The 223,567-nt window shown below is 40.0% G+C and overlaps 3 protein-coding genes and 1 pseudogene across 8 annotated transcripts; 3 read left to right on the forward strand and 1 right to left on the reverse strand.

Annotated features, from left to right (window-relative positions):
* The first annotated feature begins 79,087 nt into the window (after positions 1–79,087).
* On the forward strand, positions 79,088–117,567 carry REL (REL proto-oncogene, NF-kB subunit). Of its 2 annotated transcripts, none has more exons than XM_055329279.1 (10): positions 79,088–79,214; positions 88,766–88,908; positions 89,407–89,555; positions 94,082–94,173; positions 106,043–106,183; positions 107,501–107,605; positions 108,175–108,387; positions 108,945–109,013; positions 109,131–109,202; positions 110,566–117,567. In XM_055329279.1, the coding sequence occupies exons 1-10, from the start codon at positions 79,205–79,207 to the stop codon at positions 111,354–111,356; spliced, it is 1,785 nt and encodes a 594-aa protein (XP_055185254.1). In that variant the 5' UTR covers positions 79,088–79,204; the 3' UTR covers positions 111,357–117,567. The 2 variants fall into 2 exon arrangements, with proteins under 2 accessions (XP_055185254.1, XP_055185255.1); XM_055329280.1 differs by having other exon boundaries at positions 109,134–109,202.
* Positions 117,568–121,786: 4,219 nt separating this feature from the next.
* On the reverse strand, positions 121,787–188,926 carry PUS10 (pseudouridine synthase 10). 4 transcript variants are annotated; one of them, XM_055329282.1, is made up of 19 exons: positions 188,596–188,917; positions 188,243–188,492; positions 184,035–184,175; positions 180,904–181,167; positions 180,080–180,166; positions 151,658–151,692; positions 147,444–147,555; positions 145,258–145,319; positions 144,928–144,973; positions 142,757–142,821; positions 141,343–141,428; positions 140,157–140,282; positions 134,676–134,732; positions 133,730–133,806; positions 133,581–133,636; positions 132,436–132,553; positions 128,123–128,265; positions 125,445–125,544; positions 121,787–123,302 (listed from the first exon to the last, which is right to left on the reverse strand). In XM_055329282.1, the coding sequence occupies exons 3-19, from the start codon at positions 184,158–184,160 to the stop codon at positions 123,264–123,266; spliced, it is 1,599 nt and encodes a 532-aa protein (XP_055185257.1). In that variant the 5' UTR covers positions 184,161–184,175; positions 188,243–188,492; positions 188,596–188,917; the 3' UTR covers positions 121,787–123,263. The 4 variants fall into 4 exon arrangements, with proteins under 4 accessions (XP_055185257.1, XP_055185259.1, XP_055185258.1 ...); XM_055329284.1 differs by lacking the exon at positions 188,243–188,492 and having other exon boundaries at positions 188,677–188,919; XM_055329283.1 differs by lacking the exon at positions 188,243–188,492 and having other exon boundaries at positions 188,596–188,672.
* Positions 163,707–176,492, forward strand: LOC129511543 (annexin A2-like; annotated as a pseudogene).
* A 215-nt stretch (positions 188,927–189,141) lies between the features above and the next one.
* On the forward strand, positions 189,142–222,707 carry PEX13 (peroxisomal biogenesis factor 13). 2 transcript variants are annotated; one of them, XM_055328948.1, is made up of 5 exons: positions 189,193–189,314; positions 199,042–199,144; positions 208,926–209,620; positions 210,133–210,258; positions 212,751–222,707. In XM_055328948.1, the coding sequence occupies exons 2-5, from the start codon at positions 199,128–199,130 to the stop codon at positions 213,047–213,049; spliced, it is 1,137 nt and encodes a 378-aa protein (XP_055184923.1). In that variant the 5' UTR covers positions 189,193–189,314; positions 199,042–199,127; the 3' UTR covers positions 213,050–222,707. The 2 variants fall into 2 exon arrangements, with proteins under 2 accessions (XP_055184922.1, XP_055184923.1); XM_055328947.1 differs by lacking the exon at positions 199,042–199,144 and having other exon boundaries at positions 189,142–189,314.
* Positions 222,708–223,567: the final 860 nt, after the last annotated feature.

Consider the following 223,567-nt stretch of genomic DNA (forward strand, 5'->3'; position numbering starts at 1 on the left):
CTGGTAAAATAGTACTGAAAGAACAGCATAAAGCATATGGGAGAAGTAGATGAAGTACAGATACTCATTTCTCCCAAGGAAAAATCTTGCCAACAACAACTTTGTATCAATTGATAATAAAGAAAAAAAATGAGAAGCCAAAAATCAGAGCAAGAGTTGGGCCATCTGGCTGGTATTTATTTTAGCATTGGTCAGTTGACCTCACCTGGCCTAGGAATGCCCTCAGTCCCTGGAGGGTGGCCTGGGATGAACTGAAGAAGGACAAACATACCTCACTTACCAAATGTCACTCAAGTAAGGTGCATAAGTTACTCGTTTAGAAACTTCTATGTTATGGTGCTGGGAGAGCTGGACAACTATATGCAAAAAAATGAAACTGAACCACTTTCTCAAACCATACCCAAAAATAAAATGAATTAAATAAGACCTAAATGTGAGACCTGAAACCATAAATCTAGAAGAAAACAGGCAGTAATCTCTTGGGCATCGGCCTTAGCAACTTGTTTCAGATAGGTCTCCCAGCAAGAGAAACAAAAGGCAAAAGTAAACTAATGGGACTACACCAAACTAAAAAGTTTTGACACAGCAAAGGAAACCACCAAAAAAAAAAAAAAAAAAAAAAACACACACACACACACAAATAGGCAACTTATGAAATGGGAGGAGGTATTTGCAAATGAAATATCCGATAAGATGTTAATATCCGAAATATATAAAGAACTTGCACAACACCAAAAATAATTCAATTTAAAAAATGGGCAGAAGACCCAAATAGACATTTTTCCAAAGACATAGCCAACAGACACATGAAAAGCTGCTCCACATCAGCAATCCGCAGGGAAGTGCACATTGAAACTTTACCATGAGATACCATCTCACGCCCGTCACACGGCTGAACTAAACAGACACAAGAAGTAAGTGTTGACAAGGACATGGAAGGAAAGGAACCCTTGTGCGTGGCACTGTTCATGGGAACGCAAACTGGTGCCGTCTCTGAAGAAAGAATGATTTAATTGTTTGGAGATTCCTCAAACAATTAAAATACAACCACCGTATGGTCCAGGAATTCAGCTCCTGGATATTCACCCCAAGAAAATGAAAACACTAGTTCAAAACAGCATATGCGCCCCAATGTTCATTACAGCATTATTTACACTAAGCAACTCTGGAAGCGACCAAAGTATCCATTGACAGATGGATGAAGAAGATGTGGTCCATGTACACACACACACACACACACACACACACACACGCACGCACTGAAATATTACTGAGCCATAAAATAAATGAAATCTTGCCATTCATGACAGCATGGATGGAATCTAGAGAGTGTTAGGTTAAACGAAATAAGGCAGATAGAGACAAATAATGATTTCACTTATATGTGGAATCTACCCCCACCCCCCAAAAAAAAGGGCAGAAACAGACTCATAAATACAGAGAACTGGTACTTGCCAGAGGGGAGAGGGTGGGAGTGGGCAAAAGTGGGTGATGGGGAGTGGGAGGTCCAGGCTTCCAGTTATGAAGTGAGTCACAGAGATCAAAAGTATAACATAAGGAATATGGTTAATGGTGTGGTTGTGACGTGTGGTGACAGACGGTAGCTCCACGTGCCACGCAGGGGACCTCACAGACTTGTCGGATGACTATGTTGTATACCTGAAACCAGTGTAACCTTCTGTGTCAAACTATACTTCAGCAAAAATAAATGAATACGGGGTGCCTGTGGCTCAGCGGTTGAGCGTCTGCCTTGGGCTCAGGGGGTGACCCCCGGGTCCCAGGATCGAAGCCCACATTGGGCTCCCTGCGTGGATCCTGCTTCACCCTCTGTCTGTCTGTCTCTCTCTCTGTGTGTCTCATGAATAAATAAATAAAATCTTTAAAGAAAAAGAAATATATACATCTTTGGCAGAAAAAAAAATTCTATTTACACAGCTGTCACATAATATCCCAACATGGACCAGGAACTTGAGACTGCAAGAGAACTGGGGTAAAATAGTAAAAGTATTGCTATCTCCTGAGAAATGTTAGACCTTCGTTATGAAAACGTTTACCATTTACTAAGCATTCAGGATATGCCTTTTCAAATATCGGGGCGCTTAATCTTTGCAGTGATCCCATGAAATAGCACTCTTCATTATTTTATAAACGAGGAAATTGAGGCTTAGAGAGATTATGCGATCAGCTCCGAATTGCATAACTATTAATTGGCAGACTCAGGAAATATGACTCAAAGCCTAGTGTTCAACTGTGTCTCCCACTTATGAAAGAAGTTGGAGGTGTAAATCCAATCTCTGCCTCTTAGCACTCTTCCATGGAGTCTGGAACATTCATTCATTCATTCATTCATTCATTCATTCCTGATTTATTGGAGAGCGAGCGAGCCAGCACGGGGAGGGGCAGAGGGAGACCGAGAGAAGTAGGCTCCCTGCTGAGCTCGGAGCCTGAGCTGGGGCTCCATCCTCCGACCTGAGATCCTGAGCTGAGCCGAAACCAAGAGTCAGATGCTCGCCCTATGGAGCCGCCCAGGAGCCCCAAGTCTGGAACTTGGGATGTTTGCCTGGCCAGCAGCAACCCGGCCACCTGTGCCAAGCTGCAGGGACACTGGCCTCCCGGCGACAGCCCTTGGCTAAGGCGAGGAAGCCCAGTTCTGGGCCCACTGGCCGCTTGCTTCTGGGTGGGGGACACCCAACCCCTCTCTTCCCTCTCTGCTCTCACCCGTTGGAGACACTTGCCCTTCAAACCTCACAGGGAAGCTGCAAACATCAAAGTATTCAGAGACCAGCAAGGTTCTACCAATGGGATGGACAGACAGACAGGTGGTCCCAGAATAACCTCTGTGCAGCATTCCTTAGGTTGGAGCAGGAGGAAAATGGAATCAGTAGAGCCCGGGGGGGGGGGGCTCAATCCTGGGACCCCAGGATCATGACCTGGGCTGAAGGCAGAGACGCTTAACTGACTGAGCCACCCAGGCATCCCTCAACTAAACTTTTCTAAATGACACGTTAATTTCAGGGAATTGAAAAAAAGCTAAATGAAAATGAAATATTCTAGAGTATATCACATGGCTTGGTTGCGACCCTTCACGTAGTCATGATGATGTAAGTAGAGAATATTGAACTCGCCCCAAACTGCATCTACAGTGGGTGGAGAGAGTGAAATCCTCATCTTCGGAGGCGGTAAGCAGAAAATATCTAAAACTGAAAAGTCTAGAATCGTGTAGGCACCTGATTTAGAAATAACAGGAGAAAAGTCTTAAGAATTTGAAATTTTTGAATTTTTTGCTCTGGGGAGCAGAAATCAGGAATGGGAGGAGGAGGAGGACGACGACGACGACGACGACGACGACGAAGACTCTTTTTCTTTTGTAAAAGGAAGACTTAGGAGAACTTTTGGACTCTCCCTCCGGGATGCAGTAAGAGGACATCGTAGGCCTCCACCAGATGGACCTCAGCTGGGTCCCTCCTGCTTGGGGGACCTAAGACTTAAGTTCTGGGGAGTGACTTAAGTTCTTTGGGTTCCAGGTTGCTAACCTGTCAAGGGGGAGCATGAGCCCCTGGTTCATAGGCAAGGGGGGGTGGAGGCTGAGGGGCTCTGCGGTCAGGCTGCCTCGGCCCTGAGCGAGGGGAGAGAGAGCTCGTGAAAATTACTTGGTTTCTCTGCACCCGGCCTCTCTTCTGGAAAGTGGGGATCACGATAGAACCCGCCTCCCAGCGCCGCTAAATGGACTGGGAGACGCAGTGCAGGAGCCCCGGCTGTACACAGCTCGGTGGGTGCGGCCCAGGCACTGGGTCTGCACCACAACCCATCCGGCCCCCACCTCCCAGGACAGGGTCCCGGGCACCTGGGCGGCCCAGGGCGTGACCCCGGGTCAGGGATCCAGGCCCCATCAGGGGCCTCACCCTCTGCCTGTGTCTCTGCCTCTCTCTGTGTCTCTTAGGAATAAATAAAATCTTTTTTAAAAGAAAGAAAAAGAAAAAAGAACGGGTGTTCTACTTGGAGAGCGCGTGTAGGACTCCTTCAACTCTCCAAGCTTTCCCCAATCCACTTACAGATGAGCACAGGCCAGGCTGAAAGGAGAGCCCATCAGGGCCCCCCTGCCTGCAGGGCGCACCCCCCCCCCCAGGCCCCACCGGCCTGCCTCTGATGTCACATCAGACTGGATCCATCAGACCGGCCACAGGGGGCCCGGAAGCCACCCCATCCCAGATGCCCCAGCCCCTCAGGACTCCCACCTCCCTGGGAGCCGGACAGGCCCGGCCAACCCAGATCCCAAGTCACTTCCTGCCAGGGCTTCTCAGCAATTCAAAGAACTTCGAAGTGCCGGTTCTTTCCAAACAGATTGGTTTCTTGAAACTCACGAGAAGTCAGAGACCAGAGAAGAGGGGATTTCTGAGAGCCACCCACTAGGATGGCAACTGGTACTCGGTAGTTTCAAATATTAAGCAAAGAAGACACAATCGGCGTTGATGAGGCCGTATCTAATCTCCCTGAGCACAGGAAGTGCAGGCGAGCCAGCCCGATTTGTAGGAGGCCTTGAGGTTGCACAAAGCAGCCCTCCTCCGGCAGGGCCCACTCACTGCCTGCAGAGACAGGACGCTCTGCCTGCCTCCAGCTGAGCACACCAGAGGGAAAGCACCAGCAAATTCCCTGTGAGCTCTGAGCCAATCGGCTGCAACAGGGTCACCAGGTGAAGGGGATGGGGAAGGGGGGACAGAGGGGAGAGGCGCTGACATGGGTTTGACCAGGCTAATCTGATGGGGCCAGCGGGAGACAGCAGCCAGGAGGCCCTTGGTGCCTCAGTGTTCACAGAGCCCCTACTAGTCCCTAGACATTGAACTAGGCATCCGGGCTGCGGACAAGGATTTTAAGCCAGTCCCCCCCCACGGCCGGACTCTGCAGACCAGCAGGGAAGCTGGCCGCCCTGGGGAGCACAGGTGGTGTCAGGGAAGGATAACCTCCTGTTGTAGGACACCTGGGACTTGGGCGGGCAGGCGGCCAGCTGGGGGAGGGGCGAGGGTGGAAAGAGATAAACCTCCCGTGCAAAGAAGAGGGTTCTGGATAGTAGGTGTTGCTGGAGGAGGGTGTGAAAGGAGCAGTAGGTGCATCTTCAGGAAAAGGTGTAAGCAGCTGGAAATGTAGGCAGGCTCCCGCTGCCTGGGGAGAGAGAGGGCGAGGCCGGGGGCTGGGGCCTGGTGGCTACCGTGGGCCAGGGGGGGTAGACGGGGAGGGATACAGGCCCGGAGCCCAGGACGGAGGCCTTGTCTGGATGTCCAGATCTCACAGTGGGGCGGGGGCTGTCTTTAAAAATAGTTGTTAGGGGGCCGTGGGCCTCACCAGAGGGGTCCTCCTACTACAGAGGTGGGGAGGGGGCGGCTTATCTGATGGGTCAGCAGGGGAAGGTACCGAGCCAGCCTGGCCCCTGGGGGTTCAAGCCCTGGATCTGCTTGGCCCCACGCTGAGAGGCTCCCCTGGGTCTGCAGCGGGTTGGTCTTTAGACTGAACCACGTGGAGCAAACCTAAACCCACAGCCTCCAATCAGCTTTATCCATAACAGGTAACAGTGAATGTTTTGATCTCCATCTCGTCTCCTACAGACTCACTCGGCAGGGAGAAAGTGTTATTTGCAGAAATCACTGCTAGACACTCAAACAATATTTTTAAAAATATTTTATTTGAGAGACAGAGAAAGAGAGAATGAGCAGGAGGGGGAAGCTGACTCCCCACTGAGCAGGCTCCCCGATGCAGGCCTCCAACCCAAGATGCTGGGATCATGACCTGAGCTAGAGGCAGACACTGAGCTGACTGGGCCCCCCAGGCGCCCCCAAACAATATTAATATATGTTTTGTTTGCTGTGATTTCCCATGGCCTGCGTTCCAAGCAGGTGGTCAGGCCTGTAGGACTCCCTTTCCTGACATGTTTTTGCAGGGTGGAGAAGCCATCGCTGGTTGTCTGTGCTTGGTGTCCTGGGGAGGGCACTGAGAGAGAGAAGAGAGAGAGAGAAGACATTGGACCCTGGGGCTGAGAGGAGAGGAAATGTCAGGTCCCTGAGGGCTGGGGTCTGGACGCTGCTGTGTCTCAAGCCTCCAGAGAGGGCGACTGACCAGTGTCACTAGGAAGGCTGGACCCTGGGCCCAGGGGCACTCACTTTGCCAAAGATCCGTCTGTCCCAAGCAGCAAGGGTGCTGGACCTGGAGGGACCATGTGGCTGGACCAGGGAATATCTCAGCCACCATCAGCCCCAGCCAAAGAGCAGTGGCTTTGCCTAGAAGGGCCTCACAGGAGGAGCCCGGTGACCCACCCCCTGCGAGGAAGGGTGGGCCTAACAGTTCTGAGACTCATTCCCTGCCAGCTCAGGAGGATGGGGCTCCGTGCAGATGGACGCGGAGTGAGACAGCCACGAAGGGGGCCTCTTTCACCTGGCAGGTGGGCCACTAAGATCCACTGCCCAGCCAGTCGTCGTGGGGCCACAGTGGTGCTGGGAGTGCTCAGGGTGGGGCTCCAGGAGCCAAGCCCGGACCACCTCAGACTCGGGGGTAAGTGAGGAAAGAGGGGCTGAAGAGGTGCAGCAGGCAGGGGCCCAGCCGCCCGCAAGGAGGGCGACCAGCAGGAAGTATGCAGGTGTGGGCCAAGAAGGGGCTGGAAGGTGGCCCCGCCAGCTGGCCTTAGGGGAACCTTAGCAGAGAGGGCCACGGAGGCGGAAGCAAATGCAGGGGAGAAAGGTCATGTTCTCAAGAGTGGGGAGGATCAGGGGTCTAGGTCACGGGGGACGAAGGAGATTCCTGAACCTGCCCTCTGGTGGAGGGGGAAGAAGCCAACGGAGAAACGGGAGAGACTCCAGAGCCCGATGGAGCGGAAGGGGCGCTTGCCCAGGTAGGGAAGTAGCCCAGGCCACACGTAGGACTGTGGAAAGGAGGGGGCAGGTGGCCATCGGCAGCTTCTGAGACAGTTGCCCAGTGACAGCTTGTGTCACCCCCTCCCCTTCCACGGGGGCTGGACTCGTTGACTCACTCCCAACAAACGGAAGCTGCGCAAGCGACGGCTGCCACTTGTGATGTCAGGTTATAAAAAGACTGCGGCCTCCATCCTGGGCCCTCTCGTCTTGCTCTGCCCCAGATCACTTCTCCCCGGGGTTGGGGGGTGGAGAGCAGCTGCAGCCCTCTGTAGGGGCCCCGGGGGGGGACCTCAGAGAGAGCATCCTTCCACCAGGCAAGCGCTGAGGGGACTGCAGCTCCAGCCAATCACCTGATTGCAATTTTACGAAGAGGCCTGAAGGAGAGGTGCCAACTAAACCACAGCTGGTGTCCACAAACCATAAGACAACAAATGTTGCCTCGAGCCACAGAGCCTGGAGTGCGGCAATAGATAACTAACAAGAAGCAGAAGGTTGGTATTTGGGGAAGACAGACATCTGGGGGAGCGTGCACCGAAAAGCCTCCTGTTTTCTGTGCTGAGAACAAGCAGACACGAGGAACAGAGGTTTGCCGTGGCCTCTGGAAGACAGACAACTCAGCTGGCCAAGGATGCAAGGGGTGGACCACCGCCCTTAAAGACCCAACTGAGATGGGCAACAGCAGAGTCGACGCTGCCGCCACATGCAGTTAACGAAATGTTGTCCAGCTACCTCCACGCCCTGGAATAGGAGGGACAGAGGTGGTCGAAATGACCAGGCCTGGGAGTCGATAAGATCAAGGAGTAGAAAGCCAAAGAGGCGAATTGGTTGAAGATGCTAGCAAGAGATGGGCTGCAGGGGGAGGAACCACACGGAGGTGGGGGGCGGGGGGGGAGCAAGAGGTGCTTGGAAGGTCATGATTAGCCGGGCAGAAAATGGGGCGCTGGGTGGCTCAGCCTTTGGCTTAGGTCATGATCCTGGGGTTCCGGGTCGAGTCCCACATCAGGCTCCCTGCATGGAGCCTGCTTCTCCCTCTGCCTGTGTCTCTGCCTCTTTCTCTGTCTCTCATGAATAAATAAAATCCTTAAAAAAAAAAAAAGTGGCAGTCTCCATGAAGCTGATGAGCTGATAGGGTAAAGAGTTAGAAAAGCAAAAGGCCCTAGGCCTGGGTTCAGAGGGGAGCGGTTCTAGGTGACCAGATGACTTGGGGTGCGCCCATGGGTGGAGGTCTGTATGATGGAGTGCCCTCTGCCAACTGCCCCCGTCAGATTCAAGCCAATCTGGGTGCCCCCTGAATACCATGCTTTCCCCACAAAGGACTTCTATGGCTCTGCTCTTGCCCTATCTGCCGGGATTACCCTCCATCCCACCCTCATTTGTCCACCTCCCAACATAGCCCATTCATTTTATCCCGGCATGTTCCTTTTCAACTCTCAGGCTCCAGCTCGTGTTCTGCTTCCTCAGTGAGGGCCTCACAAATCTCTCCAGTCTGAGCCAACCTCTCCCTACCCCCAGCCCAGTGTTGCACCTGTTACGGCCCTATGGGATTGACATAGGTTATCGTTAGGTTGATGCGGTTTTCAGTTTTCTCCGCTGGAAGATACACCCTCGGAGGGCAGATAGTGCGAGCCAGGATCTTTAAGTAGCTGATGTTCCTAGCAGAGCGGCTAATTCACAGTCCACGCTCAGCTCCGAGCTGCGTAAAGTAACTAAACGAAAAGGGTGAAGACACTGAGCAGACAGTAAGTCTGCCTGAGGAACTCTGAGATCAGAAAGGCAGTGGCGGGAGGGGAGCTGGTCTCCTGAGCACTTTATCCGCCGTGCATCTGCCAACACTCCCGACAACTGTGCAGGGCAGACCTTCCATGGTTTGGGAGACGGAGGCACAAAGGTTGAGACCCTTGTCTGCGACCTAGGTCTTCACTCCTCCCTAGGTTCTCAACGAGTTTCAAGACCAAGTTCTGCAACCATGCTGACGACCCCCACATGTCATCTCCAGCCCCACTCCCAGCTGCCTGTGCAGCATCTCTACTGGACTTCTGAATCTTTACCATAGTCAAAACCAAACTGATTCCTCCCATAATATGTCGCCCCCGTGGTTGTCCTCATCCTGGTAAGTGGTGACTTCCCTCTACCAGTTAAGACTAAAAAGCTGACTCCTCTCTTCCACGCACCCATGCGCAGCCGTCCTATGGCACCTGTCAGCTCCGCCACCAAGGGGTGTCTAAGTTCCACCATCTGCTCTCGCTTCCAGGCCCTGCCAGTAGCCCCCAGCACCACCCACCTGGACCATTGCAAAGTTCCTTCCTCCCTCCCTGCATCCACACCTGCACCCCTCAGCCCCTTCTCAACACAGCACCAGGGAGGATGTTCCAAATGTAAATCCAACCACTTCGCTCTTCTGCTTAGAGCCTCCGAGTAGGGCTCCCATCGGAGTGACGGTGCAGATGTGCACGAGGGCCAGCGGGCCGGCATGACCTGACCTCCTGGCAGCCCCTGCTCTGATTGTTACAGTAGCTCTTTCAGAATTTAATTCACATGTATCTCGGTTACTTAATATGGACAATTGTGTGGATCGCAGCACATTCACAGAGTTGTGCAGCCATCCGCTCAGTGAATTTTGGAGCGCTTTCCTCCTTTCAAAGAGAAGTCCTGCTTCCCGCAGCCATACTCCTGTCTCCCCTCTCCCTGGGCCTCAGCACCCTTTCTGTCTCCCTGGATTGGCCTACTGTGATATTTCCTACAGATCTGTCTGGGTTTTCTCTCCTGCTCCTGCCCCCCTCCCCCCAGATACCCCCTCCCTTTTCCTCCCCCACCCCACCCCACCCCCACTTGAATACTCCCTGCTTGCTCCTTCCACAGGGCCTTTGCACAGCAGCTCCCCCCCCAATCGCTGCACAGCCACACCTTCCCCTCTAAAGGTCTCTGCTCAAGTGCTACCTCCTCAGGGAGGTCTTCCATGGCCTCTACACAGAACAGCCCTTCCACCATACCCAAACCCCCACACTCAGTTTTTTTTCCACATCACTCAACATTATAGATAATATATATCATAATTATATATATCATATACTTGAAATGTATACTTTTAAATTATGCCCCCTGACACCCATGGAACAGAAATTCCAGAGGCAGGGATGTTAGCACTTCTGTATGCCCGGTGCCTTGAGCAGTATGGGAAGCGTACTCTATAAATATTATCAAATGAACAGCAAATCTAGGGTTTGAACACAAGTCTCCCAGACTGCAAAATCTATATCCTTAGACATTATACACTGCACATCTTAGAGAACGGGAAGGAACTGAACGGGTGGCACAAGGCAGAAAGGTCTACCGCCCACGTCAGTGTGGTGGATGCTGAGGTACATGGCCCAGCTCTCCCGTCAGGATGCGGCCTGCGCTACCCCTGCTGCAGGGAATGTTGGCAGCTGGCCGCCCACAGCTGCATCTTCAAGGTTTGCCCTGGCATAAAGAGGCCGCCTCACCCAGGGCCACTTCCCCTTTCCACCACAGCCTGTACCAAATGGTCAATGCAGGGGTTAGAGCCTGCCCTGAGCTCTGTTTTTAAAGGGCCGTCCTATATGATCCCGTAAAGTAACTAAACGAAAAGGGTGAAGTGGATATTTATCCAGAGCAAACTAAAACACTAATTTGAAATGATATACACACTCTTGTGTTTATTGCCGCATTATTTATAGTAGCCAAGATATGGGAATAACCCAAGTATCCACTGATAGATGAACAACAGATAAAGAAGATGTGAGATATATATATATATATAATATAAATATAAATAATATAAATATATAAATAAAATATTTGTATTTATTATTTTATATATATATATAAAAGGCAAAACAGAATATGACTCAGCCATAAAAAAGAATGAGATCTTGCCATTTGTGACAACAAACTTTGTGACAAATGGATGGACCTAGAGGGTATTATGCTAAGTGTAATAAGTCAAAGACAAATACCGTATGATTTCACTCATCTGTGAAATTTAAGAAACAAGGGAAAAAAGACAGACAAAAACCAGACTCTTAAATACAGAGGACTGGTGGTTGTCAGGGTAGGTGGGTGGGCGGATGGGTGAAATAAGGGGATTAAATAGTACACTTATCAGGTACCTGGATGGCTCAGTGGGTTAAGCCTCTGACTTGATTTTGGCCCAGGTCATAATCTCAGGATTGTGAGACTGAGCCCCTCATGAAGCTCTGCACTGGGTGTGGAGCCCATCTAAGATTCTCTCTCTCCCCCTTCTCTGCCCTTACCCCCCACCTCGAAAAAGAGTACACTTATCATGATGAGCACTGAGCAATGTATAGAATTGTTGAACCATGAGAGTGTACAACTGTAATTAATATAATACTCTATGTTGAAAACTTTTTAGTTTTGAACTATTTGAGAGAAGGCATGGGGGAGGGTGGAGGGACAATGGGAGAGGGAGAAGCAGGCTCCCTCCCAGGACCCTGGGATCATGACCTGAGCTGAAGGCAGAGCCACCCTGGTGCCCCTGAAACCTTTTTTTAAGTGTGGCCTATACATAAATGGAATGTTAGACTTAAAAAGGAATGAAATTTTGATACATACTACATACATACATACATACTACAACATGGATGAACCTTGAAAACCTTTTAAATGAAATAAACCAGACGCAAAAGGAAAAAATAATAAAAAAGGAAGGACCATCCTAGCTCAGAGCTCCTTGTGGTATTGGCTGAAGCCTTTGCCATGACCGCATCGAAGTTCAACTTTTCCCTGTGTCCATCCTGCTTCCTTCCCTCCCCCCTCAGGTGTCGATCTTGAGAGCACTCCCCCAGTAAGCCCTGTGCACACCAATCTCACGGAATCTGCTTCCTGTGATGCTCGGAACAAATCATCCAGTGGCTTTATAGAAAGACTGAAGGATCACTGGGAAATTGGACACAGAACAGATAAGCTGGGCCCCTGAAAATCACGCCCACCCAGCCCCAGATGAACCAATCCTACCTATATCTGCACAAACCTGGCTGTCATCATATCCCTTTTACCAAAAGAACATGGAAAGGAAGAAAATGTGGCATGCACAGCCCATGATTCCTTCCACAGCCCTGGGGTGTCCCTCACGTGATAGACAGCCCCATCTTGGTTAAACAGACCTGAGCTTAGACTGTCTATGCTGTGACCTCACCCTGCTGAGCCAAGTGTACAATGACTCATAAGTCATCAGGCTCAATCAAAATTTCCTCTTGGCTACATACTCCGCCCCCACCCCAAGGCCAGTGGTTATCACCACCTCCCCCTTCTGGAGCCAGGCTGCTGAGTGGGAGAGAAGTGGGAAGGAGGAAACAAGTCAATTAAGAAATGGCAACCCCAAGGGGGCAGCAATATCCCTGCCTCAAGTCTAGAGAGGAACAGGCAAACACTATTAAAATCCTACTCGCCTGTCAACCTTTTAAATAAGAAATTAGGGGGATACCTGGCTGGCTCAGTTAGTAGAGCACGCAGCCCTTGACTTCAGGATTATGAGTTCAAGCCCCACATTGAGTGTAGAGATCACATCTTTAAAAAAATTTTTTAGGGACGCCATGGTGGCTCAGCGGTTGGGTGTCTGCCTTTGGCTCAGGTCATGATCCTGGAGTCCCCAGATCGAGTCCCACTTCAGGCTCCCCGCAGGGAGCCTGCTTCTCCCTCTGCCTGTGTTTCTGCCTCTCTCTGTGTGTGTCTCTTATGAATAAATAAGTAAAATCTTATCTTTAAAATAAATAAATAAATAAATAAATAAATAAATAAATAAATAAATAAATAATAAAATCTTTTTAAAAAATTAAATAAAAATCTAAAAGAAAAAAAAAAGAAATTAGGGGTGCCTGGCTGTCAGTAGAGCATGAAACTCTTGATCTTGGAGTCATGAATTCAAGCCCCACATTGGGCGGAGAGATTGCTTAACAATAAAATGAATGAATAAATGAGAGGAAGAAAGAGAGAAAGGAAGAAAAGAAATAGAGAGAGAAAGGAAGAGCAAGAGATCAGAGGGTGGGACCCTCCCTAGTGTGAGAAGAGCGTGAGGGCAGTTATGAATTGCCCTAAATAACAGTAAAGATCAAGGCTCACATAGGAGAGATTGAGCACTAAGCTGTGTTCCCGAGCACTTGACATATATTCACTAGTTTCAAACACATAACTCCACCAGGAGGGAAGTCATGAGCACCCCCATTCTGCACCTGAGGAGACCCAGGCACAAAAAGCTTGAGGAAGGCTATGGAACTGGCTAGGGCCTCACGGCTCCTGAGTGGGTTTAGCCAGTGTACCACACAGCTGGTGTGTGTCATTCAGGGCTGCAGGCAGTGCCTGGGCTTTGCAGGTCACGCTGTCCTCTCTCACAGTTGACCACATGCCCCTCAGGAGAAAGCGAACCTGGTGACAGAGGACACAGGTTAAGCCCCCCTTCTTCCCAGCTGGCCTCCAGGGCCTACTTGCATCTCCCCTCTGGCTTGATTCATGGTGTCTGCTCTCTCTTTGATGCATTCATTCTTTCCAGATTTTTTACTTTCTTTCCATTTGCTCACAAGGGAAAGCCTGCTGGGGCGGAAACATCACGCATGAGTTAAAGGAGAACAATGAGTGCTGGTGTGCTGAGGAAGCCATGAGTGTGGTGGCTGTATTGTGGTTCCGCGCTTCCTCCAAGCAAGATCTGATCTTACACGACGCCCAGCAGGGCTGATGGAGACATTCATCACTTCCTCCCTCAACAAAAGGTGCTAATAAAATAAACTTTTCCTCTCATGGGCCAGTTGGCCCCTGTATTGATTAGAGCACGAGCTCTATGGACTCTGCTTATTGACTTGTCCTTTCAGAGTCTGTATGATTGTGTCCTATACCTACAAGCCCCACCCACCCTCCCAACACACACACAAACACACACACACACACACACACACACACACACACAGCTGTGTTTTCCCTTGGGCATCCCTGAGTAGCCTTGCTTATTCCTTACCTATCCTCCTTGACCAGAAAGCAAGGTGATCCCCTGGGGTTCTTGATTTTGAAGCCAGGAGACCACCCAGGTTTAGACCAATGTTGCTCAAGCTGTTTTCATTATCACTCCCTAAGGAGCCTTATCAGATGTGTTTTCCCCTAATCACCCTTCTCCCTGTGACATTATTATCTATCAGTATATCTCAGATATTACAATGATTTGTATCCCTAAGTCTTTCTCCTATACCTGTCTCTGCACTCCCCCCCCCCACCAAGAAACAATTTTCACCGCTTTGGGGGCAACACCCCCTATTGAGAACACATGAGCTAGAATCAGCAACTGAGTTCCCCACTGTGGCACTCTCTTCCTTTGGGAGGGGACAGCTGACATCCTGCCAAACACTGCATCTCTTGTTCATGGTTGTATATAAACTCCCATCTACCTACCTCTCAAAGTCAAACCGTAAGCCCACAGTGATTTCTCTCCCAGGCAAAACCAAGAGAAAGGAGTTCCTGTGTTCACCAAAAGACCAGTACAAGAATATTCGTGGCAGCTTTATCCGTATTAGCCAAAAATTAGAAACAATCTAAGTGATCTTTGATAAAATTAATAATGATGGGATACTAGCAGCAATAAAGAGGAACTACTGCTACACCTAATATGGATTAATTGCAAAAACATAACATGAGTGAAAGGAAAACAGACACAAGAGAGTATATACTGTTTGTTTCCGTGCCTATGAGGTTCAAGAAAGGCAAAACTAGCCCACAGTAATAGTCAGAATAGCAGGTACCACTAGGAAGACTCCAAGGGCAATTTCCTATCTTGATTGCTACACAGGTGTAAACAAGTTGAAATGGGAGTACCTAACATAAAAATTCTAGCTATACACTTAAGGTATGTGTGCTTAACTCTATGTAAATTATATCTTAAAATTTTAGGGGATCCCGGGGTGCAGTTTGGCACCTGCCTTCAGCCCAGGGTGTGATCCTGGAGGCCTCGGGATTGAGTCCCACATCGGGCTTCCTGCATGGAGCCTGCTTCTCCTCTGTCTGGGTCTCTGCCTCTGCCTCTGCCTCTCTCTCTCTCTCTCTCTCTGTGTGTGTGTGTGTGTGTCTCATGAATAAATAAACAAAATCTTAAAAAGAAGAAATTTAAACAGGTCCTTGAAAGCTCCTCGAGAAAAATTCAACTAGGGGTGCCTGATTAAGATGTAGATTCCAGGGTCCCTTCCAGAAACCTAGCCTCTGGGGTGGGGGGTGGGGGGAGGGCTGAGAAACAAATCTTATCTAACCTCCCAGGTAATTCTGATGCAGATTGTCCTGGAAAAATGCTCTAAAATACACTGGTCAAGGGTTTCCACAGTAGATACTTACTGGCTCCATTAGCTCCTTGGTATATGCTCCCATTCTGTAAACCTAAAGAACTTGGAGTGAATATAACAAATGTAGCAAAATGTCCCCCTGAAAAGCTGTGAGGAGTACAACAGAGATAGACTCCAGTGTCCTATAAGCTTAAATTGAATCTATGTACAGACAAACTGACCCCTAGGAGTGAAGGCAGTGATGTTGAAAGCAAGGAAAAAAGGCAAAAATAGGGACACTTAGACTACAGAGTTTGGGGTTTTGTTGTTATTTTAGAAGGGGAGAGAGGGAGGGTGGGTACAAAGGGAAAAGGAGAGAGAGAATCCCAAGCAGGGACTCAATCTCATGATCCTGAGATGATGACCTGAGCAGAAATCAAGAGTCAGATGCTTAACGGGCTAAGCCACCCTGGAGCCTTGAGACTAAACATTTTTAAATTGCTGCAATTGAGTACACTGGTTCCAGCCCACCCTCCATCTCTATGTAGTGGAAGGCAGAGATACTAGCGCCTCCTATTGAGAGCTGTGTGACTTCGGGTAAATTACTTAATAATCCATCTTTGGTTCCTGCTCTGTAAAATGAGAATAATAGAATTTACTTCATGAGGTTGTTGTAAGGATTAAAAGAGAGAAAAAAATTTAAGGATACTGTGCCATATGTAGGAGAGGAAAATAATCTTTACCCTCTGTCCTCTTCAATTTTCTGCCTGGGCTCCTGTAAATTAGGCCAACAGAAGACAAAGTAACGATAGAAAAAGAAACAAGTTTATTAACCAGTACATTGCATACGCAAGAGTACCTAGTGATGAGTGATGAGTAACTCATAGGGGTGGTTAGAACTTGAGCTTATTATTAAAAAGAAAAGAAAAGAAAAGAAAAGAAAAGGAAAGAAAGAAAAGGAAAGAAAGAAAAGGAAAGAAAGAAAAGGAAAGAAAGAAAGAAAGAAAGAAAGAAAGAAAGAAAGAAAGAAAGAAAGAAAGAAAGAAAGAAAGAAAGAAAGAAACTTGAGCTTATACAGCATCTTCACAAAAAGAAAAAAAAAGAAATTTTTAGAGAATGGACAGGAAAGAGGAGGACTGTGAGTTTCTAGGCAGCAAACCATGGGAAGGCAAATATGTGAGGGAAACTATTGGAAAATAAAGACCAATCCTAAGGCATGTGATTGAGGTCCCTCTCTGGGGGCCACCGCCAAGCTGATAAGAGGTCTACAGTTGTCTTCATTTTTAAAAATTGTATTAAATTCAATTAATTAACATATAGTGTATTATTGGTTCCAGAGATAGAGGTGATTCATCCGTCTTATATAATACCCAGTGCTCATTACCTCATGCGTGCCCTCCTTAATGTTTACAGTTGTTTACAGTTCTCTTCAGTGATTAACTTCTTTCCCTTTCAGGAAAGAGGTTGAGGGCGACACATTTACAGATTTTTACCCTGCTTTTTGGCAAATAGAGGGAGGGCAGAAAACTTTTCTTGTATCTTCTCAAGTGTCTTCAGCTCAGACTAATTTTTATGCCAAGGTGGCATATTTTGGCCATTTAGCTATCTGGCAGGCAGAAGCAGCTTTCTCCCATCTTTCCCGAAATTATTAAGTTTTTTTTTTTTGTTTTTTTGGTTTTTTTGTTTTTTTTGACAGAGAGAGCAAGCACAAGCAGGGGGAGAAGCAGACTCCCTGCTGAGCAGGGAGCCTGACCCAGGGCTCTGTCCCAGGACCCCAGGACTATGACCTGAGCCAATGGCAGACACTTAACTGAGTCACCCAGGTGCCCCCAATCTTTTCTGAAATTTAAGCTTCTTTTCACACTGGCTTCAGCCTCTCAGTCATACATCACATATTTACTGGGCATCTATTTTGCACCAAACAGTGTGCCAGGGGCTGGGGCCGAAGGAACGAACAAGACATGGACTCTCACAGTGGATGAAATGAGTAGAACCACCCAGGGGGACAAGTACTGGGGATACCATGTGTAGTGCAGGCCTCCCCACCACCACTCCCCCACCCCGGTCTCTGGGAGCTAGGGAAGGCCTCTCAGAGATCCCCCAAGCTGAGTTTAGCAGGGTAAATAGAAGTTGCCAGAAAGATAAACAAACAAAAAAGAACAAGCAGACGCCTGGAGTGAGGAGGAGACCTAGCTGTGTAAACTTTCTGGGTTCTCTTTCATGGGGTAACTAATTTGAAAGCCATCATCCCATGAGAGGTGGTGTGCCTGGCAACAGGTCAGATACTGTGAGAACCATGATGACTAAGACAGTTCACGTTCTCAGGAGGCCCATCATCTCAATCAAGCCCTCCCCAAACCACTCAGGTGGTAGAAAGCAGTGGGTCTGAATTACACATAATTTCTATTTGTCTATGCTACTAACCAACAGCTAGTCCTCAGAAGGGAGGAAGAGATCCTGAGTGCGTTGACCATTTGCTCCCAGGATGTGGGCACAGACTCTGACCAGGAAGGAAGTCAGCCCCAGCGCCAACCAGCCACTTCCAACCACCTCCATCACCCTCAGGTTACAGCATTTAGGTGGGCCTGTTTTTTAAAAGTCAACTTCCAGGAAATATTCATGAAATCACGCTCCACCTCGGACGGGTCAGCAGCCATCTCCGGATCCAAAGTCCACCATATCACTTCATCCTAGCTCCAACCTTTTCAAGGACACTTGGGGTGCTCTGTGAAGTTGAAAAACTTCTGGGGGGCTGGGAGAGGCCATTCATGCCCAGGGGCATGCTAGTGAAAGTTCCACATCGGCTCTCCAAGAGATAAAATAAAGCCCTGATTTGTTGGCCAATTTTCTTAGTGTAAATATCCCTACTGTGACCAGTTTCAAGCTACCGATGTGAGGCCACTGAGCACAGGCTGAGAGAAACACGTATCGGCAGCCGGGAGTAGAGGAGCTTGCTCTGGCTTGCCTCCGCGTCATGCTCTACCTTGACCCTGAGAGATGACTTACCAGAACATCTGCAAATGTTACCCCAGAGAACAACAGCTTTTCTTTCTTTCTTTTTTTTTTTTAAAGATTTTATCTATTTATGAGAGAGAGAGAGAGAGAGAGCGGGCGCGTGCGCATGCACAGAAATGGAGGGGAGAGGGGGACAGAAAAGCAGACTCCCTGCTGAGCAAGGAGCCAGACACTGGGCTCGATCCCAGAACCCCCAGATCATGACCTGAGCCAAAGGCAGGTGTTTGTTTGCTTTTTATTTTAAAGATTATTTATTTATTTATTTATTTATTTATTTATTCATGAGAGACACAGAGACAGAGAGAGAGGGTCAGAGACACAGGTAGAGGGAGAAGCAGGCTCCATGCAGGGAGCCCGACGTGGGACTTGATCCCAGGACTCCAGGATCACGCCCTGGGCTGGAGGCAGGTGCTAAACTGCTGAGTCACCCAGGGATCCCAAAGGCAGGTGTTTAACTGCCTGAGCCACCCAGGCACCCCCAGCATATTTTTTGACTTTTTTTTTTTTTTAAGTAAACCCTACCCCCAACATGGGGCTTGAACTCACAATCTCAAGATCAAGAGTTGCATGCTCCTCCGAGCCAGTCAGGTACCCCAATAAAAGCATATTCTTACAAGCCCCAAAGTAGTGTTTGAAACATCTTTGGGCACCACCATGAGCTGTACTCAGAGCTGGGCCCAGGCCTCAGGGTCCAGCCTACCTTCTACATGTCCCATAGTTTCTCTGCCGGGTCACCTCCTACTCAGCCCTTCATTCTCAGCTTGAGTCACTTCCTCAAGGAAGTTTTTCCAACTCCCCACCCGAACCTAGGTCAAATCCTCCAACCATGAGCTCTCAAAGCTCCACCTACCTCTCTTTCTTGGGCTTATTTGATTTCTATCTCTCTCCTTCTAGACTAATCTCCCAACAGATGGAGGCTGGTCACCACTAATCCCTCCCTAGCACGTGACAGAAACTCAGCATGTATTTACGAATCAATGAAGACATGATGTAAAGAAGTGACTAAACCAAAAGAGCACTGACACTGGGCAGAGACAGAACCACCTTTCAGGGTTGCCCCGTGGCACTCTCTCTCCTTTACGGTCAGTTTCGAGTTATTGGGCTCTGGTGTCAGTTCAGCCCTAGGGTCATCATCCAGTAGAGGAGATAGTTTTCCAACTCTGATGAGAAGTCCCTGCAGCCATGGGCTACCACCAGCCTGACATGGCTGTGTTCAAAGTAAATCAAGATCTCTCCTCTATCCAGATGTAACCAAAAATGCTCTTCGGTGATGGAAAAAATGTGACCTCTTCTCAGAGCACACAGCTTGGTGGGCAGCACTGAGACTGAATTTTGACCTGCAGTCTGGCATCTTGGTGCAGTACCAAGGTTGAGTACGTAGCATTGATAGTAGCCCTGCTGGCTCGGCCTCCTCAGGAGCCAGCCTTGCCACGATCTAGGGGTAGAGAGTTCCAGACAGAATGGCAGTGCAGAGTCCCTGAGGCAGGAGTGAGCTCGGGCATTGAGCAAAAGGAGGCCAGAGTAACTGGGGTTTAATTTTTTTTTAATTTTTATTTATTTCTGATAGTCACAGAGAGAGAGAGAGAGGCAGAGACATAGGCAGAGGGAGAAGCAGGCTCTATGCACCAGGAGCCCGACGTGGGATTCGATCCTGGGTCTCCAGGATCGCGCCCTGGGCCAAAGGCAGGCGCCAAACCGCTGTGCCACCCAGGGGTCCCATAACTGGGGTTTAATGAAAGCAGGAGGAGATGGTGGTGGAGGGAGGTGGAAGGGAAGAAAGGAATCAGCAGAAAGGGTAGCAGGGGCCAGAAGGGGAAGAAGGGCTTTAAGGGAAGAATTTATATTTTAAGTGGTTGTTGACTTAAATGGAAGTCATAAGACTGGATAGAACAAAGTTTTTCCTTCTTATTGTCATTATCTACTGACAGTGAATGGAGACTAGGTCCTGAGGGAATGTATCAAGGTCTTTCTCTCACTACATACAAGAGTCTGGGGACCAGGCCCCCTCCCAGGACATACAAGACCTGAGCCAAATTATATTGTGACCCTTCCATCCTCCAGGTTACGCTCCAAGTAAAATCAGGCTACTGTAAGCATCAAGGCTGGCTTCAAACAGACAAGCATTTATTGTCACATGTATCTATCTCATCTTTCTTTGGAGATTGTTCCTTTCCCTGCTCCAAACATGTGATTTGAACAGAGCCTGCTATGTTCTCACAGACCCTGCTCTTAGTCATAGTTCTGAGATGGAAACTTGGACCTAGCTAAGCCAGTCAGTACTCTTCTCTGAGATTTTTAAAATATGGCCGGTGGGGGGCTGGGGGGGGGCGTTGAGGAATTCCTTTCTAGCGCTTAATTGTTTTTCTTTTGGGGGTGAGCACTTACAAAACTGTGCTTGGGTATTAGGGATACACTGGTAATTAAAAAAAAAAAAGGGACACAGTCCCTGGCTCCCTAGAGTTTATAATCTGGTGGGACAGAGGACAGTCCCTCCTGCTAGACTCTAAAATTACAATGAGGACAGTTGCTACAAGAGAGAGGTTGGTGGTGCTTTGAGAACCTGTAACAGGGGAATTGGCCTGATGCAGCAGGTCGGAAGTAATGTTGAGGCATCAGGAATGGCAGGTTAGAAGACTAAGTGGCAGGGGAGAACATGGTGAGTATATGGAGAGAGAACAGTGTGAAAAGAGGAGAAGAGTGAAATGAAGTGGGGTCTGGTGCCCAATGAGGCTGGAGGTGTAGAAGGAGTGCATTATATCTGTCAGGAATTGTGTTTGGTTCTAGTTAGACAGACCTGCAATAGGAGTGGCTTCAATAAGACAGAAATTTATCATTTCTCCCTGATAAGTTATCAGGAAGAAGTAAGGATAAGTAAGATAAGTTATAGGAAGTAGGCATCTTTATCTCAGGCCCCTTTCACCATTTTCTCTGCCATTTGTAGTGCTGGTTTCCATCTTCAATTTCCTCATAGTCTCAAGATGACCACGGTAGCACCAGCTATCATATCCACATTCCAGGCAGAAAGAGGAGGAAGGCTTAAGGGCAAAAATGGCAAAACTTCCAGCTGAGTCCGCCTTTTGTAGAGGACTTTCCCAAGAAGCTCACCATCATTACTTCTGCATACATCCCATTGTCCCTCCCAGGCTGCAAGGGAAGCTGGAAAATATAGTCTTTTCAACTGGGTGCATTGCCACTTCCAACAATATGGAAATTCTGTTACCAGGAAAGAAGGGGAAAGTTTCAGATGCCTTTGAGATTCCCAAGGGTAGATGCTGGGTAGGCATTTGGGTACACTGGAAAGCTTGGAGAAAGGTCTGTGGTAGAGAATAAATTAGTGAATTCTCTAAGTAGAGATGATGGTTGAAGCTGTGGGCATGAATGAGATCTCTGAGTTAAGGAGTAAGAGCAACTTGGGCAGGGCCTTGAGGAACTCCAGCACTGGATGGCCAAGTCAGGGACCAAGGCTGCCAGGGAGACAGAGAAAGAGAGGGTTGGAACCTGGGAAGTGTGAGGCTGTGGCACCACCATCATGGGGAGGACCCCCATCAGCAGAGAGAAAGAAGAAAGTCTCCTTTGCAAAGACTTAGCTGGAGAAGGATGATTGTAGGATGAGGAAGAGGGAGGAGGGAGACATGGATTCCCTGGATCTCTCCTAGCTGATGCCCTTGCCCTTCCTGTTATCTGAGACTCCTAATGAATCCCCTCTTTCATCTAAGTCATTGGGAGTCTGTCCCTTTATAGTTTACTGCTCTAGGCCAGTTGAGGCCGGAGGAGTGTGGAGAAGTTACACCATCCACTGTGTCACGTGAAAAGAGGAAACAGTAGCTGACTGTAGATGAGTCTCAGGCTTTTTTCAGCACCTTTGCTGGACCCACTTTGGGATGAGTCCTAAATGTGAACGTTCAGGGTCAGACCGTGTGTCCTCCTAATGCATGGCTCATAAAAGTCTCCATCTGTTTGAATGAATAATTGTTTATGGGATGAGACCCACCACGGCATGATCATTGTTCCAGTATTCTTGAAACCATTGGCTCGGTCAGGGTTGGGTTCCTTTAGTCATTCACTTTCCCTCTCCTCCTCCCCTCACTCTCTCAATGACCTCAAGGTTGAAGTGCCACATCATACTTCTAGCTTCAGTGACAAGTAGACCCAATGGCAACAGAGAAACAAACAAGGATAAAGGCTGCTGCTAATGGTTGTGATTCTGATTACAATACAGATTTAAAGCACAGGGACAGCCTATGTCCCAATGGGGAAAACAGTGTTAATTATATAAAATGACATTCCTGAATTTTCTTTAAGATTTTATTTATTGTTTGAGAGTGAGCACATGGGAGGAGGAATAGAGGGAGAGGGACAAGCAGACTCCATGCTGAGCCCAACTCAGGGCTTGATCCCATGATCCTGAGATTATGACCTGAGTTGAGATCAGGAGTCAGATGCTTAACTGACTGATCTACCCAGGTGCTCCAATATTCCTGAATTTTCAAGATAATGAATCACCTAATTATCTGTATAATAATTCAACAAGCAGAAGTGGTTAACCAAACTCTCTGTCCACATGTCTGAGAGGAATAGCAAGATCAGATCTGGCCAAGTGGAAGAAGGAGCTTTGAATAGTAGGGAAAGGGCCGGTAAAACTATTGCCCATTTTTTGGTGGGGTGATGGGTAATGGTTTGAGTAGAGGGCTCCAACAGATAAACCATATCTGATTTCCATGTGATTTTGAGTTCTCTAGGTACTGGTATAAACAAGGATCTGAAACACATACATCGCCTCTACTCAACTAACTAGGCAACTAAACAGATACATTTATATTCATATTGGTCATTACTGACCATAAGTTTCTCCAAAGCTCCTTTTCCAATCCAATCCAGTTATACACACATGAACCCTAACTTTACCAGTGCTGGAGATAAACAAGGAAAATAACTCAGTCCTCATCCATTTCAACCCAAGGTTGGGGCTCAATCCCACAACTCTGAGATCACGACCTGAGCTGAAATCAAGAGCTGGATGCTCAACCAACTGAGCCACCAGGCACTCCAAGATGGCCATTTTAACTCAAGCCCGTCTCAGCAACTGAAATCTTACCTATCCCTGTCTACTCTCTTGAGAAGGAACTAAGCAACAGGGATGAAACTGGAAAAAATTCAGGAAGCGTGGTATACAGTACTTTCCAAACTGAATTCTTTATTCTAGGAAGAATTAGTCATAAACAAATGCTGGGTTTCTCATTGGCTCAAAGTTGAATCTAACTAGTAGGTAATTATCCATGAGAAACTCTCTGGTCTTGAGAAGTCTTATCACCATGCACCACGCTTGGGTGAGCTGTTCACACACTTCACCACTTTGAAGTCTCTGCCTGCAAAGTTTACGGCATTAAACCCTGTTGGCTCCCCCCTGAGAGGGATATGAAGCTGTTGTTTGTTCTAGTTCAGTCACTGAATTAGACAAAACTCAGCTATCTCTGAATAAGCCAACTTGCTTCCTGAGTCAACCTGAGAAATGTTCACTTATGTCATTAGTATTGGGGAGGTAGTGGGGAGGCCTTCTAATGCACAACCTTCAAAAGCCCAAGTCATTCTCTAGAAAAAAATTAAGAATTTCATGATCCATACCAACTCTTCTATGCTAAAAAGATGCCTCTGATATTATGACTAGGTAGTCCCTTATATAGCTGTTCCACTAGGGGCACAGGCTAGGATCCTATCCCAAAATGTTTCCCTCTGTCCCACCCTTCCAGTTAGGGTACTCAAAACTTATTGCCCACCCTCTCCCTGCCTCCATCTAAATGAAAACTCTCCCCAGAAGAGCAATACCTTTACCTTAATCTTACTTAATTTACAGAGGGAAGCACATGAGGGAGGGCAGGTTTTTCTTGGTTAAGATTTCCACATAGACATGCCACTAAATATCACTGCCTCTACTCTTTTCTCTTGGGATCTCCAAACTATGGCTGCGAAGGAGTTTGGAAAATTCTCTCAAAGGCAGTGTTGTGTCAGTGAAGGGCACACATGTACTGGGGTGTGCTACATACTGGCCAGATGACCCTGAGCAGGTAACTTTAAACCTTCAGTGCCTCGGTTCCCACATCTGTAAAAAGTGGGTAACAATAGGACCCACCTTATATACCTGAAGTGTTAGCTATGACACTGACATAAGTCTCTCTCCATCCTCTTCTTCTCTGATTCAATAAGGACAAACTTCTTTTCAGTTCCCTAAATCTCTCACCTTTCTGTCTCTAGGTCTTTTTCTCTCTTGATATGAATCTCCTAGAATGCTTTCTCTTTTATTGGGACAACCCCTCCTCTAACTTTATCCCTCTGGCTTTACCTAATGCAGTCAGGTTTTGCCTTAGATACTACTTTCTCCTGGAAACTGTTCCTGACCAGCCACCCCCCAGTCTGGGGTGTGCGGGGATGTCTGTGTAAATATTCCTACCACATCCTACATTTATCTTGTCCAGCACCCATCATACTGACTTGTAAATGCCAGATTAAACCACACTCTTCGAGGACAGGCACTGTATCTTGTCCAAGGCCTGAGCAGAGTTTTGATAAATATTTGTTGAACGAAGGAAGGAACCAACACAGACGAATGTTAGAGGCTTACTAATACCAACTGATGGAAATTCCTATAGACATTTCAATGGAGAGGGTAGGAGAACGCAATGACCCAGAGAAGGGATCTTTGCCATCAAATATAGATTTCGTGCCCAGATGTTACGTACTTGCCTTTTTAAAACTGATGGCATTTGATGCCAATGGCTCAAAAAATACTGTTTCATTTAATTCATCTGCACATATGTAGGAGTAATATACTATCAGGATAACCATAACCAGAAGTTTCTTTTAGGTATTTCTTTTTTTATTTTAGCAGAGGACAAACAGGAAGAAAAAACAGGAATTGAATCCCCTAGCTTATAGTCATGTGTTTCTGCTGATCACAGCCTTGGTTACAGTGAAGATTCGAATGACATTTAGATATGAAGCTAGTGACTTCAGAGCTCAGTCTCTGGTGAAGCAGGGTATTTCCATTTGGTAATCACTGCTCTAAAAACGGCAACAGTGTGTCGTCGCGAAGCTGATCAGAACTCCAGCTCAAAGGAATTTCCCTGGGAGCCCTACTTCAGCCCTCCTCTCTGTCCCCTGGAAGGGTTTGTCTGGTTTGGGTCCAGTTCTCAATGTGAGGTCATCACCATCATTATTGCATTTCAGGATGCTGTCCCAGGCACCAAGAAACTAAAGGGTAAGAGGTAGGCACGGTGCCTGTCCCGGAAGGCAAGGGGACCGAAGGAAAGGCAGAGCCAGGGAAGCGAATAAGGCTTTGCCCAGGGAATAGGTGACTAGATGGGCCGAGGAGTGCATGAGGGAACAGAAGAGGGAGTCAAACCAAGACTCTTCCTTCTGACGAGTTGACAGTGAAGCAAAGGAAGCCAAGGAGGCAGGAGTGTGCGGGGTGGCAGGGCAGACCGGATGCACGTGCAGGGGAAGGGCGAGGAAGGCCATAGTCAATGGACTGGCATGCACTGGGAGACAGGACGATCCCAAGATCAAGACTGGGGAGGAAACTGGGTTGAGAGAACTTTTCTTCTTCCAAGACCTAGGGATCAAGACAGACTTTCAGAAGAAGAGAGAAGTATAGGGAATTCTTACTGGAGATGGGCAGTCCTGGGGCCAAATGCCTGCACTGTGACTTGGAAGAGCGAGAGGGCTCTTTACACTCTGGTTCCATCAGCTGCAAAGTGGGGTTGGCGACACTGACCTTGCGGATGGAACACCTACACTGCATCAGCTTGGGGCCTGCAGCTGTGGAAGAAATGATAGCAGCTGTGATTATCTTGTTACTCATCTCAGGAGAGCCAGAGGCTCGGCCATCTGCAGGAGGGAAGGTGGGAGAGGATGGTTTGGGGCCACGATAGAAGGGAGCTGCCATGGGAAGGTGGCAGACACACGATCAGAAGGTGACCCGAAGGGAGGCCAGGAGGTGTGAAGGACCAGCTGAGGCCAGAGGGCAGGAATCTGGGGCGTCCGTCGCTACCTCTGGGACTTGAACTGTAAAGTACGGCAGCTTGGGCGGGTGTGGACATCTCCATCAACACACTGCATTAACATTCACAGCGCTGGGTGTCTTAGCTCTGGGGAAGTGGCTCCTGCGCTCGGGATCTGCCCAACAAAGCACCATTCCAGCACCTGGGATTCTCTGCATGGCTAGGGCCTTTCGGAGCCCAGTGCTCCGGCCAGAGGAGGGCCTCTTTCTCACATCGTGTCCATTAAAGCCACTGTCCTAACAGCCTTTGCACCTGTGTGGGTGAGGGGCAGGAGGGGGTAGGAGTGGTAGTCACTGAAGAGCCAGATTCCCGCCACACACAGTTTATGCGGAAGACCAAACTGCAAAACAGTTTGGTCTACTATTTGCTGATGGTCCATTTTGACCCCCTGAGTTGTCAGTGATCTGCAGTAAAAGGTATATATCCTGGAACAGGATTTCTCACCATCAGGACCACTGACTTCTGGGGCCAGAGAATCTTTGTTGTGTTGCAGGATTATTTAGCAACGTCACTGGCCTCCACCCACTAGATGCCAGTAGCAGCCCTCCACATCCCGACCCATCTGTGACAACCAAACAAGTCTCCAGACACTGCCAAGTGGCGCTTGTGGGGAATTACCTGTGGCTGAGAGTCACCCCCACCCCCTCAGGTGGACAGGGAGGGACCACCCTTGAAGGAAACCCTTCCAGTCTCTACATTTCATATCGCTTTGGATGTGGCTGTGGTGGTCTCTCCCCTCCTTGGAGGCAGCTCCAAGGCCCTCCTGCCCCATCAGCACACCCCCTTGGTGCTGCACCCCCGGCTGGCAGGGCAGAGAGAGGCGATTACAAACAAGTAAATCCAGAAATCAAGAGCTAGGGGAAGGCATTTCAGCAGGAGCAGACTCAGAGGGGCCAAAATATATAGACTCTGGGAAGCCCATCTTTGAACATTAACACAAAATTGCCAGGGTCCCTCTTGGGGGTCTGGAAAAGTCTGGTACTTCAGGGTGGAGCCCTCAACCTCAGGCTTCACCGGTCTCATCATGGACCCCCTTCTACACATGCAAACCAGAGCCTTTCCTCAATCTTCTCTTGCCAGAACTTCTTCCAGAATACTAGGTCGGGTGACCCCCACATGACGTCCAGTGTGTTTTTCTCTCATAAACAGATACATAAGATATTATCACTTTTGCTGCTTTCTTCCCACAAGTTATTTAGGGTGAAACCATCCTGCTTTTGCAAAAGAGGTACAGAATTGACCAGAGATTGTGTAAAAGAAACCATCTAGGTCTTAATTTCCTAGGCTGCATGGAAAATGAAATTGTTCTACTTATTAAAATAGTCTTTCTTCAAATTCTTGTGACTTACTAAAAATGACCATTAACATTTTCAGTTGGTTCCATTTTGGTTTTGGTCAGAGTTTCTTCTGAATTGAGTTTCACTGACACTTGGGTGACATTTATCCTTCACTTCCTTTTTTTTTTTTTTTTTTCTGATGCCTTCTGGGACTGGGGCTAAGGGATGTGCTCCTCTTGTTGGCACAACAGCTTCTCTCTCTGGGTAGGATTGACTGAGACCTAATGCTCCAATTATGACAATAAGTCATAATTTTTCTTTCCAAAGCATTCATTTACTCTCCTGTTCAGTGTAAGAACCTCTTGTGAGCACGACATAAACCAGGCTAACTTGGGAATCCATCAGTAGATAAAGCCCTCTCCTCACCTCAAGGAGATCTTACTGCCATTAATATGGTTGACCTTTGAATAATGTGGGGGGTAGGGGCACAATCGAAAATCTGCATATAACTTGGCTGCTCCAGAAATATAACTAATAGCTTACTGTTGACCAGCAAACTCACCGATAATCCGATAATATAAACACATATTTTGTATGTTGTATGCAGTATATGCTCTATTCTTACATAGAATAAGCTAGAGGAAACAAAATGCCATTAAGAAAATCATAAGAGAAAACATGGTGCTGGTAAACACACACACACACACACTCAAGCAGACCTGCACTGTTCCAATCTGGGTTTTTCAAGGGTCAACTGTAATCTGAGAATATGTACTATGTTCCTATTACTATTCAAGCACTTTACAAACCTTAACTCACAAAATGCTGGGAAATACTGGATATACGGTACCAGGACAGATAACAGATAATGGCATCTGAGGCCACGTTAGTTACGGTCGGTGGAGACCTGCCCCGAAAGCTGCGAGGAGAAAGAGGTTTTGGAACTGAGCCCTTGAAATCATTATGCTTTCCACCCGCTGAGAGGCTTCCAGGCCATCAATCATGCACTTATTTCTTATCAACCCCGTATCTTCTCACACAGTATTTGTAAGAAATGCAGCCACAACAGAATTGCTATCCCAAGACTCACAAGTGCAAAGATCATGTAGGAGAGGACTCCAACTAGTTCTCAGAACTGAGGTAAATAAGTGTCCTGGCATCCTAGGTATGAGGAGTTTCATACCTTTAATTTCTGTGTAAAAAAAAACAAACAAACAAAAAAAAACAGATGTTGCGCTGGCTCTAAACACTAAGAAAATTGGCCGGATGCATCTTTACCCAAGGGCCTGGGGAACGGCAGCACAGATTGTTTTCCACAAATGCAGAAAGGTAGCCCCTACACGTGTTTCTCACACTTAAATCCCTAGCTTGTGATGGCATTTCTGTGGGGAGCTGAGAAGCTGTGATCCAAGAATGCACATTTCTGGTGCTTTAATTCTGACCAGATGGAAGGAGAGAGCTTAGAGCAATGCTTTTCAAACTCCAGGGTGATCCCAGGGCCTGGGATTCTAATTCAGTTGACTTGGGTTGGGGCCTGAGGTTCTGCATTTCTTGCAATCTTATGAGGCACCAGTGGCAGTTCTCAGACGTGAGCATATGTCAGAAGAACACACAGATGGCTGGCCCCTTTCTGAGGTGGGGCCCAACATTTCTTTAAATGGTTTAAGATTTTGTTTATTTACTTGAGAGACAGAAAAAGAGAAAGCAAGAGAGAGAGAGAATGTGCACAAGCAAGGGGCAGACAGAGGGAGAGGTTGGGAGCCCAACACAGGACTCAACCCCAGGACCTGGGGATCAAGGCCTGAACTGAAGGCAGACGTTTAGCCAACTGAGCCACCCAGGCACCATTTGCATTTCTTAAATAAACAAGCAAACAAACCCTACTTTGTGCAGCTATGATTGACCTACAAAAAGCTATAGGTATTTAACATATATAACTTGATGAGTTTGAAGAGAAATATACATTTGTTGACCTATCACCACGATCTATGCCATAAACATATCCATCCTCTCCAGAAGTTTCCTCCTGCCCTCTTTATTATTAAATCTCGTGGTGCTAGGAGTTTGCATTTCGAGCATGTTCCCAGTTGATACTCATGCTGCTGACACATATCCCCACAGCCACCACATTTAAGGACCACTGGTTTAGAACATCCCTCATGAGTGTCGGGTGGGCCTTCCCGGGCTTTGCAGGAAAGGGGGAGGAGGGGGGTAGACAACTCAAGATAAAACAATGAAGATGGACCTTCCGAGTAGGTATTTTGTGAGCTTAAAATGAAAAGGGCTCTACATGCTTTCAATAACGAAGATAAGGATAGCTGGCATTTGTTGACATTTTCTCTGTGCACCAAACAAAAGGTTTAACTCACATGTCACCCAGCATCTGGCCTGGGCAGCAGAGTCGGTGTCTGAGGTGTAGTGGAGTTGCTGGTGGCCCCGTGTGCGTGCCAAGAGGTAGCGGCGCATCTTCTGTGCCTTGCTGTGGTCTGCAGAGGTACCTACACGGCTAGGCCAGATCGGCCCTCAGGAAACACCTTTAGATCTGGACAAGCAGACGCTGGAGGCCTGAGTTCTGCTTCACCGGGCTTGCAGGAAACAGCCAAAAGAATTTTGGGGCAGGTGTTAATAATCATCCGTCTCAACCACAAAAGTACCTGAATATAGAACAGAGTTCATCAACCCTGGCGGACGTGAGAAGCACCTGATGCCCAGGACCCATGTGGGGAGACACATTTTTAAGAGCTCCCCAGCCAGGCTTGAGAACTTCTGGTATAGATTTGATCTGGGGCAAGATGAGTGGGCAAAAGAGGGGAGCAAAGACCAAATTTATCAAACAAATCACCATTCCCAGAGTGGATCACTCAAGGGCTTGCCAGGCTGGCCACCTTGGTTTCACGCTCTTCTTTAGAGCAGGTCTCCAATTTTGGGGCAGATCCAAGTCACCTGGGGAGTTTGTTAGAGCAGATCGCTGGGCCCCAGCCTAGAGTGTCTAATTCAGCAAGTCTGCAGTGGGCACGGGAATGTGATATCTAACACGTTCTCAGGTGATGCTGATTCTACAGGTTTCAGAAGTGTAGCTGCTGTGCTATTAAGACCTTAACTACATAGAGGGGAAGGCCTGTATTTCAGATTATCTACTTTTTTCTCAGTTTTTTTTAAACTGGAGGGAAAAAATGCAGATAGACAAAAATGAAAACATTGATATCAACCATAATCCAATGATAAACCACAATGAGCAGCAACTTCTTTTCTTATGCCATAAATTGGAGTACAGATTTTCTCTGAGAAATGATAATGATCATATGAAGAACATTACACCTAAAAAAGATATTTATGCATTCAGTTCTCCTTATATCAAAATCTATAAAATAAAATTTGCGTTGGGCACCTCGCTGGCTCAGCTGGTGGAGTGTGGGACTCAATTTCAGGGTTGTATGTTTGAACCCCACGCTGGGCGTAGAGATTATTTTAAAATAACACGTTTCGTAGCACCTGGGTGGCTCAGCCGGTTAAGTGTCTGCCTTCCGCTCAGGTCAAGGTCCCAGGATCCTGGGATTAAGCCCCACGTAGAGGCTCTCTGCTCAGGGGGGAGCCTGCTTTTCCCTCTCCCTCTGCCTGCCACTCCCCCTGCTTGTACTCTCTTGTGCTGTCAAATAAATAAGTAAAATCTTTAAATAAATAATAAAATTAATGAATAAATAAAATAGTTTAAATAAATACGAATAAAATCTTTTAAAAAATAAAATTGGCTTTGAGTTTAGAGCTTTAACAAAGTTTTTTTTTTTTTAAGATTTTATTTATTTATTCATGAGAGACACACACAGAGAGAGAGGCAGAGACATAGGCAGAGGGAGAAGCAGGATCCCTATGGGGAGCCCCACGCAGGAACTCAATCCAGGATCCCAGGATCTTGCCCCAAGCCAAAGGCAGACACTGAACCGCTGAGTCACCCAGGCATCCCAAGTTTATTTCTCTTGATAATACATTGAATATTTTATGATTAAAAAAATAGTCTTAGAAAAGCCATAGCCTGCTCTTTAAATAAATGTTAAAGAGGCTACAGCCCTGTTAAAATGCCATTTACGGTTGAATTGCAGAAGTATTATTCTGGAAAAGCCTCTGAAAAAATGCTGAAAGTGTAGGATCTCTATGAAGCTGCAGTTTGCCCCATAAATGTTTCCTCTTATAAATTCAGAGTAATAATCAGGAGACACGAAAGGTTTTCATTGTTTACAGCCCTTTTTTGAGTAAAGTGAAGAACAGATTAAGAGTGGGGCGCACTTAGAATTTGCTTGTCCCCGCTTTGTGGGGCGAGAGTTAGAAAAGCCGCCCAGACCTCCTGGCATGTGATGGTACAGCCTTTGGATGCGGCTGCATCACTTGTGGACCAAAAGAGTATATATTAAAAGGAAGACAGAAGAGACTTAAAACAAGAACTAGGTCACTACAAAGAAAACACAAAAGCATAAAAGAAAAGTCCGAACCTGCACAAAGGGCCCGGCAAATGAAAACAACTAAAATCTGCAGCAACTCTTCTGAATAGTGAGCTTGGAATTAAATTCAGGAACCCCTTAAGCAGTGGGGTGGCCGGTGGGCCCTGAAGGTTGTCTTCAGCCACTGCCCCAGGGGAGGAGCTTCACCCTCACCCTCAGGGGATGTCCCCGGGGGGGCCAGTCTTGCTGTTGGCCATCTGCACACAGGGTCCTCCAATTTTCTCACCCCCAGACAGCCAGGTAGTCCCCACGGTGCCCTGAGGCACATCCAGTCAGCACCCCCTGGGCACAGGGCCTTAAGTACCCCTCCTGGAGGAAAGGGCACCAACAGCAGAGGAGGGCAGTTTTCTCAGCCCTGGATCTGCTCCTGAAAGTCCCCATGTCAGGGCTTCATTCACAGGGGTTTTTTGCTTGCTTTTTATTTTGAGAAATAGAAAGATTGAGAACACGAGTACTCATGAATGTGTGCACGGAAGCAGGTGGGAAGGAGCAGAGGGAGAGGGAGAAGAGAATCCCAAGCAGGCTCCACACCCAGCGCAGAGCCCCATAAGGGGCTCAATCTCACCACCCTGAGATCATGACCTGAGCCGAAATCAAGAGTCCAATGTTCAAGTGACTGAGTCCTCCAAGCACCCCTCACCCCAGGGATTTTTCATTGGTCTGAGATAGAAACCAGGCAACAGATTTGTTTTTGTTTTTGTTTTTTTAAGATTTTATTTATTTATTAGGAAGAGAGAGAAAGGGGTGGGGGTGAATGGGTGACGGGCACTGAGGGGGGCACTTGACAGGATGAGCACTGGGTGTTATTCTGTATGTTGGCAAATTGAACACCAATAAAAAATAAATTTATTATTTAAAAAAAAAAGGAAGAGAGAGAAAAGGAGAGCGAGAGGGAGAAGCAGGCTCCCCGCTGAGCTGGGAGCCCAGTGAGGGACTTGATCCCAGGTCCCAAGATCATGACCTCAGCTAAAGGCAGACACTTAACTGACTTAGCCACCCAGGTGCCCCACCGTCTTGTTTTTTAATTGAAGTAAAATACAAAGACAAAAAAGTACACAAATCATAAACGGTCAGCTCAGTGAATTATCCAATGTATATGTATTTTTTTTATTTGTGTAACCATCACTGAGCTACACACACGGACATGACCAGCAACCGGAAGCCCTTCTTGTGCCCTCTCTCTATCTACCCATTTTGTCTTCTTTAAAGGTCCTGGCTTCTAACACCACAGAGACTCACGATTTTCCCGATTTTCATTATTTTATGATATCTCATATTTTGAGGGAAATCTTTTATGTCCGGTTCCTTTCACTGAATGCTGTATCTGTGAGATTCAACTATGTGGTTGTGGTTATCACTGCAAACTTTGAATACTGTTCAGTACACCATTATGTGGCTACACCACCACTTGTTAATCCAGTCTACTACTGATGGGCATTTGAGCTGTCTGTGGCTCGAGCAATTGCAAATAATACTGCTGCAAACATTTTTTGTGCAGGTCTCTTGATGCACACGTGCATACATTTCTCTTGGGTATAAACCTAGGAGTGGAATTGCTGGATCACACAGAGATGTTGGTTCAACTTGAACAGATACTTCTTTCCAAAGTGGTTGTACAAATTTACACTCCCATTAGCATGTTTGTAAACTTTAGTTGCTCCACATCCTAGTAGGAGGGCAGCATTTGTAAAAACTCCCTGGGGGGCTCTGCTGTGCCATCATATGTCAAATACTTTGGAAATGGCACAAGTTCTCATATCGTCGGAGCTCTGGAGGAGAGGGGGGTATAAGATGATATTTTCACAACCACCCAAGAAACAGAAAGGACAGATGTTTTTATTACTATTTTGTTCATGAAAGGCACTAGGATTCAACGTTCACTGACTTGCCAGAAGGAATCGAGTTGTATAATGATGGTCGGACTAGAACCCAGGGCTCTTGATTTCTATCCTTTTGTATGTTGTTCCAACACACAACACAACATTATTCATTAGGTGTCCAACATATAGGGGTTTGGGCCAAAGCAGATGCCAAGGCAATTTCACTGGCGTCTCCCGACCCAGTCTTTAAAAATGAAAAGAAAGAAGTCTCTAGTCATGATTGTGAAAAGCACACACACAGTCTTCCTTCAGGCAAGGATGTGAAACAGTAAACATGCCCCTTCAGTGCCTGGGACGCTCCACTACTGGATGAGTGGTCAGTCCCCTTCGGAGCAATATGGCCTGAGCTTCCCCCTGACTCAGCTCTTTTCTATCCTTGCTGGGTGACCTTGGACGAGGGGCTCAATCTCTGAGTCTCAATTTCCTCATTGGAAAAATGAAAATGATAATATACGCATATCTTATATTTTAAGGAATGAAAACTGTAAAATCTATATTTTACATATAGATTTTATATGTAAAAATCTAATACGTGTAAGCATTCAGTACAATGTAGATATGCTTCACGTTGACCAGATAGAGCCATTTACCCTGAATCTTCCCTTTTTCCCTCCTTCCTGGATCTTTCCCACCACTGTACAAATGCAGTTATTTCTTCTGTTTTCAAAAATCTCTCTCAAGTCTACTTTCTCCCCCAGCTTGAGCCCCACTTCTCTCTTCCCTTTACAACGAATAGCCTTCAAAGCATTATTCATACTCACTAATTCTTCCCCTTCATTTGTTCTTGAACCCTTCCAACAAGACTCACCCCCACCACTCCATTGATACTGCTCTTTTCAAAGTCACCAATAACTTTGACTTTGGAGGAGTCTCAGTCCTCATTTTCCTCACTCACTCTGTCAGCAGCAATGGGCACAGTGGATTGCTCCTTCCACCTGGATACATCCTCACCTGGCCTCACCAGGACTTCTGGGCACCATGCTCTCCTCCCTCTCCTCCTCCCTGGCTGGTGCTTCAGTCTTTTCTGCTTGGTTTTTCCCTTCTCCTCAGTCATAAACACTAGACTGTGCCAGGGCTCATGCCCTGGACTTCTTTTCCATCTACTGTCATCTTCTCAAAAATTTCATCATCTCTTGACTTTTTTTTTTTTTAAAAAAGACTTTATTTATTTATTCACGAGAGACACACAGAGGCAGAGACACAGGCAGAGGGAGAAGCAGGCCCCATGTAGGAAGCTCGATGTGGGACTCTATCCTGAGACTCCAGGATCACAACCTGAGCCAAAGGCAGACGCTCAACCGCTGAGCCACCCAGGCACCTCAATAGATGGTATTTAAGCCAAGAGATGCGACGCCTGAGTGGCTCAGCAGTTGAGCATCTGCCTTCGGCTCAGGGTGTGATCCTGGAGTCCCAGGATCGAGTCCTGCATCAGGCTCCCTGCATGGAGCCTGCTTCTCCCTCTGCCAGTATCTCTGCCTCTCTCTCTCCCTCTGTGTTTCAAGTACATACATACATACATACCATCTATTATTCATTGATGACTCCCCCAAATTTATTTCCAGCCCCAACCATTCTCCTGAATTCCAAACTCATAAATCCGACCAGCCCACTGGGCTCTCCATTTGGATGTCTAGAGGGATCTAGAATATAAATCCCCGCCACTGAATTTCTGATCTTTACCCGAGCCCGCACCCCATTAGTCTTCCTTCTTCATTCACGGCAACTCCCTTTCCCTAGCTGCTCAGGTAAAACACCTTGATGTTCTGTTTGACTTCTTTCTTTTCCTCACACCTCACAACCAATCCGTTTGCAAATCTTTTGATGCTATTTTCAAAAAATGTCCAGGATCTCACCACTCCTCAACATTTCGGTTACTACTTGGGTCTAAGATACTTTCTTCTTCTCCTCCTTGGATTATTGCAATGGCTTCCTAGCTGGCTTCGCCCTGTCCTTCATGGGTTACTCTCAGCACAGCACCCAGAGTGATCCTGTTAAAATGCAAAGCAGGTCGTGTCACTCCTCAGCTTAAACTCTATAGTCGCCTCCCATTTTGTACAGCATAAATCAGCATGCTAACAGGAGCCCCCAGGATCCTCCGCACACCCACACTCTTCTGGCCTCCCCTTCTCCTCCTTCTCGCGCTCATCCTGTTCCTGGTTCAGCCACACTTGGCCTGCTTGTTGATCCCTAAACTTGCCAGGCATGCTCCTGCCTCTGGGCTTTGTCATTTGAATCCTTCCAACAAGGTTCTGTCTGGGCAGAGAGTGCTTCTAACCTAGATATTTTCTCCTCGCCACCCCCCCCTTCACGTCTTTCTTTTCTTTTCTTTTCTTTCTTTTCTTTTCTTTTCTTTTCTTTTCTTTTCTTTCTTTTCTTTTCTTTTCTTTTTTTTAAATTTTTTTTCCACGTCTTTCTTTAAACATCACCTTCTCAGGGAGGCCTTCCCCAACCGCCCTACTTTACACCGTACCCTTCTTTATTTTCTCCCTAGCACCTCTCACCAGGAAACAGAACAAGCACACAATGTCATCGTTGTTGCTGTTATTGATCGTGTTTACTGACTGTGTTCCCCAGTAGGACATTAGGGGGCACGAAGGCAGGAGTTTTTGCCATTTTGGTTCACTCCAATTTCTCCAGCGACTGCAGCGGTGCTGGCTTATAATACAAGCTCAGCAAATATTGGTTTAAGGAAGGAATTAGTCCCTACTCGCCAATGAAAAACAAAAACAAATATCCTTGGTTAAAAGAGATCCTGGGGGGAAATCCTCAAGAGTTCTTTGGCCTCTTAGAGAGAAACACAACTTATTCGAAGGGGGAAATGGTTTTGGTTTTCCCCTTTATTTCTGAAAGTTCTGTTTAACAAAAACTAGCCAGGCCCGCCCCAAGGAACACCTTTCCAATCTTTAATATGCCCTTAACAAGGGCACAGAGAAGGACGGAGAAGGGTGAGGAGAGCAAAGGAAGACAAATGAAGGGACCAGGGCACATGAGCCACAGAATCTGGACTTGCTCTGGCTCTTTCTTTTCTTTCTTTCTTTCTTTCTTTCTTTCTTTCTTTCTTTCTTTCTTTCTTTTGATTTTATTTATTTATTTCAGAGAGAGTACAAGTGGGCAGGAGAGTAGGGTGTGGAGTGGCAAAGGGAAACCGGGAAGCAGGCTCCCCAACGTGGGGCTCCATCCCAGGACCCTGGGATCATGACCTGAGCTGAAGGCAGACGCTTAACCCACCCAGGGGCCCCACCCTGGGTCTTTCTGCCTCAACTAGGTCCTGAAGCAGGCTTCCTGCCTGTGGCTCTGCTCCTGGTCCCTCCCGGGTTCACCACTCTCCCAACCAAAGAATCCTTCTGGCTGGCTGCACCACTAATGGAGCTTATTCAGGTTATGCCACAGCCTCCCCACTCAAAATTCCCACCATACGATGGTGTGTATTAAGAAAGAACAAAAAACTACTTATAGCCAGTGTAAACACCACTTCTCCCAGTAGAGGGGGGCGAGAGTGGAAGGGATATTGATTGTCCCAGTGCTTGATAAAGAGGAGGGACTTTGCCCTCCTGACCTGCACACCTCTACGATAAAAGAATGGCCAAGGGCACCTGGATGGCCAGTTAAGTGTCCAACTCTTGGTTTTGATTCAAGAGGTGATCACAGGGTCATGAGATCAAGTCCTGCATCAGGCTCTGTGCTCTGCAGGGAGTCTGCTTGGGTTTCTCTCTCCCTCTCCCTTTACCCCCCCCCCCAAATAAATAAATCTTAAAAAGAAAAAGAATGGCCAACTCCACCAGTTCTGTAGCAGGACCACCTAGCAAAGGCAGATGTGCCAGCCACTCTCACCTGACACAATTCGAGAGGCACCAAAGACTGTGGCACTACTCACCTGCCATAGCATTTGCCCCACTTGGATGAGTCCTGCTCTTCCTTTGTGCTGTGTTTCCAGGAGTTGCCTACCAAAGCCCCAGATGCCCTGTGGAGGGCGAGGAGTCCAATCCAAAATAGTCACTCACACTTACCAGTGCAAGAGTACAAATGGAGGCTTATAAAATACATGCTTAAATATTCAAAAGTTGGAATTCAAGCCAACAAACAGATGAAATCTGTTCCACTTCTCCCATCCTAACAACAATCTGGAAGACTGGACTCAAACTCAAACCCCCATAAAGGACCAGATGAAACTCTGAGGATTAAAGCAGAGTATGAAGGGGATGGCATTCCTACTGTATTTGTAGCAGTGGCAGGCAGAAGCAATGGTTTGGGTCCAGTGATGTCTGGCAACACTGCATACCCAGTTATCAACTGCCCTCCACTCACTCCAGACTGGGGAGTTCAGGATGTGTGGTCTTCTCTTCAACTACCCAGCGGTCTTGGCTGTTCGACCATACTTTCCCCAGAAGGATCAGCTCAGTTTGCTGCTCAGATATTTGGATTAAACAACCATTTGGTATGGGCTAAACTTAGAGCAAGTATATTGAACACATGGATTTCCTTCAAACAGGCTGACAAGAAAATCCGAAAGGGCAATTTATAAAACATCATTGCTTTTTTTTTTTTTTTTGTAGAAAAACTATACATTTCTTGTTTAGTTTCAGAAAAAAATCAAGATGAAAAGTTTTTAAATCAATCAAAATAATAAAATTTACTAGTGAAAAAAAAAAGCGCAGTTCTCAGATTCTCTGGGCTTCTCTGCCACAAATGGTGGCAACCCCTGGCTCCCAGCTACACCTACAGCTTCCCTTCTCTTCCCATCCTGGCTCCACCCCACACTACAGGGGCCTCCTGCATATGCATGTGGACACCTTAGTGCACACCTGCAAGTCCTGTTCGCCTCCCCAAACAACCTCCCATTGGCCACCTTCGGCTTTGGGGTATGCACACTAGGGGCAGAGTCTTCCCTCCAGAGGACCTACATTTGGAAGGAGACCTGGGGCTCTTTGGGGCCTTAAGTTCCCAGAATGTGCTCTGGAAGAAGAGCCTGGGCTCTGGGATAGGGAGAAGGTGTGCCTCCTGGCCCAAAGATTCCTCACCCCCTGGGGAAAGGCAGGGTGAGAGCACCCCTTTAAAGCACAGGGTTCAGCAAAGGGCCCCTCTTGCCTGGATCTAAGGGCTATGTTGTGCAGTTCTAGGGAGGGAAGGAGAGGACAGAGGAGCATGAGGGAGGGAGAGGGGAGGAACACGTGCCCAGCATGAGATGCTGCCTCCAGAAGAGCACATGGTGAGGAGCCCCTGGGTAGCCACGGGGGCCAACCTGAAGGTGAGGGAAAGAAAGTCAGGAGAGGAGGAATGGGAAAGTTGGCAAATGGAAAGTGAAAAGGTACTGAAAGCAAACCTACTTTATAAGAAACCTTGGGTATATTTTATTTATATAAGTATAATGTATTTTTTTTAACTGAACTATTCACTACACTCTCTAGTTCATGGCACGTTATCGTCATCTTTATCATTGGGTGGTAAAGAACCAGTCTTGTTTTATGTATATATTTATTCCATTTCCTCTCTATTCCCCACTGGCAACAATTCTGATACATTAAAGAGTATTCTGTGTGGAGAGAGGGCCCTTCTGGTTCCTCTCTCTTCATCTCTGGGTGCAATAGCCTGTGTCTCATGCCTGAACCAGGAGATCATCCCTCTGCAGAGACCTGTTATGTCTCTGAGGTGATCATGTATCCTCCATGTCCAGTATGAGACCTAGACAGCCCCCCACTGGACCTCAGAAGAATAAAACCACAATGAAACTGCCACAAGACCCTGTTAACCCTAGAATGGACTCACAAAGATCACTCCACCTTGGATCCCAAAGGAGAAATCAAAATCTCATTAGAAGTATTTTCTTTTCCTTTTTTTTTCTTTTTTAAAGATTTTATTCATTTATGCATGAGAGACACAGAGAGAGGCAGAGACACAGGCAGAGGGAGAAGCAGGCTTCCTGTGGGGAGCCCGATGTAGGACTCAATCCCAGGACCCCAGGATCATAACCTGAGCTGAAAGCAGACACTCAACGCTGAGCCACCCAGGTGTCCCTCATTAGAAGTATTTTCATTTATAAATAAGTCCCTGCAGTTGTCTTGTTCTCATGTTGATTTGAAGCCTATCATGTCCAATGTAACACATATATTTTTAAAGATTTATTATTTATTTATTTATTTTAGAGAGAGAGAGAAAGCACAGGGGAGCGGCAGATGGAGAGAGAATCCCAAGCAGACTCCCCGCTGAGCGTAGAGCCCAAACCAGGGCTCCATTACACTAGACGCTGAGATCATGACCTGAGCCAAAATCAAGAATGGAAAGCTTAAATGACTGAGCCACCCAGGTGCTCCCATCCAACGCAATTAATACCTTGTCTGCTAAAGATATTTAATAATTGGTACATTTATTGATAACAGCCAATGCTCCTTTATGGAAGTCTCCTCGTTAGTAATTATTGAGTAGATAGAGAAGGTGAGCCTATGGCTTCCAAGTACCTGCTTTTGCTGAAGGTCTACAAGGGAAGAAGAGCAACGTTTGATATTCAGTAGATAAACCAAACCTAACTGCAGGGACTTATTTATAAATGAAAATACTTCTAACGAGGGACACCTTACAGTTTTGTGCAATCATTGTTGTGGTCTAGTCCTAAGACTCATTACAGCGTATTTTTTATATTTTTGAAATGCGTTAAATTTTTTAATTCAATAATATAAGCCAGAGCATGTTGCAGCAAATCTATTGTTTGTAAAAAATAACAATAATAAATAAAATAAAATGGAAAAAAATAAAATTTTAGCACCGATGTTAATTTTTCCCTTTAATAAGACTTTTAAATCTTTTTTTTCCTTTAATAAGACATTTAAATCTTAATGTAAACGAAACATACCTTGATAGTAATATGTTTTTATTTATGGAATTTGATTTATACTATAGGAAAACAAACACATGAAGAAGGGAAACAAATACTAAGTGACATATGAGATCCTTAGCAAAATTGCCACACTCACTCCCAAGTGTACTTACTTTTGTTTTCCAAATTATGTGGGCATATGATAAATGGTTTCGGAAACTAGAAGAGTGTGGAATAGCAGGGGGAAGCTTATCATTAAGAAGTCTCTGATGGTAATATTTCTGTTATGTCAAAGTTAGCAATAATTTAATCGAATAAGTAAGATACTGTAATAAGGGGTTAACTCCATGGTTATCAAAAACTGCCTGGGTGGCTCAGTCAGTTAAGTGACTGCCTTGGTATCAGGTCATGGTCCCAGGGTCCTGGGATTGAGCCCCGAGTTGGGATCCCTGCTCAGAGGGGAATCTGCTTTTCCCTCTCCCTCTATCCCTCACCCCACTCATGTGCTCTAATAAATAAATAAAATATTTTTTAAAAACTGCATCTGAAGACAAGCTCTTAAAGAATATGGGCTCCGAGACTAGGGATAAGAGGTAGGGAGAAACCACAAACTGGTCCAGGGAGCACTCTCCCATCCTAAGAAGTAGAGGCTGGTCTGTTAGCTTTGTAGGCCCCCTCATCATTAATCTGAAGCATAGATCTCTTGGGGGGAATAAGGGGTTGTCACAAAGGGAGGGTTAGGACCATTGGATCCTGATCACTCTTATCAGATCAAGATTTAAAGACTTGATCAACTGAGACTAAAATAACTAGGGATTGCCAAACTGGAACTGTCTGTGAACTTGGAGCCAGAAGCCTTCAACTTCTAGTCCTGGCTTCGCAGGTGACTGTGTGACCTACTATCCTTTATACCATGTCTCCTGTTCCAGCATCTTCCCACCCAAGGCTTCGGTTAGCTCACACTGCATCTTCGTGCTAATGAGGAAAAGGTGATCCGGGCAGACAACCAGAACCCTGTGGTGAAGGTGTCTGGCCCCAAGGATGGGGAACCAGCTATTTGCCCCACCACAACCTCCGCCAGCTCTGAAGGCTGTCATTCCCCATCAGTTTTCAAACAAGCTTCGGCCCTCTTGAAAGATTTGCCCCCTGGACAGCCTCCAAGGCCTACCCCAAAGCTTGGTTCCCCTTCTCATCCTTCAACCAGGCCACCACGGGGCTCAATCTGAGGCACAGTTTTTGTTCTCATTTTATAGGTCCTCTGGAAAGTCTGACCCTGTTTATTACTCTCTTCTTAAAACGATCTTCCCCTGGCCCCTGTGGCACCACACACCCCGGGTCCTCCTCCTCCTCTCTCTGGCTTCTCCTCTTGACTTCTCTGGTTGTGACTTCCTGCTTGAAACCACGTTTAAATGTGAGCCTTCCTCGAGTCTCATCCTGACCCTCCCCTCTTCCCATTCTAGACTCCCTCCTGGTGCCAGTGGCCTCAAAGACTATTTCCACAGCCAGGGCAAATTGTATTCCTTCATCCTCCCCTTCACCCCAGGAAGGAACCGTCTGGAGCATCTCTCCCGGCTGTCTCTCCACAGCATACCACTCTCCTCCGAAGGCCAAGTACTTGAGCTGACTGAGAAGGCTGGGGAAAGGCCGCACTAGCTCTGATGACAGCACGGCTGGGCCTGGCAACCTTCCCAGCAGACAGGAAACCTGGAAACTGGGGTGGGGAGGTTCCATTCACGGTGAAGGTATGAGGAAGCCCAGGGATGGCTGCAGGTTTCCAGCTGCATTTTCTAGTTCAACTTTATCAGCAATAAAATTGGTCTGTTCATCCCTAGTGGTGGTCTGATCTTCTCAGTTATTTCTGAACTTGGGTGAGGGGAGTTGGATTGGGTTCCTCCTCACTGCAAACCCCATGCCTGGCCCACAAGCCAGGAAAGCTTAAGGAACGGTCAGGAAGACGGGGCTTTGGAGCAATAAGCTACACCCAGAGAGAGGGATGCTTCAGGTGTGGCTGGGATAGGAGGTGTCAGTACTTTGTGGGTACGGGGCTTCTAGGTCCTTGACTGCTTTAAGGCACAGCCCGGGGAGACTGTTGTCCTGGGGCCTCGGCAAACCCAGGCCTTGGCAACCCCAGTGTATACAGGCCCTGCAGGGTTTTACAACTTACAGATCTAAGCAGGTGCACTCAGCATGGGGATTAGATGAGTCTCTCCGTCACTTAAAACATGCAGAATGCCAGTGAAAAAATTCTTTAGGCATTAGTGGTTGGGAAAATTTCTTGCTGCTCCTACCATTTCTTAGCTGCGAACAGCCTAAAGGAAGCTGTTTCACATGAAACTTCCTGTAAAGGGAGCTGAGTACCACGGGGGTGAGAGCTGTGGTTCTTGAACTCTAACATTCGTAAAACTCACCTAGCAAGTTTGTCGAATTAATTTCCTGGGCTCCCACTCCCTGATTCAGTAGATCTGGGGTAAGGCCTTTGAATCAGCATTTCTAACAAGCTCCCGGGTGGTGCCAGTGCTGCTGAGGACCATTTGGGAACACTGGGTTAGAATGAACTAGTTGGGCGACTCTAGCTTTAGGGGCATTAAATTAACTACCTCAAATGCTCTTCCTCTTTATTATGTTGAACTGAACCCAGTTTTAGGGCCAAGGAGTGAACTGTGGTGGAATTAGCCTCCTTGTTCCTCATGGCTTACCTACAGACTCCTAGAATCACCCTCAAGCCCCATCACGTGGATCAAAACTCCTCTAGATTTGTTACCTAAGCTTGGCCATGGCTTTGATCAGAGATTCAAATGAGGGCCTTATTTGATGGCTGGCAGGCCATCCTTTGGGGCATTCATGAAAATATTAGTAAATCAAAGGCTCAGAAAGAATAGTAAAAACCCCGTGCCAGGAACATGCTGTCTCTAGGAATCAAGGAGGAGCTAGATTGGTTTAGAAACTAATGAAGAGGGACACCTGGGTGGCTCAGTGAGTAAGCATCTGCCTTTGGCTCAGGTCATGATCCCAGGGTCCTGGGATTGAGTCCCACATCAGGTTTCCCGCAGGGAGCCTGCTTCTCCCTCTGCCTCTCTCTCTCTCTCTCTCTCTCTCTCTCTCTTTCTCTCTCTCTCTCATGAATAAATAAATAGAATCTTACAAAAAAAAAGAAAGAAAGAAAGAAAGAAACTAACAAAATCCTTTCCTTAACCAAACTCTAGTAAGGCTCTTCTGAACTCTTTCCCCAACTGGGCCCTGACTTCTAGGCTTCCAGGTTCATCTCTACATTGTCCAATTTTAGCAAGAATCCTGCTGAGTGAGTTTAACCAGAACCCCACGCCCCCCTTGACATCTGATCAGGTTCCTCATCCTCCACCACCCCCAGGTGATGTCGGGTCCCCCTGGCCTGCCTTCAGCAAGAATCCTAAGAGGTGGGATTAGCCAGATGCTCCCTTACCCCTGATGTTTCCTCTTAGTAATTTTCCATCCATTGACCACCCCCTTATACACACTCTTTGGCTATAAATTCCCACTTGCCCATGCCATATTCTGAGTGGAGCACAATCTCTCTCCCCTTCCACAAAACCCCACTGCAGTGGTTCCTACCCCTGGATAAAGTCTGCCTCACCATTCATTCTCTAACAAGAGTTACAAATAATCTTTTCTTTAACAAAATTTTGATCTCAGAGTCAGAATGAGAGCAGTTGGAAAGAGAAAGATAAATCAAGGAGCCAGGATGATACTGGAGGGGGTGGTCAGCAGGGGAAGCCTGAGGTTCAGCCAGAGACATGCCTTGGTTGTCTGCAGCCAATGTCTATTCTGAGCATCCAGCACTGGGCGTTTCCACCACTGCCATGTAGAGAGAAGGATTTCCTTAAGAGACGGGTTTTGATTATGGCAGCCAGGCTAGTCCAATATGAAAGGTGAAATGAGCTATGCTTGGACCGAACGGCTTTTAAGGAAGATGTTAGACACCTTTCTGTTTGTTTTACTTATTACAAGGCCAGAAAGGTTGACCAGGATCCAAAAAACTCTGATAGAGGGAGGTGAAATTTCAGAGAAGAGACTGGAATAATCTAGATCCTGCCACCCCCAACCAGGAAGTACAATTCCAGGAAGCTTTTGAGAAGTGTCCTCTTAAAAGGTCAGATAAGGAGTCAACAATAAGTTTAATTGGGGAATCACCCTCTAAAGATTGCGACAGTTCCAACAGGTAGTCATGCAACTGTGGCCAGATTTGAGGGGGGAGATCTGGGAAGATGAGCACAGAATGCTTCTGGCATTACCAGGGAGCTCTGAGGTGGCTCAATTATTACAGGAGGCGACGCAGGCCTGGCGCGTGCCATGAGGGAACGTACCCAGGAGATTTCTAGAGGCGGGCTTTCAGGAAAGACACTGGAAGATGAAATGAACTGCATGCAAAGCAGGCAGGACAGTGGTAGATAGAGTCCAGGCCTAGGTCCGATACTGGTCCGGGGCAACACCAACCGCGCCATCCACGAAAGCGCACCCACCCAAGAAGATAGATAAAGGAGGACAAGACCTGACACACTCAAAACTTCATCACTTCATGTTGTTCACTGCGGTGGACCCCACAAAACAGAATCTAAGGAGCATATCAGGAAAACACAAGCCTTGGCTCAACAGCAAAGGGAAGGAAAGAGGAGAGCGCTCCTCCATACAGCAAAGATGGCGGACTTGAAAAAGAAGGAAATGATCAATTTAAGTGAAAATGTTAAAAACGAGGCTGAGTCTTCCTGAAAAGAGAAGTGGAAAGACGGAGGCAAGCAGATGATCAGAGACACGTCCCACTTTGAAGAAAAAGACAGGAACGGTCTCTGCTGCCTTTGGCACAGCTTTATTTCCCAAGGGCAAGGCAGTGGCCTGTGGCCTAGCACATGGCAGAGGGGTGGTCCGCCCCAGGCCCGGGGAAGAGCCTCAGAACCACCGCCACCGAGAGAGACGTGCCGACACCCTCGACGGGCCGGGTATTGGGTATTATTCGAGGTCCTGGGAATGCAGCTTGGACAGAGACCTCTGCCCTCGCGGAGCATATATTTAACAGCAGCTTTGGGTGAGAAATCCGCGGTGAATGGTTCTCCAGATTCAATGAGTGAGAGGACTGCTTTAGGAGGCAGGTGTTAGAGGCCTAAGACATTCTGGGCAGGAAGCAACGGCTCCCAGGGGCTTCGAAAACCGGATAAATATTCAAGGATTTTGCAAGGCCCAACTTTGGTAGTTTGAAATCTTCCACGGTGGGAGTACTTACACCGAGGAAATTGGCACCTGCTATATATACATCAGCCCCCCCCCCCACTGGGAGCCAGCTTATCAGCACCCCATTGCGACGACTGCTCATAAGAAGAAATGTGGCTGTGTCCTTGGTTTGACGGAGACACAGGGGAAATAGAAATTAGGGGGTTTTAAATATACAGAATGGGGAAGAAAGGAGGCACTAGTAAATCCTGGAGCATCATTGAAAATTTCTAAATTTTTCCATCCCACCGTCCCATCCCAAGAGGGTGGGACGGTTTCAATTTCCAGACATCATAGTCTACATCTAGCCACAATTACCCTCGGGATCAAAGACTTCTTCCAACACCAAAAAGTTCACAGGTCAAGCACGATAGCAAACCGCCCCAGAGGCTCAGAGGCATTCAGACAAGGCTGCTACCGACAAGATTTTTCTCTTTCCTGTTTTCTCCTCTTCCTTCCTCCCCTCAGATACTGCAAGGACTCCGCCACGGTTTTCAGCTGGTACCAGTACTATGTGTGTGTTCTGAGGTTCTGGGAACTTGATTTTGATTGAAGTAGATACTCATCATGATTTTGGCCACCTCTTCCCCTCCCTAAGAGCCTTGGTGGGAGGCAGAGTCTATCTCCTTTTATAGAAGCAGAGAATGCCATGTACTCACTTTCCCAGTTTCCCCTGTAGCCCTATGACAAAGGGGCAACCACGTGGCCGAGGCTCAGTTGGTGAGACACACTCAACCCAGGACTTTGAATCAGGAGGCAGTGATGTATAGACACGGGCAGGGCAGAGAAGTCCCCGTGGGGGCGGCGGGGGGGGGGGTGCACAGCTCAGCTGCGGGCAACGGTGTCCTCATGGGGGCACTTGTTCAAGGTCACACTTTTCCCCCACTCTCCAGAGAACCATCAGTAAGTTCCTTCTCTGCTCAAATCAGGAGGTCCGTTTCTACAGCTCACAACCTAGGACCAGGACTGTTACAACTGGTCTAAGCACCTCGGGGGGCAGCAGATCCGCTTCCCTGCTCTAAGTTTCTGGAGTGTGGGGCTGGCACTGGGGTCCTTGGCTATATCCTGTTGGCCCTGTGGACTCCCAAAGTGGAAAAGAGAAGAGGACTTTGGCCACCAACCACGGAGGGGACCCCTCTCTCCCCAGGCACCGAGTTCAGGGAGGCTGAACAAAACGAGTTGGTGTCAGAGATCGCTGTGCGCCACCGTGTCTGTGGTCCTTATTTCACAAGAGCGTGGAGATTCCATTTGGGAACTTTGATTCCCCTTTGGGCCTGTAATACTGTATTTCATAACTTTGAAATACCACCGAGAAAGGGGGAGAAACTGCTAATTAAACTTTCACACAACACTTGTCACTTAAGATGTTGATCTTATACTTACTTAACAAGCACTTTTCGACTTACTTAGAGATTCTTACCATATGTTGTTCTTGTGCATACATAACAAGGAAACTATGAGCAAAAAAACTCCAAGTATTCTTAGAAGCTCTTTGTATTCAGAACCCAAATATTCTGAATCATGTTTGTTTACAGAGTTGGAGAAGAGATTTCATTGAATATCATTTTACTTTTCTCCTAAGGGTTCACACGAGTCTATAATATACTCTGCACACAGATACTTTTATATAAGACCTCCATTTCACACAGTGTTCCTCCTCCCCACGTTTTTTTTTTTTCAAGCTTTTTTGTTTTGAAATAATTTTGGACTCACAGTAACTTGCAAAAATAGCGCAGAGTTCCTGTGTATCCTTTACCCAGCTTCCCCTAATGTTTCGAATCGCTTTTTCAAAAATTGAGCTATCATCCACATACCACAAACTTCACTCTTCTAAATTATACAGTTCAATGGCTCTTAATATACTCATAAAGTTGTCCCCCATCACCACGACATATTCCAAAACATCTCCATCTCCCCAAGAAGAAACCCTGTTACCCATTAACTGTCATCTACCAGTCATTGCGCCCATGCTCCCACCCCTGCAACCACAAATTCACCTTCTGTCTCTATGGCTGAGCCACTTTTTAAATCAGAGTGGCCTGTGTGATCTCAGATAGTGTCACCTTCTGTGTCATCAAGAGCACTGGTGATAGGGGCCTCTGGGTGGCTCAGTGGTTGAGCATCTGCCTTCAGTTCAGGGCGTGATCCCAGGGTCCTGGGGTTGAGTCCCGCATCGGGCTCCCCACAGAGAGCCTGCTTCGCCCTTTGCCTCCTGTGTCTCTGCCTCTTTCTCTGTGTCTCTCATGAGTAAATAAATAACAAATCTTTTTTTTTTAAAAAAAGAGCACTGATGATGGAGCATTTTATAAAAGTGCTCTGCTCTGTCCACTGGGTTCTCTTCCAAGCCGCCAATACCCATTCTGTCAGTTTTGATGAACATGGCAGGCAATGACACCGCTGTCCTAACAGCTGCCTGGTGAATGAGATTGTCATTCGACTCCCAATTTTAGAGAGGTTAACATGTGAGAAAAAAAAAAATGTTCACTCAGTATTAATGAAACACTGTAATCGAAGAAGGTTAGTTGGGACATTTCCATTTTATTGGTGTTGCATCACCGTCACACATCATACTGTCATATGTTTATATTGTCATTTGATCCTATTGCATACCTTCTGGTAAACCATTTGGACGAAACAGCTGAGCAAATATGAGATAGGAATGAGGATAGTGATCCTCTTTTCACCCTGGGGTGCAGTGGGCATTTAATTAAAGCGCTGTCCTGCTCCCATTTCAGAGCCTTCTTGGAGGAAGGGCTAAACTACCCCTCAATGTTTGAAGGAGAGACCTGAAGGAGCTCTGGATGGTAGGGTGCAGGGGTGGACATTAGGACCAGGACAATAGGCTTCTAACCCTCACCTAATCCTCACCTCAGGGAAGCTCACCGCCACGACTGAACCACACAGTGAGCCCTCTCGCCATCTCTCCAGTCCTTCCTAGCAGCATGCTGGTTATTTCCTGATCGCCCATTCTCTACCCTTTCCTGCCCTGCTCTGTGCCTGGGCAGGCTGGCTGCTACAGATTGCATTCCCGATCATTACAGTCCCGTAGTTTCCAGGGGTCTGGTGATGGAAGGGAGTTCAGATGGTGATCACCTTCCCCACACAGCCTACCCTCACCCTGGGGCTGGTTTTGGCCCTGGCTCCTCTCCTCTGCCCCAATCCTGTTGGACAGGACTTCTGGCTTGGCTCGAGCTCTCCCTGAGTTCTGGTAAGAGCTCCCTTCCCTGATCCACACTAGAATTTCCCTGCATGGAGTTCCTGGATGCGTCTACATCCTTTGTTGGTCCCCTTAACCTTGCCCACGCCTCTGTAAATAATCCCTTTGCTATATTCCCCTCAATTACCTCTTTGAGTACACCATGTGTTTCCTGCTGAAACACTCAGTCCTTGCCCCAGGAGGAGTGACTCACACCCAGCTTGGGTGCCTCTCCTCTTCTGTCTGTCTGGATCTGTGCCCCCTGCAGCAGGTACCCATTCTTTTCTCCCACATTACACAATTTCGTTGGGTGAGGCTTTGTGTCTGCAATAGCCTGGAGGTCTGTAGTTGGAGGCCAACAGGTTAAATTCAGTAGGAAGATATTAAAAAACCCAGTTTTGTCTACTAAGCAAAGCTGTATTCTATAATCCAGTTTAACCAATTAAAAAGCTGAGATTTTTAAAATAGTAATAATAAAAATTAATTTAAAAATTTAAAAGCTGGGCTTTCTTGCTCTGGACTCAGAAGATAGGGGGTCCCTTAAATCCCACAACCACTCTCAAATTTATTTATATCTCCAGTTTCAGCTCTATATAGAAAGCTGTTGTGTTTAGCAAGCTTCTCAGAACAAATATTTTCATGTCGAACTCATGATCCTCCTCTTTCTACCCCAAACTTCTTCTAATGTTCTCTATTTCATTTCATCGTATCACTTTCTACCTAGTTGCTGGAAACCTGAAAGTCAGTCTTGACACCTTCTTCTGCACTCTTAAATACACAAATTTTCAAATACTATAGATCCTGCCTATGACAGATCATTAATCCACTCATTGTTTTTTCATCTGCTACAACCTTGGTATAAGCCACCATTAACTCTTGCATGGACCATAATAAGGGCTTTTTAAAAAGTCTTAGGTTATAAACACACTACAAGAGACAAAAATTTGCTCACCTTCTAGAGTCTCAGACGTATCAGGAGGCCTCCAGGAAGTCCAAAATAGCTAAGAAACATTCATTATAGACTAGAATGAATTCTAGCCCTTTTTCTAATAGTAAGTGACATATTTTTATTTTTACCTGGATTTTTTTATGTAACCTCTACACCTAATGTGGGGCTCGAACTTATGACCTCAAGATCAGGAGTTGCATGCTCCATTGACTGAGCCAGCCAGGCATCCCAAGTAACCTATTTTTAAACGAAAGCACCTAACTAGTATCTAAGGGCCCTAAAATAACAAAATGACTGTCCAATTCATACTGAATTAGGTTATGACTAGCATCCCTATAAGAATAGGAGAAGAAACACAAGCACAAATACAGAGGGAAGGCAGCCACAGGAAGACAGAGGCGGGGATTGGAGTGATCCTCCCACAAGCCAAGGAGCACCTACCAGATGCTGGAAGAGGCAAAATGCTGGGGGAAGTATTCTCCCCCAGAGTGCTGGGAGGGAGCATGGCTCTGCGACACTGATTTCAGTTTCTGGCCTCTAAAACTGTGAGATAATAGATTTGTGTTGTTTTAAGCTACCATTTGTGGTACTTTGTTACAGAAGCCACAGGAAACTAATAAACTAGCTTTTTTTTTTTAAGATTTTATTTATTTATTTATTTATTTATTTATTTATTTATTTATTTATTTATTTATGAGACACACACAGAGAGAGAGAGACAGAGAAGCCGAGACACAGGCAGAGGGAGAAACAGGCTCCATGCAGGGAGCCTGACGTGGGACTCGATCTTAGGTCTCCAGGATCACTACCTGGGCTGAAGGCAGGCACTGAACCACTGAGCCACCCAAGCTGCCCTTAAACCAGCCTTTAGGAATATAGTCCTCTACAGCAGCAATTGGAAAACTATGACCCATTGGCCAAACCCATCTCCCTGCCTGTTTTTATGTAGCTCATGAGCAAAGAACTTTCTTTTTCTTCAGAGAAAAGCATCTGCAATCAATTTGAGGATAGAGAATATTAACTTTGAACCTCAGTTAAGTGAAATGTTATCTCCCAAAAAAGAATTCAATTCTTGTCATTAATAGACCTGTATTACAAGACAAAAAATACGTATGTATATATGTGTGTGTGTGTGTATATATATATATATCCAATTACTATTCTATTTTTATTTTTTTAAAGGATTTTTTTATGAGGGGGGTGCAGAGGGCAAATGGAGAGGGAGAGAGACTCTCAAGCAGACTCCCCTAGGGTACACCTCAGCAACTTTCTGTCTATGGATCTGTCTATTCTGGACATTTTTTTTTACATTTTATTTATTTATTCATGAGAAACACAGAGAGAGAGAGGCAGAGACACAGGCAGAGGGAGAAGCAGGCTTCCTGCGAGAAGCCCGATATGGGACTTGATCCCAGGATCCCAGGATCCCAACCTGAGCCAAAGGCCAACACTCAACTGCTGAGTCACCCAAGCATCCCATATTCTAGACATTTTGGATTCATGCTCCATGTTACTTTTCTACACTGGCTTTGGTTGATCTTAATTTTTATTTCATCTTTCAATACTTTAAAACAAGAGTAAGAACTAATACCAGAAGCACAAGCCATAGGAGGCTTTGGCATCTCTGACACAAACCTTTCCTACCCTGAAATTTAGCCAACCACTCTGGCTCCACTGGCTACATGTCCCCTGTGGATTAATAACATCCTGGACTTTCTCTTACAGAAATGTTCTGTGACTAACTGCCTTGAGGTCAGGAAACTGGAACCCAGTGGACAGGGATACTGAGCCTCCCAGCTTGTGGCTCTTTGAGTAGCTGCGTAGACAAGACAGGAATCAGCCCATATATCTGTCATTGTTTGCTGGTACAGTAGTCTGCTCCTCCCGTGGTTTTGGCTTCCATGGTTTCAAGCACCCATGGTCAACCTCGGTCTGGAAGCAGATAATCCTCCCTCTGACCTATTGTTGGAAGGAAAAACAGTAGCCTAATGCTAAGTTACAATGCCTCAAGGTTTCCACATCAGTTCATCCCGTAGCATTTTGTCATCTCACGTCATCACAAGAAGAGGAAGGGTGAGTACAGCACATAAGCTATTTTGAGAGAGAGAGAGAGAGAGACCACATTCACATAACTTTTATTACAGTATATTGTTACAATTGTTCTATTTCATTATCCATTATTGCTGTTAATCTCCTACTGTGCCTAACTTATAAATTATGCTTTATCATAGGTGTGTATGTACAGGAAATATAGTGTATATATGGTTCAGTACTACCCATGGTTTTAGGCATCCACTGGCAGTCATAGGACATATCCCCACAGATAAGGGGGGACTGCTGTAGTATGAATCTCTGAAATAGGAATAAAAAGTGGTAAGAAGAAAATTACTTACACAAATTGTCCTTGGGAAATATGACATAATCTTTAAGCATTTTATTTAACTAAAATGGAGTTCTTTCAGAATTGAGATTTTTTTTTTTATTTTTTAATTTATTTTTATTTATTTTTTAAATTTATTATTATTAATTTTTTATTTATGATAGTCACACACACACACACAGAGAGAGAGAGAGAGAGAGAGAGAGAGAGAGGCAGAGACATAGGCAGAGGGAGAAGCAGGCTCCATGCACCGGGAGCCCGACGTGGGATTCGATCCCGGGTCTCCAGGATCGCGCCCTGGGCCAAAAGCAGGCGCCAAACCGCTGCGCCACCCAAGGATCCCCAGAATTGAGATTTTTTAAAGCATCTTACTTGGTCTCACCAATTATTTGCTTTTATTATTGGTAGCAGATCCTTTGACGGGAAACCAACAGTTCACTTGGCTTGTCATGGTAATTAGCTCTAATGTCATTAATGGGCCTTTGGAGTTCTTTCCTTACTTAATAAAGAGCCATCATATTTAAATCAACTCATCTATTGTTCTGGTTATCTGTGGTTGCATAACAAACCACCCCAAAGTTCATTGGCTTAAAACAATAATCACTGTATTATCTCTCAAGGTTTCTGTGGGTCAGGAATTCAAGAAGAGCTCCACTAGGTGGTTCTGTCTTAAGATATCTTGTGAAGTTGCAGGAGCTGGAAGACTGGGCACTGGTAGAGTGTGGGATGCCCGGACATCTCTCTTTCACCATCTAGATCTCCATGTGGTCTGTCCGCATGGGTTAGCTTGTGCTTCTTCATGGGATGGTGACCTCAGGGTGGTAATGCTTCTTACACGTGGCTCATAGCTCTAATTTGGGGCCCAACAAGCCTAAGAGATTCTGCACCACGTTTTTTTTTGTTTGTTTGTTTGTTTTTGTGGGAGGCAGAGGGAGACAGAGAGAGATAGAGAATCTTAAGCAGGGTGTGGAGCCCGATATGGGGCTCAATGTCACAACCCTGAGATCATGACCTGAGCCAAAATCTACAGTTGTATGCTTAACTGATTGAACCACCCAGGCATCTTTGCACCAACTTTTATGACCTAGGCTGGAAATTCATGTAATGTCACTTCTTCCATAATTTACTGGTCAACCAGTCATTAAGGTTTGGCCCAGTTTCAAAGAAAGAGGCCACAGAATCCACCTCTTCATGGGAGAAGGGTCAAGGAATTTGCAGAAAAGTTTTCTTTTCAATTCCTTGTTTTCTTCCCACTTTCATGATCCCCTTAAAATGTTTACAAATTTAAGATTACAGCTTTAAATGTTTCGCTTGGGTCTTACGTCTTCTTCAGACAGATTAATTTTTGTGCTAGGTTCAAATATTTCCGGCTGTTCTGTTCTACTCTGTTTACTTCCTGTTTAGTTGACTTTTATTTCCTGTACTCTTTGTCAAAGTTGTAAACTTCCATTTTGGCGTGGGCACTGTGTTCTATTTCTGAATCTGCCAGTGGTCTTAAGCAACAGTATGCATACAGTAACTACAAGCGTAATACAGGAAGTGAAAATTAAAGTACTGTCTTAACTTAATATTGATAGACTTAAATACCCACTTTAAAGAGACATATATTTTAGTGGAGACCATTTTCCAAGATCTCAGACCTCGAAGAGTTGGTTCACTTTCTCAGTAGTGAACTGCTCTTGGCCATTGGTTGGATCATTGAGGATCCAGTCCCAAAGATCTTATTCTATAGCTAGACTTCTCTTTTAGGGACAGTTCTATATTTCTTAAACCATTCTGTGCAGCAAACAGGCTGCAAACAGGAACCTCAACAGGAACCTCAACTCAATTGGCTTGAACCAAACAGGAGTATTTATGGTCTTCCATGTAACAAGGAGTCTGAGGTGAGATGATTCCAACTCAGTAGCTAACCATGTCACTGAAAACGCAGACTACTTCTAAATCTTTCTGCTCTAACATCTTCAGCACATTGCTTTTATTTTTAATTCATGGCCTTAAAATGGCTTCTCTAGTTTACTTGTCACATGCAGACAAAGCAAAGTCCAGTGAATTCCTGGGTATCTCTTTTCATTAATGAAAAAAATGTATTCCAGAATCTCCCCAGCAAACTTCCCCTCCTGTATCAGTCAGAATTGTATCATTTGCCAATTCCTAAACCACTCTTTGGTTCAAGATTATCATGACTGAGTTAAAAACAAAATTGGCATTTGTAGCAGAGATTATCATGACTGAGTTAAAAACAAAATTGGCATTTGTTTGGCTTGATTAGCCAAACAAAATCAAGGCTCCATTAAAAAGTGGGAAGAGGAGAAAGAATGATAGGCAGGGGGCCTTTTACTATTTGGATTTACAGTAATACAAAGGGAGACATTCCGGTCCCCTGGAGTTCTTAGATCATTGACTGGCACCACAATTAATACAGTTGCTCAAAGCAGAAACCTGCCAGGTCTATTTCCCTACATCCCCAAATATCTTTTTTCCAAAGCCACTGCCTCAGATCAAGCACTTCTCTCCCTACCATTATTACAACTATTTTTCTTAACAGTCACCTGCCTTTAATTTTATACTTCCCTTAATCCATCTTCCATTATCATTGAGCTGGTGAGTTTTCTCCCATGGATTACCAAGGTATTCTCATTGGAGCTCAAGTGCTAAAAATGAAGTTAGATGCCACTTTCACTCTCTACTTCCTCCAACATGAGTTCATGTATATGGTGAGATTTGTTCTGTGGCTGCAGAAATATGAAAGTGTTCTGGTATAAGGAGGTTCAAGAGGCAGATGGGAAAGCCAGAACAGTAAAGGACGTGGGATGGCATCTGTCATTATCATCAGCCTGATGATGATTTAGAGTCACAGCAGAGGAGGGGGTTAGAGCCAAAAGATAACAGAACTGTATTCATGACAGATTCTGTGAGACTTTGGACATAGGCAGTTCTATCTGAGGCCTACGTGACGAACTATGATACCATCTTGGACAGAAAGAGAGGTCTTCTGGGCTCAGCAAAGCAGCAGAAAAGACTCCACCCTCTATATTGTATTCTATCCCTCCTATTTCAGCTCTAGTTATCTTATATTGGATTGGCAGATCTGTGTCCCCACTAGCTGGAAGGTCTTTGATGCTCAGACATAATTTCTTCTCTATATTCCAAGGGCCTAGCACAGGGTTTGGCAGGTGATAAGTACTTAATCATTGATTAATTCAATGTTTATTAAGTTTAATTTTCATTTATATAGATAGAACCCAACAAGAACCATTTAGCAAAATGATGAGACCTAAACATATAACTTTTAAGGCAAATAATGTATTCAAAACATACCCAGTAGTCTTTTTAATTAATTAATTAATTAATTAATTAATTAATTAGAGACAGATAGCATGAGAAAGAGAGTATGAGCAGAGGGGAGGGGCAGAGGGGGAAGCAGACTCCCGGCTGAGCAAGGAGCCTGATATGGGACTTGATCCCAGGACTCCAGGATCATGACCTGAGTCAAAGGCAGATACTTAACTGACTGAGCCACCCAGGTGCCCTCCCCAATAGTATTAAAGTATAATTTTATGATTTATAATATTATCTATCATTTTTAATAATAACTAATTATAGATAAATGTGTACATGTTTACTATAAAAATGGAAAAGTTCCATCCAATATCCAAAATTAGGTTTAATACATTTTGAACTTCAATAGAGTTTTTGATAGTTGGCTGTAAATATTAGATGAAATATTTAGAATAATTAAATTACTAGATGAAAGTTATGCTTGTCTTCAATCTCAGTTGCTAGGTAACAAATATAAGCCTTTCTTTTTTTTAAGATTTTATTTATTTATTCATGACAGAGAGACAGGAAGAGACATAGGTTTAGGGAGAAGCAGGCTCCCGATGTGAGACTTGATCCCCAGAACTGGGATCACACCGTGAGTCTAAGGCAGACGCTCAACCACTGAGCCACCCAGGCATCCCAATATAAGCCTTTCTTGTGCTGCAACTTAGAAAGTCCAACTTTGGGATCCCTGGGTGGCACAGTGGTTTGGCGCCTGCCTTTGGCCCAGGGCGTGATCCTGGAGATCCAGGATCAAATCCCACGTCGGGCTCCCGGTGCATGGAACCTGCTTCTCCCTCGGGCTCCCGGTGCATGGAGCCTGCATGGAGCCTATGTCTCTGCCTCTCTCTCTGTGTGACTATCATAAATAAATTAAAAAATTAAAAAAAAAAGAAAGTCCAACTTTCAGATCATAATCTATTTTCCCAACTTTCCCACTTCATGGTCACACAAAATCTGTCTTTTAACCTCATTAAGACCTTTAAACTTTGGAACAATCTCCAGTTTCCTAGGACATCCATTTTCTAGTCATCTTCCTTCTTTACACAGTTAGTATAAAAAGTATGTAGCAGATAAACAAACAAACAATATAACCAAACACACACACACATAAGACTATAACAATGCAGGAAAATATTAATAGTATAACATCGTTTTAAAAAGCCTACCAGGGGATCCCTGGGTGGCGCAGCAGTTTAACGCCTGCCTTTGGCCCAGGGCGCGATCCTGGAGACCCGGGATCGAATCCCACGTCGGGCTCCCGGTGCATGGAGCCTGCTTCTCCCTCTGCCTGTGTCTCTGCCTCTCTCTCTCTCTGTGTGTGACTATCATAAATAAACAAAAATTAAAAAAGAAATAAAAAAAATAAAAAAAATAAAAAGCCTACCAAATTTTATGTATGTATAGCATTCAAGATGGTAGCTATATTAAATAAAGAAAAAAAATATGTGAGGATATACTCCCAACCATTATTCTTGATATTTTTTGCCCAGGGTTGGGGTGAGGTCAATTTAATTGAGTCTCATTTTCTGCTTTAATTTTTTTGCCATGATTGACTAATAGAGAAATACATCGAAGTTTGCATATAAAAAAAGTTCTGGAAGGGAACACATACACACTGTGCATTGGTGACATTTGTCTTAGTGAGGTAGAATTACAGGTCATTTTTCTTTTCTCCAATCTTTTAAGTGTTTCAGATGTACTCATGAATAAATAAATAAAATCTTTTAAAAAATAGAATGTTTTAGATGTATGTTTTCAATGCTGTAGTTTTTAAGAAATATTTATTTATTTATTTGCAAGAGATTGGGGAGGGAAGGGGCAGGGGGAGAGAGAGAGCCAGAATCTTAAGCAGACTCCCTGTTGAGTGAAGAGCTCCATTGGGGCTCAAGCTCACAATCCTGAGATCATGACCTGAGCTGAGACAGAGTCAGATGCTCAATGGACTGAGTCACCCAGGCACTCCTTGATGCTATGATTTTAAAATAAAAACTTTTAGCAAAAATTAAGGACTTTGAATATTACTAAAGAATTTGTTAACCGATTGACTCAGCTTGCTTTTATGATAGTAATGCATGATTTTGGCATTTGTCATACTCTAATCACTATTATACCTCTCTGCAGGCATAATTATTTACCTACTTCTTTGCAGTCAAAGAGTTGAATCTTGCACCTTTATATACATATATATAAAGATATATATATATATAAAAGATTTATTTATTTATTCATGAGAGACAGAGAGAGAGAGAGAGAGACAGAGAGAGGCAGAGACACAGGCAGAGGGAGAAGCAGGCTCCCCGCAGGGAACCCAATGTGGGACTCCATCTGGGGACTCCAGGATCACAACCTGACATGAAGGCAGGCACTCAACCCCCAGCCACCCAGGCATCCCATCTCATGAATAAATAAATAAATCTTTTTTTAAAAAAGATATTTACTGAGCATCTACAATACTCAGGGCACTGTACTAAACCTTAGAGAGAACAAATGATGAGTAAGACACCATGCCTTTAATAAAACATGTTAAAGGACTTATTTTTACTTTTCCCATAGAGATGGTGATTTGAGAACTCTTAGGAAAGAATAAGAGTCTTAAAAGATATAAACCTACAGATGTTAAGCACTCTATATGTTAGCGTTTTTATTAGTGAGATTATGGCTGCTAGTTAGCTACACATATTTTTACATCGTTTTATGTCTTAAATCACATTTGGAAATGAAATGTGGCAGGTGGGAAAAGACCAAACAAGAGTTTGGAAGTCTAGTTTCAAGTTTCAACTCACCAACTAACCAGCTTTCATGAATATGGGCAAAGTACTTAAATTTTCTGTGCCTCAATTTCTATAAGATTCCTTCCAACCTTAAAATCTAATCGTCCTCTGTTGAGACATATCAGAAACATATGACTTCCATGATGGCTTTATTACCAGTTCTGAAAAATGTTAATTCTAAATCTGTGCAAGTAATTATATTGGATTTCATGTTTGTGAAACATCGGATATTACTACTGTTACAGAAACCAAGTTCATACATTGTGTCATACTTCCAGGCAGTGCTCTATGTGCAAAATTAGCATATATGACACCATCGGGTCTAAACAATACAAACATGGAGATTAAAGAGAGGTATTTTTTAAAATGAGTGTTTTATGATTGCTTTTTAGCAATCATAACTACTTTAGTAGTTTTCAGATACTAAAGATTTCATCTCTGGGTGTTCACAAGCCTTATGTTTCAGTTCCTTAAATGAAAATAGGTGAGTGGGTAGGTTTCTCAGAGCTACAGTCCTTTTTTAGGGACTGTCCCTTGCCCGTAAAGTTTGCTTTAGAAATGGTGGTACATGGACTCCTGTTGGATAGGAAGGACTATAAGCAAAATTGGTGATGGCAGGATCTGGGTCTGCTGCCACACTCCAAGCTATTTATGATTTTTTAAAAGTTAATCTTCAAATTTCCATTTTCCTGCCAGCAATTCCTACTGTATCAGTACTTCTAGGGCTTTTCTTTGCCTCCTGGTTATCCTTCATTCCCTATAACCAGTTGGTCACCAAGGCCTGTAGCTTCTCTTTGTAATGTCTCTTGATTGTTTTCCTTCCTCTTTATCTTTCTTTCTTTTCCACAGTCAATATTGTGGTCTGTTCAGGCTCACACTTGTTTCACAGCAAATACCTCTTCCTGAAGGCTTTCATGCTACCAGTCTAATTTCCTGAAATACTTGCTTTATCGCAGCACTGTTTGGTTTAAGAACTAACAATTTTCTGGGCACCTGACTGGCTCAGTTGGTGGAACATGTGACTCTTCATCTTGGGGTTGTAAGTTCAAGCCCCTGCTGGGTGTAGTTTACTTAAAAAAAAAAGAACTTGCTATTTTCTCCACTGTCTACAAGATAAAACTAAACCACTCCTCCCAGCATTTCTAATTGTTCCATTACCAAATTTACTCTTATTTCTCTGTTTCTCAACATATATTCTTATTAGTTAATGTTATGTTAGCTGCTATAACAGAGACTCAAATAGTTCAGAAAAGACAGAAATCCATTCTTAATTTAAAGAGCAGACTAAACAAGTCTGCTCCATGCAGTCACACAGATTCCTTCCATCTTATTTCTCAATCATAACCTCTATGGAGGACATTGTCCTCAATAATAAGGTTGAACACAGACCACAGGACATCTTTTTAGCCCATGAAAAGGCGTAAAAAGCAGGATCACTATCTGAAAGTCTCTGACTAGGAATGGGCAAGCACATAGCACCTCTACTCAAGGGAAGTTGGGAGATACAGCACAGTTGAGCAATCACATACCAAGCTACAGTTAATGCAGAAAAAGAAGAGAAGTCGGCCAGCACCGTATGGCACACATCCTCTTGCTTCCATTGTCCCGGTCTCTCCAACACTGTTTTTCTCCCTTTCTCTCCTTCTCTTCTCTCCACTTATCCAAATAACATCTACCCTATTTAAGTATTATCTTCTGCTAAGTACTGCAGTCATATAAAAGAATGTTCCATTAGCGGAAAAAAGTGGAAATGATTCTAGGGCTCTTCAAAACTGATTTGTACATCCTAATCCTTGACCTTTATGAGGTGTTTTCCCCCTGACTTTAGTCTTTTACATTTCTTAAATTCATGGAAGTGGATTTCAGAGATCTTAAATAATGTTCACTGAGTGCTAAGTAAACAGGGGAGGAGTAGAGATGGGAAGGGGGGAGTTGCCAACAGCACAGGTAAAACCACTCCTAATGGCTGAGTCCAACTACTGCAACTATCTGCCCTGACTTGAGAGTACTTTAACTGGGACTAGAGTGTAGTCTTTAAAAAAAAAATAAGATTTTATTTTTAAGTAATCTCTACATCCAGTGTAGGGCTCAAACTCACAACTCTGAGATCAAGAGTCACGTGCTCCACCAACTGAACCAGCCAGATGCCCTGAGTGGAATCTTGATAAGGCTTTATTTCTTGTAAAATAACCTTGTTGCCTAAATTGATGTAAAATATCTACATAAACTGTGCAACAGAGAGAAAGTAACACAGACAAAAGGGGTATCAAAGAGAAGCAATTTGGCAATGTTCATCCAGAATTATTTGACGGAGACATTGAATCTGATAAACAGGCTCATTCTGGTTATCAGAGGAGGGTAAAAATAATTGCTTCTATATGCTAAAGTATTTAGGGAGAAGTCTACTGGTGTTGGCAATCGATTTCATTAAAAAAAATAAGATAGATAAGTGGTGGAAAGAGGGATAGAAAAATTGCTAGACAGCAAGTGTAGTGAAATATTAACGGTAGAATCTAGTCCGTGAGTGATGAGATGGTCCTTGCAAAATTCTTTCAACTCTGCTGCATGTTGAAAATTTTTATAAAAGAGGAAAAAACCCTGCTAACATTTTAAAAACACTTTCCCTGTGTCAGACACTTTATAGTGATGATGCCATTTCATCCTTAGGACAAGTCTGTGAGACAGGCACTGTATTGTTATTATCTTCATTTTATAGATGAGCAAACAGGCACAGAGAGGTTAAGTGATTTGTCCAATATTCCACCTTTAAAACTTGGCCAAGCTAAGATTTAAATCCGGGTCTGTGTTGTTTGTTAAGCCAGGCCCCTTAGTTATGTTCCAGGGATAAGTCAACAGACTTTTTTCATAGCCTCCATAAAATATTATTCAAGATTCTCTCACTCACTTTGCCTGACTCCTTTCCCATAAAGCAGTCTTCCTACTTCCTCTCAAACAACTTGTACCTGGGAAAAGAGTGCCATAGGCCTACTTGATGAACTACATGTCTGTTCACAAGAAAAGCCTCTGATCAAACTCTGGAGCTGTGCTTGGTTTTCAGCTGGAAAACAGAGATCATCCAGGTGGGGTATTGTGTTTCCATATTAATCGTTAAATCAAGCCTCTCTCAGTCATGATGTTCACTTGGAAGTGTAGGATGCCATTTTCTTTTGGCCCTGTTGTCTGTTTGAACTTTTTGGTAGGCTAGCATTAATCTGGGGCTCCTCTGTCTCCTCTAAATACTTTCCCTAACCTCACCTAACACTATCCATTGCTTTTCTGGCCTTCTATTATCACTTGAGCTTTAAGATTTACTTCTGTGTTAAATAGTTATTATAGTAGCAAGAATATACTCAGCAGCATTATTACAATTTTCAACTATTAATGGCATTTTTACTTTTGTTGGTGTCATAAAGTGATAGCAATAAAGTATACTGCCAACAATATGATCACAATTTGTATGGCCTTAAAACATAAATGTACCAAATGAACAGCTCTAACTATAAGGCTCTTGGGGCACCAGGGTGGCTCAGTCAGTTGGGTGTCTGCCTTCAGCTCAGGTCATACTCTCAGGGTCCTGGGATCCAGTCCTACATTGGGCTCCCTGCTCAGCGGGGAGCCTGCTTCTCCCTCTCCCTCTGCTGTTCTTCCTGCTTGTGCTCTCTGGCTCTCTCTCTCTCTCTCTCTCTCTCTCAAATAAATAAATAAAATCTTTTTAAAAATACTAAATATGAAGGTTCATATGGGGTAAATTGGTCCCTTGCCATATGTTGGCTTCTTCAGTAGACCACTGTAGTTGAGTATCATGGCTCTAGTGAAGAGCAAAGCTTGTCAGAGTGAGTTTTGAGGGACAGAACTCTTAAGGTAGTAAATAAAAAAACATGGACTCCAGAGCCCTTCCCCTACCTACTGAATCAGAATTTCTAAGATGGGGCTAAGGAATTTGCATTCCAAATAATTCCTCAAGTGATTCTTATGACCATCAAAATTTAAGAACCACTATTTCAAACTACTTGGGATATTCTGGAAATCTATAACCAAATTGTTGGTTGTCAAAATGATTTGGGGGCATTGTGGCCATTTACTGTGGAGGTGGTTAGAGGCTACGTGCCCTTCTAGGGAAGTCTGGCACAGCCAAGATTTGGCCCCCATCCTTATGATTTCCCAGTGTCTCACCAGATATTCACATGCATGTAGGTGAAAAATCTATTATAAGTCTGGAACACAATTTCATTTTACATATAAGCACAATATATTTCTCAGGTGGTTTTCAGATACAGTGAATTCTCCTAGGAATGCAATTACTATGTTAATCCAAAGATTGTTTAATTGAAAACCTTTTTTGAAAGTTGTAAAATCACAATTTTGACAGCTCATCAATATAAAACATCAGCATCAGGCTGCATGTGTGGCGCTTGCATTTGCTATGTATAGGCACAAACATTTGAAAACCTCATTAAGTCTTTAAATGTAGTCAAACCCAAGAGTGTAAAGAAAAACTCAATTTTCAGGGTGCCTAGGTGGCTCAGCTGGTTAAACAATTAGCTCTCTCTCTCTCTTTTTTAAAGGTTTTATTTATTTATCCATGAGACACAGAGAGGCAGAGACATAAGCAGAGAAGAAGAGAAGCAGGAGAAGCAGGCTCCTCGCAGGGAGCCCGATATGGGACTTGATCCCTAGACCAGGAGTATGCCCTGAGCCAAAGGCAGACGCTCAACCACTAGCCACTCAGGCATTCCAACAACTGGCTCTTGATTTCAGTTCAGGTCATGATCTCAGCGTTGTTGGATGGAGCCTTGCATTGGACTCCACACTCAGCATGGAGTCTGCTTGTCCCTCTCCCTTTGTTCCTCTTCTTGCTCACTCTCTCAAATAAAGAAATAAAATCTTTGAAAAGAAAAAAAACTCAGTTTTCTTTCTTTACTCTGATACTGCTATTAAACCCACAACTTCTGATATGAGATGTGGGATTTTTTTTCATAAGCCAAATAATTCTGTGTTACATCAGCTAGGTGTCTCACAATTTAACTCAATTCTGACACTATGAGAGAGCATCAGATCCCACAGATTTAAAGGCTCAGTCCCATAAGACTGTCCTGACTTCAGATGATAAGTAATAGGTCCCCCAGTTACCATAACCTCTGTCTGACTTGGCTACATATCAGAAGTTCCCATGACCTCCTCCTTGGATTCAATTGTCTGCTAGAACAGCTCACAGAACCAAGGAAACATTTACTTACATTTACCAGTTGATTATATAATAAAGGATGTGATAAAAGATACAGATGTGTAGTAGCCAGATGAACAGATACACAGAGATAGAACTTCCATGCCCTCTCCAGGCAAGCTATTGTCCCAGAACCTCCATGTGTTTCCCAGCCTGGAAGCTCTCTGAACTCCATGATATTGGGATTTTATGGAGGCTTCATTACATAGGCATGATCAATTATCAACTCCATTTCCAGTCCCTTTTCCTTCTTTGCAGGGTGGGGCTGAGTATTCCAAGCTTCTAATTGCAGCTAGTTCTGTTTGGTGACCATCCAGGAGCCAACCAGGAGCCCACAAGGAGTTGCCTCGTTAGAACAAAAGACATTACTATTACCCAGGAAATTCCAAGGATTTAGGAGCTCTGTGCCAGGAACTAGGGGCAGAGTTATATATACATATCTCCCATCATTTACATCAAACATTTACATATTAAAGTATCTTTTTTATTTATAAGTGGCTTTTTATTTCTCCTCGATATTGCTGTTAGGGCATTGTTTTTATTTGTTTGAAGATACACATGTGAGGTAGATTATATCTATGTATTTCACTTCAGGATAGTAAAGGAGATGTTACAGATTTAAGTTATAAAATAGTGGACACCAATCTGATAAGGTGAAGAATCATTGTCCTTGATACTAAAGAACATGTCAACACATAAAATCAAGAAGTTTTTGATTTTTTTAATGATGCAGCAATCAAGAAGTTATATCTCTCAAGAAAAAAAATAAATGAGTAGTAAATGGATGTGTTCTAAGTCTATGATCCCAGACGAATAAGAAGAGTGAGAGGTAAAAAAATGAAATTGCTTTATAAGAAAAAGGATGCCTGTTTTCAAACTGAAAAGATGTGTTTATAGCAGTTTTTTTTTTTTTAAGATTTTACTTATTTGAGAGAGACAGAGACAAAGATCCCTTTGCAGGGATTATGACCTGAGCTGCAGGCAGATGCTCAACTGACTGAGCCACCCAGGTGCCCCTATAGCAAAGTTTCATAATAAAATCAACTACTGTGGTCCCCAAAAGACTCAGAAGAGTTATCTAAATGCAAGGTGGATGATATACAACACATAAAGACAGACATGATGGGATGCTTAATAACCCAGCCAGGCTCAGGCTCAAGGAACAAAGGTATTGAGCTCTAATCAGGGTATTTCATTCAGCAAACATTGAACATCTGCTATATATGCCAGCCACCAGGAGAGTCCCTGCTTTCAAGGACTTTGTATTTTAGTAAGGGAACCAGGCACATGACCAGATAACTGTACTTCAGTATAAGCAGGTATGATACATAATATGCTGGTTTTTATGTTGCACAGATGTGACAAAAGGCTGAAAGGATATGACCACCAGTTGACCTTCAAGCTGGGCAATCAGACTCCTTACCCTCTTCCCTGTCCTTGGAATATAAGTTCTACTCACCATTTCCACAGTAGGAGCCATTTCAAGGATTCAGCCTTAAGAGAGTAATGTGCTGTTGAGATCATCTGGACTCTGTATGTGACTGAACCCCATTAAGGTCCCAGTATAGGGATCCCTGGGTGGCGCAGCGGTTTGGCGCCTGCCTTTGGCCCAGGGCGCGATCCTGGAGACCCCGGATCGAATCCCACGTCGGGCTCCCGGTGCATGGAGCCTGCTTCTCCCTCTGCCTGTGTCTCTGCCTCTCTCTCTTTCTCTGTGACTATCATAAATAAATAAAAAAATTAAAAAAAAATAAGGTCCCAGTATAAACTTTTAAGAATCTGGCAAGTGGCGTGGGGATCTACCTGTCTTGCAGCTGCCCAAGACAAACCTCGTATATAAGTTCTCTTGCTTCTTAAACCTGCAACTTACCAAGCTGGAGTGGTCTGCCTTTCTTCCATCTCTCCTTGCCCTCTGTGTACAGGTGCCAGTTTTGAATTTTCGCTCGGGGAACTACTGAAGTTGCTAACCAAAGACAAAGAAGGAACGCCCTTCTTCCCTATCTGGCTGAGGGAATCTATAAACCCCTCCTGTATATTGAATCTTAAAAGGATTAGTAGGAATGAAACCAGTGAAGAAGTGTTAGGAGGTAGAGAGAAGGGAGATAGATGGTGAGCAGGGTCTCAAGGAAAGGCTATGCAGGTTGTATGGCCCTTGTGGGTCAATAATCACAAATCTATTCAGATACTCTTAAAACCTGAGGTATAACATACATAAAGTGTGCAAGTGTTTATACACACCAGTGTAGCTCAATTTTTAATATATGTAACCCATGTATACATATACAAAGCCAGGGGATCCTGGGTGGCTCCGTTGTTGAAGCATCAGACTCCTGGTTTCAGCTCAGGTCATAATCTCAGGGTTGGGGTGGAGCTCTGACTTGGGCTCTGCACTCTGCATGGAGTCAGCTTGTTCCTCTCCCTCCCTTTGTGTGGGCATGAATGTATGGGTGGGTGCTCTCTAAAATAAGTAAATATATTTTTTGAAAAGCTATACAAAACCAGATTCTAGAGTGGTATTGAAAAACGAAGAAAGCCCAGTGTAAACTGAACTCAACTTTGATTTATAAAGAGGCGACTGGGCATTTTCAATGGAGAAGGGGGAAATGAGCAGTCAGGGATGTGGAAATTCATAAAAAATGGGAAGGGGCAAACACCTGCGTTTGTTATCCAGTATTTATTGAAGTTAGGCTCCTACCCTCCCATAAAGACTAGGAGACAGGTATCCTGTCTTTAAAGACTTTTATTATTTATTTATTTGAAAGAGAGAGAGCACGAATGGGGTGGGAGCACAGGAGAGGGAGAAACCTACTCTCTGCTGAGCAGGGAGCCTGACATAGGGCTCTATCCCAGGACTCCGAGATCAGGACCTGGGCCAAAGGCAGATGCTCAACCGACTGAGCCACCCAGGTACCCCCAGGCATTCTGTCTTCAAGTGCTGGCTGGAACAAACAGTGAATTCTTTCCACGGTGTTGTGCTTTCCCAAGCAGCAACCTAAGGAAGGCTGAAGTCATCATCCTGGACTTGAGTGGTTAGAAATTCTCCTAGAGTTTGATCAAGCCTCTTAATATAAGGGTGGGAAAAATAATTTGTGCTAAGAGATTGAAGTTGTTATAGGCCAAGACTGAGGACTTGTCAAAAAGAGGACTCAGAAAAGCCTGACAAGAGTTTGGCCAAGGAAACAGTTTTTAGCACCCTTCACTCATACCAAGATATAAAACATTTCTAGCAACTCGGAAGTCTCCCTTGGGTCACTTCCTACTAATCCTTTTAAGATTCAATGTACAGGAGGGGTTTATAGATTCCCTCAGCCAGATAGAGAAGAAGGGCGTTCCTTCTTTGTCCTTGGTTAGCAACTTCAGTAGTTCCCCGAGTGAAAATTCAAAACTGGCCCCTGTACATTCCAAAGATACCCAACATTCTGCCCTCTATCACAAAAATTAGTTTTATCTCTTTTTTGAACTTGATACACAGACATACCTTGTTTTTCTTCACTTTATTGTACTTTTCAGATATTGCCTTTTTTTTTTTTTTTTTTTTTTTTTTTTTTACAAATCAAAGGTTTGTGGCAACCCGGCATCAACAAGTCTATTGGCACTATTTTTCTAACAGTATTTGCTCATTTCATGTCTGTGTGTCACATTTTGGTAATTCTCACAATATTTCAAACTTTTTATTATTATCACGTTATGGTAATCTGTGATTTTTGAAAGTAAGCTCTATGACCAGCGTGGGGCTTGAATTCATGACCTCAAGATCAAGAGTCTCATGCTCTATCAACTGAGCCAGCCAGGCACACTGCTTGCATGCCTCTCACTTCAAATCAAAAGGTAGAAATCATTAAGCTTATGAAGAAAGCATGTCAAAAGCCAAGTTTTAGTGGTCTGGATGGAAGATCAAATCAACCACAACATTCCCTTAAGCCAAACCTAATTCAGAGCAAGAGATTAGGGAAGTCTTTTCAATTCTTTGAAGGCTGAGAGAGGTGAGGAAGTTACAGAAGAAAAGTCTGAAGCTAGTAAAGGTTAGTTCATGAGGTTGAAGGAAAGAACCAATCTCCACAATATAAAAACGCAAAGTGAAGCAGCAAGTGCTGATGTAGAAGCTGCAGCAAGTTTTCCAGAAGATCTATATAAGATCATTAATGACAGTTGCAACACTAAAGAATGGATTGTCGAAGTAGACAAAACAACCTTTTACTGGAAGGAGGTAAGAGTTGAAAAGTCAGAAAGAAGTCAATGTCTGGCTTCAAAGGACAGGCTGACTCTCTTAGGGGTTAATGCAGCTGGTGACTTTAGGTTGAAGCCAACCCTCATTTACCACTCCAAAAAATCCTAGGGCCTTTAAGAATTATGCTAAATATACTCTGCGCTCTATAAAAGGAACAAGGCCCAAATGACAGCATATCTGTTTCAAATACAATTTATTGACTATTTTAAGCCCACTATTAAGACTTACTCCTCAGGAAAAAGGTTCCTTCCAAAAACATTACTGTTCATCGACTGTGCACCTGGTCACTCAAGCATGCTGATGGAGTGTACAATGAGATTCATGTAGTTTTCATGTCCGCTAATACGGCATCCATTCTACAGCCAACAGATCAAGGAGTCATTTTGACTTTAAAGTCTTATTATTTAAGAAACACACTTCATGATTTGGTTAGTGTTTTAGTAATATTTCACTCAACACTTGTTTTCTAGACCAAATACAGGGTTGGTATGAAGCAAAAAAAAAATCTAATGGTTAAATTTCCCATTTCTGTTATTTCTTGAATCCTTTTTTTCAGTTATTTATTTAAGGAGATTAAAAAATCATTGCACTTTGGTAAAATCGTAAGTATATCTTATAAATGTAAAAAAAAAGAAATACATTTTGATTCGGTAAAGTTGCAGATGCCAAATTAACATACAGAAATTTATTGTGTTTGTATATACTAATAACTAGGACAAAAAGAAATTAATAATCCCATTTACAACTGCATCAAAAGAAATAAAATACCTAGGAATAAATTTAACCAAGGAGGTGAAAGATCTGTATTCTGAAAATAAGACATTGTTAAAAGAAATTAAAGATGACATAAATAAATAGAAACATAGACCACGTTCATTAATCAGAAGAAGTAATATTGTTTAAATGTCTGTAACTACTCAAAGCAATCTATAGATTCAATGTAATCCCTATCAAAATACCAGTAGTATTTTTCACAGAATTAGAATAAATAATTCTAAAACTTGTATGGATCTGCAGAAGACCCGAAATAGCCAAAGCAATATTGAGAAATAAGAATAAAGCTGAAAATATCACAATCCCAGATTTCAAACTACATTACAAAGCGATAGTAAGCAAAATAGATGGTATTGGCACAAAAACAGATCAATGGAACTGTTTTCTGATATCAAAGGAGATCGTAGGGGTGAAAAAAAAACCTTCTATATTTATAGGGTCAAAGGAGATCCTAGGGGTGAAAAAAAAACCCCTCTATATTTATAGGGTCAATTGATCTATGACAAAGGAGGGAAAAATATACAATGAATTTATAGGGTCAGGTACAATTATAGGGTCAATTAATCTATGACAATGAAGGTAAGAATATACAAAGGAGGAAAGACAGTCTCTTCAATAAATGGTTTGATAAAACTGGACAGCTACTTGAAAAAAAATGAAACTGAACCACATTCTTATACCATACAAACTCAAAGTGGATTAAAGACCTAAAGGTAAGACTTAAAATGAATCATAAATCTTCTAAAAGAAAACATCTCTTGGACACTGGCCTCAGCAATATTTTTCAGTATGTCTCCTCAGGTAAACGAAACAAGCAAAAATAAGCAACTGGGGCCACATCAAACTAAAATGCCTTTGCACAGCAAAGGATACCATCAACAAAATGAAAAGGCAATCTATAGAATGGAAGAAAATATTTGCAAATGATATATCTGATAAGGGGTTAATAGCCAAAACATAAAAGGAACTCATACAACCAAAAAAAAAATCTGATTAAATAATGAGCACAGGATCTGAACAGATATTTTACCAAAGCAGACATGCAGACGGCCAATAGACACATGAAAAGATGCTCAACATCACTAATCATCAGGGAAATGCAAATCAAAACCACAATATTACCTCACACATATCGGAATAACTAGTCCACCCTCCCCCCCCCAAAAAAAACCCAAAAAAACAACAAACCAAGAAATAAGTGTTGGCAAGGATGCAGAGGGAAAGGAATGCTCAGGCACTATTAGTGGAAATGTAAACTGGTACATCCACTATGGAAAACAGTATGAAAGTTTCTCAAAAAATTTAGAAATATCATATGATTTAGTAATTCCTCTTCTGGATATTTATCTGAAGATAACAAAACACTAATTTGAAAAGATACATGCATCCCTATGTTTCCTGCAGCACTATGTACAATAGCCAAGATATGGAAGCAACTTAAGTGCCCAACAGTAGAGGAATGGACACAAGATGTAGTATAGACAATGGTGTATTACTGAGTCATAAAAAAAAAAAGAAATCTTGCCATTTGCAACATGGATGCATAGAAAGAGTATTATGCTAAGCAAAATAAGTCAGAAAAAGACAAACCCCATGATTTCACTTATACGTGTCTAAAAAGCAAAGCAAATGAACAAACAAAAGCAGAGACAGATTGTAAATACAGAGACCAAACTTATGGTTGCCCGAGGAGAGGGGAGTGTGGGGATGGGCCAAATAGGGAATGGGGATTAAGAGTTACAAACTTCCAGTTATAAAATAAATAAGCCATGAGGATGAAAAGTACAGCATAGGGAATACAGTTAGAAATATTGTGATAACTTGGTATGGTGACAGATGGTAATTATACTCACAGTGAGCATTTTGTAACATATATAATTGTTGAATCACTATGTCGTACACCTGAAACTAATAATACATTGTGCGTCAATTATACTTCAATTTACATTTTTTTAAATAAAAAGATTTAAAAAATACATTTTGCAAGGCAACTGCTGCCACAGATAGTGATTCCTTTGATGGATATGGGCAAAGTAAATTGAAAAGCTTCTAGAAAGGATGAATCTCTAGATGCCATTAAGAATATTCATGATACATGGGGAGAGCTCAAAATATCAACATTAACATGAGTTTGGAAGAAGTTTATTCCAATCCTCATGGAAGAGTTTGAGAGGTTCAAGACATCAACGTAGGAAGGAACTGCAGATGTGGTGAAAATAGCAGGAGAACTGGATGTGAAGCCTGAAGATGTAACTGAATGCTGCAGTCTCATGGTAGAACTCTAACGGATGAGGAGTTGCTTTTTAAGGATGAGCAAAGAAAGTAGTTTCTCGAGATGGATTCTACTCCTGATGAAGATGCCATGAAGACTGCTGAAGAACAACAAAAGATTAAGAATATAAAATAAACTTGGTTGATAAATCGGTGTCAGGGTTTGAGAAGACGGACTCCCAATTTTCAAAGTTCTACTGTGGGTAAAATGCTCTCAAACACCACTGCACGTTACAGAGAAATCATTCATGAAAGGAAGAGCCCATCATTGTGGCAAACTTCATTATTATTTTTAGAAATTACCAGAGCCACCCCAACCTTCAACAACCACCCCTCTGATTAATCAGCAGCTCGTAACATCAAAGTACGATCCTCCACCAGCAAAAAGATTTCAACTTACTGAAAGTTCTGATGATAGTATTCTTAGCAACAAAGCATTTTTAAAGTAAGGTATATACACTGGGTTTTTTTAAAAAATTTTTTATTGGAGTTCATTTTGCCAACATATAGCCTAACACCCAGTGCTCATCCTGTCAAGTGCCCCCCTCAGTGCCTGTCACCCAGTCACCCCAACCCCCCACCCACCTTACATTGTTTTTTAAAGATATAATGGTATTGCATATTTAATAAACTACAGAATAACACAAACATAACTTTCATGTGCACTGGGAAACCGAAAAATTTTACTCACTTTATTGCAGTATTTGCTTTATTGTGGTTGTCTGGAACCAAATCCATAGTATCTCCAAGGCACGCTTATGAATGGAGTCATATGGTATGTACTCTTTTGCGTGTAGTTTTCCATTTATAAGATTCATCCATGTTGTTCTGTGGCAATAATACATTCCTTTTTATAACTGGAGAGAAATCCATGGTATGAATATAACAGTTTATGTATTCTGTTGTTGATGAACATTTGTTTTCATATTGCCGTGTAGAATGAAGATGCCTTCAATATTCTCACCCACGTTTTTTTTAAACTTTTAAAAAAAATTTTTTATTTATTTATGATAGTCACACACACACACACAGAGAGAGAGAGAGAGAGAGAGAGAGAGAGAGAGGCTGAGACACAGGCAGAGGGAGAAGCAGGCTCCATGCACCGGGAGCCCGACGTGGGATTCGATCCCAGGTCTCAAGGATCACGCCCTGGGCCAAAGGCGGGCGCCAAACCGCTGCGCCACCCAGGGATCCCTCACCCACGTTCTGATAAATAAAAGTACTTATTTCTGTTAGGTATATATCTAAGAGTGGTACTCTTGGAACATACGATACTTATTATTTTAGGATTAGTAGATACTACCAATTTTCCGAAGTTATTGTACCAATTTATATTCCCACAAAAAATTTAAGGGAATTCCATTTGTTTCACATTCTCACAAACAGTTGGTATCGCCCTTTTAATTTTAGCCATTCTGATGAAGGTGTAGCAATATTTTATTATGATTTTTGTACACATTTCCCTTTTGACTGAGCACCGTTTTATTTTTTTTTAATTTTTATTTATTTATGTATGTATGATATTCACAGAGAGAGAGAGGCACAGACACAGGCAGAGGGAGAAGCAGGCTCCATGCACCGGGAGCCTGATGTGGGATTCGATCCCGGGTCTCCAGGATCACGCCCTGGGCCAAAGGCAGGCGCTAAACTGCTGCGCCACCCAGGGATCCCTGAGCACCGTTTTATATGCTTATTAGTCATTTGGTGATCCTCTTTTGTAAAGTGCCTTTTGGAGTTTTTTGCTCACTTAAAAAGTTATCTTTTTCTTACTGATTTTTAGAGTGAATGAGTAGATCAGCTGGGTCCTGGGGGAGGCAGATACCAATATGAAATGATCAATGCAAGGGATATATTCAGGGTAATACCTATGGAATATAATGGGGAGAGAGAGAAGGAATAGGCAGGAAGTCTTCAGATACAGTTCTGACACCTGTGAAAAGGGAAATGGAAAGAGAACTGGGTAGGAATAGAATCAGACTGGCATGCAAGTCTAAGAAATTCTCAGCCAGCCCAATAAGGAGTTCTGACATGACTCCCCATAGAGAAGTCCTGTACTGGCTAGAAATAGCAAGCCTTTGTCCCACAACTGTGTTCATAATTGGATAGGTGCTTCCAAGGAAACATGTGGCCTTCCCTTGTAAGCTGAGGTAGAGCCTCTCTAGAAGGGAGCTCCGAGCAAAGTAACTTCACAGATGCCACAGAATTCTTTACCACATGTATTGTTGCCAAGTATCTTCTCCCAGTACATGGCCTGCCTTTTTATTCTTAGTGGTGTCTGTTAGTTAATTTTAATTAAGTCCAATTTATCTATCTCTTTTTTGGCAGTTATTCCTTATTGTATGATGTTCAAAGTCCTTACCTTAAGGTCATGAAGGTATTCTATGTTTTCTTCTCGAAGTTTTATTATTTTGCTGTTCACATTTAGGTCTATGATCCATTTTAAGTAATATTTTGTTATGGTGTAAGGTTGGCATCAGTTTTTATTATTTTCCAGATGACAGATTTGTCCCAGCACGAGTAAATGAAAAGGCCTCCTTTCCCCCCACATACCCACAGTGGAGACTGTTATAAACAACAGACTGTACATGTATGGCTCTAGTTTCTAGATTTTCTAATCCAGACCATTATTCTATTTGTCTAAACTTGTACCAATATCACACTGTCTTAATTTCTGTAGCTTTTTTTAACGATTTTATTTATTTATTCATGATAGAGAAAGAGAGAGAGAGAGAGAGAGAGAGAGAGACAGGCAGAGGGAGAAGCAGAAGCAGGCTCCATGCCTGGAGCCCGACGCGGCACTCGATCCCGGGACTCCAGGATCACGCCCTGGGCCAAAGGCAGGTGCTGAACCGCTGAGCCACCCAGGGATCCCCTGTGCCACCCAGGGATCCCCAATTTCCATAGTTTTATAATAAATTTCGACATCTGGTAATGTACACTCTTCAGTTTTATTCTTCACTATTGGCTTGGCTAGTCCAGGACCTTGGAAATTCTATATAAATTTGAGAACCACCTTGTCAATTCCAACAACAGTATGCTGGGGTTTCAACTGGGTTTCATTGAGCCAATAGATTAATTTGGGGAAAACTGTCACTTAAACAATATTAAGTCTTTCAATCCATGTTCATGTTTCACTCCATGTTCTGCCTAGAAGGGAAAGTAAGAGCAAAGGCAGATGGGTAAGAAAACAGCGTGGCTTACGGAGCACGAGAAGCTACGGAGAAGTTCAATGGGGTGTTAAAGTGCAAGGCATGGAATACTGAAGGTTAGGCTGAAGAAAGAGGTCTGATGTGCATTCACAGAAGACTCAAGCAACAATGGATTTGAATAGTTTTTTTTTTTAATTTTTTATTTATTTATGATAGTCACAGAGAGAGAGGCAGAGACACAGGCAGAGGGAGAAGCAGGCTCCATGCACCGGGAGCCCGACATGGGATTCGATCCCGGGTCTCCAGGATCGCGCCCTGGGCCAAAGGCAGGCGCCAAACCACTGCGCCACCCAGGGATCCCTGGATTTGAATAGGTTTGAACGGCTTTCAAAAGGAACGAAAGTGTAAGTGGGCAAAATAGGAGACCATTCCAGGAGTTTAGGTGAGATATGATGAAGATATCAAAATGGACAATGGCAATGAAGAAGAAATGGATTCATATTTTTTTATTGGTAAAATCTGCAGGACTTGGTGACTGGATGTTATGGGTTAAGTGTGAGAAGCTGAGAGTCAAAGATAGCTCCCAACTTCCTAACCTGTTGGTTAGACAGGAATGGTACAAGGAATATGGGGCTCCCAATAGAGGAGCATCTGGCACAGAGTAGCTATTTGTCAAACTAAACAGTAACAACAACTGGGGCCCTTAAGGAAAAACAACATGTGCTATTCTTTTCTATAAACCTCAACAACTAGTGGCTTATCATCTCTACAGTGATAAACTCTTTAAGTCCCCCCTGGTCAAAAATCACTACTTACCTTTGTGGGTTTTAGTCTATCCATCACCTCGTCTAACCTTTCTTTTTTAAAAAATTAAACGTATCCCGTACAACTAAAATATTTTCACACTTTTCAGATGTGGACTCAATCTTTCAAAAGGAGGTTCAGCTTACTTTAAAAAAACAGTGAGAGGGACAGCCTGGGTGGCTCAGCGGTTTAGTGTTGCCTACAGCCCAGGGCGTGATCCTGGAGACCCGGGATCAAGTCCCATGTCGGGCTCCCTGCATGGAGCCTGCTTCTCCCTCTACCTGTGTCTCTGCGCCTCTCTCTCTCTGGGTCTCTCATGAATAAATAAAATCTTAAAAAAACAAACAAAACACAACAGTGAGGGAGTTGCCTGAGTGGCTCAGTTGGTTACGCATCTGACTCTTGGTTTTGGCTCAAGTCATGATCCCAGGTTGGTGAGACTCCAAGTCAGGTTCAGAGCTCAGCAGAGAGTCTGCTTCTCTTACTCTCTCTCCCTCGCCCCTGGCTTGGGCTTCCTCTCTTTCTAAAATAAATACATACATAAATAAATAAATCTTTAAAAAAGAAAATAAAATAAAGGGGTGCCTGGGTGGCTCAGCTGGTTGGGCTTCTGACTCTTAGTTTTGGCTAAGGTCGTGATCTCTGGGTCATGGGATCGAGCGTGGAGTCTGCTTGGGGTTCTCTCTCTACTTCCCCTTGGCCTGCCCTGCCCCTGGCCTCACTGGCACTCATGTATGTATACTCTCCCTCAATAAATAAATAAAATCTTAAAAATAGTGAAAGGGTTTTAAAAAAAAAACCTTAAAGAGGTGAGATAGGGGCACCTGAGTGGTTCAGTGGGTTAAGCATCTGCCTTTGGCTCAGGTCATGATCCCACGGTCCTGGGATGGAGCCCAGCATTGGGCTCCCAGCTCAGTGGGGAGGCTGCTTCTCCCTCTCCCTCTGCCCTTCCCCACGTTCATGCTCTCTTGGCCACTCTCTGCTTCTCTCTCTCAAATAAATAAAATAAGGTGAAATAATAATGCCAATAGCTTAGTTATGTGACAAAAATAGCCTTGGAAGTAAATACAAATATGCTGTTCTATTAGTGAGATTTAAATAAGTCCGAGTCTTTGAAAAACAGAAGATAAAACTTAATTGGTTCAAAATTCTGTAGTTTCACTAAATCTCTTTAGATGCAACTTGTGATTTTATAGATTGGAGTGGTTTTAGAACAGGTCTGTAGTCTGCAGCTAGGATGGATGGTTTGCTCCAGCACTCTGAACAAACGTTATCCCCTATTAAGTCCAAGAGCTACCTAAGACCAATCAGTTTCTGGAGGTGAAATATAAACAAATGCACACAAAATATTTTCTGTTCCTATTTGTCGTTCACCTTCCTCGTGGATTTTTTTTTTTTTAAGATTCTATTTATTTATTCATGAGAGACACAGAGAGAGAGGCAGAGACACAGGCAGAGGGAGAAGCAGGCTCAGTGCAGGGAGCCCGATGCAGGACTCGATCCCGGGACCAAGGGCCCACGCCCTGAGCCAAAGGCAGATGCTCAACCACTGAGCCACCCAGGCTTCCCTTCCTCGTGGATTCTTAAGTATCTCTGCTCGGTTCTCCCTTACGGCTTTGACATTGGGGATTGAATGGGTCTAAAACATTAAATTAAAAAGGTAAATCAAAAAATTTCCCTGGCACCGAAAAAGACAAGAAACTTCACCTTCTTTTCTTTCTTAGAAAAATCGAAATTGTAAACGACTTCTTTCTTTGGGATGTGTGCACACCTTTTAAAAAGCTACATAAGGGGTGCCTGGGTGGCTCCGTTGGTTGAGTGACTTGCCTTCCTTCCTGATTTCAGGGTCCTGCTCAGAGGGGAGCTTGCCCCTCCTTCTCCCTTTGCCCCTGCTCGTGCTCTAGCTCGCTCACTCTCAAATAAATAAAATCTTAGGGGAGGGGAAAGCTAAATAAGTCTCTTGACAATTTTGAATCCGCACCCCCCCCCACGACCATGGTCTTTCATAGGGGGTCTTGAAGTTCCCTTCTTTGAAATGCAAGTATCAAGGAGGACGGCACCACACCACCCAGTCTTCATAGGAATTTAAACCTCAGCTTTTGGCTCCCAGATGTAACTTCGTATTATTTTATTTTATTTTTTTTGGATAAAGACAGCAGGTGCCGTCATGGATTTTATCTGCCTGGCTCCCTAAACAAATGAGACTTGTTTCGTTTTGGTTTTTTATAATCTCGTCAGTGCATCACTGGCATGTTTCGATGCTCATTCGATAACACGATCTCAGTGTTTTCCACGTTTCGTGGAGGGTTTTTATATTAGGAGGTTTTTGTTTGTTTGCTTTTTTATAATTTCCCCGAACTGGGTCCTCCAGTTTCTGCACTTGTACAGCCGGCTGGCGATCCGCATTCCCTCTCCACGCTTGTTCTGGGCAGCAAGGCAGAGTGGAGAGAACATGGATTTAAACTGTGCTTTTCTTTTCTTTTCTTTTCTTTTTGCTAGAATTTCACTTCTCTGAAATATTACCTTTTTTTTTTTCCTCTGACGGATTACTTAACTTCTCTGAACCCCTATTACATCATCTACAAAATCGGAATAACACGTCTAAACATGAGGTAGCTGGACACACAGGAGGTGTAACGAAGTTATCACGGATGCCCTCAGCACACTCGACTTTCGTCCCCCTGCCGACCCCTTTCCCCGTGGGAGTCTATTCCCCTCCCCACCCCCTTCCCCGTGGGAATCTACCCCTTTCCCTCCTTCCCCCTGGGACTCTATCCCCCTCCCCTTTCCCCGTGGGAATCTATCCCCCTCCCCACCCCCTTCCCCGTGGGAGTCTATCGCCCTCCCCCTCCCCTTCCCCGTGGGAATCTATCGCCCTCCCCCTCCCCCTTCCCCGTGGGAGTCTATCGCCCTCCCCCTCCCCCCTTCCCCGTGGGAATCTATCGCCCTCCCCCTCCCCCTTCCCCGTGGGAGTCTATCGCCCTCCCCCTCTCCCCTTCCCCGTGGGAATCTATCGCCCTCCCCCTTCCCCGTGGGAGTCTATCGCCCTCCCCCTCCCCCCTTCCCCGTGGGAGTCTATCGCCCTCCCCCTCCCCCTTCCCCGTGGGAATCTATCCCCCTCCCCCCTTCCCCGTGGGAGTCTATCCGTCAGATCCCGGACGGCGTCTCCTTCACCAAGCACAGCGCGTACGAGGCACCCAACTCGCAGGGCGGCTCTTCCAGAGCCTCAAGAGCTGCCGCAGGTGAAGCAGACAGAACCTCCGCCGGCGGCGGCAGAATGGGGGCGGGGGGCGATCCGGCGGCGGGGGTCCCCAAATGCAAATCTGCGCATCACAGAAGAACAGAGGCGACGCCGCGGCTTCCGCACTTCCCCGCCAGGGCTCACCGGGACGTCCGCGCCGGCGCGGGGGCGGAGATTTGCATGTACGAAATTGGGAAGAGGGGGAACCACCCATTGAAAACCCCGGCCCGCCCCCCCACCCCCCCCCCCCCCGGCCTCGCGCCCGCTCCCCTCCCTCCCCGCCCCCCCGCGCCGCCGCCCCGGGAGAGCCGCCCCCCCGCCGCCCGGCCCGCCCCCAGCGCTCCCAGCGGCCGGCCCCCCGGCACGTCAGCGCACCCTCCCACCCGCTCCTGAACTTTAAGCCACGCGCCTCCGAGCCACCTGGAGGAGGGGGATTTCTCCGCAGCCGGCGGCTTTCGCACGCTCGGGACCGTCACCGCCCGGCTCCCAGCGTCCCCCGCGCTCCCGAAGCTCCCGCCTCCCCCCGCGGCCCCGACCCAGTCGCGGAGCCCCCCGGGCCGCAGGGGGCGTGGCGGGGCGCGCGGAGGGGGCGGGGCGTGCGCGCGGCGGGCGGGCGGGGGGGGGCCCGGGGGGGGCCTACGTCAGTCGCGGGAAATTCCCCTCCCGCCGGGCGGCCTCAGCCTCCGGGCCGCGGCGGGCGCTCGGCTGTCGCGGCGCTCCGCCCCCTGCCCTGGCTCCCGCACGCCGGACGGGCGCAGCCGGCGATCCCGGACGCGAGCGCTCAGGGGGTGGGAGGGTGTGAGCCGCAAAGCCCCGAGGAGGGCGGGAAGGAGGAGGAGGCCCCGGGGGTGGTCAGGGGCACCGGGGGGCCCGCCGGCAGAGTCCCTCGGCCGCCGGACCGACGCGGGCTGCTCGTGCGGCCTCGGGTCTGGACGCTTGGAGCGGGCGGCGCGGCGAGCGGAGCCATGGCCTCGGGTGAGTGTCCGCGGCGCGGGGCCGAGCTTTCGGGGCGGCGGGGGGGCGCGCGGGGGTCTCGGGGCGGACGCGCGCCCCCTGCCCTTGGGTCGCCTCGGCCCGCACGTCGTCGGCCTCGGGAGGGCGGCCCGGTTTGCGTGCGGAATGCGAGCCCCGGGCCGTGACCCGAGGCCGTTAGGATACGTCCCGGCGCCCTGATGGTTTAGGGTCAGAGCAGTTACCAGGAACCTCACGCCGGGAGGACCGAGAGGTCACGTATTGCAAAACGGATTTTTATTTGAATTGGTCAGGCTTTAGGTCTTAGAACAGGAGTGAAGACCTCCGGAGGGAGTGCTCTACCTTTTCTTCTATTTCTTTTCTTTTCTTTTCTTTTCTTTTCTTTTCTTTTCTTTTCTTTTCTTTTCTCTTTTCTTTTCTTTTCTTTTTTCTTTTCCTTTCTTTTTCTTTTCCTTTCCTTTTTTCCTTTTCTTTTTTTTCTTTTTCTTTCTTTTCAATTTCATCAAGTGCCAGCCGATGATCGCTGATGTGCTGACAGTGGCACCGAGTGGCTCGGTTAGGAGCCCCCCCCCCCCCCCCCCCGCCGGGCGTGCCCTACCTGGTCCTAAAGGTTGCTTCAACCGAGCGGATGATTTCCACTTTAAAGCGGGTACTTTCTGGTTTACGGAGACGCTATCTTTTTTTTTTTTTTTTTTTTAATTTCTTCGTTGGAAGGCAGGGGAGTGTTAGAATATCCGGGCTTTCAAATAGGAGTTAGCAATGAAAACTTTGCATCACTCAGGTAACCATTTATTTTCCGTTTATAGATAGATGCGTAGATCTCTTGCTTTGGGGGCAGGGGGAGTGGACGACGACGAGTTTACCCAGAAAAAAAAAAGTTGGAGGGCAGAGGAGGGAGCCTCCTCCTGTTGTTGTTGTTATTATTATTATTATTATTATTATTATATGATATGCACCCGGGGTTTAGATCTGCCTGTAACCTAAAGGGAAGTAAATCCAGCGGGCTCTGCTCGAGGTGGCCTTGGAGAGGATTCTGGCAAGGTTCATGGGGCGGTTTCGAGGCAGGGAGGCCTTACAGTAGAGCTCAGCGCTGGGCCAGGAGGCTGAAGGGGGGGGGCTTGTTTATGCTTCCTCCGCGCCCTCCCAAGACCCTGGCTTAGTGACCCTCGGAGCCTGGTGTCTGGAGGAGAAGAGGAAGTAGAAAGCTTTTTTTTTTTTTTTTTTTTTAAAAAAAAAAAAAAAAGAAGATTGAGAACAATGCCATTAGCTGCTGCTGCAGGCCGAAAAGGAAATTGGGGTGGTTCACATGACATTTGATTTCGGTTTGTCTGTGGTTTTTATGTGAGAATACAAGTTTAAAATATTTCAACTTTCTCTTTACCCACTTCAGTGACCCCAAACTTTCAGATAATTTTGTCAATTTATCATTTAAAAGCACGTTGAGATGAAGAGGGTGAAGAGGGCAAAGATGATCTGAGATATTTGGCTGATTTATTGGTTGACAGAGATTTTTTTTGTATGAGAGTCAGAGAGAACGGTGAGCATTATAAGTAAAAAAAAAAAAAAAAGGAAAAGAAAAGGTCTGACTGCTGGCAAGTTAACCAAACTTCGTTAATATGTGGCACGAGTGTAATACTTGTGATTCTTTTAAAAGAACCATTTACATAGAGGGTAAAGTAAGACCTCCCCCCGCCCCCCATCATTCAGCAATGTGATACAATTTAAATTTGTTGAATGGCACTGTATTTTGTGCTATTGTGAGGACTGATTTCCTAAATTGAAGGGGAAAGAATTAAAAGGAATGAAAAGTCGTAGGATCATTTTTTTTTTCCTTTCCTTTTCTGGAGTTGCATTAAAATGGGAGTATTTCAAATATGACAGGTTATTTAAATTGTAATTCAGTTGTATGAAAACTGCCAAAGAAATTTTAAAAAAGGAGTCTGGGTGTATTGTTTTTAATCACTTGTAAAGGCCTTAGAGAAAAAGACTCATCAGTAAATTATAAATTCTTTTCCTGTTTTGAAACAGTAGTTGAACCGAAAGAGTAATAGGAAAAAAAACTTTGCTTAATTAGCTATCGTTGCCTAGCTTAGATTACTTGTAGTAAGGTAGTATTAAAACCTCAAAAAATATTTTTATTGATTACCAGGCACTTAAAACCATTTCTTCTTTTCTTACCGGATGTCATATGTAAATAGGTCTGTGTAGCTGAATATGTTATCTGTAGAATGTAAAAGTTAACAGATCAGAGTCTCATTAGCAAAATTATTTAAGTATCATGAGTAACTGGAAATTTAATATATATGTGTGTATATATCATATGTACGTAAGTATGATTCTAAATTTTGTTTAGGTAAATTATCAAATTAATTATTTAGGGTTTCACAGATCGGGGTCTATTAAGCTCTCTTTACTGCTTTTTTTTTTTATTTTAACACTTTGATTTCTGTCTTTTGACACAATTAATTAGAACAGGTATTGTTAACAAAAATGTTCCCTATCTCATGCAGGGAATGGGTAGGCAGTCATTACTCTTTTATATTTATAATTCTGTATTGTTTAATGTAAGTAAAATTAACTATTTTATGTCTGAATTAAAGCTGGTCCTTGTTCCAGTACAAAGTGCAAAGTGTTCTTAGGCACACATAGTTCTGTTTACTAATCAGTAGTACTGTCTTTGGTAAAATATGTTTTAAAATTTAGATAGTTGATATTTATTCACAATTTTCTTTAGTATAGATCTGCTTTGTCATATAATAGGAAGTGCATGAAGAAATTGTTTTTGTAAACCGCACTACTTCCAACTCTGTGGTGTGAATTTCAAGAGAACTTGAGTATTTCTCTTGAGTAAGAGGAAAAAAATCAGTGTAGGTATGATGGAGCTTAATCTTTAACGATAGAGTTGGAAGCAGGAATTGACAACTAAAGCAAATGACTGTTTTCAAGTAGAGACGACACACTATAAACATGAGGGCTTTTTCTGAAATGCCGCACGTGAAAATGTAGGAGACAACAGCTACCTGTATAAAAGAATTAAAGTGATATATGATGGGGTGAAGGGAATGAGTGAGTGAAATGGCTAGGGAGGAATCGTGATGAATCATTATTGGGATCATCTGGGGTGTGTGTAGTGTCTTTCCCAAATACACTGTTGGAGGCTCAGCATTTCCTTGTGTTCTGGCCTTGTCTCCTCCGTGTTCTCTGCATATGATTGGGTCTGTAGGCACGTGACCCAAATACTTGCATGGGACATACTTACTCTAAAAAAATTTCTTTAATTCATTTTTAAATAGGCATCCTGTAATCTGGCAGTCTTAATCAGAACAGATGAGTTGTACTGTCATTTATTTTTAAGTTGGTTAAATACCTGAGTAATCTGGGACAGATTTTAAAATTATTTCTCTACTTTTTCATCCTGGAAGTTGAAATTTTTTTCAAGATTCCTTCTCCCCTCACCACAACGGAATGTCTAGCAGAATCTTCTGTTGTCAAACTCTTACATCTTTTATTTACCTTACGCTGTGTATATCAAATATTCATCTGAAAATTCCCTAACTTGGATTCTTAAGACTTATTTGAGAGTCAGCCTCAGATATTGGAATAAATGTGGACTTTAGCCCATAACAAACCTGGTTTTATTTCTAGTTCTGCCACTCTGTGATTTAAAAATGGGAATAACTACCGCAGCATCTTGTTTTGAGGAACAACAGAGACAATTCATGCCCGTTAATGTTAGTTTTCTTTTGTAGTGGAGCTGTTTGGAGCCTCAGACCCCTAGGAAACAGGAGCTACTAGAGATAGTTGGCACTCATTATTGTTTGGGTATCTAGACATTCTAGAATTCTGTGAAACCTTAAAAACTTATAATAGACTAGACAGGTGCTAGACCAAAAAAAAAAAAATAGTCTTTCAAGAATATATGTGAATGTCCATTTACTTTTAAACAATTTGAAATGGTTTTCTGTATTTTTTAACTAGTGGAAAAGAATTTGACAGTGATGTTTGGAGACTGTATCTTTTCTTCTCTGTCCACTTAAATGATAGTAAACATTCTGAAAATAAGGTACATAAAAAATTTCTTAGTAGATAGGCTATATGTCCTTTTGCTTATTTGATATAACTTTTCCTTCATTTGACTTCTTTTGCACCTTCTGTGTTAGTCTTTTTTCTATCATGCGGGAATAGGCTTAAATTTTCATCGCCCCTTTTAATTAAATGCTATTCTATGTGAGAAAAGGTAACTCTAAATTTAATAATTAGGAAGAAATGGAAAAAGTGTGTTTAAGGTAAAGAAGCTTATCACCATGATTCAGTTGGGTTCCTAGGTTTGAGGAATGACAAATAGATCTTATTTTTTCCCCAAAGTGAGTGAAGGTGATACTTAGAAAAGTGTATATTGTTAGCTCCGTTTGCTCCTTTTGCTCTCAGTGTATTCTACGGTACTTCTGAGAGAGATGGATTCTGCAGTGAGTTATTCTCAACTGTGGTGTTGACACTTTAGTGTATTATCATTTGCTTGCCGTATTGTAAGAAATGTTACTAATGATAATTAAAATAGTAATTTTGCAAACAATTTACCTTTAAAATAGATCAGTGTGATTGAAGGCTATCCCTATCTTCCTGCCTTTTTCCCTTGCTTGTATTTGGCTAAGCTTTTTAGAGTGGGAGAGAAAGAAGAGTTAAAGTCATCAGAATTAAAAAAAAAAAAAATCAGATTTCCTCTGGCTGGTTTGTCACCCAGGCCATACTTGTAATGAATTTTTGGATTGGTTTCTCTGGATATGTGCATTGTTTCTGCTTCTTTGTGTTTTAGGGCGATGGTTCTTAATCAAGAGTGTGTTAGAATTGCTTGGAAGGCTTTTTCAGAAATATGTCGGGACTTTAAAGATTTCTGTATCTATTCAGATCACAGGTGGGATCAGGGCATGTATGTTTTTTGAAAAAGCTTCCAGAGTGATTCTGGTATATACTCTCACTATGAACTCTGTTCCAGAAATTTCATTGGATCTAAATACTCATTATCTTCTTAAACTAAGTTGTATTTATTTTCGGTTATTTGCTGTAATCAGTTCTTGTGACTTTACCTCCAGCTGTTTTTATGCTTTAAAAAAAAAAAAATTTGATCCATTGGGACCCCAGCTATCATATTTGCTAATGTCATTCATAATTTCTTTTTCTTATAACTTCATAATTTTGAACTTTATCATCTATAAAAAGGTATAATAATTCCTGTTCTGTTTTTTTGAAGATTAAAGTTGAGAGGATGTAAAAGTACTTTAAAGCAATGTTATAATTACTGTAATTAACTTTTTACTGAACAATTAATACTGGTTCCCAGCACTAGCCATAAGGTCTTAATTAATGTGTTTATTTCTGACAATTGAGGCTCCATTTTAAAATTTTATTTCAGTGTAATTTTTTAATCTTAAAAACTCAAATAGCTTTTTTTTTTTTTTACTTAAGTGCAAATAAAAACATAAATATATCTTGCAAACATTTTGGCTGTATTTGAAATGTTATTTTGATCTGTATTAGCATTTTACAATATTGTTAAAAATATATGGGTCAATCGCAGCTTTGCATGGTATTGGTTAAAGAAAAAAGCACAGTAATCAACTTGCTTAGAACCACTTTGAAGAAATTTCAGTACTTTTCAAAACTGTAGAGATTTGAGATAATCTTAGTTAAGAGTACTTACTTTCTCTGCACTTCCCTGATTTACATTTTACCTTCCTCCACTCTGTACAAGACAAGTGTTCAGCACTCTTATCTTCAGGAAGATTGGCACTTTAAAACACGGTGCTGAGAGAGGAAATAACTGGTACATCGTACTGATGCAGGATATAAATGATTTATAGCTGGGAAGTATTTTTAAATCATAAATACAGATAAATTAGACTATAAGTAGGTATGAAGATTGGAAAAGTGTAAAGCACTTTTTTTTTCTATAGTAGTGGGCCCTAATAAGGAAAATCAGATTGATCATTAATACAATACTTTAATGCTTGTATAACTTACATAAACAAAAAGGTTTTTAGATTTTCAGTTATTTACCCCCAAGACATTTACAGATATTTACTGCAAGGCACTGATGATAAGTCCTAATTCCTGCCTTCAAGATAGTTTGAAAAGAAAACAAATAGCTTTTTTAAAGAAGAAACAAATTTCTTTTTTAAAGAAAGAAGAAATGAAACAGTGAGTCTTCCCTAAATTATAGTGATTTGGAATAATTGACATAAACAAAATACTATGATAATTTAGAGGAGGGGGAGAGTATTTCCATTTGGGGGAATATGAAACATTACAAGAAAATATCACTTGGTTGATAAAGAGACTTTTTACCAGTAAAGAGCTGTACAATAGGAAGAATAGATTTCAAAGGTTTTTAAGTACTAGATGCTGTATAATAACTAATATTTGTAATTTTTATAACTTTACATCTTTAAATATGGTTTTATTTTATCTTTCAGCAACTGCTTTTCTGTTCTCTTATCTATAGACCTTTTTCACAAACACTTTGTAGTTTATGGAGGGATTGTGTAGCCAATGAAATATTTGAAAAATCACTATGAGCCTGCACTTTTATTCACTCTTCCCCCCAAAGTTAGCCACTTACCCTTAATGATGTAATTCTCTATCAACTTCCCACCAAGACTTTAAATAAGTAGCGGGCAGGGATTTATTTGACCTTTAGTTCAACCACATAAATTATTTATTACTTTAAAAATGCTGTTGAGTGTTTTGAACTATTGAGAAGAAAATTACTTTCTTTTAAATACGCCTTCAATGATATATAAGGATGTGAAATATTCGAATTCACACTGAAATGTGAATTTGAGTTATTCAAAATATACAAGGATATAAATATGTTATATTGAAACACTCGTGCACCTTACATATTTCAGTAAATTTGAATTAAGTATTGTGAACGTCATAGGGTGAAAGTCAGTTTTCCCTCTCTGTCTTTTGTATAAACAAAAGGTAGTAAAATCAAACAGAAGGAGTCTGAACCAAACAGAATAAAATTAAAGGTAGCAGTAACTTGACTCAGTAACCCAAAGTAGGAACTGTGGAGCCTCAGTGATTCTTTACTTGCTCCTAACCCTAATGTTCAGTCTGTCACCAGGAACTGCCAATTTTATTTAAATAATCCTTCATTCCTGTTATCACACTATATGTCGGACATGCCCTCATCATGGCCCACAGGACTGTATGTAACAACCTCTAAACCCATCATCATACTTCCTCCTTTCTTTTCCATCTGTCCACTGCCACAAGAATTCTTATTCTAAAATGTCAGTCTAATTGTAGGATTCCCCTACGTGAAGCCATTCATTGACTCTTAGTCACTCATGGAATGAAATCCAGATCCCTAATGTACTCTGTACAGATTTGTAGATATGTACTCTGGCTTTGGGTTCTAAGGGGGAAGTGTACTCCACTCGCGCTGTGGCTTCATTGGTCATTTAAACTCTCCCTCTTCTGTGCTGCCACATCTTTGGACGCACTGTTCCCTTTCCTTAGAATTCCCTCTTCTCTTCTGCATCTTTTTGCTTCATTGACTCCTTTTCCTTTGACACAGGCATGCCTGACTCTTTTGCTCTATCATTTATGCACAATTTTGTTAGCATAAACAAAATTTTGTTCTGTTGGACTCTTCTGTATTCTAATAATTTATGTTGTGTGCCTGTAACATTCTTCAGAGTACCAGTTGTTGTTACACCTTCGTGGTATCGCTTTAAATTTTCAAGAAAGCATCTGAAATAATAATAGACAACATTTACTGAGTTCCTAATAGGCATGATGCTTGATAAGAACTGAACACACACTACCTCGAATCCTCACAACAGCCCCTATGAAGTAGGTGCTGTTATTATTATTCCCATTTTTTTCGAATAGGAGACTTAGAAGGTAACATTTCCAGGCTCCTCATTATTAAGATATGGCTAAGTAGGACTCAAAAGTCCCCTTCCTCACACTGTACCAATAAGACCCATTGTGTTAGACTGTCTAAAGATTTGCTTGCATTCTAACACAGGATAAGTCTTTAGTCAAAACAATGGATTATCTAATTGTGGGAATTTAGAAATCACTAAAGCAATGGAGGGAAATGGTGGTTTTTTTGTTTGTTTTTTTGTTTTGTTTTTTTTTAATGGAGACATCTTAAAGACAGGTTAAAGACAGGTTGCCAAGTATGCTACTTGTAAGCACCCTTGAATGTCTTCAATGAACTTGTCATTTCAACAGTATGGATAATAAGGGGTAAAGATGCATGTGCTTTAGACCACTTCATTGACATATAAATAATATATAATAAATTGCACATGTTTAAAGTTTGCAGTTTTATAACTTTTGACATATGAATGCAACCTTAAAATCATCATCACAATCAAGATAATTAACATATCCACCATCCCCTGAGTTTCCCCATCCATTCCACACCCCTGTTCTTAGGCAATCAGTGATCTGCTTTTTTTGATTATAGATTAGTTTACGTATTCTAGAGTTTTATATAAATGGAATCCTTAGGAGATGTGCTCTCTTTGGTCTAGCTTCTTTCAGTCAGCATAACTTTTTTTAAATTGGAGTATAGGGACATCAGGGTGGCTCAGCGGTTGGGCATCTGCCTTCAGCTCAGGGTGTGATCCTGGAATGCCTGGATCAAGTCCTATATCAGGCTCCCTGCATGGAGCCCACTTCTCCCTCTGCCTGTGTCTCTGCCTCTCTGTCTCTGTCTCTCATGAATAAATAAATAAAATCTTTTTAAAAAAAGATTAAAAATAAATTGGAGTATAGTTGACACAATGTTACATTAATTTCAGGTGTATAACATATAGGATTCATCCATGTTGTATAGATCAGTTCATTCTAAAGTTGCATATTTGGAATTACATTTGTCATTAGAAAGTAAGTAATTTCTTTTCCTCTGTTGTGTCTTCTGCTTTAGTAAAGATTTAGATGGAACTGATTGAAAATTCTGTTGAGCTTAAAATGAAGACTTCTGGAACTTGTTTTGATGTACTGTTTATCAATCCTTTAAGATTCCAGTGGAGATACAAAAAAATATCCTTCTGCAAGGATTTAAATGCATTTTCATTTTCAATTAGCAGTCTTTTAGTCCACTATTAAAAGTTTAATGTAAAATCAAGCAGATCGACTCACTTTTGGAGTAGGATATTGTACTTCTGAAGACTATCTTCTTGACCCTTCTGGGGGAATCTTGAGGGAAATCCTTTCACTTGGTCTGATGTAAGAAGTGGGTATCTCAGAACTTCACACTGGCATTAGCTATGGATATTAAATGATAAAGTGCTAACCAATAAATATGATTTGAGTGACTTGTGTTAACACTGTACAGGAGCTCAATATGAATGGGAGAAGAAGTGCCTTTACCACTCAATCTTGGGTAATTACATTTCAACCTTATTACTTAATATTGGGAGGGAAAATTTTTTAGTCTGCTATTTTGCAAAAAAAGAAACAAAAAACAAAAATGGTTACATCCATTATTACTGCTATCCTAATCTCTTCTTCACCCTTTCTTAAATTTTCAGGTGGGTATAACCCATGTATAGAGATAATTGAACAGCCCAGGCAGAGGGGCATGCGTTTTAGATACAAGTGTGAAGGGCGATCAGCAGGGAGCATTCCAGGGGAGCACAGCACAGACAACAACCGAACATACCCATCTATCCAGGTAATGGACCGTTCTCCTGTTTGTATCTAACTCTTAATTGCTTAATATTTTATCTATAGCAATTACACTAAAGGTTCAGTTTCTTCAGTGTGCTGTCATTTCCACTTAAATATATACTGGCTTAAATACATACTGTCAAGGGATATTTATGGTATGACAGTGAATATAAGAGCATGGCATTCAGTGGCCCAACATCCAAGTATTTTCTCATGCTCCACGATAATATTTTGGTATAACATTTTAAAAGGAAAATAAGCAGAATCAAATGATATATGATCACTTGAAATTAGTGCAGAAAATAATATGCCAAAGAACTGTGAAGTAAATTCTTCCCTTCTGGTATTCTCTGGAAAATTTCATCCAAACTGCATTTGCTAGTCAGTTGGACTTTATTTATCTAGTGCTAACCACGTGATATAAATTGAACCCCATTTGGTAGGTCAGTTCTTAAAATGAGATCAATTTATGGATCATATATTTAATTTCCCCCTTTTTCAGATTATGAACTATTACGGAAAGGGAAAAGTGAGAATTACATTAGTAACAAAGAACGACCCATATAAACCTCATCCTCATGATTTAGTAGGAAAAGACTGCAGAGATGGCTACTATGAAGCAGAATTTGGACAAGAACGCAGACCCTTGTTGTAAGTACATAGTCACAGGCATCTTGAGGAATAAGATAAGCAGAGGATGCTCCATTTCCCTTCATGTACATCTGTTATTTCTTAGCCGGATAAAGTAATTTCTCATTTTTCTATTTACTGTATTGTACATCTAAATTTGCTTACCATTCACAGTAGAACTACCCTTTTATTCTTTATTAGTAGACACAGCCCATGGTGGTAGCAGGAATACTTATTTATTGCTACTAAAGGTAAACATAAACTTACTTTATGCTGTGATTTTTTTCTTAGTTTGAACAATCTCTGAAAAGTTTTCTTTCATATATTTTTACTTTGTCCTTTCATTAATAGTTAAAAATTACCAGATATGAGAAAACCATCTGGAAAACTGGAATTATTATTTAGAAAAAGACAGGTTATAAAGGTAACATAAGATGGTAGTTCTAAGATAAGAAAAATGATATACCACTTTGGTGTTGGTGAGGGTGCCAGAAGATGGGTCCATTCATCATGTTGGTGATAGTATAGATTAAATCCTTCTGGTAGGCACTTTAAAAACTACATAGGAAAAGCCAGAAAAGTATGAACGTCTGTTGAACCAGCAATTCTACTTCTAGGAAATTATCTTCAGGAAACAATTAAGCATGTTCAGATATTCTGCTATAGTCATGTTCATTGCAGCTCTGTTTATAATGGCAAAAAGTTAGAAGTGTTGAGGATAATAAACAAGGGATCAGTTAGATAAACTGGCACATCCGTGCAGTGTAGCCTTAAAAATAACATTGCAAATACCGCTTTGCGTAAAAAGATAATCACACTATGTTGATAAATAGGTTTTAAAACAATATGTGATAAAAAAAATCTTAAAAAAATAGGTGTATACCTATGCTTGGTAGTATATACACTAAGGTATTAATAGTAGTTGTCTTTTGGTGGTTAAGACTGTGGGGTTTTATGTTTTTTTTTAACTTGTGTTTATTCTATGATTCAGTTTTTATAATGAATATGTATTGCCTTTGGAAAAAACTGAACCTAAATACAACAAGGAAAATGTTAGTAGCCTTCTTATATATTTATAGTAACTATCTAGAAAATATACTTTAAAAATATTTTTCTTGCAATAGCAACACAAAACATAGATACCTAATAATACATATATGGCAAGAAATATTTCCTATTCATATCATTTGACCTCCCAACACCATTTTACATCGTAGACCATTCCTTTCTTGGAACCTTATTTCTTGATTTATGTGAGAACGACTCTTGTGTTTTATTTCTTACTTTTCTAGCTATTCTTTCTCAATCTTAGTTACAGATAGTTAAGTTCTTAATTATGTCCAATAATGCCCTTTATGGTTGTCCTGCTTCTCTGCCCAGTCCAGGATCCTGTTAAGGATCACACACTGTATTTACTTGTTATGTTTTTTTAGTTGTCATGATTAATAAAGTCTCCTTTAATTTAGAATAGTTTTGCAGCCTTTTTTGGTCTTTCATGACCATTAACTTTTTTTTTTTTTTGTGACCATTAACATTTTTGAAGAGTCTGGGCTACCTGCTTGAAGATTATTGTTCAATGTGGATTAGTCTGAATGGTTGCTCATTTATATTGATGTTGCTATGAGTAACATGAGTAGTATTTTCATGTTAACATGAAACATTTTGGTTGAGAAGGCTACAGAGGTGGTATAATGTTATTCTTAAGATATCCCTCAGGAGACATGGGATATTAGTGTTTTCCATTGGTGGTATTAATTGACATTCTCTTGTAAAGAAAAACTTTTCCTTTTCCTTTTCCCCACTAAAAAATAAATACCACTGCAGACCCATGGAATCTTATATTCAGTGTACTGTAGTCCATTACTGGCATTATTATTTTGATGTTCAGATTGACCAATGCAAGCTCCTTCAGCCTGTTTCCTGTATCTTTTTGACATGTTTCCATCTTTCTTCGAGTACTTCTTTACTTTCTGACACAGCAAGATGTTCAAGACTTACTTGTACTTTTCTTGCTCCAGCTTTGAAATCCGTTTTTTTCTGAGGAGCCCTGGTTCCTTTCAGTGGAGAATGGTATTTGTTCTGATTGTCTTTTTAACATATTCTCTTAAACACATCAGAAGCACCTCAAATAGAATATGCCCCAAATCCTGATTTTACCGTGATCATACTTCTTTCTTCTCAATGGGTCTTCCACTGTGCCTTATCTCAGTCATTGCTATAAAAGCTCCCAGACATGGGTATCATCCTTGATACTCCCCACGCAGGCATGCACATTGAATGCATTAACAGGCACCTCCTAAACAGTTCTTGAATCTCTGCACTTCTCTCGGTGATCTCTGTCATCACCATGCTACCTGTAGTGGATATGTAGGCTGCCAGGATAGCCTCCTGACTGATCTTGCATCAACTCTTTTTGTACCTCTTCCCTCCAGATCTGCTCTCTACTTTATCCAAGATCTAATTTATTTATTAAAATAATAAATTTAAAAATTTATTCAAAGTGATCTTTTCAAATACAAATCTGATTGTCATATTCCCATTTAAAACATTTCAGTGGCTTTATGTGGCTCTTGGAATAAGGGCAGTATTCCTTATTGGCCTATAAAGTCCTCAGGGTCTGCTTGTATTTCTAGCCTTCTGCTATCCTGTGCGCCCCTTGAACTCTCTGCTGCAGTCACAGAGACCTTCCTTTAGTTCCCTGTGCTCACAGCACTCTTTTGTAAAAGCCTTTGCTTGTTCTGTTCCTTCTGCCCGAAATCTCTTTCCTCTCTTCTTCCCCTAGTTCATTTCTGTTTATATTAAGTACCACTTCGCACAGTAAGCCTCTCTGTCCTTCCCAAATGGATCAGCTCTCTCCCATCACAGGCTCCCATGACATAATGTATATATCTCCTTTATAAAACTTGTCATGGTTTCAGTTTAGCATTTTTTTGCCTGTGATTATTTAACAGGGATCAATTTGCCTCACTAGACCAGAGGTCAGCAAAACTTCTCTGTAAAGAGCCAGATAGTAAATATTGTAGGCTTTGCAGGCCATGTGGTCTCTTGCATCTGCTTAATTCTGTTGTAGCACAAAAGCACGCACAGACAATATATAAACATATCAGCCTGTGTTCCAAAAAATTTTTATTTAAAAAAATAGGTGGTGGGCTGGGTATGGTCTGTGGGTGATAGTTTGTGAACCCCTGTGTAAGCTCCACAAGGGGAGGGATCGTATGTCTCTGTTACTTTCTAGAGTTTTTGGTACAGAGTAGGAATCCCAAAACTTGTTCAATAACTGTGAATCAATGAATGAATGAATGATTGATTCAGAGAATCTTTATGATCCTTGGTTTCCTCATGGCAGAGTTTCAAAAATCCTTACCACTTCTCATATTCTGTGAATAGCAGTCAAATACCATTTTTCAGATGAAACAAAATTAAGTAGTATATAAATATATTAAACAATTCTTTAAAATTTTTTGTCAAAGAAAAGGTGAGAGCCAAGCTATGAACCCTTCAAAGAAGCAGAGTACTTTTGAGGAAGAGGATTATGGTTTCAGGGTTTTGAGAAAGGATTATGAATTCAAGATCTATTTTTTAATTATTGGAGACAGAGGAAGGAAATGTCAAAGATGGTTTAGGTGCTAACAAAATCACAAATGTGGTGAAGGTGAAGAGCATAGACAGAAGGCACCATGAGTGTGGAGAGAAGCAAACAAGGCAGGCAGCCTCCTGGAGCAAAGGCCCATGTGAAGCTTGAACAGATAGTAATGTTATTATAACCAAGTTTTGCTTCCTTATTCACACCCACCCAACTTTAATGATGTCATGGTTTTTCCATGTGGGAACAAGTATGACTGGTGGTGGTAGGGGAGTTCCCCCCACCATCATCTGTGCTACTAATATGCAAATTAGTGATATTTGTAGCTATTGAGAAGTTTTCCATAAATGACATTTTGAAACTTTTGTTAAATATTATTGTTCATATTAAATATCTAATTTAAAAGAAAACATGTCAGTGCTTTCTTATGAATGATTATTATAACTTCATGTACTATCACATAAAACACTCCTTTGCTACTGGTAGTGAAGTCAGGGCTCAGAAATCAAATGTCTGTGGAATGAATCAGGTATAGGAGGACTAGCAGGCCCCGTAGCGAATTGGAGATCCAATTCTCAGCTCCAACGAGGTGTTCCTGTGGAAGGCTACTGTTGCCAGCCTGTTAGAACATTCAGGAGAAGCCGGAATTCTAGATGTTTATGTCTAGTTACTGGATTCTTAAATGTTAGTAGCGTTTGCATGCTTGTTTGTTTGTTTTTTTTAATACAGGCAACATTTATGGGCTCAGAAAAATATACCTGTGGGTGTCTTTTTACACTTTTTTGTTTGGGAAGTCAGTTTTAGCTTTTGGTATCACTCTCCTGTTACTTTTCATCTATTTTGGTGTATTTGACATAGATATAGGATGTACATTTGACTTTGGCAGTATTCTTTGCTAAAACTTCATTTATATGTCTTTGTGTTTAACTGTAATGCAATTTGAAAGTTCTGTTTTTCCTTCTAGTTTTCAAAATTTGGGTATTCGTTGTGTAAAGAAAAAAGAAGTAAAAGAAGCTATTATTTCAAGAATAAGAGCAGGAATCAATCCTTTCAATGGTAAGTATGTTTGATAGAATTATTTCTATTATTTGAATATTGACCTGTTTGTGCAAGTGAATTGTTTGTGTCTTGAACCTGTGCTTTAAAAGCTATATTAAGTTTTGTTGATGGATACCTGTATCTGAGGAATGAAGATTTAAAATCTTTCATAGGGTTGGGGAAAAAAATTATCTGACAGACAAGGCTTTCTGGTATCTGTGGAGAGTGCTGTTGTTTTCTATAAGAAAACCTTGTCACAAATGTTCTGATTTCTTTTAGAATGTAGCCTTCCATTTGCCACTCCAGCAGACAGTATACATTACCTTTTCTGAACGTTGAACTGGCACTGTGGTTATTTAAATCAAGGGCATACTCAACAGTGAAATTAAAATTAATCCCAGTATGGAAGAAGATGTATAGAAATAGTGGAAGTGATACAGAATATTTTCATAGTGTATTTGTGTATAAGGCTATTTACTGGTTAGTGGGTTTTGTCAGGGATTGTGCAATCTGGTGTTGCGCCTAGCAACTGTAAACACCTCTGTTGTTTGAATAGATGGATGACTGCACCAAGCTGAATGCAGGCATCCTACACTACAGTAGTCTCCTCTGTAAAGTCTTCTGCAGTTACTTAAATAGGCATAATTCAGGAACTAAATGACTAACATTTTCGAAGAATAGATTTCTCTGTCATATTTAAGACATCCTTATATTGTTGGTTTGTGTTTTTCCTGGATGTATAAAAATAATTTAAGGGAGGGGCGCCTGGCCTGGGTGGCTCAGTCAGGGAAGCATCTTGCCTTCGGCTCAGGTCATTATCTTGGGGTCCTGGGATTGAGCCCTATGTCAGCCTCAGCTCCCTGCTCATCAGGGAGCTTGCTTCTCCTTCTCCCTCTCCCCCTGCTGCTCCCCCTGTTTGTGCACCCTCTCCCTCTCTTTCTGTCAAATAAATCTTTTTTTTTTTGAATAAGGGATAGGAAGATAATTTGAGGAATATGTTCATAGCCAAATGCTGTGTTTTTATGAACTGTAAGGTCTGCATCTCTTCTCCCTAGGCCTTTATTTTTTATAATATTTAGTGTAATGCTCTAAACAAACGTCCCCTTCTTCCCCTTCAGTCTTCCTTATCAGAGCAGATGACTGTTTTTTTGGTGTATGTTTCTCCAGAATTTTCTTTATACATATATAGCTGTCTCCCTGGTTTAGGAATTTATCTCATAGTTTTTATGGTGCAGATTACTGTAGTATAGGATGCCAGCATTTAGCTTGGTGTAGTCACTCATGTATTCAAACAATACAGAGTGCTTACAGTTGCCATCCCCAGCAAAATCCACTACACAGTAAATACCCAGCTGTATACACATATGCATATATTATTTTGGTAAAAAGAATCATGGGTATATTACTACTGCATCTTTCTCTCCACTTAGGAAAAGATCTTAAACATCTTGCTATGTTAGTACTTATAAATAATCTATTTTACTTTTTAACAGAGTACTGTATTGTTTGGATAGACCATAATTTATTTATCTAGCCATCTGTTAATGAACATTTAAGTTATTTTCATTTTGTTAAAAAAAAACCTCCATTGAACATATATACACTGAGTTCTTGTGTGACTATTTCCTTAGGATATATTTATCTTTTTTTTTATTTTGAGTTTTTTTTTTTAATTTATTTAAGTACTTTCTATACCCAGCATGGGGCTCGAACTCACAACACTGAGATCAAGTCACATGCTCTTCTGAGCCAGTCAGATGTCCCTAGGATAAATTTAAAAGTGGAAAATTTCTGGGTCAAGAATATGCTCATTTTCATTGCTGAAGTAAAAACTCAATCTTAATAGAGTCCATCTAAGTCTAGATGCAGTATAAAACAGGGATAATGTAGTATAAAAAAGTAGATCATATAGGTTACTGTTTATTAAGTAATTTTTGTATGTCAAGGAGTAAATGTTAAGTGCTTTATGTATGCTATTTAAACCTCAAAAATTTTTTTTAAATTTAACTTGGTGGGGAGTGGGTAGTTCAGTCATCTAGACATCTGCCTTCGGCTCAGGTCCTGGGATCGAGCGCTGTGTTGGGCTCCCTGCTCAGCGAGGAGCCTGCTTCTCCCTCTACCCCTGTTCTTGCTCTCTCTCACTATTGTTCTCTCTTTCAAATAAATAAATAAAATATATATTTTTTAATTTTTTTAAATTTATTTATTTATGATAGTCACACACACACACACAGAGAGAGAGAGAGAGAGAGGCAGAGACACAGGCAGAGGGGGAAGCAGGCTCCATGCACTGGGAGCCTGACGTGGGATTCGATCCCGGGTCTCCAGGATCGCGCCCTGGGCCAAAGGCAGGCGCTAAACCGCTGCACCACCCAGGGATCCCAAATAAAATATATTTTTAAAAAAGTCTTAAGTAATCATTCTTGCCCCTCAATGTGGAGGTTGAACTCACAATCCTGAGATGAAGAGTTGCATGCTCTTCTGACTGAGCCAGTCAGGTGCCCCTTATCTCATTTAATTTTTATAATAACCTATGAGGTAGGGACTATTATTATGTCCATTTTGAAAATAAATTAAGGCATGGAAAAGTAAGTAATTTTCTCAAGGTCATAGAGCTGTTAAGTGGGGGTGCTGGGATTTAAACACAGGTAGCCTGGCTACCAGGCTCATGATTTTATCTCTCCTGAGCTGCCTAGGTGGATTTAGATTTGGGGAAGGGAGCAATCCTGGCAGTTGAGCCTTCACAGTATTTGTGGTTTGATGGTGGTTTAGTTTTTTGTAACATCCTTTTCTTCCCCACAGCCCTTTTTGCTCTCACTAATATAAAGATTTATCTCACAATTTGAGTTGTAGGAATCCACCCACCCCCACTCCTGTTAGAGTAATCTTCTTAGAATAGCACTTTTAGCATATCATTCAGATTAAGAAGTTGGAATGACTCCTTTAAAAGTTTAAAAACTAAATGGTCCTAAATTAAAAGTCTTTCACATGTAACTCCAACGTATTTTTCCTTCCTTCTCTTCCACTGGTCCTCTTCACCCTTCACTCTTGTTCACCCTACCCTCACTGTCTCAGTCCATTGTCTTCCATTTTCCATAGGAATGTAAGCTTACATCATTTGTAGCTTGTAGCCTGGACTGCTGTTGTTAGCACCTAAACTTGGGGTCCTGCCTCTATTCTTTATCATCTTTTAAGCACTTTATATGCTGCATGTAAAAATAGCCTGCTAAAACTAGTAGGAATTATTTCAGAATGCTGCTTATCATCCTTCAGTGGCTCTAAATAATTTTCAGCAGTGGTTCTCAATTTGAATATACATAAGAAATCCTTCTTACTTAAAAAAGGTAGATTCCAGGTCACATTCCAACTAGTTTGCTGGGTCTGGCAAGGGATCTGGGGCTGTGTTGGTTTTTTGTTTTTTTAAAGATTGATTTTTTAAAGATTTTGTTTTTTTATTCGTAGAGACAGAGACAGAGAGAGAGAGAGACAGAGACAGAGACACAGGTAGAGGGAGAAGCAGGCTCCATACAGGAAGCCTGACGTGGGACTCAATCCCAGGTCTCCAGGATCACACCCCAGGCTGTAGGCGGCGCTAAACTGCTGTGCCACCGGGGCTGCCCTAAAGATTTATTTATTTGAGGGAGAGAGAGCACATGCATGCATGCATTCATGAGCCAGAAGGGGAATGGCAGAGGGAAAGGGAGAAGCAGGCTCCCCACTGAGCAGGGAGCTCAACACTGGACTCCCATCTCAGCACCCCGGGGCCATGACCTAATACCAACAGAATCTTAGTCGACTGAGCCACCTAGGCGCCCCTGGGATTGTGATTTAAGAAAGCTCTAGCTCTGTGTTTCTTGACTTATTTGACTGTGACTCACAGAAGAAACAGATCTTATTCCTCTACTCAATACATACATAAGCATACAAACATACGTATAAACACTAATCTTACTACATGCAATAATATATTATATTCCATACCTTGCACTCCATTTCTTCCTTCCTTTCTGTCTTCTTTTTTTTTTTTTTTAAGAACTTGCTTATTGAACCCATGAAATTAGTTTTATGGCTGACCAGTAAGTCCCAGACTCTTACTACACGAAATATGTTCTCTATGCTGTTCCATTCCTTTCCATTCCATTTGTTTCTTTCTCTTTTTAAGGAAAATGTTTATCCACATGCACCCGTGTTTATAGCAGCATTATTTACAATAGCCAAGATATGGAGGCAGCCCAAGTGTCCATCAGCTGATGAATGGATAAGGAAGATGTGATATATATATATATATATATATATATATATATATATAAACAAAATACTATTCAGCCATAAAATGAATGAAATCTTGTCATTTGCAATGACATGGATGTAGGCAGAGAGTATTAGTAAGTGAAATAAGTCAGTCAGAGAAACACAACATGATTTTACTCAGATGTGGAATGTAGAAAACAAATGAGCAAAGGGAAAGACAAACTAAGAAACAGACTCTTAACTCTAGAGAACCAAGATGGTTACCAGAAGGGATGTGGGTAGTGGAATAGGTGAAATAGGTGATAGGGAATAAGGTGTGCACTGTGATGAGCACTGGGGGTGGTGTATAAAAGTGTTGAATCACTATATTGTACACCTGGAACTAATATAGCACTGTATGGCAACTAACTAGAATAAAAATTTTTTAAAAATGGCTTATCCAACCACCAAATTAATTTTATGACCAGTGTGGGTCCCAAACTACAACCTGAAAATCTCTGCCACAGAGGATTCTGATGCAGCTTTGAGTAACTCTCATCTACTTGCTAGATTCAACTTCTCAATCATGGTACTCAAAGCCCTTCATGATCCAGTCCTTGTTTTCCATCCCAGCTTCACCTCTAGCTTGTATCCTCTGCCTCAACTTCCTGTCCCTCCTTCCCCTAATACTGAGTGCACACATACGTGCTTTACTTTTGCCATCTGAACTGTTTTTGCCGTGTTAGAAGAGCCACATTCTTTTCTTTCTTGCTACTTTGCCTTTATATATGCAACTCTCTGTCATGGAGTAGTATGGTCTACCTGGTGAATTTTTCCTGCTCAGCCTTCAAGTTTGAGGGTCACATCTTTGAAGCTTTCTGTGACCTTTCCAGATAGAGTAAAGTATCCTGTTTTCCCAAAACGTTGTACATTTTTTTTAAGATTTTATTTATTTATTCATGATAGAGAGAGAGAGGCAGAGACACAGGCAGATGGAGAAGCAGGCTCCCCGCAGGGAGCCTGATGGGGGACCTGATCCTCGAACTCTGGAATCACACTCAGAGCCAAAGGCAGAGGCTCACCTGCTGAGCCACCCAGGTGTCCGTGTTGTACATATTTCTAATATGATTTGCTATAGTTTGTTTGCATGTTACTCCTGCATTGAGTCCTGAGGCTCTGAAGAACTGGCTTCGTTGTATCTCTAACACATAGCCTGCCTAGTGTCTAGCACATGGTAGAGGCTTAATTAAAATGTAGGAAGGATAAATGAACAAAGGAATAAGTGAACATGCTTTGTTTATACTTGTCTATCAAAAATGTTCAAGTTGTTTTCCTTACCTGAAGTACCCTGAAAGCCTTTTCAGCTCTCCTGAGCCCAAGGTGATATCCTCTTAATTATCCATTCACTCAGCAATTAGTCATGAAAAGCTTTATGACATCTGTTGGATCATTTAATTCTTAGTGGTTGTCTCCTGAGATGAATTTCATGCTCATTGTGGACAGGATCTATGATGGAACTGGGTTATATTTAACTTTGGTACCTAAACAGTATATTTATATTACTGTTAAAATAAATATCTTCACAACCAAGTACCTTAAGGTAAAACCTGCATACCTTCTATGTCGTAGGTTACACATCTTAGCTACTTATACATTCATTCCTTCAACAGGTTTTTACCTCATTCAATCTTTATAGTCCTATGTTGTTCTAGGTGCTTGGGATAGGTTAGTGAACAAAACAGAAACATCTGCCTTCAAGAAACTTATATTTCTGTGAAGAAAGACCAACAATTAACAAATTTATTAGATAAGTGTATTATGTAATTTATTAGACAATGAAAAGTGCAGAGGAGGAAAAATCCACAGTGTAAAGAGTCAGGAATTTGTAGTTAGTTGTTAGGGAGAACAGGTTATAAATGTAGATAGATGGTTAGAGTAGGCCTCATTCTGTATTCTGATGTAGTTTTCATAGTAGAAATAATGATGATTATATACTTTTATTTTCCTCGAATATTGAAATGAAACTTAAAAAGTATATTTCTAATACTAAGCAAAGCAAAATCTAACCCCCCTGAAAAAACTCAAAACACTAAAAACTAATTTAAATAACCTGAATTCAGAGGTAGAATTATTCATTCTTTGGTTGTTTATTTTTGAGATCTACAAGTTAAAATTCTACCACTTAGAAATTTGTCAGAGCTGCATTGATCTTTTTTCATAGCTGTATCCCTTCACATTGGAAAATTCTGTACTGTAAGAGGCCAGCTGACTTTGTTTTTGTGATATATATTTATAGTATATAGAAAGAGAGTTTCTAAGTTCTCCTGGGTCTAAAAAAAAAAAAAAAAAGAGAATTGGAAAGGTTTAGCAGAATAGGATCTACAAATTCTGGTCCATAGACTGATGCTATTTCATTGTGAGTCTTTTCTAGAGATCAGGTGTATCATGTAAAATACAAAGACTATTAAAAACTATTTTTACGGGGATCCCTGGGTGGCTCAGCGGTTTAGCGCCTGCCTCTGGCCCAGGGCGTGATCTTGGAATCCCAGGATCAAGTCCCACATTAGGCTCCCTGCATGGAGCCTGCTTCTCCCTCTGCCTGTGTCTCTGCCTCTCTCTGTGTCTCTCTTAAATAAATAAATAAAATCTTTAAAAAAAAAAAAACTATTTTTACTTTGTGTAGGATTATTTGTGTAGTATGTCAACCAGTATGTTATTATAAGGCCATTTCTTATCTTTCTTGCTATTAGTACTTTAAAACAGGAACTACCTCTTGCAAATAGGGATATATAGCAATCAAGTAGTATTAAACTTGAGGCTTCATGTAAAAATATTGTTCAAATTGTCTTAAGATGTGGTGAAATCTAAAGGAGTAAGAAATTTAAAGAAGGGCTTCAGTATCAAGTTTTAATAGTGTCTACTTACCTGGAATAAAAGAATAACAGACTTTATTAGAGGACTCTTACTACAAAAGCTGAAAAAATTCTCAGTTATTTATCATTTTCTAACTATGTATTTAATAACATTTCAGGAATTCTAATATTCACTGGTTAAGATCTATCGGATTTTGACAAAGAATTTGTACTTCAGTTTTATTAGGTATTTTATTATTTTTCAATATACAGAGGACATTGAGTTGTTACATAAACTATTTTACAGTTGAGTTTGGGGAATTATTTTATATTGGTGATCTGAAAATGAACACTGTTTTATTTTTTTAAGCTTTTTAAAGAATACATTTTAAAAAGATAAGTGATCTTGGAGTGCCTGGGTGACTCTCCAGTGGGTTAAGCATCGGACTCTTGATTTTGGCTCAGGTCATGATTTCAGGATTGCGAGATCAAGCTCTGTGTTGTGCTTCTCGCTCGGTGTGAAGCCTGCTTAAGATTCTCTCTTTCCCTCACCCTAGGCCCCTGCTCTTTAAAAAATAAAAATAAAATCTGGTTTAATACAAGAAAATAAGGGACACCTGGGTGGCTCAGCGGTCGAGCATCTGCCTTTGGCTGAGGGTGTGATCCCAGGATCCTGGGATCGAGTCCCACATCAGGCTCCCTGCATAGAGCCTGCTCCTTCCTCAGCCTCTGCCTCTGCCTCTTTCTCTCCATGTCTCTCATGAATAAATAGATAGAATCTTTAAAAAATATATACAAGAAAATAAGAATCTTTCCTCACAACTTAAATCTTAAAAAGCAAGAAGAAGGGTGCCTGGCTGGCTCAGTTGGTGGAGCATGTGATTCTTCAACTTGGGGTCGTGAGTTTGAGCCCCACATTGGGTGTAGAGATTACTACAATATATATTTTTTTAATAGTAAGAAGGAAAAAAGGCTCTTAAGTACTTCATTATCCTTTCTTCACTTCACTCACTTTAGTTGTTCAAGCCGTATTCAGTTATCCTAGGCAGACCTTGAGGCACTTCTCTTACGCCTTCTATACTCTTGAACATAATCCCATTATAACACATTTTATATTATATAATTTTAGTTTACCTATTTCTCATTGTGTCTCTGCCCCTCTCCCTGTGTGTCTCATGAATAAATAAATAAAATCTTTCAAAAAATAAATTAATTAGTCCTTATATTGTATATTTTTGTCCTGTTGTTTACTTGTGTTTCAGTAATATTTAACTGTATTAGAATTTTGGAAATGTCACACCTCTCGACCTAATAGGTGTTATAATTGATGTTAAAAATTTGAATCCCTGCTACCAAGAGAGATACATCATGGTAATATATTTTTGATAAAAATGAAATTTTTGTACATACTGCTCTTAGAACTAAGGAACAATATTTATTTCTAAAGATAAAGAACAATCATTACCTTGTTTCCTTTTTATCAAGTATAAAGAAATTTTAAACTAGTTTAAGAGGAATTTAAGAGAATTTGATTATTCTCATACTTTAGATTTTGCTTTTTTTTTTTTTAAGACTTTACTTATTTATTCAGGAGAGACAGAGAGAGAGAGAGAGAGAGAGAGAGAGAGAGAGAGAGAGAGAAGCAGAGACATAGGCAGAGGAAGAAGCAGGCTCCATGCAGGGAGCCCGATGCGGGACTCGATCCTGAGACTCCAGGATCAGGCCTTCGGCCGAAGGCAGGTGCTCAACCACTGAGCCACCACCCTGGCGTCACAGATTTTGCATATTTTAAAACCTGAATAGCATTTTTCACATTGCAGAATAAAATACTACATTTTGTATTATAGAATGATATGTATATATTTAAAAAGCCTACAGCAGGGGATCCCTGGGTGGCTCAGCGGTTTAGTGCCTGCCTTTGGGCCAGGGCGCGGTCCTGGAGTCCCGGGATCAGGTCCCGCGTCGGGCTACTGGTGTGGAGCCTGCTTCTCCCTCTGTCTCTCTCTCTCTCTCTCTCTCTCTCTCTCTCTCGAATAAATAAATAAATCTTAAAAAAATAAAATAAAAAGCCTACAGCAGGCATTATCCTAAATGAAGGAAACATCAGAAGCATTCACTTTGAAATTAGGAATGAGGAAAGAGGAAGTTACTACTTTTGTTCAATGCAGATTATAGCCAGTGCAGTGCGACCTGATTGAAAATGCAGAAGTAAAACTGTAATTATTGGAAGCTATTATTTATGGTGAAGACTCAAAAGGACATACAAATAGATTATTAAAATAATAACTTTAAAAGGGTGAATGGATGTAAAATTAATATACAAATGTCAGTTGCATTTCTGTATATCAACAAATAATTAAAGGAAATATTGTCAGAAAATATGAAGTACATGGCAAAAATTTAAGAAATGATCAAGATTTCTTTAGGGAAAATTATAAGACTTTATTATGAGATGATAGAGAACACCTACACTGAGGAGCTATATGTCATGCTCACTAATATCAATATTATAAAGATGGCATGTTTTCCCCTAATTGATACACAGACTCAATGCAAATCCAAACTCTTGAGATATTTTTTTTATTAAATATGATAAAATTATTTTGAGCAGGAGAAGGAGGATACTTTATTAGAAGAGAAACAGAAGTGAGAAACTGACCTTATCAATATTAAGGTTTATTATGAAGAATTATTAAGGCAGTGTAGTGTTGGAATGACAATAGACAGATTGGCCAGTGGAGTAGAATTGTGAGCCCAGAAAGAGACTTAAGAAAATATGAGACTTAAGTCGGATTTTTCTACCTCTGTTATATACAAAAATCAACTGAAGATGGATTACAGATTTTAGTGTAAATCAACATTTGTTAAGACTCTTGGCAAAAAGTATTAGTAAACAGATTTGTCCTTGGCATATAGAAAGACACAAAACAACATTTTATAAACCGTTGATAAATTTGATGATACTCTTAATTTGATTTTATTGTATTTTTCAGTTGTAGAATTTGGTTCCTTTCCTAATAGTTTCAAGTTCTCTGCTAAACTCAGTCTTGTCTTTTAACTCCTTGAATGTATTAAGTGTACTTTAATCATGTGTCTGCAGACTTCATTATTTGGATCCTTCGTGGTCTATTACTCTTTTTGGTGGAAGTGGGTCAAAGGGAGAGGGAGGGAGAGAATTTTAAGCAGGCTTTATGCCCAGCACAGAACATGACGCAGAACTCAATCTCACAACCCTGAGATCATGACCTGGGCTGAAAATCAAGAATCAGATGCTTAACGACTGACCCACCCAGGCACCCCTGGTCTATTTCTGTAGGCTGTTGTTTTTCTTTTCTTTAAAAAAGAGAAAGAAAAATCCCTCTATTTTGTCTCCTCATTTGCCTGGTTATTTAAAATAGAATACCAGTCATCATATTTGAAAAATTACACAGATTTTAGGCCAGGATATTGTTATCTACCTTAAAGATTTTCTTGTGGTAGGTAGTAAGTTAGCAGTCTCAGATTGCCTCCAATCAGTGAGTGATTTAGATTATTTGAAACCAAACTTCATCTCTGTGAAGTCTGGTATCTTTCCAATTCATTCTTAACTCCTAAGGTATAGCTCCTTCAGGGCCCCAACCAAAGTATTGGGCATTTATCAGATCTTCCATCCTGGGTAGAACCTGAACTCTTGTTTTTTCACTATAGGCTATTGAGAGTTTATCTCAGCTTCTCATTTTCCTAGCTACCTCTTACAAAATTGGCAGACTCTATCTGGGGAAAAAAAAAAAAAGGCTTCTTATTCTGAACTTACCTTTCTGGGTTTCTGTGACACTGTGATTTATAATAAATATATAATTGTCTTCACCATCATTCCTGGCAAAGAGCTCCTAAAATCCTTGCTAAGTGATAACAGCAAAAAAATTCAAAGGAGTGTCGTTTGTTATTTGTAATAACCCCTTTGCAGTCACACCTGTTATGTCATATTGTGTTATTACATGAATACCTGCATCACAGGTGTATATTTTGACCTTCTAGTTGTACGGATAAGTTCTTTGGAATCTATATGCATTTTTATTAACCACAAATGAATTCTAAAATCATACTTCCTCCTAACATGATGCAACACACTAACCTTCTTCCCAAATTGGCGGAGTCCTATATTTGTCTTTGGTTGATGATCATTCCTCTTCAGGATGAGTCACACTTTGTCTTTGACATTCTGTAACCTTCCAAGAGAACTTCCAAGCTCATTCTGGTTGCTGGCCAAATTTAGTTCTTTATATAGTGGCAGAAATGCAGACCCCGTTCCCCTCTGGCTATCAGCTGGGGCTTAGGCTTTGAGCATCTGCCTTCCACTCAGGCTTCTCCCTCTCTCTCTGCCCCTTCCTCCACTTGTGTTCTCTCTCTCTGTGAAATAAATAAAATTTAAAAAAAAATCAGTTCCTCATCTGTAAAATATGGATGATAGTAATTCTCATACAGATTTATACTCTTCCTATTCTCTGTTGTGTATAACCTGCAACCCTTTTTGTAAAAATTAGGTTGGTTATTAATATCATTTTGGCGTTCTGCTCTAAATTTCAGATGACTTAGGATAGTTACTTCCTGACCATGCACATAGCTTAATGAATCCTGTGAGTGACTACATGATGATCATGATAAAAGGCATTCTTGGGATTTTTTTATACTCTTCTATTTTGTTAGTACAGATTGGATGCTACTTAGGGTTATTGGAAATGTTGGGCAGGGAGGAGGACCTAGCAGGATTTTAGTTCTATGTGACTATTTTACATTCTTTAAAAAAAAAAAAATGTGCTATTTAGTCCCTGAACAACAGCTGCTGGATATCGAAGATTGCGACCTCAACGTGGTGAGATTATGTTTTCAAGTTTTCCTCCCTGATGAACATGGTAATTTGACAACGGCTCTACCTCCTGTTGTCTCTAACCCGATTTATGACAACCGTAAGTACTTTATTGTATTGTATTTGTATTATATTGTATTTATATGTTTTTTAGTTTAATTTTTTAAAGTATTTTGGCAATTAGAGAAAGTTTGTTCATTATAAGAACAATTCAAGCATTACTGAAATAACAAGAAGACTAGATCTTCTCTGATCTCCTCTAAAGATAATCTGTATCCTCAGGTACATATTTCACCAGTTTCTCCATATATTTTAAAACACATTATCACTATCATTCATACAATATACTTTTAGCAACTTAAATCATCACAGATCCTTTGTAAAAAAAATTTTTCTCTTAGCAATGTATCTTGAGCCTTTTCCCTTTGAGGTACCTTGTTCCCTTCAGTAGCTGCATATTTCCTTATATGGCTGTATCATCATCTTATTAAACCGAACAAGGTATTTGGTTTGTTTCCTCCTTGATTTTTTCTCTAATAAATTGTATTTCAGTAAATATCCTGTATATGCATATTTTGTGCATATGTGTCTCTAGCATAATTTTACAGTAGTATGAATGTTGGCAAATCCTGGATCAAAGGATAGGGATATTTATAGTTTTAAAAGATTATGAAATTGCCCTGAAAGTTTTTGTGCACACGTGTACATATTTGCTCTTATATATGCATCCATTCCTGATATATGACGGCCTATTTTGCATCTAGAAGCACATGGGCCTATAATGGTAGATCAGGGTATCCTCCTCACGGAGAATTTTGAATTGCCAGGGAGAGTTACTGAAATTATATTCCTAATAAAAGGGAGCATGAAATCACCTTGTTAAGGGTTATAGTCATGATTTAAGAGATTAATCTGGTGACAGTGTGTGAATGGATTGAAAGGATCAGAATTTAGGAACAAGGAGATTTAACTAGTGGACCTATTATTGCTGAGAAATGAAGTCACAAGGCTATAGACCAGGATGGGCTTGTCAGAAAGGAAAAGGACAGGTGTGGATGATTAATGTACTTAGTGTCCTTAATTTCTTTATACACTAAAGCTTTTATCTGTCCTATAAATTGTTTCCCTAGAATTCTCACCATCAAAAAAGAATAAAAATGGGACCCCTGGGTGGCTCAGCAGTTTAGCGCCTGCCTTCGGCCAAGGGCGTGATCCTGGAGTCCCAGGATCAAGTCCCACATCGGGCTCCCTGCATAGAGCCTGTTTCTCCCTCTGCCTATGTCTCTGCCTCTCTCTCTCTCTCTCTCTCTCTGTGTGTGTGTGTGTCTCTCATGAATAAATAGAATCTTTTTTTTAAAAAAAAAGAATAAAAAATATTACTAAGACAGAAACCCATTAAAAAATCCTTTTTATTTAGGTGCTCCTAATACTGCAGAATTAAGGATTTGTCGTGTAAACAAGAACTGTGGAAGTGTCAGAGGTGGTGATGAAATATTTCTACTATGTGATAAAGTTCAGAAAGGTATTTATTTATTTGTTTCATTGAATTTAGAATATGCAGATCTTCTTTGGCTTACAGTGGGGTTATACCATGATAAATTCACTGTAAGTTGAAAATAATCTTAAATTGAAAATGCAGTTAATACACGTAACCTACCAAACGTCGTAGTTCAGCTTAGTGTACCTCAAACATGCCCAGAAAACACATTAAGTCTATAGTTGGGCAAAATGACCTAACACAAAGCCTACTTATAATAAAGTATTGACTATCTCATGTAATTTATTGAAAACTGTACTGAAAGTGAAAATCAGAACAGTTGTGAGTATATCAGTGGTTTATCCTCCTGATCATGTAGCTGACGTGGCTTGCTGCCACTGCCCAGCATCTTCCGAGTGTCATGCTGCCTATCACTAACCCAGGAAAAGATCAAAATCTGAAGTACGGTTTCTACTGACTGCATATCACTTTCACACCATCATAAAGTCAAAAAATTGTCAAGTTGAACCATCATCAGCTGGGGCCATCTGTATTTTAGATTAATAGATGGATTTTGTTTTCCATTGCTGTTCCTTTGCTTTTATATTCATTAGATGACATAGAAGTTCGGTTCGTGTTGAATGATTGGGAAGCAAAAGGTATATTTTCGCAAGCTGATGTACACCGTCAAGTAGCCATTGTTTTTAAGACTCCACCATATTGCAGAGCTATAACAGAACCAGTGACAGTAAAAATGCAGTTGCGGAGACCTTCTGACCAGGAAGTTAGTGAATCAATGGATTTTAGATACCTGCCAGATGAAAAAGGTATAAGTTCTTGGTGGTAATGTTTTATGTATTTCTTAAAGTTCTCCTCATGCCATTTTCTTGTAAGATACGTTTGCATACTGTTAGGTTTATTTATAGTTTACGTTTTATTTCCGGAAAATTTTTCGGTGATTTTTTTTTTAACCTATTGATATTTATGCTCTTTGTATCCCTGTCTTTGGAAAGGAATCTAGAATAATTTCAGAGTATCTGAACTGTTTACCAAAACTTATTTTATATTTGAGGTTCTATTTTTGTCCTATTGTGCCCTTTTTATAGATGGAAAGCTTGCCATTCAGAATGGTCTCCATTTTGGTTTCGTCCTTACCTGCCCTTATTGCGTTAGTTGACATTGTTGACTTATAGGTGTCCTGAGAAAACAAGATGAGTATTAGACCCTTTACTACCTACTTGGGACACATTCTGCAACACTTAATAAATCCATAGCATATACATTTGTTTAAAGCACTTTATGGGAATAAAACACCTGTTTTTTAAAGGAGAAGCCACATAAACCTATGATGATCTACATGTTTTCCTGGTTTCTTTTTAACCAGATACTTACGGCAATAAAGCAAAGAAACAAAAAACAACTCTACTTTTCCAGAAACTGTGGCAAGATTGTGGTAAGAATATTTGATTTGTATTTAAATAGATTTTGGGTTTTTTGCTTTATTCAATTTTCCAAATTTTAGCTGATGTTTTTTTAAATTGCATTTAATAATGGAAAAACTTTATCACAGCAGTTAATTTTCCTGAAAGACCTAGACCTGGTACCCTAGTATCAACTGGAGAAGGAAGATTCATCAAAAAAGGTATTTTATCCCCCATAGAGAGTATTCCTTAACGGTCAAAAGACCAGTGCTTTGCACAGTATATTGGATTCTATTCTTAGGAAAGGAAAACTGCTTCTTTGCTATTTTCTAGGCTCACAAATTTTTTGTGCTTTGAATATTAAATGAATTGATCTCAGCTTCTTAAGGTCCTATTGGAAACTATGATTATGTTTTGGGGATTTATTGTTTGAGAAGTTACATTTGTTCATATGGTGGTAATTTTACCTAATTACCATGTGTCATGGAATAACATGGTTTGGATCTAGCCAGTCGCCCATCTTTAAAAATAAAGTTTTGCTGGAACACAACAACCATGCTCATTTGATTACATATTTTGTCTGTGGTTGCTTTTTTCACATTATAATGGCAGAATTGTGTAGTTCCAGTAGAGGCTGTATGGCCCATGGAGCATAAAATATTTGGCCCTGTACAGGGAAAAAAAAAAGTTGCAGACCTCTGGTTTAGATCATTGAACCAGGGTTATTTAACTGGAAGTCTTTTCTTCCCCTTCCATTCTTAAATCTGTGCTTTTTTCCTGGTTTAGTATGTATAGCAGTCCTATACTATACATACAGAATCCTTAATTTTTTTTCTGTCTGGGAATTTTGTAGTACCTTAGAATTATATCTTTTTTTTTTCTTTTTAGAGAGGTGGGAGAGGGAAAGAGGGAAAGGCAGAGGGAGAGAGAAAGATCTTAAACAGGCTCCGTGCCCAGTGGAGAACTCGACAGTAGGCTCCATCTCAACTCTGAGATCATGACCTGAGCTGAAAACAAGAGTCAGATGCTTATCTTAACAAGTTATGTGTATTTTTCAATCATCCCTAATGAACCTTTCCTCCGTCTGTCTCTCCATTTTCTCCTAAGAGTAGTGAATATGAAATGATTTTGGCTATTTAGATTTCCATTAACTGAAATTCTGATTTTTTTTTTTTTTTAAGTAATCTCTGTGCCCAATGCGGGCTCAAACTCACAACCTTGAGATCAAGAGTTGCGTGCTCCACCAACTGAGCCAGCCAGGCACCCCTGAAATTCTGATTTATTTTTCACTTTCCAAAAATACCTTTATAAGGCCTCAGAAGCTAAATTTTCATGCTTAACTGGAATGAAGCTATCTATTTCAAAATAACTTACCAAAATTATTTTATAGGTATTTATAAAACAGTGTTACAGAATTCAGCTTCGGACTCATGTAATAATTTTAGTGCTATTTAATATTTTTCTCTAAAATGTTACATCAGTTTGCTTGAAAATTTTCTTAGTGTGGTTATGCAATTTTAATTTAGAGATAGTGTTTTTTATACTTTCGTTTCACTTTGTAAAAATACATTTTCCTCCCCACAGAATCAAACTTTTCTCATGGTGCAGTTTTGACAGAAATGCCCAGGACTTCAGGCATTTCAAGTCAAGCAGATTCCTACTATTCCTCGTCTGTGTCCATGTCAAATGCACTGTCACATCATTCTTCACCCATACCTTCAATGGTGTCTCAGGCTTCTTCAAGCTGGTCATCAGGGGCCCACCCCACCTCGCGCGCAGTCAATACGAATCCACTGAGTGGTTTTTCAACAGGGACACTCTCCTCTAATCCACAAGGTATCTCACCATATCTGGAAATACCTCTTGAGAGTGATTTGAATGCCTCTAATGCTTGTATTTATAACAATGCGAATGACATAGGCAGAATGGAAGCGCCATCCATGTCATCAGCTGATTTATATGGTATTTCTGATGGCAACATGCTGCCGAATTGCCCTATGACTATGATAACACCTAGTAATGACAGCATGAGGGAGACTGATAATCCGAGACTTGTGAGCATGAATCTCGAAAACCCCTCATGTAATTCAGTGTTAGACCCAAGAGACTTGAGACAGCTCCATCAGATGTCCTCTCCCAGTATGCCAGCAGGTGCCAGTTCCAGTACTACCACTTTTGTTCCTCAGCCAGAGGCATTTGAGGGATCTGACTTCAACTGTACAGATAACAGTATGATAAATGAGTCAGGACCATCAAACGGTACTAATCCCAACAGTCACAGTTTTGTTCATAGTCAGTATTCTGGTATTGGCACTATGCAGAATGAGCAATTGAGCGACTCATTTGCATTTGAATTTTTTCAAGGTAACTTGTAAAACTTAAATGGTAGTTTGGGTGTATTGAATACCAAGCTGGAAAGTATCATGAAAGGAAAATCCTGAAATAGAAATTTAAAAGGACTTTACTGTTTCTTCTTTTTGAAACATGTGACCCGATACTGTGTGTGGTGGGACTTCTGCTTTACAGTCCTACCCCATCTTCTCAGTACAGAATGAAGAGAATATCAAGACACCTCAGTTCTTCCAAATACACATTTTTTATACTTCTTTTGTATTGTATTAATGTATTCTTAGTTAAATGAATTAACTGATATTTGCTTTTAAGCAAATTTAAGGTAAAACCTATAATGGCTATGCCATTAGAAAAATGATTTTCTTATTATTTTTGAGACCCATAGGCCAAGGTGACCCCTAAGGGGTTTTCTGAGGTTTCTTGGAGTTTCTTAAATTTGCATGTAAGTCAACAATCTTTAAAATTAAAAATCTAACTCGGGTTGAGGCCTGGGTGCCTAGTGGGTTAAGTGACTGCCTTGGGCTCAGGTCATGATCCTGGGACCCTGGGATGGAGTTCCAAGTAGGGCTATCTGCTCTGCAGAGAGCCTGCTTCTCCCTCCCTCTCTCCCAAATGTGCACTGTTTCTCAAATAAGTAAAATCTTTTAAACAAAAAATCTAACTTTGAACAGAAGAGAGTTGAAGTGAGCTCAACTCACTCAACTCAAGGTAGGGAAAGTTCTCTACATTTGAGAACAATTAAATCCTTACCTTTAAAATTGCTTGTGATTTTTAGCTTTACACGCATGTCTTTAAGGTGAAGAGGTTTCCTTAGACCTCTCATCTTTCTTGTGTTCCCTCACTCACTGTGATCACATCTAATTTCATGCTCTCTGTTCCTAAATTTTATCCTTACCTTAGACCTATCCTCTGACCTCCAGGCTTGGAGCTTACCCATGTATGTAAAATTGCTTATTTGACATCTCTACTTAGGAACCTAATTAGTGAGCTCTGACTCAACACATCCAAAACTGAGTTCATCATCTTCCCTCCCAATTTGCTTCCCCTTCAGGTTGCCCCAACTTAGTAAATAGCAGTGCTATGCTTATATAGTTGCTCAGGTTCAAAACCATGGAGTCATCCTTGATCTTTTCTTTTCTCTCCCAAATCCAATCTATCAGCAAATCTGGTAGGCCATGCCTTCAAAATATATCCAAAGCTCCCCACCTCTTTTGACCTCTACTACTAACTTCCTGTTCTAAGCCAGTGTCCTATCACCTCTTGCCTGGATTGAAGCTCTAGCCTCCAGAGATGCTGTCACTTCTTGTGCCCTACCGTCTCTTCTCCCCAAAGTAGCCAGAATGATTATTTGTAAAACAAGTCAAATTGTATCATTAGCCTGCTCAACAAAATCCTGAAAATTGGCAGGCTCTTACTCCTCCTATTTCATCTCTTACCATTTTCTTCTCCTCATTCAGCTCCAGGCACTCTGCCCTCATAGTCTCTCTTCAGAAACACCAAGTACACTCATGCCTCACACTGTCTTTGTACTTGTCCTCTCTGCCTTGATTATTCTTCTCTCAGATAGATACGTGCAGAGCTCACTTCCTAGGATCTTTCAGATTCACTCAACTTTTACCGATCAAGGCCTTCCTTGAGCCTATACACAGCACTCCATGTCCCCTTCTATATATTGGTCCATAGCACTTACCAGGATCTGACTTTTACTTAGCATTTATTTGTTTTGGGTTTTTTTCCCCCTATACTGTAATATAAGCTCCACAGGGATAAAAAAGTTTTTGTGTTTTGTTTGTTGAATCTCCAGTTTGTAGAATGGGGTCTGCCTCATATTAAGCACTCAGTAAATATTTATTGAATGTTCAAAGTACTACTAATAGAACTTTGTTTTTAGAAAGAAGAAAGAAAGAAAGAAAGAAAGAAAGAAAGAAAGAAAGAAAGAAAGAAAGAACAGCTTTAATTATTAGATGTCCATTATTTTTATAATTCTGTTTAACGTGACATTGGGTGTATGTCAGAATCATGCATCTTCAGGTCAGGGGTTAATAATGGTAATCCAAACTGTTAGAAAGACAAGTAATCCCAGGGGCAAAATGATGGCAGTAATCTTAGTTGTGATGGAATTGTCATGATGTTAAGTAACAAACTTATTAAAGACTTAGTCTCTTTTACAACTAGAACCTACCATGAATGTTGAGCATGTTCTGAGCTAGAAACAACATGTCATCTCACTTACACAGTGTCCAACCAAACAAACTAGTAAGTTTACTGGAACAATTAAAATGGGAGATATATTATATGACTGTCATGTAAATAAAAGTTCTGAGTTGAATGAAGGAGGAAGGGAAGGAAATGGGAAGGAGAATAAGATAAGACTTGGGGATAGGATAGTTTAGGAAGCAGGAGAAAAAGATTAAAGACACCTAAGTACCATTAATATTTCTTAGAAATTATGACTTCAAAATGAAACCTTTACTATATAATTTTAAAAGCCATAAGCATAAGAAGAACTTACCAGGGAGGAAGTAAAACTTAGGAAGTCTCATTTCTTTTCTGTTCAAAATATGAACCCAGGATAGCTCCAGATAGCAGTTGATAGGTGGTGAGCTTTTTTAAAAAATACAGAATTCTAGTTTTGTATTCATTATCACTGACCAGCTTAACACAGACTATTAAACACTTGTCTTGCAAGGTTGTAGATTTGTGCAAACCCCCCCCCCCCATGTAAGCTGAGTGAAGGTACTACTACATCTGTGTTGAGAGTATTTCCAATGGATTTTTCTTTTTTTCAGGTGCTATTTACTGATCATAGAATTTATTTTATAATATAAAAATAACCTGGCAATGTTTCTCTTCTATCTCTAAATGTATTTATGTTTTCACACTTAGTTTCCAAGTAAAAAGTGCCCTTCTGCCCTTCTAAACTCTACTTGCATCCTGGACCCTGTTCTCTTTCTGTCTTGTTTCTATATCTTCACATCACTATTTAGTGGTGGTTTTCTTTGCGTAACTGTGGTATCTTCTCTAGCCTTAAAGGAAACAAAAATCTTAACTACTACCTTCATCCACCTTCCTTCACATCTAGACTTGGGAAATGCTTTCAGCTTCGATTTCCTCAGGTCCCAGTCATTCTTTGGCTTATTAATCTTTGACCTCCTACTGTTTTTTCTTTTTCTTTTTTCTTTCTTTTTTTTTTGAGAGTGAGAGAGGGAGCATGCGTGTACTCAGGAGGAGAAGGGCAGAGAGAGGGGGAGAGAATGTTAAGCAGGCTGCATGCCCAGCGCAGAGCCCAACCCAGGGTTCATCTCACGAATCCAAAATAATGACCTGAGCCGAAATCAAGAGTCAGACAGTTAACTGGCCGAGCCACCCAGGCACGCCCTCGTACTGCTTTCTTATGATATTCTGAGAAAAGTGACCAGAGACGCTCTCCTTGTCAAATCTGGTGTCCTTTTATCAGTCCTCATTCTGCGTGACCCATCCATAACCTTCTTTCCTATTGGCTACTCCCTTCTTGGATACTCCTCCGAGGTTTCTGTGGTAGGTAAGATTCCTCTCTGAGGTTGACTTTTTTCCAGAATCTCAACCCCAGCCCTCATTTGGTGCTATTTTTCCCCTGGGTGACCTCATCAGTGCCCACAGTTTCAGCTTTCTCTCACGCTACCCAAATGCCTTTATAAACTGCCTCGCCCACCCCTTTTGCATTTTCTACTTTCAGTAATGGCATTACCATTTACCCTGCCACCCAAGATATTTAATAGGAACCTCAAAATCCTGTTTTATTCCTTTTCTCCCTCATAGTCATACTTAGTTATCAAGTCTTTTAAATTCTGCCTCATAAAATGTCTTGCGTTTGTCCCTCCTTTATTCCTAATGCTTCCTTACTATATAGGCCTTCATTCCTTTTCCAAACAGAATCTTCTCTTCTGGTTAAAAATACCACATTCTCCTCGAACCACATTATGTATTTAACAAGCTTGGTAATCTTGGCATCGCTGCTTTTCCTGCCAGTTTAAGTACCTTTCCTTTTAAAAAAAATCATATCTTTGTCCACATTTTTATAATCACTCCTATGTCCGTGAGTAGCTACCATTTAGCACCAGTGATGCCATGGACTGTGCTAAGTGATGAAGTCCAAAAGATGAATAAGACAAACCTTAAATGACTATAATTCAATAAGAGGAGTTCTGCATTGAGGACGCGTTCAAAGTGTACCTCAGCTAGGGAAGCAGAACTGCACTTCACAGAGGAGAAGCCCAGTCTTAAAGAAGACGTGTTATAGTTGCGGAGGAACAGAGGCAGAGTGGATACCATGGTGAAGTCATGAAGGCCTGGTAACCTGAGAGATTTTTCAAAGAATGCCAGCTATGTAATGTGTTTGTTGTTTTTTTTCAGTTGAGACCATATATTTAATAGCGGTGAACATCTGTCAGGCCCATAGCATGTGCCAGGCTTTGGGTCAAGGCTTTATAAAAGCATCGTTTCTTCTAAACCTCACACAGCCCTTTTGAATAGGTACAGTTTATCCTCTCCTCATGGATGAGGAACCAAAGGCAAACAGAGGAACTCGCTGAGGTCCTCCAGCCATGCAAGAGTCCAGTGTAACCTCAGTCAGCATCCTGGACCCCCTACTTGTAGTGACTGTGCTGTCCTGCCCTCTCTTCTGCTTCACATCCCCTTTGGCCTTTGCTCTGAAGTGTTTTAATCCATTCATATTGCATAGAATACATCAGTGTGCATTTTACTTTTTTGTTGGGTGTTCAAGTTTCTCCCATTTGTTTCACTGTTAAAATGCTGCTTTCATGAACATCTCTGTATTTAGAGCATTTCCTGCATTCTGGAATGTTCCTTTAAAGGAGAGTTCTACTAAATTTTCCTCCGTTTTCAAACCAGTCTTAACTCTTCTATCATTTCAAGCCACAAAGTTGTAAGTAGCTAAATGTGGATATTTAGCTGCCTCCTGTAATATTAACTGTATTAGGTAGAAATTTTACAGTTATTAGGATTGTTTCACATCTCTGACCTTGCTCCTTTTCTCTGCTGTATGTGGCAGGTTTAATCTTCTCCCAGTGTGCATTTCCTCATCACCTGATCCTTGCACAGACACTCCCGTATTAATGTAATCAGACACACAGCACATTTTTGAATGTCCGATGTGCAAAGGACCATATTAGGCACTGAGAATGACACAGAGGTGAATGAAACAAAACCCTTGCTCTCACTGATGTTGGTATTTTTCTTTTAAGGGATAATATATACAGTAAAGTACAGAAAGTGAACCAGTTTTAAGTGTACAGCTTGATGAATTTTTACATATGCAAACAGTCATTTCCAGTACCCCAGAAGTTTCCTTCATGCCCTTACCAATCTACCTACACGTCAAAAACCACTATTCTGATGTCTGTCATTAGAACCTACTATCATAATGATCTTTTAAATAGGTAACTGGATTTCTCTAACAGCTAGATTGTCAGTTTTTAACCTAATGTTTCAGAAAAAAAAATTAGACTGTCCATGTTAAGAGAGACTTGGAATTGTGATCCGGCTGCCCAGTAGCACCAAATAATTTGTTAAATCATACATTAATATGTAGGAGGATTAAAGAAATTGTCATGTGATGTTAAATAGCATGGAGAAATGGAAAGAAGATTTTTTTTTTTTTTTTGTCAAAACATCTGGGTTTGCTCTGCCACATACTCATTACATAGTATCTAAGAAATCATGCCTTCTGTGGGCCTCTCTTCTGATACATAATGCAGATAATACCCTGCTTACCTACCTCACAAGATATGTTGTATTAAATAAGGCATAAGAAACTGTAAATAGTATAGTGCTAGTCAAATATTAATAAACATCTATGTGTATTCTGTGGCCCTGATTAATCTCTTAACCCAAACACTCCTAATACATGGCAGAGAGAAATCACTGTGGATTAGATTCTTTAGTAAGAACCCTGGGATAGGTTTCTCTTCAGAGTAGCTATCTGTTTTGCCCAGATCTGGAGGCCTATCTTTTGGCCTTTACTCCTTTCAGAACCAGTTTCCATTATATAGCAAAAATAAGGTCATTTAATGACTTCTAGCTCTGAAGTTCCTAGGCCCCTTAATTTCTTTGCCAAAGTTGATTATGAATTGGGAGTTATAGGACTGTCTTCCTAAAAGGGAACCTCATCATAGCTAATGAAGTTGCCACTGAAAGATTTCTGATCTGTTTTGTTTTCAGGGATTGACTATGAAAGGGGCAAAATTAGGATGCTTTTTGTATCACATAAAATAAAAAAACATCATGCTATTTAACATTATAAGCCCAGGATTGGGCAACTAATCAGAGATATATGTATATGGTTTGTTTATATCCAATTTTATGCCTTTGGCTAAGACTCAAATTAATATTTTAACCAATATATCTTAAAGTTTAAAGCACAAACTTAAAATTGATAGATAAGACTGAATCTCACAAATAATTGTCATTTTTTCCATGCATACAAAAGTATAGATCAGAAAATCCTCATCATGTCCCTACTACCATCACTATTAAACAAAATACAGATAAAACTTTTAAACAATTATTTTTTTCTTTTTTTTAAACAATTATTTCTTCTAAATATTTTCCAAATGTCTATGGCTTTAGGAAAAAATACCACCTGCTAATAATTATCTATTTAAAGAGGGTAAAATTTATCATTTGTCACTTATCACTTGTTCCCACAACTTCAGTTTACTATTGGACTTTCAAAAATTTAAATAATTTTAAAATTTTAAACAAACACCTATGTGTGAATAGTAATATACAATAATTAGTAAATAATGTTGGTGCTTCAATAAATTGAGTTTTCAGTGATATCAGCCTAGTAAATATAAGTTTTTGATAAAAGTAAACATCTTGCCTATTTTTCTTCTTTGTTATCTAATCAAAACAGTATAGCTTTGTCTAAAATATAGTAAGAAATAGGTAAGATGGAGATTTTGTGGCTCTATGTACGAAAGCCTCTCAAGAGACTTCGTTGGGGTCATGGTTCAGGCCAGATGAACTCTTTAGAGATGACTTATGTTCTTAAAGAATGTACTGAAAAATAACTGTTACCTGAATTCAGAACCTTACAGAATGGCACTATCCTATTTTTTACTGTGCTATGTATTTTTATATGCTTCCTAATGACTATAATAAATTTAGAGGCATTGAAAAAAGTTTTTTTTAAAGTTCTCAGTTATTTAATGCCAAATGAGTTTAAAAGATGCAATCATTTGTAAAGTGTTAAAATCCTGTTTGTTGTACATAATATTTTATTACCTTTGTAATATCTTTGTATACAGTGATTTTTTGTGATAATATAATAAATGGAAAAAAACCTAAAATTCTTAAAATTTTGTTGTGATTTGACTTTTAAAGTATCAGTGAGATTTTGTTATTTATAGCATCCCCCTTGGGAAAGACAGTTTGGTTTCTTAGAAACATTAGGTATTTTTATGGAAAGCTATAGCTGAATGAATATACCTGCATATGTAACTGTCTTTTGAAGTGATAACTTTTGTAGAGTACTAAAATGCATTTTTAAAAGATTTTCATTTCCTGCCTTCCGGACTTATTTCCTGCCTCTCTCTCCCTTCCTGTATAATTCAGGACAAAAGTCATTCACTTATTCTGAGCAAGGTACAGGTAGGTACTGCCACAGGGGCATAAGGGGGTGGCCCAGGGTGGGACTACAGGGTGAAGCCTGAGGAGGACATTTGAGGGTAGTAGGGAGGGGACTCTCAGGATCTGAACTAAGGATGCAGCAGTAGGAGACGGGTTATTTATGAGGGGGACTGATCGATCAGGTAAATATATTAAGGCTAATGGGAGCCAGACGTCTGTCAGAGTAGAGTATTACAAGTAAGAAAAGGGAGAAAACTAGAATAAGGTTGGGATTGGAAGTACTGGTATGCAACTCCCGATCTTCAATATATGTAGAATTGTAGAATAAGAAACATATTGTGTGTGTGTGTGTGTGTGCCTGCATGTATGCATTTGCATTTGTTAGTAACAAATTATAACCTATTGAATAAAATAGGAAGCCAGGAATCCACAAAAAGGGCAAGTTCTACCTTTCAGTGGAATGCTAACCAATGCATGTAAAAGGAATGGTGGAATTGGAAAATCAGTTTTTGACAAGTCTTCAGTAAATGCTAAAACCACTGGATGAAAGGCTGATGATCTCCTTATAAGATACTTATCAATTAAGGGGAAAAAGAGTAACTATAAATGTAGAGGAGCTTGGCAGACACTGCCTTCATTAATTGATAAGATCTAGTAATCATTAAAAAAAAAAAAGTCCAGAATATAAGAAACATTGCAGAGGATCATAGGGGGGCAGGGAGGGAAAGCTGAATGGGAAGGCATCAGAGAGGGAGAGAAACCATGAGAGACTCTTAACACTAGCAAACAAACTGAGAATTCTTGGAGGGGAAGGTGGGTAGGGAGGTGGGGAGGTGAGGTAATTGAGTGATGGGCATTAAGAAGGGCACATGATGTGATGAGCACTGGGTGTTATATGCAATTGACGAATTACTGAACACTACATCTGAGACAAATGACGTATTATATATTGGCTAATTGAATTTCAATTAAAATCCAGTCATCAGGGATCCCTGGGTGGCGCAGCGGTTTGGCGCCTGCCTTTGGCCCAGGGCGCGATCCTGGAGACCCGGGATCGAATCCCACATCGGGCTTCCGGTGCATGGAGCCTGCTTCTCCCTCTGCCTGTGTCTCTGCCTCTCTCTCTCTCTGACTATCATAAATAAATAAAAATTTTAAAAAAATTAAAATCCAGTCATCAGAAACTGCGCAAATTGAAATTGTATAGCACCTGATAAGATGCAAAAAAGGTAATACCTATACCTGTTATGTGGTATCCTCGTGCTAGAAAGGTACAACCTGAACCTAATAATAAGGAAACATCAGGCAAACCCAAACTGAAGAGCAATCTACAAAATAACTGACCTGAAATCTTCAAAAATGTTAAAGTAATCAAAGTCAAGGAAAGACAAACTTTGAGATTGATGGAGACTAAAGAGATGTAACAGTTATGTGCAAATTGTGATCCCTTGCCTATGAAAGTCACTGTTAGGACAACTGGTGAGACTTGAGTGGGGTCTGGATACACAGTTGTAAGATCTGTGTTAACTTCCTGGGTGGATAGTTCTATTGTGACAAGTTAGAAAAGTATTCTTCTTTGTAGAAATTATACACTCAAGTGTTCGAGGTAATGGAGCATCACTGGCTCAGTGGTTCGGAGGAGAAAAGATTCTTTGTACTTTTCTTCTAACTTTCCTGTAAGTTTAAAATTATTTCAAAATGAAAAAAATTAAATGAATAGCATAAGGGCAGTATTTTTTCCATAATAAAGTACCTTTTTTAAAAAAAAAAAAAGAGAAAGAAAAAAGTGAGTTTTTTTTTTTAAAAGACTCACTACCCTGAGGTCAAGACCTGAGCTGAAATAAGTCAGACAGTGAACTGACTGAGCCACTCAGGCACCAAAAGGGTACTACCATTTTTAAAAATCAAAAAAGGTTGCATCAAAATTCACATTTATTTGGGCTTAAAAATCAAGAATAAAGCTTCAAAAAAAGAGATCAGCCTAAGATATTTCTCTCTTTGGAAATGGAAATTTAACTTCTGAGTTTATTTCATATAACTTCTTAATATAACCAGTTCTCTTACTTAGGAAATTCTCCCCCCCACACTTTTTTTGGTTTGTTTTTGTTTTTTACTTTTCCAGGTATTCAGAGTTGAGTTGATGTTTTTCCTAAGCTAAATCACAGAATATATTTGGGACAAAGAAATACTAAGAAGTTAAAAAGGGCCCTTTCTCTAAGTGCTATTTACAACTAAATAAGAATTTTGATAAAATAAAATAAAGCTATGAATGGGGCACTTGTTATGATGAGCACTGGGTGTTCTATATGTAAGTGACGAATCACTAAATTCTAGTCCTGCAACCACTATTACACTCTATGTTAACTAACTAGAATTTAAATAAAAATTTGAAAAGAAAAATTTAAAAATAAAGCTAATGAGAAGAGATCACAAAACTAATTTTAAAATAATTTATATGTATATAATTTTATATAGGCAAAAGTGAAACTATAGTACCTTTATTAATGTTCCCAGTTCTGCATAAAACAAAGACCTACATTGATTTTTAACAACCTGTGTCTCATAATATATGAACATATGGAATAAGTAAAGTATATACAGCTAATGTTTACTGTTTGCTTGAAATTTTGCATAATGTCAGGAATAGAAATTTAAGAAATAGAAATCTTCTGTTAAGGAGGTTCTTAATTTTTCCATTTTGCAGATTCCACTAAATTCAAAGCTAAGCCAAAAACAAACATGCAAAAGACTATCTCCCAAATTATTTAAATCCTTTTTGTAGCAAAACTTCCCCAGAAACGAAGAAATATTCACACAGAAGTTCTTACCTTTTTATCAGAAGTTTATTTCTATTATCCCTTTCTCATTTTCTGGCATTGAAAATAGTGAAACTATTATTTGCTAGTATTCATATATGAAACTTCTTCATGTCAATTAAATAATTTTCCTGATTTCTAAAATGAATAATACATCTTGGTATCTATGAAGCATGTTTAATGAAGAGATGGGACAACAATCATCCAATACTGTTCAAGTCACATGTGTTCTAAAATAAGTTCAGATAGTTGAATCAGGGTGATAGAAATTACACTTAAATCTGAAATTTTAAATTGTTGAAACGTTTCTTTTAATGACCCATCCATTTTCTTTAGGTTTGGCTTATTTCATGTTTTTCCTCTTCATAGTACCAACTGATGATGAACTTATTAACAAATGGTAATCATATAAGGTCATATGAAGTATACTTGGGCTATTTTTTGGCAAGCTCCTTGATTTGGTATATAAATTCCAAAAGTCATTTCTCATGGTTAGTGCATTTAAGTGACATTCTCTGGTGCCTCCTTCACACAGTGGGTGCTCACTCACAAAGTTTATTAAGAAAGGGCCCTAGAGACCAGGAAACTTCAGTTTTAACCCCTGATATGGAAGTAACTAACAATTTTAGATAAATCATTTAACTTTCATTCTTTGGTTTTCATATTTATAAAATGGAAATGATAATATCCTATCCACTTGATGAAGATGTTTGAAATTGGATAATATATTGAAGCACTCGAATAACAGCAGATTGTTTAGCAATCTTAATTTTTCAAAATCTTATCCCTGGGTTTGAAGTTACTGAAGGCACTTGTGTCTCCTTATTTAAAAGATGTATGCCTCAATTCCTACGGTTTCACTTTCCCTCCCCAGGAAATGTATTGAAATCTTTAAGTTGTCAAAACAGTAACTTGAAGTCATTAAGATTTGTGACAGATTATATCAAAAAGTACTTCTGTTGGTAATAGCTTGCTTAAAGCTTACTGGGAAAAATATTAATGATGTTAGATTTGCATTGATACCTTAGAATATTATAGGATACTGTGCTGTATAAATCTAGATAGAACTTCTATCAAGATCATTTTAAAAATTTAGAACATGATTTTGAAGGTGGTATGTCTTATGGAGGAAAATTCTGCCAAAAGAAATTATAGCTTCTCAGATTATTAGAGAATGTATCCTGTTTGTGTACTTCTCTAGATGAAAGAATTAAGAGAATGTTTTCATTATTCATAGTTTGGCATGTGGAGGGTTGGAGAGGGAACAAGAAAAATCATAAGACATCCTTAGAACATTTAACACAAAATATACACATACATAGATCCTGAGATGTTACAACAAATTTTAAAATACGTAGATCAACATGATCCAAATGGTTTCCAAGACACTGTAATGCTGAGTAAAGAGCTATTATACAGTGTATGCTGAATGGAGGTCCACATCATGCCACGAAAACCCTACTCTGTTTCCAATTTTGAATGCTAGTCATCCAGAGCTGGGGGCCAGTCAACATCTACAGACTAAAAGGAAGAAAACAAGACATGAAAACATATTACTGTTCTAGGAAGCATTTGCTGTAATACTGCATACACTTAATAGTTTTAATATAAGGCAACAGAAGAAAGTGCATTTGAAAAAAAGTCATCGAATACCACAATTCAACACTCTAAAATACATACTAGGCCTTGAGATTCTTGGGCCCAAGGTTTGTTTCTGAATTCACGGAGTATTTGGTCACTCAGCTGGTTATCAATTGTACCTTTTGACCAATAAGACTAGAGTACATCTAAATTTTGTAAATATTACTTATGAGTAAAGTAACAAGCAAATTTGGGAAGCAACACCAACTTTCCCTCAACTCTTAGCAACTTTTATTCTTCAGATCATTTTCATTTTCCCATCTTGCATTGAACTAACACTCAAGTAGTCTATACACTTATGTATGGTGTTATTTGTAACTTAGCAACCAAATGAAAAGTAAATGAGTATGAAAGATCACCTGGAACTACAAAAGGATAAATGATCATTGTGTATCATTTCAGAATTTTTGTTCCGTTTAAAATCAAGTTTATCTATCTCTACTCATCTGGTTTGGCTCTTCTAGAGAAAAACCTTGATTTAAGTCATAATGAGATTACAGTAGTAGGCTACCTTTTTTTCTCCACATAAACAATCACGTCCTAGGTTTTAGAAGTAGTTTACCCTAGAGAGCCTAATTTGAGAAGTTCCAAAAAGTCCACTGCACCCATGTCTTGTTCTGGGTTTTTTTGAGACTTAAATTTTAAAACCCAAAATGATTTACCAAAAGTGATTTTTAAAATTAATCTATGAGTCACTACCAGAATCAGGAAAGTTTTATTAGGAAAGCCCAAATAACTATTTGTGTGTGTGTGTGTGTGTGTGTGTGTGTGTGTCTGTGTATCGTTTAGAAACCCAAGAAGATAAGAAGATATTTTGGTTCTGTTTCAGAACATAGCCACATACTGAACACCTATATATAAGCTAATGGGTTGCTTCTCATGCCTAAAATCTAAATATTTCAGATCACAGTCTTGTATGTGTTGAGAGCAGGGGAAGTTTAAAACATTCTACAGGTGATTCCAATGGACAAGCAGGAATAAGGAACATTGGCCTGTGACTCTGACATTCCCAAGTTGTGCTAAGAATTAAGATCAAGGAAGATGAATGCAGTTGAGATTTTCTTTAACACTAGGTTGTTTTTCTCAAAATAACAGTCTCTCTGCAAGACTCCTTGCAACCTTGAAGGTGCTAGCAATGGCTGTACTGCAGGGGCTGTGTAAAATCTAATCTGAAAACACTCGAGAATTGCTGATAATGCTCCAGTGATCATGTGATTACCGTAGCTGTTTTCATATGAGGCAACTATACCTAATTCTTTTTATAATTGATATTAACCTGAAGTGCAAAATGCTAGTCTCCTAATTTTTTTTCTTGGTGGGGAGGCATGGGAGAGGAGCCCCATTCCTCCTCAGGTATTCATCAGGGAGCACACACAACTTGTGACTCAATACCTATCGATGCTCGAATGGGAAAAAAAATATTTATGGAGAATTGCCTGAAGGACCTATTCAATCCACTCTTCTAAATACTTAAGAATTTAACCTTGTTTCAATTCAGACTGTAAGAGCAGAGAATTTGTACCACATCATAGGGGTCCCTTATTGAACTGTTTTTATTAATAATCATTGGCTCATCCCATTTTCTATCCCTGTCCTGAATGTATGTTTCTGAGTAGTCTGCCTTAAATTTTTTATAAGACAAAATAGGGGGAAAAAAAAAAGACAAAATAGGTATGAGAATGAACTCTGTAGAGTCCAAAGGACATATGAAGGGCTCTTAAGTTTCATTTCCTTGCTCCGTTTAAGGGTTTAAGATCTCATGCCACATGTAAATTAGCTATAGATTTGCAAGGATCACAAAGAGATCTTGTATTTTTTAAGAAGATAAAGATTGCAAAGATAGTCCCTCCCCCAATACAATGCTACTGTGAGATTTTGACCATTTTCAAATACCTATTAAGGTGAGTAGAGATAGATACCTATTTGGCTTAATGCCCTCCCCCCCACCCCCCACATGCCAAAAAGTATAACCTTGGCTGAATTCAATGTTCAAGCGGGCACTTCCACGATAAAATGGTTTACCTCAACATCCAGCTCAAGAATGTCTGCCGTCACATTCATTAGAGAGCCAATGTTCGGCTTGGTTCTCCCAAAGTCTCCATGTACAAACTCCTTAATGTAGCTGGGGTTTGTTTAAGGAAACAATGGAGATAGCTATGCAGCACTAACTTTGGTGAGATTTGATAGGTACAAGGGAAATGACAGACAAGCAGAAATGTTACAAAGGAGAGGTTATTTCTGAGCTGTGACCTGTGATGTGTGTCTTAAAAAATAAGCTTTGGCAAACTGGTTCCTATCAGCCTTGCAGCCAACAGCAGGACTTGGCACCTGTGTTTACATCAAACTTAACAAAGAGTCATGACTTTCTTTTTCTTTAGCTCATCTCCAAGTGCCATGGTTTGGATAAGAATTTTCTTAAAGATTTAAAAAAATTTTTTTTAACTAGAATTGAAATTTAAAAATTGAAATAAAAAAAGATTTTTCAAAAGTAATCTCTACACCCAACATGGGGCTTGAACCCACAACCCTGAGATCAAGAGTCCCACGCTCCACTGCCTGAGCCAACCAGGCGACTTTGCATATGGATTTTAAAATTAACTATAGTTCAATACTAAACAAAACAAAACAACAACAACAACAACAAAACTTAGCTACCTTTTCTTTGCCACAAATTCCATTTTGTCATCTTTTTGGTCTCATTTTTCAATAATGTAAGCTGTCATCTGCCAGAAGATAGATTTCCACAGGGTCACACATGGAGTGACCTCAATCACAGTTTCCTAGTAATGTGACCCAGTGGCACAATAGCAGTAGGATGGGAGGGACAATGAGGATATTTATTTAGTCACTGATAAAGGCCCTTCAGGAGAATTATCAAAGGACCGAAGTTTTAGCTGTTTGCAACTTTTGCATGGTTAGCAAGAGAATTCAGTCTTTTTTTTAAGGGGACGATTTCATGTTTCCCTCATAGATCTTCAAATTTTGACGTCAATGGCTAATCCTACAATTAATTATTAAGATTACATTAACATTTCTTACACAGGACTCTACTACAGCCTTGAAAATATTTATCCGAGATATAATTTTGCTAGCATTCAGTAAAAACTCATTCAGCATTATGTTATGTTCTACAAGCTGGCACTTGGTATAAAAATTTAATTTGCGTAGGAAAAACAAGTTTATTTTCAGATGATAAAAAACACCATAAATATTATGTCCTCCTCATTTTCTGAAAGTATAGTTACTCTGCTTTCACCAAATGTTTTAACTCAAGCTTAAGAGATATAATTATCTAGTTAACTGCCTTCTTTGCTAAACTCATAATTACTCAACAATTGTCATTCTTTTTCTTTCAAGAATGCTACTTTTGAGTAGCAATGATGAGGGGAGTTGACCAAAAAGTCCAGAACAACCAGCTAAAAGGGCCAGCAAGATTCTTATTCATAGCCAGAAGGATGAGGTGTAAGTCAAATGAACTGGTTCAGCATTATGAGCAATATATGTTGAAACCTCACATACTTCTGTGTATAACCACATGGTATCTAACGCTTACCAGAGAGTTTTCCTTGGCTATGCCAGTAAGAGACATACATAGTTGGCCCTAATAATGTTTTAATAAAAACCCACTACATTTCACCTTGGCACACTAAAATGAAAGCTGGAATTAGGTTAAAAAAAAATCTATGATTTCTTTGAAATTCCATCCACAGTCCATCTACAGCAGGCAAATGTGCTCCAAACAACAAAGCTACAAAGGTCTGTCTACTGCAGTCCAAACAGATAATCCCTCGATCTGCACCAAAAATTTAAGAGATTATTTTAAGAGTAAATAACATCTACCTATTTCAGCCTAGCAAATCCTGGTCACTTCTGGGATAGGATGGGGTGGGGTGGCATGGGGATGGGGAGGAAGAAGGGAGAAGAGGTTGATGGAGAAGAGACAGCTGATTACAGCAACACGGTGAGAATGCTACTTGGTGACTAAAATGACATTTTTTGCAATATGCCCATAAGCACATCACTAGTGTTATACTAGTGAAGTATTTTATCATTTCATCCTATTGGATCACTAAATAATATAAAACCAAGAAACAAATATTGGGAGCACCTTTGAAAAGTAAACTAGAGCTAGGACTCTGGCAACTGCCTGATGTGTTTTAACCAACAACTCAGCTTGGATACAAAACCACACGAAGCAGGGCATGATATGAACAAGCGATCATTTTTGGACTATTCTCTTGTTTTGGGCCAGTCACCAAATAAAGTGAAGATCAGTATGTAAAGTAGGGCCACTCCCATCTATCAGCGTTTGGTGATCTGGGGCAAATGCTCAAAATGCTGAAAGGACCCAAATGTGTTAATGAAAATGTGACTTGCAAAATGTATAAAGACACAAATCAATAAATGAATCAATCAAAACTGTTCCCTGAGTACTTACTATGCAGTCAGCATTGTGTGAGACGCTGTGACTATTCTAAAGTTCATGCTCTACTGGCTGCCTCATGGTTTAAGATGTCATTTTGAAAGATACAAATTAAATGGGAACCCCCTTTTCTTCCCCCCCCCAAAAAGAACTCTTCTCCAACCTAATCCTTACCCTAATCATTCCTAGATCAAGTTGCACCTATTTTTTAGGGCAGCGGGAACTCCTCCGACAGGGTTCTGGTTAAAGTACTGCTATGCAGAAAGTGAAAGGATACGTCCCGGCTTGAGTCTTCAGATAGAGGTGGAAATGATGTTCATCCACATAGCGTGTCTCCATGGAGTGAATGATGCGAGTTCTCACAGCCAGGGGCCTCCGGTGAAGGACCCGCAGAGGTGTTTTCTGGTCGATCTTTAAGTCCTAGAGGAGGATGTGTTACACAACCATGGAGTCAGCTCTGCTGCCCAGGGAAGCCGCCTCAGCACCTCCTCTGTCATCCATGGCCTACCACAGATGTTTTCTCTGGAGGGCCTCATCTCTCACTGTCAGGGTAGATACCAATACTAAAAGAAATTGCATTCCCTATGGTTCAGGCTCTGTGGAACTTCTCATAACCTAGGCCCTAGTTACTCATTTCCTGGGCCCCAGTATGCCACTTACAAAAGGCTTTGAAGCAAATGATCCCCAAGGTCTCTTTTGCTCTAAAAACTTAATCAATTAATTAAATTGATTAGGACCCTGGAATTCTAGTTTGTCCTTTAACAGCGGTTTTCTAGAAGACCTGTTCTTTGTTCTCCCCATAACCTAACAGATGACCTAACAACGGGGTGAAAAGTTGATGTGAGTAATGGCTGTTTATAGGTGAGACCTCAGCATCCCTGGTATGTATGGGCAGAGTGCATGTTTTAAGGACAACCATACACCCACTTACAAGGTTATTTGTTTTGTTGTTATATGAAAAGATGTATCTGGAAAATTAACGGTTACATCACTATAATTACAAAAAAGTGTGTACAGTAAACCAGGAACTCTCAGTATTGATAAGCCCATTTCAGGTTACTTGAGAATAATAATACTGCGTGCCTTTTTTTACAATTCAGATTTCGTTAGGGGCACAGGCTTGTTTTTCTTATAATTAGAGATTTCCTTTCATCACGTGACATAAATTAAGAAATAGAGATTGATATTGTAAAAGGTCAACTGGTTCCAAGTCTTAAAAATAGAGATTGGGCCTAAGGAGAAATGGAGGTTCGGTTCGTAAGAACTTTGAACCTTCTGCCATTTCTTGTTGGAACAACTCCTTCCTCATTTACATGATTTGGGAGTGCCTGCAGCCATGCGAAGAAAAGAAGGATTTCAGTCTGGTCTCCCCTATATCAAGTTCTCCACTAAGAAAGGACGAGCAAGTTCTGACAAAGACTATACTTGAAATGGTGTGACTGTTTTGATCATAGCAGTGAGTCAACGGCCCCTCCTAATTCACGGGTTTTATGATCCTTTCATTCTTTGATTTTAGAATCACTTTGTTCTGCTGAGATAGGCTGTCTCCATAAGGTTTGACATTTCTCCGGCCAAAAAAGACAAAAAAAAAAAAAAAGGACAAGGCTGAGCTGTTAAGGAATCTGTACAGATACGGCCTCTGCTATAAAGTACAGAAATAGCTGGCTTTAAATGAAGGACTAAGGAGTGCTCTTCTCCTTGTTCCCTTTCTGGCTACTCACTCCCAGTACTGTGAACCATGAACTAGTCAATGGAAGTACTACTTGAGCCAGCAGACCCACCACCGGGCTTCCAACATAACACTCAATCCGCACACACTCCTGTGCATGTTTTGTTTTCAGTAGACAAAAGGAAACCATAACTCTAACAGTGCACTCTGCTGGCCCCATTCTGCTGAATTTTCAGGAACACATACACATATACACAAAAGATTTTTTTTTTCCTTAGAAGTAGGTTGCCCTTAGAAGAGACATAATAAATTTGAAGTGGCTCTTTCTCAAAATGGGACAGTAACTCAGTTTTTGTATTTTTGATGACAGTAGGAATATTAGAAAATACTGTTAACCCCAACACAAAAAAATATGAGAAGTCAGCTAGTCCCATCAGTCTATTTGGGCTGTGAACCATTAAAAGAGACCCTTTCACTGCTTACTCTCTACCTACAAAAATCATCTTTCAGCATTATTTCTGAATTAGCTCTGAGTTAGGCTACCTCCAAATGATGAATCTTTTTTTTTTTTTTTAAGCAGGCTCCACACCCATGTGGGGGTTCAAACTCATGACTCCAAGATCAAGAGTCACATGCTCTACCGACTGAGCCATCTAAGGCGCCTCTAAATCTGTTTTTTAAATGAGTTAATTTTCCTCCCTGCATTCTGAATGACTTGTACTGTGATGGAACAGAGGTTTAGATATTTGTTTTGCAATTTTAAAGGTATCTGTCTAAAGCTGATCTATCATCCTAGAGGTCCCAGGTAATGGACCAAAAGCCAATAGCTTTTGATATAGAATCACAGAACGTGAGAACTGGAGGCCCTCAGGGGGTGATCTGATCCACCACCACCCCCCCGTTAGAGATGGACTTGTCTAAGGGGGTGAATGACTCGTATGTTTTCACCAAAACACTCATACTATAAACACTATTCTGCCTTTCACTTTCTTTCTCATAATGTCATGCGTGTTTCTGTAAGTCATAGATGTAGACCTAGCTCCATCCTTTTTTTCCAACAATTTTAGGCATATATACACACAACAACATAAATGAAATGGGGGCACATGCTGTTTTAGTTGTTTTTTTTTTTTTAATAGCTTTATAATATTCCAGCTGGTTCTGCCATTTTCCTTTTTGAAGGAAACTCACTTCGTTTTTAGTTGTGTTGTTGATTTTGGCACTTTGAGTACAGTAAACATGCTTGTGCACATATCCTTATGCACTGGAGTTTTATTTCTTCAGGACAGACCTCCACTAGTAAAAGTGCTGGGTAGGAGACCAGTATATTTTCAATTTTTATTTTTATTTTTTTTTAAAGATTTATTTATTTATTCATTCAGAGAGAGAGAAGAGAGAGGCAGATACACAGGCAGAGGGAGAAGCAGGCTCCACGCAGGAAGCCCGATGTGGGACTCGATCTTGGGTCTCCAGGATCACACCCTGGGCTGCAGGCGGCGCTAAACCGCTGCGCCACCGGGGCTGCCCTATATTTTCAATTTTTACAGTCATCGCTACATTGTTTTCCAAAAAGGTTAAACACTTTACATTTCTACTGACAAAGTATCCAACCAGCATTCTCCTCCATGCCAACCAGTGGGAGGGCTAAAGTGATGTCTTGTTCCTTCAATCCAGAAGTGGAACATCTTTTCAAATGATTCTTGGCCATTTGGAGGCGCTCATTTTCAGCTGCTTGTTGATATCCTTTGTCTATTTTTCTGTATTGGGGGTTTGTATTTTTAATAAGGATAAATCCTATTTATGGTATATTTGCCATACAGTTTGTTTTCTACATAGACATATATATGAGCACACACTTGTGTGTGTGTGTTTAAATCACAATATATCACCCTCTATATACTCTTCATAGCTTGTTTTCTATCCCCTTAGCATCCCTTAGAAACACTTTCCTTTGTCAATTAATAGTCATCTACTACATAATTTCTAACAGCTGGTAGCAATTGCCCATCATACAGATAAACCATAAGATTAAGCTGTTCCCCTCTAGTAGGTCATCTAGATTATTACAAAATATTGCTCATTTAAACAATGTTGTGATAACTTCACACATCTCTGTGCCCATTTATGCTCATTCCTTGCATTTCAGAGTAAATTACCTTTACAGGAAGAGGTGGGGACAGGTGGGGAAGAAATATGCAAATGAATGGGCAGATCCTTGACAGTGATATGCTCCTGTAAAGGAAAATTTAGCAGGTGCCAAAGTATTTGTGCTGTGCATATATTATCCTTCTTATAATATATAAGAAGGATAATATATATTATAATAATATTATATAATATATTATTATATATTATATATTAATATTATATAATTATATATAATATTAATATCATATATATTAATATATATTATATAATAATATATATTATCCTTCTAATAACATGTTTTATTTATGCACTTAATCTTAGCATCAATTCTATTAAACCAGTTCTATTTTCCTTTTTACAGACGGCAAAATGGAATAATAGCATTGCTAAGGTTTTCTAGGTACCAGAGATCGCTTTAAGTGCTTCATATGACTAAACTCATTTCATCCTTCTAACTAATTTTATAGATGAAAAAACTGAAGCATACAGAGGCTAAGCAACTTGTCCAAAGTCACAAAACTATGAAATGGGGATCCAGGATTTGTGTCCAAGTGATCTGTGCCTAGAGGCAGGCTCTTCGTCACTAGCAGTGCTGCCTCTCAGGCTCAATCAATCGTGCAGCCATTCAACCAGTAAATGGCAAAGTCAGGATTTGAAAGCAGGTCTCACATTCCCCAAAGCCCATGCTGTATGACTTGCTTGTAATAAAGTAAAAGAGAAAGGACTCTTTTATGGAAATTTAAAAATAAAATAAAAAGAGAGAACTTAACTACCTTTATGTCATTTAGGAATTCAATGTCTTTCTTCTGTATGGCTTTATTTGTCCATATTAAGGCACTATAGGACTTGGTCTTTTCTTCTTCACCTTCTTTCATATGTCCTATTGCCTCTCTAAACAAAAACAATAAAAGAAAGTTTGTCTAAATGCATAGGATACACACATGCCTTACCCCAAATTTCCCTTTCTTTAAAAATAGCTTTATTGAGATAAAATTTACATACAATTCCTGTTCTAACTGTACAATCCAGTGATTTTTAGTGTGTTTACAGAGCTGTGTAGCTATCACCATGATCTAATTTTAAAATACTTCATCACCCTAAAAAAAGAAATTCCATGCCTATTTGTAGTCACTTCCCATTCCCCATTTCCCCCAGCCTTTGGCAACCACTAAATGATTTTCTCTGTATTTCCCTACTCTGATTATTTCATATAAAATAGAATAATAAATATGTGGTGTGTGGTGTCTGGCTTCTTTTACTTCATAATGTTTTCAGGGGTCATCTATGTTGGATTATGTATCAGTACTTTATTCCTTTTTATTACCGAGTAATATTCTACTCTACAGAGATACCGTATTTTATCCATGGCTATTTGAGTTGTTTCTACTTTTTTGCTACTATGAATAATTCTACTTTGAACATTCATATAGAAGTCTTTGTGTGTACGTACATTTTCATTTCTCTTGGGTGTATACCTAGAAGTGGAACTGCTGGGTCATAATGGTAACTCTATGTTTAAACCTTTTGAGAAACTGTCAAACTGTCTTTCAAAGTGGCCACACTTAACAATCCCACAGCAATATACAAGGGTTCCAATTTCTCCACATCTTTGTCAACATTTTTTTTTCTTTTTGATTATAGCCATCCTAGTGAGGGTAAAGTGAGCTATCAATGAGGTTTTGATTTGCCCTTCCCCAATGGCAAATGATATTGAGCATCTCATGTATTCATTCATTAATTGTGTATCCTCTTTGGAGAAATGTCCACTTAATCATCTCCCTCATTTTTAATTGGGTTGTTTTCTTATTATTGAGTTGTAAGAGTTCTTTGTATATTCTGGATACAATTCCCTCAACAGATATATGATCTGCAACCAAAACTTCCCTTTTGAGATCATCTCCAGTGGGTCTACCCTTACCTTGTGACAAGCTGCAAGTCACGGACTTGGATTTTGTTAGATGAATTATTAATTTTCTGTAGTAGCAGAAAAAGAAAAACAATTAGCAACTCTAGTTCAGTTATAGAGTTGCAGAAACATGACGATTTCCATGTCATGAAGTGGTTTACCTGCTGAAGTTCCTTAATTTCTTGTGAAGTGAAATGTACTCTATGAGGATTCACCAGCTCAATTGCAAAGGGCCTTCCTGGCAGCACACACCCCGTCATGAAACAGAAACGTGTTGATGGAGTTAACATTTGGGCTAATGCAAGAGGGTTAGGAGGTGTGAAAAAACGAGTTGAGCTCTAGAGGACTGAAAGTTTAGTGACATGACTACATCTGGGGGAGGGAAGAATGTGTGAAAGAATCAAGCGGCTTTTTGGGGGCTGCTAAACTCCAGTACTGGCAATATGTGAAAATGACTGCTTTCCCAAAGGTCCATGAACAAGCCTGTGTTAATTACAAAATAAAATCCAAACAACCGCTAATTGATTTGGTTACACTAAGGTAACGTTATCACATATAGCAACGCCCAGGTATACCAACCAAGCTGAAATCCATCCTGCTAAGCCTAATCCACTAGTGAAATGGAAAAGCTGTGATTCCATAACAGGAAGGGACTATTAATCTCAAGCTCAGGATTAACTCTCATCATCTTTTTTTGTAATGCAATAATGTAAAATGAGAGAAATGAAGGCTAAGAGAGCAGAATCACTTTTTAAATGAAGATGTGCATTTTTGAAAACTGTACTGGTACTGCTGAAATGTTATCAAATGGAACAATTAATAAGCAAACTTTTGGAAAAACTCAGGCACCGCCTTATTAATGCATATAAAAGTCCCTTAGAACCTACAGGTATACAGTAAGGATGGCCTCTTAAGAAATGAATCCTGTTAAAATATAATCATATAATTTATAAAGGTAGCTCCACAATCCACAAAGCTTCCTCACCGGGAGAAGCCGTGGGCTCTGACCACTTTGGTTTTAACTAAGCAACTACAGCGAACCTGCTGTCTGAGAACGATGACAGTCTGAAAGTTAGTTCTAGTCAAGTGATGCTGTTGCAATCTTACCATTTCCTAATGTTCTCACATCTACATCTTCTCTTCCAGAGGAGGAAAAATTAAAACCTTTGCAAAGCAGATAAAGAAAAATAATCAGTAACATAATCCTAAGACTTTCATTCCCATCCTTTAGTAGAAACCCCATTTGTCAGGACCCCTGGGTGGCTTAGTGGCTGAGTGTCTGCCTTTGGCTTAGGTCGTGATCCCAGGGTCCTGGGATTGAGTCCTGCATTGGGCTGCCCACAAGGAACCTGCTTCTCCCTCTGTTTCTCTGCCTCTCTCTGTGTGTCTCTCATGAATAAATAAATAAAATCTTTAAAAAAAATTGTCTTGAACAATCTACAGGAGAATTCCAAGGGATGGTCATCCCACCTCTAATCTCAATCTCTAATAAAAATAGCAATGATAATAAGAAACACCATTTAATGAGAATGAGCACTCATTTTATGCTCTGAGCTAAAATTTTGCATACATTATTTCATTTAATTCTTATTATAATCTTAAGTTATAGGTATTAAATAAAAGAACACCAAGCTTCCAAGGGGATAAGTACTTTTCCCAAGATCACATGATTAAATAGCAGAGCTGTTCCTTATGTCAAAGCCAGACCTTAGCTATCATCTGATGCCATCATCTCATCTCAAAGTCAAAAGGAGAGAGCACTGTTTGGAGGAAAGCTCCACTACAACTCTGGCCACAAGCTTATAGTGAAAAATCTATCATCTTATCTTTTTTCCTTAAAACAAAACAAAGGAAAATCATTTATTTGTGAATTAAACTCTATGAAAAGGGGTGAAAAAAAAAGGGTTTTAAAGCAAATTCTTTATATTAAACAAACTTAAGGTGCGACTACAACAAAACCAGTGTTCATTCTAAGATAGACGGATCATCCTAGACTAAAACGCTGCAAATGTTAGAACGGGAAATGGTATATAAAAAAAGGGGAGGGGTTACACCACAGTGTTCTCTTTTTCTTTTTTTAAAGATTTTATTTATTTATTCATGAGAGAGACAGAGAGAGAGAGAGAGAGGCAGAGACACAGGCAGATGGAGAAGCAGGCTCCCTGCAGGAAGCCCGACGTGGGACTTGATGCAGGACCCCAGGATCACGCCCTGAGACAAAGGCAGACGCTCAACTCCGAGCCACCCAGGTATCCATCTTGACAGTGTTCTCTAGATACAAAACTGATGATTTCACCAGCATCGCCATAGCAAACATTACCCCCAGCAGGCATTATTATAAATGCTTCATACACGTTAACACTATGAGGTAGGCCTATCATTATACTTGTAAGTAAAAGGAGACAGACAGGATAGGTAACTGGCCTAAGATCATATCACTGGTAGGTGGTGAGGCCAGCATTTGAACCAGAGAGTCTCACCCTAGAGTCTCTTAACCACCACAAAGACAGGCAGAAGAGTTCAGACTTGTGCCCACAGGGAAAGCAAGACCAGTTTTCTTAGAGCAGGGATTAGAAAAGGCTGGGATGTTTGGAGAACTCTGGTCAGTCATTAGAGTTTGGCAAGGTATAAGATCTCTGAACACATATATTGGGGGCTAGAACTCAGATTCACATCCTGATGTATTCATTCAGGAACAAATGTCTACAGTGGGTATGTGCAAGGCATTCTGCTAGATCCTGGGGAGACAAACAAGATGGACACAGCCCTTATCTTCATAGGGCTTACTCTCTGTGGAAGGGTAAGGAATGTAATATAGTGGATAGGTGAGGACAGGAAGCATACAGGAACATTCCTGTACTAAGAGCTCAGCTGCAGCATGAGCAATGAGGTTTATAATTTATTCCTCAATGGTCCAGCCACTTTGGAAAGCACAAGATGACGAAGAACAAGATAGCTGTGAGGGACAAATGGGAAAGGTGGAAGGAGAGCGAACATTATTTTGATAGCCACTTTTTTTCCCCAAGGGAAGAGTCCATATGAAAAGGTCCCAGGTAGATTTTAGAAAAAGGAAGGTTAACAGGCTTGAAAAGTTCTATGAAAATGACACTGAAGATTAGCTCTCTTTTCTAATAAGATATTTAGCTGTGAAGAAAGTAGGATTTCATTCTTCTTTCACCTCTAAGAAATCCCTTTTGTAAACCAAGGTCAACACTTTAGAGAAACAACCTCTGAGCTGTTGTTTACCATGTACTGCCAGGGTCAAGTGGGCTCCTGTCTGCCCACAGGGCCCAAAGCTATGGGTCTCACAGAAAGAAGCAGCCCAGAGCTGGTTAGGTAAGGACTAGATACCCAGGGTAGGCCTAGAATTTAGGCTGCTGCACTAACACTTGAGAACTGGCCAGGCAAGCAGTCATGAAAGCCATAGGGTCAGGCTCTTCTCAAGGTAGAGAATCTAGGCCAGGCAAGGAGTAGGATTCTATGAAATATTAAGTCCCAAAGAACCCTCTACTCCATGTTTACACTCTGTTGTTAAGCTGTTAATAAAATCCATAGTAACATCAGTTAGCTTCTAGTCAGAGTCCAGACTTAAGAGTAGCACTGACTAGAGGTGGATAGCTAAATGCAGAGTTCAGAAAGGCATCTGGGAAGCTGAAAGATACTGACTGCCTGGGGCTGCAATCTGTCTTAAACCTGCCCACCTCCATCTCCAAACCAGCCATAATGTTAGGGAACCAGGGGATCCAGAGTGACTGAGCCATAACCTGTGAGTGGTAGGGGTGAAGGGAATGAACAGGACACAAAGAGGTAAGTCTACCAATGACAGCTAAATTAGATCAGAAATCTCCAGTTCATAAATTAGCCCAGAAAACTTCCATAAATCCTAGCTCATTTATAAGAAAGAGTTGCAGAAAGCTGGGCTCTTGATATGTCCAGAGAAACATTAAATCCAGACAAAGGAAGAAGGGACATTTATTCTATCTCTTAGAAAAATATTTCAAATATGGACACTACATTCAGAAATCCTCTGGCAGGGAGTAACCTTTAACATTTTATTCCTGTGAAATTACGAATATTAGCTGACAACAAAATGAAAAGGAGTATTAGGAAATATATGTTTAAAATTTGGCTTCCTTTTTTTTTTTTTAACGATTTTATTTTTAAGTAATCTCTACACCAAAGTGGGGCTGGAACTCACAACCCTGAGACTAAGAGTTGCATATTCTATGGACTAAGCCACCCAAGTGTCTAGGTTGAGTTTTCTAAATTCACATTATGCTTTGTCTTATCCCCCTAATCCTGAGCAAAAGGCTCAAAGGGATAGATATTTCAAAAATGTCTAAAAATACAAGTGCAAGAATCAGAAACTATCAGCAGTTCAGCTGGTCTGTAGTGGCCATCATACCCAGGACAGACAGATGATGGGATTGACAAATGAGCAGAGGCCAGAGGACAAAGGCCTCAGAAGATCAAGTTCAGTAGTTTGGACTTTTATCCTGTATGTAGTCATTGGCAAGTTTTCAGCAGGGAAATAACATGACAGATATTCATTCAATAAGTGTAATAATAAATGGGTTAGGGGAAAATTTCTTTGACACATTGACTGTGAGAGTGTGTCTAAGTTTATTACTCACTAACTAGGGGATTAGCTAGTGGATAATATGATGTACCCATTTAAAAGTGACTGAGAAACAAATTTGTATTTCCCATTTGTATCTTAAGGAATCTTTATTTTTTAATTTGTATTTTTAAAAAACTTTACTTGACATAGAGAAGGCGTGGGGGAGGGGGAGAGGGAATCTGAAGCTGACTCAGCACTGAGAACAGAGCCCAACACAGGACCCGATCCCACAGCCATGAGGCTATGACCTGAGACGAAAACAAGAGTCGAACGCTCAACCATCTGAGCCACTCAGGCGCTTCATGGGGAAGGAATCTTTATATAAGTAGCTAGAGTACTTCATATAATACTGCTTATTTTCAAAGCTGTAAACCATTAGAGGTAAAACAATCAGAACCATCTTCCCAGAGCTGTCAAACAAGAACCACAGAAATAACAAGTAATATATCTGAGATACATAGGTTTAGCAAATTGATGCTACCGATCAGCCATTTCAAACAACAGGTTTTTATCCCCTAACAAGGAGCCAGTTAGCACAGAGGCTCAGCGGTCTGCTTTTTCTCAAGCAGCTCTTAATAAATTTCCTCAAGACACAATTACAGATGCTAAACACACAGTATGCTTCATTTTCAGTTTGGGTATAATTTTTTCCCCCTCAAATGGAAAATGAAACCACACTAACTTCATGAAAGATTTCAAGGGGGAAAAATACAGCTGGTTAGGAGCCTCCCAACAGCCCAATTGATAATGGGGGCTTCCTTGGGACCCAAATAATCAAAACTGAAATTTTCTTGAGTCATCTTATAGAAAGAGAGTAAGGGGGACCTAAAAAAGAGTTTGGAAGAGACTTTTTGTGCTAAAGTCTGATTTTCACATCTTCATAATTTGGATAATGCTTATGAGATAACCAGTATGTAAATATTAAGTAGGTAAAAGCTCATGCCAATATCCTAGAGTCTTGACTGCTTAGATTTTGGAAAATGTTAGGTTGAGAGGTTAATTTCTTCTTTATTCAGTAAACAATTCTTAAAGACCCTTAAAAAGAGGGTCCATGAACCCAATAGGCAAAACAAATTATAAGAAGGATGTAGTTTAAAGTGCTTCTCTTTCCTCTTGACAAGCCAGAGAGCTGGAAGGAACAACAACCATATCTCTTCTCAATCATCTGCTTGCCATTCCTAAAGCAGGCTTGTGTTAAGGTGTTTCAGAGAGAAGGGTAGATATCTAGTTGGTTCCTCAAAAAAGGTGTTCTAATTAGGCTAGGAGACCCACTTCCAAGTAAATCTTTATTTACTGCCTACAGTTTTTCCTGATGTACAACATGACTGCAACTCAAATCTTAGCCTCTTTCTTCTAGTCTAATCCTAGGTGAAATCACATCTATGTATGCTGCCTGTGACCTGACAACCCCATTGAGACAAAGAAAACAAACCTGACAGTATCTGACTCATCCCACAAACCTGGGCTCATTAATACCTGGAAAATTAAAATACAACATACTATCACTAAATATTTGTAAAATGATAGCTGTTGATCTATTTTCTCTAATCTTGAACTTTATCCCAGGAAGGTTGAGCAGTTAAGATGGAAGCTCCACATCTGCCAATGATTATTTTTGAACAAGCACTACATGTGGAAGGTGTGTTTTAATTTCCTCATATTCCCCCAAAAGAGGCCAAGTCTCAGGTGTCCCAAGGTCAGAGCTCAAGTACCCTCACTTAAAATAGTTGCAATGGTTTTGAATTTGCTCAGGAAAGAATAGTCATCTTGAGAAAGGAAAGAAAAACTTGGCTCAAATCCAGCCTAAGTCAGAGGTGCTAGGACACGGTGACCCCTGTTCATGGGAAGCTGCCAAGCAAGGAGACCAGATGTGGTGATTTACAAAATTTAGAAATCCTTCCTGCCACCCCCAAGAAATCTATTCATGAATTATAATGTGTTTAAAATATGAATATTATAACACTTACTCTCTGCTTTGAATACTGCCAAAAGATGATCTGAAATTAATTCTTCCACTGAAGATTCCAGCTTCCTTTCTCCATCAATTATCCAAGGAGTCTGTGGTAGATTCCTGGAATATTTATTGTATCTCCCTGCCAAAGAAACATAAGGTAGCCTGGATGGAACAGTATAATTAACACAATAAGATAAAACAACTATTTATTGAGTGCCAATATCCTAGGTGCCATGATATAAAACAATGCTTAGCCTTCAACTAACTTACAATCTAATTTGGGAAGCCAGCCCATACACATATAAATACTTAAAAGATTTAAGATAACAGTAGGAGAGATGGCTAAAGATATGATGTGAATCATCAAATGTGCTCTAAAGGAATGCTCAATAAAGTTATTAATCTGATTGGCCGACTGAACAAGTTATAATATAGAACACACCAAGGATCATTACAAAAAAAAACAAAACAAAACAAAACAAAAAAACCAGCAACTACTGCTTTCACACCTGATTAATAATACTTTTAATGCAATACTCATTGGTGATAAAACATCCAAAGAGTTCAAATACAGGAAATTTTGAAGTTTTTATAATTAAAAAAACACCACAACCCTAACAATATGACTCACTGCTTTATGAATAAAGCTGCACTAATGGCAGGTAGCTTTTATTACCATGGGCCAAGGTATTATAGTTGAAACTAGAGAGCAATTTCATTTCAGTTATTACTGTGAAATAGATGTAGCTTTCAAAACAAAAACTATTTGCTAGATTACCTCTTGGGAAGGTCAATGTAACCTTTTTTTTTTTTTTAAGGCAGAAGCTCAGTCTTCAGTCATTTTGCAGATAATATAATTATTTTTTCAAGTTTGCTCTCATGCTCTCTATGGCTACATTTCTCCTGATCAGTTTCGGGTCTCTGCATCTACCCATATTTCTACGGGTATTGGCCATCTCTGGTGGAAACTGTTAAAACCCGAGAAGCGTCATTTCCCTTTGGCATGGCATTTTAAAGAACAGAACTTAAGTGGGCTTTAAGAACACCTAAGGACCTAAAATAAGCTTGGCTATCAGTGCTAGTCCTCAAAAGATTTAACTAGTCAGAACCTAATAATGAAAATAAGAAGGAAACACTTGAGTTTTTCAGAAAGGAGAGTAAGTTGACAGTGTAAGTATATTCTAGACTAAATGTTTTACCAGCCACAAAAACAGCACCATGAGCACACTCAATTTCAAGAACAGTGCATACAGCCTTTGGTGAGTTTGGAGGACAAGGAAACTGCCTGCAAAACAAAATAAATTTCACAGCTACTATTTTCCAGACATGATATCGAACCACATAACTAGGATGAATCAGCATTGTCTGAGATGCACAGAGCCCAAGTCTCTCGTGGACCAAGCCACTACCTAACTTTAAGTTTCGGAATCATAAGCATCCTTCCGGCCTCACATACATTTTAATACATGAGAGTGGCACTAAGTAAATCAGGGCTCTGCTACCACCTTTCACTGAGGAGGCCTCATGTTCCCAGATGATCATTTCCAACAGCCTTGAGATTTGAGAAAAACACCTTGTATTTATGAAGTGGACTAGCCATTTAGCTATCTGTGAACACTTGGTGCCAGCCTACAAAACCCTTAATCATTTGATTAACTACTCACAGGAGTAAGTCCCACCTAAGGGGAGAGTCTCCACCATTTTCCTCTCTCTCTCTCATTCCAACTATGACCTCAGGGCCAGAAAAAGTGGAATGTGGCAGACTCTGACCTTTTAGCTAAGAAACTTCCATCCAACTGAAGACAGACAGGAAAGAGCAATGTATAGCTTAATTTTCTGGCTACCATCTGGGAACTTCCAAAGCCATGGGCTGGAGTCTACCTGTAAATGACTAGATATGGACTTACTCCAAATGCTTGGCTTGAAAATGTCATTGTTTCCCAAGATGTCTTAGCAAAGAAATCACTTAGAAACCCAGAAACTATTGCTTGTAGAAACTAGCTAACTTTACTTTCTAAAATTTAATAGAAGTATTTCCATTTTCTGAGACTTGCTTTTAGTCAGTAAGATAAATAAAACCTTCTTCATAACTTCATTGTTTGAAATTTATTCAAGGATATTCTGGAAGGATAACTATGATAATATTTTATTAAATAAAATGAACACAATGAGAATTAAAATATAAGGTGTATTGTATTTCAGCATATTTTAACAAGTGAAGAACTCATGAGCCTTTTTCTCCCTCTTCTGGAAATGGATAATACTCAAAATGCAGGATGAGGGATGTATTGGGACCAGCTCTGGGCTGGAGAGTCAGGAACTCTGGCTCTAAGTCCACTCTACTACCCAGTTGATATCTTAGGCAAGTCAACTCGCTTAATATCCTCTCTTTGGATTTGATTTATAAATTCAAATACCAGTTCAACAAACATTTATTGAACACTACTATGTGCCAGGTACCATGCCAGGGAGTGGGGATATAACAATGACTAAGACACAACTGTCACCCCTGAAATGCATCCAGTTTTGTTTTAGAGATAATCCAGATTATCTCTAACATTCCTTTTGTTCAAAAATTCCATGATACTTCCATGTTTCTATACTTCTACTTACTTGCGGAAATCCTCTTCTTTTATCTTATTCAACGCTTTCATAACTGCCATTCTAGTGAACACTGACTATATAAGGTAAAAATGATAAGAAAAGACATTTTATCACCCAGACAAGAAAACATCAGAGGTGAAACACAGAACATGGTTGGAGAAATTACATCATTTTAAACCATACTTACAGGAGACAAATACTTAATAGCTTCAAGAAAATAAAACATAAGCATTCACATACTGTCAATTCTCCCCACAACTCTTTCCAATTTAGTCTATGTCCATAATACCAGGTAGATCTAGAAGAACCATTTAGCAGCAGGTTTCCAGGCTATGAAGTAAATAGAACCAACCAGCCTGCCCTGGCATCTAGCGACTCATTATCACTCACCAGCCACAGAAAAATTAAACAAATTCATCTACAACAAATGTCCCACACTGGACTTTTTAAGATAAGAAAAGCCAAACCACATGGTAGATATACTAGAACAAATTAGTGCATATATACATAGCTTACTATGATAAATCACAATTGTCTCTTCTGTTTTGAGAAATTACACTTGGCTATAAAGAGGCACAATGTAGGCACTTCAAGAGTTTATCAACAAAGCAATGATTTCCTAAACCCCAAAATATAGAGTTAAAACTGAAAAACTAGTGCCTATTTGCTAAGATATGAAATCTTAAGCCTGAGAGAATCTCAAAAGGTCATTTAACTTGCTTCCAGCAACAAACACCTACACTACTGGCCAAATGATGTGGTGTCTCTGATGCTTTGACAAAAATTTCCTTATTCTATTATTTGGTGCTGATACTTGTGCATTTCCTCAAAGATAACAAAAACTGAAATAAGATCTTCAATATAAATATGGCTATAGGTCATTTAGACAGAGCCTTTCAATGGCATGGTAAAGCAATAAGCTATAGTTGTGCTCAAGATGTTGAGCCCTCTAATTCACAAAGGCAGAGGAGCAGGGCCTGGACAGCAAGAACTCCCAGCCTATTGCTTCCAACTTAGAGCAACTTCATTTGTTACCCTCAGGGCACCAAACAAACATGGTAATGTTCTAGGTGTACCATGATGTGAGAAAGGTGGGAAGCAGCGCTTTAGGCGTTATCTGTATTTGTAATTATTTCTGCATAGGGCATTTGACAAATGTTACAGACTCTTCTCACCCACTCCCCCACCTCCTGCCCCATTCCCAGTTCCAAAAGGCTCAGCAATTAGTCAAAGCAAGAGTAAAGACCAACAGATATATCTTTGGCAATGAACTTCTATATTTTTTAACAACCAAAAGGATATTAGTAAAACTAAGAATGCCTGAGTCTCTGCATAAAACCAGCTAAGTATCTGTGGCATGAAAGCTTCCCATGACCATTGCCATGCCATTCTATCTTGGCATAGTAGAAACTAGAAGTACATGCTAACTAATTTGCTCATTAACATGCTCAAGACCAGTTCACATCAAATAAAGGAAAGTCAGAATAAAATGACCTTTTGCAAATGTAGCCTGAAATTGGCCATATTAATTCAGACTGTCTTAAGTAAAATAATTTATTTTGGATTATATTTCTTAAATACTAATTCCTAGAAAATGAATATTAGACAAAATTTGGAATGCTAACAATTTTTTTAAAGATTGATTGATTGATTGATTTATGATAGACACAGAGAGAGAGAGAGAGACAGAGACACAGGCAGAGGGAGAAGCAGGCTCCATGCCGGGAGCCCGATGTGGGACTCAATCCCGGGACTCCAGGATTGTGCCCTGGGCCAAAGGCAGGTGCCAAACCACTGAGCCACCCAGGGATCCCCGGAATGCTAACAATTAACATGGATTTTCCACAATGATGTAATTTTGAGATTAAAACCTAAAAGTCAAATTTCCCCCAAATGGGTAACAGTAACATCATTGAAACACTGCTTCTAAATTTAACACCAGGGAAACAAGCCAGACAGTGACACAAATATGAGATAGTTTGTGTTATGACTTCCTAGCTAGAGGCAAAGGTGTTTAGAGTTGAAAAAAATAAAAAAATAAATGTAGCAAATAGAAATATTTAAAGAACGATTCTTAGTATAATACACTGCCAGCATTTCTAACGGATATTATTTTGTTGTTAATTTGAATATTCAGCTCAGACAAAACTCAATAAAGAATAAAAAGAAGGAATCCGTACCTGTTTGTTTTTCGCTGGCTTGAAGCACTCTGGGCATATCGCACGTCTAAGTAAAATTCAAGTTAATAAAAAAAAGTGAATCAATTTATTTTGGGGTGAATGTAATTCAAATATATTTCATATATATATGAAACTCAAGATATCAGGAGTAGACAAAATGAATCCCTATACTAGCTGTGCTGGTATGCCTACACCCTTATATTAGCACATTTTAAACCTAAGACATGACAAATTCTGATATGCTCACTACAAAGAGGAATACTATTTCATGAAAACCAGAAAGCATTAACATTGTTATACAATTGACATTGTTGTTTAGTAGCAACTTACAGGAAGTGGCAATCCTCAACTGTTTCTGGGTGAGCAAAGACCACACTTACTTCAAACAAGCTCTAAAAATTATAAAGAGAGTTTAAAAATGAGCAAAAGGAAACCAACATCTAACCACTTATGAATGGAAATAGAAATTGACTCTCAAAGACTGGCTCAGAAAGAGTGACAAGGAAAACTGGAAATACTACTGTTCTCAAATCAGCTTGTTCACAGGACAGGGGGAAGGAAATAGTTTTGTTTTTTGTTTTTTTTACTTCTATAGCTCAATCACTAGTGATTCTACCAAAAAATTTTTTTCTAACAAATTTAAAATAAATTTGTAATGATTTATGAGCATGTATATGAATTTGATGTGAAGATGAAAGAGAATTCAGGGAACTGGAAAGAGATAACCGAAAGAAAAATTATTCCTGTTAATACTATGATTAGAATTATTAGAAAAGCAAAAGCATTTTATCCACATGCTTAAAATTAAAATCTCTGTGGGAGCCTTTATTTTTATTTTTATTTTTTTATGATGCTTTAAGAACTCAAACTTCCTAGTGGCTTTGAGTTTCAAAAGAGAGTTCTTAATTTTCTATTACAAAAATGATACATACAAATTATAAAATAATCAAACAGAATGGAGTTTTAATCCCACACCACTGAGGCAGAATGTAGTAACAGTTTGGTGTATTTCTTTCTGGCATTTTTATGAATATAAACATAAACATATATACTTCTTAGGATATTAAACATACTTTTGGAAAATTGCTTTACTTAGTGAAGATTATGTTGTGGACATCTTTTCATCTTTTCAACTCTAGGGACTGTTGGACATTTAAGTTGTAAACTTTTCTGTTATTAAAAAATTCTACAATGAACATCCTTGCATACAAAAAAAGCACAATTTCATACTCTATATATATTAATCTCCATAGAGAACAAAATTCCACATTGAGAAAAACAATAAATGCCATACCATGTAACAATTTTATATTTTATTATTTCTGTATTTACTGATTGCACTGGATTGTCAACAAGCATATTAGCTACTCTAGAATCACAATACTGAATACCTAAATTTCTTTTTGCTCTCTAATTTACAAAGTAAAATTAAAGACATTGCTTTTACTCAAGAAAACTTCACTCACTGTGAATCTATTAGACCACTGTTGCATCTTTTGTTTTCTATTTTCTGTTCTCACTGGCTTGACATGTAAAATTACTTGTACTTCAAAACTGAAGTTTGAGGTAAAAATATTTTGCATCAATGACTTCTCTAATTTCCAAAGTACTTTCATTACCTCATTTCCCCTCCATATATGTGTGAAGTGGTTTTATTCTCTATTCTGTCAGTATTCAGTTTAAAAGTCAGAATTTATTCTTACTAACAGAGGGAAACAGAGCTGTATAATTTTGAATGGTGAAAAAATTTTTTAAATTATTTATCTTTGAAAGATGGGTTTGTGATTTTACTTGAATAGAGGTATGTCTGATATTCATGGAATTTCCTTCAAGACAGTGATGAAGCAATGAGGCTATACTATTAAAATCTAATTTAAGATGAGCTGGGAATATATCCTGTTTCCACATGCCTAAAATTCAGTCCATTCTGGAGACTGAGGCAAGGTCCATTCTGGAACAGGGGAGATGGTTAAGTGGTCTAGTTTCAAAGGCAGTCTTTACCTAAAATTAAATAGAGGGACTTGAGATACCAACAAGGTGGGAGAAATTGAACCCATGTTCACTGTAGTTGATTGATTATATTTGAAAACAGGATTAGCCACAGATAACCAAATTTAAATAGTCTAGAGTTGACTCTATACTTATTCATAGTTACTTATATATTGCTTTTTATCAGTATATGTCTCTCTCCAATTAAACTATAAACATATTAAAGGCTCAGATTTAATTCTAATCTTTTAAAGTCAGGGTACACGACATTTGTTACACTCATAAGTGTAACATCACACTGGATGATCACTGGATTGTGATCACTGGATTGATCACAAAGGAGTCTTAAAAAAATAAAATCTTTCTCAATTTAAGACTGCTGGAAATTAATATTTTAAAAGCTTAAAAATTCTCCATTGAGTTATTTAAAGAGAAGATTTTTTTTTGGCTCATCAATACTCTGCCATATAATGAAGTAAAACTGGTAAAACCAGAGAATGAAATTGACGATGTTAATGACCCAATACCTTTCCATCAATGGGAACACCCAGTTCCTCTGAAAACAGGGGGTGAGTTATCCATTTGTAGGCTTCTTTTAGCTGCACTATATCATTTCTTCCCAGCGACAGACTCTGCTTTCTGAATAACATAAAAATTAATTCACTGACATGAAAAATTTCACTTTTTCTAATAAAGGCAAGAATTTATGCAATTATTTTAAAATATTAATTGATTGCCTACTATGTCCCAGGCACTATTTTACACATTAGATAGAAAGCAGAGAACAAGCAGACAAAAATTCCTCAGCTCATGGACCTTATAATCTAGTAGAATCTAAAAACAGCTTTTTAAAATGGTATATAAAACAGTTTTCAAACTCCAAAGACAAAAGTATACTAAGGAGTATTTCTGAGCCACTACTGCCAGATTCCAGGATTTACACATCAGAAGCCAGTAAGGTAGAACAGAAGGGATTGTTTATCACTCAGAAACAACACTGTGTATTACAATAATCTCATCCAGACTAAAAAGGTTTGTATCTACTCTCTTCCTGATAATGTGGCTTACTTTTGGGAAGTCAATGTAAAAGCTATACTTAACTGCCGAAGAAGAAACATATAATCCTAAAGTATCAATGTGCTAAAATGCTTATCAATTTAACATAAGAAAAATGTCTGAATAAAAATCTGACATTCCTCCCAAATCTACTCATGAACCAACAAATAGGTTTGGGAGAGTCTCAGTTATGATCTCTAGGTTTTAGTTTGTAACCTAAAATTGTTATAGAAAGGAACTGAAGAGGGTGCCTAACTGGCTCAGTTGGTAGAGCATGTGACTCTTGATCACAGGGTCATGAGTTGAAGCCCCACATTGGGCATGGAGCCTACCAAAAATAAATATTTAAAAAGGAAGTAATTGAAGTAAAAAGAAAGAAAAACATGCATGGTATGATATTACTAAAACTGCTTTACTATGCTGAGAATACTATGATATCACTAATGAATTAACAAGTCCACATCATTCAAATAATTAAAATGACAAATCGGTCTTAAAAGAGATGGTAGGACCAACTTGTGAATCATTTCTTCTATGTCCAATTTCACAGTAATGACTACTTGTATCAAATATTCATTGTAATTTAATTCTTGAAGACAAAATGTCACTACTAACTGCAGGTAGAAAACAAAAAGTAAGTTAGCTAATGGCTAAATTTAATTGATCTAAAAAATATATAAAGTCGACTTTCCTCTAAGAACACAAATTAACAAATAGTTGATGTACATATTCGATATCCAGCTAAGAGTATATAACTGGTTACACAGAATGCTTTCATATGCTTTGATATTGTGGTTTATGATGAAATACCCAGATAAACCCTACATCTGACAAATAATCAAATTACTCTCTACATTCAAGAACTTATTGAAACACTGTTTGAGCTTCTTAAACTGTTCTTAATTCTCTATCAGAAACATTTTAAGTATTTTATTTTATTTTTTAAAGATTGTATTTATTTATTTATTCATGACAGAGAGAGAGAGAGGCAGAGACACAGGCAGAGGGAGAAGCAGGCACCATGCAGGGAGCCTGATGTGGGACTCGATCCCGGGTCTCCAAGGATTACACCCCAGGCTGAAGGTGGTGCTAAACCGCTGGGCCACCGGGGCTGACCCATTTTAAGTATTTTAAAAGACTATCTTGATATTGCATCAACAGTTCAGTGATATTTGCATAAAATAGCATCACAGTTGAAAAGCAATTAATGTATGAGAACACATTTTAAAGGATAAAAAGTTGAAATAGAAAACACAAGGATAGAAAACTAAACATTCTTTAGACTCTAGAGAGTAAAAGGGTTGCAGCAAAAACCAATCCTAATTATGGGTTAAGGGATACCTGGGTGGCTCAGCTGTTTAGCGCCACCTTCGGCCCAGCGTGTGATCCTGGAGTCCCGGGATCAGGTCCCACATCTGGCTCCTGCATGGAGCCTGCTTCTCCCTCTGGCTGTGTCTCTGCCTCTCTCTGTGTGTCTCTCATGAATAAATAAATAAAATCTTTAAAAAAATACTAAATATGGGTTAAAACATTATTCATGTATTTAAGAAAACTGATATTTTAAATCCTTCATAGTCTTTGAAATATATTTAGACACCTTAGTCCAGTTTAAAAAACAAAACAAAACCAAACAAAACTATAGGTATTTTTTCCTTCCAGAGAAAAGGGCTAGTAGAAAGAGGTTAATAGACATCTTGGAAACCTTAACCTTCTAAACAAGACAAAAATTTAACACTTAAAATGCCAGATTTTCTATTTATTTATTTATTCATTCATTCATTCATTCATTCATGAGAGACACAGAGAGAGACACAGGCAGAGGGAGAAGCAGGCTCCCCGCAGAGAGCCTGTTGTGGGGCTTGGTCTGGGGATCCGGGATCACACCCTGAGCCCAAGGCAGACACTCAACCACTGAGCCACCAGGCATCCCAAAATGCCAGATTTTCAATCCTGTAAATTCAATGTGTCTTACTAACTTTTCTAATATAATTTCGGGTGTTTTCACAGAGGTCCTTAGCATATCCCTGATGGTCCTAGAGGAGTTAGTAGTCACTGAGGTAAATTCAGTCCCAATTGAGTAGTCAGTAACTGCATTTCCCTCTCTCCCCTGTCAGGTAACTCCTGATGAGGATATCAACTGCAATCACTTTTGCTATAGATACAACATGACAACCATTCCAGAGGAAAGATAAACCAAAATATCCGAGCACAATTAATTTTTCTAAATTCTTTGAATCTAAATTCTTTGAATTTCTAAATTCTTTGAATTCCTTAATGGCAATTCCTCTACAATATATTTTTTAAATTTTATTTATTCATGAGACACACAAAGAGAGAAGCAGAGACACAGGCAGAGGGAGAAGCAGGCTCCTTGGGAGAGCCTGATGTGGGACTCGATCCCAGGACCCCAGGATCATGGTCTGGGTCAAAGGCAGATGCTCAACCACTGAGCCACCCAGGTGTGTCCTTCTCTACAATATTTTGAATGTAGAATGAACTACAGATACTGAGGGAAAAGATTAGTACTCGGTATTTTTTCTGTGCCAGTATCTCTATATCAAACAGGATCTTTTGGAAGAGCTAAACTTAGTTTGAAATTCTTCAATAAAGAATACAGCAGCAACTCACAACCAATGTCGATGAAAACTGGAAACATGCCTTGGCTATGCTAAGAAATTTCTCAAACATAGGATCAAATTTTATTATGCCAGAATCACAAGCATTTGAGACTAATTTAACATAACCTAACTACACCCCAAAACCTTGGATAGATATGCATTACCATTTCAGAAAAGCAGATGTGAAATCGAAAATAAACAAAAAAGCCAAATCAATTACTTTTTTAAACCAAACAAGATTATAATACAGAAATCTATACTTCTCTCTGTGCTTTTCTCTCCAGAGTACACAGGAATCTTCCAGTAGTCACATGGCCCCTTTTTTATATTGGTATAGAATATTTAGTTTCAAAATCCAAAAAGGTCTGGAAAATTAAAGATTTTTTTCTTCTTAACTCAGTTGGCAACCTAACACTGACTTGAACATGTGAGGCTGTTTGGAGACTTTGTGTAACAGGCTTAGTGTGAATATTCATGTTTCACTGCAGAAATATTAACGTGTTTGATTATAGAGTACCACCTCAAACCATGGAGGGAAGGGGTATGTTAAATATGGTATTTCATACCATATACATTTCTAAAATCTAAAAAAATTCTCAATTCTAAAACACATTTGGTCCCCAAGAGTTTCAGATAAAGGACTGTGGACTGTCTATACCCAGATAAACTCACTGTTGTTCTGCTGTAAGTAGGATTTTACTTTATCTTTCATAGTGTAGTTTTATAATTTAATTTCTAAGACTAGTATAAAATTTATTCTTTTATAATAGGTTGCCAAGTTACATTATATAAGCACCTAATGTATAAATATAAAATATGTACTTATATTCATTTAAATCTACAAAAAATGAATCCACTTTAATAGAATATTACTAATATGCCATTCAAATAAACTGATTAAACAAGGTTGATACCTAAATTGATAAAATAATATTTTTTTCTGTTAATCTCTCTAGGAGCTAGTGAACTTCCTCTTAAAAGAGATAGTAGTAGTAAAAGTACTTGAAGATTCAGGTAGCTTTTATTTAAATGATCAATTTAAATTACTTACCTACCTAATTACTTACCCCATTTCCTGTTTTACCAGCAACGATGCAGCATGCTGTAAGCAATTTAGTCACACCCGGAAAAAGAGAAAAGGGGGAAAATGTTCATTGAAATGAAGTTCCAGTATCATTACTAAAGTACTTAAAAATTTGTTAATCAAACTCTCCTCTTTAGGGGAGGAGTTAATGTTCAGAAATGTGGCAATGATCTCATTGTCATTTAAAATCAGAAATGAGATAAGATGCCACTTTTCAGTGCTGGGTTGCTTGTGGCCTAGGAATTCAACAGGGGTATCTTCCTCCTCCCTAAAGATTTCTATCTCATTAATGAGGTATAAGTGTTTCACACAGGTAGCTTACTTTTTTCTTAAAATATCTTCCTATTTCACAGATGAAGGCCAAAAGTGACCTAGGATATACTATGTCCCCCAAACAGAATTGAAGGCCTCAGTTTTGTGTTTTATTTTAATAAGGCTACCACATTTTTAACTCTACATGTAAGTGTTTAGAAGTAAAATGTAACAACATCTGTAAATCACTTCAGAATATAACAAAAAGATAAGTGGATGGATAAACTGATGACAAGATCTATAATAAAGGAAATATAGAAAAACAGTAATGACTATAGAATCTAGGTGGGTCTATGGGTGTTCACTGTACAATTCTTTCAACCTTCCTGTACGTTGAAAAATTCTCAATATAAAATGTTAGAGAAAATGTTCTGGGAAGAATTAATCAAAAACTGAAAAAAGTTGCTAAAATGGAGACAGTAACACAATCACGGTTATAAGGATTAAATTCATATAAAATGCTTTACATAGTAAAGTATGTGACACTAAGATTTCTGTTTTCCAATAGGCTCCCAAAGCTGTCACTTTACAGAGAGCTAATGACATGTCCTACCTCAGTATATAGCATTTTGTGAACATGACAGGAGCATACATGTGTAAGTTGATAAAATACCATGTGTAGTCTCTGCATCACCTCTCACAAATGTGGCCATTCATTATTGCTCACATCTACCTCAAGATATGCCCTCCCAACACACACACATACATGTTGTGGTTCATATGTAGAATCCTGTCCTTTTTTTTAACTTCAAATGACCAGTAGGGCACTAGACACTTAAAGACTTGCAATCATTTGGAATTCTTAAGTGTATTATGTTGTTCAGACATGAGCCAAGCAGAATAAATTAATGACTGGTCAAGTAAGAACTAGAACTGTTCCCAATGCCTAAACATCTCATCAGTACCTTCTGATTCAGTAGTTTGTTTACTTTGTAGCTCAACCTAATGTCACTGATAGTACTAAAAGACTCCATCCTTCTTTCCTTCCATTTACTCAAGCCCTCTTTAAAAAGTATATGGGCATGGTATAATAATACACAAATTATTAGGAGTCAGGAGATCTGGTTTTTAGGCTTTACTAAATTTCTGGCACTCAGTTTTTTTTTTCTTTCTTTTTTTTTTTAAGATTTTATTTATTCATGAGAGACAGAGAGACAGAGAGAGAGAGAGAGACAGAGAGAGAGAGAGAGAGGCAGACACAGGCAGAGGGAGAAGCAGGCTCCATGCTAGGAGCCCGATGTGGGACTCGTTCCTGGGACCTCAGGATCACACCCTGGGCTGAAGGCAGACACTAAACCACTGAGCCACCCAGGGATCCCCAGTATAACTGTTTTAGAATAGAGGCTATTAAGACTTATAGGACGTTAAGATTAAAGAAAAAATAATGTGAAGAATGATCTTCCCAAACTGAAACCTTGTAGTCAATATTACCCCACCTTCCTCAGCCTCCATACTTTAAGAGATCAATAAGTATCTGTTTTCTTATCCATAAGGGGATATTAATACTCTCCTTGAAGGGAGATTGTGGGGATTTAACAAACTTGTATATGTAAGGAATCAAGTAAGATTCCTGGCATGTACCTAACAAATAGTTACCTATTACTGTCATTTTTAAAATTAAAACCTTAACTGCAATAAAATTACCATCCCTTAAAAGATTTACAAGACTTGGGATATCTGGGTGGCTCAGCGGTTGAGCGTCTGCCTTTGGCTCAGGTTGTGATCCCAGGTCCTGGGATTGAGTCCCACATCAGGCTCCCCACAGGGAGCCTGCTTCTCCCTCTGCCTATGTTTCTGCCTCTCTCTGTGTCTCTCATGAATAAATAAATAAAATCTTAAAAAAAAAATTTACAAGACTTGAAATTTACAATCCTCTCCCTCACTTCCCAAACTGCTCTGCTGTAGGAAGTCCCAAAATCCTCATGGGTATGTAAGCTACAGAGAGCTATCTGTCCTTTCTTTAAGAGGGTGAAGATTCTTCTGTCCTTTTTTAAGTGACCTTTCTCTCTCCTTTTTTGAGGCAAATTCTGTTTTCTACAGTCACTTTCAGGTGATGCCATCAAATCTGCAAAGTGTCCTGCCATCCTCTGATTATAAAGTAGGGCAGAACTGGAGGTTGCCAAGGGAAACCAGATTACCATGTGTAACATATAAAATTAAATCAAATGTCTTCAGTACCTGAGATTTGCTAAAGGGTTTTTCCTTCTTAATCCTCTGCAGGCTTTCTGCTCAAGCATGCCAGCAGGTTGGACAGAACTAATCACACAGCAGGGGCTAGGAGGCTGAATCCCAAAGAAGTCAGTGTTGCTCAATTATTCAATTTTTACTACGTGCTAATAATGTCCTGGACCTGCTTCTGCTGAGGAAGAAAAGTACATTTCTTTCAGGTCACTAAGATAATTTTAATAAATGTTCTATTCCTTAGTCAGTGGGAAAAAAATCATTCTCTAGAGTAAGCAATTTAATTCTTCTTCCCCAACAGAACCAAATGGCATTAAAGTTATCAAGTTTAATCAAATTTGGTACCAAAGGCAGTATGTCACCTCCTGAAAATTCAGGAACCACACAACTTAATCCTGGACTCTGCTGTAGCTTTGCTGGAGGATTCTAGGCAAGTACTAGATAGAGCAGTTGAATAACCTGCTTGCTAAAGTGCTGTGTACTCTTGTATATCATGCATGCACGCGCGCGCGCGCGCACACACACACACACACACACACACACACACACACACCATGGAAAATCTATGCCTGGGAATGGCTTTAGAGCGTAGAGTTTTGAGATGGGGGTTCATCAAGCACCAAACAATGAGAGTGTGTAACAGTAGTACCAGAAATTGAGGCTGATTTAAGCAGAGGTTGCAGGAAGAAAGGATAGAGAGACAGAGGCATTAAAAATGGCATGTTGGGGGGCTACAATTCAGTAAAAGCTGGTGCCTAGGGTATTTATAATGTGTGCATAAATGTGAGTAGGTGTTCAACAACTAGAGATGAAACTGGAAAGGTCAGCAAGTTTTAAGTGCCAAGCTAAGGCATGACTCCAAAGAATGAAACCATAACAAAAGTAGTGCCACATTTACGCGCATGCAAAGTCCCATGGCAGGACAAAGAATGGACAACATTTGATCTTTTTTTGACATTTGATCTTCTGTAATTCATCAAGTCACAATATATGCATCATCTGCATACTATCATTTTCCTTATGCGGTAGCCTCAGGAAAAAAAATAGCTCTTATACCAAATTACTTCATTATTTTATATATATATACATATATGTATACACACATATGTATATATATATATAATCCTATATATATGATAATATATAGTGTAGGAATGCAGAGGAGTACAAAGCTGTGAGAGATAACTGAGACAGACTGCCAGGACTTGGTGACCAGCAGTGATACCACGGTTTCTAAATTACCACTAATGCCCTTTTTAAAACTCTAAAATCTTTCAAACCCTACACATCTCCTGGACTCATTTATAAATAACAGAGATAATATAGATTTGTACCAACAGGAAAATGACAATAGTTGTGTGGTCAACTAGAGGTATTACTCCTTATTCTCTCTTTTCCCAACAACTACACATACACATACATACATTTAGTTATTCTACTGTCACACAAATAGGCAACTGGGAATTATGCTAAACAACAAGGTCAGTAACAACAGTACCTCTCCCTTCCTCTTCCCGCCCAGGATGCCTCCCTAACCTTTCCTTCTTTCCCTCCCTGTCCCCCAGCCTGCTACAACCATGAGCATCTGCCTCACCAAGGCTCGCTCCTCACTTTGTGTCAGGGTTGGTTGGTGGCAGGCATGGTGGCAGAAAGAGGTAGGTAAGAGAGGAGGGAAGAGAATGCACTCCTATAACCTTTGCTGGTCTCTACCACCTAGCTGAGGTAAAGGCTCCTTGCTCATGTCTCCTCACCCCTACCACCTCCCTGCCTCAACATCACTCTTCTTTTACCGGGTCACTGATGTCTGATGTAATGACTAACAGACTGAATCTGGGTATCTCTTCTGATGAATGAAACTTATCAGCTATGTTTGAAAACCCACCCATATCCTCTACATTATCTTTCCCTATAGGGTTCAGGGGGGAGGAAAATAGAGTGAGACATAAATCCTTCTCACTCCAGCTTTTCCTACTACTGCTGGTAATACAATCCTTGGGATAGCATTAAAAAGATTGAACTTTTTATTTTTGACATGGCAAGAGGGGAAGACTAAGAACAAATCAGCAAAGACAGAATGAATCTGTGGGCCAAATTAGGTTGTACAGTTCTAATGACCTAGTTCCCAGGGAAATTCTCTATCTAAGTTGTGAGTTTTAAGAAAGAAAATTTCTGTTGTATTTTCCAATATTCTAGGTGCTGATGTGTGCCTAGCTCTGAAGGATTTAATTGGAAATAATCACAAAAGGAAATTCAGTGGGGGTGGGAAGGTTAGGTAGGAATGGAGGTAGGAAGCAGGATCAGAAAAGACAGAACAGCTTCCATGAATGAAAGGCTCTGGGATAGGGGCACCTGGGTGACTCAGTGGTTGAACATCTGCCTTTGGCTCAGGGCGTGATCCCAGGGTCCTGGGATCGAGTTCTGCATCAGGCTTCCCACAGGAGGTCTGCTTCTCTCTCTGCCTATGTCTATGCCTCTCTCTTTCTGTGTCTCTCACGAATAAATGTTTTAAAAAAAGACTCTGGGATAGACATGAAGAGAGATATCACTCATGTAGAATCTAAAAAAAAACAAAAAACACACACTCAAATGAATAAAGAAACAAAAGGCAGAATCAGACCTATAAATGCAGAGAACAAACTGATGGTTGCTGGAGGGAAGGAGGGTGAGGGATGGGTAAAATAGGCGGAGGGGAGTGGGAGACACAGCCTTCCAGTTATGTAATGAATAAATCACAGGAAAAAAGGGTACAGCATAAGGAATATAGTCTTATATCATAGTCATATATAATATCATTATGTCAGAAGAGAGATGTATCAGAGCAGACGGGAGCTACACTTGTGATGAACATAGCATAATGTATAAACTCGTCAAAATACTACATTGTACACCTAAAACTAATGTAACATTATGTGTCAAATATACTCAAATTTAAGTTTAATAATAAAGATATGGTTCAGTCTTGTCCTTTGGTGTCATATGCTAATGAGAAGGTGACTTGGCAACTGAATTTCAGGTAACTCTGGAGTTAACAGTGAAACAAAGACATCTCAACAAATATCTGTTAGCCACTGGGTGTGGCTGAGGGAATGCAAATACTCTTCCTCCTAGAATTTGATTTTAGAGAATAGCATTCTCACTGACATACAGGTTAACGTAAAGTAAATTTGCAGATTCAAGAGACTTCAGTGTATCAAAAGCTCAATGTCAAGTCAAATACAATTTTGCTTCCAAATTACTAACAAGAAAAACATTTTTTAATAGTAAATATTAACTTTTAGAATACCAAAGAGACAAATTAATTGTTAATTGCTGAGATCTATTAATTGTTGAAAAAGGTCTCTTCAATAAGTAACTCAAGAATTCTATGAAGATAACTATTTAAAAATTATTCTGAGTTATCACAGGAAAACTACAAGGCTGAAATCATTCTGTGTGTTGAACCTGATTTGCTACTAGGTATATTCCTAGGGATAAAAAATTTATAAGAATTAAATTTAGGTGTTACTTTTTAAATATGCAAAAGTAATTTGTTATTATAAAATAAAGACTTGTGACTTCAAGGTGGTGGACTAAAGCCCTTTCTGCCTGCACCTCCTTTGAAAAATCATCTCAAAATCATATGGAGAATGAGAAACAGAAAAAAAAGTTCCATCTACAATGAAACAACAACAAAAAAATTACTTATCACCCCAACTCTGCATATACGAAAGACAAAAAGGGACTGCAGGAGTGGAAAGTGGCAGAGCCCAGGAAGCTGATGTTAAGGGAAATACTTGCCTCTGCAAACTAAGCAAAACCGAGGATTGGAGGAGCCAGACAACACAGGGTGAAACTGGTAACAGAGGGAATGGCTAATGGCTTGTGGAAGGAATGGACAGACCCCCAGTCCTCTCCCTGACACCAATCAGGAGGAGATTTCTACTCTGGAAACCAAACTAGAGGTTTCTACACTCAGAAGCCCCTGGCAAGATGACAGACAGAGGAAAGCCCTGCAAAGGAAAACAGGAGGGTTCAGTGAGAGTTTATAGTCTGCCTAGAGACCTGCAGCTCCCTTTCCTACCTGCACTGGGCAAACAGGCAGCCAAACTTATACCTCTGGACAGAAGATTAGAAGATTCATCTTTGGATAAACTGGATGGTTTCTGAGGGGAAAACTTTCAGAAATTACATAGGTCTCTCCATGTAAAAAGTCAGTTTACCACCTGCTCTCCTCCAATAAAACCCAGTCAACAAGGCCCACTATCCTGCTCGGGATAGACATAACTCTCAATCACTTTCTAAATGCCCCATGCTTAACAATGAATAGACAAAGATCGCTAAGCATTTAGTAAAAATCTCTAATGTGAAAGGAAGAAAACAAAACAATAAACACAAAAGTAGAAAGAATAATACATGAATTCCCATGCACTCTTTGAGCAGCTTCAAGTTACCATTAGGCCAATCTTGTTTATTCTTTTTTTTTTTAAGATTTTATTTATTTATTCATGAGAATACACAGAGAGGAGAGAGAGAGAGGCAGAGACACAGGCAGAGGGAGAAGCAGGCTCCACGCAGGGAGCCTGACGTGGGACTCGATCCCGCGTCTCCAGGATCAGGCTCTGGGCTGATGGCAGCACTACTGGGGCTGCCCTAATCTTGTTTATTCTATCTCCATTATCTTTTTTGGTTTTTTTATCTGTTTGTTTGTTAGAGAGAGATGGGCTCAGGTTTTTTTGCTTGTTTGTTTTGTTTTTTTTTTAAAGAAAAATCCAACCCCATGAATTCCTTCCAATGTAAACATTTTTTTGAGATTTGATTTTTATTTATTCATGAGAGACAGAGAGAGAGAGAGAGAGAGAGAGAGAGAGAGAAGCAGAAACACAGGCAGAGGGAGAAACAGGACTCAATTCCAGGACCCCGGGATCATGACCTGAGCCAAAGGCAGTTGGACGTTCAACCACTGAGCCACCCAGTTGCCCCAATGGAAACATTTTTAAAAGTGATATGCTTTACTACCAATTCAACTTATAATTGAAATATTTTAGATGTCAATTCAAAAATATGTGAGGGAGTACATATTTTCTCAAAATTCTTTTGGAGGAGAAGGATACAGAAGCAAACAAGTTCGAAAATCACTTACTGCATCTTAGTATAAGCAAACACCAACAGAAATGAAAAAAGGTACTAGAACCACATAGTTGGAGAAGGTTTGGGGTTTTCCCCCTCATTTTCTTTTATTCTTTTAAAATAACATGATAGAAAGTACAGAATACACTGTCATTTATTTTGGAACATAATTTTCTCTGTTTCTTTCTCCACTGTATATTATCTCAACCTCAAAGGTTTTCTGTTTGTTCAGCAAAGATAAAAAGTGGGAGGGCCCCTGGGGGATAGAGGAGAAGGTAGGACCTCCTTCCTCCTATTCACCATTTCTTCCTTTTACTCTGACCATTGTGTACATATAAACTGCCACTGTTACTGCTGGGGAGACCTGCACAGCCTGGACAAGACACGCTGAATATGGTTCAGAGTAACCACAGCCAGTGGCAGGTAATTGTGCATGCCCATGTGTGTTAGGCATCTCTTAGTAAACAAAGCAGATATAAACTCTTACCCTTGTAAAACTAATAGCTAAGAATGAGGAAACGAACAAAACAAGTAAATTAAGTCACCTGCTATCTTAATGAAATAAATGCAGTGTAAAGTGATAAATGGAGTGGAGAAAAGTGAAAGAGGAATGGGGAATGGAAGAAGGGATTTGCGACTTCAAAGAGTGTCGACTCACCAAAAAGGACACTGTTGAAGAAAGAAATGAAAGCAGTGAGGGAATAAGCTATGAGTATATCTGAAGAAGAGACATTTTAGGCAGATGGAACAGCAAACAAAGGCTCTGAGGCAGTTGTGTCTGGTGTGTCCCATGAATAAACAGCAAGGAGACCAATGTGGCTGAACAGTGGAAGAAGAGAGAAACAAGTGATGAAATCAAAGAACTGAGGTACAGTGCTAGGGAAGGGCCAGTATAAGCTCTTGGAGGCAATTAAAGGAATTTGATTTTACTCTGAGGTTGATGGAGAGAATGAAGGAAGGACTTAAACTGACTTAGTTTTTAAAGTGATAAGGGACAAGCATGGAAGCAGAGACAGCTCCTAGGAGGCTACTGTAAAAATCCAGGTAATTGCTTGACCTGCCTACAGACACTTCAGGATAAAGGGAATGATTCTGAAAGGTATAGCAAGCAGGATTAAGTTTTTTTCTAGTCTGGGATCTCACTGCCTTCAAACTAACTTTTGTTCAACAGTCCATTTCCTGAAAACATAACCTGAGGTTTTACCAGGCTATAACCCTGTTCCTGGTTCTAATCTTAGCCAGAAACTCTTTGCTTCATGCTGTGCTGAATACCCTTTCCAGAAGGAGCTTCTGGTGCACAGGTGGCAGGTAGGAGGTACTGGGCCCAGGGAATTGGGCCCTGCAACAGCTCCATGGGTACTGTTAGAGGCAAAGGCTTCTGAATAGTCCTTATAGACAAGAAGATCAAATAGTCCAGCTCAGTGGAATTGGAGAAGGGAGTGCACTGAGCACAGATGGCTGGTATGCATAGACTGCAGGCCCCCCAAAACATACCAGGCATAGGAGTTATAGTGGCCAAAACTCTGGACCATGAAGCCTCAATCTAGGGATACTTCTGGATTCTTACTTTGAGCACAATATGGGTTTCAAAAAATCCAGCACAACCACCAGTTGGTCTATGAGAACAACTTTCCTGAGGGAGTCTCCCACCCTTCCTGCTGGGGCTGGGAAATCCTATTCTTTTCATCCAGGCTTCCTATCTGAAGCCTGCCAGCTCACAAGTCTAAATCACTTCTGTAGAGGGATCCCTGGGTGGCTCAGCGGTTTGGTGCCTGCCTTTGGCCCAGGGCGTGATCCTGCAGTCCTGGGATCGAGTCCCGCGTCAGGCTCCCAGCATGGAGCCTGCTTCTCCCTCTGCTCGTGTCTCTGCCTCTTTCTCTCTGTGTCTATCATGAATAAATAAATAAATAAATCTGCAATAAAGAGATAGATAGATAGATAGATAGATAGATAGATAGATGATAGATCACTTCTGGAAACTTGGCCTGTGGACAAAATCAGCCACAAAGAAGACCCAAAACACTAATAATGAGGCCAGTTCTTTCATCTAAGTTGGGGTTCTGCTCATAAGCACACAAGGACACACAACAAATACGTAAAAACAAAAATGTACGTGTACATACAGATGCAGATATATATACCTGTACAGAATTTTCTATTCAAAGATTTCAAGTATTACAGAAGAGTACATACATCCTCAAAAAATTAAATTCTTGGGCAGTCCGGGTTGCTCAGCGGTTTAGCGTTGCCTTCAGCCCAAAGCATGATCCTAGAGACCCAGGATCGAGTCCCATGTCAGGCTTCCTGCATGGAGACTGCTTCTCCCTCTGCCTGTGTCTCTGCCTCTCTCTCTCTCTCTCTCTCTCTCTCTCTCTCTCTCATGAATAAATAAGTAAATATAAAATCTTTATAAAAAAATTAAATTCTTGGGGATCCCTGGGTGGCGCAGCAGTTTAGTGCCTGCCTTTGGCCCAGGGCGCCATCCCAGAGTCTCGGGATTGAGTCCCTCATCGGGCTCCAGGCATGAAGCCTGCTTCTCCCTCTGCCTGTGTCTCTGCCTCTCTCTCCTCTCTCTATGACTATCATGAGTAAATAATAAAAAATCTTTTAAAAAAATAAATAAAAAAATAAAAGTTTGTACAGAGCAAGCTTTGTTCGTAATAGCCAAAAACTGTAATGCAGGACTGTGTAGGAGTGCTAGATATGGTTGATTAATACTATTAATATAGTTAATGTCATTAGGCCTAATTGGTTTGAGGTGGAAAAAGCAACACTCTTTTTAATATCATTTTGAGTTAGAACAGATTGCTATAAATAACGTGGTGATAGCTCCTAGGCAGTGTTAATATTTGATTGGCTTTGTTGTTTTCTATTAATGGGTAGAAACAGATTAGTTTCCACCTGCTGCAACTATGACACTTGAATAAAGTAGGGCTGACATGGGTGTAGGGCCCTTAATGACTGAGGAAAGTCATGGGTGAAGGCCAAATTGGGCAAATTTGCCAGTTATAGCTTCAAAAAATCCAATTAATAGGTGATTAACATAGTTAAGGTTGAGTTTAAAAATTTCTTGAACATCTCATGACTTTACGTTGAATAGCAATCATGCTATTGATATAATAGATTCAACATCTCCAATGCAGTTATATAGAATAGTTTGGAGGACAGTAGTGTTTGTATTTGTTCAGGTGTATTATTAATTAGTAGAAATGACATAATTCCTACTCCTTTTCATCTGATGAAATGTTGGAAGAGGTTGCTGGCAGTGACTAAGATTAGATTAGTAATAAGGAATGTTAAGTATTTGAAAAATTGTTTAATATTGGGCTCTGAATGTATATTTCATATAGAGAATTCTATACTTGACCATGTAACAAAATGTGCTACTAGTAGAAATTCTACTGAGAAATGATCTAGTTTTTTTTTTTTTTTGAAGATTTCATTTATTTATTTGGATAGAGAGCACACAGGAGAGAGCACAAGGATGGGTGTAGGGGAGGGAGAAGGACAAGCAGACTCCCCATTAACCAGGGAGCTCAATGTGGGGCTCAATCCCAGAACGCCAGGACCATGACCCAAGGTGAAAGATGCTTAACCAATTGAACCACCCAGGTGCATCGAGAAATAATCTAGTTTAAAGCTAAGCAATAGTTTTAAGGTTTGATTATTTGGTGTCAGTGTGAAATAATTTTTTCTTGGCCTGAGTAAATGACTATTGTGGGATAAAGGCATAGATGATAATTTTTACACAGTATGGATATAGATGCTTTTATACATCTTAGATTTTTATGATTGGTAAAGTTAACATAGTGCACTTAGTATAAGAGGTGGATAGATTTATTACCTTTATTTGGAGTTGCACCAATTTTTTGGTTCCTGAGACCAATGGATTATTACTTCTATCTATTAAAAATCTGAAAACAGGGCACCTGGGTGTCTCAGTGGGTCAAGCATCTGACTTCGGCTCAGGTCATGATCTCAAGGTGCTGGGATGGAGCCTGAATTGGGAATCCCTGCTCAGTGGGGAGTCTGCTTCTCTCTCTCCCTTTACCCCTCCCCCCATTTATGTTCTCAAATAAGATCTTTTTTTTTTTCAAATAAGATCTTTAAAATAGAAAAAAAAAGTTTGAAAAGCCATATTTTTTATACATGGAGGCATGAATTAATTCTTACATACTTTCTCAGTAAATAAGTTTTGAATTTCTACTATTAGATTCACAATCTAATGTTTTTATTAAACTATATTTACAATAGATGGACATCAAAATAATTTGTGAGTTAAGTGATAAAAGTAGGAAGGGTAGTAAATGTAGGGCTATGAGAGCCTTTTCTCATATGAATGATGGTTAAAATTTTTGAAGTGGCACTTATATTTGCCTCATGATGTTATGGCTAATATAGGGTAGCAATAACAATGTTAATTCCTTAGCATAATGGTAATGTTGGATCATGAAAATGATGATGTAACTACAAATAGTTCTCCAATTAGGCTAATTGTTGGGGGTAAGGCCAAATTGGTAAGGCTCACTAGAAGTCATCATGCTGCTATTAGTAGAAGGAGAAGTCTGTAATCCCCGAGCTAGAATTATAGTTCAGCTGGGAATTTGTTCATAGTTTGAATTTGCTAGGCAAAAGAGTGCTGATAATGTAAAGCTGTGGGCAATTATTAGAGATGTAGCTCCCATATAACTTCATGGTATTTAGATAAGAATGGCTACAATTACTACTGCTATGTGGCTGACAGAGGAATATGCAATGAGTAATTTTAAGTCTGTTTTCCATAGACAGATGGAGCTGGTTATAATTATTCCTCATAAGGATAATGTAAGAAAAGGATATGCATGTAATTTGTTAGGGGGTTTAGTGTTGTAGCTCGTAATGTTCTGTAGCTGCCTAGTTCAAGTTGTATGGCTACACACACTTTGGATCCAACAGCGAGGGGTTTCAAACATGCTTTTGGTAATCAGAGATGTAGGCCATAGAGAAGTATTTCTACTATAAATGCTATTAGGCATGTTAGTCATAAGAAAATATTATGTCAAGAACTAGCTTCAGTCCAGTATTGAATTATTAGAAAGTTCAGTGAACCTATAAGATTTTGGATAAAGATTAGGACAATGAGAAGTGGGACTGATCCTACTAGCATATAAAATGAAGTCCTGCATTTAATCATTCTGTTTGGTTTCCTTAGAGGGTAATAATGATTAAGGTTGGAACTAATGTTGCTACAAATAAAATATAAAAGATTACTTCTGTAGCAGTAAAAGTTGTCATTAAGAATATCTGTGGCATAAATAGTATTGTAATATATAGTTTTTAAGGAAGGTTAGTGATTCTTTCATCTAGTGATAGATGAAACTGACTGGTTATGGGTATTAGTGGAAGAAGTCATGTCATTAATGTTAATAAGGGCACTGACAGGGAGTCAGAAAATACGAGTGAAAAGTTAAGGCTGTTGTCATTAAGTTGATTTAGGAGGAATGAGCTAATAAAGCTGATTAGTAGGCTGTAAATCATAGTGTTAATTCAGATTATATTATTTAAATGTATTCCTTATGACTCAGCAATTCTATGTCTGCAAGTGTAGAATATGGCTACAAGAATGCTTATGGTTTTACTGTTGGAAATACCCAAAAACCAGAAATGAACTTAATATCCATTTATAACAGTATGAATAAATTGCAGTATTTTCATGCAGCTGAATACTGTATAGCAATGAAAATGAACAAATTATAGCTCCACAAAGCAATAAAGATGAATCTCTCAAAAATGATATCAAATGAAAGAGGCCAGGCACAAAAGATTTATCATGTTATGATTCCATTATTATATAAAGTTCAAAATCAGGCCCATTTAAACTCTAGTTTTACGAGCAAAGACAATACTTACGTGTGAGGAGAAGACCAGAGTTAACCACTGATGAATATAAAAATAAAAACTTATTAAAAAGAAAAGAATATTTCTACTCTAGGATAGCTTTTTTTTTTGGGGGGGGGTAAGATTTTATTTACTTATCTGACAGAGAGAGAGCAGAAGCAGGCAGAGCAGCAGGCAGAGGGAGAGGGAGAAGCAGGCTCCCCTCTGAGCAAGAGCCTGATGCGGGGCTTGATTCCAGGACCCTGGGATCAAGACCTGAGCTGAAGGCAGACACTTAACCGACTGAGCCACTCAGGCGCCCCTCTAAGGTAGATTTCAGCTTCGAGGACTCATCATATAATCTGTGTTTACTATAAGCTCACTACTTAAACTATGAGAAATGAAAGACCAAACAAATGGGAATAAGACTTTACCTAAGATATCCAACATGTTAACCAATCGACAAACTATATCACAAGCTCAGGAAAAAAAGTCTATGTGCTAACAGAATATCATTTATCCAAACAAACACATACTCTGATTCAGTACTCTATACCTGTAGTGAGTGATTAAAAGCTCTTCAGAAGATACTTGTAGTACATTTCAATCTCATTTGCAAAATAACTCAGGTTAATTACATCATGAATAAGAATGCTATCCAACAGAAGTGTCCTGAATACATGTATGAATATTTTTTTTAAATTTTTATTTATTTATGATAGAGAGAGAGAGAGGCAGAGACATAGGCAGAGGGAAAAGCAGGCTCCATGCACCGGGAGCCTGACGTGGGATTCGATCCCGGGTCTCCAGGATCGCGCCCTGGGCCAAAGGCAGGCGCTAAACCGCTGCGCCACCCAGGGATCCCACATGTCTGAATATTTAAAAATCTTTTGAAATACCAATTTACCACTCATGCCTGGTTACTGATTTACTTAATAGGGCTTGAGTCCACATGCCCACTTCCTTGATAAGGTGAGGATTTCTGAGATGCTTTCAGAAATGGGATGCAGGTCTCACTAAAATCACTTATCTCATGGTTTCTAACGTGAATTTATGGTGATAATACCAAATGAATATCATATAATCATTACACATCATAACATTCTAGTTTCAAAGAAAACAAATCCTAAATGTGAACTGAATTCTGAAAAGAAACCATATTATGACTCTTAATAGAAGCATAAAAGAGCTACCTGTCTTGGCACCTTTGCATCTATTTCATTTTTTCATTTCCTTTTACATGCTTCATGACTACATTTAAATAAAATCCATTTTATTTTTTCCCCACCCAAGTTAGTTCCCCCGACATTATCTCTGCCCAAATACTCACAGTAACATTTTAACAATCACTTCAGAGACAGGCAGATCTCTGAAAAAACCATCAAGAGTTTCAATCATAGCAATACATCAACAGTTACATGAATAGCTTTTAAATTATGATGTAATGAAAACAATATATGACTCCTTAATTTGCCAGGTATATATTATATGTTTGTTTTAAAATAAAAAATTTGACTTCTTCCATTTGCTAGTGCCTGCTCTGTAGAGACTGCCATACATCCAGCTGATCTCTAATAATTGTTAAACCAAAATATACAAGCAATAAAAAGGAAGTAGCACTGAGAAATGACACCCCAATGTTCAACTAAAGTCTTTTACATGAGTTTTATGAATAATCAGAGTATCCAAATTTGTTGAAAAATGTTTATAGCATTAAAAAATTGGATAACTATGCATGATAAAAATGACAAAGATTTCATTCATATGTGGAATTTAAGAAACAAAACAAAAAAGCAAAGGAAAAAAGAAAGAGAGATAGGCAAGTCAAGAAACAGACTGAACTCTAGAGAACAAATTGATGGAGGTGGATGGGGGAATGGGTAAAATAGACAATGGGGAATAAGGAGTGCACTTGTGATGAGCACTAGGTTTATGTATGGAATTGTTGAATCCCTGTATTTCACTTGAAACTAATACAACATTGTATGTTAACCATACTGGAACTAAAAAGAAAAAAAAATCAAGATTTTATTTATTTATTTGAAAGAGACAGAAAGAGAGCACAAGTGGGAGGGGACAGAGAGAGAGAGAGAGAGAAGCAGATCCCTCCTCCAACGCCATGAGCAATGAACCTGACCATGTGGGGCTTGATCCCAGGATTCCGGGATCATGACCTGGGTTGAAGGCAGACGCTTAACTGACTGAGCCACCCAGGTGCCCCTGGAATTAAAATTTAAAAATAATAATAATGGCAAGGAGAAAGACAGTTTTCTTAGAAAAAAAATTCTCAGATAAACATTTCCAAGTGGGCCTTGAATGGTATCTACTCTAGAAAAAGGATTCTAATAAATAATAGTGAAAGGGAATATAAGGGAAGGGAGAGGAAATGTGTGGGAAATATCAGAAAGGGGGACAGAACATAAAGACTCCTAGCTCTGGGAAACGAACTAAGGGTGGTGGAAGGGGAGGAGGGTGGGGGGTGGGGGTGAGTGGGTGACGGGCACTGAGAGGGACACTTGACGGGATGAGCACTGGGTGTTATTCTGTATGTTGCTAAATTGAACACCAATAAAAAATTAATTTATAAAAAAAAGAAAAAGGATTCTATTAGTATTGATTCTGTGTTAGTATCAGTGAAGAAAAACAGAGCAGATTTTATTTAAAAGGGAAGATTTGCAAAGATAACTTCCAATATTTTAAGCAACACAACCTATTTTTTTTAAAGATTTTATTTATTTATTCATGAGAGACCCAGAGAGAAAGGCAGAGACTTAGGCAGAGGGAGAAGCAGGCTTCCTGAGGGGAACCCAATGTGGGACTTGATCCCAAGACCCCAGGATCATGACCTGAGCTGAAGGCAGATGCTCAACCACTGAGTCACCCAGGCACCCAGAACAATCAATTTAAAAAAAAAAAAAAAGCAGGAACTGGGCAGCCTGGGTGGCTCAGCGGTTTGGTGCCTGCCTTCGGCCCAGGGCGAGATTCTGGAGACCGGGGATCGAGCCCCACGTCAGGTTCCCTGAACGGAGCCTGCTTCTCCCTCTGCCTGTGTTTCTGCCTCTCTCTGTGTGTCTCTCATGAATAAATAAATAAAATATTTTTTAAAAAAGCAAGAACAGGGATCCCTGGGTGGCGCAGCGGTTTGGCGCCTGCCTTTGGCCCAGGGCGCGATTCTGGAGACCCCGGATCGAATCCCACGTCGGGCTCCCGGTGCATGGAGCCTGCTTCTCCCTCTGCCTATGTCTCTGCCTCTCTCTCTCTCTCTCTCTCTCTCTCTCTGTGTGTGTGACTATCATAAAAAAAATAAAAATTTAAAAAAAATTTTAAAAAGCAGGAACAGCTGTAGCACTACCATTAATCAACACTTTTTAACTGGCCTACTCTAAAACTACTTCATTCATCTTTCCTTTATCTAAAAGGGAAGAAAAGAAAAGAAAAAAATAAAATAAAAAGGAAGAAAAGTAAGTACTGGCACTATTTTTTAAGAAAGAGGTTTCAGACAAGTCAATAATGAAGTTGGATGAGTCTGACTTCAGGATGGCACCTTCCACCAGCCCCTCTTCTTGAACATTTGGACATATCTGTGACTTGGCTGAAAACCTTACTGTCACTCCCCTCCCCAATTATTAAGGGACTATAACATCATAACCCAGTACCTCACACCCAGGTATACCAATTTTCCCAAGATCAAAGGAAAATCCCCACAAAAATGACTGGAAATTCCTCTATTTTAAGATATCTAGTGTAATAAAATATTTGATGCAAAACCTATTCTGCATCTACTCCAGTCATCTGATAAAAAAATCTGAGTATGAGTGTGGTAGGAAAGTCTTTAAAAATGTAATTTTGGGGACTCTTTTATTTTAAAGATTTTATTTATTTATTTGAAAGAGAGAGCACAAGCAGGGGGAGGGGTAGGAGGGGAGGGAGAAGTAGACTCACTGCTGAGGGGTAGGGGGAAACTCTATCCTAGGACCCTGAGATCATGACCTGAGCCCAAGACAGACGCTTAACTGACTGAGCCACCCAGACACTCCTATAATTTTATTTTCAAAGCCATATTTTTAGAGAATCACCAAATCAACTGGTGATTTATCCTCATTCTTGTTAAAATATAAGTTCTGGTTCCACATTTTCCTTCCCCAAGGATCCTTTGTCTAAATTTGAAGATACTGTGCCATCTCAAGAAAACAAAATACCAGTGAAGGTCGAAACCTAGGCAGAGTCTCTCCTGTAAATACAGCAACACAATAACTCACTTTTGAAATCTTATCAAATCACAACTTAGTTAGTAGGATATAGCAATAAACAACAGCATAAACTTTAGAGTTGGACTGGTGAATTTTTAAATCCTAGGTCTGTTATTTATTAGCAATGTGACCTTGAGTTGCAATTTCATCCTGTATAATAGGGATAATAATAACACCAACTTCAAGGGGTTAGGATGATTAAATTATAAATATTACATATATAAAAATATATTTCAAATTATATAAATAATTTAGTAGGTTTGAATTACTAAGCCTAAAATATGGTGGTGATATCAGGAAAAAAAAAGAATAGTTGACATTACTTCTCTTTGTAATAAGAGAAACCCAAATCTGAAATAGGCAGAGCCTAAATTAGAAGTTCCCTTTTTCTGAAATTTAGTTTACTAGGCCACAAAGTCCTAAAATTAATGAGAAAAAAGTTTGATAAGGAACTCAATAGTTGGTAAGTAGCAATGTGATAATATATTGTATCTGATGGGGAAACTGAGTTTTAAAGAAAAATGATTTCCTTTATCTTCTATTCCTTATTGTATTTCTTATTTCTTATCATAAATTTTAAAGATGCAAAAGTGTAACAATTCACAAGGATGAGACTATCCAAATTACAACAATAAACTTCAAAATTTTAAGGCTGCCTCGTGTTCTTACTGCACCCTGCTACCTCTCAACCATCCACCTGGGTTGATAAGTCACAGCAACCTATACTTAGCTAGTTCAGGCCAAGAAAAAAACAAAGCTAGGAAGTAAATATATGCATATTCATGTATTTAAACATATGTTTGAATATCCACCAACTGTTCCTAAATTCAATATTATACTACTGTGGCAGGCTTTATTATTATTTTTTTAATTTTAGATTTTTATTTATTCATAAGGGACAGAGAGAGAGAGAGGTAGAGACACAGGCAGAGGGAGAAGCAGGCTCCCTACAGGGAGCCTGATGCAGGACTTGATCCCAGGACCCCGGGATCACAACCTGACCTGAAGGCAGACGCTCAACCACTGAGCCACCCAGATGCCCTTGAGGTGGGCCTTATAATCAGTCTTATTCGTAGTCCTGCTTCACCATGGCATCTCATTCCCAAGAACAGGTTCCATTCCTCTTTGTTGCATGCTGCAGTAACCTCAGGATTAGGTTTTTGTTTTATATGTTGGGCTCTCCTGTGCCTGCTTCCCTAATAATGGGTTATTAGGCTTCTTCAATACCTGCTGTGACTCCTTGACAGCTGGACAACTGATTCGTCCATCCTAACCAGGACTGGGGTTCTGTATAAAGTTTGATGAATTGCACGTTACTCTTCCTTTCTCTCTTGGAACACAGGTGCCAGCTATGTACTGAGTAATATAATAGAATCCTGAACATATTACCATGTCTAGTCTCATGTTCCTCCTGATGCAGCATCTTTGACTGGATTCATCAAGTCTGGTGATCCTTTGATCCTTGTTTATGTTGAGTGTATGGCTTAATAAATGTAATAGTTAAGAAAAGGCAATGCCCATAGAGCCAAGGCAATTGGGTAAATAAAAACACGTGAGAATATAAGGTGAAAAGATGGTATGGTCTAAAAACAAAAAAGAGCACAAATCAAGGAGGCACATCCAAATTCCAATATGCCACATTACATGAGCTTTGATTTTTCTCTTCTAAAAATGAGGATGAGTGTTATGATGAGTGAAATAGTCCCAATCTGAGGCTGAAAAATAAAATCATCTAAGCATATCTTCTTTCTAAATCACAGATATAGAGGATTCATTGAATGGTCAGAAATTAAAAGGGGATCACCTTAAACTCAAAGTTAAGAACTCCTGGATCTTCATCAGAGATTCTGAATGGATTTACACTGAGGCTGGGGCATACTCAGAGCTCTGACAAATCACAGCCATATACATTATCATCATTTTTCAATGAGTACCATAAAAAGCTGGGAGCCCCGTTCTAGATCACCAAGGTCTCCTGCAGATCTATAATTCTGTGATTCTAATGATGCAGACCTTTATACACTGGTGTGCTCACAGGGACATGCTTTGAGTGTTACTTTTTTATAAGGAAGATAGGTTTAAGTTGCTTCATGTCCTCTAAAACGTTTTTAAAATTGCAGCCAGTAAATCCAAAACATAGCAAAGTTACAATCCCCCCACCCCATTCATGAAGAGTCCACTGAAAGATACTTAACAGCCAGAGACAGTGATCTCTATAATTTTGCCTGTTTTTCAGTGTCTCATTCAGCAACCTTATAAAAATATGTTCTGCGTGATTTAGTGGACCACACAGGAACTGAAGTAAGGTCTTCACAACAAACCTAATGAAAACTAGGGCTACAAATTCTGAACACTTCTTAGTAAGCTCAGAAAAAGTTTGTTGGCCAAAGTGAACCCTGAGGTGCTTTTAAAAGATAGGTGAGAAAGAACAAAAAGTGATTTAGGCAAGGTGCTTATACAAAATAAGAATCTGAGATGTCACTGAAAATGAACAAAAAGCTGAAAATACACGTGCTAAATCAAAGTCTGGGTAACGAATGAGCCTGCACACACAATATGAACTTGGAAGTGTGGTCTCTGTACTTGAAGTCAAAGTGATTTCAACAAATCCAGTCTTTTAAATACCCATTTGTCAGATTTTTTTTTGATGATTTAATTTATTTATTCATGAGAGACAGAGACAGAGAGAGAGTGAGAGGCACAGACATAGGAAGAGGGAGAAGCAGGCTCCATGCAGGAAGCTCAGCGTGGGACTTGATCCCAGGACTCCGGGATCATGCCCTGAGCCAAAGGCAGATGCTCAACCGCTGAGCCACCCAGGCGTCCCCCTTCTGTCAGAATTCAAGAAAAACATTTGTAAATATAAACTGTTACCACAGAAATGGTACTGCTTTTATTTCTGGTTAGATTTCTAGGGCTATGTATAATTTATAGTACTTAGTGTAAAGCAGGAAGATACAATTATAAAAACGAAAGGGAAAAAGTTTTGATTTGACAAATAAAACTCCAACTATTATCAAGTTGCATGTCAAGAAGTAGGTGTTTCACAAAACCAAAGTAACATTTAAGAGACACTATATCCATTTAAAGTCAATAAAGTGAGCAAACGGTTTCCACATACTACCAAAAAGTCAAACTGATAGTGCAATATTGCCCTCTACTGGACCATACTAGTAAAGATAAACCTAAAATAACAGTAGGACTAACCGTTTACTTTTATTGGGCTTTAACAGAATGTTTTTTTCGCATAAATGTTAGTTTAGCCTAATATTAGCATAAGTCTGGGTCATTCATTCTATAATAATTTTAGTGTGAAAAAAATAATAATTTTAGTGAGGCATTAATGTGGTATAGTTTAGAAGACTCAATTACGAATATAAGGTAACAAAGAATAACAAATGTAATCAATATTTTTCTTAAAACTATATAGTATCTTGGAGTTGAAAAAGCTGAACAAAGTCTCTAGTCTAATCAACTATATAGTGTATACATTCCTTCTAGATCTCTGCCAAATAGTCGCCCAGCCTTGGCTTAAATATTCTGGTAATAGACAACACCATCCCTGAAAACAGTCTATCCTGTTCTGCATAATTCCGTAAAGCTGAAAATTACTTCCTCACCTAATTCCATCTCTGCAGCAGAAGACCCCTTAAATATTTAAGAAGAGCAAATTCATGGGGCACCTGGGTGGCTCAGTCCGTTGATCATCTGCCTTCAGCTCAGGTCATGATCTCCGGGATTGAGGTCCTGAGATTAAGCCCCACATCAGGCTCTGAGCTCAGCAGAGAGTCTGCTTCTCCCTCTGCCTCTCCCTCCACTTGTGCCCTCTCTCTCTCTCTCTCTCTTTCAAATAAATAAAATCTTAACACACACACACATTTATTATCTTACGGTGCTTTAGGTCAGAAGACCACCGTGGGTCTCCCTGGGCTAACACCAAGGTGTCAACAGGGCTGCATTCCTTTCTGGAGAATCTAGGCTAGGAGAATACATTTCTTTGCCTTTCCTAGCTTCCATAGGCCACTCTTATCCCTTAGTTCCTTTCCACTGTCTTCAAAGCGAGCAACATTGCATCTGACCATTCTTTCATAATCACATCTTCCTCTGACCCTGACCTCAGCCAAGAATGGTGCTTTTAAGGCCTAATATAATTGGGTTGAGCCCAGCAATCCGCTTTCAACACCTTTCTCCAAGTGAGTTTCAGATCCGCAGAGTACACTTGGAGAAACACTGTCCAGTTTGAAATCAGTTACTAAGCAGTTCCTTTCGGGTATGGCCAGCCAGGTCAACCCACCCAATTGTCTTTACATTCTGCTCATGTATCCTGCCACTTTCGGGAACTTGACATAAGAAAGAAACCTGCTCAAAGGACTAGCTGAATTCCAGTCACTGGTGCTACCATATTTCCCTGCTCTACCAATCCTGCTAATCTTTAAAAGGAAGAAATGATGCAGACAGAACTTGCTCTTTTTTTTTTTAAGATTTTATTTATTTATTCATGAGAGACCCAGAGACAGAGACAGAGAGAGAGAGGCAGAGACACAGGCAGAGGGAGAAGCAGGCTCCATGCAGGGAGCCTGATGTGGGACTCCATCCCAGGTCTCCAGGATCACACCCTGGGCTGAAGGCTGCACTAAACCGCTGAGCCACCCAGGGATCCCCATAACTTGTTCTTAATGAGTCTGCTCGGTGTGTTGACCAAGTGTTCCTTATCCTCAATACCCACAATGTACTCTTTGGTTCCTGATCTAGAATCTTGCCAAGGTTTTAGAGTCAAGCTCACCAGCTGGTAGTTAACAAAACTACCTGTAGAAAATGGAACTGCCTTCTCTGTCTCCAGTTTCCGCTACCTTTTAAAGCTCTCAAAGATCATGAACAACTGCAAGTTCTTTCTGAATCCATCCTGGAATGTCATTTATCCAGTCCCAAATACCTGAATCCATTTAGAGAAGCTTCACAACGTGGAACTTTCAGTCTCCCTCACCAATCAATGATCATCCTACCCATTCAGGTTGAAGATCATTCTCCTTGACAAAAAGGATAGAAGCAGGGATCCCTGGATGGCTCAGCAGTTGAGTGTCTGCCTTCCACCCAGGGTATGATCCTGGAGTTTCAAGATTGAGTCCCAGATAGGGTTCCCTGCATGGAGCCTGTTTCTCTCTCTGCCTGTGTCTCTGTCTCTGCCTCTGTCTCTCTCTCATGAATAAATAAAATCTTAAAAAAAAAAAAGGATAGAAGCAAAGTAAGACTTCAGAAGTTTCATTTTCCCTGTATTATCCATCAGTAGTACCAATTCCAAATACATCCCCTTTTTCGTTTCTTGCTGTAATCATAACTTAAAGCACCCCCAACTCTTCCTTAGCAATTCTTACAAGGCTCTACTCATTCAAGATTTGATTTTCCAGTTGCTATTACAGAACTAAGCCTCCTTCTTACATTTGCATTGCTCTGACTTTATTTTTTCTGTATCTTTTTTGGAAACTGATTTCAATTTGGCAAAAAAAAAAATTACAATTGGAGCTGGATGATACACATACATAGGGACTCACTAGGCTAGTATTACTATTTTTTATATTTTCCAAAATAAAAAGTCAAGTAAATACATATAAATACAAATGTTTATATAAACACAGAGAGAGATGCCTCAATTTCTTCTTTATCGGGATGTATTTTTATCCTTAAACTTTCTTCTGTTGGTTGGGATAATTTGGGTTTGTTTATTTTAAAGATTTTATTTATTTTTGAGAGAGCACAAGCAGGTGAGGGGCAGAGGGAGAAGCAGACCTGTTCAGCAGGGACCTCAACATGGGGCTTGATCCCAGGACCTTGGGATCATGACCTGAGCCAAAGGCAGATGCTTAACCACATGAGCCACCCAGGCAACACAGGGATAATTTGGTTTTAATTAAAGTCTGAATTACACTTTTTCTGAACCTCACAAACCTTTTAATTTACCTTCCAGCCCAGATTCCTCTGCCATTTTTCTCTGACTGCCTTTTCTTTGCATCGTTTGACACCTATCAAAGTAAAGGCTAAAGGCTCCAAAACTGGGGGCACTTGTAGCTCTTGGCGCCCAACCCAGCTTCTTTCAAAATGTTTTACTGTTCATGAAATTCTCTGCAAGCTCAGCTTGGAGGGTGATCATTCCATGCCCCCAAATGCATACAGGTGGATGAAAGCATACACCAATTTTGATGCTGAGCATGATGCTCTGGCACTGAAAAGGCCATCAGAACCAAAGATGTGGATGAGGTCACCATTGTCAACATTTTGAGCACCCACAGCAATGAAGAGAGACAGGATACTGCCTTTACTTACCAAAGAAGGATCAAAAAGGAACTTGCATCAGCCCTGAAGTCAGCCTTGTCCAGCCACCTGAGGACTGTGATTTGGGGCCTATTGAAAACATCTGCTCACTATGATGCTTCAGAGTTGAAAACCTCCATGAAAGGGCTGGGGACTGATGAGGACTCGCTCGTTGAGATCATGTGCTCCAAGACCAACCAAAATCTTCAGGAAATTAACAGAGTCCTCAAGGAAATGTACAAGACTTATCTGTAGGACATGATTTCTAACATATCTAGTGACTTCCACAAGCTGATGGTTGCCCTTGCTAATGGTAGAAGAGCAGAGGATGACTCTGGCATTGATTATGAACTGACTGACCAAGACTCCTGGGATCTCTATAATACTGGAGCGAAGAGGAAAGGAACTGATGTGCCCAAGTGGATCAGCATCACGACTGTGCCTAGTGTGTGTCACCTCCAGAAAGTAGTTGAAAGGTACAAGAGCTACAGCCCTTATAACACATTGAAGAGTATCAAGAAGGAGGTCAAAGGAGCCCTGGAAAATGCTTTCCTCAACCAGTTCCAGTACATTCAGAACAAAGTGCTCTATTTTGCTGACTGACTGTATGACTCCAAGAAAGATAAGGGGACTCTCGATAAAATCCTAAATCATGATCTATCATGATCTTCTGCAGTGAAGTGGCCTTGTTGAAATTTAGGTCTGAATTCAGAGAAAGTACAGAAAGTCCCCATACGACTACATCCAGCAAGACATGAGGGCGACTGCGAGAAAGCACTGCTGTCCCTGTGTGGTGGGAATGATTGAGGTCTATGAAGGCATGAGCATCCAGGAGTGGTGCTCCTTGTTTCCAGCTAACAGTTCTAGAAAATATCTTGTAACTAACAGACCCCTTGTACCTATTCCTGTAAGGATGACATTAGCATTGCCCCACCCCATCCTTATTTTGGTTGCCTAAGCAATGCCTGCCTCTCATGTCTAGTCTCTCCTTTTAGCCAAAGAAATGAACATACGAAGGAATTGGAAGTGGATGAAACACTTTGTCTCTTGTATATTGTGTCATAAACAGATGAATAGGGATCCCTGGGTGGCTCATTGGTTTGGCGCCTGCATTCGGCCCAGGGCGTGATCCTGGGGACCCGGGATCGAGTCCCACATCGGGCTGCCTGCCTGGAGCCTGCTTCTCCCTCTGCCTGTGTCTCTGCCTCTCTCTCTCTGTGCATCTGTCATGAATAAATAAATAAAATCTTTAAAAAAAATAAAATAAACAGATGAATAAACGGAATTTTTACTCTAAAAAAAAGTGTAGGATATATTCTAATTATGCCTGTTTCTCTCTTCCTATTAGGAACGTAAATTTTAAAAAGTTATCAGATTATTATTAGATGAGATTATTTCTGCCATTATCCTTTAGGACAGCAGTTCTCAAAGTGTGCTCCTTTATTATAGAAGTACCAATATCACCCATGAGCTTGTTAGACCTACAAATTCATGGGTCCCACCGACCTACTGTACCAGAATCTCTAAGGAAGGGGCCTGGGAAACTCTCCAAATGAATCCTATGCATATTAGAGTGTGAGAACCATTATTTTAGAAGACACTATTCCAATTCAAAAGCTGTCAATGTGCTTTTAACCAATGCGATTTCCATCAAGTGCCTAGATAATGGGAGTTCCTCATACTACTGTAAACACTAACCTTTATGATTATCTTATATCTGCAACTCATCACCTTTTCCCTTGGCTAAAGGTCATACAACACATTACCATTTCTGTATCTATCCCATTTTTCTCTTTTTTATTATCTTCTAGATGGTGTTCAGCATCCTTTCACTCACAGGATCTCAGATCTCAGTGCAGGTATATAATTTCTTGCCATATCACACTATTCTCTCTCTCCTTTTATCAAATCTGACTCTAATTAAAAAGACATCCTTCCACTGTTACATTCAAGTGGGGAGCCCAAATCAAGAAAGTCATCAAGATGGTCATGATAAATCTCTATTTTTTTAAAAAAGATTCTATTTATTTATTCATGAGACACAGAGAGAGAGAGAGAGAGAGAGAGAGAGGCAGAGACACAGACAGAGGAGAAGCAGGCTCCATGCAGGAAGCCCGATGCGGGACTCGATCCCGGTACTCCATCCCAGGACTCCAGGATCACGCCCTGGACTGAAGGCAGGCGCCAAACCGCTGAGCCACCCAGGGATCCCCGATAAATCTCTATTTTATCATTCAAATTTTGTATACTGTTATAAAGACTTTGGAGCCTCTAAGTATTACACCTACCTAGATTGCATAATGTTGTCTTTTCTGAGTCTCCATTTATTCTGCTTACTATGTCTTACTGGATGTCTAACAGGGATATATCAGTTAATCTGCTTGTTTGTCTCCTCTCTAGCAGTATTCAATCTAAAATTGTCCTAACCAGATCAGACAGTTCCTAGGAAAATACACATAGATGCATTGTACAAAATATAATAATGAAAAAAAAAATCACAAAGTGAGCCATAAACACAATTTGCTAAAGAAATCTGGGTTCCAGGGGCACCTGGGTGGCTCAGTGGTTGAGTGTCTGCCTTCAGCTCAGGTCATGATCCTGGGGTCCTGGGATCGAGTCCCACATCGGGCTTCCCGCAGGGAGCCTGCTTCTCCCTCTGCCTATGTCTCTGCCTCTCTGTGTCTGTCATGAATAAATAAATAAAATCTTTAAAAAAAAAAAAAATTATATATATATATATATATATATATATATAAAATCTAAAAGGAAGAGTTTGGTGGTAAGATATATAACCACACTTAGAAAATATGCTTATTTCTAATTTTGTTACTCAAACACTGCAACTTTTAATGAGTCACAGCTTTCAGAAGTCTGTTTCTTGCTACCAAAATTGGATCCTGAAAATGACCTATTCATGAGAAATGCTTTGATGACTGACTAGGAAATGACTTCATGTGTTTATAAACCTCTGTACATCATCATCATCCCCTTTATTTGTTCAGTCATCTTGTTATTGACAGAGGTACTACTTAAAATTATTCTACTCTTTTTCACTTCCCAGCTCTTCTCTTTCATTCATCCAGCTTCATCAGGTCTTAAATCAATCTTCAGCCTTTTGGAGGCTAAAAAACCTATTATTTGCTCCAACATATTTTGCTCACCCAAAGAAAGTGATGGTATGAGATATAATGTTCTTTTTTTTTAAGATTTATTTATTTATGATAGACAGAGAGAGAGAGAGGCAGAGACACAAGAGGAGAGAGAAGCAGGCTCCATGCCAGGAGCCCGATGCGGGATTCGGTCCCGAGACTCCAGGATCGCGCCCTGGGCCAAAGACAGGCGCTAAACCACTGAGCCACCCAGGGATCCCGGTATGAGATATAATGTTCTGATAAGTCTTCAGATTCTTAGGGAAAAGACACCTTACATATATAAATGGATATATTTAGAACTCATTGTTGTAATTTGAAATTACAAAGATCATTTTCCCTGTAAGATAATTTTACATTTTCATGTCATTTTTGACGCACAAGAATGTCATAGTAATGACTACTATTATTTTTATCACTTAACAAAGGAAAAAAATTAAAATAAACATGAGGCTACTTCTCTCCCTTTTCCTGTTGACTAAAAGAGGTACCCCCTTTCCATATTTTACTCCAGAAAATAAGTAGGTTCGGCATAACTGAAATAACCCTACCCCCAGACCATTATAACATGCATGTATCTACCCCAAAACATCTCTGAAGATCTCCTCAAATCTCTTTCTCACTCCCTAATGACTGAGGCATCCAGGCACCCCTACAAATCTCTTTCTCTAACCAACATGCCTCATCCAGATCTAAAGCTTAATGAATATATACTATAGAATGAGGACCTAAAAGAAAAAAAAAAAAAGACAATCCTTTCAATGGCATAAGGAACACTGTTTTCTTTACTAAGTCTTCAAAAAGTGACTTAAACCAGTCATTTTACATGGTGAAAACGAGAGAAATTCTCTGAAATCTCTACCTTTCAATTCCTTTAGAAGACTCCTGGCCTTTGGGTTGTTTTTCATGCTCAAAGGCACTATGCTTTCATTTAACTTCTACAGAAGACTGAACCATGTGATATTGTCAGTCCTGCTGATATAATATTAAAAACTAAAACAAAAACAAAAACGCACAAAAAAAACCACCAGTCCTATGATAAACTAACTTAATAATTCCTTTTCTCATCCATTCATTCAACATTATTAAGCAGCTATAATGCCATGCTTTCAATCATCAATCATTCAATAAGTACACAAAAAATGAAAAATATAATATGATAAGGAGTACTTTTACATCTCCATTTTTCTAAGATATTTCTAGCATGCATTTCACATATAGTTTCATGCATTTAAATGGTCTTACCTCTCTTACAGATAGCTGTGGTGGGAAGGAGACTGAAAATACCAAGTTGGTAAATTCAAACCCAGAGGCCTCAACTTTTTGGCACACCTAAAAAAGTATTACATAAAAGCATTTTACATAAGACAGTATTATATAAATTCTCAGGAATTGCTGAAAATTTTACACTAATCTTCATAACATGAGTTTTTGGTCCAGGAGATCCACTACACTTTTAAACTTTCACCTTTGGGAATTCTCATAAACATCCCAAAATTAAATATTTGCTAACTATGATCCAGAAGACTGATATCACGAGATGCCAACACAGCCAAGACTCACTTGCAGAACAATCTGTTGAATGTCAAAATAGTTTTCTATTAGATCACCTCATAATTTAAAAAATATTTTTAACAAAATAAAGCCAAATTTAGCCTTCCTGTCAGCTAGAAACAAAAGGCAATCCCACATTCAATCATGTACCTTCCACAAGACCGTAACACTTGTCTTTTCAAGACACTAAGTATGACCGAGAGCTTTTCTCTAACTCCTTAGCTATGTTAAACAGCAGAGGGAAAAACCATTATATTGTTCTTCAGTTGAGTAGCTCTCATGACTGAAATACATGGACACCTACTACATTAATTTTCAGTTTTCTTGTTAATAAAGAAGCAATTTGAGAACAGTAGGCCTGTTGTTTTTTTTTTTTTTTAATTAAGAAATGTTTTAATGATGCATTGGTGTAAAACATGTTGAAATGAATAGTATTGTTACTTTAGATTCAAGACTTCTAAGCTTTAAGACTAAAATTTTACATAATTGCACATATAATGAAAAAGATTATTTACCTTTTTAATGAATTCTTTTTCACAAAATTCTTGAAGAATTCCTAGACATACATTGCACACATTTAAATTTGAATTCTTGGAAGCAATGTGACCATCTTCAATATTGGAGACCTTTCCCTCTCCATTCTGACTCAGATTATCAATCCTATCAGTCCCATCTTCTAGTTCTTGTAGTCGAATTTTCTTGGGAGGTGGGTTTGGAACTTCCAAAATTAATTCATCTTTTTCAGTTTCCAGAAATTTCTGTAGTTCATTGAGCAACTCCTGGAAAGTTAATTTGAAAAAAGTAATAACCCTTTGACAATGCCCTAAAGGTTAAGATGAAAGCAGAAGTGAAATTATGATATAGTGCAGATTTATACAATGTTGATTTTTAGCAATTTTGGAGCAATCGATAAATTTTATTAGCCAGCACTGGCTTTCTGGGTAATTCAAAAGAGAATTACCTAACTCCTACATGTGTGAATATTTTTCCAAAAGAGTTTCATATCTTAGTGAAGCTAAAGTCCTGAATGTGAGGCAGAAGGTGCCATTAACAAATCTGTTACATGCATTACTGTATTTACTCTGCTTGAGTTTACTGAACTTTGTAGATATTGCATCTTTAGAAATGACAGGTTTGTGTATCAAAGAAGTATCAAACAAGTCTATCATCACCATTTTTCCAACAGCATTTCTGTCTCTGTGTCACATTTTAGTAATTCTCGCAATATTTCAAACGTTTTCATTATTATACTTGTGATAGTGATCTGTGATCAAGGATCATGACTTGCTGAAAGCTCAGATAATGGCATTTTTTAGCACTACATTATTTTTTAATTAAGTATGTAGATTTTTAAAACAATTCTATTACACAATATACTATAGTATATTATAAACATAAATTTCATATGCACTGGGAAACCAAAAAATTAGTTTGACTCACTTCATTGTGATAATCACTTTATTATAGTGGTCTGGAACCAAACCCACAATATCTCTGAGGTATGCCTGTAATTTGGTTTGTGAAGGTCATTCACTTGCTAATTTATTAAACAAACAAAACAAAACAAAAACAACCAAAAAAAACCTCCTTCAATTCTAATTATTAACAAATAGAAATACAAACTGAATTTCCACCCTTGCTAGGTTGCTTAATAATTTCACAATCACAAAACATCTGTACATTTACTCAACATGAAATCTGAAAAATTAGAGATTATACATCTATTAAGTAAATGTAATTTCAAGACAAGTTACTAAACAAAGGTAAACAGATGTCAGTAATGCTGAAATTTGGCACCATTAATTACCAAAACCATTTATATGCATTAATTGGAAGAAGCCCTTTGCTACATTCTGGTTTGCCTCATTTCTGTTACCCTTTGTACTAAAATGTTAAAAGTTGCATTCTTTTGAAATCATTCTCATATTTCAGAGATTCCACCCATCTAAATACTCAGAGAACTTATTCTCTGTTTTATCTAAATTATACAGATTTTATTATTCAGTTGTTGAATAGATATCCTTCTGGAATTTACTCAGATTACAATTTACTGACTCTAAAGAAAAAAATCTTTCACTCGAACAAATTTAATTCATTTTATTAGGATAGTAGCTCTATTTCATCTTTAACAGAAATACTAATATATATATACACATATAGGTATATTTGACCCACACAAATATGTTTATTACCTAAGTTCTATAATGGCAGTATAACATAGTACATGTATATGTATGTGTACATACAGTTATAGGACTACAAAAGATGAAAATTTAAGTACATTTACAAGAAAAAAATTGTCTTCAAATATTTTCATGTTTATTTACATAAAATGATACAAATAAATGCTGGTAACACTAAGTCTCTTTATATAATATTTAAAATCTTAAAACATTTTAAATATTAAAACAAATACATAGAATAATATAATGTGTCTGCAAAATGTGTAAGGAGAGTTATACAAAACCAGTCTTATTACTTCATAGTCATAATGTGTATAAATGAATATACACATATATATTAATCGTCATAGCATATGTACCGTTTTCAAAGTGTTTTCACATACTTTATTAGATATTGTCCCTTAAAATCCTGTGAGGTGGATGTTATCATCATTCCCACTTAGAGAGGAGAAAACTGAAGCTGGAACTGGGATTCAAATCCATGTCTTCTAGCTCCAAACTCTAGGCTTTGGATTCAGACAGTTCATATCCTAGCTTGCTCACTTAATAGCTGTGTAACTTTGGGCAGGTTGTTTAACCTCTCTGTGCCTCAGTTTCTTCATCTGAAAATAGAGACAATCATAGTATGTACTTACCTAATAGGTTATTATTAGGATTAGATGAGAGCTTGACATATAATGTTATATGAACACTAGATATTATTTCCAAAATAATAGAAACTAATACATAGGGAAAATGATGGTTATTGCTAACTCCTGAGCAATTTTAAAAATTGTAAGAAACTGAGTGTATGTGTGTGTGCACATACTATTTATATAGGTATATATTTACTTATATATAATTACTGCTTCTAAAAAGAATGTCACTATAGGAATATGTTATATATATTTTTGTGAAAGTATTCTGTTAAATAGTCAAAGCTCTCTGTATATTGCCATAAATGTCAAAGAACCCTCTATATTATATTTGCTATTATTAATAACAGTAAATAATGATTATGATATGCATTTACTTTTGGAGGGTTGCAAGTACCTATTTGTAAGTACAAATGGTAATAATACAGAAAAGAAAAAGAAAAAAGGCAGCCAAATCCACAATGCTTCCACTTAATAAAAGATCTCAGGACTGTCATCCTCTTCCTGTCACATTTTATTAACAACTGGCTAGAAGTACTATTTTGTGATTATCTGTGTACTCTTTAGAAGAGGTATATACAAACATTAAATACACTAGGGATTTACACCACAAAGATCCCACTACATTAAATGTTAGATATAATCACTTAAGAAGGAGCTTACAGTTTTATGGTACAAAAAGGAAATTCCAAATTTACCATTATCAGTAATTATTTTACTATAGTTTTTAAAAGTTTAATGATGAGTTATGGATAGATACTTGCCCTCAAATGTACAGGTATTCATTTTAGAATACAGAAACTTTCTTTAGAAACAAAATGAAAATACCTTGTAGGGAAGTTTGTAAGGTGCATGAAAATCCACACCACAGAATCTGAAAATACATCTTGGACAGGTACCAGTACTGAGCAACAACTGGGCCACGTGCTTGTTTTCCTCAGTCAGTGGAAACATACTGAATAATAATAACTAGAAAGAAAAAAAAAGTAAAAGTAATGAACATCTTTTGTGTTTTACTTTCACAAATATGTCACCTTTATGGATTAAAAAGTAATTTTATTTGAAAACATTATTTCGTACCCTCCAATAATATCCCTTTTGCTATATCCATATTGAAACATAAACTTGAAAGACATTTACTAGATGGGTCAGGTAAAAGTTTCTAATTATCAAGGAATTCAGTTCACCATTCTGGATTATGATAAAGTATATCAATATAACTAAAATCAATTAAAATAATCAAGAATGATTGTCTCTGAGAATAATAAAAACAAAGAATACAGAGTGAAGGTTTGTTATTTTGCACCATTCATTGTTGTTTGAGAAAACAATTGAGTAGTAAATTCAATAAACTTTTCCTATTAGAAATTAAAAATGAGTTTGCTAGGAAAAAATAATCAGTCCATCTATATTTTTTAATGGTCTCAATGATACTTAAGCAGGCAAGTATTCACTTATTTAATTTTTTTAAAAGATTTTATTTATTCATTTGACAGAGAGCACAAGCAAAGGGACTGGTAGGGAGATAGAGGGAGAGGCAGACTCCCTGCTTAGCAGGGAACCCGATATGGGGCTCAATCCCAGGACCCCGGGATTATAACCTGAGCTGAAGGCAGCCGCTTAACTGACTGAGCCACCCAGGCCCCCCAATAGTCAAGTATTTAAAACAAATTGATCAGTAGAAATAAAATCATCTATTATACTTTGATGAGAATACTAAATGACAACCAACTATTAGCAAAATGAGAAAAATCTGCTCCTTTCATGCACAAGTAAAACCTCCCCCCACCAAAAACCCCCACAAATTACATGCAAAATAATTTAGAGTAATTATCATCTAAAACAAGTTGTTAGTTTTTGCAATTTGAATAAATATCCTTAGAAACAAAAACTAGAGAAGGGGGTAAAATCCGATATAACTCTCTTGTTGCCAGGAAGGAGGTATACTAAAATCAAATTACCTAATCACTCTGTTTTACAAAAATAGGTCTGATTAATGAATCAGCTCACATTACTTTAAAATGAGGAGCTAGCAATATTTTATAAAATAATGATTGTAGTATGGTATAACTATGGTCATACAGATAAAAACAGTGGCGCTTTTTAATTTGTGCAGTTTCATAATTTGAACAAACTTGCTTAAAATTTGTGGGACGGTGAAGCTCTTACCAACTCCTTACAGTGAAGATGTGATTCTTAGAAGTAGTTTGTCTTTTCCAACCCTTTAAAACCCACTACTTTACTTGCAAGTTTCTAAATATTTGTGGCCACTTATCAGGAGTCTATCCTTGATCCAAAATAATGAGGAAGGCAGGAATATACTTCTACAGAACCCTTCACCATAAAAATCAGTTTAGCAGCCAAGACTACAAAAAACAGGTTGCCTCTGACCGAGTTCCAATTCAGGTAAACATAGAGTGGGAGCTAGCAGACAGGAAGAGAAGAACATCTGACATTGCCTGGATACACCAGTGAGAACTTTGAGACACCAGGATTAACCTTTGATTTAGGGCTGCCTACGTAAAGTTGGGCTCAAGGGCATTCTCACAAAAGGACACAAAGTTTGTGGAGAACATCTTGTACAGAGTAGCTGTATGTGGTCATCATTATATGCAAGTGATCTGGATTCCTTCTGCCAGGCCATTTAATCTGCTGGTTTTTTGTTTTGTTTTTTTATTCATAAGAGACACAGAGAGAGAGAGGCAGAGGGAGAAGCAGGCTCCATGCAGGAAGCCTGATGTGGGACTCGATCCCGGGTCTCCAAGATCAGGCCCTGGGCCAAAGGCAGACGCTCAACCGCTGAGCCACCCAGGCTGCCCCTGATCTGCTGGTTTGATTGGAACTAAGTGAGAGGCTGATTATCAGCATTTAAAGTATATCCCTGACTACAATCCCCTCCGGGAGAAACTATTTCTGTCTCACTCTTTTTTTTTTCTCCATCTTTCCATGACTTAAGACCAAAGATATCATTTAATCCAGAATTAATCTGTAACTCAGAGAAACAAACCTTCCTCCCTGATGAATAAGTGCATGAGTAAGTTTTTAAAAAGAACACTTTGAGGGGCAGCCCTGGAGGCTCAGCGGTTTAGCACCTGCCTTCAGCCCAGGCCATGATCCTGGAGTCCTGGGATCGAGTCCCAGGTCGGGCTCCCTGCATGGAGCCCGCTTCTCCCTCTGCCTGGGTCTCTGCCTCTCTCTCTCTGTGTGTGTGTCTCTAATGAATAAATAAAAATCTTTAAGAAAATAAATAAAAATAAAAAGAACACTTTGTCTCAAAGATTTCCCTGGGGGGCTGAAGATAAATACTATTATTGAAACGGATGCTTCCTAACGATAACAAGTTCCATTTGGGACAATATGGATGGATGGAACAGGTTGTTGGGTTTTTTTTTATAAGTATTTTTTTTAATTTATTTATTCAGAGAGAGAAAGAGAGACGGAGAGGCAGAGACAGGCAGAGGGAGAAGCAGGCTCCATGCAGGGAGCCTGACGCGGGACTCGATCCTAGGTCTCCAGGATCAGACCCCGGGCTGTAGGCGGCGCTAAACCGCTGCGCCACCAGGGGGTGCCCAGTATTTTTTTTTTTTTAATTGGATGGAACAGGTTGTTACACTATGTGAAGTAAGTCAAATTGAGAAAGACAAATACCATGTGATGTCACCCCTAAGTAGAATCTAAAAACCAAAACACACACACAAATGAATAAACAAACAAAATGGATCTCTATAAATACAAAGCACAAACTGATGGTTGCCAAAGGGAAGAGGAGTGAGGAACACAGGCTTCCAACGGTGGAATAAGTCATCAGGATAAAAGGCAATGATTTGTGATAGGTTGCAGGGCGGTGTCGGAAGTTGGCTACACTTGGCGTGAGCACAGGATTTCCTACAGAGAGATTGAATCACTATGTTTCACACCTGAAACTCGTGTAACATTGTGGGTCAACTATACTTAAATTTAAAAACAAAAATTCAATTGGGGAGGGAAAAAAAAAAAAGGATACTTTCTTTCCTTTGGTTCAAAGACTTGTTTATTTCTCCGAGGGGTATACTCCTGGTATGAAAGTTATCACTGCAAAGACAATAAATGACAGATTACGACCTCTTGGCTCTGAGATGTTCCCAACACTGCGGAGAATTCGGAAACCTCTTGGCCTGAGTAATGGTAAGAGGTATGAATGAATGAATGAATGAATGAATGAATGAATGAATGAATGAATGAATGAATAACAGAAGACTAAACCCAGTCTTCGGTGTGCATGTGTCGGTGATGGGTCTTCCGAACCCTCCCGCTCTTTTTCACTTTGCAGCAATCTAGCGACTTCTCAAACAAGTAGACAGACAGTAAAAGCAAGAAATGCGGGATCCCCAGGTGGCTCAGCGGTTTAGCGCCTGCCTCGGGCTCAGGGCGTGACCCTGGACGACCCGGGGATCCAGTCCCACGTCGGGCTCCCTGCATGGAGCCTGCTTCTCCCTCTGCCTGTGTCTCTGCCTCTCTCTGTGTGTCTCCCATGAATAAAAAAATTTAAAAAAAAAATCTAAAAGGAGGAAATGCGCTCTGCCTCACACTCGGTGGTTTCCTCTTGATGCGCGGCCCTGCAAGAATTCCTTAGGTCCTCAGAAATCAGCCGTCCCCTACGAGGTGTCCCAGCTTTGAAAGCAAAGCCCTAAGAGCTCTAAGGTGGGTCACTGCCGGCTGCCTTCGTTCCGGTTTTGTTTTTGTTTTGTTGTTTTGGCTTCTCCTCTACGTGCTTCTTTACATAAACCATGGGAACTCAGTCATTGCAACAGGACCTCCTCCCACCTGCCAGGATCCTGAACCGGGGTCTGAGTCACTTCTCCACGGGCCAGCGATACCTGGAGGAGACGGCGGACTTTCTTTTCACCTCTTGGACTTAAACAGGAGCCATTCATTACAGATAGGGAAGGAGCAGGGCGTGTGAAAACACACACACACACACACACACACACACACACACCACAGTATGGCCAAACTGGGTCTCACACCCCGGGATCTTCCAACGCTCATTTCCATACCGAAGCTTGTGTGTGTGGTTCGTCTCCCGGCGGCGGCGGCGGAGGGCGCGGACTTTTCGAAGGAGACGCTCACAACTTCATCGCGCTACCGTCGCTCTCCGCTGCAAAATCCACTCTAGACTCGTGGAAACGCATCCAGAGCCTAACCTCCCGTCTCTCCTCCGGCCAGGCGAGCCGGAGCAGCAATCTAGCGACTGCGGTCGGGTCCGAGGAACTTCCCGCTCGCCCCTTCCTGCTAACGAGGCCGCTCCTGGAGGAAGGACGCGACCCGGTCCATCCACACCTCCGCAGCGCCCGGTCCGTGCCCGCGCCCCCCGGCCCCCGCCCCCACCCGCCAGACCTTCCTGCCTCACCTTCTCTCGCGACGCCGGAGCCTGGGCTTTAACCCCTTCCGGTCCCCCAGAGGGAACGGGGGAAGACTAAAGACAACGCACCTACTGCGTGACGCAATTCTGTTCCCCGAGGAAACGGGAGCTTTGGAACGAAAGTACCAGGCCCTCTCGCAAAGGGCTGAGCGAGTGAACTCTCGCCTCTTCTTGTTTGTGGGGAAACCAGAGAAGCTGCCTGGCCCGCCGCCACAACCCCTTGCCCCCGCTGCCAACCCCGCGGGCGGTACAAGTGCGTGGGACAGAACTCGCCGCGTCCCAGAGAAGCCTCCATAGGACTCCCATGTCTAGGGCGTTGTAGCCGCTGCCAGAAATATCGATGAGCGCCTACCTTCAGGTTCACAAAGGACATAATTGCAAATTAAAAGAGAGAGAGTCCCACCCCCCCCACCCCTCCCCACCCCCCCGGTGGATTAGCTGCAGCGACCTGGCCTCAGGTGCCATCTGGCAGAGGAGCGCAAGCGGCGTGCAGGCGGCCGGGGTGGGCGGGGGGTGGAGAACTCGGTGCTCTGCCCGTTGTGCCTGGCGAGGTGCTGCCGTCCCCGGGCCCGGGGAGTCCCAGCGCGGACGGGGAGGCGAGCGGTGGCGGAGGAGATGGCTTCCCAGCCGCCTCCTCCCCCGAAACCCTGGGAGACCCGCCGAATTCCTGGGGTCGGGCCGGGCCCGGGCCCCGGCCCCTCTTTCCAGTGAGTGTGGGATTCTTCTGGCCGCGGGGCTGGCGGGGCGGAGACGGTTGAGGCCGTTGTGGGGCTGAGGTGTCCCCTCCCCCGCGCGCCGGGCCCGGCGCCGAGGGGTCTAAGCTAGAGACCGCTCCGGGGCCGCACGGCTGTCTGACTGGACGGCTCTCGGTAGGGACGCTCTTGAGGGGGACCCTCCCTGGGTCCCGGCGCCTGCAAGAAAGCGGGAGGCTTTCCTGCCTCCCTTTCCTGTGAGCGGAACACGGCGACAGAACCGCTCGGCCCGTAGAAGAAAAATGTTAGACTTTTGGTCTTTGGCAGGTGTGAGTGGCTGAGATTGGCCCAGCCCCAGGTCGCCCCGGAGGGAGCAAAGTCTCCGCCCGGCTTTTACGCGCCTCTCGGGAGGTTGGTGGAGGCCCCGAAGGTCGCTGTGAAAACCCAGGTCTGTGCACTTTGTGTTGCTTTTCTGCATAACTGAGCGACGTTTTGGGTAAAGACCTGGAGAAGCAACTTTGAAGCGGGAGTCCTGAATCCGAGGCCTATGTATAGATGGCCTTTGTGGGTCACTTTTCCAAGGCCTGTGTGTTGTTGTTTATTTATTTGTTTGTTTGTTTCTCATCGGTGTCTTTTTTTTTTAAAAGATTTTATTTGTTTATTCATGACAGACACAGAGAGCTAGAGAGGCAGAGACACAGGCAGAGGGAGAACCCCCCCTCCCCCCCGCCCCGATATACTGGGTGTATTCCTGCTATGTTGTAAGATCTTGTAATCCTTGTTGAAATGTTGAGATACCTGAACACATTAGCAGCTTAATCTAATAATGATAGATTCATCACGAGTAATAAGCTTTGCTTATACTGTTAAGTTGGAGGGCGACGCTTTCTGCTGTTTTATGAATGATTTGACTTTTTTAAATTGATTGATTTTAATTGATTTTAAAGTCTTATTTATTTATTTATCGCTTTCTGCTGTTTTATGAATGATTTGACTTTTATAAATTGATTAATTTTAAGGTCTTATTTATTTATTTATTTATTTATTGATGAGAGACACACACAGAGGAAGCCCGACGTGGGTGGGACTCGATCCCGGGACTCCAGGATCACGCCCTGGGCCCCAAGGCAGGCGCTAAACCGCTGGGCCACCCAGGGATTCCCCCCCCCCCCCGCATTGGACTTTTTTTTTTAAACCTTGGACAGCAATTTGGGAAGACAGGTTTTATACTTGGCATCTTGTTAAAAGTCCTGTTTATGTAAAATTAACCTCCCCCCCCCATTTTTCTTCGTTGAGAATTTTAAACACATAGAAACTTGGTAGAGTGTTAAGACAGTGAATACTTGCGGACTCACGCTAGCTTTAAGAACATTTTTTCCAGATCTGCCCCAGATTTTTTTTTTTTTCAGATTAAAAAAATAATAATAGGGATCCCTGGGTGGCGCAGCGGTTTAGCGCCTGCCTTGGCCCAGGGCGCGATCCTGGAGACCCGGGATCGATTCCCACGTCGGGCTCCCCGTGCATGGAGCCTGCTTCTCCCTCTGCCTGTGTCTCTGCCTCTCTGTGTGTCTCTCTCTCTCTGTGTGTGTGTGACTATCATAAATAATAAATAAATAAATAAATAAATAAATAAATAAATAAATAAATAAATAAATAAATAAATAAATAAATAAATATAAAACTTAAAGTGTTAAGCCCCCCATTCTTCTTTCCTGCTATAACTACTGTCCCTATTTGGTGGTTTGTGTACCCAATTATGTTTTTATAGTTTAGTAGTTTTTGTGTTTTCTGTGTGTGTGTGTATCTGTATATAGTGTTTAGTGTGTTTTTTAGACTTTATGTTCAAACTATCATTTTGCAAATTTTTTTCCATTAAATACTGATTTTGAGGTTTCTCTTGTTCATACTTATCTCTGTAGTTCATTTTAATCGCCAAAGGATATTCTATTAAAACAAACTTATTCTTTTGTAGGTGTTAAAAGTATTAGCTACATATTAAAAACTGCTAGTGATTTTTTTAAAAAGATTATTTATTTGTGTGAGAGAGAGAGAGAGAGAGAGAACATGAGCAGGGGCAAGGGGCAGAGGGAGAGGGAAAAGCAGACTCCCTCAGAGCAGGGAGCCCAATGCCAACCGATCCCAGGACAGTGAGATCACGACCTGAGCCTAAGGCAGACACCGACTGAGCCACCCAGGCGCCCCTGCAGTGACCATTCTTGTGCCTCTCTTCTTGTCCTCATTTCCAAGGTGTTTCCTAATTGTTATTGGAAGTGGAATTGCTTGGTGGAGGGTATGCTTAGCTTCAAGTACTATTGCCAAGTTGCTCCCCAAAGTGGTTTTATACCAGTGTTTACATTTTCACTAGCAAAGTATTGTGTTTCTACATTCTTTCTAACACTTGATGTTATTTTTTAGTTCTTTATTTGCCAACCTAATAGATATGAAATGATATTTCATTTTTAATTTGTACTTTCTGGTTAGTAATAAGATTGAGCATCTTTTTGAATATTAAATTAGCCATTTGAGTTTTTTCTGTTGATATTTCTTGCCCACTTTTTTTATTGGCTTCAGATTTGCCTATCAACTTGTTAAAAGTCCTTTATTCATACTTACTCTATTTTTGTATGTTTTCAATACCTTTCAGTCTGTGACTTGTCTTCTTGCTGTGTTTGTATTCATGTTCACTTTTGTTGTATAGATACTTTTAATTTAAATATAGCCAAAATTTTCATATTTATTGTTTGTGTTTTTTCTGTCTTGGTTAAGAAACCCTTTCTGCCTCGGATCAAGAAAATTAAAAAAAAAAAAGAAAATTTTTCTCTATTTCTTAAAAATATTCTGCATTTCACATTCATATCTTTAATCTCCCTGAAACTGACTCTGTTGTATAAAATCAGTTGCAAAGTAGAGAATATAGGGTTTTTTTTTTCCCATGGGGATAAATACCCCAGTATCTTTAATTTATACCATACTAGTTTATAATGCCATCTGCATCATATTAAACATTCATAAATGTGTGGGTTCTGTTTGGGAAGCTTTCTGATATGTTCTCTTGGTCTTTCTATTCTTATGCTAGCACCACTTTTTTTTTTTAAGATTGTATTTATTCATTTTATAGAGAGAACAAGCAGGAGGAGGGAAGGAGAGAATCTCAAGCAAACTCCCCACTAAGGGACCCCTGCTAATGACCCTGAGATTACTATCTGAACCAAAAATCAAAAGTCAGACTCTTAACTGAGCCACCCAGGCACCCCCACACTGTCTTGTTAATAAGTTTGATACCTGGTATGTGAACAACCTCCATACATTGCTGTTCTTCAAAATTGCCTTTGTTACATTTACCCTTTATAAAAAGACTTACTGGGATTTTTATTGGAACTTTTTGAGAATTTGAATCTTTTTTGCCTTAAATAATGTAACTATCTCGAGGAAGTATTTTTCCATCTTTTATATCCAGCATAATTCAGACTCAAGTTGTTCTGGTGGTTTAGTTGAAATTCTCTTGTGTTCCATGTTGACAGTTCTATCATTCACAAATAAGCTAGCATAGATAACCATCATCCTTGTATTGCTTCTGACTTTCATTGGAATGCTTCTCAAGTCTCACTATGAAGATATGATGTTTGCTTTTTTTTGTTGTTTTTGGGGTTTTTTTTATAAAAAGATGTATTTATCTATTTGAGAGAGAGAAAGAGAATGCACAGAAGGAGAGGGAGAAGCAGACTCCTCGATGAGCAGAAAACCTAACATGATGCTGGGCTCCAATCCCAGGGCTCTGACCTGAGCTGAAGCCAGATGCTTAATGGACTGCCCACCCAGGCACTCCTTATGCTTTTTGGTTTTTAATAGATTTCCTTTCGAACTTCTATCTCCTTACCTTGCTCAGATTTTTATTTTGAAGGAGTATTACATTTTATGAATGACTTTTATCCATTTATTGAGATAATCATATGTATTTTTTAAATTTGAAAATGTGGTTTATTTGTATCAGTTAACTTTCTTATGTTGAACCATCCATAAGTTTCTGGATGAACTGCTTAATTGTGATTATTTTCTAAAATACAATGTTCAATTCTGTTTTTACATTTTAAGCTCTTTATATATATATCTAGGTGAAACTAGCCTGTAAATTTCTTTCTTTGTACTGTACTTCTTTGGCTTTATATCCAGGATGTATAGCTATGGAAATTTTTCTGTTACGTCTAATTTTTATTCCTTTATAGATTATTTTTTTCTTAGTAGCTTTTAAGATTTTGCCCGATACCTTGGTCCCCTACCAAGGGGAGCTTTATTGTGCTCTATTCAGGTGTGAATATGCAGACATGTATATTTTTTCTTCCTGCTCAGTAGCTATAGTGTTCATGCTCAGCACCTGTAAGGTTCACTCTAAGGATTCAATCTTTAATTCAGGAAAATTTTCACTAATTATATCTTTATTGTTTAAGCACTGTTCTTTCCCATCTCTTCTTCGGGAGTCCTGTTAAACATTGTATAAGGAATACTTTCTACTACAAGTAACTATATGATTTTCAACACTTTGGACTATAAAGACATTTCTTGTTTAGTTAAGGGGTAAGTCTAGAGAGTCTAGAGATCTGCTAACTCAGCATTGTCATTAAGAGACCTACATTTTTTTGGCTTCCTTTTAGTTTTCTGTAAGCTTTCTGAGAGTTTGATCCATTTCTGTCTTATTCTTCTTTGAAAGTAATCTCGTTTTTCCTCTGGTGGCTTTAAAGATTTTTCTCTTTGTTTTTGATATTCGGTGATTGTACTCTGTTGAACTTGAATGCGAATGATTTTGTTTGTGTTATTTTGAGTGGGATTCATAGCAATACTTGAATCTGATTTGATGTCTTTCATTCATTTCAGAAAAATCTCAGCCATTATCTCTTCAAATACTGCTTCTGCCCATCATCGTTTCATCCATTTGATTCTAACTGCATTTGAACTGTGTATTTCGCTGTACAGCCCATACCTTAAAGTCTTTCTGCATGTAGTCTTTTATTACTCATGCTTCATTCTGGGTATTTTCTTCTGAATTCTCTTCAGGTTTAGTGATGTTCTTCTTTCAGAGTGTCTAATCTAATATTGAACCAATCATTAAATTCATAATTTTAGTTATTTTAATTTTTTAGTTTTAGAATATCCATTTGGTCTTGCTTAATAGTTTCTATTGTCTACTGAAAAATCTCAATCTTGTCTTTTTTCCTTGACTATTTTAGTCATAGTTTAAAGTCTCTGCCTAATAACTCCGTTATCTGGACCCCTACGGATCTCTTTGTATTATCTGATGTTCTTTTTTTTTTTTTTTTTTTGCATACAGGCTAGTGTTCATATAATCCAAATTATTTTTTAGTGAGAGCTGGACATCGTATAGGCAATTTGAGGCCTAGAATGCTGTCTTCTTCCTGAGAGTTTTGCCTTTGACAGGCATCTTGTATCACTAGCAATCTAAGGTCATTTAATCCAGTCAAGAATTGAGCCGATTCAAAACTGTGGTTTTAGTTCCTACAAGGGCTAGCCTATTTCATGTATACAATTTTACCTTTACTAGTGTAAGGTCCTAATCTGAAGTGTGGGGTTTTACCTTGGCTGTCCTCCTTAGGAGTTCTGAACTCTAGTTTTTGTCTCTCTAGGACAAGGAGTCTTTTGAAAGCTCTGTACAGCTTCTTGTCCTGTCAACCATCTCTTCCAGAATGGACCCTTGTCCCTTGAGAATTTTTTTCATATTTACATGTTTTTATTGCATTTCAGTTTTTATTTCATAGACATTATTGCTTCATTGAGCTCATTTACTATTTTAAACATATTGGGAATCTTTGTTAAACTGTTATATGAAATTTGTTTTTCCTTGAATGATTTTGCATTCTTTTTTAAATTTGCATTCAATCAATTAACATATTGTGTGTTATTAGTTTCAGAAGTATTAGTATTAGTTTCAGTATTATATAACACCCAGTGCTCATTACCTCATGTGTCCACCTTAATGCCCGTCACCCCAGTTAACTCCATCCCCTCTAGCAACCCTCAGTTTCCTATGATTAAGTCTCTTACGGTTTGTCTCCCTCTCTGATTTCATCTTCCTTTATTTTTCCCTTCCTTCTATGCTTCTCTGTTTTGTTTCTTAAATTCCACATATGAGTGAAATCATGTGAAAATTGCCTTTCTCAGATTGACTTATTTCGCTTTGGATAATACCCTCTAGTTCCATTCACATTGTTGCAAATGGCAAGATTTCATTCTTTTTGATGGCTGAGTAATATTCCTGTGTGTGTGTGTGTGTGTGTGTGTGTTAGTGTGTGTTATACATCTTCTTTATTCATCTGTCAGTGGACATCTGGGCACTTTCCATAGTTTGGCTATTGTGGACATTGTTGCTATAAACACTGGGGTGCACATGCCCTTTCGGATCACTACATTTGTATCTTAGGGGTAAATCCCTAGTAGTACAATTGCTGGGTCGTAAGGTAGCTCTATTTTTAACTTTTTGTGGAACCTTCATTCTGTTTTCCAGAATGGCTGCACCAGCTTGCATTCCTTCCAGCAGTGTAAGAGGGTTCCCCATTTCACTACATCTTCACCAACATTTATTGTTTCCTGACTTGTTAATTTTAGCCATTCCGAGTGCTGTGAGCTGATTGTAGTTTTGATTTGTATTTCTCTGATGCCGAGTGATGTTGAGCATTTCTTCATGTGTCTGTTAGTCGTTTGTGTGTCTTCTTTGAAGAAATGTCTGTTCATGTCTTCTCTCCATTTCTTGACTGGATTATTTGTTCCTTGTGTGTTGAGTTCAGTAAGTTCTTTATAGATTTTTATTCTAACCCTTTATCTCATAAAACATTTGCAAATATCTTCTCTTCTTCTCTAGATTGTCTTTTGGTTTTGTTGATTGTTTCCTTTGCTGTGAAAAAGCTTTTTTATCTTGATGAAGTCCCAATAGTTCATTTTGCCTTCCCATGCCTTTGGAGATGTGTCTAGCAAGAAGCTAGAGCTTGTCTAGCAAAGTCATAGGGCTTGCTGCCTGTGTTCTCCTCTCGGATTTTGATGGATTCCTGTCTCACATTTAGGCCTTTCATTCATTTTGAGTTTATTTTTGTGTATAGTGTAAGAAAATGCACTGTGGCTGTCCAATTTTCCCAACGCCATTTGTTGAAGAGACTGCCTTTTGTCCACTGGATATTGTTTCCTGCTTTGTTGAAGATCAGTTGACCGTAGAATTGAGAGTCCATTTCTGGGTTCTCTATTCTGTTCCATTGATCTGTGTGTCTCTTTTTGTGTCAGTACCATACTGTCTTGATGATTACAGCTTTGTAATAGAGCTTAAAGTCCTGAATTGTGATGCCACAATTGGTTTTCTTTTTCAGCTTTCCCTTGGCCATTTGGGATCTTTTCTGGTTCCATACAAATTTTAGAATTATTTGTTCCAGCTTTGTGAAAAATGTGGGTGGTATTTGGTAGGAATTGCATTGAATGTATAGACTGCTCTAAGCATAGACATGTTAACAATATTCTTTCTTCCAATCCATGAGCATGGAACATTTTTTCCATTTCTTTGTGTCTTCCTCAATTTCTTTCATGAGTGTTCTATAGTTTTCAGAGTACAGATCCTTTACCTCTTTGGTTAGGTTTATTCCTAGGTATCTTACGGTTTTTGGTATAATTATAAATGGGATCAATTCCTTCATTTCTCTTTCTTCTGTCTCATTGTTATAACTATATAGAAATGCAACTGATTTCTGTGCATTGATTTTATATCCTACCACTTTGCTGAGTTCCTATATGAGCTCTAGCAATTTTGGAGTGGAGTCTTTTGGATTTTCCACATAGAGTATCATGTCATCTGCAAAGAGTGAGAGTTTGGCTTCTTCTTTGCCTATTCAGATGTCTTGTATTTCTTTTTGTTGTCTGATTGATGAGGCTAGGACTTCTGATATGGCATTGAGTAATGGTGGTGAGAATGAACATCCCTGTCATGTTCCTAACCATAGGGAAAAAGCTCTCCATTTTTCCCCATTGAGAATAATCTCTATGGGCTTTTCATACATGGCTTTTATGATATTGAGGTAGGTTTCCTCTATTCCTACACTGTGGAGAGTTTTAATCAAGAAAGGATGCTCTACGTTGTCAAATGTTTTTTTCTGCATCTATTGAGAGGATCATATGGTTCTTGTCCTTTCTTTTATTAATGTAGTGTATCACATTGATTGTTTTGTGGATGTTGAACCACCCTTAAACCCCAGGAATAAATCCCACTTGGTTTTGGTGAGTAATCTTTTTAATGTATAGCTGCATTCTATTGGCTAGTATCCTGGTAAGAATTTTTGCATCCATGTTTATCAGGGATACTGGTCTATAATTCTCCTTTTTGGTGGATTCCTTGTCTGATTTTTGGGATCAGGGTAGTAATGCTGGCCTCATAGAAAAAGTTTATAAGTTTTCCTTCCATTTTTGTTTTTTGAAACAGCTTCAGAAGAACAGGTATTGATTCTTTAAATGTTTGGTAGAATTCCCCTGAGAAGCCATCTGACCCTGGACTCTTGTTTATTGGGAGATTTTATTTTTTTAAGATTTTATTTACTTATTTGAGAGACAGAGACAGCATGAACAGAGGGAGGAGAAGAGGCAGAGAGAAGCAGGTTCCCCACTGAACAGGGAGTCTGATGCAGGACTTGATCCCAAGACCTTTAACCACTGAGCCACCCAGGTATTCTTGGGAGATTTTTGATTACTGCTAGTTTCCTTGCTGGTTATGGAGGTTTTCCTGGTCTGTTCCAGTTTTCTATTTCTTCCTGTTTCAGTTTTGGTAATTTATATATTTCTAGGAATGCATCTATTTCTTCCTGATTGTCTAATTTGTTGGTATATAGTTGCTCATAAGATGTTCTTATAATTGTTTATATTTCTTTGATGTTGGTCGTGATGTCTCCTTTTTCATTCATGATTTTATTTGGGTCTTTTTTCTTTTTGATAAGTGTTGATCATATTAATTCTTTCAAAGAACCAGCTCCTAGTTTCATTGATTGCTTCCCTTTTTTTTTTTTTATTTCCGTATCATGGATTTCTGCTCTGATCCTTGTTAATTCTCTTCTGTTGCATAGGCTTGATTTGCTGTTCTTTCTCCAGTTGCTTTAGGTGTAAGGTTAGGTTGTGTATTTGAGACTTCTCTTGTTTCTTGAGAAAGGCTTATATTGCTATTTACTTCCCTCTTAGGGCTGCCTTTTGCTGCATCCCAAAGGTTTTGAACACATCCCAATTGTGTTTTAATTTTCCTTTGTTTCTGTGAATTTTTAAAATTCTTCTTTAACTTCCTGGTTGACCTATTCATTCTTTAATAGGATACTCTTTAACCTCCAAGTTTTTGAGTTCTTCCAAATTTCCTCTTCTGACTCAGTTCAAGTTTTAAAGCACTGTGGTTTGGGGCAGCCCCGGTGGCGCAGCGGTTTAGCATCGCCTGCAGTCCGGGGTGTGATCCTGGAGACCTGGGATCGAGTCCCACGTCGGGCTCCCTGAGTGGAGCCTGCTTCTCCCTCTGCCTGTGTTTCTGCCTCTCTAACTCTCTGTGTCTCTCATGAATAAATGAATAAAATCTTTAAAAATAAATAAAGCACTGTGGTTTGAAATATGTTGGGAATAATTCCAGTCTTTTGATATCCATTGAGATCTGATTTGTGACCCAGTATGTGATCTATTCGGGACCATGTTCTATGTGCATTCAAGAAGAATGTGTATTCTGTTGCTTTAGGTTGGATGCTCTGAAGATATCTGTGAAGTCTATCTGATCCAGTGTGTTGTTCAAAGCCTATATTTCTTGGTTGATCTTCTGCTTAGATGATCTGTCCATTGCTGTGAGTGAGGTGTTCAAGATCTCTACTGTTATTGTATAATTATCAATGTGTTTTTTAAATTTTGTTATTTACTTACTCATGAGAGACATAGAGAGGCAGAGACAGAAGAAGCAGGCTCCATGCAAGGAGCCTGATATGGGACTTAGTCCCAGGACTCCAGGATCACGCCTTGAGCGGAAGGCAGATGCTTAACCACTGAGCCAGGCAGGCATCCCATCTTTTTTTTTTTTTTTTTTTTTTAAGATTTTTACCTATTTATTCATGAGAGACACAGAGAGAAAGAGAGAGAGAGGCAGAGACACAGGCAGAGGAAGAAGCAGGCTCCTTGCAGGGAGCCCATTGTAAGACTCTATCCCCAGATCCAGGATCACGACCTGAGCTGAAGGCAGATGCTCAACTACTGAGCTACCCAGGCGTCCCCACCCCCTCATTTTCAATCTGGAGGTGTCTTTGGGTCTAAAATGAGTCTTTTGCAGACAGCATATCAGTGGGTCTTGCTTTTTTAATCCAATCTGATATCCTTTGTCTTTTGATAGGAGCATTTAGGCCATTTACATTCAAAGTAACTATTGAAAGATAGGAATTTAGTGCCATTGTATTACTTTTAAAGTCACCGTTTCTATATATTATGTCTGTTCCTTTCTGGTTTATGTTATTTTGGGGCTCTCTTTGCTTAAAGGATCCCCTTTAATATTTCTTGCAGGGCTGGTTTAGTGATCACAAATTCTTTTAGTTTCTGTTTGTTCTGGAAGCTTTTTATCTCTCCCATTTTGAATGACAGCCTTGCTGGATAAAGTATTCTTGGCTGCATATTTTTCTCACTTAGCACCCTAGGTATATCATGCTAGTCCTTTCTGGTCTCCCAGGTCTCTGTGGATAAGCCTGCTGCAAGCCTTATGTTTCTACCTTTGTAGGTTAAGGACCTCTTGTCCTGAGATGCTTTCAGGATTTTCTTTGTCTTTGAAATTTGCAAGCTTGGGTATTATATGTCAAGGTGTTGACCTGTTTTTATTGATTTTGGGGGAGGGGGGTCAGTGCCTCCTATAATTTGCTCAAATATACCTTCTGCCCTTCTTTCTTCTTCTTCTGGGACACCAATTATTCTAACACTATTTTGCTTTGTGGTATCATTGATCTCTCAAATCCTCCCCTCATGATCCAATAGTTGTTTATCTCTCTTTTTCATTTTCTTTATTCTCCATCATTTTATCTTCTATATCGCTGGTTCTTTCTTCTGCCTCAGTTATCCTAGCAGTTAAGCCTCTGTTTTATTGCATCTCATTAATAGCCTTTTGATTTCAACTTGATTAGATTTTAATTCTTTAATTCTCCAGAAAGGGATTCTCTAGTGTCTTCTATGCTGTTTTCAAGCCCAGCTAGTATCTCTATAATCATTATTCTGAATTCTAGCTCCAACTTTTTACTTGTATCCATATTGATTAAGTCTCTGGAAGTTAGTACTGCCTCTTATTTTTTTTCCCCTGGTGTGAGTTTTTCCATCTTGTCATTTTGTCCAGAGAAGAATAGATGAATGAGGGAACAAAGTACAAAAGTATCAACCACGACCCCAGCAAAATATACACTAAACAAATCAGAAGAGATCAGAACCAAAAAAGAAAAAAAAAGCGGGGGGGGGGGGGAGAATATAATGAAACAGGTGGACAGAACAGAATAATACACTAGGTCCTGGATGTATTTTGGTCTGTTAGAAGAAACTACATCCCAAAATCATATAGAAAGAAAAACTTATATATGTATACAACAATAAAATTGAATACAACGAAAGGAAGCCACAAATGAAGGATATATATGTAAATAAAATATAAATGTAAAAATAAAAATTAAAAAAAAAATTTTTTTTAAAGATTTGATAACATAGGAAACTAGTTGAAAAGGAAAAAAAGAGGGGCACCTGGGTGGCCCAGTGGTGAGGTCGTAATCTCGGAGTCCTGGTCAAGTCCCACGTTGGGCTCCCTACAAGGAGTCTGGCTTCTCCCTCTGTCTATGTCTCTACCTCTCTCTGTGTGTCTCTGATGAATAAATAAATAAAATCTTTAAAAAAAAAAAAGGGAAAGAAAAAAATATTTAAATCAAAAGACTAAAGAATCATGGGGGAAAACCCCCAAATTCTATATAGTGGGGTTTTGCAATTCTGTGTGATTGGTAAACTTGTTATTAGCCTAATGCTCTTGCTGGTCTTCTGGAGCAGGGGCCTGTTTGCTGATTCTCAGGTGTCTCTGCCCCGGCGGTATTGCACCCTCTTGCCAGGTGGCAAGGCTCTGTGTAAGCAGCTTCAGATTGCTCTGTGTGGCTTTTTTTTCCCTGAAAGGTTTCCCTCTTGCTTTAGACGATGAAAATGGCTGTGCCCTGATCTCCAGCCCAGAACTGAAAATATGTACCCTCTGCTCTTCAGTGAGCCTTCACAGAAAGCAGTCAATCACTCTTGTCTCCCTGGTTTCCATCTGTACTCTGTTCACCTAGTCTGTGACTGAGCATGTTTATCTCAGGCACGCAGTCCCATTTGAAGTCTCTAAACTTTACAGACTCTTGCTGAACACAGGTGCGCCATTCCTTCCAGGACGAAGAGGGGAGTATCCCCCCAGTTCTGGCTCTTGCTGGGCCCCTGCTGGGAGAGCAGTCACCTGCAGTGCCACAGTTTACAATTTATGGCAGCCTTTTTCTGAAAGCCCTCTCCTGGACTCACTGCAGCTGGCTTCCCTGCTCCTCAGCTTGGGAACTCTGCTGCACTCAGGCATCCCTGTTCTTTCTGTAACCAGAGATCCTGAGACTGCACTGTCCTACCTAGGATTCCACTCCACTTTCAGGCAGGGATGTCCCCCAACTAGAGCAGATTTTCTTTTTCTTTTTTTTTTTTTTTTTTTTGCGGGGGGAGGTTATACCAGGTTTATTAGGAAATAACAAAATCCAGAGAATCAAGAGAGAACACATTCAGTGAAACAAGAAACAATTCAGAAGTAGAACCAGAGTAGAAATTTTGTTGACAATAAAAATTAATGGTAAAATTTTATTTAAAAAAATTGATGTTAATAAAAATGCTTATTAACCCTTTGGGAGAAAAATGAAGCTGGATCCCAAACTCACACAAATAGGTAAATTAACCATCCAAACAACTAATCTATAAAATTTCTAGAGTTATACTGTCTAATATGACAGAGCAAATTTCTAAAAGTTCCGGTTTTATGCTCCGCTGCTATATCACTCTCTGGTAGTTGACTGAGGCTCCCTCACCCCTGTGGGTTTTGTTTTTTTTTCCCCCAATATATAGCCTTGGATTCACTTCTCTGCACCTCTTACCTTGCAAAAAGTGTTCACTTTTCTATTTATAGGATTATAGCAATTCTTAGATCCGTTTGAGTTTGCAAGAATTCAGAATGATTTGATAGCTATCTAGCTGAATTCCAGGGACAAATGAAACTAGGGTTCCCTATTCCTCCACCATCCTCCCAAGAAGCTGAATTTTCATTCTTCTTGCATGTCTTCTTGATATGTTTGTTTTGAACAGGCATTTTTGAGTTCTGTTTCCTCTTCTTTCCCTTCTACATTTACTTTTGTCTAGTAGGATTCCTGTTGCCTCTGTCTGCTTCATCAGCATCCACCCTGTCATATAAGAATCAAGTATAAAAATAGTAGTTTAGATTAAGGATATCAAAGATTAAGTCAGTGAGGGGCACCTGGGTGGCTCAGTGGTTGAGCGTCTGCCTTTGGCTCAGGGCATGATCCTAGGGTCCTGGGATCAAGTCCGGCATCAGAATCCCCCCAGGGAGCCTGTTTCTCCCTCTACCTATGACTCTGCCCTCTCTCTCAGTGTCTCTCATGAATAAATAAAATCTTAAAAAAAAAAAAAAAGATTAAGCCAGTGAGTAAGTTGCTTACTTGTTTCATTTCCTGTGCTTGAGACCTTAATCAGAGTCCTACCTTTCTTAGTTTGCAACTTTCTAAAAATCTTAAAATATTGTCTTAAAATAATCTCAAACTTTATAATCTCTTTTTAGAAGCTAAGGTAGTACATTCCAACCCATTGCTTCAAGCAATGAAATAGTTTCATTTGAGTGGAGCACTATTCATTCTTGTTATTTCCTGGAAACCTGAGTCTTGGCTGTCACTGCCTGATTTCAGACTCAGAATTGAGTAGGCCCATAGCTTTGCATTTCTGTTTAGTTTCTATTCCATAAATCTAGATATGCCTATTTGTTCACTTTATCTATTATTGCTCCTACTTTAGAACACCTCTAAAGAAAATACAGTTAGCTGACCCTTTTTAAAGTTTGACTCCACTTTTTGTGATGTGATACAATATGAAGTAAACATAACCCGTGAATTATTCTTGCCAAAAATGTTAACTAAACCTTTAGATGCAATGATTAATTTAACTGAAAATCTAGAGGATACAGATATATTTAAAGAGCATTTTAGGGGGTGCCTGGGTGGTTCAGTCAGTTAGGTGTCCAACTCTTGATTTCGACTCAGGTCATGATCTCAGGGTTGTGAGATTGAGTTCCATCTTGGGCTCCATGCTCAGCAGGAAACTGCTTGAGATTCTTTCCCTCTGCTCCTCTCTGCACACATGCTCTCTCACTGAAAAACAACATTTTAGGGAAACACAGATCCAGAATGTAAGACATTCTAAAACAAAACTGGCTGGACTCTTCAAAAACTCAAAGGCATTTCAAAGAAACAATAATTCTAATTTAAAAGAGATGAGGAAAAAACCAAATGCAGTGTATGAACCTTAATTGAATTTTTGTTCAAAAAAACACAACAACATGAAAAAGAGGTTTGACTCTTACAACTCAATGATAAAAAGGCAAATAACCCAAATTTTCAAATGGGCAAAATATCTGAATAGACATTTCTCCAGAGAAGATCTAAAACTGGCCAATAAGCCCATGAAAAGATACTCAATATCATTAGCTGTCAGGGAAATGCAAAACAAAACCACAGTGAGATACCCCTTCATACCCACTAGGATGGCTAAAATGAAAAAGATAAATATTAACAAGTGCTGACAAAGGTGTGGAAAAATTGGAACCCTCATGCACTGTTGGTAGAAATATAAAATGATACAGTTGCTTTTGGTTCATAAACATGCTTAGAGTAGCAAAAGATCTGAGTCATCTCTCAGCCAAGGTTAAACAAAGCAACACTCTGGCTTCTTGTTTTCAGCTTTATGCTATAAACAGGTGTCCTTTTCACAGTTTAGTGGATGCCACATTTTTCACTTTTAATGGATGCCACATTTTCACATCACATGTTTTGTTCGTGATTTTGCTGTTTTAAAATGGCACCTAAGAATAGTACTGAAGTGCATTGTTTTCCGAACCAGGAGCAGTGATTATGTATTTGCTAATTCAATGTTCACAGCAACTTTATAGAATATAACTATCGAAAATAACAAGAATTGACTATACATGAGATAACCAGGATAGACAAACCTATAGAGACAGTAATTAGATTAGTTGTTGCCTGGGATTGGGAATAGAACAGGGAATGAGTAGTAATTGCTAATGAATTTGGGATTTCTTTCTGGGATGATGAAAATGTTCTGGAATCACATAGGTTGATTCTCTGTGAATATACCAAAAAACCACTTAATTTTATACTTAATAGCTGAGTACATGATATATGAATTTTATCTTAAAGCTATTTAAAGACTTTTGAGGATAATGGATATATGTTGAATATCAATTGGATAATAATATGGAATTGTTCATTTTTAGAGATGGGAAAATAATGTGGTTTTGTATGAAATACATGCTGTGGTATTTAAATAATGTATCAAGTCTACAAGTTACTTTCAACGGTTCAAGAATTTTTTAAAAACTAGAGAGAAAACGTGACAAAACAATAGCAGTTGTTGAATCTAGATAGAAGGAATGTGGGTATTGTACCTTCAACTTTTTTTTCTAAGTTTTTCAAAATAAAAAGTTAGGTCGGAAGACTTTGGGCACATTCAGCACTGAATATACAAATCTTCTGTTACTCTCAGTCATAGGCCTGTTTAGTTCTTATTTTGCTGGTTGTAACCAAAAGACAAACCATATGTGGACACTGTACTTGTCTATATGTCAGAAATAGCATTCAAACCAGAGAAGAGGGATCCCTGGGTGGCACAGCGGTTTAGCGCCTGCCTTTGGCCCAGGGCGCGATCCTGGAGATCCGGGATCGAATCCCACGTCGGGCTCCCGGTTCATGGAGCCTGCTTCTCCCTCTGCCTGTGTCTCTGCCTCTCTCTCTCACTGTGTGCCTATCATAAATAAATAAAAATTAAAAAAAAAAACAGAGAAGAGTAAGAGGGAAACTTTTATTTTTTTCTTATTAAGTATTTACATTTATTTCCTTATAATTTTTAAACTAACATATTCATCAAAATTTATAAAATAGAGGAAATATAAAGAAAATCTGTGTTAATAGTCCGGGTGATATATGTATTTTAAATATTCACTAAAGAGAGACTTAAGCATAGTGTTTGTATCAGTACCTATAATATGCTATGTAATGTACTAGGTGATGAAAAGTTATCCAATCCCAAGGATAACTCCTGTACCTATGAGGAGCTTTCCTTGTAGAAGAGGCAGACATGTATAGGAATGTAAGATGCTATATAATGATGGACAAAGAATTGTGAGAAGGACTTCTGATGGCAGAAGAAGTAATTTAGAAAAAAAAATCCTGAGGACAAATAGAAAAGCTAAGAAGAATATAAGAACATCTCCTTGAATGCATTATAGAGCAAATAAGAAGATAACGATTTATGGAGCCAGATCCAGAAAAAGATGGGAATCCACAAAGGTGAGAGTGGATTCCCATAAAGCTGCTGGTGAGGAACGCCTGGGTGGCTCAGTGGTTGAGCTCAGGTCGTGATCCCGGGGCCCTGGGATTGAGTCCCCCATTGGGCACCCCACAAGGAGCCTGCTTCTCCCTCTGCCTATGTCTCTGCCTCTCCCTGTGTCTCTCATGAATAAATAAATAAATCCTTAGAAGAAGAAGGAAAAGGAGAAGAACTACTACTACTACTACTACTACTACTACTACTGGTGATTCCAAAAGAAGCAGTTTAGATGATGAAAAGCTAGTTGAAGAACACTTTTGACAGACTCTTGGAGCATGGTTAGAGTCTAGTCTTCCAAGAGAAAGTGCTGAAAAATTACCCATATCTTGTATTATGACCCTGAAAAGATACCTCTAGGTATGAGGGTAGAAAGGAACCAGACAGCCCTTACAGGAACATAAGCCCAGCTTTAAATCATCTTAGTTCCTGTAATTAGATTAAGGATATCATAGATTGATAACAGCCTGTCTGAAGTAGAGGATAGTTAAGAAACCAGTATCCAGAAGGAAATATATTTGGAGGAAGAGAACATCATTCAGAGTCTCAAATTCTTGCTTCAATTCTTCATGTATGTCTGATGCATAAGCAAAACCAAATAACAGGACCCAGAAGGACATTAGATAACAATAGCAACTAAGTAAAACAACAGATTCATAGGCTTCAGAAAATGGAGTTACCAAAGGGACTTTTAAGTTGAAGGAAGAAGAAAACATAAGGAATTTTGGCAGATATTTGGAAACTATTAAAAGGAAAAGGAATATATAGAACTAAAAATTACAATAACCAAAATTATGAACTCATTGGGTTTAACCACAGATTAGACATTGCTACAGAGAGAATTAGTGACTTAGAGCATGTTCTGTAACTACTGAGAGTATGGACTGGCTGTGGTTTTTCAGACAATGAAATAGCAGTCTATAAGATAATGAAACTGTGGCCAGGATGTAAAGCAACATTGACAATGAGACACTATTTAGTTTAATTGGCATTAAGAATTCACTGATTTACATTATAGTACAAGATACTTATTTTGTGGTAGATTGACTCTTGAATAGCAGTGACTGAAGGATAAGAAAATATCCAACATTATCTTTGCACAAGGAGACAAAAGTACGGAAAAGACAGAAGGGAAGGGGAAGAAATTTAGGGGATGAGGCAAGGTATAATTTACAAATAGGGACGATGAATAGTCCTGTAATTATTAAAGCAGTGCTTTTTCAGGGCACCTGGGTGGCTCAGTCGGTTAAACATCTGCCTTCAGCTCAGGTCATGATCCCAGGGTGTTGGGATTGAGTCCTGGGTCAGGCTCCTTGCTCACCAGGGAGTCAGCTTCTTCCTCTCCCTGCTGCTCCTCCTGCCTGTCCTGGCTGTCTCTATCTCTCTCCATTAAATAAATAAATAAATAAATAAATAAATAAATAAATAAATAAATAAATAAATAAATAAATAAATAAATAAATAAATAAATTTCTTTTTTAAATAAATAAATAAAGCAGTGCTTCTCAAAATATTTGTACTTATAGCCAGTACTTTTATAAAATACAGTTAAAATATAGCAATTCAGATTACTTAAACAAATCTCATTTGTACTTCACTCATTATAGATCAGTACATATGATTCATAAATTAGCCCTGTCCACAGACCATATTTTAAGTGGCATGATACTAAAGAAATTGAATTCATAATTAAAATCATAATCATGATAGTTGCTGAGAAATAATTTGATAAAATTCAGTGTTCATTCATGAAAAAAAAAAAACTCTTAGCAAATAGAAATAGAAAAGGAACTACTAAATTTACAACAACCCTGCAGCAAACTTAATAATCAATGGTGAATATTGAGAACCTTCCCTTTAAAATCAGGAACAAGACAAGAATCCCTGTTATCACTTCTATTCAGGATATCAAGCTGTAAGAATTGAAAAAGAAGAAATAAACCTACCATTATTCATATACAATCTGATTGTAAATCCTTAAGATTTTTGAAAATCCAGAAGAATCAAAAGCAAGATTGCTGGATACAAGGACTATATTCAAGAAATCTATAATTTATACATAACAGTATCAAAGTGAAATTCTAGAAGACACCATTTACAATAGCATCAAAAAATACCAAATATATGTGAATAAATTTAGAGAAAACCTGCCACATGGAAACTATAAAACATTATGGAGACTCAATAAAGTTATTTTTAAAAACCATTATTGAGGAAAATCTTTTAGAGAGCTAATAAATGTTAGTTGAAAGTCTATTATAAAAATGTGACTTAAACTAATCTACAGATTCAGTGTAATCCCAGACAATCTCAGTAGGGTTTTTTGGGGGGAGAGGGTGTAGAACTTCAAGCTCTGATTCTAAAACGTATATGGAAATTCAAAGGGTCAAATAGCTAAAACACTCTTGAAGAACATTGTAGGAGGACTTGTTTTATTTGATGCTAAGACCTCCTATAAAAGTGTAGTAATTGGGCAGCCCTGGTGGTGCAGCGGTTTAGTGCTGCCTGCAGCCCGGGGTGTGATCCTGGAGACCTGGGATCGAGTCCTACGTCGGGCTTCCTGCATGGAGCCTGCTTCTCTCTCTGCCTCTATCTCTCTCTCTCTCTCTCTGCATAAATAAATCTTTTAAAAAAAAAGTAATTAAGATAGTACCATTTAGGTGCAAGCAAAGACAGATACATAGTTGTAACTAACTCTGAGAAAATAGATTGAAGATCTGCTAATAATGCCAGCATAACTAAACAAGAAAATAGAGTTTAGTCAGCTATTTTACTTGTCCATTTTGTTTAAAGACTGAGATTCTGTAAGCATGTGGGTATTAGACTATTCCTTATTCTTATATCTTCAACAAATCTGTCATGAACACTGGATATGTAAGAAGTATTTTATAGTTACTTTGAATTGAATTTATTATGTGCTTTATTTGGTTTTAGATCTGCTGATTTGGGTCCTACTTTATTGACAAGACCTGGACAACCAACACTTACCAGAGTGCCCCCACCTATTCTTCCAAGGCCATCACAGCAGACAGGAAGCAGCAATGTGAATACTTTCAGGCCTGCTTACAGTTCATTTTCTTCAGGATATGGTGCCTATGGAAATTCATTTTATGGAAATTATAGCCCTTATAGTTATGGATATAATGGGTTGGGCTATAACCGCCTCCGGGTAGATGATCTGCCACCCAGTAGATTTGTTCAGCAAGCTGAAGAAAGCAGCAGAGGTGCATTTCAGTCCATTGAAAGTATTGTGCATGCATTTGCCTCCGTCAGTATGATGATGGATGCTACCTTTTCAGCTGTCTATAACAGTTTCAGGGCTGTATTGGATGTAGCAAATCACTTTTCCCGATTAAAAATCCATTTCACAAAGGTTTTTTCAGCTTTTGCATTAGTCAGGACTATTAGGTATCTTTATAGACGGTTACAGTGGATGATAGGTTTAAGAAGAGGCTCTGAGAATGAGGACCTATGGGCAGAAAGTGAAGGAACTGTGGCTTGCCTTGGTGCTGAGGACAGAGCAGCTAACTCAGCAAAATCCTGGCCAATATTCTTGTTCTTTGCTGTTATCCTTGGTGGTCCTTACCTCATCTGGAAACTGCTGTCTACCCATAATGATGAAGTAACAGGTAAGAGTAAAAGAATGCATTCAAAAACCACATAACAATCTCAAATTTCAAGAATAGATTTATTAAATTAGCATTCTTCATAGTCATTTGTATTTAATATTTTGATCCAGCTATATTTTCAGTTAAGAACTTGAAAACTAGAAAATGAGTATGTAGCAAAAATAAGTTTATTGATTTATTTATTGTTTGTTAACAAAACAGTACACATTGCCTGACTACTGTTTACAATATACTGAACTTAATACTGTAGAGGATACAAAGATACATAGGACATAATTCCCTTATCTTTCTAAAACTTACTGACCGGGAAGTAGATAAGAATATACAGGTAATTGTAATTTTGAGCTTAAAGAAAAAGAAAGTTCATAATCAATCGATATCGAAGTGAACATATTGTTGGATTTTATGCAGTGTTATAGAATTTACTTTGGGGGGTACTTTTCTCTTGGGAAGTAGATTTATGGAGTTTACAAATCATAGTCATAACTCTTAATTCTTAATTTGGTTTGTAGACAATACCAACTGGGCAAGTGGTGAGGATGACCACGTAGTTGCTAGAGCAGAATATGATTTTGCTGCTGTATCTGAAGAAGAAATTTCTTTCCGTGCTGGTGATATGCTAAACTTAGCTCTCAAAGGTAACAAAACATGAATAAATTGGAATTATCCATGAATTTTTTGAATTTGTAAATGTAGTATTAAAAACTGCAAAAAAGGATCTTGTTCATTGTTAGTTAACTCAGAAGTAGTTGCTAGAATTTCTCTTTTCGTGTCAGTTTAGAACTTCCAAACCTGAGGGTGTGGGGGAGAAATGCCCAACAGAGTTGTTACAGTAATATTTCACTGAGATAGGGAAAGATTTTGTTTATATCATCTCTTCTAAACTCAAAACCTGAATTCCAAGCCCTGTTAACCCCTACACAAAAACATGAGGAGGAAAAAAAAAAAAACAAAAGACAAAAAACCATGAGGTAAGCACTATGTGTAATAAATCTAACAACCCAAAGAAATTATCCAGTGTCATGTAAGTATCCCTGTCAGTCTTTGACTGCTTGGACTGGTATTGCTTTCTTTTCTATTTGAATGGCGTTTACTTCAGAAACACCAACATGAACATTTTAGGAATTACTGTCATGAATTTTTAAAGAATCTCAGCAAGAAATTTCTACATATCTCAGGTTTATTTTTGGACTAGGACACTAATAGTTTTTAATGGCTCCAGGCAAAATGGCTTTTTTCCTTAGCTTTCCCCAGTAATGATGATCAAAATTTTTAATGAATTGGCGTTGGGAGGGGGGTTGTGTGTTTGTGGGGATTCAGGTTTGCTAGGAAAAATAACATTTTGTTGGTAAAGATACTAATGACAGTAACAGCTGTCCTTTATAGTACAAGGCACTATAGTTTAGATCCTGCATTTAACCCTTACAAAAATGATATGAAGTGGGTACTATTATTGTACTGTCTCTGTTTTACTTACAAAAAAAACTAAGACTCAGAATAACTAAATTGTCCAAGATCACAAAGCTAAGATGTGATGGAGCAGGACTATGAACCTAGGTTTATCTGACTTCAGAACCTATACTTGTAAGGGCCTGGGCTGTTTCCTATGTGATCTTTTAATGGAAACTTGAACCTTTAATTAGTGTAATCATTTTTTATATGGGGAAAAATACCTTCAGTGTGCAAATTGTTTATTATATAAATAATTGAAAAATTTGGGTCAAATCTGCTAAATCTATGCTTCATCCCTCATACATAAAACCTAGGTTTCTAAATATTATATTTTTCTTCTGGTGAAAATAGCAGTTAACTATTTTGAATTTCAAAAGAATAATTCCATTTTAAGATTTATTGTTAGAATTAGGACTTATAAGAATAATTAGTTTTAATGTAAAGTATAAAAAAGATAGGGATCCCTGGGTGGCGCAGCAGTTTGGCACCTGCCTTTGGCCCAGGGCGCGATCCTGGAGACCCGGGATCGAATCCCACGTCGGGCTCCCAGTGCCTGGAGCCTGCTTCTCCCTCTGCCTGTGTCTCTGCCTCTCTCTCTCTCTCTCTCTCTGCGTGTGACTATCATAAATAAATAAAAAAATTAAAAAAAAAAAGATCAAGTCTGGTTTCTTTCAATTACATATAATATTTCAGGAAAATTTTATATCTAAAATTATTCTTCCACTAATGATGCCTCTTAACACTTTAGCTTTGCTTCTTTTCTCCATTGCTCACGTAACGTACATCTGAGCATTTAGAACAAAATCAGTCACAAATATGGTCCATTTTGCTTTTTTTTTCTCTATAGTAGAGTATTAACATAATGTTATATTGTACCTGACTTACACTGCTGAACTAAAATGAGAGACAGCTTTTTAAAGATACCAAAATACAAAATTGAATATATTAAGTAAATCTTTCCTACTTCAAGCTTAAAGTATTGCCTTACCTTTTTTGTCACATGTCTAGAGATAACTGAGGTCTTTATTTTTCCTCATCTTGGATTAAAATCCACAGCATTCACTATCTTCGGAATTGTTTGTTCATCACAGGGGCACTTGGCTGGCTCAGTTGTTTAAGTGTTGGACTCTTGATTATCAGCTCAGGTCTTGATCTCAGGATTCATGAATTCAAGTCATGCCAACATGGAGCCTACTTTAAAAAAAAAAAAAGGTTCATCACAATCACATAGAATGAGTTTTATATTTTAGCCAAAAGTATATAAAGAATCTGGCTGTATAAAGGTATATATTTTCTATACTTGCTTCTAAGTTCTATTGAAAAGAAATGAGAAATTCATTTCTTAAATTTCAATTTAAAATATGAAAGACACTGATGTTAGTTTTAGCTTTTGGGAGAATGAATCTCCTTACTCTATGACTGGTCCAACTGATATAAACTTCATGTTCTTCAAAGTTGAAAATATATTTAGTAAGTATAAAGTAAAAAGTATAAATTATAAGAAGGGACCCTAGAACTGTTAAGTCTACTCATCATTTGATTTTGAATGTATATACTGTTTGTTTATATATTTTAGTGTGTAAATATAACACAGATTTTATATAATATTTTATTATCGATATTGTGTTGGACTCCAAAGTGTGTGTTATAATTACAAGGCTGTCTTTTCTTCCATCAGAACAGCAACCCAAAGTGCGTGGTTGGCTTCTGGCTAGTCTTGATGGTCAAACAACAGGACTTATACCTGCTAATTATGTAAAAATTCTTGGTAAAAGAAGAGGTAGAAAAGCAGTGGAATCCAGCAAAATTTCCAAGCAGCAACAATCTTTTACCAACACAACACTAATTAAAGGAGCCACGGCTGCTGATTCTTTGGATGAACAGGAAGCTGCCTTTGAATCTGTGTTTGTTGAAACTAATAAGGTTCCAGTTGCACCTGATTCCACTGGAAAAGGTGGAGATAAACAAGATCTTTGATATCTTTCATGTTTGCCTGCAATCAAACTAGACTTTTTAAAAATTACTTCTTACAAAGAAATTAATCTACAATCTGATGAGCACATTTGTTAATGGCTATTCCAGGTGTTTTGCTGCTAGAAATTATTAAAGTTGTACACTAGTATGTTGGTCTAGTGACCTGGTTACATTTTACAAGTTATTGGACCATGAGGATATTTGTTTCACCTAAATTTTAAGATTATGGAGACTGCTGTCATTTTCATCTTCTTTAAAATCCTATGTTTATGGAAAGTAAAATTGATGAACTATAGAATACACTGTTTGCTACAGTAGGGGTCTTTAATGCTTTTTAAAGTTAGAGCTTAATTGATTTGGAATCCTCAGAAATTGAACGATAACATATAAATATGAGAACAAGCAAAAAGCTACTTTTTTTTTTTTTTACAACTTTAAACTGAATAATAAAAATTTTATGATCTGTGTTATATCCAGTCTTGGGTTTGCTTTAGGCAGTAATATGTCTTTACCTACCAACAATTGATACCTTTTATTGTATTTTTAAAAACTTACCTTGCAAAGGTCACTAGAAGTATTCTGAAGGAGATGGTTCTAGAGTGATATTTAACCCTTAAAGGTTTTCCTGCTAGTAAAAAGGCTAAGGCTGAAATTTATCTTTCTTACAGATTATTTCCATTTCTTCTGAGGATCATAGAACTTTTTATCCCTTTACAATATGCCTAGATTTCATCCTGCATAAATCAGAATATATGCTAGATTCGTTTTCTTTTTCTCTAGCCAAGACCCAAATCCTTTGAGTTTGCACGTAACAGAATAATCAGTTCTAGCATTAATGATTTAAGTCTTTTCATGGATTCTCTTTTCCCTAGTATAATTACTTTTTAAATTCCATATTCAGGATGTTCTTTAAACATTGAAAATGTGTCACATTGCATATACATTTCTTTTAGGTTTAGTTTTTACCACTGAGACTATAAATAAAATGTTGAATTGTCATTTAGTGTATGATAATGCTATATGACTTGTTTTGTGTTTAATAATGACTTTAAATGCAGTTAAATTTCAGTACACTGAATATTTCCCCCACAAAATTGGAAAATCCATATACTTGCTGTGATCATACTACAAAATAATACTGTCAGGGATACAGGTGTACAAGAATACATTTACAGATATTATTTAAAGCCTGGAACTATTTGAAACAGATTTTGATTATTTTCATCTTCTTATAGACTTTATGTTCATCAAATCAGTAATTCTAAAACAGTTCACACAAAAACATGTAAGGACCAAATTCTATACTCAGCATAGAATTTTAGTAAAGGCTTTTGGGAACCTGTCTTTTGAAATGACAGTATAAGTAACATAATTTTTTTTTAATTTTTTATTCATTTATTCATGAGAGACACAGAGAGGGAGAGAGAGGCAGAGACACAGGCAGAGGGTGAAACACGCTCCATGCAGGGAGCCTGACATGGGATTCGATCCTGGGACTCCAGGATCACGCCCCGGGCCAAAGGCAGGCACCAAACTGCTGAGCCACCCAAGGATCCCCCAAATAACATAATTTAAATTGGTCATAATTGACCCCGTGCTGAAAAAAAAAATAAGTAAAATTTATCTTAGGACTGTTTTTTAACACCCAGATATTATTTACTCTTCAAGTTGAGATAAAGTTTCTTGTATATTATTTTACATTTGTGTTCTACAATTAGAGGTTCTGCTTTTTTGTTGTTGTTAGAGTTAAATTTATGAAAATTTTGTCCTTGAAATAATTTTCGATAAAACAGATTATTAAATTTGGGTTGAGACATCAAAATTGCTAGAAGTGAAGTGGGGATGAAATGTTGAGTCAGCTCTATTTAGGTTAGAAAAGGCAAGTCTCTAGCACAGAATTTGTGACTACGATTAAAGGTACATAAGACGATTAAAGGTACATAAGACGAGTATAGCACAGAATGAATGACAAAAACAGTTTCACTTTTCTTAGGGTGTTTGTTTTTTGGCTAAGTATACTAAATTGTGATATCTGTTATCGACAGGTAACTTTGACAGGTAACTTTGGTAACTTTGTTGTCTAAAAATTCCTTTTCTACTTGAACTCTGGGAAAGGAATTTAGAATAAGCAGAGAAGTTTTGTAGCCTTTTTTTTATCATTACAGTTTTAGTATAATTTATTAGATGAGATGTAATGTTCACAGCTCTAATATTGTTATTTTCAGGAACTTACTTAAGTACTACTTTACAAAAATTACTAACTGAAGCCAAAACATTTTCAATTAAATGGAACAGTAAATCACAAGTCACAGTAAGAAAACAGATTTCATGTAAATTATTATTTTCTGATTGTATTTTGTCAGTTTAGAATGGAAAAGGTAAGAGGACTAAACATTTTCATATTTTAACATTTTATTTTGGGTACTTGATTTAGTCTGTCATTATGTCATAATTATATATTTACTTGAATACAGATGTCCTTTATTTTATGCTATCTTTAATGGAAAATAGCACAGAAGTTGTTCTTCAGTTAAAATTTCATTCTTAATAGATTGTGAAGTTACTTTTACTGGACAAATAAAAATATATTAAGCTTGGTTGACATTTTTTGAAGATAAACTTAACTCTTTTTGCAGGATTGCAATTAATATAAAAAGTATCTTTTTCTTCATATCGTGTGTATTAACTACTGCAAACCAATTTGTTCTATTTTTTGTGATTTAAAGAAAAATAACATTTACATTTATGTAAAAATTACCTAGAAGGTTATAAATAAAAACAAGACCAAAAAAAAAAAACAACAACAACAAGACCACAAGTTCAGGTTTTGAGAAATCTAGATGTTAGTCTGGATACCACTATGAACTCACTATAAGATTTAACTACATTAATTTTTAGTTTCCTCAGTGACAACATTGGAGACAGCTGCTACATCTGCCTCATGTGAGAGTGCTCTTAAAAAATGAAAAGCAAAATCAAAAGTACGATGTTACAGCAAGTATCAGTTTTTTAAATTTTTCTGTGTATATCGAAACTTCTTAAATCCTGTAAAAATGTTACAAAGGATTTATATCTTGTCTAGAATTTCAGAATTGCATATACTAAATTAAAAATCAAAATTCACTTGTACTTATAACTTTGCCCAAAATGTAGTTTAAAATTATTTTGCTGGGGATCCCTGGGTGGAGCAGCGGTTTATCGCCTGCCTTTGGCCCGGGGCGCGATCCTGGAGACCCGGGATCGAATCCCACATCGGGCTCCCGGTGCATGGAGCCTGCTTCTCCCTCTGCCTGTGTCTCTGCCTCTCCCTCTCTCTCTGTGTGACTATCATAAATAAATAAAAATTAAAAAAAATAAAATAAAATAAAATTATTTTGCTGAGAGAATGGCCTGAGAAAAAAACACATTGGAATATTTATTCAACACAAGAAATTTTGTCTTTTCAGCATTGCCTTGAAATGTTCTTTCATATTAGTTTTTATTTAGCTTATCTTATTTGGGAGAATGAACTATTTCTTTTAAACTCAGCAAATGCATAAATCCTGTAGAATACTTACATATTATGCCCTGTGAATAGTTTTTCACATTTAAAGAAATCATGTTTAACTTAAGTCTTTTTTTTTAATAATAAATTTATTTTTTATTGGTGTTCAATTTAACCTAAGTCTTAATGGTGTTTCTACTCATGTAAAGTGTTTTGGTTTATAAGGATCTAAGTTGTTCAGAATGAGTCAGTCCTTGATCATATTCTTTATGAAGCCAATATCAATGGTCTAGAAAAGCTACACTTTTGTTCTGTTTTATTTCACATTAATAGTTTTTATTTCTCTCCTGCCTGCAATTCCATACTCCTTATTCCCTACTATATTTAATGTTTATCCTTCCAGGTCTTTTCCCAAAATTTAGGTATATTTCCTTGAAAAACTATATATTATATGTTTTCTATGTAAATGATACTGTGGTATAAATCTCATTTTGCTTGTAACTTCCATAAAATATTAGGTTTTAAGACCTATTCCTGTTACCTTATATAACATGCTTCTGACTGGTGCATATTCTACTGCATTTGCATACCATAGCTGATCTTTTCCTCTAATCATAAATACTTAAGTTGTTCCCAGCTGTTCCACCTTCTCCAAACTTGTACATGTCTTCCTATGAACCTGCCCTGTAATTTCTGTGGGATATATGTCCCAGAGTAGAATGGCTTGGGTTTGGGGTATATGCAAACTTAATGTCAGGTAAGTGATGCTTAAATTTTTCTCAGGAGTGGTTGTACTACTTCACACTTGGACCAGCAAGACGTGAGGGATTCATTTTATCTGCATCTTCAGCAGCATTTGACATTTTCTGATTTTTGTTAGTCTGATATGTGTGAAGCTGTGTTTTGCCTTAATCTGCATTGTCTGATTATTGAGACGATGCATATGCTTTTTAGTCATCCTGGTTTTCCATTCTGTGGAAAATACTATACTTACAAGTTGCCCCTTTTTTGTTAGGTTTTTCCCTTTCTTGCTGATTATGTAGTACAAGAATTTTTTTTAATATTCTTGACATGATATTCTCTTGTCTGGCTCAGACATTGCAAATAACTTAGTCTTGTCATTTGTTAATTCTTGTCTTTGGTGTCCTTCATGGAATAGAAATCTTTAATTTTCCCAGTTGAGCTTTTTAGGGGTTGTTCTTCTATCAGATTTATAGTTTCACCATTTACATTTAGGTCTTTAATTGGAATTTATTTTTGGGTATAGTATGTGGCATGAAGCCAACTTTTTCTCCAGCTAGTCATTAAGGGAGAAAGGTTAACAAAACCCCTTCTCTCTATGTATGGGAAAATGATCTTGGTTTTACATTCTCCTTACTACAATTTCCTTGGAAATCTATTGAGTCAAGATAAATATGGAATGCTAGCTGCTTACTCAGCAACATTTTTCTCTTGTACAGGCTTTGAGACTTCACTGAGTAAGGTAGGGCTGGTAACTGAGCTTGTTCCTCATTGCAGAGACCTAGAACCTACTGTCAAGGATTTTTACAAGATAGCGGTTCCTGTGGCACATGAGGCTTACCAAGGAGAATGCCTTCCTCTACATGATATGTTTACAGTGGTATATGCTTCTGTCAAGCTAAGTGACGTTGATACCAAGTTATATCCTTTTGGGTCCTGTGACTGTCTGCTGGGCATGTGGAGTAGGATTGTAGTCCAGTTTTCTAACCATCTACCTAATAATACATATTTTCCCCATTTCATTATATAGCAATTATCTGTAAACATGAAATTTTGAGGCTCTGCTCTGTTCTATTGATATATGTCAGTTCCTTTCCTAGTACAACACTGTCCTGATTAAGGTTACTTTGTAATATGTCCTAATATCTAACAGGTGAATCTGTTTTGGCCTACTTTTTAAATTTTTATTTTGTCCTAGTTTGTGAAAATTACCTTAGCTGTTTATAGATTTTTATTCTTTCAAGTTACAGTATCAGTTTATCAAGTTATTTTTTTTAGAAAAGCTGTTGACATTTTTATTGGAATTACATTGAATTTTTTTTTACATTGAATTTATAAGTTAATTTAGAGAGAATTGACCTAAGGTCAAATCATCCCATTTATTAACATAATTTCTCCATTTAGGACGTTATGTATATGTGTGTTTGTTGGTTTCCTGTTTGTCTCTGTTGTTTTGGTTAGTTCCAAGGGACTATAAATTTTGTTACCTTTGAAAATGGTGTTCTCTTATTTCTGGCACAGGAAATGCATTGAACTTAGTGTGCTGATCTTGTGTTTTCAGTTTTGATGAATGCTTATTCTAATATTGATTCTCTTGGATTGTCTATGTAAATTCAAATAATGACAGTCTTACCTCTTCCTTTTCAATCCTTGTGCTTCTCATTCTCTGTTTTGACTAGGTTGCCAGTCTGTATTGGACAGTGGCTGTGGTAGCAGGCATTTTTATTTTTTTCTACCTGAAGAGTCTAAAGTTGCTCTGTTAAATGTGATATTTGCTGTGAGTTTTATGCTAGTTAATTTTTCATTAAAAGTCTCCCCCCTTTTTTTATTTAAGATTTTATTTATTTATTCATGAGACAGAGAGAGAGAGAGAGAGAGACCGAGACACAGGCAGAGGGGAAGCAGGCTCCATGCAAGGGAGCCTGACTTGGGACTCGATCCCAGGTCTCTAGGATCTGGCCCTGGGCTGAAGGCAGTGCTAAACGGCTGAGCCACCAGGGCTGCCCTAAGAGTTCCCTGTTAATGCTAATTTAAATCTACATTTGTTTGGATTGTCTTTTGATTTTTCACCTTCAGTAATAGTAATGTGATGAAGAACGTTGATTTTCTGATACCAAATCATTTTTGCACTCCTGCTTGATAATGGGGGGTTTTTGTATGAAATAATTTGTTTTATCAAAAATATAAAGGAGTATGATAGATGATTAATATAAAAGTGAGGTACTAGCATGCAGAAGCCTACCTGTATTAGAAGGCAGTATTGCTAGTGTTTGATGAGGTATCCCAGGAGATGATAAACTGAAAAGAGGCACTGGATCATAGTCGGGCTCCAGTTTCTCTGAGAATTTATGAGAACCTTTTCTGGAGAAGTCACTGGGCAAGGTCCTGGGGAAATCCTGGGAAACCTAGGCTTATCCACAGTTAGTGTATTTTAAAAAGTGCCTGTTATGAAAACAATATCTGCCTGTAACACAGTCTGGGCTGCTTAGGCTTTCCTGCTTTTAAGTTCCCTGCTTTCTTCTTCTTGTTTTCTGCTTTTAAGTATCCTTCAGTGCTCAAAAGTAGGTCAAAGCAGAATACTTGTGTGTTCTCAAATGAACAGGGGACAGGGCTTGAAGGAAAACAAGGATTTCAGCACATGATTTAGCTAAGCAAGTACAGCTAATAATCTAGGCCAGGTTCACTCAGGCTCTATTAGATTAAAAATATACTGTAAAGAAGGCATCACTCTCCATATGTTTTCTTGAGTCATTGTGCACAAGTCTGAACTGGTGGTTTTCTTTGTTTTGAGGTTTCCACTTTCCTAGATAGTCTTTTTCTCCCCTGTTGTGAATCTTTTATCTTTCATGATTAATATTTTCCTCAGGTTTCTGCTGAACTTTAGTTGTCTTATTATCTTTAAGAATGAGAGACTAGGAGGGGCGCCTGGGTAGTTGAGCGTCTGCCTTTGGCTTGGGTCATGATCTCAGGGTCCTGGCATTCAGCCGCCCCACATCGGGTTCCCTGCTCAGTGGAGTGTATGCTTCTCCCTCTGCCCCTCCCCCTGCTTGTGCTCACTCTCTCTCAAATAAATAAAATCTTTTTAAAAAATGACTTATTTATATATTCATGAGAGACACAGAGAGAGGCAGATATATAGGCAGAGGGAGAAGCAGACTCCCTGGAGGGAGCCCTATGCAGGACTCAATCCCAGGACTCCGGGATCACCCCCTGAGCTGAAGGCAGGTGCTCAACCACTGAGCCACCCATGAGTCCCAATAAATTAAATCTTAAAAAAAAAAAAAAAAAGAATGAGAGACTAGGGGCACCTGGCTGGCTCAGTCAGTAGAGCAAGCATGTGACTCTTGATCTCAGGATCATGAGTTCAAGCCCCACATTGGGCATAGAGCTTACTTAAAAAAAAAGAGAGAGAGACAATGCATCTGATGAAGACCTTGCACAGGCAGGTGGAGCTTGTTGTCTGTGAGCTTTATGTTCAAGCTAGTTTGGAGGCCATGGCATATGATTTGTTACTATTTCCGTGAATTCAATTATCCATCCAGTGTAAGAGTAACCTACCCAACTTACGGAATGTTCAGGAAAAATCGGACAGCATGTTCACTGTAGGTAAGTGATCTAGTGAGAGTGGATCTAGTGAGTGTACATGTGCACAAATCTTCCAAACTCCCTAATCAAACTCTGAGAAGCAAGAAGTGAGGGAGGGTAAGTGGGGGAAAAAAGAAGTACTGTCATTCTGGAGAAATACTTCCATGTGGAAACATGGAGTAGGGAATTCTGTTAGATTGAACAGTGTGTTAGGTTGAACTTTTTAAAGTACTCTCTACACCCAGAGATCAAGAGTAGTCTGCTCTACCAACTGAGCCAGCCAGATGCCCCTGAACTTATATTTTAAATTCATCTTTATATTTGCTTGTTTTTTGTTTTTTGTTTGTCTCCTTACTGCTTCTAAGTGGAGTGAGTATATTTTAAATCTCCATTTGATGGGAGGCCTGGGTGGCTCAGAGGTTGAGTGTCTGCCTTCAGCCCAGGGCGTAATCCTGGGGTCCCGGGATCGAGTCCCACATTGGGCTCCTTGCATGGAGCCTGCTTCTCCCTCTGTCTGTGTCTCTGCTCTCTGTGTGTCTCTTGTGAATAAATAAAAAAATCTTTTTTAAAAATCTCCATTTGATAGCTTCTCATGTTTTTTTAAAAGATTTTTTTTAATATTTTATTTATTCATCAGAGAGAGAGGCAGGCTCCTCACAGGGAGCTGGACTGGGACTCGATCCCGGGACTCGATCCCAGGACTCCAGGATCAGCCCTGGGCCCAAGGCAGACGCTCAATCGCTGAGCCATCCAGGTGTCCCGTTTCTCATCGTTTTATCAGTTTTTATTTCATAAATCTCTGCCACCTTATTACAAGTTTTGTATTTACCATGCTTTGGGGTTCTGTTTTGTTTTTCATAGATAATTTTTTTTCAGGTTTTTTCTTTTTGCTGCAAAAAGCTTTATTGTGTCCATTTGGTCCGTAGCTTGGGGGAGGGCTGCCTCCTGACTGCAGGGAGAGGCCCCGGCACCTGGTGGGGGTAGGGGGGCCGCGGGGGCCCTTCAGAGGCCCCTGGGCTTCCGAGGCTCCCCTTCCCCAGGGACCCTCGCTGCCCCGCGGGGGGAGTTGGCCGGTCGCCCACCTTGTGGTCCCCCTATCATCGTGCCTCGCCAGCAAGGCAGGCGGGGCCTGGTGGGTAGAGCCCAGGACGGGCGCTCCGAAAGGTTCCCCTTGTCGGCACGGCCCGGAGGAGAGCACGGAGATGCATGGTCAGGAGGCGCTCGGCTCCCTTGTGCTCCTGCTCAGGCTACGTGCGGGGGGGGGGGCCTCGGCCTCGGAGCCGCGCCCCCGAGGTAACGGCGGACCCCAGGGGCCGGCCGGGTGCCCTCAGGTGCTTGGACGGCGGCCTCCGCCTCGGAGGACTGGCTCCGAGTTTCCTGAGAGCTCAGGGTTCATCAGTAACAAAGAGCTAAGCTCCAAGTAGGATTTTGGCTGGACCCGGGGGCAGAGGGTGGCTGTTGGCTCCGAAGGTTGCCCTGGAGAAAAGGTGGGTTGGAAGGCGGTTGGTGGCCTGGAGAAGGGGAGCCCCGGGGCTGTTCGGTCCACACACTGCTGACCCAAGAGACAGACCTGCGACCGTAGAGCACGCTGCCTCTTCTTCAGGTTTGAAAGCTATACATTCTATTTTTATGCTTGGTTTGGTTACTTCTAACTCCTAATTTTATTTTCCTCTACCAGTGTTGAAAGTTACCAGTATTGGAGGCCTACAACAACACAAGATTGTTGGCCAACTGTCATCCTCCCTGCTTTCTCCTGCAACCGCTTCTCCCTGTTGGCTCTTCCCTCACCAATGTTGGTATCACTTGAAGTTTTTATTTTAGATTGTTATGGTTAATTTTTTGTATTTAATATTTGCCTAGTTGAATAAACAACTTGTTTGAAGTTACTATTTTCCTTACTTCATATATATGTTTTATTCATTTACTTATATTTTTAACTATAAAACTACTAAAATTGCATGTTTTTAAAAAATCAAATTGTGATTTAAAGAAGGGGGGGATAAATTAATCCCCTCCAGACTCCTGATCCCAGAAGCGATCACATTAAACTTTTTTGCTGCTCTATTTTTACCTTCTTTTTAAAAAATTTATTTGAGAGAGAGTGAGCACAAGTAGGGGGAGGAGCAGAGAGAGGAGAATCAGACTCCCTGCTCAGCAGGGAGTAGGACATGGAGCTTGATCCCAGCATTCTGAGATCATGACCTTAGCTGAAGGCAGATGCTTAACTGACCGAGCCACTCAGGCACCCGTTTTTACCTTCTTTCTAAATAATGTGCTCATCCTGCTATTTATTACCAATTTTAGAAGTTGTCTTAACCTGTCTCCTTCCTACCCCCTGTGGAGAATTTGACTGCCTTACACGACTATCCCACAATTCCTTTGCAGTCATTTCAGACTTAGAAATGGAAGTACTGTGTCAGGAATGGCAAAGCAGCTATGCCAGTTCTGGAGCACCCCTTTATTATAATTTGAGAAAGAAACTTTGTGTTTAAGCCACTGTATTTAGGGTTTGTGTTAAAGCAACTGAGTCTGTACTAAAACTAATAGGATAGATGAGCTTATGAACATAAAAGGGTTAGACTTGGTGAGGAGGGGGAAGTAGATGGAAGTCTTAGGTAAAATTACCCATTCTGCATAAAAGGCCTCAGAAGGAACATCTGTACAAGGCTAAAGATTCTTCCTTGGGCAAGGGTCACTGAACCTAATGAATT

The sequence above is a fragment of the Nyctereutes procyonoides genome, unplaced genomic scaffold (assembly GCF_905146905.1).
Source record: "Nyctereutes procyonoides isolate TBG_1078 unplaced genomic scaffold, NYPRO_anot_genome, whole genome shotgun sequence".
NCBI classification, from domain to species: Eukaryota; Metazoa; Chordata; class Mammalia; order Carnivora; family Canidae; genus Nyctereutes; species Nyctereutes procyonoides.

Bases quoted from the DNA above. Each gene is read 5' to 3' on its own strand.
- REL (XM_055329279.1), top strand. The intron at 88,909-89,406 runs GTAATGGACCGT...CCCCTTTTTCAG, and splicing joins GAACATACCCATCTATCCAG to ATTATGAACTATTACGGAAA. The intron at 94,174-106,042 runs GTAAGTATGTTT...TGTGCTATTTAG, and splicing joins AGGAATCAATCCTTTCAATG to TCCCTGAACAACAGCTGCTG.
- PUS10 (XM_055329284.1), bottom strand. From the start codon at position 184,160: ATGTTTCCACTGACTGAGGAAAACAAGCACGTGGCCCAGTTGTTGCTC. The intron at 181,168-184,034 runs GTATTTTCATTT...TTAACTTTCCAG, and splicing joins CTTACAAACTTCCCTACAAG to GAGTTGCTCAATGAACTACA. The intron at 123,303-125,444 runs GTAAACCATTTT...TCTTCCTTTTAG, and splicing joins TTCTTGAGCTGGATGTTGAG to TCTGTAGATGTTGACTGGCC.
- PEX13 (XM_055328947.1), top strand. From the start codon at position 189,223: ATGGCTTCCCAGCCGCCTCCTCCCCCGAAACCCTGGGAGACCCGCCGA. The intron at 189,315-208,925 runs GTGAGTGTGGGA...ATTTGGTTTTAG, and splicing joins GGCCCCGGCCCCTCTTTCCA to ATCTGCTGATTTGGGTCCTA. The intron at 209,621-210,132 runs GTAAGAGTAAAA...TTTGGTTTGTAG, and splicing joins CCATAATGATGAAGTAACAG to ACAATACCAACTGGGCAAGT.